This window comes from Peromyscus californicus, unplaced genomic scaffold, assembly GCF_007827085.1.
Source record: "Peromyscus californicus insignis strain IS unplaced genomic scaffold, ASM782708v3 Scaffold_21__1_contigs__length_65335640, whole genome shotgun sequence".
NCBI classification, from domain to species: domain Eukaryota; kingdom Metazoa; phylum Chordata; class Mammalia; order Rodentia; family Cricetidae; genus Peromyscus; species Peromyscus californicus.
In genome coordinates this window covers 35,806,868-36,095,225 of record NW_026294514.1, presented here as the reverse complement: position 1 = coordinate 36,095,225, position 288,358 = coordinate 35,806,868, and the positions used below count along the sequence as shown (strand labels likewise).

Here is a 288,358-nt window from a genome sequence, read left to right as displayed (position 1 = left end):
GTAACTATAGGGGAATTAACATATATAAAAGGCTACTGACTGGAGTTATCTTTGGATTTCTAGTTGTTAAATAATTTATGATGGCAGTTTGGATTTCAAGTTTAGTTCAAATATAGTTTTGCCCCTTGCCTGTGCAAACATTATCAAGCTATACAACTTTATTAAGCCTTAGTTCTGGATCAATAAATTACCATACTGAATCAAGAAGACAGTGCTTACTATTAGGTGCTGTAAGGTACATAAGGAAATAAGCTTGATTACAAGCACATCTATTTTTTTTATTGACATTTATTATCACAACTGTTTTGATGTGACATGAGGTTAGTAACAGAGGAGAGATAAACGCTGATGAAATGATCACTTTTTTTATATTATATTGCCATTTGAAGAGAAATATAAAAAAGGGAAAGTTCCCTGGAATCATAGCTTGCCTTTGCCAGCAAATGTTCTGTTTTATGGTATAGCTTAAGCACTCTTGCTCATCACTGTTCTCCCAGTACAAGGAAAAATATAATGTGTGACACATGAAGCCTCACTTTTTTCCAACACTGTACTCTGCCAGTGGTACGCCCACAAAGCAGATGCCCAAGAGCACACTCTCTTCTACATTCTGTACCTAAATCCTCCCTCTGGGGAAATCCTCTTACTTCTAGCACTGAAGTGTGCAAAGAAATTATGCTATTGTTCATCAGCTATCATTTAACAGACTAGCAGAGGAGAATGCCTTCATACCTAGTCTCATTTGATTTTGCACTGATAAGGTAGGAAGACAACCCTCTCTGTTTTGTGTCTTAGTTTACTTAATACCTTCCACAAAACAGCACCGTATATACAGATGATTGACTTAAAGTTCAAGCTTGAAGTAAGTGCATGTAAGGTGAGAGAGTCATATGCCATAAAGGCATATTTAGGGAAAAGAAGAAATGACAGCTGTCAATCATAAACAAGAGTCCCTTTCATAAAGTTGGCTTACTCATCTGTCAGTCGCACGGATTCTACTTTAGTCTCCCCAGTCCCTCTGACCCCCTTACAGTCTGTAGAAAACAGTGTAAATCCTTATCCTATAGGGCCTCCTCAGTTTCCCATCTTTCTGTCTAGAGCACTCTCCCCTCGGTATCTGTAGGAACACTACTGCTCCGCCACCAATGTTTAGCTCAAATTTTTATGAATGTCTAAATTCAAAATACACGACCCACCAAAATCTAGAGATCCCACTGTACCCTTAGTCACTGGGTTAATGGGCTTTGGGGCTTTACCATACTGCATCTTCTCTTCCATTTCTGCGGATAAATAGCATATATCACACATTTATATATCTATACTGTACAAATACATATATATGCATACAAATATGAAATAAATCTGCACTATTCACAGTATTCCTAAATACTGTCTTTAAATGAATTCTAATTTATTTCTCTCATAGCTGAAACCATTTAAGGAGAAAGTTGTAAAATTGCCTTATATTTTGGCTTCTGTTTTTCACATATAGAGTGGCTTGTTTTGTCAGAGAGTATATTGCTTCTAAATAACATACAGATTGCATTTTGTAAACAGATTTTATTTTTCAAGTGTACATTTCCAATCATTTAAAACGAAATCAATTGCAAGTAAAATTTGTGGATGTCTAGTACTACATGATAAATACATTTTTTTTTAATATGGAGAAAAAATGTCACGGGGCTATGTCCTTCCAGGCTGGCCATTGTTGTAGCTCATAGAGCTCACAGTGGGGTAAAGCTGAGGATACTTTTCTCCTCTGGTAGCATGCAGAGCACCTTTCAGACTATGAGAGCTATCTAGTGGGGGTCAATACCAGGGTGATATCTTCATGTTCTATGACTCAAGCATGTGGTGTCTTCAGCAGCAGCAAATTCCACACACAGCTAAGATAAAATGTCCAGGATAAGCTCCAGAAGATGGGGATTGGAGGTGGTTGATGCTGTGCCTTTCATCTTTTTACCTATAGCTGAAAGTGAATAAAATAGATTTGCTATTATTTTAGGATAATGCTCCCATAAAAATATAATAGCATCATTGTGAAGAAACTGTACTCATCTACCCTTTGATTTTCATATTGGTCATGCAATTGATGCTTTTGATATTGGATTGTTAGTGGACATGACATGTACTGAGGCTTTTGCATGGTTGCTTGCTCTCTTAATATTCTAGCTCTTGCCATGAGAATGACATGCCACGTTTATCCTTTGCCCCAAGAAAGATAACAGACACATTGAGCTGTCCCTGATGACCCCAAGCATAGTTTGAGTCTAACCTAGACTGGCCAGCTTTCAGATGACACACAGATATCACAATGAGAAATTGTGTCTAGTACCATTTTAAGGTCATCTGCTAAAGGGGCTGACTATTATAATGGTCCAAAACTGCAAAAGCTAAATTGTGCAGCAGAAAGTTCTTATGATCTGTGCTGTGAAAGATGATATAAGTCTCTGTTTCCAGATAGTTTGCTCTGTATCATTAATTAATGTTGCATAGCAACATCATCCATTTGAGAAGACATCCACTGGGTATCTTCATTGTTTCAGGATTCCTGCTACTTCTTGGGACACAGAGAAGAATAAGACCTCCTTATTGGCCTCAGGGAGCTTGTATATAATTGAAAGAGGTAGACCAATATCACAGCAATGGAAAACAACACAGCAAATCATTATCATATGCACTGTAACAAGGCACCATTCTCATTTGACAAACAGTCAAACCATTCTATAGCTAATCTGGGACTATGACTCCCACCGAGAGTTCTGGCCTCAGGTCAACACAAAGCTTAATGGAGTTGTATTCATGGAATTCAGATCTCTGGAAGACCCCATTTCTTCAGAGCACATCTGAAATACGACGAAGAACTTCTTTCAAAACTTCTGAACAAACATAATAGATACCATAACTTCCAGGTGCCAAACTTCACTTATTTCACTTAAAAGATTTACTCTGAGACTTACTAGCCAGCCAGAGAGCACTTGAAAATTTCATAGCATGTCTTAGAGTGGTTGGTGAACATGCTTTCAGACAACAGCATGGCTTACATGTAGACATAAAATGAAGATAAATGTGGTCCTATAGATCCATAGAGATTGTGTCATTTCAAAGAAAAGGCCAAGTCTATGATAGATAGGGCCAAGGCATACAGCATGGAAGGGGACAACTAGCTCCGATAGAGGTGACTTTGTGAATGTGTTTAGGAGTTTTATGATCTCACAACCAGCATTTCATTTCCCTCTTTGCTGGTTCCACAGTGGTTTTCATCATCAGCTTAGCAACATGGTTTTTCACATGGTCCCATCCCTGATCGCCAAACTGTTGTTCATTTGAAGGCACTGCTGCCACACCCTTATCTTCTCACTTGGGAAGCCACCTGTATTTTTTCTCAGATTAAATGTGGTCCCCATGGAGAATGAGACTAACAGTTTACTTTGTGAAGTCAGGTTGAAAGATGAGATGTCATGCACATAAAAATTCCATTCCAGTATTGACATTTAGAATGAGTGAATGAAGCAAATGAAGTGTCTGAATGTCAAGGTTCCTGAGCATGAGTTTTCATATAAGAATTAAATAAAGCGACTTCCTCAAATATTGAAATGTTTCTCCCTCAAAAAGCACTGTATCATCTCACATATTTCACTTACCTGAAATCTTCAAGGACCTCCAGTTAGGCATCAAGTAAGGGAACAAATAACTATTTTCAATTTGTCCAATAGATAATGTTTTCCCAAATGGACACTCTCTTAACATTCCCCAAAACTTCTATTTCTATCTAGAGAAACACATTGTTTTCAACTGTCCAAGTTGGGGGAAAAGAAATGTTTGTTGTAGCTTTTTTTTGCTTCAGGATAACTGGCCTGTTTGTGTTATCATCTCAACTCTATTGACCGTCACACACATCAAAGGACTTAATTAGAGAAATGAAAGATGCAATTCAGAGATGATAAGAAGGTGAGTCATGACAGATGCAGCGCAGCACACTGCTTTCCTGAGCAATGGCCTGGTCCGACTGAAGATCTCTGCACTGTAATTACCATGTCCTTTTAGGCACAATTGTAACTATAACAGATTTGTCCTCTCTGGCAACAATCTGTGTTTTGTTCACGAGACAAATCAGTTTGCTTGTTTAGTGGCTAACACATCCTTTGTGCTTTCTTTACATTTGCCAGATGATCAAAACAAAAACTTGCTTTTACAGTTGTTTCTCTTAGACAGCATGGGGAGTAGTTTTAAAAGCTATTTTTAAAAGTGGTTCATACTGGGAGGATTTAAAAAAAAACTGCAAACTATTACACATTGAGGAAGACATGAACTTTCCTTCTGAAATAGGATATTTTCAAGGTTGGGGTGCATTTGAAAGGCCAGAAATGAGGCTGGGTCTGTAACTCAGTAGTAGAATGCTCACTGGGTATGCAGAATAACCTGGATTATTTCCAAGACTGTGATAATAATAAAGATGATGGTGATAATGATGGTGGTGATGGTGGTGTTGTTGATGATGATTATAAATAATGCAAGATAGGAAAATTTCAATCCAGTGTTTGATCTGCCATAAGAATGTCCTTGCCTCAGTCTCTCTCTACATTGGCCACCAAGAACTTATCTCTTCAATTTATAAAATATAGACTGAAATGTCCAAGTACTGAATGTTTGCTACAATAAACTTCCCAGTAATTTGTGTCAGTTTTATCTCTTTATGCTGAAATGAAATTCAAATCAATCGGCTACAAAATCTCAAGGGGCTGTCTTGTAAACACAACATATTTGGGGAAGTGTAAGAGATGCAAAAGTCTCCTTTCAAGTTCCTTAAAACACATCTACCTTTGTCATGCCACTTAATTAAAATTTCATGCCTTCTTCCTGCATCTCACTTTTGTCATTTATAAATTACTTACTGAGTATAATTAGAAACTAATTATAAAGCAATTATCTCCTACTACAGGAAAACACAGAATTTAAAATAATCGCCACATTGTAGTTTCAAAACAATTGGCCCTACCTTCTTGTAACACACACACACACACACACACACACACACACACACACACACACACACACACTATATACATATGCATATACATATCATACATACACACAGCACACATAGACCACACTTACTAATTCTCTTTCTCTCTCTCCCCCTCTCTCTTCCTCTCTCTATCTCCCTGTTTCTGTCTCTCACATGCATATGTGCTCCTCCCCCCTCTCTTCCTCTCTCCCTTCTTCCATCTATTTTTCCTCCTCCTTCTGTCTGTGTCTCTCATGCATATGTGTTCTCCCCCTTGCCTCCCTCCCTTTCTCCCTCCTTTCATCTGTGTCTATCTGTCTGTCTGTATCTGCTGTCCTTTGGAGGGCTATTGAAGGCACTTCCATTTGGGTCATTTCTCTTTCCCATGGTAATTAGCTTCCAGTGTCCTGGCAGCTTCAGGTCCATCTAAGAACTGTAATCCTGCATAACTACATGTCTTACATATAGATCTTTCCTACTAATTTCTGTTTTTTTTTTCAGTTTCTTATTATCATTAAAGTTTTTCTCTTGTTATTAATAAAGTGCAGTTTATTGTACATTAGGGCAAAAGTCTTCAACTATTTCCTATGATGACTGTGAGAAAAAGTTGTTTTAAAGTATGAGAGACTTAGTACTTTGATTAATATCAGATGTCTGAAAATCAATGCTAAAATCTGAAAAGATGGGCTTAATATTCAATAGCATATTTTGAAAATACACTATCTAAAAAGTACACTAATAGAAATGTGCCTTGAAAGAGCTGAATTAATGACACCCATGAACTTGTTTATATGAGTCCATATCTGTATCTACATTTTTAGATTTCCTTGTCCCTCACTAACACAGGGTATTATCTTTTTAAGGGGAATGTTTATTGTATTCACATTTCTTATGATGTCTGATGGTGTGCAGCTTTTTGAGTGTTTTATCTGCTTTGTAGCAATGTCTACTAATTTTGTTGAGATGTTTTCTGTATTTTGTCATGTTGGTATAGCAGAATCATTTTATTTTGACACCAAATGTGAATTAGTCAGTCATACTGACAAGAAAAAGGGTCTCAATTTTTTAAATTCCACATTGTTTTCTTATGCTTCAGCTCTGTCACGGAATTCTCTTGCTTGAAGTGCCCTACAAGAGTCCCAGTAAAATCAGACTGAGTGGAAGCCTTAAGCCCTGCATAAAGAGTTGGGCACGGTCTCTCAACTTTCTTTTTTACTTCATATTCTACCATGAACCCAGCACCCATTCTGCTTTGGCCACAATAACACAGGGTCTGCATTTTAATCTCACCAGGTAATTTATTCCTGATCTTTATCAAATCAAACTCAGAATCTCAACTTAAATACTGTGCACTTAGATCAGTCATCCCTGAGCAGATAGTCTAAGGCATCCTGCCCACATGCCATCATCTCTCTGTGTGTGTCTCTGCCCTGCAGTTCTTCATTAATACTTCTCTCATATTGATATCTCTCTTACACAATGTTGTCTTCACCCTCCAGTACCGGATCTTGGCCATCTTACTCACATTTCATCCTCACTGTTTCTTTAAATGTGATCAGTTAGTAATATTCACTAATGATGTGAAATAGAAATAAGGGCTGGCAGGTTTCTACAAACTAAAATCAAAACTGATTACAGCGATTGGTAATGAGTGAGTCCCCACGTCACTACTGGATCTTGCATATGGCGGGGAAAATAGCTGATCCTTAAGACATTTCAGCTATAGTTAGCCAACTTTTATGTGACCTAGTGTTGATGGGTTGATGAACATCCATACATGCAACCACATCGCTCCGTAGCAATGGTTCTCAACCTGTGGGTCAAGACCCCTTGATGGTCAAACAATCTTTCACAGTGGGCGCAGATCAGATATTTAATTACAGTTCATTACAGTAGCAAAATTAGTTATGAAGTAGCAATGAAAATAATTTTATAGTTGGGGGGGTCACCACAACATGAGAAACTGTATTAAAAGGTCACAGCATTAGGAAGGCTGAGAACCATTGCTGTACAGAGTAAATTGTTACACTGATGCAAAACCAGAATAATCACTGATAATTGTTCTAAAATCTTATCAAGACCTACAAGAGACCCATAGCTCAAATACATGGAGCAATTAGAAGCATTTTGGGGTGGCTATTTATCTCTTTAACTTATAACTGTGTAGTTGTTACCCTCATGGGCCAGGGAAGTATTCTAGAAGCAATAGTCTGTTTGGTTTGTTGTTGTTGTTTCTTTCAAACAATATGTTCAGAATCCTCATGTCTGGAATTAACTTCTATACTATTTTCTTTTTTTGTTGTTTTTTTTTTTTTTTTTTTTTTTTTGGTTTTTCGAGGCAGGGTTTCTCTGTAGCTTTGCGCCTTTCCTGAGACTCACTTGGTAGCCCAGGCTGGCCTCGAACTCACAGAGATCCGCCTGCCTCTGCCTCCTGAGTGCTGGGACTAAAGGCGTGCGCCACCACCGCCCGGCCTATACTATTTTCATTTATCAAAACCAAATTTTTCTTTGTACAGAATGTTTGCCCTGGACAAAAAGAAGGCTTTCTTTGAGTTGACAGTCTACAGCTGTGCCAATAAAATAAGAGGCACTCCATTGAAATATGAAATTTAATTCCCATAAGAAACAGTTTTTAGGACAGGTATATTTCATGCAATACGCTGGTTACAACATGCTAACTATTAGATTTATCTGCAGTGTGTATTTGACCAGGTAGCCTCTGTATGAGCGAATAACTGTGGCTGAGGTCTACTCTTCAGTCTCATGTCTTGTCCTTGGCTCAGTCACAGCAGGGAACCTACTTATAAAGCACTCATCTTGCTGCCTTAGGCTTCCCAAATGTCAAGAGCAAGTTCACTAATGCCTTGGCCCCTGGCCCCTAATGGGATTTCTTTTGTCCCTCAGTTTAATAATGATTTAGGCCCCAGATTTGGAAACATGCAGTTTTTCATTCTGCATCCATGGTTGCTTTTTTCCCATCCAAAGCACAATTTTCTTTTCCCCAAATCTTCCGAGACTCCATTAAAATCGCTGGTTTACCCCATCCATCTGACAAATGGCTGTTTTAGCCAGTTGTTCAGTCAAAAATCTGAAGTGTTTTAGGATGATAGCAGAAGTGGGAACCGGCTTGTGCTTTTAAGTAGTGCAAAGTATCCAGCAAACCTGGAAGGGACATAAACCGTGGCCACAGTAGGGAATCATCTCCTTTTATGTGCAGCCAGAAGTGTGTTTTCATTTAGCAGGCAGAACTTTCTATGCACTGGGGAGATGCCATTCTTGTTTGCTGTGCTTAGTTTTGGAATATGCTCCAAGTCTGCACAGGTAACTCTTCTTTCCTAGCAGCATTTACGGCGTGCAAAGGGGACAAGGAAGGAGAATTTGCTAAAAGATGTCAAGGTGCCCTTGTGGGCATTGCCTAACCCTCCTGTGTTTTGTTTCTAGCGCTGGTAGGTGTGCATGCTGAACCCTCAAGCCTGTCTTCCTAAACATGGACGATGATGGGCACCCTTCTTTCTGCTGTATAGACAGCCTCCTCTCACAGCACCCTTTCCTTTAGCTATTAAACATTGTAATACCTTCCTGAACTATTGCCTTTTGGAACCCAAACCACCCTTAATACATTATGACCAGTGATTCATCCATTGATTAAAAAATCTTTTATAAATATTTAATCTTGTTTCTCTTTGGGGGAGGGGTGAGGAAGGACAGTGCCATTAATAGCTCTAAAAATGACAAGAATTTGAGGCACTCTTAAATATATGTGTTTTTTCCTGTTTAAAGACTTTTTATTTATTTTAGGACTTAAACTATCAATTACTATATATTATTTTAGATAAGGAGAGAAAATGAGCAAATGTTCACTATTTAAAGATGAGAACATTTTAGAAGTGATTATTTTTATTTTTTTTGCCTGCATGTATGTGTGTGCATTGTGTGCATATCTGTGGAACTAGAGAGGGTACCGGATCTCCAAGAACCGGAGTTAAGGACAGTTGTGAGCAGCCATATTGGTGTTAGGAACCAAACCTGAGGCCTCTGGAAGAGGAGCCAGTGCTCTTCCACACTGTGCCATCTCTTCAGCCACATGTCAACATTTTTTTAAAATGTTTTTCGATTTACTTATTCTATTTTATGTGTAGAAGTGTTTTGCCTGTACGTATGTATGTCTGTGTACCATGTTCATGCAGTACCCATGTGGGCTGGAAGGGAGCATTAGAGCTCCTGGAACTTGAGTTACAGGTGGTTGTCAACCACCATGTGGGTGTTGGGAATTGAACCCACGTCCTCTGCAAAGGCAGCCAAGTGCTCTTAATGGCTGAGTCATCTCTCCATTTCCACTTGCCAACATTTTATAAAGGAAATAATGGGCATAGAGTTCAACCAAACTGTGATTAATTTGAATACAGCCTTCCATCACACCAAGCTCTGCTGAGATAGGAGACACACAAAGAGAGATGGCTATATCTGCACTCATTAATAGGCTTTGTTTCAGGGAATAAGCATACACTATTCTTCAATATCAGGAAATTTGTGACAATTTGTTACATTTCCTATTATGCCATAAAATAATAATCTTCATGTAACAGAGAGATTTCATAGGTTTCTGTAATCACTATGTTTAATTTTTTTTAGGAAATTACCTCTGAGTTAACAACAGAGTTTTTAGTGACATGTCCATTATATAGTCATTATAAAAAATTTACAATTCAAATTGATAAACACATTTTGAAACATAGTACTCTAAAAATGCAGAAGTTAGTGAAAATTGCATAAAGTCTAAATAATTCAATTATAAAAGGCATACCGTAATACCAGCTACAATCTGTAATCAAAATCAAAGTATATGGAACAGAAATTATTTAATGTTATTAAAATGATAGGAATGGCTGAGGATGAAGGGAGAGAAAGAGTTTTTTTCTTGAAGAAAGATTAAAATATATGAATATATAATCATATTCAGTCTTGTGCAAAGGAGAGCAGAATTTAAAGCGTCATATGTCTCTTTGACAAAGTATCTAATATAGTGATGCGTGATCTCGACATTTTACACATAGGCTATCTTATTTCTCTCCCCATATCGACCTCTAGTTTTATCATGTTGTGAAAAATGACAGTTTATCTTCTTCTTACTCTAGATTAACTAATATCCCACTGTACATTAACTGCCATAAAATGAGACTGAATCCTTCCAATGTATCATTCTTTTAAAAATTATTTTAGTTATGTTGATTCTCTTGCCTTCTCTTAAATTTTAGAAAAGAGACATCTAATCTATAAAAGCCTTTATGGAATGTTTTTAATTAAGTTAGTTCTTTGACAATTTCAGACATGCATATCATTCATTCTGGTAACTGTCTACCACCTCTCTCTCTGACTCTGTCTCCCTCTTTGTCTCTCTGTCTATTTTCTCAAGACAGGATTTCTCTGTTTAGTCCTTGCTGTCATGGAATTCACTTTGTAGAACAGGCTGGCCTTGAACTCAGAGATCTACCTGCCTCTGCCTCCCGAGTGCCGGGATCAAAGGCATGTGCCACCACCACTGGGCCTCACAACTCTCTCATTGCCCTTTCAACTCTGTCAAATCCCTTCTGCCCTACTGGCCTTTTTCCCAGATCTGTGACTTTGGTTCTATTGTGTGATGGAATTTTAATGGGGATTTTGTTATGCCCGTAATCACTTTGGAGAAAAAAAGACAGTTTGCAGGGTTGAGTCTCCTAACTCAGGAGCAAATTATACCTTCATGATTAGCTACCTTTCATTTGTTTCATTAAAACTATGTAGTCTCCAAGACCAAGGGAATTAATCATACAAGTTTGAAGACGTGAGTTCAGATCCCTGCAACTCATATAAAAACCAGACTCGGGGAATGTCTGGAGCCCCAGCACTCCTGTGGCATTATGGATGTGGACATAGGGAGCTTCTCGAAGAACCTCATAGGCCAGCTGGTCTAGGGTACATGGCATAGCAGATACCAAGAGATAATTGCCTCAAACAACGGGGAAGGTGAGTATTGAGTCCTAAGGATGTCCTCTGACATCCACATGCACGCTGCTGTGAGTGCGTGCCCTCACACAAATAAACAAATAATAAATAACAAATATGTTTTAAATTAAAATTATGTTGTTTTCAGCACACAAGCTCTATGTATCTGTTTTGTGAGATTTTGCTACAAGTATTTCAGTTTGGATGAAATTATAAATGGCATTGGATTTTAATTTTGGTGTCCATATATCCATAATGGATTTTGTGCACTAATCTTACATCCTGTTCACTTTCCGCCTCCTTTCTATACCTTTCTCTTTCCTGCTTGGATCTTTGAAAATTTTGTTCAGTAGTCTTTATATAGGCAAGGAACCAATTAATAAAATTAAAGCTATAGTAATAAAAGGATCCAAGCAGAGAAGAGAAAAGTATAGAAAGGAAGCAGAAAATCTCTCACTTGGGTGATGATATTGCTCCCCTAAGCACAAACATAATTGTCAGACTTTCTCCTTAACATCCAGAGAAAGTTTGAAATATCTGCTCCCAATGTTCCATCTAATGTCACACTGGATGCCTTATCCAAGGTGATAAGGCAAGAAAAAATAAAGAATATAGACCACAAATAAACAAACTGATATTCTTTGCTGATAATTTAATTGTATTGAAAGACTCCCAAAGAACTTAGGATCCTATAATAAAACGAGTTTGGCAAGATTATGGAATATAAAATCAACACAGAAAATGAGACATACTTCTATATAGTGAAGCACTTGAATTCAAAATAAAAATTCCACCTGAAATAGCACATAAATTGTGGAAATTATACACAGATATAAACTTAATGATAAAAACATATAGATACAAACAATGTGTACAGTCAGTGTACCAAAAGATACAAATTACTGACAGTCTGTAAAGAGTAAAGAAATGGTGATCCAGTGCCACATTTGCTGGGAAAACCCTCATCTGTGTGGTTCCCTGACCCCGTAAGGCGGAAGACCCTGAACACTCAGAATAGGAAAGATTCCCAGAATCCCTTCCACATAATGTCTAATAAGTTATTTCCACAACTTTTCCACATTTCAAACCCAAGTTCATTGCATTGTTCTCTAGAGGAAGGTGACATTCCAACATAAGGAAAATATAGAAAACACCTAGTCACTTCTCATCAAAATCAAACATTGAAAAACATCTAGAGAAACGGAATTGGTTTTTCATTAGTGCTATGAATAAGAAGAAAAATCTCCCAGAAATGTATTGATAATAATTACTTGTTCTTTTACAGGTCTACAAACTTAAAATGTTAAGTATATGAAAGTTGAATCTGCACAGGAAATAGTTTAATAATAAACATTTTAGTTATGCAACCATTATTAATAAGCAAAGTAATATTAACATTTGTAAAATGTAGACTTTGAGCTAAATAATGCAAAATTCAACATTACATAAATGTCCTTAAATTGCAAACTACTATAAAGAGTTTTGTGGATCTCATATATATCTTTACTAATTTACTGGCAGAAAAATGAATTAAAAAAGCAAGGATGACCTTGTTTTGTCATGAAGATTTACCTGATTTTCTCATATCACATTTGTGACTAGGATTTGAGTTTCAGTGTTAATTTTAGCAATAGTAAATTAATATTACTTTCGTGTATATGTTCCTATTTGTACATTAACACATGTATTTACACATGTCTATTGCATAAAGATTGATATGATGAGGAGTAAAATTTAACACTGATTTTCCTCAGTCAGTGTCTCTATGGAAACAAGGCAACCGACAGAAACATAAAATCCAAATCTCCTTGCAATGACATTGGCATAATTTTCCCATTTTTTTTTCCTGACAAACAAAATAGCTGTGTTCATGCTAACCTCTTCAAAATTATAGTTTCACAACCCAAACTAATGGTTCATTTAGAACTCATCTACTTTCTAATTTAGGACAAATTCAATTTTTATTGAAGTTAATTTATTTTAAATTTCTCCTTGAAAACCCATTAAATCAAACATAATATAATGCATATGAACTATAGTCTGTGAATAAATTCTAGATTTCCGATGGTCTGGTACATGGTTCAGGAGACAGTGTTCACTATCAAATTTTAAACTTAAAGGCTTAAATGGTGGACCCTTAATATAGTCCTTAGGGGTTGTATAAAAATGGCTCATGGATCACAAAGCAAAAACTGATAATGGTTTGAAGTAAAATAAACAAACTAGACCTAATGAGTTACGTTAAACCAATGGCTACTGAGTATGGCCAAGAAAGGGATTCACTGAATGTTTGAGTACTTAGTCATCACAATAGCACACATCAGATAAATTTTAACTATACAAATTCATCAAGTTGTATACAGTAGTGGGGGTTGGGGAGAAAGCGCAGAGGGTAAAGTGCTTGCATCACAAGCACGAGGACTTCAGTGTGGCTCCCCAGAACCAGTATAAAAAGCCACGCTCGAGGGCGCATGCATGTTACCCAACCATGGAGGGATGACACAGGCAGATCCCAGGGGTCTGCTGACCACTGAGTTTAACTGAAATGGGGGGTAACAGATTCAGTGAGAGACCCTGTCTAAGAAGAGAAAGATGGAGACATTACTGAGGAAAATGCCTGAGGTAAACTTCCAGCCTTCACATGCGTGCACGGATAGAGTATCTGCAGTTCTTTCCTTGCATCAACCATATCACCTGTTTAAAAACAACTGATATCTAATCAGGAAATTAAGCATTAAAAATTGAATATCCATTTTCATCTTAATCAAGAAAATATTTTGATATATTGACTGAAGTCTTGATGTATATTCGCTGTTTCATATTTTCCAAAATTCTTGAGTAATTAATGCTGTGTATATATATTGCTGTAAATATATATATATATATATATATATAGTTGACTATATATCAAATATTGCTGTACTCAATGTATTATCTCACTTACTCTTCAATGCAATTAAAAAATAGGAATGATTGTAATTACTTGTATAGATGCGGTGTATATTTTGACACCCTTTTAGGAATTCTATAAAATATATGGAATTGTGATTAAGATGTGGGCTCTGGAATCAACAGATTCTTTGGGAGAATAGCCTTACCATGTGCTCCTGGGACACTAAATCCATATAGACCACACAACAATGCTGGAATCTCAGCTAATGAATTTTGGCAAAAACCTGTATGGCTTTTTCTCCATAAGCAGGAGAGAAAGTACTTTGAAACTCTCATTTATTTGCCTTCCTATGTAACTTACATTCTAGATGATCCGTGATCTGCATACCATATACAGGGCTGAAGTATACAAACAAATGGATCATCAACAACAACGGCTTCTCAATTCACTGGTCCCTTTTGTTTTATTGTCATCCATTTTAATATACTGAATAAAAATTCAGGTGGCTGAAGAGATGGCTCAAAGGTTAAGAATGCAATATGTCGGAGATCAAGCATTTAATATATTAAATGTGGCTGGAATGTCAGACTTAAACTATAATGGATAATATTTTAATTGTTTTAAATATTCCTCAAATTAGAAATGCCAAGAACCTGGAGGCAGGAGAAATGCTACTTACTGGCTTGCTTCTAATTCTTTGCTCGGCCTGCTTTCTTATAGCACCAAGATCAGAAGCTCAGGGGTAGCAGCATCCTCAGTGGGCTACTCTTGCCTACATCATTCATCAATCAAGAAATTGCACCACAGACTTGACCATAGGCCAATTTAGTGGGAGCATTTTTTTTTCAGATGAGGTTCCCGCTTGTAAGATGACTCTAGCTTTTGCCAAGTTGACATAAACTAGTCAGCATAGTGAGTAAGAATAGGAAGCTGAAAGAAGGACAATGCTAGTGTTCTGGCTCTCTTATCTTTCTGCTTATATTCTGTCCAAGTCCCCAGCCCATATGTGCCCTGCAGAATCAGTCTTAACACTAGTCTTCTCTGAGAAGGTCCTCAGGGGCATACCCTAAGCCACGGCCAACAAGACAATGATTAACCATCATATTACAAAGGATACACATACAATAAGCAATTTCTACAGGAAAGGAATTTACTAATAACATATGGCTGAGGAGATCATGAAGTTACAATTGTTGGTTGAATCTATGGTCCACAGATAACTTGCATGGGGGTTGGATGGAATATATTCCTAAAGTAGATTATCTACATGCCTCTAGGGTGATGACTGGGTGCTTGTAGGAAGCTTCCATTCCTCCCCACTTAAGTGAATAGCTTTGTGATGGCGTTGACAATTGCTTCCTTTGAAGAAGGCAATCCAGATAGTTGTTGTCCTTGGTAAGGACCTAGCTTAGAAGCCACAAGCATCATCTCTCCCTGACATATTCCGTTGCAAAGAAGTGAGACACTTAGTCTCCTCCAGTGAGGTTGATCAACAATAGTTTCATGGAATGTGTGATTCAAACACTCTTAACTCTTTAATTCAATTAGTGTTCATAGGATAGATAACATGAACTGATATACTATAGACATAATATAAAATATCTCACAAAAATTGTGTCTCAGGCTAGCTCAAAGGCTCAATAAGTAAAGGTGCTTGCCACCAAACCTGACAACCTAAGTTTGATCCATGGGACAGAGTAAAAGGAGAGGACAAATTCCCACAAATGTACCTCTGTCCTCCACATATGTACGTGTGGACTTACACACGCGCGCGCGCGCGCGCACACACACACACACACACACACACACACACACACACACTAAATAAACATAAAAAGAAACTCTTGTCAATATAAGAGGCATATAAATATCCATATTGGCACGGAAAAGCTTTATTTTATGCACAATGATTACATTGGTCCATTTCAGCTTCTGTAGCAAACAACTCAGACTGGATAATTAATAAACAGGGCTTAGTTCTGAAATTTTTGGAAGCTAGGAAGATTCAGTGTCTAATGAGGATCATTCCCCTTACATAATACCACTTGTGTGTTCTCCTGCATCAAAAGTAAACAAGATCCTCCCATGATCTTTTATAAGGTCACTAACAACATTAGTCACCTCCAAAAGGCTTCACTGGATAGTATTACCACTTTAGGGCCTCGTTTCCACATGTGACATTATGCCCACAGTAGTGGTTCTACATATCTGAATTATTGTTCTGTATGCTTGAGATCTGGATAATAAAGACAGAGTATAAGAAAATACAGAGAGAGAGAGAGAGAGAGAGAGAGAGAGAGAGAGAGAGAGAGAGAGAGAGAGAGGGAGAGAGGGAGAGAGAGAGAGAGAGAGAGAGAGAGAGAGAGAGAGAGAGAGAGAGAGAGAGAGTTTAAGTCCAATTCTGTGCAATGACCTATATTTAGTGGTGAGGATCAACTGTATTATAGCTACAAAAGGAGGAAAAAGATTAATATCAGAAACCTAAGTGGAGCAATTTCTCATTCAAAGGTTGGAAATGTGTGTGTGTGTGTGTGTGTGTGTGTGTGTGTGTGTGTGTGTGTGTAGGAGTGAATTTCTTCACTAACATAATATTCTGGAGGAAGAAAAGACATGGTAAAGGCATAGTGTACCTGAGGTCAGAGATGTCAAACATCTTACACTATGAAGTCATGCCCTGACACATCTCTCACATTAAAAACTTAACCCCATACCCTGCGTCAATAGATTTACTATTGAAAAAGATCGAACTTTGTATACTATGACAGAAGCTTTTCAAAGGTTTTAATTAATGGAATGAACTAGACCAACAGAGAGACAGGCAGACAGATAGACACAATTCTATGGAATTAATATCTTGGAAAAAATGAAGAGTAAAGAAAATAATGGGGCTCACTGCCACACAGCTCACTGAACATAGGGAGATTGAGCTTGTGTGAGGATGTGTTGTACGAATCCTAAATGGTCTTATAATAAAATCCGAAGCCAGAAAGTAGGGTAAATGCTAAAAGATCAGAGGAAGCAAGCCACAACTACTTCTCACCTCACCAACTCCTCAGCCCATTCTGTCTCCGTAAATCCTCAGACTGAATGCCTCTGCATCTTCAACCAAAAAGGGCACTCAAGTTCCTATCTCCTCATGCCTTATGTTCCTTTCTTCACTCAGCCATATAATTTCCTGTCTCCACCTTCCTAGTGCTGGGATTAATGGTGTGTGTGCTTCCCAAATACTGATAGCAAAGGCATGAGATCTCAAATGCTAGGATTAAAGGCATGTGACTCCCAAGTACTGGGGTTAAAGGTGTGTGCCATCACTACCTGTCTCAGTTTCTATTTTAGACTGAATTAATTTCGTGTAGCCCAGTGTGGCTTTGAACTCACAGAAATCCAGATGGATCTCTACCTCTGCCTCCTGAGTGCTAGGATTAAAGGTGTGTGACACCACTGCCTGGCCTCTATGTTTAACTTTGTGGCTGTCTCTGTCCTCTGATCTTCAGGCAAGATTTATTAGAGTACAACAAAATATCACCATAGTAATAGAGTCTTCACTCCTAAGTTCTGGTCTCTTTGACCTGAGAAGGTACTCTGCAGGCTACAGAAAAAGAAAGCTGCTCACCAACCCGGCTACAAAACGCTCCACCTACAATCTGTCCTGTCTGCAAGATATGCTGGGGCAATGATGGTGCAGAACTTGTCGGGGTGGCAAACCAATATTTGATTTAACTTGAGGCCCATGCTACAAGAGGGATCCCATGTTCTACATTGCCTAGAGGTCCAGAAACCAGAGACTGGGTAGCCCAGAGACCTAGGGTAGAACCGAACACAACTGGAAAAAAAATCAATGAAATGGTTCCTAATGATATTCTGCTATTGTCATAGATTGGTGCCTTGTCCAATTTTCATCAATAAGGTATCTTCCAGCAGTAGATGGGAGCTGGTACAGAGACCCATTACCAGACATTATGCAGAGAGAGAGAGTCTAAATTGGGGGTCTCCATCTGGTCTCTCCCCTCAGAGACCAGGGAACCCACAGACGAGGGGGAGGAAAAGATTGTAGGAGTTAGAGGGGATGGAGGACACCAGGAGGACATGGCCCACTGAGTCAACTCAATGGGACTCCTACGGGCTCACAAAGAATTAGCAAGCATGGGGCCTGCATGGGTCTGCACCAGGTCCTCCACATATATGTTAGAGCTGTTAGCTTGGTGTTTTTGTGGGACTCCTAACAGTGGGAATGGGTGTTTCTCTGATGCTTTGGACTGGTCTTGAAGCTCTTTCCTTTCTATTGGGTTGCCTTGTCCAGTCTTGACAGAAGGACTTTTGCCTTGTCTTATTGTATCTTGTTTTGTCCTGTTTGGCTGTTGTCTCTGGGAGGCCTGCTTTTTTATGAAGAGGAAACCAAGCGGGAGTGATTTGGGGGAGAGGGGAGGTGTGGGAGATGGGACTAGGAGGAGTGGAGGGAGGGTAAACTGTGGTCCGGATGTATTGTATGAGAAAAGAATGTATTTTCTTTTTTTTTTAGAATAATTTTTTATTGATTCTTTTGGAATTTCTTATCACGTACACCAATCCCACTCATTTCCCAGGCCCTCAATATCTGTCCTTTACTCTTGTAGCATCCCACAAAGGGAAAACTTAAAAAGAAATAATAAAAACAAAATAAAATAAGAATATTAATAAAAATGAACAAACAAAAACAAGGAGTGAAAAGTTATATGATCTTGAAGTATACAATCCAAGCAGAACTCTGTTTATAACCCCAGTAATGTGTCACAGTTACTTTCAAGAGTGTCTTTGATTAATATTTATCAACTTAAGTTGGTTCCACTTAGAACCTGAGTGTCTTCAAGTCTAATCTTACAAACAAAATTTACACATTATCTAAAAGAAGAGATTAGATCTCATCATGAATACATGGATTATAAAATTCAAATTCTCTTATCATCTGTAATCATTTTCGCACTTAGTGCAATTACAATGTATCTATCAACAAGGTCACAAATTTAATAGTCAACCACAGAGTTTATGTTGGAAATGTAAAGTGAATCTGTGGGATTTGTATGAGGACATAGAATTGAACCATTTTAAATACCCAATAGTCACACTTTTTCCTAAGTCTGGTATAGGGTTACTAATACCTGGATTATTTATTTCACCAAATGGGCTTCAGTTCTGCCCATCTCCTGCACAGCCATTATCATTTCCAGTGTTTATGTCATCATTTAACAATGTGTCATGTCATCTTAACAGGATGAATGTATTTAATGGCCATATATTTTCAGCAAAGATTAATGTTACACACTGGGCATTTTTGGTGGTTCTTGTGGTCATTCCTTGTTTCTACAGTGCTATGAAAACCCAAAACCTCACATAAGTCCTTCAGTGGGACTATGTCCTGTGACCTACCTGCTTGTTTGGTTTCCATCTTGTTCAGTTCTTTTATCCAACTTTTAGAGACAGAAAGCTGCAAAATCCTAGTCAGAGCTGTGAATATGGCCACCAGAGGGAAGAGCCATGAAGAAATGCCTGCTAATGATAAACCAACAAGGTAGTGAGCAAAATGGGAGCAAGTTATTGGCACAAGCGCACATATCCCACTTTGAGCAATCCACACTACTAGAGCAGTGGGCCATGCCCAATGGCCAGCAGCTTATTGCCTCAAAGGAGATATTCCTTATATGAGACCAGTGAAGAGGCTAGAGCTTCATGAGTGCACCAACAGGAACAGCTAAAACCAATAAGTCTGACAAAGATGAGAATGTGAACATCCAGCCAAAGCTTATTGAATTTAGCCTCTTCCAACATTCTGACTTTTATCCTTGTTACACATTAAACTTACTACTTCACAATTTTTCCTTAGTTTGCCCAACATATGGATTAAAATCTAAAATAGCAGCTTATTTTCTGCTGTTTCTATGTTAGAAAGTCTCAGTAGGTGTTGGAATCTGCATTTGCATTTTCTTCACCAACAATTCGAGATTATTTTTTCCACACTTCTTCGCTGGCAAACAAGTGTGGTGTGATAATTATCCCTGATTATTAATGACCTCTGTATTCCAAGTTGGCACAAATGAAGGTTGTTTTCTTTTCCACTCATCTCAGATGTATGCAGCACGGCCTGCTTGACCATGGACGATAGAAAATGAAACTCCATCTCTATCTGCTTATCATGACAAACAGCTAAGCACTCGAGGCGTGCGTTCTGACAACACCCAGCAGCTCCAACGTCACCAGGCCCTGTCTCTTAGCATGAGTTCCAGGAAACAGACTCTAAGACAAGAGCTGTATGCAGACTCTGAGAGAAGAACTGGGAGTTGCCCTCAGATGACACATGTAGAAACTGACATGCCTCATTACTGAAAGTAGGGGATTAAACAGCTCTGTGCAGAACTATGGAGATGGGACAGGGCTTCAGAGTTGTCCAAAATCATGAAAATGTGGTTGGACCTTTGTACCTCCATTCTTTAGAGAAGTTGATAAAGAACTCCTCATGGCAGAGGAAATTCCTAATGAGAAACAAAACCATAGTCATTCATGATATTTCCAGAAACTGATAAGAGAAGGAACTGTGTAAGGCATCCCTAAAGAAGAGATCTCAAATTCCATACAGACCTCCAGAAACATTAATTCCATGTGTGCACTTAGTCTGTGTCCACTGAGTTTACCAGTCCCACAACCACAGCAGAAGGTATAAAGCCACCCAATCAGTTTCAACGCTCAGAGCAGTTCTTCAAATGGTAGAATTTATGTATTTGGTTATAGGAGAAAAAAATATAGAGAAGATGAAATTGACCCTCAAATTTTTTCTGAATGAAGATGTTGAAATTTTACATTTATTTTACTTTAGGTACTCTAAACACAACTCTGATGAAGAAAACAAACATTAAATCAAAAATCAATCAGCCATACTTAGGCCTGTAATGGCCTGAAGAAAGAGGGAGAGAAAGGGGGAGGGAGGGAGAGCAGAAGAATATAGAATGGGAGAAAAGGAAAAATTAAGGTAAAATAAGTGTTCTATGGCAAAAAATAAAACTCATTATCCATAGATCTGTAATTTAAAACCTGTAAAGAACCTGGAGTGGGGCTGTCTGTGACTCTTTTGCCTGCCTTTGGGACCCTTTTCCTCATACTGGGTTGCCTCATCCAGCCTTGATGTGAGAATATATGCCTAGTCTTACTGTAGCTTGTTGTGCTGTATTTGGTTGATGTCCCTGGGAGGCTTGCTCTTTTCTGAGGGAATAAAGAGTGCGGTTGGATCTGGGAAAAGGGGAGGTGGAGCAGAGAACCCGAGGGGAGGAGGGAGGGAAAACTGCTGTCATGATGTAATATATATGAGAGAAGAATAACTTAAAAGGAAAATAAAATAAAATGTTACTAGGTAGTTGTCCTAGCTTGTGTTCTTTTCTTGTGATGGACCACTGAAGAAAATCAACTTGGAGAGGAAAGGATTTGATTTATTTGTTCCCGTATCATGGTCTGTCATCATGGGAAGCCAAGGCAAGAGCCTGTGACAGGAAATCAATGCAGAAACTGAAGAAGAGACCGCAGAGGAATGCTGCGTACTGGCTTGCTCTCCGTGGCTTGCCTAGCTAGCTACCTTTATGACACAACCCAGGGTCACCTGCCTAGGGAACGGCACCACTCACAGTGAGCTGAGCCCTTCTGCATCAATTAACAAACAAGACAATGTCTCACAGACACGCCCACAGGACAATCTGATGAAGACAATTCCTTAATTGAGATTCCCTCTTCCCAGATTTGTCTAGGTTTGTGTCAAAAATTTACAAAAAGTAAACAGAACAACAAGAATATGACTCTACATAGAAGGATTATAATGAAAATTATATTATTTAATCTCTACAAATTAATTAATTTTGAAAGCAAATAGAATGCATTGTGAAATTTATAACATTGGTACAAGTAAAATGTATGGTGGCAAGAATCCAAGTATCAACAGGAGAGACGTAGCAACTCCTGATGTTTTATAATGTATGTAAATAGTACCACAGAGCTTGAAGGAACACTGTTTGTGATAAGTAAAAGTTATTATAAGCCCCAAAATTGTAAGTAAAATGGTACAATGCAGAGTTACGTGCAGCAAGGTCAACCACAAATGGGACCAAATCCCAAACACCAGTTTCTCCAACTGAACTCACTGATACCAAGCTCAGACACAACAAATAGCTGTTCAGAAGGATCATTGTTGTTCCATGGAGGGTGTGTTTGCCCTTAGACATTAGAATTCACCAGACTGTACACTTCAAAGTTTCTAGAATTTACTGGAAGTAAAAATTCTGTCAAAAAGGAGTTGCTGTATGTGATGGTAGGAGTGGTTACTTATGTGGTAATGTCATGGTGAGTCTACAACTCATGGATTCTGATTCTATGGGAGGAAGCATGATTAATATAAAGTCTGTAATCCAACATCTTGCCAGCTGATGCGAGTGAAATGGCTGCAAGACCCAACTCCAATGTCACCTGACAAAATGATGCAGAGTGTTCTTAGAGATGAGAGGAAATTGGCAGTTGGTACTAGGGGGCACTCCTGTCTCTACCTCTCCATTCTCTGACCATGACATCACTAGACTGAGGTTGCAATACTATAAGATCAGTGTTATTTGAGGGCATCTATTTATTCTGGGGGGAAAATGATACTGTGTATTCACAAGGTATAATATCTAGGTTGTACATCAATTCTCCATCAAGATCCATGCAATCAAGATACCAGGATGTTTTCTTCTGATGACCTGAACTTGTGGCATAATTAGCATGAATCGAGGTTATGTACTTACAGCCATGTTGCCTTTTCTATAAAATGTGATTCTTGATGAATTAGATAATTAGGGTCCTTATATGGCAGTGCTGACTCAAAATTTATGTCTATGAAAAAGAGTATTCCTGCCTAGAAGGTGTTACTCTTCCTGATAAAGAAGAAAACTGTCCCCTCCAGCATGGAGCTGTACTAAATGACTTGTCTCTTTAACATATAGGAATTCAAGAATATTCTTCTAATCAGTAGATGTTGCTCGATCAATATTAGTGATTAAGAGTGCCAATCATAGTCTCAATTTCTACTATGATGGCTGCTCTGTATGTATCTATTATGTCATGATTAAGCCAACCAACAAAGGAAAACAGATCTTTTTAATCAAGCAAATGATCCTAATCAATTGGTTGTTTTGATCATCATCCACAGTCAGTATTATTTTGTGTATGAAAATACACAATGCAAAGATTTCCACTGTGTGTATATGAGTTATGGTGCATTGAATGTAGAGCTGTGTACTCTAGAAATATGGGGTAGTTGTGATAAAGATTAGGGTAAGATAGTAAAGTGATTAAGTTAAGGTTATAACTAAGACTAGATTAATTTTCCAATATTTTTTTCTCAAACTTGAGACCTTAGAATCCCTGATTCTAGACAGAAATTATATAAATCCTTATGTAGACCTAGCAGTTAATCAATTAATTTTTGCTCAAGATTTTATCAAGTAACATTGCTTCCCTATATCTGTTTTCCACAGTTATTAAATGAAAATACAAATAGTAACATTCTCCATGGTGCTGCTTTGAAAGCCAAGCTTCTTATGTAATTGGCATTGTGCAAAATACTTGAGTTTATTAAATACTTCTTGAAGAGAGAGGGTACACACACACACACACACACACACACACACACACACACACACACACACCATATACAATGTCTTATTGGCTATCCTAGTCATTCATTGTTTCATAATAAAGCATAATTAAACTTAACCAAAATGAAAGTTTATTATTTTCTGCCATGGTTTTGTCCTTTGGATGCACTAAGCAAGGTGGTTTGGCGGTCTTTTTGTGAAGTTTCAGTCAGACACTGATGGAGCTGTCATCATCTGAAAGCCAGACGAGGTTGAATATGTTTGAAGAGTTCATATTGCTAGCAGCATCTGCTAGACGTTTGTGGGAACTTAGCTAGATATACAGTTTCTTTAAGGGACTTAATTTCTGAAAGCAGGTTTTCTGGAAGCATGATTTCTGAAGGTGAGTGTGACATCAACAAATGTTCCAAGATGCAGGAGGCTAAGATGACCAGTCTTCCTAGATTTAGGTTGTGCAAAATTAAACAGTGTCATTTCCTTCAATTCTGCTGCCTCTCAGGGAAGTCATCTTTGGAATGCAATCAGCCACAATAATTATTTAGTAAAATCCATGACAATGGAAATTATTCTACAGTGAGTTTATTTTATGCAGGAATTATAATATTTATGACATCTCTAACATGTATTCCTAGAAGACTTTTACAGATAAAGTATAGACATGTGTAATTGGAATTATCAGATAATTACTAATTAATATGAAGAAATAATTATTATCCTGTGTAAGTATAATTACAATATAGCAATAATCTACAGTTTTCTTCAAACTTATATATTGATTTTTATAAGAACTCATGTTTAAATATTCTGATTTTATAATGTTCCCTGAAACAGACAAAATCTTGAATTGTTGTGAGAAAGTCAAGGGGTCTGTGAGTAAACAACTCTATGAGTACAGAAGGGGAAAGAATGGCCTTCATAGTTAGATTAGATTATCAAAAATATATATATCATGATTAAGACCGAGCTTTGCTTGAAGAACGGAATTTGAATCTCAGTTCTATGTAACCTGAGATACATTTTCCTCTTTAAAAAAAAAATAGGCATTACTTTTATCATTGGATCTGCTAGGTAATAAAGGACAGTGCTTTTCTTATTTATTAGTTCCATCATTTCTCTTTAAAAACTATGAAGTATGGAGTAGAACATTGGCTGTATCAAAGCAGCCACATGAGCAGGGCAGTGCTGGCATCGGCATCCTCTATGGACATTTTAAAGTTGTTTCTAGCTGAAAACCACAGCGATTGGAATTCTATATTTAGAAAGGTTAGAATGAGTGATAGTATCTTGGATGTGTTTCTCTAGACTTCTAGCTTTACAGGCATTTAAAAATGGAGACAATTACATCCATGCCTTTTGTCACTTGGAATAAATGTTCCCTGGAACATTTTAAGACAGACTTTGTAATAATCTGTGTCCTTTTACTTTCCTAATTTTCAATACTTATAGTGGTGCTTACAAATGTTTTGTAGATATTAGTAATTAGATAAATACTGGCTAATTAAGAAACTTTTCAATACTACTAACATTCTTCATTACCACATTGTACTCAAGAGAATTTTTCCCCTCCAAATAAGGACAGAATTATGCTGCTAAAAGAGGCAATAAGTCCAAATTAATCTGATATATTTTAATCATCATGAGCTTTTTTCTTCTATGTCACTTAATCACTTTGAGTCTGCAGTCACTAATTGCCTAATCCTTTCTTCTTCTGTCAGTCCTTAGCATTCTCAAGCAGATAGCTGACCTTATAGTGGGACAGAAATAGCACTTGTTAAAACTGTGAATGGTGTGTCTTCATGCTAATGATGATTTCTTAGCTCTTTTACAGTAACTAAATTTCACTTCTTCTTAATTTGAACTAAGTAAATGTTGGTGTAGCAAACTATACTTTAGTTTGAAATATGATTTAATAGCTGCATTTGTCTATTTAACAAGACCCTTCTTGGTACGTAGCAGACCAATAATTTTAACAAGGTCCTATCCTAGAAAATTTAGGTATGACATTGCTAAGGTGAAATTCGATAGCAGTATGACCTTAGCTCTGCCTTCAATTGAAATGGGTCAAAAAAGAATGACAGAGATGCTATTTATGATCAGCACTGTGCAAAAATAACAAATAGTAAATAATTGCTCCCAAACTTACTATAACCAAAATAATAATAATGTAGACATAGTATAAATGGGAATTTAGACTGCACACAAAGAAAAAAACATTATCATTACTTACTGTGCAATAAGCCACCACACCTTTCATTTATAGTTTTTAAAAGATTGACACAATTAGAACAAAGCACTGCAATCATTCAAAAAACAAAGGCACCAAAAGTGGAAAGTTAAAGGGTAAAGTGAGGCAATAGTAACAGGTCTCCCTTTCTGGTGGTGACAGAACAGCTGACTGTGTAGTAGAAAGCCACTTACTCTTGTCTTTGGATGTCCGTGTGTGTGTGTGTGTGTGTGTGTGTGTGTGTGTGTGTGTGTGTGTGTGTGTGTGTGTGTGACAACTGTCCAACTCTAGCTACAATTATTTGGCTACAATTGAGATTATGATGTTTGTTTGCAAATGTGTATCTTGCCTGCATATATGGCTATGCATCCCATGTATGCCCACAGATGCCAGAAGAGGGCATCAGATCCTTGAGGACTGTTATGAACAGTTGTGAACCACCATATGTGTGCTTGAAACAGAATCAGGTTCCTATGGGAGATCAGCAAGTGCTCTCAACTGCTGAGCCATCTCTCCAGCTAAATTCAAGGCCTGCCTGGGCTACATCACAATTTTCTCTCTCTAATAAAGCAATGCATAAATACGTACATAAATACACAAAAATGTAAAATGATAAAATCTATGAGAACTTTAACACTATAATTTTTTTTAAAAGGTAACATGGGATAACTCATGCCAAATAGGGTCAGCCAAGGCTACATAAAGATACTCTACTTTTTTTTTAAGGTCATATATATATAATTTTACAATACAATTCAGTTCTACATATCAGCCACGGATTCCCTTGTTCTCCCCGCTCCCGCCCCCCTTCCCTTCCCCCCATTCTCACCTCCTCCAGGGCAAAGCCTCCCCTGAGGACTGAGATCAACCTGGTAGACTCAGTCCAGGCAGGTCCAGTCCCCTCCTCCCAGGCCGAGCCAAGCGACCCTGCAAAAGCCCCAGGTTTCAAACAGCCAACTCATGCAATGAGCACAGGACCCGATTTCACTGCCTGGATGCCTCCCAAACAGATCAAGCCAATCAACTGTCTCACCATTCAGAGGGCCTGATCCAGTGGGGACCCCTCAGCCATTGGTTCATAGTTCATGTGTTTCCATTCATTTGGCTATTTGTCCCTGTGCTTTATTCAACCTTGGTCTCAACAATTCTCGCTCATATAAACCCTTCTCATTCTCGCTAATTGGACTCCCAGAGATCCCTCCAGGGCCTAGCCATGAATCTCTGCATCCAGATCCCTCAGTCATTGGATGGGGTTTCTAGCACGACAATTAGGGTGTTTGTTTCACCATCCCATCACCAGAGTAGGTCAGTTCAGGCTGTATCTCGACCATTGCCAGCAGTCTGTTGTGGGGGTATCTTTGTGGATTTCTGTGGGCCTCTCTAGCACTTCACTTCTTCCTATTCTCATGTGGTCTTCATTTACCATGGTCTCCTATTCCTTGTTCTCCCTCTCTGTTGTTGATCCAGCTGGGATCTCCTGCTCCCCCAAGCTCTCTTTGCCTCGACCCTTGCCCTTCATTACCCCCACTCATGTCCAGGCTGTTCATGTAGATCTCTTCCATTTCTCTGTCATTGGGCAATCCCTGTGTCTTTCTTGGGGGCCTGTTTTCCAGGTAGTCTCCCTGGTGATGTGAGTAGCAGTCTAGTCATCCTTGTTCCACATCTAGTATCCTCCTATGAGTGAGTACATACCATGTTTGTCTTTCTGAGTCTGGGTTACCTCACTCAGGATGATTTTTTCTAGATCCATCCATTTGCCTGCAAATCTCATGATGTCATTTTTTTTCTCTGCTGAGTAGTATTCCATTGTGTATATGTACCACATTTTATTTATCCATTCTTCAGTTGAAGGGCATCTAGGTTGTTTCCAGGTTCTGGCTATTACAAACAATGCTGATATGAACATAGCTGAGCAAATGCTCTTGTGGTATGATTGAACATTCCTTGGGTATATGCCCAAGAGTGTTATAGCTGGATCTTGGGGGAGATTGATTCCCAATTTTCTAAGAAAGCGCCATATTGATTTCCAAAGTGGTTGTACAAGCTTGCATTCCCACCAGCAGTGGAGGAGAGTTCCCCTAGCTCCACATCCTCTCCAGCATAAGGTGTCTTCAGTGTTTTTGATCTTAGCCATTCTGACAGGCGTAAGGTGGTATCTCAGAGTTGTTTTGATTTGCATTTCCCTGATAACTAGGGATGTTGAGCAATTCCTTAAATGTCTTTCAGCCATTTGTGTTTCCTCTGTTGAGAATTCTCTGTTTAGTTCCTTAGCCCATTTCTTAATTGGACTGTTGGGCATTTTGATGTCTAATTTCTTGAGTTCCTTATATATTCTGGATATCAGTCCTCTGTCAGATGTGGGGTTGGTGAAGACCTTTTCCCATTCTGTAGGCTGTCGCTTTGCCTTGTTGACTGTATCCTTTGCTCTACAAAAGTTTCTCAATTTCAAGAGGTCCCATTGATTGATTGTTTCTCTCAGTGTCTGTGCTACTGGTGTTCTATTTAGGAAGTGATCTCCTATGCCAATGCATTCAAGACTACTTCCTACTTTCTCTTCTAGCAGGTTCAGAGTAGCTGGATTTATGTTGAGGTCCTTGATCCATTTGGACTTACGTTTTGTGCACGGTGATAGATATGGATCTATTTGCAGCCTTCTACATGTTGATATCCAGTTATGCCAGCACCATTTGTTGAAGATGCTTTCTTTTTTCCATTGTACACTTTTGGCTTCTTTGTCAAAAATTATATGTTCATAGGTGTGCAGATTAATGTCAGGGTCTTCTATTCGATTCCATTGGTCCACATGTTGGTTTTTAGCAGGATACAAGATCAACTCAAAAAAATTGGTAGCCCTCCTATATACAATTGACAAAGAGGCTGAGAAGGAAATCAGAGATATATCACCCTTTACAATAGCCACAAATGACATAAAATACCTTGGGGTAACACTAACCAAGCAAGTGAAGGACCTATATGACAAGAACTTTAAGTCCCTGAAAAAAGAAATTGAAGATATCAGAAAATGGAAAGATCTCCCATGCTCATGGATAGGCAGGACTAACATAGTAAAAATGGCAATTTTACCAAAAGCAATCTACAGATTCAATGCACTCCCCATCAAAATACCAACACAATTCTTCACAGACCTGGAAAGAATAATACTCAACTTCATATGGAAAAACAAAAAACTCAGGATAGCCAAAAGAATCCTGTACAATAAAACAACCTCTGGAGGCATCACGATCCCTGACTTCAAGCTCTACTATAGAGCTAAAGTAATCAAGATACTCTACTTTTAAAAACTGTATTTTCATTCTTGGTCTGAAGGTGCACACCTGTAGTCCAAGTGCTCAGGAGAGAGGGCGACAGTGAGTTCAAAGCCAGCCTTAGCTACATGGAAAAACTCACTCTCAAACCCAGACAAGCAAAAGAAAGAGTTGCTTCAAATTAGCCTTCAGAAGATGGTAGGACATGAATGGATGGATAAAAGCCATTAGGTGACAACTAATATAATTTTTCTGAACTCTCTAATTATACTGCACTGGTGGACTGAAAAAAAAAATAAAATGATAGAGACATTTTATAATCCAAGGGGTGAGACATCAGGATACAACTTCCAACCTTCACACACCTACACACAATCCTCCACCAGCTGTGTTGTTCTATGAACTCAATGGGGATAAGCTGTATACTTTCACCTCAGCTTTATTGAGGTCAAGTCAAAGAAATCAACAATGGAAGGACCCAATGCATGCAGCAACATTTCAAGTCCTAGTTGCCGTATTATGGAAAGGACGTTAAGAAACCACCAAACAGCCTCTGGACATGGATGGCCAGAAAAGTGTGAAAACCATGCTGCAGTTTAGGAAAGTTCAGCTGCCAACTTCATATTGTGTGTGACAGAAATGAATTTCTTCCAAAGTCAAGTTTGGTGCTAAAATTTTACATTAAAATTAAATTTTTGTGCATTTTCTATTTGAATAAATCTTTAAATTTGGATTATTGAAGTCTCATGGAGTCAGGGTAACACAGATTGCATACAGTTTAACTGTCATTCACAAAACTAAAGTTAGGGTGCATTATTCAAAACTACTGAAGAGATCCAATGAGTCATACGCATACTGAACATATGTCTGGTTGAGAAAAGAAATAGTGAAAAAGACTTTTTTTTAAAAATTTATTCTAGATGGCAAATGTTAAAGCTACAAGACAAATTTGCTGATGAATAGTTTCATTTGCGTCTTACTTCACGGCCCTGGCCAGCGGGGTGTCAACGGGGGTGACCCACCTGCGGGAGAGAATGAAAGGGACGAGAAGACACAAAAGGAAGACAGCAAGACAGTGTTCTGATCAAGCTGCAAATTTTATTCTCTTCAGCAAGGCTTATATAGCATGGGAGGGGGAAGGGACAGGAAGGAGGGAAGGGGTGCATGACGTGCCCTGCCCGAAGTGCAGGTGAAGGGAGATGTGCAAGTGAAGGACTATGTGCAAATTGTGAGGCTGCTAGGTGGTAAGGTCACTGGTCAGGGCCCATTGTTCTGTTGCTATGCTACCTGACTTGCCTGACCTGTTCTTTATCTTTGGGGGCATCTGGTTTAGGGCAGGGGCTTGTTCTCTGGCCTAGCTAGTACTTTTCCATGGTCCATGTTTGGTCCCTGACAGTTCACATTTTGCTGACAGAACAAAATGCTAGAACCTGGCTGTAGCATGAATCTTAAAAGTTCTTACTAATGAAATCAAACCTGAGGCCAGTTATTGGTGTGAACACTGGAAGATCAGAGAGCCAGAACAAGCCACAGCTACCTCACCTTGCCGGATCCTCAGCTGGTCTTGTTTCCTCAGACTGGAAGCCTCTGAGTCCTCATATTCAAATGGCTCTCAGCTGAACTGTGCTGCTAGAAAGCCTGAAAGCTTAACCAGCCAAATGCTTAACCAGTCAAATGCTTCTAGTTTCTGGTCCTTATGCCTTATATACCTTTCTGCTTTCTACCACCACTCCCTGGGATTAAAGTCTCGTTTTTCTGGGATTAAAGGTGTGTGTCACCATGCCTGGCCTTTCCAATGTGGCCTTGAACTCACAGAGATCCAGAGGGATTTCTGTCTCTGGAATGCTAGGATTAAAGGTGTGAGTGCCACCATTTTCTAGCCTTTGTATCTAGTGGCTGTCTGTTCTCTGACCCCAGATAAATTTATTAGGGTTCACAATATTTTGGGGAACAAAATACCACCACACCTGGCAGTTTATAAGTTATAATAGGACAGGCCCATAGGGTTGAGGAAATTGGCTCAGACCAGTTGCCAAGGTATGCACGTAATGTACTCCTTAAGAGCCAACCTGGAGTCTGCCTGAGGACCTAGCAACAGTTGCTGTCAAAGTTCCTGATCGCGCCCAGCCAATGAGGGACAACCACACAGACTGGGCACTGGGAGGAGGGTATATAAGGCCTTTCCTGTTATTGAATAAATGAGTTTGCTATTTGCCTTCAACAGACTCCCAGAGTCTGTATTGTTGATGCCATGCCTTCTCACCCCCTCCCCCGAGGGAGCCATTAGACTCCAAGCAACAATAAGGTACAGAAATACATTTCTTACAGTTCTCAAAGGGAAGCCCTATTAAAGGCATCAGTATCTGGTAAGAGCCTGCTTCCTGGTCCATACTTCATATTCCTGTATCCTAGTCCATATTCCTGTATCCTTGAATAGCAGAAAGTCATTCTCTGGGACTCCTGTTTTACAAGGACACCACTTCTCTTCTTGAAGACTTTGTCCCCATTTCCTAATTCTCTACCAGAGGCCCTACCTGCTGATAACACCACAATGGAGATTAGGCCTCAATTTAGGGATTTAATAGAGACATCAAATTCATACCATAGCAGTTGAGAAGACAGCCAGCACAGGATCTCATGGAGATGTTTAGTACAGAAAAATAAAACATGCCACATACTTGAGTACTTTTCTTCAAAGTTATTTGAACAAATATCTTTGTCTAAGTTGTGGGTGAGCATGCCCTAGATTTGAAAAGTTATTTGAAGAGCATCTGTTCAGAGAAAGGTCATATGTTAATCTCCCTGTAAGATGGTAGCTGCATAGTGGAGAAACTTTGTTTAATCTGTTAGAAACTCATTGTTTTCAACAATGCCTGATGCCAAAATAAAAGCTTAAAATAGCTTGTTGAAAAAAAATGTGTAAATTTTTCATTTCTACCTACACAGGTCAGTAAAGGAGACAAGATATGATATACTGAGTTCCTGTAAATGGTATTATTATAATGCACTTAGAGGCTTTGAAAATATATTTATTGTTGTCTCACGTTCCTGCAGTTTGGAAAATTTATAGTTATGATATTAACAGAGCTGTGTTGCTTCTAGGGGAGAATTCATTTTCTTGCTTGATTCCAGAACAGGTAACTCATGATCATCTTACTTTCACTACATTCTGAATTTAATCATGTTGGGAATATCTTCCTACTTACACACTTGCAAGTTTTGTACATGTACAGAGGGGAGTCGAGTTTTTTAACCTACCATACCTGGTGAATTCCTCAGACACGGGAGACACAAATATTAGTGTAAATAGTTGTAAATGTGATATTCATGAGATACAACTTTAGCATCTCTCTTCAAGAAAGAACCTGTCAGTGTACACATCTTCTGCAACCATCACAGCTTTGGAACTATTAGCCAATGACATAACACATTAAGGCTTCTCAAGTCTGACCATTTCTATCCAATATGAGACTCCACTATCAGGAAGTATATGTTGTACCTTCCTCTCCTTTCCCAGTTGACAGATCACCATCATAATCTGTCTTGCTTTCTTCCTCTTGTCTACTCTTAACTCCAGAGTGTTCTTGCTCAGCCAACACAATGTTATTATAACAACAGTCCCCATTGGTCAACTGGACCTCATGAGATTTAGAAGGTAAAGATTATGAAGCATGGAACAATCTGGAAGAATCTTGTGGAGAGGGGCATTAGACCTCTATTCATAGACTATAGGAGGGACTTTTAGTGAAAAGTAACCAAAAATGAGTTACAAAAGCATTATTTTTGGAGAACAACTACTTTCTAGAAAGGCCCCATTGATGAAATCTATTAACATACTAACTCTGTACATCAACACCTTCTGGAAAACAGCATGGACTTATCCTTAGGTCTACATCTGTCAGTTTTACTGTCTGTATTTATTTAGCATGGATGAGTAATGTGTGTGGGTGCTTGTGTGTATGCATGTTCACAATGCTCAGGTTCACGTGTGTGAGCAGAAGCATGTGTATGCCCACATGTGGAGGTCAAAGTTTGATGCTGGTTGTCTTGATTGCCGCCATTTTCTTCATTAAGGCAGGCTTTCACTGAACCTGGAGCTTCCTGATTCAGCTAGTCTGGCTAGCCAGCATTCCCTGGGGAGTTTCTGCCTCCTAAGCACAGAAATACAGGAGGACAGCAAAGCCTGCCTGATTTTTGCATAGGTGTCAAGCTTTAAACTCATATTCTCACACCTGCTCAGCAAATGCTTTTTCTTCCAAGCTACTTCTCTAGCCCTGCTCTTTGTATTCATGACAAAACTTCGGTGTATTTGTCAATTCAAAAAGGAAGCACAATTTGAACATTTTAGGCAAAAATGAAACAATCTTTCTTGGCTGTTGTTGCTTCGAGTGGCACAGATAGTGTTAAATCCTTAGAATTCCCTTTCTTATTTAATCTGACAGTAAACCTCCCTCCTAAGAGACTACCAGACCACAAATAAAATATGATTTTATTCATTTATTTCTTTACCTCTTACTTAACTAAAACTATGGTTAATCTAATCAATGATTATTATTCAGTTGTGAAGATAAAAATGTTTTCAACTAAGCAGAGCTCGTAGGGGCTCACAGAGACTGATGTGACAATCACAGAGCCTGCATGGGACTGCACTAGGTCCTCTTCATATACATTATGGTTGTTTAGCTTGGTGTTCTTGTGGAACTCTTAACAGTCAGAGTGGGAGGGGAAAACTAAATTTTAAAATATTCTTTCTAAATTCAAATTTTAATAACATTATAGATGTGATAAGAACTGACATTTTGATTTTGATTTTGGACTTTTATACACAAGGATTATTAGTCAATAATATATTTTAAATTGACATGTTCCTTGCATACATCTGGTTGCTTGAATATGTATGTGCAGAACACATGGCATCCTCAGCTTTCTTTTAATTATTTTATGGTAATGCCAGATGTTAATATTTTATCATCAACCCTGGACTAGTCCCAGCTTCCCCTAAAGTATATAATTCTTTTCCCATCTCAATATTTTTCTTTCTAGTAGAGAAGAAAAGGGAGACAATGGCGAAAAAGGGAGTCCAGGGAGTTACAGATTTTATTTTAACCTTAAGATCAAGCTTGAAATTTGCTCTGTAAATGGATAAATTGGGTCCCAAAATAGTAACACACTTGTGCTGACAGATGGAGGTGTGGAGAGAGAAAAATATGCCTGGCAACTGCTGCCCGAGGCGTTTCCATCTGTCACCAGGTCCCCACGATTCCTGTGCACTCAAAATCACCCTGTCCACTAATGAACAGCAGTTCATGTTTCCACCTTCATTTCTCTGGAAGGTGGACTAAACTTCTCAGAAGGATTTCTGAACTAAAGGGAATGGGGACTATAACCAGACCAGAGTCTGCATCTATGGTACTAAAACATCATCACTTTAAAAACATCACCTTCCCCCGCCCCAAGATAACATATCTAGGACAAAGAAACGATGATGAAGAGGGACTGGTAAGGCAAAAGATAGGAAGAAAAAATGGAAGATGGAAATACCTCCTACTCAAGCATTTTCTTAAAAAAAATACGGGTTTCCCCCCTCACACACACAATAACAATAAAGTAAGCTACTTAAACAATATAAAGGTAAAATTCATCTTTCTATTTTGTAGGCAACACTGTTAGTGTAATCCCAGGTTCTGCAGCCAGATCACTTGGGTTGGAACCTAAGCCTCCCACCACCAATACTGGCAACTCAGGTATGTTTCTGAGCCTTTTAATTCTCAATTTCTCAGGACTAAATAAGTAAGTTAATAATCGTGGCTATGCCAATGTTGTGTTGGGTATCAAATCATTGAATATGCAGGAGGCTTATAGAGTGTTCCCTGTTACAAGGTCATCCCTGAAATCTGTAGGAGGTTTCCTGCTAGACACTGAGCCAGGGGATATCAGTGTTAATTTGCTGGAAACTATCATCTAAACTGAAGCATAGTAAGAGTGTAGGATGGATTTCTAGCTTCTTTGAGCTCAGATAGACTCCCCATAGCCAAAGTGGATCATCTGTTCTCAACCTTACCTCTTTGATCACAGTGCATAGCTCGTCCAAAGTGCACAAATACTTTGTACTCTTACAAAAACAGCTTGTGACATTTTTGCATCAAAAGATTAAAGCCATTTCTCCTGTCCTGAACTTCATTCTAAAATCTGAATGTCCATTTCTGGGTTTTAGAAGAAAAACCTCCCTTCCTAGAGAGAGCCCTGTTTTTGATCACTTAATAAACTCATGCAGTGTGTGTGTGTGTGTGTGTGTGTGTGTGTGTGTGTGTGTGTGTGTGTGTGTTTAACATGTAAAAAATAAGTAATTTTTATCTTATATGACTTGAAGACCAAAGAATAATAAAAAACAGCTAGGTTCAATGATATCAAACAGAAGAGAAATAAGTTGGTTTCTAAGTTTTACACCTAGGAAATTTTAAATTGAATGAGTAGGTGGTAGAAAAAAATACCCTGCTGCCTACATATATATCTTGTTCCCATACCTATAATTCAATAAAGCAGAAACTTGGGGAGCTGGACTTTGGTCAGGACATGTACTGTTCTTCTGTTTCTCATTGATAAAGTAGACCTACTCAACAGTAAGTCACAAAGTGTCCACACTAACCCTAATTCCAACTTTAATAAATTGGGGGGAGCATCCAAAATAGTGATCCTATTTACCATTTTGCATAGTCAGTACTGTGTGTCCGAACAGTCACAATACACTGACAAGGACCTGACAAAACAGAGTCTTTGAGGGAGGGTAGAAAGTGATAATAACTGTTTTCTTTTTCCACATCTTTTCTTGTCTCTTCAAAGCTTTTGGACTCCTGAGTACTACTATTCCAGGTAGGAGTTGACTTCCTATCTCCACTTGGACCTAGACATCAAGATGGAGTAGGCATGTTTGAGAAATAATTGCTATCTTTTAGAATAAAATCATTGGGAAAACAATGATTGACATGAAAACAATGACTTCTATCTCATCTTTCATTCTTCCTTTATGGCCTCAGTTCCCTTGAGGAGTATTAAACTTGCATTTGGACACCCCCCCCACAACAAGTAAACAAATACCATAGCCAGACGATCTTAGCCATGTGTCTCAGTTTCTATTTCTATTTGTTGCTTTCTAAAAGAAAAAAAGAAACAAAGAATTATCTGCAGCAGGAAGGAAATTTCTAGATGTGTAAAGGCACTCTAGCATGAAGTATAGGAAGAAGACACGGAACTCCATGAGCTGTGAGCAATAAGGACAGAAAGGCTAAGGAGTCACTTCATTGTACATTTGTTGGTTTTATAATCCACCCATGGCTTTGTAGCAAGGGGAAAACCCAATCAATACACTGGCAAAGTTCTCTCCAAGTAGCCCTAACATGCCGCTTTCTGTGTTAGTTACTTTTCCGTTGCTTTGATAAAACAGGATGACCAAGGAAACTTATAGAAAAAGAGCATATTGTGGGCTTATGGTTCCAGACTGATAAGAGTTTATCATGGCAAGAAAGCATGGCAGCAGGCAGCAGGCAGTAGGCACTAGGCACTAGGCACAGTGGCAGGAGCAGGAATCTGAGAGATCACATCTTTAACAGCAAACATGAAGTGGAGAGAGAAAGTGAACTAGAATTAGGGTTAGCTGTGAACTCTCAAAGCCCACCAACAAGTGATGTACCTCCTCCAACAAGGATGCATCTCCTACTCTTTCCAAAACAGCATCACGGCTGCAAACAAATATTCAAATATCTGAGCCTATGGGGGATATTCCTCATGTTAACCACCACCCTCACAGATGTCTCCCTTCCCAGGCCTTCTCCAAACTCTGAAATCTTGCTGATTTCCAACCCCAGTACTTGGGGTCTAAGGCAATAGCCAGTGTATATCAAGGTATGGATTTAGGGATGAGAATGAAAACTTTACCTATCTCATAAAACCTATTCTGTGACAATTAAGAAAGTAAGTGGTTTGTCTAATATCCTTGGTTGGCAAAATATCCTTAAAAACTAAGCAACTATATTACATGTTGAAGAAATATTTCAACAGTAACTTGGCTGTAAGAAAAGGCTGCTTCCCTTCATGCATGAAATGAGTACTGATTCCCATATGTTATGCAGAGAGCTCTTGTTCTCTGGTTGATTTGAATTTCACTGAACCAGCTACACTCTGTCACTTGATTGCCATTAAGAACAAAGGTACACTCTTGTCAGGATGCTGTCTGGGGCCTGTCTAGGCTTGCAGCTTGAGGCCTCACAACTAAAGGGCCACTTAGGGATTAGCTTGTCCTTCTCTAGCAGTGACTCTATTTTCTAGCCAAAGAAACTAGCCAGCTCTATGTTGTCTCATATACATTTTTCTTTCTGCTTATTTCATATCACCTAGAATCTTCTAAAATAGGAATGAATGTTGATGTCTTCTGATGTGTATTCATATTTGCTCAAAAAAATGTAAAGTTCGATTGATTCAGTAGAATGTAATGAAACAATTAAAAACAGCATTTATTCTAAAATGTTGGCATTAGAATTACAAAAGGCAACATTTACTTTAATAACTCAAACAATATTTTCTTTTATAATTTCAATTAAAAAAATCTTCTGAATTAACACTATTCCTCTGAAGCCTTGCTCTATACTTGATTTCTATGTAAGACCATATACACAAGTAAAGGAAAGACTAGTCTTTTCTTTTTTTTCAAAGAATGGAGCAGAACTTACAACGTATGCAGTTTTGAGGGGAAAACAATGAACCTGATGCTGAGATTCTCATGTCCATGTTGGCTTTTCTAGACAGACCTGAAGCACTCACTCTCACAGGTCACAATGTAGAGCCTTAAAAATGAAACCTCTGATAGCATTTGCCATAAAAAGAACATTTTCTGTTTCAAAGGAAGTGAGAGAGTTGGGCTGGGGAAATGGCTCAGATTGATAAAGAGCTTGCCATACAAATATGAAGACTTGATTTGCTCCCTAGGAACAACTTTAAAAGCTGGGTTGAGAGATGCTTTTGTAAATCTCAGTGCTAGAGAAACACAGAGCTGTGACACCTGAGCTCCCTGGTACTTACCTCTTGTCATGTTTTAGGCCAATGAGAGGGCCTGTCTCAATAAACAAAGTAAATGGCTCCTGAGGAATGACATCAGAGTCTGACTTCTGGGCTCCACGTGTACAAGTATTACATGTGTGCATGCTTATACACACACACACCTAAACTCCCCGCATGTATACATACACACACGCATAATCACACACACTCACATAAAACTAAATTACCAAAAGCATATTTATATAAATAATATAAGTCACCTATAGGTAAGTTGCCTCAAAGTTGTGTCTCCCTAAGTGCTTGTCTCATTCTCGTGAATGTAACATGGTGTCTCTGTGCCTTGGCATCTCTATATCTCGACCCCCAAGAGACATGAAGTAGAAAACTGTTTTTGGCTCTGTTATTGTGTGTTTAGAAGCTCTTTTTAAACTCTTTTAGGCCTTATAGAAATTTGAGAGTCCCACATTGGTATGCCAAAGTAATTGTAACTATAATTCTTGCTTGATAACTGTTTTGTTATATGTAATTTTACTATGTTAAAGTTAAAACCTTCCTTTTTGACTAGACAGAAAAGGGGAAGTGTTGTGGGATGGCATTCTGTATGCTGTGAATATGTATTGCTCTGATTAGTTGATAAATAAAACACTGATTGGCCAGTAGCCAGGCAGGAAGTATAGGTGGGACAAGCAGATGAGGAGAATTCTGGGAAGAGGAAGGGCTGAGTCAGGTGTCGCCTGCCAGACACCAAGGAAGCAAGATGACAAGGTGTAACTGAGAAAAGGTACCAAGCCACATGGCTAAACATAGATAAGAATTATGGGTTAATTTAAGTGTAAGAGCTAGTCAGTAATAAGCCTGAGCTGATGGCCATAAAGTTTGTAATTAATATTAGCCTCTGTGTATTTACTTGGGGAACATGAGTGGGAGAGATTTGTCCCTGTCACTGGCCGGCCAGGACACAGGAAATCTTCTGGCTACATGAAATTCTTAAGGAAGGGCATAGAAGTGTATGCCCATTTCTAAATTTGTGATCAAGAGTCCTGGGTGATTATGGAACAAAGAACGTGTGTAGCTATGGATCCTGAAGAGACAGGGATCTGTCCCCCTTCCTAATAATCACTGTGTTCTCTTGCTGACTTCGTACTTACACCTGGATAAAGGCTTGCCAGTGGAAAAGGACTGACTAAGGAACTCAAACCTACATATCAAGTAGCCAACCTAACAGCAGCCACAGTATCTGTCAGTGTTTTCCCACACTCTATAGAAGAAAGAGCAAGATCCCTGCACTCTACATATCAAGCTCAGAAAGGCCTTGAGCTCATTTTAATGAAGAACAAACATGCTTTTCCGGTAGAGGGAGGACAAACAGAGCTGCACACTGAGGTTTGTCTTGTAATGTTCTTTACTGGCATTATCACGGGAGCCTCTGCCATGCCACCTCATAATGCTGGCTTCTGTAGTCAGAGAACAGACAATTCCTGAAAAACTCTGCCATCTTTAATGAAGAGTTCTATAAATAGACTTTGTTTCCATATCCAGGATACTTGAGTGCATTCTCTTTTTTTTTTTCCTGTAGTGTAGTGTATGTGGACATGTGTGTCGGGTGGACATGCCATGTGGGTGTATGGAGTGCAGAGTTTGTTGTGTATCCTCTTGGATGGCCTTCCACCTTATCTTTAGAGAGGAGCTCTCTTTTCTCCAGGCTCACTGATTGGCTAGCCTGGCTGACCTCTGCTGTTCCTTCTTCCTTTCTTCTCCTATCTCCCTCTCTATTAAATTTCCTTTCAAAGATTTGCCTTTTGGGCAGCAAGGAAAGCTTCCAGTACCAGCATGTGAAGCCAGGCATGCAGGTAGGCACACTGCAGATGTGAGAAACATCTGAAAAAGGCACCTGGGAACACCAGAGACAATCTCTATCAGATCCAGCACTGTTGGTATTTCTTGCTCAATAAAGCTTTCTATTGTGCAGTGAACTGAGTCCCAAAACAGTCTAAAATCAGGGGTTGATGTAAGGAGGATAAAGGCAGCAATTTTTCATTCCAACACCATTAAGTCACCTTTCCAAAACAGATAATAGTCAGTAGCCACAGCCATCTGTCTCTAGTCAAAGACAAATCCTAAATTTAATCGGGGGGGGGGGGGGAGAAACTTTCTTTCATTTCCTCATGTTTTTGAAAGATTTATTACATAAACAAGCAGTTGTCTCTATAGTTAAAGCCATAAATATCCAGATTCTATAGAAGTTTGAGTTGGATGCTATGACTTTCAAATAAGGAGTCTATGAGGCTATTTCATATGGAAATATAAGTATGTTCTCTCCTTTTCACATTTTCCTACATATGAATTATTCATAAGTAAAAAAATGATATTTATTTTCCAGCATGAACATAGAAGGAACTGTATCATAAGCCACAGAATTTACATCTTAACAGATATCTTAGTATCTCCAAGGGGTCATAAGAAAAACATAATGATTTTAACATGATTTTTTTAATCAAATATTTTTATAAGATTATTTGGACAGTGTACCACTATAACAGATGACCAGAGGAAATTAGTGCTTCATACTGAAAAGGAGGCTCAGACAAAATATTAGGAAACACAGCAGAGCTTACCTTGTGTTGAAAAGAACAGAAAAAACCATCATATCTAAACCCCTAAGTCCCCCTGCTTATCATTAAGCATATTCTTCCTCCCCAAGTTACTTTATATGGCTGTGGTTCCTGTGGAAATACCATTGGAGGTCATATTTTATAGAATATCTGTCCCTTCCCAATGTCTAGATAACCTGCATCAACAGACCTGCCACTATACCAGGCTATCTCTAGTGTCAGAGTGTTATAGGTAATTCTCCTGCAGTAGATCCCTAGATCAAGCACACAGTGAGAGACCTTGTGAATCTGGTGATGAGGTCATAAGAAAGAAGAGGACAGAAATAAAAGCATCACATTTTGTTAAGCCTAACTAGGTCGTCCCTGGAGGTTAGCACAGATGGTAGATGCACCTCAAAGCAGGGTGAGGAATACTCAGCATTGGCAAGCTCTCTGTTGGCTGTAGGACAAAGGTGCCATCAGCACTGGAAAGGAGAAGGGCTCTGGGGGGCAGGGTGCATCACTAATAAAGTCTCTGTTGGATGAAATGCTTTCTACCTTCTGTACAGTTCTTACTTTAGTATAGTTCCCTAGAGGTCATTCTTATACCTGGATTCTTTAGAGCTAAATATGCAAAGAAGTCTCTGCAAACCACAGTATCCAACAAGCCACCCAAGGCAAATTAAATACATCCCCAGCTCAGTTCACTTTATTGAGACTCTGAAATGCCCATAGTCACTTCATCATCCTAAGGCACTATGAGGGCTACAACAATGGAGAATTCGAATCATAATATCCAACAATCATAATCAAATGTGATTTAAACATTTTATATTTCAAATATATAATGACCTAAACTTACTACTAGGGTAGATAACCCACTGAGGGTATTTTCCTCTAATGATGTGAATAAAGAAAATGGAGGAGGAAGCATACAGATACTTACTGTTTTTCTCTTGTTTACTTTTAATTTATGTGTATTATTGTTTTGTCTACCACATGCATGCAGCACCCACAGAGGCTAGAAGAGGGTGTCAGATCCCATGGAACTAGAACTAAGATGGTTATGAGCCACCATGTGAGTGTTAGGAGTCAAATCTAGATCCTCTGGGGAAAAATATTTCATGCTCTTAACCACTGAGTCATCTCTCCTTCCCATCTTATTTTGAATGAAAGATAGTACCATAGGTATGGTGACTCAAACAATCAAATAAAGGGTATTTATATTCAAGAGAGTATTGTTTCTTGCAGGGAATGGGCTAAACTTGTTGGCCAGAGATACTATGGCTCCAGGGAAAAAACAGAAGGATTGGCCTTGCATAAAAACCTAAAACTATACTCTACTCTTTAGCAGTAGAATATCAGATGCATAAAAATACTAGATACTCTTTTGTGATCATTTCCTTCTTCAATAAAACATGATTCAGTATATCCTGATGAGTGGCAGTTAAATAGAGTACAGACGGGACATCATTGTCAAGAAAGTATGTGCATGTAAGGGGAGGGGTCGACTAGGGGAGTGAAATATTGCTTGGAAGTGGTGTTGTCTATTTGAACATTATGATGATCAATTTAAGTAGAGATAATTGAAATTGTATGTTTTTCATCAGAAAGACTTTGTAATGAGTTGGTTAGAAGATTGGAGAAATTGGATATAACGTGTGCTGGATTCTTCTGTGAGTGTAATGAAGACAGACAAGAAAGAGAAAGCAGTCTATGCCAAGAGAAAGACTATGGTGGTGACTGATGGATTCTGGTTTGGGCACAGAGGAAGTGAGGGGAAGTGGTACAATTGAAGGCCTGGAAGACTGAGTGTCAATGAAAATGTGCTTGTCTGTCCTGAAAATTTATGAATTCATGTTTGGAGAGCTATGAACTTTAGAGGGAATTGACAGAAGTGTGGGAATGAGAGCATCTAGAAAATGACAATAGAAATGAACAGTCAAATCTGGATGGGCAATCATATCATGGGGATGTAAGTAAATTAAACCAGAACCAATATCTAGAATTTTGGAAAATATCATAATTTCTTCCTAACATAAATGAAAGGATCATTCAAGAATATTGTTAGAAGAGCGTAGGGAAAAGAAGGGGCCAAGTGTTAAAATATAATGATTGCAAAGCAGTTCACAGTCAGTCCACATTTACTTACTAGTTAGACAAAACAAATGCTCAATGAAAATAACTCAGATTATGGGCATGGGGGAACACTACAATAGTCTTCAGTTCCGTTCCCCATCCAGTGATCATCACTTTCACAAGTTGAGAGCACAGTCACCAGCTTCTCACCACATGACCTATACACATATGTGCATAAGCAAAAACCTACTTTTCTTCATGGCAGAGCAGTTAGGAGCAACATTTTAGGATTCTAATAAGGTTATATCTGCATGACTTGCTCAACTTAGAAATATTAATGTTGGTACTGAATGAAATTGTTAATTCTCATGAAATTTATATTTATGCAACTTTATACATGTAAATGTATTTAATTTCTAGAATTATAAAATAGTTAGACTGATAGTTGATACATTAGATAGATAATAGATAGATAGATAGATAGATAGATAGATAGATAGAGATGGATAGAGAGATGATAGATGATTTATATATGATAGAAGAATAAGAGATGATAGGTGATAAATGATAGATAATATAGATTAATAAGTTGATGTTTGATAGATTATAGAAACAAAACTCATAGATGACAAATAAAGTCATAGATAAATATATGGGTGAAATAGATAAACAAATGATGGGGGGGTGTCTTTCTGTATGCTGCAAATATGTGTTGCTCTGATTGGTTGATAAATAAAGCCATTTGGCCTATGGCAAGGCAGCTTAGAGGCAGGAGGGAAATTCAAAAGGAGAGACAGGAAGAAGGTAGGGGAGAACACCAGTGAGCTGCCCAAGGAGCAACATGTAATGGGATTCAGGTAAAGCCACAGAACATGTGGCTATACATAGATTAATAGTTATGGGCTAATTTAAGATATAAGAGCTAGCTAGCAAAAGGCTTGAGCCATGGCCATGCAGTTATAATTAATATAAGCCTCTGTGTGTTTACTTGGGCAACATGAGTGGGAGAAATTTGTCTCAACTGCCGGCTGGCCAGGACACAAAAAAGCTCTGACTACACACAAATAAATGCTAGGTGATTGGTTGATAAATTACAAAAAGATATAAAATAGATTATTGATAATATATTATAGAAAGTAATATTCTAAAAGACAGATGATAGATAAATTGGTTGATTGACTAATAAAGGTGAATTGATAGATACACAGATAATTTGTTCTACTTAATTTCCAATAAACCAAAGGGATTTGCCCTTGACTTTCTCTTTGAGTGTTCAATTTTTCTCTTACATAAGATAATGCATTTTATAATGCTTTCATACTTTGCTGAAACTGTTACCTCTAAATGGTGAAATTTTTTAGGACATTTATTCATGAGCTGGAATCAAAGAGAAGTTGTAGGCATATCATAATAACATCTGAATTTTTCATAGCATTGTTATAGGAAATATGAAGCTTTTAATAAGATTCTGACATTCTTCAGAGAGCCTTAATTCCTGCAGGATGTGATTAAAAATGAACAGCACATTGTAAGAATATATGGTGAGACAATCAAAAGACATTTATAATGGATCAGTAAGAGAATTTGAGTTTTTCACTGTTTCCATTTACTGCTGAATGACTTGTGTGGTGGTTTTAAGGAGAATGACTCCCATAGGCTTATATGTTTGAATACTTGATCCCCAATTGGTAGAACTATTTGAGAAAAATTGAGGGGTTTAGCTTAGTTGGAGGAGGTATGTCACTGGGGAAAGACTATGAGATTTCAAAAACCCACACCATTCCATTAACTCTATGCCTCCTGTTCATGTTTCAAGATGCAAGCTCTCCACTACTGCTCCAGTCCTATGCCTGCCAGCCTGCTGCCATATGCCCCATCATGATGGGTATGGACTCTAACTAACCCCCTGAAGCTGTAAGTCCCAAATAAACTCTTTCTTCTATAAGTTGCCTTGGTTATAGTGTCTCATCATCCCAATAGAAAAGTAACTAAGACACTTGATAAAATATAAAAATGAGTGTGTCATTATAGCAAAGAAACTACGTGGATGGATGGGAAGTTTTGTGTAGCCTGTCTATTCTTCTACTCAAGCCATGAAAAAAATAAATGTTGGTGGCGTCCATTACACTGATGGGAACGGAAGCTCCCTATTTTATATTCCAAAGAATAAAAGTATAATCTACCCAGTTTTGGGAACTCTTAAGCACTTTCTAATTACATCTGTAACACTTGGCTATATTCTACTTACTGATATGAAGCTTTCTCTGCAGGCTAATAATAAAGGGTGATCTCTTGGGAACCTGAAGTGGATCTTAGACTGTGAAAATAGTCAGTAATGAAAATATCATCCTTTGCAAAATCATTCTCTAAAATATTCATCACTTCCCAATTACAACTGCAATAATACTGTGTGATCTTGGGCTGAAGTGCTTATAAAATGTCTAATACTTTGACCTAGAAGGAAAACTTTTCATGAATAATCTTTGGTGGTAGCAAATTGGAACAAATGGGTGCCTGACTTTGTAAGGCATAATGGTTAGGATAACAGGTTCTAGAATTGAATTATCTGGGCTTAAATCCTAACTCTTCATTTATATGAATCACGGAATATTGCAATTTTTCATTATATTTTAAACTAACCTGTCAAAGTTACTTTGACTTTACATAGTTTTAAAGGAACTATGAGTCATGGTTTTAATTTAAAAATTAACTTTCAAGATGTATATATTTATTTGAAGAGAGATAAATCAAGGAGTGCTTACTTTGAGTTAACTTGTAAAAGGGTTATAGGACATAAAATCATGATTTAAAAAACACAATTTATGACTTTGAACAAGTAATTTTTAACAAATGTGATTTTCTTTTCCAGGTGTCTTTGTCTTTAGCGGTGGAAAGAAAAAGTCATCTAAACTATATAAACCTAAATTTTATGTAAAAGCACCCTTTTCTTTAATGTAAAACTGAAATGTGTGATAAGACAAAATCAGTATCAATGAAAATAATTGCTATGGTGAGCATTCACTAATTTTTTTATTTGTTTGAACAAGCCAAAATGACTGAATGAGTAATTTTTCTCCTCAAAACATCTGTGTATAAAGTCTGCCTTTATTGTACAACATAATGACATTTCTCTTTGGTCATATTTCTTGAACAAGTCTGAAATAAAAAGTACAGAGCTAATAGTTTTCTCTCTTCTATACTAGAAATGTGGGCCATCATGAATCGCTCCTTCTTCTAACCCTCAGTTTTCCCTACTCATAAATGGGACTGCCTGTGGTCCTTCTATGGTAGCCTATTTCAGAGAATTAAATGAGAGTGGTGCCTAGCTGGAGGATGAGGGCCAGTGGAGGCCTGTCTTTGAAGGGTATGTGTTGCCTCTGATCCCTCCTCTCTTGGTCTCTGCTTCCTCACTGCGGTGAGTATCATGTCCTCTGCTGTGTCTATCCACAATGATACTTCTTCCTTGCCAGCAGCCTTAGAACAGAGCCAGTAAGTCATAAACTGGAACCTCTCAAGCCTCCTGTCTTAATTTTTGCTCCTTTAACTTGTTTATGTCAGATAAATTGTTCCAGGAACAAAATGACTAACACAATATACTAAGTCTAAATCTCCCTTTCCCACCTTCGTGTTCTATTTGCTCTTTACTCATTTACTTGGAGTTATCCTTTTATTAATTGACATGTTTATTCACTTATGTGATATGTTGTCATAATTTGATATATGTGAGCAACATGCTGATCAAATTTGGATAATTAGTATTCTCATTCCTTTTAATATTTTTCCTCAGTTTCAAGTTATTTAACCATTTTTTAGAATTATTTTTATTTCTACAAAGTGTTTGGATGGAATCAAAGATGGCTTTGTGGGTAGGAGCACCTGTATGCAAGCATGAGGACCTGAATTCGAATCACACTCTGGCTTTCGTGTTCACAGGTGCACACACATACAAGTAAACATACACCACCCTCACCACAGTGTATAAAACTAATCAATAAAACAAATAATGAAGTGTTTCGAGCATAGCTCTTTTTCTGTTTGTGTGTACACATGTGTTTATGTGGGTATGCACCTACATACATGCACAGACACCAAATTCCATGTCAATCATCATCTATTGCTTTCTGCCTTATATTTCATGGCAAGGTCTCTCATCAAAACTGGAGCTCATGGATTTATCAAGGTTAGTCTCTAGCCTCCACTTCCCCACAGCTGGGAGGAAAGGCATATGCTACCATGCACAGCTATTTATGCAAGTTCTGAGAATTCAGACTTAAGTCATTATATTGATTTTATGGCCTGTAACATTACTGAATCTGAAATTAACATTCCTAACAGTGCTATGTAAAATCTGTTTCTCTCTGTATAAAATGATGTGGTGTGCAAACAGGGATGACCCTTTCCTATTGGAAAAGCCTTTTATTTCTTTGCCTTGTTGATCTGGATAAGACTTTTAAGCAATATTAAATAGCATGATCTAGAAGTTTCTTGTAAATTTAAACACCATACAATCAATTCATTACATTTCTAGGAGAGAAACTGAAACCCCTAAAATCAAAAATGAGACAAAAATATTCACTCTCTCCTTTCTTATTTAATAATAATGCTCAAAGTCTCAGCCACAGCATTTAGATTAAAAAGAAGTACATAAAGGGAATAAAAATAGAAAAAGAAGTCAAACTATACCTATTTGCATTTGATGTGATTCTTCACTAAAAAGCCAATAGTCTACTAGCAAACACTTGAACTTAAACAACATGAATGGCAATCAATCTAAAAAAAAAATCACTAGGCTTTAGTTATACCAAAAGTGTACTCTCAGAAAGAAATTAGGAAAACAATTCCATTTAAAAGAATTTAATAACTTTCAATATTTAGAAATAAACTATCAAAGAAGTGAAAGATCTTTCAATGAAAACTTGGAGATATTGAAGAAGAAAACCACAGAAGATACTGGAGACACTCTGTGCTCCTGGGTTTGCAGAATCAACATTGTGAGCATGGCTATACTACCAAAATTAATTATAGATTTAATGCAATGCCTAGCAAATGTCATAGTTAACAGGTTTAGAAAAAAAACAAAACAAGAATTCACTTGGAACCACAAAAGACCACAGATAGCAAAAGCAATTTTAAGGACTAAGATCACTTCTGGAGGCATTATAGTATCTAACCTCAAACTGTATTACAGAGCTATAGTATAGCTAATACAGTTATTCTGATCAAATTTTATAATTAGTATTCTCATTCACTTAAATATTTTCCCCTGTTTTGAGTTATTTAACCATTTTTTAGAATTTATTTTTATTTCTACAAAGTGTTTAGAGGAAATTGAAGATTATAGGAGAGACAGCCTGGTACAGGCATTAAAAATAGTCAAGAAGACCTTGTCCTTCCTCATATGTGGAATCTAGCCAATAATATATGCATATAGGTCAACATGTATACACATGGGTACAATAAAACATGTAGAAGAGAGAATAACAAAGACTAAATGCTAGGAGATAAGGAAAGGCTGAATTCAGGAACTGAATATAAGTTAAGAAGGAAGATATAAAGCTAACTGTCTGTTTCTAACTGTGTCATTAGCAAATTCCCCCCAAGTGCCTGCCTTGAGGAGATTTCTATCAGGGTCCAGAACACCAGAACAAATGCTACAAGCAGCTAAGGATACTAATCTGAGGGATATCAAAGGAATCTAAGCACACTGAATTCTTCTGTCCATTCACTTTACTCCTCTATGATAACATTCTATCAACACAGCTTCACCTCTGTCCTCACATTCAGCTCTTCTCTGTGCCCAGCTTTCCTGTCCTCATAGTTTTAGTAAGCTCCTATGCTTTTGTCCTGATCTGTGTTCTCTGTCCCTTCATCCCCCATCTCACCTTCCTAGCTCCTTACTCCTGGCTCTCAGAAAACTCTACCTGAGATCTGCTTTACCCTCTACAGAACCTCTCTCTTCCTCTCTTCTCTCTGGCCATGAGGTTCTGTGTCTGCCTCTGTAATTCTGCTCCAGTCCTTACTGCACCTGGTTATGCACAAAGCCCTATTATCCTCAGTCAATCTCTTTGCCACGACCCTAGACCCAAGGAAAGGGGATGGTCTGAGCTTCATTTGCACAAGAAACAAAGCTATACATACAGGTAGGAGCCTGCTTGTCTCCTAGGCTCAGTGGGGGAGTTAGTTACCTAGAAGTGAAGCAGGTCTGAGCTTAGCTGCTTGCCAAACAGTCTATAGTATTTGGGCACACAAGAATTTCATAGCATAAGACAGCTGAAATATTTAAAAACAGGGTAACACCAAATATTCCATAATAAATGGCTTGCCTTTTGACAAACCCTTGGCCGGTCAAAGTATAGCTTTAATACACAGCTGAATCTCTATAATATATTCTTGTGGCCCACAAGATGTCATGGATTTTCAGTGCTAATCAGTGCATTAAACCATACTTGATAGTGAAAACAGGAACTACAGGGTGAATCACCATAGTTTCCGTTGCTATGTCTACTCTAACTCTATAGAAGAAGTCTGTTGAGTTGTGGAGTCTTTGAGTCTGGTTGATTTTGTTGATTTATTTACAATATTTTTATAATGTTTAAAATATTTTAATTAATTAATCAATTGAAATCATATGCTGTGCAAAACGGGATGGGCCTTTCATATTGGGGAGGCCTCTTATTTTGCCATCTTGGTCTGGATAGGACTTCTGAACATGATCTGGCAGTTTCTTGTAAATTTAAACACCATGCAGTCTATCCATTCCACTCATGTTATTTCTCCATGAGATCTGAGCATATGCCTCTGCAATGACTTACGTACAAATATCTGCAGCTGCTTTTGCATAGAATACAACTGTTGAGGAAAGTTCAAATGCTCATGCATAGGTTGGCAGATGAAAGGAATGTGGCATTCTCACACTGAGGAAGGAAGCTGAGCAAGCAAAGGAAGAACTACTGACCCAGGCAGCAACATAATGTCATCTCAAAATGATTGCATTCAGCAAAAGCTAATATTCAGTTATATAAAAATTTAGAAAAAGCAAAGTATTCTTCAATGACTAAAAAAAAAAAATCAGTGGTTATCTAGATATGGTAACCATGGAGAACTGAGATCAAGAATAGTTGCCAAATAGCTTGGTTTGGGGACAATGACTAGTTCACTCACTTTGTGGATAAAATGATTTCATGAATATACAGAGGTATCTAATTTTATTAACTGTAACTTTCAAAATTCAAATTTTAACTGTATATTATTTGTATTTAATAAGCCATGTAAAAGCTAAAGGAAGAAAGACTACTTTGAGAATTTATAGACTGCTTCATCCTGGGATGTATGTCTCACTCCATAGATTAGTTCGAATTTGGAACTACCAGAAATTCTTGATGAAAACAAACAATTAAAATATGTTAGACTAAGGCTATAATTAACTGGCATGCCACTGGCATGCAAGGGGTTGTGGATTTGATCTTCAGTCCTGTAAATGAATAAAATAAAGGAAAAGGAGGGCTTAGGGATGGTCCAATACTAAAAGTGCTTATTGCACAAGCAAGTACTGGAGTTTGGATCACCAGACCCCAAGTTAGTGAGAAAGAATGGTATCTGCTCTGTAATTCTAGCATCAGAACATGGGGACAATTTTCCCTGAAGTAAGCTGGCTATTGAGACTATCCATTTCAGAGAGCTCTGGATTTGACTGATAAACCCTGCCTCAAAAGGAAGGTAGGAAGAAATGGAAGAAGATTCTACATCAACCTCCTCTGCAGACAGGTACACACACACACACACACACACACACACACACACACACACACACACACACACACACACACACCATACACATACACAAGAAAATAAAGAAGAAAGAGGATCTGAATGGGATTGCCTGTGGCCCTGGCACTTGGAAAACAAAAGCAAGAGGACTGGTGCAAGTTTAGGCCAGCCTCAGAGGATACACAGATCATGAGTTCAAACACATCCAGGGAAAAATGAGACCGTCTCAGTAAAGAAAGCGATAACAAATAATAAACATTAACAAATAAAAACAAGTGTTCATTGTTAATAACACTCTAACCAATCTACCCAAGAAAATTCATGATGCAAATAACATGCTCAAGAAAGGACAATCATATTTATGTGATATTTGCTTATTTTTTTTTGTAACTTGATAAATAGTAAGATACAAGAGGGTCTCAAGGAAAATCTTTTTACTTTGGATATGCTTATGGTTCTATCAGATTTTGACACGTCTCTGTAAATAATTTTCAAAGTCAGTGATATTCTTGAAACACAATGAATATTCCATCTATCAGAGCTTCAAAGTGTAAAGAAGCTTCAAATGTTTCAGATAAAGCAGATAAGGACAGAACTGAGCCTGTGGGAGCCACCCAGCATGTTTCCATTCAGAAGATCAGTCCTGACACAAAGCCAGTCTTTGGTGACAAAGTTTCTGTTAACCAGGACTAAAAAAGATATTGTTTAAAATATTCAATGAAACTGACAATCTGTGTTCTAAAGCTGGTGTGAATCCCTATTTCTTCCAAAAGCAATTTGAAAAGGAAAATTCTTCTCAGAATGTTTCTTTAGCTATTCTGTTGTTAACTGAGACTATCACAGGGCATCTTAATCTTGAGTTCCCCTAATAATAAATGGACATCCTGTTAAGTTTTGGGGATCTCTATTCAAATTTGAAATTATTTGTCCATTGGGGGATAGAATTAGGCTAAATTCCCATAGAAGTGTTTAGCATAAAGTGACTGCTAAGCTTATGAATCAACCCATATTCTTCCAATTAGTGTGTCACTAGCCTGTACACAGCCTAAGGAATGTCACAGGTCAAGAATCAGCAACACTTGCTTCTTCCCCAAAGGTCCATAAGCTCTTACCACGCTACCCATACACAGTGATCCATCTCATTTCATACTGGGAATTTCTGCTTCTCAAATAAGGGTGAGGCCCTTGAGGTAAAATAATTTTCAGTGCTTAATGAATTTTGTGCATATCGAATCATCACATGACTCCCATTCTCCCAAAGTATCGGGTCTGTGCAAACAGATAGTATTCAGGAAAATACCCAGGCTCTGCAAGGGCCCAAGGCAATAGGAATCAAAGTATGGATGAGCCACACACATCAAGCTTGATCACTGTTATCCAGAAACTCAGACTCTACAACTATTATTTCCAACCCATTGTATATTCATCTTTAATCTGGACACAGGTGGTTACACTGCTTATCAAAGGACTAACATCCTCGATAGTTGGATTAGGTGCTTCACACTCTCTTTATTGCCTCATTCCATTGGCATGCATAGTTGGATGTATTTTAATGGACATTATTTGACAATCACAGAAGACACTGGGTATTTTGAGTTCTAAGGAAATTATTTCAATTGAAAATCAGAGATGACAAACAGGGAAAAGATCCATTGTTCAGAGCTTAGTTTTGAATGAATTAAAAAGGAAGCAGGATTCTTCCTATAGCATTTCTGAGTACACTCCAGGTAATTGTAAAATGGTCATAAAACAGAGTTAGGGCAATGAGTAGTCTCAAAGATGAATATCTAGTGAATAACCATGCAATAAAAGAGAGAGAAGTGAAACAGAGCATAGAAGTATGCTCAATTTGCTACTAACAAAAATGTCTTTATCTGACATGAGCCCAAAGTAGTAATGCCTCTACTGAGACTTATAATTTTCCATTTCCTCTGATATTCTGAAGCTTAATTTTGGTTTTCATCTTTTATTTGTATTTATCAGATTTTACTTTACTTTTAACTAGACATGTATTGCAGATATGTGCACATGAGCAGGTGCCCATGGGTGCTAGAAGAAATTGTCATATCCCTTGGAACTAAAGTTACAGGCAGTTGTGAACCACCTAGCATTGATGCTGAGAACCAACACAGATCCTCTGCAAGAGTAGTACACACTCAATCATGGAGCATCACTCCAGCCCCTCACACTTATTTTTTATGAAATAAAAGTATATGCCTGTACTCAATGGCCAGAGTGAACAAAAGGGGCTGGAGAGATGGCTCAGAGTTTAAGAGCCCTGCCTGCTCTTCCAGAGGTCCTGAGTTCAATTCCCAGCAACCACAGGGTGGCTCACATCCATCTATAATGTGATCTGAAGCCCTCTTCTGGCATGCAGACAGAACACTGTGTATATAATAAAGAAGTAAATCTTTAAAAAAAATGTTTAAAAAAAAAAAACCAAAAACCAAAGCAAAAGCTTCAATTGTAGACCAGAATATACTATGACCTGCTGCTGAGGGTTTTCCCACAGGAAGCTATGCTACCTGAGATTTCTACTTCACCCATTTGAGGTCCAGTTTTCATCAGTGGCAAAACATGGCACATCAACTGTTTCTTTCTTGTTTGATGCACTGAGTCAAATTAATGCTAAAAATGCTAATAATGAGTATGGAAACATCCACTAAGGCCAGAACATCCTACCCAACACTAACAACCTACCAAAGAATAATGATTCTCTTTACCCAGCAGCCATCAAATGCCAACAGCTACTCAGCTAGGAGTGGGGCTTTGGTAACCCCATAGCCCATGGATGCTGAAGTGTTTAACTGACCTGATCTTATGTGGGAAACGGTATCTACTGTGGGTTCATGTGTACAGCAGTCATGTCATGTCCAGAATACAGCACTCCACATCACTCTTCCCATGCTCCAGGTCTTGGCCTTCTTTCTGCCTATTCCATGTTTTTCTCTGAGTCTTGTTGGGGGAACAGTGGGTGATATTGATGTACAATCTATGATCAGGAAGTCATAGTTCTTTACTCTTAATACTTTAAACAGTATGAGTCTGTGTACCAACAACTATCCACCACAAATAAGTCCTTTTCTGACCAAGATTGAAAGCAGCACAAAGAGGCAAGTTATGCTATAGACTAAAGGTGATGGCTTGAAGACAGAAACATATAAAGACAGCTACTGACTACCACAGTGCTTGGCAACTATAGCTTGCCTATATCTCACCTGCTTTCCCTAGCTGTGTGCAGCCTCCCATAAAGACGGTAGAGGAACCTGTTCATCATGGTAATTTTTACTTTATGGGTAATCTATTTTTCTCAACCACATTGCAGAAGGTAAGCTTAGGCAAAGTTCCCCCCCTCCCCACACACACACATAAAAATACTGACTAGGTTGCCTAAGAAAGTGACAGGACAGCAAAACTGTGTCTTTTATTTACCTCATGAGAAGCTATAAAGTGGACCACGGTGCATACATTATCTCAACTGGACTACTGATTCTAGCAACACAACTAGTGTTTGAGATGCATCATTTAGTTGAGGTCCTGAGAGCCCCTTTGGGATATTTTTTTTTTTTTTTTTTTTTTTTTTTTTTGGTTTTTCGAGACAGGGTTTCTCTGTGTAGCTTTGCGCCTTTCCTGGAACTCACTTGGTAGTCCAGGCTGGCCTCGAACTCACAGAGATCCGCCTGGCTCTGCCTCCCGAGTGCTGGGATTAAAGGCGTGCGCCACCACCGCCCGGCCCCTTTGGGATATTTTTGCAATCCAGTGCATAAAAATACATTAACTGTTTTTTTGTTCAGAATGTACCATTATATCACACAACTAAAAAGTCAACCAAGAGATGGTAAATTGCCATTTATGCATAATTCTCATTGCAAAAGCCTTTCCTTCCACTGAATATGAAGAAACAACATTTTGACTTGATGAACCTTTAATCTAAAGGCTCTGGGTCTTGCTAGGAATTATAGAAGGCATATTCTTGTTTTATATCCATATGTCAGACATAGAAGGATGCATGATCTTAACCAAAAAGTAAGAAGTGATTAGATAAAGTATCCCTGATGGCAAACAGTCTAATTTTGCAGCCATCTATCAACATCTATTCTGTTTGTTAGATGTATTTCTTATTCCTACAAGATACACAGGGAAACAGAAAATTTTCCAACTTAAAACTGAAGCATTCATACTCCATCACCTCTCAGCTTTCAGTGTAAATCAATACTGTGGTTTTACATAAAAAATTCTAAATGTGTTTATAGTATATGTATAATGGCAATGTGCTTATATTACTGGCTTTCGTAATTTACCAACTCCATTCTTTAACATTGTCTTTTCAAGTTCTAACAATCAAATGCACTCCTCAGATTAATATTTTATTTTCATCAGCCTCTATATATAGAAAAAAACCCATGAAAATGCCGAAAGCATTAACTCTTTACATGGATGCCAGATAACTTTTAAAAGTAGCTCCCATTAGCTTGGGACAAGGTGATTATCATTTACTAAGTCTGGGATCTTGTTTCATGGTTTATTGTTTTCCTGGTATCTGAGAGAGATATGAAAAGTCTTGTAGCTTCATGATTTCTTATCTTACTGCACAGGTTATAATTCAATTATAATAATATCAGAGGAAATCAAGTACACTCAGAGTTTTATAGCTACAGATTCCAGTTACTATCAACCTGAAATCATTAAAGAACACATGTGATATAGTTTTATCAGCTAAATATATATGAAATAAGAATATTCATGACTATTTTTACCTTCTCAGAAGGTAATCATTTCTCAGAAATGAGTTAACACAGCAGGCTCAGACTGCCTCCTTTAGAAGGTTCTAGTTTTAAGATTGGACTCTTGGCTTGGCTTCCAAAGTGTTCTCTAAATGGCAAGATGGCTGTACAGGAAGAGTGCTCCATGCAATGATTTATAATGGACATCCCTTTTATGATGAAAAGATGAGATTTTCCTGGTTGCTAAGTAGAGAATGTCTTTGTGGCTACCCTCTGATAACCTTCTGTAGAGAAGACATCTCATGGAAGGTGCAACGTTTTTCCTACTGAGAAAGAATGTGACCACACCCAGGGAAGAATAGAGAAGCCTCGTGCCTAGTTAAGACTCCTCTGAGTGTTTCTCCTATTTGTCCAGCTGTGCATATTTGCAGTGTTTATGGGATAAACTTCATGCATATGGCTCTCTGCAGGTTCTCCTGAGTCTCCCTAGCCAAGCACTGAACAGATGGTATTAATTGCTCTCCAAAACACTATTTAATTAGTATAAATTAAAACACTAAAATTTATCTTTTCCAATCCCTCAGTACTACCGTGAGGTTTTCCCCATATCATATATGTTACTTCCTGTTTAAAAATCTTCCATTACTATCCATTCTCTTTTAAAATCCCAATTCTTCACTGGCACTTACCAATTACCCACCCCTCGGTATGTCAGTTCATTTGTTCCCTTGCCCAAAGGCGTCCGTCAACCCATTCACCCCAGTGGAGAGTTGTACGTACATTATATCCACTTACCAGATTGACCTGGCTCTTCTCCATTCCCTTAAGACCAACACAAATTTACTGCCTGCCTTGCCTAAGTTCCCACAGCTTGTATCTGAGGCATAATTGCAAAGAACTGGCAACTAGATGTTAAAATTAATCTTACATCTTGACGGTTGCACTCCTCATAGTTATTTATGAGCTGAAGATATCTAATCTGGTAATCCCTTTCTAAGACACAGTAGCTGGTGTGGTGTCTGTTGAAATATCAAACTTTCACACCTGGCTAGATGTGGCATAAACCACAGGATAATATGACTTATCTAGGGGCTCTAGACTATCTACCACACAAGCTGAGGCTTCTGCATTTTTCTCTCACCTTCCCTATTAAGCTAGAATTTCCCAGCTGCCATTCTAGGGATCATATATCTAGATTAATGCAGGGAGCAAGGAGTAAGTAGTATAAGGTGATAAAATAGTTCTCTTCCAGACCAACCACTGGCAGAGGTAAATATAGAAGACTGATTCAAATCAGTCAGGACTTATCCCTAATGACTGGAAAAAAAAGTCTGAGCATGTTGGTGTTGAACAAGGTAGGAATTGTGCTCATAGTGAAAATGGGCTTAGTTATTGAGTAGAGGAATGGTTTGGACCATATAGGATGTCAAAGTCATTTTGAAGTACTGATTCAAACCTAGATTGGGGGTGAGAAGACCAGCTTCCAAAGTTTCTGCTTAAGTGAATCTGATGGGACCAGAGAGTTAATTTTTAGCAACATCTAGTATTTCATGCTACCATTACTACTCCTGCTTTGGAGATCATTCTTTGAAACACTGGAGAGACAGACAAAAGCTTGTCCCATATAACTCCATAGGTTCTGGGTGAGCTTGTTGTAGTTTTATTTGCAAGTATAGGAGTCTTGTGACGATTTTGCTATAGATGTACATGGAACTGAGCATTCGTCTCACCTCCACTTGTAGGTGAGGATCAGTGCTGGCCTCTCAGATAAAGCAAGATCATTTGTTGAATCTATGGTATTCATCACAGTTTCAAAATAAAGTTTACGGTGGCTTCACCATTTCTAGTATATAAGAAAATAAACTATGAAGGTGTACTTTGTAAGACACAAATGAGCTGTTTGATAAAAATATTAGCCAGTTCATATCATAGCAAATAGCCCAAACTATTATATTTAAGTATAGTGTGATATTGAGTTTTTCTCCTCAATCCTGAATGTAAAGTGAAAAATCATAACAAAGCTCTATATTACTTAAAAACAATCCTTACAGGGAAATATACTCTTACCATGAATTAGCCTCAAACTAATTAGATCCTTAAAAAAAAATCAATCCAGAGAATACATTTTTTTTTAGTGGTCAGAGTTGAGAAGAATTAAGAGGTCATATCCAAGAGGATATTTATTATGCTGAAAAAATAATTTGAATAAAACACATTAAGTTTTCCACTGATAGGCACATGTCAGTAATATCATTAAAGAAATCCTATTCATATCATATGTTATCAATATTGTTTGTTGATCATCCCCTATACATGTGTATAAAGTCTCATCCCTTGTATGTGTGGATAAAATATTGAAGCAACCAAGTGTTGTATGATATATTGTTTGTGTTCTGACAAATAAAGCTTGTCTGGAGATCAGAGGATGGAGCCAGCCACTAACTAACAATAGAGGTCTGGCGGTAGTGGCACATGCCTTTAATCCCAGCACTCAGGAGGTGGAGACAGGAATGTAAGATGGGTGGAGACAGGATCTCAGCCTGCCCATTCAGTCTGAGGATTCTTAGAGACAGGATCACCCATTTGGTATGAGATTTCATAAAGGTAAGAAGTCTCAGGTGGCTGGCTGCTCTGCTTCTCTGATCTTTCAGCTTTCACCCTCAATATCTGACTCTGTTTTTTTTTTTATTGTTAAGACTAATTAGGATCACACACCAACAAAGTTTGCATAAACACAACTCTCACTTCAAAAAGGATCAGAGATGGTTCATTCTGGGGCCAAATATAATTGTCCATGCCCAGGAACACATATTTAAGTCACCTCAAATTTCATGTGGTAACAGTTTGATGAAAGTTTTTAGGAAAAGAACAGAACCTTAAATCAAGGCACCTTTAAAATACCTCAGTGGAAACATTAAGTAGGTAAGTTGAAGCAAAGCAGAGAAACCCTGTCAGAGACCTCAGATGCTGTCTGGCAATATTCTTGGCTTTTTGGTTGGTTACTTGGAAAACCGGTGCCTTGTTTGTACTTTCTAAATGATTTACTCAATGGTCATAAAGGTGTTAGGTCAGGTTACGGAGAAGAAGAAGAAGGCTAAAGATGACCAGAGATAATTTGGCTCTAAACTTGAAACATCCCAAACTCCCCAATCATCAAAGTCCTAATCAGCTATGAGGAAGGTTCAGTTTCAAGGTGCTGCTTCTTTCTGGCCACTTTCATTCATAGAACTTTAAAACACACACACACACACACACACACACACACACACACACACACACACACACACACACACAAAAGCCTAAGAAAATAGCCTCTAATGGTCTTCAGTAGAAACACTGTAATAAAGTGTTCTTTTATGCTGTGGGCCACAGGAAAATGTTCACAATGGGAGGCAATCTGCCTCTTTGGTAAAAGGTTACTTAGAATAAAATAGAATTCTGAAATAAGATAATCAGGAAAAATGGCAAATATATGCAAGAAATAAGTTTCCTTCCTCTTGTGAGCCTTCCTCCTCCCTCCAGGAAGGAATCAGTTTGGAGAAAATAGCTACCTGACAGCTCTGGCCCGGCACCTTTTTCTCTAGAGAATCCTAAGATGGTGAAGTGATTTGATTAGTTTCTTAGAGAGGTACAGTAATAGCCTGCTTAAACAACCCTAGCTCCAATGGGTGGAGCTGAGGATCTGTGCTACAGTGAATGTTCAGCCTGTGTGATATCCTAGGTTCAATCCTCAGAATTAAACAACAAAACACTAAGGCATGTATTATAGTTCTGAAAGCAGTTAGTCTGTTTAAAGTCATGACTTCCCCAACTATTAAAGATGTTATCTTGGATGTTAACCTTAGTGTATTTCATTTCTCAGATTTTATTAAGATGGGAATGACAATGGCTACATTCTCTTTATAGATTTGTTGAAAGCATTAGCTGTAATGCAACATGAATAGGATCATCGTTGAAACACAGAAAACATGCAGCAAATGTTAACTATTATGCTGTAATTTGTTATTACATGTTATTATGCTGTAATATAATTTAAATGAATCTGTACTTACCACATAACTCCTCCAAATCTATCGTTAAAATTATAAAGATGATACAGATAGGGTTCTAGACCTAACATAAATGTAATTTTCTAAAAGTCGGTGACCAACTGAAATGTTTTAGCTCCTTCATCTCCTGTGATCCCTGAGCCTTGCAAAGAGAGTTTGTGATGGAAATGTCTTGTTTTGGGTTGAACATTTTCTAATGTCTTATTCTCTGAATCCTGACCAGTTGTGGGTCTCTGTGTCAATCACAATCTACTGAGAAAAAAAAATAGCTCCACTGATGAAGATTGAGAGATGCACTGAATTATGGATATAATGATGTTAGTTATTAAGTATCTATTTAATACTATGTCTGTTTAGCAGGAAAAATGTATATTCTTCCATAGGTCCTATGATCTAGGGCCACAGGTTTTTATGAACTTTTTTCTTTCAGAATGGGCTTTAAATCTACTAAGAGAGTGGTTGGTTACTCCTGTGTTGTTGGTGCCATTATTTCACCAGTGGAAATGCCTTGCCGGGACAGTTATTATTTTAGCTCACAGAGTTCACAGCAAATGAAAGCTAGCCAGTAGGAATGAAGCATCCAAGGGAGTACCAGACTGATTTATCTATGTACTATGGCTCAAGGAAATTATATATTCAGTCTACAGTTCTCTTATTATCATGTTCTAGAGGGTAACCAAGGGCATTGGCAATACCCTATACATGTATGCTGTTCTATTGGACATCATTACTGACAACTCCCAAAGAGTTAACCTGTTCCTGAGACAGACTTTTATTTATTACCCCATGGTATGTCCTATGAGCATTGCTATTTTCTAATATAGAGCAACTCTGTATGGTGTGTGTGTGTGTGTGTGTGTGTGTGTGTGTGTGTGTGTGTGTGTGTGCTTTAAAACAGCTTCTACAATAGATTTCCATATAACTTTTCCAAATGTTTTCTGTGTCATTCATCCCTCTTCTTGCCATACATCCTCTTCTACAGGTCTTCCATTCCAATGGCCTGGTTAAACTCAATGTATCACAAAACAAAATAAAAGGACATGAACTTGTAAAAGGGACTTTAGGGAGGAGCGGTTTGCTGATGGTGTAGAAGGAAGATAGGACAGGGTAGGTGACAGAGACTAATCTCTATGTATCCTATATGCATACAGAGTTGTCAAAGAATAAATGTAATTAATAAGAAAGAAAATTGAAAAGAAAATATAGTATTTGAGAAAACAAAAGTTTAAACGATTTGCAAGACATACATATTTAAATGTATTAACTGGTATGTTTAATTTTTCAGTAAATAAAAATTGAGACTGAAACTAGTAAATAGATAAATAAACACTAAAATTGAAGAATTCATCTAATAAAATATATGGATAATCTGTATGAAGGAAGTAATTTAATTTTTTAAAACATTTAAAAGACCTAAAAAGCAGAGATTTAGCTCACTGTAATAAATAAATGGAATAATTTTATTCCCCCAATTTAATGTAAGTATTTTGGATCATTTTAATAAGTATTCCAATAGTATTTCCTATAAAATTAGACAAAATTATTTGAGACTTTATTTCTAAAAGCAGGGAAAAAAGTATTTACAAAATATTCTGTAAGAAATAAAACCCAAATATTCTTTGTTCTATCAGACATAAAAATCTTATGACAGCCTTAAAATTTATGCTGTTAATTTTTGTGTAGTGTAATAATTCACAAGTCAATTAATTAAAAACAGAGGCTCCAAGGAGGCTTTATGTAGCACTGGAAAAGATTCTTAGGAAAAGGAGTAAGTATTTAACATATAAAAACAGGATATGGCCGGGCGGTGGTGGCGCACGCCTTTAATCCCAGCACTCGGGAGGCAGAGCCAGGCGGATCTCTGTGAGTTCGAGGCCAGCCTGGGCTACCAAGTGAGTTCCAGGAGAGGCGCAAAGCTACACAGAGAAACCCTGTCTCGAAAAACCAAAAAAAAAAAAAAAAAAAAAAAACCAGGATATGGATTGCACAATGGAAAAAGACATTTTTATTTCTCTCTCTCTCTCTCTCTCTCTCTCTCTCTCTCTCTCTGTGTGTGTGTGTGTGTGTGTGTGTGTGTGTGTGTGTGTATAAGGGTTTCTACTGCCAGTGTAACGAGAGGCCACATGGCTGCAAAGGGCAGTTAGTTCTGTAAGAATATGCCTGCTTAAAACTAGCATCATTGCATCATTTGTGTTTATATAAAAAAAATATGCAGCATGGCAAACTGTCTGCCACTGAAATGATGCAGTGTGGTAAGATGCCTGTCCTTCAAAGGTAAAGTCAAAGCCCCTGCATGGTCTTAAGCAGTAAAGTGTTGAGAAAGCATTGGAAACACCAGTCTGTTTGTAAGAAAATCCATTGGAACAAAATGCAAACCACTAATTCAAGAGTAACACCAGTAAGTGTAGCTTCAGGAAGAGACAAGGAATAAGAGTCTCAAGTATTACCTCTAGAGATTGATTACCGGCTAATACATTGGTTTTTAATTTCTGAAGTCAATGCTTTTCCTCTTATCATTGAACATAAAACAAGTAGGGATTATCCTATGTCAACTAGGTTTGGTATCATCACTTCTCTCCATTCTTTTCTCTTTCTTTTAAAAAATTTAAGTAAAATATAATGACATCACTTCACCTTCCCTTTTCTCCCTTCAACACTATATATATATGTGTGTGTGTGTGTGTGTGTGTGTGTGTGTGTGTGTATGTGTGTGTATGTATATGTATATATGTGTATGTATGTGTATACATGTATATATAAAATCTGTTGAATCCATTTTTGTTGCTTGTGTGTATATAACTTCAGAGACGACCGCTTTGTATTTGATAATCAAATGGCTCATGTCTTAGAGAAACTAATTCTTCCTCTCTTGGCTGTCTTTAGTAGCCTGTAGATCTTTATGTCAGGGTGAGGACTGTGAGAGTTCCCCCTTCCACATTAGTATGTCTGTTGTTATTGTCATTGTTCTTACCGCGTATATTTTTATAATGCTTGAAGAAAAGTAGGAAAGGCAGTTATGTCATCAGCAAACAAATAATTTGTTTCTCAGAAAAGCAAAAAAAAAAAATAGCCTATCCTGAACAACAATCAGGAGTAATTTGGAGTAACATTTATTTTAATTATGATATAATTTTCTAAAATTAAAACCAAATATAGGATACAGACTGTGCAATACATATTGCTTCATTAATGCAATGGTTCATTGAGTTGAAGTGTCATACTAAAAAGATCAGATTTTTGATGGAAATCCCTCTGGATAGCACATAGCTTTTCTTCAAATTTCTTTGGGGAAAATACAGAAGTGATTAGGATAGAAGACACAGTAACGAAAGTTGAACCACTTCTCAGAAGTCACTTGTTCTGGGCTTTCTACAAATACTGACATTTTCATTATTCTAGGACAACTCTCAGAAGTTATCTCCATTAATCTCACTTTACAGATAAGAAAGCTCAAATTCAGAAAGGCTAACAATTTACATTAATAGAGTTTATCGGTATAAAATACAGATTTAAACCAAGATTGGTATATTTCAAAGCACTTGTTTCTACTATCCTAGACTGCATTCACTCAAACACAGTATGGACATCAACTTTTTATGTTAACCAACACAAGTACCTTTTAAAAGGATGAACTTCTGATTTTGATTCTGGTATGTTCCTTATATTTATTTGCCTAATAAGCATGCAGTGAACACTTTCTCGATGCAAGTTACCATGCCATAATTTGAGGGTAGAGGATGGGAATACAGTCTCTAGAAGTAGAGGGTATTTATTAGCAGGTACAAGAAAATATGTACAGGAGAAAAACACCTGCGAGCATAATTGCCCAAAGAGAACTGACTGTAGTTGCCAAAATCACAGGTACTCACAGGGCAAGAGAGTAAACTGTGAATAATGGTTATAATTATGAATAAACAGTAACCACCTGGAAAGATAAAAGTTGAAGAAGATAGAGTTCTAAAAAGGTTGGAAGCGAAGAATTGCTCTTCTCTTTATGAACTATGAAGACTTGAATAATTATCACCTCTTGCCATGTTTATCTCCTGGGCTATAATCAGGGAAATTATTTGTTCTGTAAAACCAGAAGACAATATATTCCTATAACCTGGATATTTGTGTATCGACCTAAAACTCACATGTTGAAACTAATCACCACTGTGATGGCTGACAGCTGATACCTTGCCCCATCCATAAATAGCTTCAAGACGACACCTGCCACTGTGATTAAAATTCTATATGTGGGTTATTGTAGAATAGAAAGCTAATGAACTGTATAACAGAGCGGATAGAGTTACCAGAACATAATACAACAACAGAGATGGGGGGGAAAATGAATGAAAGACTGAGGGAGGATAAGAGGAGAGCTTCAACATGCTCTATGTTCAGAATAAGGTAAAAGCACTAGTGTAAGTGATATCAATATGGCCAAGAATAGCCCTGGAGAAAGATAAAGACCAACAGGCAGAAGATGCTGCCAGACTAGGAAAGAGGATGTTTTATTTCAAGGCCTCCTTCTTAATTCACATCCCCTGGGTGTCTTACTCAGGCTTCTCCAGAAGAACACAGTAAACAGGATACACATAGATTAAAAAAGAGATTTGTTATGGGAATTGACTCATGTGGTTAAGAAGGCTAAGAAGTCTAACTGTATGACGTGTGTACCCTGGAGACTCAGGAAATCCCATGATGTAATTCAGCCCCGGGGTCTGAAGTTCTGAAAGCCAAAGGAGCCTGTGATGCAGGGGCTTCTGTTTAAGAATATGAGAAGGATGCTAAATGAGGCAGGTAAGTCCCCCAAGGACTCTAGGACACTCATACATGTAAGTAAGGGAGATAGTTTACTCAGTCTATCAATTCAAATACTAGTATCTTTCAAAAACTGCTTTCACAGGCACACCCAGAAATTTTGCTTTCTGGGCACCCATTAGCTCAGGCAAATAACAAATTAATCATTACACCAGAGAAGTGGTTTATCAGGTTAGTAAATATGGGCAGAGGGGGCACTAGTTAGGTGTAGTGGCTCACTCCATTAATCCCAGCATTAGAGAGGAAAAGGCAGAGCTCTGTGAGTTCCAGGCTACCCTGGTCTACATAGTGGGAACTTGGCTTTAAAATTAAAAGGAAGGAAGGAAGGAAGGAAGGAAGAGATGCTGTGGAATGTCGTTCTGTATGCTGTGAATGTGTGTTGCTCTGATTGGTTGATAAATAAAATGTTAGCCAGGCAGGAAGTATAGGCAGGGTAAGCAGACAAGGAGAATTCTGGGAAGAGGAAGGCTGAGTCAGGAGTCACCAGCCAGACACAGAGGAAGCAAGATAACAAGGCAGAACTGAGAAAAGGTACCAAGCCACATGGCTAAACATAGATAAGAATTATGGGTTAATTTAAGTTTAAGAGCTAGTCAGTAATAAGCCTGAGCTAATGGCCAAGCAGTTACAATTAGTATAAGCTTCTAAGTGATTATTTTATAAGCGGGCCATGGGACTGTGGGGGTTTGGCGGGACACAGAAACTTTCAGGTACAGAGAGAGGGAGGAAATGAGAATGGGAGGAGGTGTAACTGGACACACTCACTCAAATACTCAATTATCTCTGTCCTTCCAGATTGAAACTAAAGCTGTCTACAAAGCTGATCTCTCTGTCCAATGATGCTTAGAAGAGGGAAGTGAGCTTGTCTAGCCCTGAGTGAGAACCTGAGGAAATGAGAATTCACATCCTCTGGTGGGATGATCAGCTGGCAGCATTGCATTAGAGAGCAACTCTGCCAATATTAATATATCCTAGAAGGGACAATGTAAGCTATTTGTCTCTGCACCAACAGTTCTCCTCTAGAATAAGATAAAATCTCATGGCAGTCTCTCACTAAATAGAAATATTATGTTAAGAACATTAATCGCAACACTTGGGAAAACACCCACATGCCTATCAATGGGCATACGGTATAGCCATATAATAAAATACTATGTGACATTAATATTCATGACCTACATTGATTTATATCAATATTTATAAAGTGTTAAAATAGCATATTGAATGAAATATCATACCATTAGTCAAATTTTGTGAAAATACTCTCCATAATTTATGGACATGTGCAAGTGTGATAAAAGTAAATAATTTAGACATAAAAGGCATCTTCATGATCGAGGGGTGATGATTACTTTTGGAGATGGAGAAGTTAAATTTGAAACAGTCTCATTTCCCTGTCTAAACATACTTTCCATTTCATCCTTAAAGAGAAAGCCTTTCTGGTCCCACCCACTCCTATTTACACATTTCAGGAAGCAGTCACACTTGTTTCCATTCTCCTTCCCACCTCTCCTCCACATCTCCCCAGGGAGAAGCTGTGTAACTCATTTGTGAACTAGGGAATGGATGCTTGCCTCCTTGCCCCAGCCTTCTGCTTTTGAAGGTTCCACCTCTGTGTGACATGCCTCTAAGGTGACTACCAGTGAGTGGTGGGATGAGTCTGCTCAAGTGGCTAGAGAGATACTAGGAAACTCTTTTGGCCCCTGGTCAAGTTTAGCTCTACTGTCATGCCTTACTTAACAGTTTCATCCCCATCTTCTTCCCTCTTGAATTTTTCAGTTGTTTTTTTCAGGACTTGGAAGCAGAAAATTGCTAGCAATGAGTCTTCTAAAACACCATGATTCCCCAGTACAGATACTTAAAAATATAGCATTTGGTATTCTAAGTATGTTTATATCTAAGAGGGGTCAAATGGAATAATTTTTATAACTTAATCATTAATAAATAAACAATTATGAATTCAGCAACACAAATGACAATAAATATGCCAATTACCACATTAGCTCTTAGTATTTCTATGTCTAGAAAAATTTCAGTGGCAAACCATTGTTACCCTCAATGTTCTCTTGAGGTCACTGAGAGCAAACCACTTAAGTGAAAGTCACAGGAGTTGAATCTCATGGAATAATCTGGCCCCAGATCTATTGAACTTCTATAGCAACTAAACCTAAGATTTAACTTTTCCCTGAGTCTTAGCCTTTGGGGAAATCACTGGTTATGAAATAAAGGGCATTTGGGTTTTATCACTAAGTCGTCAACGGCTCAGTGGCAAACCAAACAGATGTTCTTCTTTTCATGCATGTTAATCCCTATTATGATGGCCTGAAATCTCTTTCACAGAAGAGTACACATCAGGCCAAATAATTCTATGTTAGAATAAAACTGAGTTTCATATTTTACCGCTCTTGCTTAAGGCAACATTACATAACACGCAGGAAATATGTATGGGTTTTATTATAGGTTTTGGCAATTTTGTGAGGGGATTGAGATTCAAAACAACGCTCTTATTTTTAAAACAACAATATAAAGTGTGAAAAAACAGAAAATATAAATATTCAAAATAATACTGGTTGCTTGGCCATTAATTTGTGGAGATGCATACAAGAATTATTTTGTTGGTTTACAGAACATATTGTCTCTCTAGACCCTTCCCATTTCTGAGGTCCTAAAAACTGTTTTGAATGTGGTATTGTTTTTCACAAGTGCTAAAATAAAGTGTATGTGTTAGAATTTCCTGGCAGTTACAATGGCTAATTATCTGTGCATCTAGAATGTGCTAACAGGTCAACCACAATGACAATTAATATGCAAAGTGTTTCCTTCAGTGTTCTTGCTGCTATAACATCTCAATATTAAACCTCCCTGCTTCACTTGTTGAGGACACAATGATCAGTGCTCTTCATCACTCATCACAGGGATGCTACATTACAAGGTCCAGGAGAAACCATTCTCAGTCACGTTGAGGTTCATGGAGCCATTTATATAAACTGTATAGTGACAGGTCCTTGCTAGGACTGGGCCACATGCTTACCCTCCCCTGGCCACCTAGTCCCCTTTCCAGTCTCTTCCAGTCCTTTGAACAGCAACCACACTGGCTTTCATTGGTTCCTCAAGCATTTCACCTTTACCCTTCCTTACAGATTCTGCACTTCCTGCTCTACTACTCATTCATTCAACAGACATTCTGAAAGTGCCTTAGACATGTTCTGTGCTATGTGGGACACTGTTGCAGTCACCGAGCATCCGTGGTGTTAAGCAGCATTTACATCTTGCCTGCATAGCAACACAAAGATGGGACTAGAGAGACGGCTCAGTAATCAAGTGCACTTGCTATACTTACAGAAGACCAGCAGCTGACTACCATCCCTAACTCCAGTTCCAGGGGATCTGGTACCTGCTACTGGCCTCTCCAGCTACCAGGTGCACACACAGTGACCAAACGGACATTCAGGCAAAGCACTTATACACATAAGATAAAAACTAATAAATCTTTAGAAGTCTATAAAGATATAGACTTAGCTTTAATAAACCTATAAACAAATCTTCATAGCCAACTGAAATATTCTAAAAACATATATTCAGGATACAAATGAAAGCAAAAATCAAGCATGGGATAAAATACAACACTGTGTTTTACTGCATTTTTGTCAGGATTCACTGAGAAGAAAGACCATTTGAGGAAAGAATGCACATGGTGACTAGGACTCGGTAACTTTGGGGGTTCTATAGGACTGAAGACAAATGGTAGAAGAATCTTCCACAAGGCTCCTGTTTCTGGAAGTCCCTCCACCACCAAGCAGAACCACCGCTACATGTGAGCCTTTGAGTACAGACATAATACCTCAGAAGGGGATTGTGGAGTCTGAGACCTAATTTTGGTCATCTTTCCTCTACTTCCTGGCCCATTTCACAGCGTCAGCTGTCCCACAGGCTCTTCCTGTTTTTAGCACACATCCTCACAAGCACACAAGGCAAAGCACCTGTGTGATCTTAAACTGCAGAGGAACTATGAGACAAAGAAAACTTTTTCTTTTTAAAAATGTTTTTATATGGGTTTGTTGTTACAGCAACACAAAGTCCCATAAACAATGTAGCAGAAAAATCAGCATGTAATAAAAAGTTCATGCTGGGAAATACATAATATCTGTCTAACTATTCTGTGTTCTTCTGCTCTTTCTGCTTCTGTGTTCCTTCTCAATGGCTATTTGAGTTGTCTCCACATTGCTCTTTGATGTTATGTAGGTTTCCTTGAAGATCAAGATTCACTTCCTCAGGGATTGTGATCCAAAAGGAAGATGCAGCTTGTCTCTCAACAACTACACATCAAATGTAAGGGTGGACTAATTGATTTTGTTTAGCCAATCATTCTTAACTAGACCACTTAACTGGGTAATGAAAACCCTTTATTCATACATTTTTAATTGCTAAAAAATTGTTAAAAATTCATAGCTTAAATATCAATAAAAAAAAACATTGAATACACTTGTAGAAACATTGTTATCTTTTATCCCTTGGAGGCAGGGTCTCTCTGTAGTCCCTGAGAGTAACTTGTAGTGTAAACCAGGCAGGTTTTAAACTCACTGAGATCCACCAGCCTCTGCCTCCTAAATGCTAGAATTAAAGGTGTGTGCCACTACCACCTGTGTGAGGAATATTTTTAAACAAGTAAGTATTAACTAACAGGAAAACATCAGATTATACTTTGCTTTGGTGCACAAAAAAAAATGTCTCAACGAAAATAAAAATATAAATTACAAGTTATACACACATGCTAAAAATAATTATAAATTTAAAAATTACATATATATAAAACTATTATATATATATATATGTAGCTCAAGTTTTCCTTCCTGGCCCACAGTCAGGACAAATCTCTCTCACCTGCCAGTCCCACAGCCACTCAAACCCGACTAAGTAAACACAGAGACTTATATTGATTACAAACTGTATAGCCGTGGCAGGCTTCTTGCTAACTGTCCTTACAGCTTAAATTAATCCATTTCCATTAATCTATACCTTGCCACATGGCTCGTGGCTTACCAGCATCTTCACATGCTGTTTGTCATCATGGCGGCTGGCAGTGTCTCTCTCTCAGCCTTCCACTTCCCAGCTTTATTCTCCTCCTTGTCCTGCCTATACTTCCTGCCTAGCCAATGGCCAATCAGTGTTTTATTTATTGACCAATCAGCAACACATTTGCCATACAGAACATCCCACAGCACTTACCCTTTTTTTTTTTCCAAAAAGGAAGGTTTTAACCTTAACAAAGTAAAATTACATATAATTTGGGAAATTGGGCGTAGCTTCTCTTACTACTTCCTGCTGGAGGGGGGCGCTGTATCTTATGGGGACACAAAGAAAATTTTAGGATTATGGAATAGTCCATGAAGGTGTATCATTTGAGCCAATTGCCTTAAAAGCATTCTAGATGTTGGATCATCTGGGTGTCATCGGAGACCTTTCAGGGGGTCTTGGCTGGTCAAACCTGATGTATCTTAATCTGGAACAAATCCATAGCCTTTGGCTTTCTGTGGGAACAAAAGCAGAGTCTCCTTTCCAAAGCAACACATCTTTACATCCACATTTTGAAGTCAAGGTACCTTTAAAATATACATTTTGGCATAACTCAACAGCTTTTACAATCAAATGTTTTTCTGCAGTTAAAAATCCCAAAAACAACACAATCCAGATTCTCTGTGTAATAGTCATCTTCACATGGCTTATTTTTTATATTAATTTTACTGTCTCTTTAAAGACTTTATTTTTAAAACTATGTATTTGTTTATATAACTATATATCACCTTTTTTGTCTCTTTCAAGCCTACGTATATTTTACACACATTGTAAGCAATTACATCTGAATCTGTCTTACACATGCAGCATATATATATATATATATATATATATATATATATATATATATATATGGGAATGCAGACTTAGCTTAGTTTTAGAGTGGTTATTTGGCACATTCAGAGTTCTAATTGGGATTCCCAGAAGAGAAAAACATGGAGCACAGACTAAAGTATTCTAAGATTCAATTTTTAAAGCATAGATAATCCACCTGAAAAGAGACAAGAAAACACAAAAAAGCAATTTCAGGGGAACAAAAGAAATCCCTCTTGTATAAGAAATAAATAAAGGAATGTGCAGTAACATAAATGAATAATAACACTGCATCAATGGTGTGGAAGAGGGATCTCTGTTTTCTGAGCTTTATCTCCAAACTACACAACTGGCAAATTTTAAGACTGATGATTGTGCTTTGAAAAAGTACCACATTAGGCCGGGCGGTGGTGGCGCACGCCTTTAATCCCAGCACTCGGGAGGCAGAGCCAGGCGGATCTCTGTGAGTTCGAGGCCAGCCTGGGCTACCAAGTGAGTCCCAGGAAAGGCGCAAAGCTACACAGAGAAACCCTGTCTCGAAAAAACCAAAAAAAAAAAAAAAAAAAAAAAGTACCACATTATCTTTTAGAGTTGAATATTCATATATCTGAGGTTCAGCAATTATACTTCAAGAGGTAGCCAATGAGAAGTTTGACTACAGACACTATAACAAAGGAAATTCAAGTAAAGACAACAAGGATATTCAATATCAAAATGTCAAGTAACATTAATTTGTCACCATAGCAAGCCTGGAGCTAGATTTTGTTTCTAGATAGATCTAGGTTCCATTAAAGGACAGTGAATGAGTAAATTACTCATAAAGTGGAACATGAAACAATTGTCACAATTAACAAATTATGATGACATGCAACATGGTCAAAAATGTTAGAAAATCAAAAGGATTTTAAAAAATAAATACCAAATGATCAAAAGAGGATATACTTATTTGTGGTGATGTTTTGTTTGTGCCCTAACAAATAAAGCTTGCATGAAGATCAGAGGGTGAAGCTAGCCACTAGTTAACCATAGAGGCCAGGCAGTGGTGGCACATACCTTTGATTCCAGCACTTGGGAGGCACACATGCCTTTAATCCCAGCACTAGGAAGGTGGAGACAGGAATGTAAGGTAGGTGGAGACACAATCTCACCCCTTTCCATCTGAGGATTTAGCAGAGATAAGTCTCTCTAGTGGCTGGCGCCTTTACTTCTCTGATCTTTCAGCTTTCACCCCAATATCTAACTCTGCATTTTTAATATAAAGACCAATTAGAATTCACGCTACACTTATTTCTTAACAAATATTATATATATATATATATATATAATTATAGTAGACAAATAAAAACAAGGGAATGTGTGCTGCTTACGTCATGTAGATGGAGGAAGGACTGGCGAGAGAATCAGTAGATTAGGTCGAATCAACAGCTTAAAGCGGAATGCTTATGGATGCTTACTGTACTATTTCAAATAATTAGGTTGATGAAAGTGGTTCATGGGTTAGTCAAATGAAGACACTGTGTCATTACTCCAGTGTCTATGATTCCACCCATTCTATGCCTCTCAGAAAGAAGGAGACACAAAAGTCACAGTCCATTATTCCTACAGTAAACACAAAGACACTGGACAAATCAAAGGAGTAGGGGATTCCAAACTGAAGGAGATGTAGGTAAATTAGATGTAGGTGGTTTGGAATTTTCCAGGGTAAACCAGATGGCCTGTTACTAGTACTGGGCATGTTTCAGGATTTCTGATCTCTCTCTCTCTCTCTCTCTCTCTCTCTCTCTCTCTCTCTCTCTCTCTCTCTCATACTGAAGTTGAACACAGAGCCCTCAGCACTATGCAAGCACTTTACCACCCAGTCATCTTTATATTTTCTATTTTAAGAAATGATCTCACTAAGTTGTTTGGAATAGACTAGAATTCCAGCTGTATCCGAGGCTGGCCTTGAACTTATGGGAGTGTTGTTGTGTGCCTCCGTCTCTCAAATAGCTGAGATTATAGGCTTGTTGTCACCAGGCTTTCATCTCTCTTTTAACCCTTGCTACTGGGAATGTTTTCCCACTTCATAGATTAAAAATAAAAAAAGTCCAGGGTTTATTTTGTCCTACAACTCAAACTAAAACGTATTTTAAAAACACCAGATAGGGGCAGATAGAATAACTATGATGGGAAAACTCATAAGCAGGTAGACTAGAATTTTTATGGAAGAACTCTTGAAAGGGGACAAAAGGCATGGCAGTAATGAGACCACCAACGTGAGACAGCAGGGACTTGTGCTGATATAATAAATGAATGTAATGAATGAAATGTTGAAAGTTGAAAGAGAAAGCAAGGATGCCATCAATACATGCTATACTTCTCCGGCACTAGTGAGAATAGGTCATCTTAGCATCAGCAGGCCTGATAGATAGGCGAAAGAAATGTTAGAAGAAGCCAGTCACCTGGGAGATATTGTCACAGACAGACACAGACCAAGCACAAATAGGTGGTGGTTACTGGACTCTCCTGCTCGGAGACTGCTGCTAACATCCCCCAAGAGCTATAAAAAAAATGTAGCAGTGACCAGGGGATCTTAGTCACATAGTAGGCAAGTCTTGTTCCCTTTGAGGTACTGAGAAGGAAGAGGACATGACCTTCAGGAGAGGGGACAGCGAAAAGTGAAGTCCAGTTATCGTTAAAACTTTCTCTGCCTTGGTGATGGTTAGAAATATATTATTTGATAACCATTATATATATATATATATACAGAATGTCAGCTGGAAAGATAGCTGAGTAAAAGCTTTGCCCGGGCAAGCATGAGAAACTGGGTTTGCATCTCCAGAATGCTTGTCACAGCTGGACACAGTGTGTAGTTCTAGTGCTCCTACAATGAGATGGAAAAGTGGAGACAGAAGAATCCCCAGAACTTGGCAGCTATGTATGCAGCAGCTTAAGACCCTACCTCAAACAAGTGAATGGTGGGAACACCCCAGCTCTGGCCTTGTTGAGCACACACACACACACACACACACACACACACACACACACACACACATGAGTGTGGGAGGAAGAGTGGAGAGAGAGACAGAGATAGATTTAGAAGTACACAGGTCCCTACAGACAAATATCATAGCCCATTATTTCTAATACATACATACATACATACATACATACATACATACATATATACATGCATACATACATACTGAATCAGTGACATGAATGAAATATTACATTTCTATTTTATTTTTAATCTTGACATTAGTGAAATACAAAACTTTACAATTCTCTACTTTTCTTGTTACCAGAAAACAATATGATGATTTGGTAGCATGAAATTAAAGAGAGCAACCTTTGATGTGTTTTATAGCACTTTCTTTTTATTTTCAAGAGGAGAATAGTTAATATAATAGTCATATTTTTCAACCATGACCTTAGATATTGATGATTTAGGGAAAGCCTTAAATTATTCCATTCAGCTAGAGCAGCCCTGATCTGCTGCATCTTTTACACGTAGTCCATAGTGACATGTCAGGCAGGCCTATAGCTTTATGACAATGTTAATGATCTAATTTTGTGCCAATGCATCTTTCAGGCATAAAGAGGTGTATTTTTATACCCTAAAGCTTCTTTCTACTGCTAGCTCTAAGTTGTCATCTACCCACAACTGCACACTGATCTCATTTGTGGACAATTATGTGAGCAGAGGCATTGAGATATGTTGACCGGAGGATCCAGTCAGGAACCATGTAATAATAAACTCTATGAATGCACACACACAGACACAGACACAGACACACACACACACACACACACACACACACACACACACACACACATGCACGCACACATGCACGCACACACACAAACATACAGATTGATAGGCAGATGAAATCTTAATGTAATCAGTTTAAAAAATGCTATTGTTGCCACATCTAAACAATTGTTGACTTTTAATAATATACATATGATATTCAAATGAGCATAGATCTAGTCGAATTTCTAAACAGTCTTATTAAATAAGAAACACAGAGCCAAATACAGAGGGAATAGCCAAAGAGATCAGAGAACTAGCAAAGAGCCATGACTACCTTATCTTACCACCTCACCACCATCACTTCCCCAGAGAGCTTTTTCCTGTGTAACCTGTGTTTTTATTGCCTTTCTGTTCTGCTTTCTCATTGGCTCTAAGCTCAGCGACATGGCTTCCTCGTCACTGCCTGTCAATGCAGACCTCCACGTCTCTATGGTTGGTACTGGGATAAAAGGCTCTTGTCACCACGCTTGGCTATGTCTTTGACCACACAGAGACTCTGCCTGCCATGTGATGGGATTAAGGGCTGCCACCCCTGGACTTCTGCTTATGGCTCGCTATGTGACCTCTGATCTCCAGGCAAACTTTATTTATTAACATACAAATAAAATCACATTTCAGCACAATTAAAATATGACCACACATAGATTTAATTTTTTCCCTTCAATAGAAACAGATTCACCCCAGCCCCCAAGAAGTCAGTTGGGGGAAACTTTGAGTTGTAGTATGAACCACTTCAAAAAGACTGACTGGGGAAAAGACAAAGATGAAGATGGCTTAGCGTCCCCAGAGATAACACGAAGTCGACATCAGAATGTTTTGATCATTGTCACCAAGACAGGGATACTTGTTCTAAATCAGTGAATCAGACAAAATCAGTATTGTCTGCCTTCCAGCCATGTCATCTGAAGTGTCTGCCAAATGCAGCTTAAGCATATGATGAGCTTCTTAGAGGGTGTAGTTTAGCAGAAAAGTGTCAGAGACATTGGATGACCTTCTGCATCAACTCTGGAGAAAGAAAGGCCTGAGTAATTGCAGAAATTCTAGAACCCGTTATGAAATTGAACATTTAAGAATTTCTGCCAACGTCATTATTATACACAAGACTTCTGTCAGCTGTTTTTAGATCTGCTGCTATGTATAAAAGAGACATTTCATAATTAAAATGACTAAAGTGTGTTCTTCAATCAAAGAGGAGCATGGGTTGGTGACATGCAATTTAATGACTAATACAGAGAAAGAATTCTGAAATACACAAGGTAAACTGTTGCATGCAATGTGTAAATTCACTACTCTGATGGGCCACCACACTGCTGTAAAGTTTATTTCTTTAAGACTACAGTAATTTCTTTGTTGTGTGTGCGTTATCATTTATTTTAATTTCCACCTCCCCCCGCTTTTTTTAACTAGGTCAATTATATATGAAGTTCAAAACAATCCCTCACTTCATCTCCTTTCTGCCATAACACATCTTATCAACTTCATTTGTGAAACATATCAGATAGTGTTAAAAAAGTGGTCCAGTCCAGATGTCAAGATGTCCATCACATCACAAGCAGAAGCGTACCAATTATTTTGTGAATTATTCCTCCCCGGTCTTTCTGTATTCTCTTCCTCCTCCACTCCGAGTTTCGCCAACAAGTGACAAAGAGAATTAAAGGAGAAGATAAAATTTCTCTTCCAGCTCCTCATGTGGCTACTGGAGTCTGTAGTTGGCATTCAGTGTCCTTTGAGTGGCATACACACACACACACACACACACACACACACACACACACACACATACACACACACACACAAATGTGTTTTTCTATGGGATCAAAGGCTGGGTTTCCATTGTGCTCTCCTCTGCACAATTTTCTGCCATAATCAAAGTGATTTTGAGCACTATCTTGTCATTAGTTTAGCTCCTCTATCTTGTAGTATAACCTTCTATGTATATATAGTATATGTAATAAAATCTTCTATGCTGGGTTAGTCTCATGAAGGCAGATTACTCTTTTGTTGAACAAATCAGTTGTGTTTTACTGCGACCATAGAGCCTAGGTAAAACCCAGGAAGTCCTAGCCACTCCCAACAGCAGCAGAAAGGTCCCCCGTACATTCCTGTTCTTCACTGTCTCCAGAGTTCTCCAGAGCAGGAACACCTAGCTTGTTGCTTGTGCACGGCCTGGCTTTTCGATTAGGTTCTCAAAACTCTATACACGGCACTTTGCCACAGTGGCCCCACTTGGGCATGGGTGACTTTCTTCAGCACGCACTTCTACCCAGAAGTAGAAGTGGCTTTTCTGCCCTCGCAACCCAGTCTTCCATGGTGGTTCTTTAAAGAGTTCCACCCGCTAGCCCTCCTGCTCCATTGGCAAATTTCCCTGATTGGTCCGGTAGGACACCGAGAGTCTGGGAATCAGTTTGATCAACTTCTAGTATTCCGTCAGGTGAGCTATCAGGCAGCCACTTTTGCCTGAAGGAGCACTTCTCACTGTTTGTTTGTTTGTTTACTTTCAGTAGAGTAGAGCAGAGGCTGATTTGTGACAGAATAGGTCTACTTTCACGATTTCTGTTTTCTCTGTGAAATAAGAGATGAGATTCCCAACAAGGCTATCAGAGAAAATGGGAAGGGTGTAGATGGAGCAGAACAGTGATGATTTGACAATGATTTTTGTAAAAATATATAAAAACAGAAATTATGTAATGTGCTAGAACACATCAGGTTATATAAGTCATCATACTGCAATCTGAAAGGCCAGCTTCCAGGCTGCTATAGGGTAGTAAAGAGAATGCCGCAGAGTAGCGAGGCTTTGGGGCTATTTTCTATCTGAGGGTCTTAGGGAAAGAACACACATGTTCTGATGGTGACTTTATTCTCTCATTTGCTCTTTTCTCATCTTGACTTTTCTGTCTGCTTTCTCCTCCTTGTTCTTACAGCTATATATACTCAACAGAAACTTTCATGTTGAATATAGGAGTTACATTTTAAGGTCACACATTTCAGTAAACAGTAAGAAACAGAGCCATCCTGACAACACATATGCAATAAATCTTAGCTCTCTAATTGCTGGGGCTATAATCTCACAGCTACAACTTTAAAGAAAGATCCAGTTATTGCTATCTATTTAGAGAGATAGTTAAACTACTGAGGAGTTTAAGAGAAATAAGGAATTTGTGCATACATCCTACATTTCTAACTGTAGTAACATTTTAAAGTAACATTTTGTAATTAACAGAAATACCAGGTTTTCCCGAAGTGTTTCTGGAAAACAAGCTGTGTAGTAAACGCTTTGGTTGGAACTTAGGTTTACCTTCTATCGTAATAGAGGACTATTTCTAAGGCACAGTGGCATAAAAAGCATTTTAAATCTTGAAATATGTTTTCCTATCCTGTGTGTAACTTCTGATCATCTAAGAACACCACAGCCCTCATTAGGGGCTACAGAGTCAAATTATTTTCTGTGGCCTTGACTAGTCAGAATATATTTTCACAAACTGAGATCAGGAATGGGTGCCAGCTAGCAATAATTGGGCCTTTTTGTATTTACAACCTAGCCAGATAACTCAGTATGTTCTTGTGAACTAGATTGCTATTTCTGGGAATGTATATCTAAAAACCCATTAGCAGGGCATCTGATCTTATTCTATAGTTACTTTGAAGCCTTAAATCAGCTGTCTTAGAGCTGGGGAGATACAGCTCTTTTCTTATGTCAGTCTGAGCTATGATATAAAACAGCTTTTAAATGTGACTCACAGGCCTCATGTGTAACAACAGGCCTAGCTTTGAAATATACCCTAGTATTATTTCTATTCATCAAAATTACACAGTTTAAGATGAAATCATCTTCCTGACCATCCACAGATATACATGTGCCCAGTAGATGGAACTTATCATGTGATAAACACACAGGAAGTGGGGGAATTTTACCATATACACAGTAGCAGCAGCATGCAGAGAGACAAGAGAAGCAAAAATACATTCTGGAGTCTGTATTCTCCTAAGCCTTGCTTGAAGGAGACATATCCATCAGAGAGATGTTCTTCTGGTGGACCGACATCTGAACTTCAACTGCCATCTGCTTCACCTCTGGTAAAGCCATTACTCCCAGAGTCGTTGAATACCTACTGTGTGCCAAATGTTACTAAAACAGTGGAGAATGTTCTGTCAGCTACTCACAAGGCCTCTCTAGAAAGGCTGAGCCTATGTAATGTATTACATAGGATGGATGCCTGGGACTGTTCACTCAAGTTATCCCCTGCTGTGCCATGCTTGAAACTGTAAATATAGAAAGGAACATGATAAGAACCATAAAGTAAAAACATAGTGTCCTCTCGAAAAACCAAAAAAACAAAAAACAAAAACAAAAACACAGTGTTCCTTTTCAACTGCTGTCTTTCAGTAACAATGACCCCTTAGACATCAGCTTGTCTCTGTCCCTCTTTTTGTCTCACTCTCTACATACATCTGTCTGTCTATGAGTATGTATATTTTCATATATACTTTGAATATAGCTAAGCATATATGTTTTTTGAATGCATATGTTCATATGTAGCATGAATCCTAAAGGGGCTTATTAATAAAAACAAATCCAGAGCCCGTTATTGGGGTGAATGCTGAAAGATCAGAGAAGCAGAACAAGCCACAGCCACCTCATATCGCCTGTTCCTCAGCTGATCCTGTTTCCTCAGGCTGGAAGCCACTGAGTCCTCATCCAAATGGATCTCAGCTGAACTGCTACTCAAAAGCCTAAAAGCTTAACCGGCTCTAGTTCCTGGTTTTCAAGCCTTATATACTTTTCTGCTTTCTGCCATCACTTCCTGGGATTAAAGGTGTGAGTTACCATGCCTGGCTGTTTCCAGTGTGGCTTTGAACTTACAGAGATCTGGATGGATCTCTGCGTTAGAAATGCTAGGATTAAAGGTGTGTGTGCCACCATTTTCTGGCCTTTATATCTAGTGACTTTTCTCTTCTCTGATCCCAGGTAAGTTTACTAGGGTGCACAATATTTGGGGGAACACAATATCACCACATTCATATGTTATTTTCATAGACTGTATTTGAAAAATGAAACTACCACAGTAATATCAATCCAGATATTTTTAAAATGTTTCCAAATTAAAAAACAACAAAAATAAAATAGTAAAACGTGATTATATCACACTAAAAAGCTTTTTTGTACAGAAAATTAAACAATATATGAAGAAACAACTTAAAGAATGGGAGGAAATATCTGTAAATTATTTATCTGATAAGTCAATATTCTAGGTGACAATAAGATGATCCAGGGGGTAAACGTGCAACATGCTTGTCACTCAAACTTGACGACCTGAATTTAATCAGCGGAAGACAGGTAAAGAAGGAAAAAAAGAATTGACCCCACAATGCTGCCCTCTGCCCTCCACACATGTGTCATGGCATGCACACTAGTGCATATGTAAACACACACACACACACACACACACACACACACACACACACACACACACACCAATTTTTTTTAATTTAAAAAGTCTAAATATAAAAGAAACACACTCAATGGCAAAATAACTGAGTAATTCAATTTTTGAATAGTCAAAGTGGGTCTGAGAGCACTTGCTGTCCTTGCAGAGGACCTGAGTTCAGTTCCCAGCATCCATAGGGATCAGCTCACAGCTGCCTGTAACACCAGCTTCTGGGCACCTGATGTTCTCTTCCAAACTCTTAAAGAACCTATCCTTAATGGCAAACACACCACCAACACAAGCGTGAACCCACATGTTCATAAGTTAAAATTTTTAATCACATTTGAAGAATAGGCAGGAGATGGACAGGGGTATGGCTCAGGGGTAGAACATTTGCCTAACATTCATGAGTTGCTGTGTTCAATCACCAACATTAAAAAAAATAAAATAATAAAAATTGAGCCAAGGACCCAAATAGAAATTCTCAAAAGAAGACATACAAATGGCCACCATATAGATAAAAAGTCCCTGACATCACTAATCATCATTGATATGCAAATTTCAACTAAAATACACTATTGTCTCACATTTGGGAGAATAGGTATTATCACAAAGGCAAAAGATAGCAATCTTGAAAGTGAGCTGTGGAACACAGTTGGTGGGAAGGCATATTAGCACACATTGTAAAAGCATTATTGAAATTCCTTTTGAAATTTAACGTAGAATTGTTATGTGGTCCGGCAATCCAGCTACTTGGAGATATTGAAAGGAACTGAATGAATATTGAAGAGACATCAGCACTCTCAAGTTTACTGCAGGATTGTTTATGGTAGCTTGAGCGGTCAAGATGGGAATAGTAAATTGAGAGCTGGGTCAAAGGATGCAAAATTTCAGTTAGATAGGGAGGATTAGATTAAAATATTGTGGCTACTGTTAGTAATATATTTTATTCTTGAAAAATCTAAAAGTGTATGTAATATGTTCTCATAACAAAATGATAACTGAGGGAGATTATGTGTATATTAGTTACCTGGATTAGCCAGGTTAATAGATCCATATTTCAAAACAACGTGCTGTACATGACAAACATATATATGTATATGTATATGTATATGCTGTATATGGCTTGGCCTGCTGAGAAGCATGTAATGGGCTCTATTTTCTACCACAGAGATATTTGTGTGTCCATGTTTACTACTGCTCTCTCTCTCTCTCCCATATGTGTGTGTGTGTGTGTGTGTGTGTGTGTGTTCTGATTTGGCTCATACATGGCTTTTGTTTGACCACTCTTATGAAGGACTCTAAGGTGAAAGCCTTAGAGAGATCAGGAAAGCCACCAGCCAACTTTACACCTTTTCACCAACTCTGCAGCTTTTAAGGAGTGTGACTTCCTGTCTACCCAGGCTCTTGTAAAGGACTGTAATTCCCATTTTCACAAAGGCAAACTCTGCACAGTGTTTTCCTAATTGTAGGTCAGCAGTTATACTCAATGCCTTCTCTCTACAGTTACACTTTCTTTACATTTAGCACTCTAATACACAGGGTTTCCTTTTCTGAAATTGTTATTTATGTTTACAAATAAAGGCATAAGCAATTTTACATATACAAATATACATATATATATATGATTTTACCTATTAGGTAGACAACTTGGCTCAGTACGAGCCATACTTATTAACTTAGTTGCCAATTCTGATGATGTGAGTTTAATCCCCAGACCCACATGTTGGAAGAAGAGAAGCAACTTATGCAAGTCGCCCTCCAACCACCACACATGTAAATAAATAATGAAAATAAATTTTAAAAGTTAAAGTTATCCATTGTGCTTTTAGGCATTTATCACTCAAATTGAACCATGTTAAATGTATCTTAGGGAGACAATGAAAAGGAAGTTATTTTTCCAAATGCCCATGAGCTGTTCTCAAACTCCATCCTTTGCACTGGCCCAGAGGTATTTATGAACTCATTCGAGCTCCCCTCAGATGCAGCACACTGCCGCTGCTATTTTTAGTCTCCTAATTCCCTTCCCAATTGCTCAGTCCACAGTTTGACATCTTTAGAAATGTTCTTTAGGTGAGCTTAGAGTATCTTATGAAAGAGAACAGGGCTTTATATTTTTCTTTTTCTGGTTTATGTGTGGATTTCTCACACCTACTTTCCAGGTCAATGACAACTACTTCAGGGTTGTGCTCTGACTACTCACAATGGTCAGTGTTTACCCCATTTGCTTCTTATGAATAATTAGTGATGCATGTTTTTAATAGCAGAGGTATCATACGGACACACAGAGAAGCATGGGTGAACTTTCATGTTCCTTCTTTAGATGCCGGATACTGCTTTTATAAAAATGTCATTTCTTCCCGGTTGACTTCCTTTGGACTGTAGGAAAAGTTTTCCTTTGTGAGTCATCTGATTTGGCTCATACACAGCTTTTGTTTGACCACTCTTATGAAGGACTCTAAGGTGAAAGCCTTAGAGAGATCAGGAAAGCCACCAGCCAACTTTACACCTTTTCACCAACTCTGCAGCTTTTAAGGAGTGTGACTTCCTGTCTACCCAGGCTTATATGCCTTGCTGTTCTGCCATCTGATTTGCTCTGTGTCTAGCTACATCACTTCCTCTTCCTGACCAGCTCTGTCACTTCCTGTCTGTATAGGCCTCCAGAACTCTATGGTTGGTACTGGGATTAAAGGCATATGTCACCACACTTGGCTCTGTTCCCTAGTGTGGCCTTGAACACACAGAGATCCTGCCTGCTAAGTGATAGGATTAAGGGTGTGTGCTACTGCTGCCTGACTTCTTTGTTTACTTGAAATGGCTTGCTATTTCCTCTGATCTCCAGGCAAGCTTTATTTATTAAAGCACAAATAAAATATCATCACATTTCAGCACAAATAAAATATCACCACACAGGGGAGCAGAACCAAATTTGTGGTTATGAAAAACAGTGATGGTTGGGTTACAATTCAAACAATAGATTCTGCTTTTCTAAGGACAGGGTCAGGAATTCTGGTTATCATGAGGATAGTATGGCAAAGAAGGAAAGCAGCACATACAATAGCCCTGGAGTAGGAAAGACCATGATGCATTGGGGGCACAGGAGGGTCATTGAAGTTAGAATGCAGTGAGTTGCAGGCCATGCAGTCACCAGAGGAAGATGGGACCATCTTGCCAGGGTTTGTACCGATGTAGGTGAATGTTTTCATGCAATGGCAAGCATCTGAGTCACTTTAAGTTGGAAAGTTATAAAATCAACTTGGATATCTATCAAATATGATGCAGATACTTGCTGGAGTGTTCCAGCATCTGTGAAAGCATTTTGTAAAGCCAAAAGCATTACCAAAATGTCAAGTGTAAGTAACTATTACAAAAAAAAAGTTTTAGTTCACAGAGAAAGAGACAGTTATTGAAATAAAGGAGTAGATAGTACATTTTCAAAAAAAAAATGCCCAAAATGATAGAAAAATTCTTGTAATCATTCACAAAGCTAGGTACTTGGCTCTCAATGATGTAGGTGGTTAAAATGTGTTAGAGGAACTGTCAAGGCAGAAGCAAGCAGAAGCATTTGCTTGATAGCATTCTCTGTCAGGAGGGACTATCGCTTGGGGAAACCAACGTCAGAAATTGCCATTCGCTGCACTCCTTGTGGTTCTGTTCTGTCAGTAACTTACCATGTGGTCTTGGGTCCATGTTTTGAACTCCATGGAACTGTTTCCATTAGGAAATCAGAGAGGAAAGTAGCTGGTTGCTTCTCGGCTCTTCCATTCAAACAGCATGCATCTGTTGTCGGTAAAATTGTCGCATATGAACACGTGAGGGGAAATCATGTGTGTTCATATGCCCTTTTCATATGTGTTTCTTATGAATTGAAGGTCACAATTATATAGTCCCAACCCTTTTTGCACCATGTTATTCAATGTGTCATCCACATGGTGTTTTGTTTTGTTTTCAAAGACAAACTGTTCTTGGAGGTCACCAGGTCCTTTGTTCTTTAATCTTCTAGGAAACAGTTAACTAATGAATGACTCTGCATCTTACCAGAATAAAATTTTCACACATTCTAGAAAATTCTATATAAAATGAAATCACTGTCATTCTCTAGGTTTACCAGCAAAGGTGTCCTTAAAAATAGCTTTACCCTTCTATTCCCCTTCCAGTTTACCCAGGAGATCTTAACTATTTCCCCTTCCTGGATGCCTCCATGGGTGTCCCTCTTAGGGTTCTCCTTTTTACCTAGCTTCTCTGGGATTTTATTCTGGTTATCCTTTGCTTTCTCTATAATACCCACATGTTAGTACATACATACCGTACTTGTCTTTCTGAGTCTGGGTTACCTCAGACAGGATGATTTTTTTCTAGTTCCATCCATTTGCCTACAAATTTCATGAGGTCATTTTTCACTGCTGAGTAGTACTCCATTGTATAAATGTATCACATATTCTTTATCCATTCTTCGGTTGAGGGACATCTAGGTTGTTTCCAGGCTGTTATGAATAATGCTGCTATGAACATAGTTGAGCAAGTGTCCTTGTGGTATGATTGAGCCTCTTTTGGGTATATGCCCCAAAGTGGTATTGCTGAGTGCTGAAGTAGGTTGATTCCCACCAGCAGTGGAGGAATGTTCCCCTCACTCTGAATCCTCTCCAACATAAGCTGTCATGGATGTTTTTGATGGGGAGGGGATGGGGGCAGGGCACATGAGGGATCAAGATGGCCAAGTTGGGGAAGGAACTAGAGGGAGAGTAATGAAAGGGGTATCTTGATAGAGGGAGCCATTATGGGCAAGGGAGAAACCTGGTGCCAGGGAAATTCCCAGGATTCCACAACGATGACCCCAGCTAAGACTCCTAGCAACAGTGGAGAGGGTGCCTGAACTGGCCTTCCTCTGTAATCAGATTAGTGACTACCCTAACTGTCATTATAGAACCTACATCCAATAACTGATGGAAGCAGATGCAGTGATCCACCTCAGAGACAACTGACCTGAGCTAGTGGAAGCATGGACTCTGGACTGTCAGCTGGGGAACCTACATGGGACTGAACTAGGCCTTCTGAATATGGATGATCATTGGGAGGCTTGATTTGATTGTGGGGCCCCTGTGAGTGGGACCATGACTTATACAAGGTGTATGAACTGACTTTTTAGAACCCATCCCCTATGATGGGATACCCTGCTCAGCCTTGATGCAGTAGGGAGGGGCTAGGCCTTGCCTCAACTTGGTATGCCAGACTTTGTTGACTCCCCAAGGGAGGCCTTACCCCCTCTGGGGAATGGATGGGGAGTAGGATGGGGGAGAGGTGGAGGGGGATGGGAGAAGGGGAAAGAGGGGGAACTGGGGATGGTATGTAAAGTGAAAAAGAATTTTTAAATAAAAAATGTATCTTTAATCTACTTAAATACAAGTTCCTTCCCTACCTTTTTTTTTTTAAACTGTTTTTTTTTTTAATTTTTTTATTTTGCAATACAATTCAGTTCTACATATCAGCCACGGATTCCCTTGTTCTCCCCCCTCCCGCCCCCTCTCCTTCCCCCCAGCCCACCTCCCATTCCCACCTCCTCCAGGGCAAAGCCTCCCCCGAGGACTGAGATCAACCTGGTAGACTCAGTCCAGGTAGGTCCAGTCCCCTCCTCCCAGGCCGAGCCAAGCTATCCTGCATAGGCCCCAGGTTTCAAACAGCCAACTCATGCAATGAGCACAGGACCCGGTCCCACTGCCTGGATGCCTCCCAAACAGATCAAGCCAATCAACTGTCTCACCCATTCAGAGGGCCTGATCCAGTTGGTGACCCCTCAGCCATTGGTTCATAGTTCATGTGTTTCCATTTGTTTGGCTATTTGTCTGTGCTTTATCCAACCTTGGTCTCCACAATTCTCGCTCATATAAACCCTCCTCATTCTCGCTAATTGGACTCCCAGAGATCCACCCGGAGCCTAGCCATGGATCTCTGCATCCAAATCCCTCAGTAGTTGGATGGGGTTTCTAGCACGACAATTAGGGTGTTTGGCCATCCCATCACCAGAGTAGGTCAGTTCGGGCTGTATCTCTACCATTGCCAGCAGGCTGTTATGGGGGTATCTTTGTGGATTTCTGTGGGCCTCTCTAGCACTTTGCTTCTTCCTGTTCTCATGTGGTCTTCATTTACCATGGTCTCCTATTCCTTGTTCTCCTTCTCTGTTGTTGATCCAGCTGGGATCTCCTGCTCTCCCAAGCTCTCTTTGCCTCGACCCTTGCCCTTCATTACCCCCACTCATGTCCAGGCTGTTCATGTAGATCTCTTCCATTTCTCTGTCATTGGGTGATCCCTGTGTCTTTCTTGGGGTCCTGTTTTCCAGGTAGTCTCCCTGGTGATGTGAGTAGCAGTCCAGTCATCCTTGTTCCACATCTAGTATCCTCCTATGAGTGAGTACATACCATGTTTGTCTTTCTGAGTCTGGGTTACCTCACTCAGGATGATTTTTTCTAGAACCATCCATTTGCCTGCAAACCTCATGATGTCATTGTTTTTCTCTGCTGAGTAGTAATCCATTGTGTATATGTACCACATTTTATTTATCCATTCTTCAGTTGAAGGGCATCTAGGTTGTTTCCAGGTTCTGGCTATTACAAACAATGCTGATATGAACATAGCTGAGCAAGTGCTCTTATGGTGTGGTTGAGCATTCCTTGGGTATATGCCCAAGAGTGGTATAGCTGGATCTTGGGGGAGATTGATTCCCAATTTTCTAAGAAAGCGCCATATCACCAGGGAGGCTACCTGGAAAACAGGACCCCAAGAAAGACATGGGGATTGCCCAATGACAGAGAAATGGAAGAGATCTACATGAGCAGCCTGGACATGAGTGGGGGTAATGAAGGGCGAGGGTCGAGGGAAAGAGAGCTTGGGGGAGCGGGAGATCCCAGCTTCCGTACCTTTTAAGGGGGGTTCTCCTGAAGAAACACAGGTACTGGCTATCTAACTTCATTATTTACCTTAAGACATCATATATTTATGATGTCCTTGGATCAGATTCAATTGGATCCAGCAATTACTGAAATTGATATGGGTAGATATGAATAGACAGAGATGGACTCAAGCTCCAACGTTCATTTTCAAGTCTTCCTGGTAAATCGAGCTACATGTGAATGGCACTGAGTTTCTGATCTAAGCAGCTGTAGTTCATATAAAAAATAAACGCATTTCTGTAAGTAATACATAATAAATCTGAGAGAACTATGTCATCACAGGACATAAAATTCCCAGCAAGATAATACAGTGAGGCAGGAGTTCTAAACTCCCACCCTTGGAATGAATGAGTAACACCTATAGGGTAAAACAAGCGATAAAAAATTGAAGTTATGTGAGAGGGATACAGCTGTCAAGCAAAGTAGAAAAACACAGAGGCTTTGGATTCAGACATAACCCAGTTAGTTCAGCCACTTGGTAGTCCTGATGATTATAGGTAATGATGAAACCTCTACATCTATAAAATAAAGATCATAGATGCTTGCCAATGAACTATTAAATTTTACCAAGGAGTGGTTATTGTAAAGCCAATAGTATAGTGAGTACCTAATAAATATCACATGCAAAAGAACGTGATGCTGTTAGAATTAAATGGTGAGAGGGTTTGTTCCCATCTCAGACCAGTTGCAGCACTGTACTTGAGACAATGCATACAATTAATAAATATTAAACAACCCATAAGTTATTATGCTGTACACGGAAACTAAAACCTTAGTTGTACAGAAAAAAATCTCTTTTTTAAAATTACATTTATTTATTGTGTGCATGTGTGTTGCTGTATGTGTGGTCAGAAGATAGTTTGTAGTAATCTCTTCACATCCTCTAGGTCCTGGGGATTGAGCTTGATGGGCCATTAGACTTCAGTGAAAATTCCTTTACCCACAGAGCCATCTCTCCAATCCAAAGATAGAAAGCATCTTTTAAGAAATTCACTAGTAAATTATGAAATGATTAACATTACTGACTTAGTCAAAGTTTTCTTCTGCTGATTGGAATAGTCCACTCTCCTTTGATGCCTAGCATCTTTACATATTAACAATCCTTTCCTCCAGTGAATACCTCCTCAGACATGGAATGGAAAATGTGTATAAAAAATTGGAACCAGCAAGATAGCTCAAAGATTAAAGGTGCTTGCTGCCAAACTTGAAGACCTGACACACATTCTTCAGGGAGAGAACCAGTACAAACTGTCCTATGTACACTGTGATGTGCACACACACACACACACACACACACACACACACACACACACACTCACTTGCTAAGTTAAAAAAAATAAAGTATAATATTCCTTTAAAAGAATTGCAACACATTGTGGTGCAATTTTTTGAAAAATATTCCCATTTTAAAAGTTCTCAATGCTAAAAATGAAATGGGAATATGTACTGTAGTCAACAGTGATTGAGTATATACTTTACAATTGTCAAGAGATAAACAAGTCAGGTATCACGATACTCAAAACTCAGGAAAATCATAAGTTTGAGGTCAGCCTGTAAAATAGATACTTTCTACACACCTCAAAAGTCACCTGTATTCATCAACAACTAAAGTAAAACTTACTTTGAGACATTTGTTGATAGCAGCTAAGAAACTGTCAATATGGTAGGAAAGTTAAAATCCACATAAGTTAGTTGATGCATAATTAACATATATTGTCCAGCTAATGAATATGCACATTGACAATGCTTCTGTCTTTGCTGGCTGAGTTCTTAGTTAAAGGAAAACAATTTCTCACACAGTGCAGGTTTCCAAAGGCAGACATCCAAGCACCATCTGGGACTTCTGGCTTATTGTTCATGGTTAACATAATTACATAGGTAAGACCAAAAATCTGTAGAATATGGTAATGAATTTCCCATAACTGTGTTTTTAAAAATCTTCATGTTTGTAGAAATGAGAATTCTATCCTCAAATGTGATTTAAGGGTATAATGTGTTTATCCTGAGCCTTATTTTGTGAAGGGTAAGAATCTGAGTCCATCTATAAGGAGCGCACAGAAATATTTGTGATTGTACACAAATGGTCCTTAGCCTGATAGTTGGAACAAAAGGAAAAATAATATCTACCATTTACCCATTTCCAAGTCACTGTAGTCTCTGCTTTGGGAATAATCCTGAGAAGCAGATGTCATCTAAAAGGAGAAGAATCTGAGGATAGGAAATGAAGCTAATGAGTGTCCCCTAAATTGCATTACTGATGGGTTGTGGGTCTCTGCAGATTCCTGATGGCTATACCTCCCAGTCCCCAAGTTTCCCTACTACAAGCTACTTTGCTCATAGTGAAATAATTATATATTTTACTTAGAAAAAAATACATTTCGCATATTACTCATGTGTTATATTACTTTTTTTCTGTTTTAATGACAAATTAAAGCTACCTGTTTGCATCATTGTGTTATAAGGATTTTTATCCTAGATTATATTTGTGTGAACTAAATGGTTCAGTCACTTCAATCCAACAAATTTCTAGATTGGCCTGTTGAAAATTCCAAATGTTCCAAACTCTTGATGTGCAATAGCAAATTATGGGAAAATAGTAAGATATAATACCAGGAGAGAGAGGAAAATTCAAGAGCTACTATGGTATTTTTTGTCAATAACTCAAAATTTAATGTCTTGAATAGCACAGCCCAAGCCCACTTTGAGTACTTCATGCACTGAACTGCACTGTCCAACCACAGAGTTGCCACAAGTACATTTTGAGGAACTCCTGAAAGACCTCTATCTTGAGTTCATGTTCAAAGATATGGACAGATGGCAATCTTCTTTCTGTGCCTGTGCCTTGCAATAAATAGTAATAGTTGGTTTTAAATTCAATTTGCTCATTTTCAATTCTGGACAGAGCACTGAAATATTCACGGATTCTAATGGGCTCCTCCTCTGTGGCATTTGGTACCTGCGAACAAATGTGTCCACAAGTAACACAAACTATGTAACACAAATGTATGTTTTCCATGCAAAAAGAAAGCTAAAATTGCTTTCTTCTGCATACTAAACCATCAGTTTACTTTCTTTCCATCTTTTTTTTTTTTTTGGTTTTTCGAGACAGGGTTTCTCTGTGTAGCTTTGCGCCTCTCCTGGGACTCACTTGGTAGCCCAGGCTGGCCTCGAACTCACAGAGATCCGCCTGGCTCTGCCTCCCGAGTGCTGGGATTAAAGGCGTGCGCCACCACCGCCCGGCCTCTTTCCATCTTTTTTATCAAATGTTTGATATTTAAAGAAAGTTCTTATTGAGGAGGTTTCGGGAGTCAATAAATGACAGCAATCTTATTCCAAAACTATTCATCTAACTGGGTAGTTGGCAGGAAGTCCCATTCTTCAGTTTTGAGATTGAAAACTAGAAAAGCAATGCCTACCATTAGTTTTCATTACAAACTCAGGCTTATCTTTTCCTAACACTCTAGTTCTCTTTGGTTTTTGTTTCTTTGCATATAGCAGTGGAAATTTATGAAACACAGGTCCATTTGACTCTGCACATTTGTTCAGGAGGCTTGCTTATTATTTAGATTCCTGTTTCAAAAATTTTTCTCACCTCTAGGTATCTCTAGTACCTCAGGATTCTATGCAAGGTATTGTCACTCTGAAATCTTCCACTTATTTATGGATTTCAGAAACAACTCCTGATACCAATATAAAGAAAACGTTGATGCACGGAACCATGGCATCCTCAAAAGCATATTCAGAATCAGGCCATTCAAGAACATTCTAATTTGTAGTCCAAAGCACCATTCAAACATTGATGTTTCAGCTACTGGTTGTTGTATTTTTTTCATGCTCTATTATGTTTGTAAAATTCCTAGAGAGAGTCTTAGAATTCTATTTTCTATGATAATTTTCCTTATCTTAAGGAATCAAAATTGTCTAAGGGAAATTCCCAAGCTTTATAAAGTCAGTTGTGTTTTACTGTAAACATTAATTTTTCAGAACATCACATGAGGTACCTTCAAGTATGAATAAGTATGAATAGAGAGAAGTTTGCTGCCACAGAGGCAGGTTTTTAAGTCAGCACATATTGAATATGAGCTTGTCTCAGATATCAAAGTTATAATTCATGGGAAATATTTATTAATACAGATTGTGTTCTGGATTGTTTGACATAATAATTACCAGCAAGAGTTTTGTTACTAGTTTTAATTCACAAGCTTTAAAAGTTCATTCTGGCCAGCAAAGTTATCCATTCATACAGTTCCCTTTATGCTTGTACAAACATGCATGTTCTTGCATACGGATGCAGAAGGAAAGTGATGAGCTGCCAGATATTGATGATTTCACTAGTCAGGCTTCATCCATAAGGCTGGAGAGTTCATGTCATAGAAAGCATGGAGCAATAACATGGAGAACAAAAGATAGAGAATGGCAAGTGCTCTTTCTGATGGTGGCAATGTCTTGAGTCCCTCTTGTCCTTTGTATTAATCACCTACAGGTTGACTGATGCCTTTGACACTTATACCATCAGCAACACAAGGTTATATGTCTTTGTGAAGCACCTTTATCTAGAAGCAATGTAATACATCTAGGAAATGAATGCCATATCATTGGGATTCTCCCAGACAATGGAGGGTCTGTTTACAGGGGCAATATTACCCCTTTCCAGAAATTCTAAAAGTACCTGAACTATGGTGGAAAAAAACACCCTTAACCCAATTTTAATTACAGGAAATTCTGTGCAAATACTCTCTTGTGTTAGACTGAAAATATAGTCCTCTGATTTCATCATCCCAAAGACCTTTTAATATGTCACTGTGTATATATATAATATGGCCAAAGGACTCCCTGGGTATGATTAATTGAAAGTCCTCAAAATGAAAAGATTATCCTAGATAACATTGCTGGGCTCAAAATGTGACTGTCAGGTCCTTATTAAAGGGACCTCAGAATATGAAAGGAGAGAAAAAGCAATGTGGAAACAGAGTCAGCAACTAGAGTTGCATGGTCTCAGCTGAGGAATGCAGGCCGACACTAGGGTACAGAATAGAAATGCATGCTCTCTCGAAGCCTCTAGAAAGATCAAGCCCTAGTCACTGATGTTAACCTCAGGATGTTTATACCAGACTCTGACCTTCAAAACTGTAAGAAAGTTAAATGTGTGCTGTTTTAGGCTACCAAGCTTGTGGTAGTTTGTTATAGCAGCAGTAGAAAGCTAATACACTTCTGGTATAAACTGTAGGCATCTTATGAAACCAGATAACTCCTTTTGTACCTTTGCTTCACTGGTCCATGGCCTAGAACACTGAGCAATTATTTTTACCCATTAAAGACTCTGTAAACCATGAAGCTACCCTGTACTGAGCTGTGAGTTTAGTCAACAAATAGGTTTGCAACAGAGACAGTGTGCTCACAGTGCTGTGCTGCCTGCTTGCATGAGAGTGACTGTGATGTGACAAAGATGGCGGACTTCAAATAAGGCATAATGGGAAAACATCAGGGGCAACTGTTGGGCTAACCCACAGGAGCCACACAATGCTATGGGAGCATATGCAGCTGCACAGGTGGTATTTTTTTTATTAAATATTAAAAGAGTATAAAACAAATAGTACTTTTAAGATAAAAAGATTATTTTAGAATTAATTTATAATTATGGGATAGCATGAATATTTAATACTTAAATTCAACTGTAACGGTGAAAGAATTCTGCCAGAACATTTTTTCAGCTCATTATAAGAACCGTAATTCTCATTAAAGAAATGAATTATAAAAGTGTAACTGATTCCTTCTACTTGAGCCAGCCCTGGTAGATCTAGAGTTGTGGTTTTAAAACACCCACCCCACACTTTTGAATCAGATTTGTTTCTGAAGCTTTTCCCCGCTCCTACTTTTTCCTCAGTGCATCATGTAAACTGTGCGTCCAGCAACACACACATTGACAGCTGTCAGTAGTGTCTTCATGAAGCACCTGGGATGCTGCTGGCTGAAAGGGCCTCAGGCCCACTCTCAGACAAACACAACTAACAGCAAAATAAAATCCCCATGCTCCCAGCACGTACTGGGTGCTGTCAGTCCATGGGGACTGGGTGCTTGTCTCCTCTCTTAGTTCCGTAGACTGTATTTTTACATCACAGGCATGTTCTAGTGACTGGTGTAGCACTTGTGGTCCATAAGTTTGCATGGTAGGAATAAGTAAAGGAGTACTGTGAAACATGTATGTCTTGCTAGAAGTTGTAAGGATGTATGAAGAAAACCTTTAAAGACAGATTACATTTTCAGTGCATGCATGACTTGCTTGTCATGTAGGACCTACACAGCCTCTGCTTCAGGGCAAGACGAGAACACTTAATAGGTCTAGCTTTCCACTGTGGCTCTAAATCAAGCTCTCTTCTCCTTATACCCATTTTATGTTCCTAAAATGTGCTGGAGAAAAACACTTTTGGTAATAGGTGCTATAGACATTGTGGAAGTCCACAGAACTTTTACACGTTAGACTTGACTCAGAAATGCTTATAAGATGCGATGTTTGGAAACAATATCCAAAAATTCTTAGTCTTTGTGAGATTTAAGGATCCATGGAACTAAAGGACATAATTTCCTGGGTTCAAGCTCATGTTCAAACAGGATATTCATTACGTTGAGTTGACTAATGGAGTTGATAAAAGATGGGTGTCATAGAGAAGAGTAGGAAGAGGCTACCCAGACAAGGGTGCCTATACCTGAACTCCAAGAAGGTGCCTTGCAATTTATCCACAGCCTCTAACTACACCATATCTTATCTGCTCCTCATCTATGTTAGTATTCTGAGAGGTAAGGAGAAAATTTACTTACACTTACTTATATAGGAGGATTTTTGAGCTTTCATGCATGTTCATAAAAGTGCCAGCCCTGTCTAGTAATCCATGCAATTTCTAGGACTTTCATGGAAATCGTGGGTATGAGGCTTCAGAATCCTTACACCATGCCTCCTCAGATGTGTCCCAGAAATCTGAACCAAACCTTTTCTGTGTTTTGGGACCAAAACCAAACCTGTGTTTTGGGACCACATTGAAAAAACAGCACCTGGTGCCCTGCTATGCCCCGAGGAGCTCAGATTCTGACAATTGCCATCTGGAGCCAGCTACCTAATTGTACCCTCTTCCTGATTTCATAATTGGTACACCCACATTTTGGAGAACAATGTCACCAGAGCCCCAGTTGAGGACTGGGGCAAAGCTGAGAAAAGGAAGTGCAAAACTTCCATCAAACTAATGTTTCAGAACATTTCACAATGCCATTTTGTTCAGTAACTTGTTAGAAAAATATTTTTTTTTCAGTTGTTTAATATGCGGTACAAAACACTAAAAAGAAATCTCTAATTATTAGGGATTTTTTTAAAAACCTCATTGTTCGTTTGCAGTGGCAAGTGCTGTGATCACTAGGAACCCCCAGAAAGTCCTACTTTGTTCTGCAAATGAATGCCAAGTCACAGCAATCAGGAATTTTTAGGATCTTGAATGTACATAGACATTTTCCTTGTCTCTTAGCAAGTTTTACACCCTATTGTGCGACGTGTAAATTATAGACTGAGCCACTTCCCATGGCACTGGCTTCTTGCCTGATTCTTGTAACTTTCTCTTGTGCTTTTCCTTCCTTTTTTTCTTGAGGAAATATATACCATCATTGTCAGATAGCCTGGCAGAAAGGAAGCATTATTCGCGATCACAACTGCTGCTTAGCACTGTCCTGATGATACTAAGTGTCTCACCAAGTGTGCGGTGTGGGGCAGGGGAGGAAACCATTATGATGTTTCCTAGATGTGTATTTAAATTTTAAATAAATTACAGAGGGCAAGCTCTAGCCAGCCAAACCCTGAAAAGGAAGAAAGAAACACCACCATCATGAAGACAATGCCTCCAGCCTTTGGACAGCACTCAGAAACCAGCAAGTTCTTCATCATATTTGGAGCTGTTTCAGTTATTCTTCCACATTTCTCTGCCTGTTGGTCAAGCTCTTCCCCTAGACCTCTGGAATCCTTCTGGTCTCTTATGAGTTAAATGTCGCTTTGTTAATATGATTTCAGGTATTCTTTGAAATATTCTTATGTGTATACATATACAACATATCTTGATCGCATCTACTCTGGTCCATCCCTTAGTCATCCTGTTGTATGGAACACCATGTATCACAGTCAAGCAGAGTTTGGGTCTCATCCTTAAGCCTTTGAGAATAAGTAGAGTCCTTGCTGCCCTTGCAATCATTCAGTGTGAACTTCAGCAGCAAGGACCCCTGAATGTCATGACACAATCAGCAGGAGTTTTGAGCTGAATGCTTGTGTCCTCCTAAAATCAATGTTGGAATCTAATCACCATTATGATAGCATCAGAGAGGGCCATTTGGAGTTGATTAAAGCATTTCTCATGAAGCTACCTTATAAAAGAGGATGCAGAGCAGGGCGTGGAGATGTACACCTGCAACTTCAACACTTAGGCTGAAGCAGAAATAGTGTAAGTTCAAGGTTACCTCTTTATACCCTATGAGATAAAAAGATAAAATGTACCAACTATCAAGAAAGAAATGGACTCACACAAGACAGAATCTGACAGTGTCTTTGCTATGGAGGTAAATGTCTACAACAATTAGAAATAAATGCTGTTCTTTGTAGAACTGTGAAATTCTGTGATAGCAACCCAAATCAAGTGAGGCAAGGGTATGTTTTGAATGGAGAAAGGATGGGTAGGCCAAGGAAAGGAGTCAAGTTTAATAGTTTAGACTCTTCTAAACAGAGAGATGTGGGCCCAGACATAATCAAGGAATCATCTCCATAAATGGATCCTGACTCTGAAGAGAGGTCCTGGCATGTCACTCTATCGACTGGCAATGTGGGGCCTCCCCTCCCTATCCCCAACTATAGCCACTAAGATTGACTTGGCAGGTAGAACTACAGTTACCTAAAGGTGTTCATGCTATGATCCACTCAAACTATAGATGTGTTACCTTCCATGGTCAGAGAGACTCTGTAGATGTGATAAGGTGAAAAACTTTTGAGATGTGATCACCCTGAGTTTTCCAGATGGCTTGATTAATCTCATGAGTCCTTAAAGGTGGAGAGGAGAACAGGAGTGTGTGCCAGGCAGACAGTATGAAAGAAGTGTACGGCTCACCATCCTTTTGTAAATTGATAAGACTACTTCTTTGTTTTGGTGAACAGTATTTCAGGAATATCAGTTTGTTTAGTCAATTAGCCTATGAAGGATGCTTGTGCTATTTCTAGCTTTGTGATAAAACTGCTACAAACGTTTGTGTAAGGAGTTTGTCTGAACCTCAGGGTTATTTTCCCTGAGAAACACACAGGGACACAACTGTTGGGCCATGCTGTTCCAGCATGTCTAATGTTCCATATTTTATGTTCCTACCAGTAATAGATGACTGATGTTAGACTCTTTTAATCTATAGTTGGGTTTTTTACTCTTCATCATTCTAATGGGTATAAAGTGAGATACAGTCGTTTCAGTTTGTATTTTTCTGATGGACAATAATGTTGATCTCTTACTGCATGTATGGCACATCGTGCACCCCTTCCCTCCTTCCTGCCCCCTCCCCCCCCCATATATAAGCCTTGCTGAGGAGAATAAAATTTGCAGCTTGATCAGAACACTGTCTTGCTGTTTTCTCTCGTGTCTCCTCATCCCTTTCATTCTCTCCCGCAGGTAAGTCGCCCCCGTTGACACCCCGCTGGCCGGGACATTTTATTGTGAGTTTATTTTCATATAAATCTTCTTTTCTGGAATGACTACTTATGTCCCTTTTCATTTTCTAGTTAGAAAAGAAATTTGTCTGCATTTGAATTTTAATATATTTTAAAAACATATCCTATGTTTTACTCTTCCAACAAATACCTTGTTTATGAGCATAGTCTCCCAACTAACAATTTATTTTTAAATCTTTTCAACTGAGTGTTTCTCAGATCAAATAATGCAATGAATTTAACAGATTTTCCTTTTCTATATTATGCTTTTAGTATTAAAATTAAGACTTTTGCTTAGTCCTAAATGTCAAAGATTTCTGCTTATGTTTTATGATAAATGGGTTTGAGTTTTGCTTCTGACTATGATTCACAATAAGATATTTTACATAGTGACAGTCATCTTTAAAAAAAAAAAACAAAAACCACATGAGTGTCCAGATGTTGCAGCATTATCTGAAGAGGAAGCAAGAAGAGGGTCACCCATATTTCTTCCTGAGTTGCTATGCAACTTCGTTAAAAAAAATCATTGAACATATTTGTGTTGTACATGTCCCGATTTTTTTCTGTTCTGTTTCACTGATTTTGAATTCATCCCTCCATCCCCTATATGCTTGAAATTGCTCTAATGTGATATCTTTAAGTGTTATAGACTGATTTCTATTCCATTTAATTTTTCACATACAGCTTTTCTGGTCCCCTTCCATTTCCATATACATTTAATCTTGTTGATAACCATAACATGCCTTGATGATAGGAAATATGTCAAACCTAGTATGAGTTTGAAGAGGTCTGATGAGTTTTCAATTCCTGGCACTGCGGGTGCCTGTCCCTCTCCAGAGTTTCTGATGTCTTCCTTTAGAGTCTTGTCACATTCAGGCACCAGTCTTGCATATGTTTTATTAGATATTAGTCTGAGTGTTTCTTTGTTTTGTTTTTGGGTAACTTTAAATGATATTTCAACTTCAGTGTTCACGTGGTCATTTTGAGTATGTAAGAATAGTATCTTATGTTTTTGATCTTGTATCCTGAGACTTTGTAAGCAGTTTTGAATCCTAGATTTGTTTTTTAAAAATATCAACAATATATTTTTTACTGGACATGGTGTCACATGCCTATAATCCTGGCAATCAGGAGGCTGAGGCAGGGTGGTCACAAGTTGTCAGGATATCAAGAACTACACACCAAGATTCGATACATACATACATACATACATACATTACTTTAAATATTAATTAATTAAAATCCTTTCCTGAGGATTTCCTGAATAGATAGTTATGCATGCTGTGAAGTCAGAGCAATTTGACAGAGTGTAGACAGGATGGATAAGCATGCCTTCTTTGCAGGTTTAGGGAGAAGCATGCAGGTTTTCATCACTCTGTGATGTTAGGTATGGGGGGGTTCTGGTAGACATGTTTTATCAAACCAATTCCTATTATATTCTTATTTTTTCTGAAAGTTTTTTTCAATCTAATGTGAACCTTGGATTTTGTCTTTTTTTTTTGCTTTAACTAATAGGATCATATTTTTTATGTTTTTTTCTTTCTACCTGTTAATACAGTAAATTATAGAGACCAATGCAATTTTCAAATTTAGAACTATCCTCACACCCCTAAAATAATTCCTACTTTAAGGATAAAGAGCAGTAGTTAGAAGCATACTGTTCCTCCAAAGGACCCAAGTTCACTTCCCAGTGCCCATGTCAGGTGGCTCATGGCTCACAACTGCCTATTACTCTAGCTCCAAGGGACCCAGTCCTTCTTCTAGCCTTCATGAATATGTGCACATTAAACACACACACACACACACACACACACACACACACACACACACACACACACAATTTAAAAAATATAAAATTTTTTAAAAAATAATTCTACTTGAGTCTAGATTTATAACTTGCTGAATTTCATTTATTAGTGTTTTGCTAAGGGTCTTTTTTGTCTGAATTGTTAGCCTGTAACAATTGCTAGCCTGTTTATCTTTCTCTGATTTGGGTTTCTAGACACACTAGCCTCATAAAATGAATTAGGATTCACTCTTCATATGCCTCCTAGAAGAAATTGTGCCAGGTCAGTGTTATCTTTAAATATCTGAAAGAATTCTGTAATGAAACCATTGGAGATTTCAGGTTTTTTGTTTGTTTGTTTGTTTGTTTGTTTGTTTTGTTTTGTTTTTCGAGACAGGGTTTCTCTGTTTAGCTTTGCGCCTTTCCTGGAACTCACTCTGTAGACCAGGCTGGCCTTGAACTCACAGAGATCCACCTGGCTCTGCCTCCCAAGTGAGTGCTGGGATTAAAGGCGTGTGCCACCACCGCCTGGCTTGAGATTTCAGTTTTGGGGAGGACTTTCTCTAATTAAAAATTCAATTTCCTTAATAGGTTTGGGGCTCCTCAGATCAAATGTATCTATGTTGTACCAATATTTTACATAATATAGTTTCCAAAATATATTTTCTGCAGCTACCTTAACCAACTATCATGCTGAGGACAATTTAGAAACACAGACATGTATTGTTTTTGCACTTTTGAAATCTAGAAGTCCGAAACAAAGATGTCAATCGGGCCGTGTTCCCTGTGACACACATGGAGAAGACTCCTTCCTTGACTTTTCCAGCTTATTGCCCAACATTCTTCTCCTGGGTGGCAGTGTGACTGCATCATCCACCTTCTTTGCCACAGGGTATTCCCTGGAGTCTCCTAAGATCAGTTCCACTCTATGCATGCCTGTGTACAACCCTCCCTGTCTCCCTCACAAGGTGGGGATCCCAGGTTCCTTTCTGGCCTCACCAACATCCCTGTGACTATGTCTCCAGTGATGGGCATCAAGGCTATAGCATGACCTCATTACTTCTGAACTGTGCCTCCTCTAAATTCTCTAAATCATTGCCACCAAGGTCCCACTGATGTCAAGGTAGGGAGCTATGGGCTGTAAGGAGCTAAAACTCTCCCCATCTACTCTGCCCTCATGGCACCTAGATGTTTGGTGTTGTGGCTGGTTAGGAGAACCCACTGTCGGTGCCTGTTTGTGCAAATGTCGGCTTCATGGGTGCTGTAAAGAGAGTGGGCAAGAGGAAGGACATGCTCTTCCTGGAAGGGAGGAAACTCCCGGTCCACACTTGGTCTTTCCTGTACTATATGGCTTGGGAATGACTTCAACCCTTCTAGCCCAGGACAATGAAACACAGACTTTCCCCTTAGCCTCTTGTTCTACAATTCAGAGTGGGATTTTCTCTAACATTCTGCCGTCATGAAGCAGGTATCTGTACATTTTCTTCCTGGCTGGACTGTCTCTGTCGTTTGGTTAGAGACCTCCACCACATTCCTTGCCTGTTCAGGTCCCTCGCTGGTCTCCACGCTTCTTCCAGCTTTCTGTTTTATACAGTTCATAATACGGAGAACTCTGGTTGTACTTGCAAGAGGCAAAAGGGCGCGGGGTACATTTATTCCACCTTCCCATTCCTGGAAGTCCCAGGACTTTCATTTTTAGTTTGCTTTTCAATTAAAAAGGAAAGGGCAGAATGCCCCATGCCCTCATCTTAACAGACAGTTGCTACCACCAGTGTCTTGATTCCTTCCTTCTTTAAAAAAATCAAGGCTGCTTCTGCTCATAAGCGATGCTGAGCAGACAAACAGAGCATCAGGGAAGCTTGCATTCAGGTTGTGAAAGCTACCCCTGAAAGCTGTCGCGAGTTTTGAGACCTTTTCCTGCTCCTAGGGTCTAACAGGTGAAAGGCGGCAAGTCTAATTTAAGGAAAATGAGTTAGTTGCATGAAGACGGGTGAGAATTAGAAACAGGACCGGATGCTTAAAGCAAAGCAAAGGAGCTGGGTGCACTGGCACAAGTGACCACACACCACACACGCGCCTCCTGTTCTGTTGGAGAGGGACAAGCCACACCGAGGCTTCCAGGGGGAGCGTGCACCACCAGTGGGGACCGCGAGGAAACCGAAATCGCCAGAAGTGAGCCTGTGAATGCAGCCAAGAGGGTGAGCAGCTTCAGGGCTCACACCGGGTCTTCACCCGAGAAAGCGAGGGGCGGGGAGTAGATTCGGGGCGGGCGGGGGGAGGGGAGGGGAGCCAGCGGGGAGCGACAGTGTAAGGCTCAGCAGTCAGTCGCCTGAGATGAGACCTAGGAGGGAGGCGGGAATTGAGCTGAAGGGTTGTGTCCACCCAGCAGTCTCCAAGATCTGAAGCAGACCACAGGAGGCGCCACCAGGACGTCTCTGCAGCGCTCCGTGGCCAGGGAGGAGCGAGCCTCAGTCTCTGCGGCGGGTCTCGGCCACCGCGGCTCCCGCCTGCGCGTCTCTGTCCCCGCGCAGGGCGCTCGGGCTCCCTAGCCTTCGCCTGCGCGGTCAGCTTTTCTCTACCCGCAATCAACTATGGATGTCAACTCCCTGCTTTCTGGGCAAAGGTAAGACTCGCTTCCCCATATGCCAACGCTATGTCTCTCAAACTCCGCTAGGCAGTGGAGAGACCACAGGCAAAGTGGCTTTCGATCATTATTAGTTCTGCTAGAGCGATCCATGGAGAAGTTGGGTCTGTGCTCTAGGAGAGGTGGTCATCAGCCCTCAGGGAACCTTGGTCCCTGTTAGCTACCCCAATGGGCTCCGGGCTGGGTGGGGCCCTTGTGCGGGAGCTGCACCGGGTGGAGAACAGCTAGGTGCCTGCCTCTAAGGTTGCGGGGATTGAGGTCTCCTCTGCCCGAAGAGATACCTGGGGAACTGGACTTTAAAGTGTGTGTTACCTGGAGCAGTTTCGCGCCTTGCGGTGGACTGGTTTCCTGGGTGGGGGACAGGGAGCAGGGGGATCAAGACCAAAGCCGATTAATCTCCAGTTCCATTGATCTTGACCTAGGCTAGTGTTTGGGGCTTTGGGGTGAGGTACAGTGTCGTGTAGCGTTGGGGGTAGATCTCTTCGCTCTCTCACTGACACCTGAGCCCACCTGTAATCCTGGGCAGAGACACCTCCATCCTCCTCATCAGTCCTTTAGCGTCTGTGAAGCGCTCACCAATCCCACCCTAGTCCCTGAGTCCCCTCCGCACACAGGTAAGCGCAGCCACCTGAGAGATGCAGTTAAAATGTTTTGTTGTTTGGTCTCCTCCTGTCATCCTTCCCACTGCTTCGGTTCTGCTCTCCGCCAGACCCAGCCAGAGAATTCAAGAACCTATGATTTTTGTTCTTCTCCCTCTAAATCTGTGGAATGAATTGGGGCTGTAGCTCCGGGGTGGTTCCCCTGCTGAGCAGGTAGCTTTGAGCCCTTTGTGCTCTGCCCAGCACGGAGCTGAGCATTCACAAGTCACACCTAGAGCTCCTAGCACTGTTAAATGCAACAGCCTGAGGTGTCATGCTGCCATCCATTACAGCCTCACTTTTAGTCTCCCAGGGCTCAGTGCTGATCTTGTAGGGTCTTACTTCCTATCCCCACCTCACCCCCACCCCCCAACCAACCCAACACTGAAATAAACACTTGGAACTAGGGTTCTGGTATTGCACTGAAACACAGCAAGACCCAATATTCACAGGCTAAGGCTCCCTCACACCCAGTAGCCAAGATAGGGTGGCTGAAACAGGGTTGAGTGTACAGGAGGTTAGATACTGCCTTTCAAGGGATCAGAACTTGCCATCTACAGTCTCAAGTGTTTATGCTGTGTGATAGAACCAGCCTTCCCAGTTTCACAGCCATCACCCACCTCTGTGGACTTAGCAAAGGGCTGTGAGGTTTCCACACAGTGCCTGGGGCATCTCTTAAGAGAGTCTCTAACTCTCTGACTCAAACAGGAATAAACGACCACTGAGTCTCTCTATTCTGACCTAATAATGTCTGAAAAAGCAAGCAAGTGCTGTAGGAGGGAAGATTTTAAGAGCTTAAAACATAACCAAAGCTGTTGATTTGAGGTAAACGTGTAACACGTTTTAAAAGTCAGTCTATTAGAGGATTACTGTTTACTGCCTGGAGAAATGGTCCTTAGAATTGACATGTTGAGGGCTAGAGATACAGCTCATTTATAGAGCTCTAGCTTTGCATGAATGAGGCCCTAAGTTCAGTCCTCAGTTTCTCCACCTCACTCTCCACAAGTTAAAATGATGAACTAAGTGGTCCCTGCATTCCAAAAGAGGTGCTTTTCATAACAAACCCTATACTGTCAATCCGCCTTTTCAGGCTGCCATGATGTGACTCAGTCATGACTTAATTTCCTTCAAACCCTCACATTTTCTAGAATATTAGAAATACACCATGCCAGTAATTTACTTTCTACTGTAGTATCAAAAATGGCTTTATAAAGAGTAAACTAGTTAAAGCCCCGTATCGGAATCTTTATGGCATGTCTCCAGAAACAAACCTTTCAAATCTTACCACTTACTTACCAAGGAACAACACATTTCCCCTGAGTCAGTATAATGCTCTCATCTACTGCAGCACCCTTGTTCATTCCTTTATTTTAGTGTAAAAATCACAGTTCCTCTCCCATCAGATTTCATGGGCAGCCATCAGAATTTACTTTTCACATATATGTGAAAGCAGAGCTAGACTTTGAACTGGTATCTCTATGCCCTGTATTAATTACCAGACTTGTCTACAAAAGCTTGAATTTTGAAGACCAATAATTGGATATTCTACATGAGTGTTTTTGAGAAAAATGGCAAAATGTTCAACTAATAAACAATTAGTAATGGTCAAGCACTTATTTTATAAATCTGAAACATTCTCAGTATTTAATAAAGTTAAACTAGTGATTAAATATCAGCATTTCTTTTAAGCGAGATAAAATAATTTAGACTTCTATTCAACAATGCAAAGAGAAAAAAACACGGTTTGGGAACACAGTGAGTTAATTACAGGATACTTTGTGCTACTGGCAGTTTTTACTTTCTTGGTGTTCTCACTTAAAAACAACGTAAAATGGGGCAGTAATCAAGCAATACTCTGTGATGACCGATCTCAAAATGGAATTTGAATAATAATTGGGTAACGTTAAAATGTGGGGTTTTAACAAAGCAAATGTTGACAGTTCTGTGAGTTATTATATTCTATTAACCTTATATTTGCAAAGGTTCCAATTTATTTTGACTATGAAGCTTTTGATTTTCTAGTATGTAATGAGTCGTGAAGTGTATCACAGACTTTTAAAAGTCACTGTGTATAGAAGCCAGACAGTGTCTCCAAGAACGAAATGAAGCAGTCAGGAAATCAAATAACCTCACATTAGATGTATTATAAACCCAGAATTTCATGTTCTTTTCTGGCCAGTAGTCAGGTAGAAATAAAATGATTTTAAAAACTAAGGTTTTTATTTTGGTTTGGTTATTTTTACAGCCAAAGTGTTGGGAGCATTTCTTCACTTATCTGTTTTATGAAGTTTATTTGATTTTCTAAGTCACATAACTAGAGGTTTAGGGGAAAAAAAGACATTCTCTCCCCAGTGTTTCCTATACCACACTTATTCCTGTATCATAGCTACCCTTTACGTATGTAAGTCAATGTCATTTACATGAGTAATTGTGTGCACAATCACGTTTAGATGTTATTAAGTATCATCCCATATATTAAATTATTTGATCATCACATCCTTGGGAGTTAATTATAGCAGACGTTGCTTCTACTTCCTAGCAAAAAACCCTGAAGCAAAAGAAAATTAAATAAAGCAAATATTGGATTTAGAAGTCTATATAAATAACACCTAGGACACTCCAGAGTTCTTCTGGCTTCACAGCCAGTTTTGTTGCTGTTGTTGTTTGTTTATTTTTTGTTTTTTGTTTTGTTTTGTTTCTTATATTGCCTGTGAACTCACACTTAACTAGGAGAGAAGGAAATGCTGGTGCAACTTTAAAGGTAGCATCATTCTCAGACACATGGGGGCAGCCTAAATGCAAGATGAGCCTTAAAGCAGCAAGTCTTGAAGATACCTTTTTAAAAGAAATAAACTACAAACAAAACAGTTTTCATCTACACCATAATTGAAATAAAATTTAAAGTTGAAGAGTTAATTTGCTTCATAAACATTTACATTTTTATACTGTATAGAACTATTCTTTTTGTTTTGTTGGGCTTCCTAGATTCTATCTTTTTGTTATTGTTGTTGTTTTTTATTTTTTGAGACAGGGTTTCTCTGTGTAGTTTTGGTGCCTGTCCTGGATCTCGCTCTGTAGACTAGGTTGGCCTCAAACTCAGAGATCCGCCTCACTCTGCCTCCTGAGTTCTGAGATTAAAGGCGTGGGCCACCACCGCCTGGCCCTAGATTCTATCTTGATCATACACTTTTTATATGGGTCTTTGGAGAAGAAACAAAAAGTTTGTTTTGAAAGAAATATGGATTATTGATTTCATCATTTTATTTTACCCAGCCTGAAATTTTAATTTAGCAACACATCACTCATATTGTTAGGACCAAACTCCAAATTGTATACTAAATTAAAGTCACCCATCAGTATATTTTTGGTGAGTTTTATAGGCTTTTTAAAATTCATAAAGGAGAAATGCAGGTGCATAGCTTCATTTCTAGGTCCTCCTGACAAATCAACCTGATGAAGCACTGGCCTCAACCTTTCACATGGAGGGGGAAGGGTCAGGGTCACATGCAGCTCTGAGTGTTAGGTGATTTTTTTTTTCATAGAATGCAACACTCTCTCCCCAAATCCAGCACTGAGCTGCATCCATATCCCCCAGTTCATTAAAGCCGGGATATTTCCACTCTAGAAGTAACTTCCTATAGACAGAGAAACTTGGAGTCAGGAATCCAGACAAATGTACAAGATTTGAGCTGCTGGCAGTGCATCTGTGAAATGGGCACATTATGAAGAAACAGGAATTCTCAAAGCAATTTCTAATCAAAATACCTTTATCAATACTCTTGAAGTCTACCATTAACATTTCACTGTACTGGCAACTTTTACAGGCACCTGGCCTCCATCTCTGTGCTTCTCTTGGTAAAATATGTATATATCGGGTGTTAATAATCATCCTGTGAGGCAACTCGAAGAGAACTTCTTGTCCATAAGGGGCTCTCTTGGATAACACTACTCAACTAAATGCCCTTTGACTGTGAGAGAGTTTTCTCTACATGGAATTTTAGGGAGGAATGAAGAAATGGTGGTGCATTTGATATTGGAATGTTTATGTCCTTGTCACTATTTAAGGTGTCATTGGCTCCTCCTGGATATTCTGACATATGGCGGGGGTATACTAATCATGTGGGTCCTTTTTGTTTCTAACTTTCTACAATGTTACACCTTCTATTATTCCAGTGACTGTTAATTATGTACTATGAGAATGAAGGTGTAACTCCCTTGACAGAAAAATAAATTAAGGCAAGTGAGAGAACGGAATAGTTCTGTGAGAGAGCTGAGTTTGGAAAAGGGGTTGGTTTCTCTTTAAGATAACCCCCCCCCCCCCACACACACACACACACACACTCACATACACACAGATGAAAAGAAACATGTTTATAGAAAGTGCTCCAAAAGGTTACTCCTTGGTAGTGAAGGTAGCTCAACACCTAAGAACACAGTCCTACCACCCATCAGTTATCAGTTTCCTATTTGGAAGCAAGATTTTTATGAACTATGTGACTATTTTCATCACCTGACTAAAGGAATAGTAACAGCACTTGAGAATATTGTGAGATGAGTTGAAACAGCCTTGTATGAAGACTGAGTAACACCAAGTGACTTTTAAGTGGTTATCTGGTCATCATACTTAAAACAAAACAAAACAAAAAAAACTCATAAATTTGATTGTTTTGTCTTTAACTGATTTTAGTAAGATACTCTAGATTTTTGTCTGGCTTATCTTTTTCTAATCTACATCTTCATATTTAAAGTAGTTATTGGGGATGGGTTTTTAGGACCTACCTTTTAAAACAGCATCTAATTTTCTTTAATGTAACTGTTTCACTCGTGTTCATTATTGTATATGGGGCTAGACTGAAATCTGCCATCTAGCTAGCAATTTTCTATTTGTATACGCTGTCCTCTTTTTTTTTTTAATTTACTTTTTTCTCTTCTCTGCTTTATTTGAGGTTAATTGGGAAATGTTTATAATTCCATGCTAACTCCTCTACTGATTTCCTATTTATATTTTGCAAAAGCAAAAGTTGATACACCAGAGTTTAGAATACATATCTTTAATTAATCAGAATCTACTTTCAAATTATAGTGTAGCACTTCACATCCAGTGCTAGGATTTAATTATAGATTCAAATCCTCTCCTCTGATATTTTAGCCTTTGGTTGGCATTTATTTTATTTTTTATAAATAGCATCGACACTGAACTCTTATGTTTATATTAAAGCATCATATTTTAGAATAATCAGAAACTTAAAAAATGAATTTCATTATTTTTTTCCCTTCATTTCTGAAGTTTTTGATACTTGGCTTGTATGGAGTTGGGATTTTATCTGTGTTATGTAGCTTCTCTTCAAAGATTTCCTTTAATATTTCCTGTGGAGAAGGCTTCTCAGTCATGAATGTTCTGCTCTGCTCATCTAATAAAGCTTATTTCTCTTTGACTTTCTGAAAAAAAAAATTCTTTGTAAGAATAGAGTTCAAGCTGGGCAGTGGTGGCGCATGCCTTTATGTTGCTAGAGTTTTCCTGCCTGGCCCACAGTCAGGGCAAATCTCTCTCACCCGCCAGTCCCAAGCCGCTCAAACCCGATCAAGTAAACACAGAGACTTATATTGGTTACAAACTGTATGGCCGTGGCAGGCTTCTTGCTAACTGTTCTTACAGCTTAAATTAATCCATTTTTATTAATCTATACCTTGCCACGTGGCTTGTGGCTTACCGGTACTTTACATCTTCCTTGTCCTCATGGAGGCTGGCAGTGTCTCTCTGACTCAGCCTTCCACTTCCCAGCTCTATTCTCCTCCTTGTCCCGCCTATACTTCCTGCCTGGCCACGGACCAATCAGTGATTTATTTACTGATCAATCAGCAACACATTTGACATACAGACCATCCCACAGCACCTTTATCCCAGCACTTGGGAGGCAGAGGCAGGCAGATCTCTGAGTTCCAGGACAGCCGGGTCTACACAGAGAAACCCTGTCTTGAAAAGCAACAAAACAAAAAGAATAGAATTCAAAGTTGAAAGCTATTTCGAGTCATTTTGGGGTTAGTGTGCAGAGTGAAGGGCTTCACTGTTACATTTTCTTATGTATTTTCTTTGTCTTGATCCTCCTCTTCTCCACTCCCCCAACCCCCTATGTATCTCCTGCTGGCCCACTTCCTCCATTTCCATGTCTAGGTTTTTAGGTTCCCTCTCCTTCTAAAAACCTCTTCTCTCATGATCCCCTTTCTAGTTTCATCATCTATTCCTCCTCCATACCAGTGCATGTATGTGTATGTATAAGTAAGTCTAGGGGCCACATATGACAGTGGACGTGGAGTCTTTGCCTTTCTGAATGGAGTGCACTTCATCTTAGGTAGTGACTTCTGGTGCCACTTATTTTCCTGAAAGTTTCATCATTTCCTTCGTTCTTGTGGATGAATAAAATACAACTGTTGTTTCATTTACCACCTTTTCCTTATCCGTTCTTCAGGTGGTAAACATCCAGGCTGGTTCCTGCTTCTTAGTCATTTTGAGTAGTGTAGCAAGAACAATAGAGACACAAGTGTCTAGCCAGCAGTAGAGTAGCTGCATTAGTTCTATTTTGAGCCTTTTTTTCCTTTTGAGACCCCTCCATAAGGCTTTCTAGAGTCACTATAGAAATTTACGTTTCTCCTAGCTGTGCACCAGAGTTGGCTGTTTTCCACATCTTCACTAGCATTTGCTGTATTTATTTTCTTGATGTTAGCCATTCTAACTAGGATGAGATAAACCCTCGAGATATTTTTAATCTCCATTTTTGGCAGCTAGCGATGCTGAATCTTTCTCAAATACTTATCAGCCATTTCGGTTTTGTTTTATTTTCTTCTGAAAACTCTTTGTTGAGTTTATTAGCCCATTTGTTGGTTGGAAGGTTTGTTTTTCTTGTATTGAAGCTTTGTAGGTTTTATGTATTCTAGACATTAAAAAACTATCTACTATATATGGACAATTTTTTTTTCAACTATTCTGTAAGCTGTCTGTTCATTCTGATGGTTGTTTTCTTGCCTGTGGAAAAGTTTTTAAATTTAATTTAATGTAATTTGTTTATTATTGTCATTATAATTATTTATGTGCTATTAGAGACCTTTTCAGAGAGTGCTAATCTATGCTTATCTTGATTTTTTTTCTCGGTTTCCTGCTAGCAGTTTCAACATTTTAGATCTTATATACAATTCTTATTAGTTATTTTTCATTTATATTGTTAAATAATATAGAATAAATATTAAAACAAAATAATATTAAAATAAATACTATTTTCATTTTTTATGTGTATGTAGCATAAATTCTAATTGGTCTTAATAATAAAAACCCAGAGTCAGATTTTGGGGTAAATGCTGAAAGTGAGATTGATCAGTCTAAAAGAGAAACAGGTGGAGGCTCACTCCTTTAATCCTAGCTCTAAGGAGGTGGAGACAGGAAGTGATACGGCTGGGTGGAGAGAGCGATATAAGGCAGAAGGAGGCAGGAGCTCAGTCCCTTTCAGTCTGAGGATTCGGTAGAGGGAAGAAGTCTCTCTACAGGCTGACTCCTTTACTTCTCTGATATTTCAGCATTTACCCCGATATCTGGCTGCGGATTTTTATTATTAAGACCAATTAGAATTCATGCTACATCTGTATATGTGTATATCTGAGTGGGTATATATGCACTCTGTGAATGCTTGTACCTGTGAAAGCTAGAAGAGGCTATCAGATCCCCTGGAACAAAAAAGAGGGACATAGCTTCTAGAAACCAAACCTGGGTCCTCTGCAAGAACACCTAGTGCTCTTAACCTCAGAGCCATCTCTTCAGTCCCAAAGACATACTTTGAACTGGATGAAAAATCTGAATCTAGTTTTGTGTTTCACCACATGCATATCTAGCTAGCACCATTTGTTGAGGATGCTGTGATCTTTAGAATGTGTTTTTGTTGCTTTTGTTAAAAATTAGGGATAGATGTGTTTTCCCAATAATTGTTAAAGATGTTGCCCTATTTTTAATGTGTCTTTTTAATAATTTTGTCAAAAAATATAGAGATAGTTGAATCTGTGTGGATTTATTTCTTGGTTGTCTATTCTGTTCCATTGATCTACATTTCTCGTATGGTATTAGGATTTCTACATCATTGTTATTTCTGATTAGGATTGTTTTGGCTTATGTATGTGTGGGTCCCTTGTGTCCCCTCATGAATTTTAATTTATGAATTTTTAGGCTTCTACTTTGTTCTAGTTCTCTGAAGAGTATTTTAGAATTTTATTCTTGAATCTCTAGCCCTTTTGATAATATACTATTTTCAAAATGTTAAGTGTGCCAATCAATGAGACAGGAAGGTCTTTCTGTCTTCTAGTATCTTTCAAGCTTTTTCTTCATTGTCCTAAAGCTTTTGTTTTAGAGGTCTTTTAGCTCCTTGGTTGCAGTTAGTAGATTTTATTTTTTATTTTTTTGTTTTTTGCAAGGATGTTGTGAACCTGATAATTTCCTCATTCTCTTCATGGAAAGTTTGTCACTAGTATGTAGAAAAGATACTGGTTTTGTATGTTGATATTGTATTCTGCTACTTGCTGAAAAAATTTAGCAGATTTAAGAATTCTCTTGTAGGGGGTTTGTTTGTTTGTCTTGTCTTGTTTTGTTTTTAAATGTAAGATTATATCAATTGCAAGTACAGATATTTTGACTTCTCTGTTTCCTATTTGTACCTCTTTTATTTTTATCTGGTATCATTGTTCTAGCTAACATTTAGTACTACATTGAGTAGTGAGAAAAATGAGCATCTTTGTCTTGTTTCATTTTTTCCTTATTTAGTAGAATGTTGTTTATAGGTTTGTCCTACTGTGGGATGTCATTCTGTATGCTGTGAATATGTGTTGCTCTGATTTGGTTGATAAATAAAATGCTGATTGGCCAGTAGCCAGGCAAGAAATAAAGGCGGGGCAAGCAGAAAGAAGAATTCTAGGAAGAAGAAGGGCTGAGTCAGTTGTCACCAGTCAGACACAGAGGAAGCAAGATGATAAGGCAGAACTGAGAAAAGGTACCAAGCCACAAGGCTAAACATATATAAGAATTATGGGTTAATTTAAGTGTAAGAGCTAATTAATAATAAGCTGAGCGGTTGAAGGACCAGGTGGGACACAGGAAAACTTCCAACTACATTTGGCTGCCCAATGTGGAGCAAGAGTTTCTAACTAAAACCTGAAAAAGCTTTTAAAAAAAGATTATAAAATGGAGCTAAAAACAGCTTCCTAGTTGTGTCTCTCAGGCAAGCTGTGAGCTACAGTATGGTGAGTTTGCAGCAATGTGTGGGCTTGACCTGCAGCATGGCGGGTTCCTGCTATGGTACACAGAGGCATCTCCAAGCTGCACAGTATGCTGCATGGTGGATTTAGCTCTTGCTAATACAGAAAAAAAAAAAAAGGTTTTTGGGCTACATGCTGCTGAATGGAAGTATAGACCCACTTCTTCACAGAGTGAGCAATGAGCATGGTTCCTCCAGAGCTGGTGGTAAACATAGTTCTGCCATGTTGGAAAGCTGAGGTGGGTGGAGCCAGCAGCCAAATCTGCCATTTCAGCTGCAGTTTAAAGCAAGAGATTCACAATAAGACAGATTCAGATGGGATAATCCCTGAACAGTTTACAATGTGTGCAAAAATGTACATGGGCTTGGAAGAGAGAGGAAAAGAAATATAAACAGTTATATAAAGAAATAGAAAGTTTTTAAAAAATAAAATCTTTACAGAGAAAGTAAAAGTAATATAAAAAATAAGCCATGTAAAGATGGAAATCACACAGAATCTAGATTATATTGTCTTTGTGAGTTTTAACTGCAGAAAGACATTTGATTGTAAAGGCTACTGAATTAAGCCTATATATATATATTTTAAAGTTATCTTGACTTCAAATCATGGATCTAAGGTTATGTTGCTTCAGAAAGGAGGTTCTGCTTTTGTTTCCACAGAAGATGAGAACCTGTGGATTGCTTCCATGCTTCCATAGTTTGATCAAGGAAGACCCCTTGAGAGGTCTCCAGATGTTCCAACATCCAGATCAGCTTTAAGGCAATTGGCTCAGAGAATACAGCATCACAGACTACTCCAGTCAGGACTTGACCATAATTCTTAATTTTCTCAGGATCCCCATAAGATTGCCAGTGCCCTTATCCAACAGGAAGTAGTATGAGAAGCTATGCCCAAATTCCCAAAATATTGTTTATGAATGTCCATTTTTATTTAAATCAGATTGATTATAAATACAATCTCTATCTAAAAAAGAAAAGGGGATAGTATAGATATGATAGGATAAAAGGGTAGATTATTGAATCTAATTTTAATGAGCAACAACTTGTATAAAATGTTTTAAATTGCTATAAATTTTAGTTCATTACAAATTTAAAGTTAATTTTGTTAATATATATGTATTTCTCTTGTTTAAGGTATTATGTTTATGTAATTCATTTAAATTGTAATGGATAATTAAGATATACAGATTAATAATTAGTCATCTATGATAATCAAACTTATAGTCATGTTAGTTAAGTTTTCTGGGTATACATTGATATATTTCAATTAGGTAGGTAATCTTCAAACACTTCCAAGACCTAAAGAATATGACATTTAAAATGTTTTAAAAGGCCGGGCGTTGGTGGCGCACGCCTTTAATCCCAGCACTCGGGAGGCAGAGCCAGGTGGATCTCTGTGAGTTCGAGGCCAGCCTGGGCTACCAAGCGAGTCCCAGGAAAGGCGCAAAGCTACACAGAGAAACCCTGTCTCGAAAAACGAAAAAAAAAAAAAAAATGTTTTAAAAGCTTAGACTTTCTGGACATTGAGACATGTCTGCTCCTGGCAGCACCAATCTACTTCAGGAAAGATAATGGGCATTGAAGAACCTCATTATGGAGTTTGCTTTCTTTGTGGCAAAAGTTAGCCACTGGGCAAAAGAGTGCCCTTGCATCAACTGCTTGACAGTATGTTGTGTAAAGTGGACATGCAGGACCCATAGGAAGGTGACCACTGAACTTAGCAAGATGAGATGGTTCTTCAGATTCCTGCTTTGCAGAAGAGACTGCCAGATATTCTATAGGACACAAGGATAAATGACTGAAAAACTTTAGGCCTATAGGCTGAAGATGGATGCCCCAATGTCACAGAGGAACTTTGGGTGACTGTCTAGGCAGCCAGCTTTCTGTCATTCTAGATTTTGGGAAGTTGCTTACAATGCACTTCCTATTTACTTAGGTAATATTATATCCTTCTGGAGTCTTTGATGTAATTGAAGACTAGATAGTTACAATTTTCCTTGGTTATGATAAAAGATAAGTTAGATATGAAACATTAGACTCACAAACATAGGATAGATAGAATATTTTCTTTGAATTTGCCAAATACAAATAGACTAGATATTGTAAGTGTAATTCTTGCTTGATAACTTTTTTGTTATATGTAATTTTACTATGTTAAAGTTAAAACCTTCCTTTTTGATTAAACAGAAAAGGGGAAGTGCTGTGGGATGTCAATCTGTATGCTATGAATATGTGTTGCTCCAATTTGGTTGATAAATAAAATGCTGATTGGCCAGTAGCCAGGCAGGAAGTATAGGCAGGGCAAGCACAGAGGAGAATTCTGGGAAGAGGAGGGCTGAGTCAGGAGTCACTAGCTAGATACAGAGGAGGCAAGATGACAAGGCAGAACTAAGAAAAGGTACCAAGCCATGTGGCTAAACATAGATAAGAATTATTGGTTAATTTAAGTATAAAAGCTAGTCAGTAATAAGCCTGAGCTAATAGCCATACAGTTCATAATTACTATAAGCCTCTGTGTGTTTACTTGGGTCTGAGTGGTTGCAGACTGGGCAGGACACAGGAAAACTTCCAACTACATTGTCCTATATAGGTTTATTATGTTGAGATATATTCTTTCTATTTCGTATTTCTTTTGGAGCATTATCATGAATGGATGTTGAAATCCTCAGCTGTTTTTTCTGTATCTATTAAGATAATCATGTTTCTGTAAGTCTATTTATGTGGTGCATTATACTTATTTACTTTCATATGTTAAAATGAGTTGATGGTGATCATAATCATTTGTACCATCATCATGACAATTATTATGTATCTTACAATACCTTCTTGAAGAATGCTTCTATTGATTACTATGTAAAGATTTTCTTTATATCTTCTGAGTAGTTTTAGTTTGAAATTTACTTTGTCAAATGTGAGAATAGCTATGCTCACTCATTTCCAGCTTCCATCGTTTGACAGGTTGGTTTATATCCTTTAACTCTCTGTCTTTGCCAATCAGATGTGTTTCTTTGAGACAACAGATAATTGGAGCTTGATGTTAATTAAAACAACTAGTCTGAAAAGGTAAAGTTAAGTTTAGGTGTATTTAAGGTTATTATTGAGAGTTTTGCTATTTTCAATAGTTTTATTATTTTCTTTTTATTGTTGTTCTCAGTTGAAATGCTGCTATTTAGCGTCTTCCTTTCCTACTCATGTCAGAAGTTTGCTGGTTTACTGTCTAGACATGATGAGTTCCTTCCTGGCTCTTCTTTGCTCATTTGGTCTCCTGAAATGTATTCTTTCCCGTACTCTCGTGAATCTTTTCTTCTTTTCTTCTCCTCCTCCTCCTCTTTCTCCTTCTCCTTCTTTTCTTCCTCCTCCTTCTTTCTCCTTCTTATTCCTCCTCCTTCTCCTCCTTCTTCTTCTATATACATTATTGTTTTAACTGTTTTCCTTGATGCTTTAATCATTGTCAGAAATTGCTTTAGCGTGTGTTGGCTTGTGATGTTCTTACTTCTCCATTTTATGGGAGAACTTTACTGGGTATAACACTCTTACATGGTGGTTATTTGCTTTCAGAAATTGCTGTGCATGATTTATACCTTTCTAGCTACTAGAATAACTGTTAAGTGATTGAATATTATTCTTGTGTTTTTGCCATTTTCAATAACTTGACATTTTTCCCATATAGATTTTAATATTTTTTCTTTTCTTTGATGTTTTGACATTTTGACTATAGGTATAGAGACAGTCTTCTCTAGTCATCTCTATTTGAGTTCTAAAAGTCTTGTGTCTTTAGTTTTATATTTCTTTCTTGAGTTTGGATTTTTTCTATCATAATTTTATTGAGTAAATTACTTATGCGTTTATATTCTATCTGTATGCCTTCTACTATGTGTATCCTTAGATTTAGCCTTTTGAACTCATTTCAGAGTCATTGAAAGTTTTGGTCATGTGTATAATTATTTTTCTTCAGATGTCTCAATATAGTATTTCATCAAATTCTCTATCCACGGAAATCTTCTCCTTGTTCTTTTCTATGACTCCCATTGTGTTATTCATTTGATTAACTCTCATTTCCAGAATTAGATTTCTTTTTTGTCAGTCTCAATTTTCTGATTGAGGCTTTCCTTCATTGCTTTGAAATTTTCCTCTAAATTTCTGACCATTTCATTTCATCCATTTTGATAAATTTCTTATCTATATTCTAAATCAGTGCTCTCACTTCATTTGGAGCTTATTTGAATCCTTATATACTGATTTGATCATTTTTTAAAAGTATGGCTCTCAAATGACTTCTGGCATTTCAACTATCTTATTATCCTGGGTTTATGGTATTGAGGCGTTGTAAGCTCCAGGGGTATCCTAGAACATCATCATCACATAGTTTCTGTGTTTCTTTGTAGTGTTTTGTACATCTCTTGTCCCTCTTTCCCCTTTTCCACTTTTTTTTATGTGAGTCTTAGTGAGTTGTCTTCACTTTGATGTATGTTCCCTATTACTATGTAGAGGTAAACTACCTAAAGTGACAGGTAAAATTATTTAACAATAGTCCTGATGTTAATTTGCCATAACAGACACTATTGTTCAAAAATACTAGTGTACTAATAGGGGAGAGTGTAGTTTACATGTATATTTTAGAGCTAAGTGCATCAAAAATTAAATAAATCAGAAGGAGATAGGGATGAAAGAAATACAGTAAAGTATGAAAGAAAAGAAAACTATATGGGCTAGAGGTATGAGAAATAACATAGAAAATATAGAGTAGGTACAGAGAAAGAAAAGAAAAGGAAGAAAGAGCAATAAAGAACAGTCCTAAAACATATTTAGCTAAAGATACATGCTATAACAAAACAGCAGAAGAAGTGTAAATAAAAAAATAAGTAACGGGAATGAAATAGACGGTACTATCACCTCTCAAATTCTTCCTAGTTGAGATGGTATGATTACTCCGTCCTCCTGGGTTGTCTTTTGTTGCAGTCTCCACAGGTGTGTGTGCTGGCTTGGGGGCTGCCACACTTTCAGTGACTGAGGCTCTGAGGGAGTGTGGAAGACTCCACCTGTGTTTACCTTTGCCACTTGATGTTCTCTTTACAGCCATACCCCATTTTCAAGACTCTACCAAATTTAGTAGCGCACTTCCCACATAACAGTGTACCTCTCCCAGATGGTGCCTTCTCAGAGTCCACATCAGCAATGGGGAAATCTCGGCTTTAGATTCTTGTTGCCACACTCCTGCCCCCTTCCCTATAGCCTGCTCGAATCTTTTTATCTCTGAACTGTGCATCTAGTTCTTTGTTGTGTATATCCATCTGGATCAAACTCTCTCCATTTTGCTGTTTTCTTCACACCATTTTTAATTTCCACATTTCCTGTTTTGTCTCTTCCTACCTTCAAGATTTTCTTTGTCTTGTTTAGAGTAATTTGAGTATAATCATCCAAGGAGAGAGATGGCATCTGTATTATACTACTCTGCCTGGTGTTCTCTAAACTTCTTGGATCTACGATTTGGTGTCACTTATTAACAAAAAATGCTCAAGAATGATTTCTTTGAGTTTATTTTCTACCTTGCTCTTTTTCTCACTTTTCCCTTCAACTTAAACCTTTTCCTTAGCTGAGTTAACTCAACTGGTTATTGGCAAAGTTTGTAATATTTCACTTACCTGGAATTCACATTTGTTTTCATTATACAATTTTCAAGTGAGTTTACATACTTTTTACTTGGTCCATTATAGCCACTCAAACAATAATCATTTAATTTTCAACAGTTTGAAAATTTCTGTCCTACTTGGATATGGTTCTGTTGGGTGTTTTATCCCTTGGAAATGTTTTTTTTTTTTTTTTGTCTCCATATTGTTTTGCATAGATCAAAATGTTAGCTCTTCACTCAGGTCAGAGGTAGATAGTTGACCAAGAGGAAATAGTTTTAGGTCTCTAATGCTAGTGTAACAAAGAGATACTATATATCATGGCAGGGAAGGCACAGGAGAAGGATTATGAAATGGTTGGTAGCACTGAATCAATAGTTAGGAAGCAGAAAGTGGGCAGGGAATATGTATAGGCTCTTAAATCCCAAGGCCTGCCCTCAGTTAGCTCTACCTTCTAAAGGAAGCTCCATAACCTTCCAGAAAACTCCACCACCTGAGTGTCAACTGTTCAAATCCATGACTCTTTGGGGGACATTTCATATCCTAACTATAACAGCCTCTCTTTATTCCTTCCATTTTATTTTATTTATTTTTATTTTATGTAACAGATTTTCTAGTGATTTTACATATCAGCCATGGATTCCCCTGTCCTCCCTCCTCCCACACCCCAGCCTTTCCCCCAACCTATCCCCCATTCCCACCCCCTCCAAGGCAAGGTCTCCCCTGGGGAATCAGCTCAGCCTGGTACATTCAGTTGAGGCAGGCCCAATCTCCTCCTCCCTGCACCAAGGCTGAGCAAAGTGTCTCAGCATAGGTCCTAGGTTCCAAAAAGCCAGCTCATGCACTAAGGACAGGTCCCGGTCCCATTGCCTGGGGGCCTCCTAAACAGTTCAAGCTAATCAACTGTCTCACTTATCCAGAGGGCCTAGTCCAGTTCCATGGGGGCTCCTCAGCTATTGGTTCACAGTTCATGTGTTTCTGCTAGTATGGCTATTTGTTCCTGTGCTTTTTCTAATCATGATCTCTATATCTCATGTTCATATTCCTTCCATTTTAAATGTACATCAAATAGCTAATTTATTGAAACAGTTATTTAAATTTTTTAGGTGAGTCATGGATTCAGATACTCAAATTCATTCAAAAATATAAATTGCACTGCTTTCCAAAGCAATTAGTGTTTAAAACAATGCTTACCACAGTTCTGTGGTTCAGAATCCTAGTGTGTGTTGTGGGATGACAGCCAATGTTAGCAGGCCACGTTATTTCCTGGAGGTTGTCCTAAAGGAACTGTGTCCTAACTTCTATAGGTTGCTATATTCTTAACCCCACGGCTACCTTCTCCATCTGAAAAGCTAGAAGTTTATGGATGTGGGGGTCATATCACATCCCTCTGACACTTGACCTCTGACTTCTGACCTTCTCTTCTCTTCTGCCTCCCTCTTATACTATTAATAATACTGTACCCCAGATAATCCAGCATAATCTTTCTATATTAAGGCCATCTGGTTAATCCCATCTTGAACCTTAATCCTGCTTTGCCTTAGAATATAATATAGTCACGGCTTCCAAGGATTAGTCACTAAGTGTCTTAGGGGAATCACTATTGTGCCTGCCACAGACAGTAATCAAACTAAAAATTGATGCTTGAAATGCTACCAGAAATTATTTCTTCATTGTTCTCTTCTCTTTTTCCTTCTCCTTTCCTTCTGTTTTTATTAAATAAAAATGAAGAGAGACAGCACCATTTGTTCTTGTAACATCCCAAATAAGTCATTAAATGTAGTAGAGTTGAAACAGCCGTCCAATTCTCAAAGACTACTCAACCACACAAAGGGTATACATGGAGCCCTGCTGAATTCTTTCTCTGAAACACTCTGGCTGAAGTGGTCTTAGGTGCTCTTTTGCTGCTCTTAGTGACTAGGATTAGATGTCTTCCTACATATAAGACAAGACTGACTTTTTTTTTTTTTTTTTGGTTTTTTCGAGACAGGGTTTCTCTGTGTAGCTTTGCGCCTTTCCTGGAACTCATTTGGTAGACCAGGCAGGCCTCGAACTCACAGAGATCCGCCTGGCTCTGCCTCCCGAGTGCTGGGATTAAAGGCGTGCGCCACCACCGCCCGGCTCTTTTTGATATAAGATAAAAACAGGTGGTATGATTTTTGTCCAATTCTTTATTTCAGGAAAACTAACGACATTAAACCCCAAACTTCAGGTCTGCTGCATCTAGCCTGTGCTGCCGTTGACAGAACACTGGTTTTTGATAAACCTAACCTATGATTTCGATAGCACAACACTTGAGAGCAGAGCAGGCAGGGAAGAAGGCCCAAAATCACAGGATCCCCAGGCCTGTCCAAGAGGGGAGCTATCATTAAGAGGTCACTTAAAAAAAAATTCTTTTTTTTTTTTTTTATTTTTTTGCCTCAAAATACAAAAGATATTTGGAAACAGATTCCCAGGAGGTTGGTCATGTTTCACAAAAATAGTGAAGGCAATCAGGAGGATTCTTCTGCAAGACGGCAGTTGATATCTTACCACATTCTCAGTGCTTGTAGCAAGGAAGGTGCTGATTCTGCCTACACCTGCGGATTACAGGTAGGTAGAGCTGTCTGTGCACTAGCTTCATTCCCATAATATCAGAGAAAGGGGAGAAAGGAAAGGAGGGGGGAGGGAGAAGGGGACAGAAAGGAAGAAAGAGAGGAGAGAGATGATCTGAGAATGTACAAATGTAGCGTTATCTGGCATGTTCCACCAAATTCAACATGGAAGAGGAGGCTCACAAACTTGAAGTGGTCACAGGAAGTAAACAAATATTACCATGCCCTAAAGAACAACTCCTTGGAAGATGCTTGAGGTCCCTGCCCAACAGTATAAAATGTAGTGAACAGCGCTCAGGGTAGAGATTCTGAGAGACCAAATTGCGGAAATAAGTTTGTTGAGACTGTGGAGCTGTCTGTGAGCTGAGGAGAGAGCTCCAGGGTTGCAGGTTTTCAGGTGGCATCACCTGTGTGAGGAGGGCTTTCCAATGATGTGGTGCTTTTGAGTTATCCCTGTCCCTTATTAATACCCCATCACTCATACTCCTGTTAGTAATCCTAATGAAAATCTCACTGGTTGATCAATTGAAACACTGGTGCAATCATTGCTTTGTTTGTCATAGGCTTTCTTTGTGGCATGAGCAGATGTGTGTGTTGCATCTCTCTGGGAAGACTGTCACATCACATGGGTCTTTAAGGTAGGGAATGGGTCAGTTGACTACCATACATGCATTTGGTGCCATCATACATAACACTATTTCCCTTAACTTGTATTAAGTTTCAGAAAACAGTATTTTATTTGTGATCTTAAAACTCCCTCTTTAATGAGATACAACCTTCCCTTGAGGGTCGTGTGTGATTCTGAGCTGTACTGTAAAAACCTTGCCTGCTGTCTATAACTGAATCTTCTTGTGTGGCTGCTGTTTTCCAGATAGATGATCTCTGGCACGCAATTGCCTCTGCTCACTTTGAAAGTGGGACACCAAGATCTGTTTTATTTGGAGCGTGGTACTTAGTGACTCAGCTTCTTCAGGAACAAAAAGTTATTCTTTCCTGGGTTTTACTACCTCCTCATGGCCTTTCTCAAAGTAGGGCTGGCTTCGCTACCTACCTCTGTGCTGACTATCTTGTCACCTTTCAAAGTCAAATTAATAGAGTAATATGCATTGCACATGATTTATATCAACAGTAAGTAATTAACTTGATCAAATTCTTCCCACTACATATTTGGCAACTTTTAATGGATGCATTAATATAATTTAATAAAAATGGCCATAGTCTTGTTCAAACTGAAATCAAGATAAACTTATGATTTAATAGTCATAGATAAGAATCTAATTGACTAATGAGTGTAATTCAAGTGTAAAAGAGACGTTTCTACAAATTATCACCTGCATCATGAAGTCACCAACATTCTCCCACTTAATATTTTAAAGTGTTAATGTAGCTATAACAGAACATCAAGCATGCAAGGCATTTCTTGTTCCAGGGTCTACTTGTTTCTCTGATCTCTTCTGTTTAGAGACAGACAACCCTAGCCTAGGTTGAGGATTGACTCTAGCCTGTACAAGGGTTGATTCATACAGAATTCTTGTGGGCCACAAGAATATATTATAGAGATTCAGCTGTGTATTAAAGCTATGCTTTGGCCAGCCAAGGGTCTGTCAAAAGGCAAGCCATTTATTATGGAATATTTGGTGTTATCCAGTTTTTAGTATTTCAGCTGTCTTCTGCTATGAAATTCTTGTGTGCCAAATACTATAGACCATTTGGCAAAGAGCTAAGCTTCTCAGACACTGTTCCACTAGGTACTGATGGGAATTCCAACCACGCCCCCATGGTCACCATGCCCAGAGGGACACTTAGTCATTTCCAACTAGTCATTTCCAGGTCATATGTCATGCATAACCCATGCCCCATGGGTGTGTGGCCACTTAATCATGTAATGTGACCACGTGATCTATGCGCATGCACGGAGTAGCCACATGGGCCTGTGTGTGCAGGTGCGGGCTAATAAAACTCTTGTTAGTGGATTCTGTTGTGTTTCATGACTTTTCCTGGAAGGGCTGCTAAAAACCATCAGGTACTAATTCCCCCACTGAGCCTCTGAGACAAGCAGGCTCCTAGATGCATAGTTTTGTTTCTTGTGCAAATGAAGCTCAGATCATCCCCTTCCCTTAGGCTAGGGGCATGGCAGAGAGATTGACTGAGGATAATAGGGCTTTTTGCATAAGCAGGTGCAGTAAGGACTGGAGCAGAATTCCAGAGGCAGACACAGAACCCTGTGGCCAGAGAGAAGAGAGGAAGACAGAGGTTCTGTAGAGGGTAAGGCAGATCTCAGGTAGAGTTTTCTGAGAACCAGGAGTAAGGAGCTAGGAAGACAAGATGGAGGCCGAAGGGACAGAGGACATAGATGTGGTCAAAAGCATAGGAGCTTACTAAAACTATGAGGAAAGGAAAACTGGGCACAGAGAGGAGCTGAATGTGAGGACAGAGCTGAAGCTGCATAGACAGAATCTTGTCATAGAGGAATAAAGTTAACAGATAAAAGAGCGTGGTGTATGTAGATTTCTTTCCCTCAGATACCCCACGCCATACATAGCGTCTTTCCAAGACTCTGGGAGGAATTTTCTCAGGGCAGGAACTTGAGAAAATTCTGCTATCCATATGGAATGGTCTATGTGAATAGACTACAATTACCATGGACCAAAACTGAAAGCAAATAAATTCCTAGCAATTTCTAAGGCTTTCCTAACTTGACTTCTTCCTCAAGGCCACCACTGTTCATGAGTTATATTCCTGAAGGAATATGGATTAAAACCCTGATAATATTTCTCTATGTAGCACCATACCTATAATCCAGTTAACAAGGCATTTTAGCTGATTATAAAATCCTTAACACAAAAGCATGGAATCTACTTGGTAAGATCACTCAATCAAACATTGCAATTAAGAGCACTTTGCGAACATCTTTTGATGTCATGTGTATCTGTGCTTCAGAGAAAACTTCTCATGAAGTTTTCATGGTTCACTGATGATGAAATATGTGTCACTGGGGAAAATTCAGTGACTAACATTCTGAGGCAAAATGCCATTGTTTCTAGATTCAACAAACTCAATGTCCTCCCATGCTGGTCATTAATGTGATTCATAAGCATCATAGCGAGGTAGGAATGTTAATTACTTTCCTCCTTTGGAAGTTTGCATGGTGCTTTCTGGTATCATGAAACTAGTCCTCAGAGAGGAGTCATTCAGCTCAGCTCCAGCTCAGGGGCCTCTAGGCCCTGTTTCTGAAGTGCTTGGCAGTCTTCAGCAATAGGAACTTAGCCTTTTACTATTGAATGGCAATCAGAGGAATTAGTTAGTCTGTGATGTTTTGGCAGTCTCTTGGACAACCCTGATCAACAACTCAAAAGAGAGATCTCATGCCTGGTGTTAGGGTTTCTGTTAGATGGTTTTGGAGGATGTATTGTCAGCCTAGGTGAGAAAATTATATATAGACTATTTATGTATATTTATATACAGACTGTTTAAAAACTATCATATAGAGAAATCGGTTGTACCAATGTAGCAAAAATGGCACAGCATCATAGTCACCTGTGTTGAGAAATGAGAATGGAGAGGAAGGGAGTAACCTCCTGTGGGATATTGAATAAGAAAACCTTAGCTTGTCTCTCAGAGAAAATAACCTTAACATAGGGTTTACCCTGATGTTGGGTAGTCCAGGAACTCTAATTTCCTAGAGTAATGTCTTTAGAAATGCTTTATTTATTTTTCTTTTAATTTGTGTTTCAGTGTCTGGTCTTTTGAGAAATGAATCATTTTGAAAGTCTGTTGGCAGTTTACAAACTAGAACTGTCTTTCTAAAAGACCATCTCCTTGAAATGTAATGTAAACACTACTGAGTCTGTGTGTGTTGAAATGTAACATAAACACTACTGAATGTGTGTGTGTGTGTGTGTGTGTGTGTGTGTGTGTGTGTGAGAGAGAGAGAGAGAGAGAGAGAGAGAGAGAGAGAGAGAGAGAGAGAGAGAGAGAGAGAGAATGCTAGCTTGCATTTCTGAGTTCCTGTAGGAATGCAAGAAGCTGATATTTGTGGGTGCCTTATATCAACATGTAAAACTATGTCCGCTCATGAAAGTCCAAGCAAATGTACTTTTTCTCTATAGAAGGCTCCTGAGCACATGGCTGACCTCTACTCAGTCCTCCTGCTGTTGATTCAGCTCTCCTGACCTTTTGAGTTTAGCCTTCATTCTGGTCTCCTTCCCCATGTCAATGACCTTGAATGGCAGGTCCTCTTGTGCTTCATCCCTCCCCTCAGTTTGTCTTTCATGCTCCAGTCTTGTTTTTCTCACATAGGACACAGATGGGTTGAATTTTTACAGGGATAATGAGAACAAAGAAGAGGATAGAAAGCAAATCATGTTTAGCAAAACCGGAAGGTTTTCATAATGGGGTAAATATTTAGAATAATGGGGAAAGGGTTCGCAGGTAAATCCAACTTATCTTTGGTTTGAGTCATCTGGGGTTGCTTTTAATGACAAAAAAAAAATCGATCCAAAATTCCTCAGGGGGAGGAGCAGATCAGGTGAAAATAAGTTGAATTTCATCGATAAAATCAAATGCATGTGGATGCCCACCAGCTGTGGTTGAATTCTGAAGTGTATGTGAAAGGGGGGTGGTTGGAGTGGGGTGGTGGTTCTGGGTTGGAATCGGAGATAAGATCCTTTAGCATTAATTAATGGCATCAGCATAGTGCTGTCATTTTCTCGCTCCAAATTCTATTATTTAATTGTGGATTTTGTTGTATTTCCCTTCTTATTCTGTAGGTGTTCCTCCTGTCACTCATTGTATGGATGCAGCAAGAGAATTCAGCTGTCCTCCGACTTTGACCTTTCACCTTTCTTTATCTGTACCCTGAAACTTACTTTTGGTTCTGCCCAGTCTTGGCCACTTTTTAGCTACCTGCACACTAGAGCTAGTTGTGACTTGTCTGGGCCTTCTTACATGGAATAAAGTCACATAGATAATGCTGAAAAACAAGAAATGAATTCCAATTGCAACCCCCCGCCGTGTGTGTGTGTGTGTGTGTGTGTGTGTGTGTGTGTGTGTGTGTGTGTACCTTGACACGTCCCTTTGAAAAAGATGAAAGTGGGTGAAGACTGTTGGTAGACGGTTTGTACCAATAACAATAATAGGTCCAGCCTTTATTGTTTCTCCCAGGGTCAGTGGAAGGGTCTAACAACCAGCTGAGAAGTCTAGTCTGAGGGATATCAAATGAATCTAAGCACACTGAGTTCTTTAGTCTATTCACTTTATTCTCCTAAATTCAATTCTATCTACACAGTTTCTGTTCTGTTCTCATTCTTAGCTCCTCTCAGTCCCTCCTACTCTCAGTCCCTCCTGCTGCTCTCTCATCTCTACCTAGTTCTTTCCATCTTCATCCTCATCTTTGTTCTTCTCAATCAATTCCCCAAGTGCTGTGAGGGGACCAGTATATATACACAAGCAGTAATTCTTTGGCGAAGAAATGCGAGGCTTGAAGTTTTCAGGGTCACACAGAGAGGTGATAAGGATCCACATATAAAGCAATAAATGTCAACTTCCAATTAGAACTCAAAGAAGGAAGTGACTAAAGGGGAGTTCTCTGATAGGGTCAACTAAAGGCTAAGATCAATTAGGGCAATTATGGAATTCTAAAAAGTAATTTATGTGCTCAAACTATAATCTAGAAGTGGTTAGGTAAAATGTTAGGAGTCTATATCTGTCAGTATAAGTCACTAGTAAAGTAAACTTTTTTGCACAAGAAATGAAGCTTGGCTCCTGTCATCCACCTGGCCTTGTCAGAAATCTCCTTTGGTCAGTGGGAAATAACTACCTTAAATCAGTAACTAGCAAGTGGTTAAAACATCATCCCAGAAATGTGAGCAGTACATCTCTTAAATTAGGGTCTTCTGTAAGTAAACCAGGATGAAGGTAAGAAGTTGAGGATTTAATTGCTAATGGTTATTTTCTCTTATCTGAAAGTGAGATGAGCTAATGTTTATCTATATGCAGTTTTGTTTTTGGAAAAAGATATCTTTGCTGAAATACTTTTGTCTGGAGAATGGCCCTGGCCAGATGTACATTAATGAAAAATAAACACAGCTGGGGACAGTTATCCAATTACCCCAGATGTATAGGGAGAGTTATACCCAAACTTGAGATGCAATTGTGGGAGTACATGTACACATAACATGGAGATGCACCGTAAATGGGGAGAATCATAGCGGTTATTGCACAAGAAGTTTACAAGAAACAGCCAGTTCATTCAAAAGGCTGTAATTCCATAACACCTTGCATGATGGTTTCCACTAATAGAACCCTTAGTTCTGATAGGTTGACCTTCTGAACTCTATTTGTCACTTGCTATATATTCCCATGGTCTTTTGCTACCAGTGGCTCTCAATAGGTTTGAACAGCGGATGGAAGTTTAGATGTATGGTCAACACTACTCAGAAATGCTGATTAAATTCTCTAGATAATTGTCCAATAATAAACAAGTCTGTGTGTGCTTTCCGCCCTGCTGCAGACTTCCTGGCCTTTTGCAAGCTTATCCATCATAATTAGACACACCAAGTTTGACATGCTGCTGTGCCCTGTTATTTCCACATTGGTCTTAAACACAACGCAACAGGTTACACAACTATGCTTAATGCAAAAACCAACTATAATTAAAATCTGCCATCCATTTTACTCACTGGTGCTCTTTTCATTTTAAATATCACAATTACTCAACTTAGACAAGATATCTGCTGACCTTCTGTGGCCATCTAAATTATCTGTAAAAATAGTGTCTATTTTTTCTATGTGTCCTTTCAAGGATTACAGTAATAGTTTTCATAGCAACTGTTAAATGATCATAATCCAGGAGCACCCTCCAGACTTCAGGGCTTACACTCAAAAAATGATATCACCTTTAACCCCAAAGCAACTAAAACACCTACATTGGACAAAATGTACTCAGAATTCCTCTTAAAGCAATGAAAGAAAGAAAGAAAGAAGGAAAGAAAGAAAGAAAGAAAGAAAGGAAGGAAGGAAGGAAGGAAGGAAGGAAGGAAGGAAGGAAGGAAGGAAGGAAGACAGACTACTAGAATAGGTAACTAGCAGATGTTCTGTAATGATCCAGCTGCTTTATTCTGTTGTTACCATCTAGACCCAGCTTTGTTTTCTTTTTGCTAGTTTTGTTTTGTTTGAGGCTGTGCATGAAGAACTCACATATATTCAATCTCAGAATACCTTGAGTTGTGTTTCCGTGATATTCGATACACACCCCTTTGTACTTTTAGAACTGAATAGTGCTCTATAATGGAGTGAGGAGATACAGGATTGTGGTTCCTGAGTTTAAGATGGTACCCTATGACCTATCAGGTTAACTGAATACCCTCTATGCGCTTCTCAGTATTTCCTGACATGATTCTCACTACCTGTGTGCAAAGAAAACTAATACTTTACTAGGATGACATGAAACACCACCTTCCTTACATTTCACTCTTGTAGGTAGCTTTTTGGCCTGTCTTATCCAACATTATATAAATTCATGAGGGGCAGAATTGGTTCTCCTTCCTTTGCTGACATGTCTTGACACCCTGCACAATATAACAGTTGTTAGGTGAAGGATAAAGAAAAACTAAGAAGGTCTGTGCAGGATTTTCTGATTGCTCAGATGGATTGTTTTTTCTGTTTATTATGCTGGAAATTGAGCAATAGATGTGTTAACACATTGTTAGAAATAAGTTTTGCTTTGATTAAATGTTTTACAAAAAAGCAAGTGTACTTGGAATTTCAAGAAGATCATACCATAGAAAATGAGCAGCTCTGAACTACTGACATTAAGGTCCTATATATGAAGCCAGTTTATTGTTGCAGTCCCTTAAATTCACATTTTTCCTGGAAGCTGTTAAGTGTCCAGTAGAGAAAGGAGCCATTTGAGCAAACACATAGGAGCCACCAGGAACTCTAATATCAATAAATCTCCCTCCTGACTCTTGTATCAGTCAGCTTTCTACTGCTATAAAAAATGCCTGAAATCAGATAAAAAAGAAAACAAGAAAGAAAGAAAGAGAGAAAGAAAAAGAGAGAGAGAGAGGGAGGGAGGGAGGGAGAGAGGGAAGGAAGGAGGCACAGAGGAAGGGAGGGAGGGAGAGAGAGAGAGAGGGAGGAAAGGATCATTTATGGCCAGAGTTTTAAGGTATCTTTGCATGATTGGTTGAACCAAGTATTTAGAGACTGTGTCTCTATACCACAGCAGAAAAGTCCCTGTTCCTCATGACCAGGAAGGGAACAAGCAAAGATGATTTAGACACTACAGTCTTCTTCAAGGGAACACCTCCATGACTTAAAGACTCCCACTATGCCAACTCCCAGAGGTCACATGACCTCTTTCACAGTGTCACTCTAGGCACAAAGTCTTTAAATGATAAAGATTCAGACTATAGCACCATGTGTTTAAGTCTTGATCATAGCTACAGTTGAGATATATACTCATCAGGGGATGGGGAAATCAGTGTAGACTGGATGAAAGCAAACATGTCAATTAGTACTCTCATCTCAAAGTAGGCGAGGAATAAAACATCCTGTTCTCTTAGGTGGCACATGTTAGCTTAAACAATCCTTCCCAAGGGAAGCCATTTCTCACCATGATGCTCTTCTATATAGGAAACATTCCATTCCACTCTGCCTAGAAACTGGCTAATAAACCCACAACCTGCTGTTTCCTCCCTGAGCCACAATGGAGGAGGGAGGACTTCTACATTCTGAGACTGCTCCTTCTGCATGAGCCACTTGGAAGCTCTATTTGTTTACAAATACAATTTGCAACAAATATTAACTTTGCAGGATATCTCTGGGAAGTCCGTTATGGCTCTCTTGCACATTTTATTAACACCAAAACAAGCGTGCTAAGGTGCCAAGCAGCAAGGGAGTCTTTACATAACGACTGTGGCTGGGTTTGCTCACTGGCTGCTCTCAGCTCACTCTTCCCGGTAGCATCTAATGAGGCAGCAGCATAGACCTGCTGTGCCAATGGCTCTGTTGTCCTAATAATGAGGAAACATGCTCATCTCTCAGCCTCGGTAAAATTCCAGACTCTGCTTTCTCTGGGGAAGAAGAAATGCAGTCTCTAAGAACAGCTCAAGGTTTCCTGAACCTTGGCTATTTCGGAGCCCATAAAGTTATAAAAATCTAACATGGGCATTTATATCCTGCATGTTTTGGGGTCTCTTTAGAGAGCACCTGTCTTCTGTTGATATGATTCAGACAGGCCATAATACCAGTTTCTATTCACAGGAGCTGTATGCAGGTCATGGCTATAGAAGAGCCTGTGTGTCACTTACTTTTTTCTCATTATCTACATTTACAAAGCAAAGAAGACAAACTCTATTAATTTGTACCTTAGAAATGGGACTGCTGAATGAATGGCAAGGATATTCATGGCTAAGGTGCAGATGGAGATGCTAGGCCTGTCTCACGGCCTTGACTTCCTCTTCTGAAAGAAAGCATGATAGTGTTACAGACACAATACGAAAACTATGCCAGGGAGCCCACAATATTTGACAGTAACTGGCATGGAGAACTACACTTGAATATCGTGATAATGGCTGGTGGTACTCAGGGAATAAATGTGCTGCAAAAGAAGGAATGTCATTAGATTCTTGTTATAGACAGCTCTTCACAGATGGGTTAAATAGTGAACCTTGTAAGTCAGCTTTAAAATGGCTTATCCACATGTGTAAAAATATAATTTAGTTAGTAATATTTTAATCCCCCAAAGTGATAACCCAATATAAAGTTTTATTATTATATTTAAGGTTTTTTTTTTTCCTTTCAGATACGCAATTAGAAGACTAAGTAGGTACTAAAACACTTAACATTCTTTACAACTTGAGAATACTTTAACTGATGATTTTGATCACACACTTTTTTTACAAGGTGCAAATGTAGATATACTTTTCCCTGTGTCAGCTCAATGCATTTAAACATTAGACCTTAGTACAAAAATGAGAATTTATAATTTGTCCCTTTATCAACAAATTTGTTTGTTTTTAAGTAATTGAACTCATGTGAGAATAAAGAAAGGAGCTATTTTATTCTTTCCTAGCATTTTTGTACCTCATAGTAGAATCTGAGGGTTTTAAGTTGTTTTCTTAGACCAAATGTGAGAGTAGGGTCATAAAAAGATCAACCATTCAGCTTCCCTCTCCAGCACAGGATTCTGCTATTCAACGTCTATGAGTATAAAAATGCTTTGTGCTGAAAGCTATTTAGGTCCAGCATTGAGTAACACCCTCTGCATTCTGAGTCCAAGACATATTGCTGTACTCCAGAAAATCAAACCTATGAACTAAGTGATAGAGTGCTGGCATATTGAATTTTTAATAAAAGAATTAAGATTAATAAGATTATTAATAAATGTACATGCTGAATTTCTTTTGTCTGGATATTGTCATATATTTAAGGGACAAATTTTCTCTTAAGTATACCTGCTTTATTTTGCAAGAACTAAACTGTGTATTACGTATGTAAGCAAGGTATACTTTCAAAACTAAAATCGGGATGCACACTCTGCCAGTTGTTTGTTTTAAAGACACACAATTCAGAAAATGATTTGAAAAAGGTCCACATTTAAAAAATCTAAATCATGGGGTTATTTTTACCAACAATCTTCATGTAAAATGGGAACGAACTGGCTGACTTCTCAAAAGTGGCAGGCAAGTTGAGTGTGCCCAAATTACAAACTCTGAAATCTAAAATACGCCCGGGCCCAAAATTTTTGAAAAACTGAAAAACTACTACCAAGGGATATCCTACTCCTGACCTCAAGTGTAGACGAATTTCTAAATGATCTTATTAAATAAAAAACAGGGAGCCAAATATAGAGGTAAAAGCCTTAGATCAGGGAAATAGGGAAAGTGACCAGCCAAACTTACCTCACCAACTCTGCAGCATTCAAATGCGAATTATTTCCTGTCTACCCATGCCTTTGTTGCCTTGCTGTTCTGCCCTCTCATTGGCTCTCTTAGCCCAGCTACCTCACTTCCTCTTCCTACACAGCTCCATCACTTTCTGTCTGTCTGTACAGAGCTCCAGGCCTCTATGGTTGGCACTGGGATTAAAGGCATGTGTCACCACACTTGGCTTTGTCTCCTAGTGTGGCCTTGAACACACAGAGATCCTGCCTGCTAAGGGATTAAGGGCATGTGCTGCCTGACTTCTTGTTTACTTAAAATGGCTGGCCTTTCCCCCCTGATCTCCAGGCAAGCTTTATTTATTAACATACAAATAAAATATCACCACATTTCAGCACAAATAAAATATCACCACATTCCTGTTCCAATTGCAGTTGATATTCAGGCACACTGAAAATATCATATAACACTACCTTTAGTCCTACAGAAAGTAATCAAACCCTGGTTTAGATTGGGAACCTATCTCCAGAATAAGTCATTAGCTGTATGCAAATATTCCAAACCCACAAAATATCTAAATGACAAAACTTTCTGATCCTATGCATTTCTGATAGAGGATACTTAAACTGCATAATAACTGACCTTGATAGACTATTTTTGGTATAGCTTATTGCTATGGTGGGAAGTCGGTGTGTCTTTAGGCTGGATGATGACTATTGCCTCCTCTATCCCACCACTGTTATCTTGGAAAACTTTCCCAGCAACAAGCTAGCTCTTCCTTCTGTTAACAAATACTCCTTAATCTCCCTTATCTTACCAACATTTTTTCTTAACCTTACAGCCCATTGGCATTTTTGTTCCTTCTAGGTACATTGGTCCTGACACGACCAGGTAACAGGTTAAATCCCCTAGAATTTTAGCTCTAGTATTATACATAAATAAGTCATTTATGAATCATTTCCCTGAAAACAACTAAGATTGCTAATACTTCTATTTTTTAGATTTACTTGTTTTATTTTAAATGTATGAATATTTTCTGCTTGTATGTATGGGCACCAATATGCATGCCTGCTACTTGCCAATCATAAAAGGGTGTTGATTCTCATAAACTGGAGTTACAGATGTTTGTAAGGCACCATAGGGGTGATAAGAACCAAACCCAGGTCCTCTGCAAGAGAAACAAGTGGTCTTAACTCATGAGGCCCCCTCCCCAGTCTGTTAATAAACATTCCACACCTACCAAAAGAACAGAAGAACAGACAATATAAAAGAATTTACTATCAAGTATCATCCGACTACAAACATATTTGAAAGATCTTTCCAAAAAAAAAAAAAAAAAGATCTGTGACCTTAAAACTTCAAAACCAACATTCAGACTAATGGCCAATTTCACCAAAGCAAACGGGTGATATTTTCAATGTGTCCAAAAGACCAATTGCTAGTTTAGAATTTTGTGCTCTCTGAAAATACCTTGCAAGAATAAATGAAGATATTTTCATATGGCCAAAGATGGTCACTCATGTGTACTTTTCCCTCTCTGCCCCACACCAGGGTTTTCCTGCTGGGAGGTCTCTCATACTTCTCTGATAGCTTCATTCACAGAGTAAAATTACTTTGTATTTTAGTGAGTTACCAGCGGCTATGAGATAAGATAAACATTACTTTACTAACAGTTTTCTTTCCCCCCTCAGCTTAGCTGGGTAGCTACCCCTAGCTGTATGTATTATCCCTTCATAGTTATGGTAACACCATGATAACTGAGATTTAAAATAATACACTACCAATTTGCACTCCAAAAGGGGCTAGGGCTTACACACATACATTATACAGAAACCTTAGCTACAAATCTTTCAAAGAACAAATATCTAAAATGATATATTGCCTTATTTTTCTCTTAAAATATTGTCAGGAAAAAAAATGTGTGTAAAATGAATTGAGAAGGCCTGAAACTCTTATCTGCAAAATGAAAGCTATTTTTTGATGCACAAGTGGTGTGATGATCAGTCACAAATATAAATCCATTTTGACCCAAGTCAACTCAAGTCAGATGGCATACAAGCAAATTTCTGGAATCCTTAGACCCTTTGCTGAATTTTAAAACATTTGCTGGAACTTGTCATGTAGCCACTGTTGTACAAAAACTGGCATTCTGTGAATTTGTCTTTCCCCTTAAACGATACTAAAACTTCTTTCTTTTTTTCCCCATCACTTCTTCTCTGGCTTCCTCTCCAAATCTGCTGGTGTTTCTAACCCCTTTATGGTGGGTGTGGTCCTCTCCATCAGCCATGTGGGTAGTTGAACCAAACTCTCCTACCTGCCTCTCTGCTGCCTTGCCTGCCAAGAGACACTCCCAGGAATCCAGGTTGGTTGTGGGGCTTGGGGCCCAGGGGATTACAATGCCAAGTCATGATCAGGGTCTTCTACATTCCAGTATCCATTAGCCCCTGGGATACATGGTTGAATGTTTTGACCCTGATGTTGTAGACTTACTGCTTGATGGCGCAGTTGTGGAAATGCAAAACATGGCATGCACCTGGCCTCTTATTTATTGTCACATTTAACTCTTGTGTTCTACCCCTTCGGTGCCCTGCCCTCTTCCAGCTTAAAAAGGCTCTAAGGCATTAAGAGATACTTCAATATCATGAACTTCTATGTTCCATCCCGTCAGTGTCCTCCTGTCTTCTTGCAGATTGAGCTCCCAAGTATTTGGAGCTATTTCAATATCATTAGACAGGTGGTAAAAACTTTCCTTAGGCAGAACTTTGTGTTGCAAATCTTAAAATCAGGCTTGGTTTCTACTGCATTTTCACGGAAGTCCAGACCCACTGATGTGACCCATTGATCAGTATGCCTAGCATCCAACCTGATTCCAACCACCAAGGTTAACTTCTCAAGCCAACCCTTATTCCCAGTCTGCACTGCTGTTCTCTAGACCCAAAAGTTCAATACAGTAAGAAGATCCCATTAAAAATAGTTCCTACATAGCTGGAAATCATGCAAGGACAGACACAGATGGGAGTCTAGGCAAGACCATAGACTGGGGGGAGCAGGTTCTTCTAGACTCAGCTCCTTGAGTAATGAAATGAGGAAACACTGAGTCTGTGACTCTGTATCTTTAAGACTATCATAGGCCAATAGCAAGCACTCTGCAGTAATACCAGGACAACTATAAAAGTTGTATTGCAGTGAGTAAAATGGGTACTCAATGAAGTGTGTTTATTTTTTCATTGAGGTTGCCTTCCTTTCATTCACAATGGCTATAATAAAGTGATTGACATCAGCCCCATTTAGCAGAGGAGAGCTCAACAAGATTAAATGTCATTCCCAAGGTCAAAACAATGAAAGCCAGTTGGGAACCTAATTCAGGTTTTTAAACCACTATGCAGCAAGGCTCTACACTCCACAAAGAAGCAATGTTTAAATCTGATTCATTGAAATGAACTGTGAATCTTCTCCTGTATAAGACTTTAACATGTGGATAATTTTATATTTTATTCCTTCACTCCTAAAAGCTTCAAAAACTGTCATTAGGACTTACAGACATTTTATATGGTCTAAAATAAATAAACTATTGAATTTTAAAAATGTAAATGTTTCATTTGGGGTACATGTGGATTATTCCTATGCATCTGATACATTCACTGACACTCACATTTTAGTCGTATCAGTTCTCGCTCTCACATACAAAAAAAACCCCAAAACAGAAATTAAGACTTTGTTCTTAATATTCGACTTACTTGAAGATTAATCAAAAGATCCTTAATGCAATTTCATAATTGAATCTGTCACATTTATAGAAAGATGCCTAGTTAGGGGCACTGTTATCTTTCGTGGAATCTCATTGTGAGTCAGGTACCCTTTCCATATCAAGAACTAAATAATACATTAAAAGATAAAGCAAGGCAGTTCTAACTTACTCCCATTGAAGTTGTAAACCTCTCTTAGGTACAAATGCTGTACCTTAAAGAGAAGTTGACATGTATTAAGATTGAGAGGTAAAGATATATTTACTGAATCATGATTTCTTTATGGATAGTTTTGTCCTGGAGATGGGAAAATGATCAATTATTCTAGCTATGATAAGTTACAAAGCCTTCTGTTAAGATGACGAAAAGACACCATCTGCATTCCAACAGTGTTTCAAAGTTCTTGATTCCAAAACTCAGAGCAAAGTAAGACGCAATCCGGGAACATATGGCTTTATAAACCGAAAATCTGTGGCTAGGTAGTGTAGAGTTGAATAGAAATAACACAAGGGAATTTCAGAGCTTTGAAAGTGCCCCATGTAACACCATAATAGTGGACGCATGTCATTCTTCCAAATCCACAGAATTTACAGCACAAATGTAAACCCTAACGCCGACAGTGAACTTGGGGCGATAATGACATACCTTTGGAGGTAGGTTTGCCAGTTGTAATAAGCAGACCAACCTGGTAGAGCATGTTGGTGACTATGTGTGGAGGAGGCAGGGGGCCTATTGAAACCTTTGTAACTTACTCTTAAACATGCTGGAACCTGAAGCACTTTAGATAAATAAATTATTTTGGGAAAAATGTAAACCAAAAGCTTTTCTGGTTCAAAAAGGATAAACAAAAAAAAAAGTTCGAGGGAAGAAAATGTAAGATGAATGATATGTCTGGGATACTTGTTATCTGCAGTAAAATAATCAAATACTTTACATCAGTACTTACAATAAAATGAATATAACAGCTGATACTACTAAAATATTACATTCAGGAATTAGTGTCTGGTATAGGTCAATTTACCCCCCTCCCAGTGTTTTTATAGGTATACTCTTCCTGTTTTCAAGTACTGGAAACTAATTCAACTGTGCAGAGAAATATGGCTCCTAATCTGTGGGTTCTGTTTATACTTTTGCAATTTTTGATATATCCCTCCTCTGTTGTAAGTTTTTTTTCCTATTTGTACCTTTTTTTGAGATTTAACAAATTGTGCTTTTTAAAGACATTAAACAAAAGTGCATTTATAAGGAGGGGGTGAGTTACTTGAGCTTTAAGGAGTAAACCATAACTGTAATAACAGGCACATTTTTCAAAGAAAATCATTAAATGCTAATACGCATGCCAAAGTCTGATGCAGAACCACCTGCTCAAGGTTGTTCCCCAGCCTTTTCTTAAGGTCTGTTCTAAATCATTCCAAAGTGCCATTCTAGTGCTTTCTGATAACCTTCCCACATGCTTTGGTTTTTTTGCAAAACATTCTCATGTGTCCAATAAAGAGTTCAGCTCAAGTCCTGAGCTCATAAAGATAATGAAGGAAAAATGAAGCCATTAGGATTGCTAACCTTATGTATCATGATGCACATCTTAAAAAACCCTGTGTTTGTGACATGGTATTATTTTACACAGTACTAGCAATGCCACCCAGCAGACTCTGAGAGCTGCTCCTGTCTCATTGTTCACAGTGAAGCAGTCCATGGGATTCTCTGGGTTTAACTTTATTCCATTATTCATTGACACAGACAACTATGATTTAATCCAGAAGTCTCAGGAGGGAGGTACAGGAGATGCAAGATGCAGATTCACAGACACTGACCTAGCATAACAGATTTCTCCCCAGCAACCCAGATGCTTTTGCTGTGGGGCATGACTTTTGGCCTAAGGACTTGCTGGCTTTGTTGGCTTTCCTGTTTCTTCCAGTCACATCACTCAGCCCATTTTCACTGTATTGAAATGCCCAAAGCATATAGGGGATATCTCATTCAAACCACCATACATAGGTAATAATCAAGAATGGGTGAAATTAGGGGAAAGCTTGATCAGGTTGCTTTCCAGAAGAGCCATGAATGTTTACTCCCAGAAACAACATGCCAATGCATATTGTTCTTGGCAATGGAATAGAGTATTAGTTTTCATAATCTGGATGATCAAAAAATGTGTTTCTTTCCTTAGTTACCAACAAACATTTCTCAAAATCTATACTCCAGATCTAAAGTCACTAGACACATTGGAGTGGCCCGTATCTGTATTCTCCACCAACACACTTTCCGTCATTCCTCTTTTGCTCCCTGCATGGCTCAGCCCATCCTGTACCTTTTTTCCAGTCACATGACTCCCTTTCAATTGTGAGACAGGATGCTCATGCTAAATGAAGAATCTTTTCTTCTGGAATCTCTGGGAGAAAGATTCTGCTAAGCAAATATATAGAGCAAACAGGAACACATGATAAAAAAGCACAAGCTACCTTAAAAAAATAATTGTTACATATTCATTGAAATAATCTTATTGATTTTTTTTTGCAAGTTGAAGTAGCAGTCTTTTTTTGTAAAACAACCTGTTTACTCTAGAAACATCTTTAATTCAGGTTTTTGCCATATAATATTTTTTGGTATCTTTGAAGTTTAGTTTAATATTTTCCATATGATAGAAAAAACATTGTGTGCCTGAACAGGACACTTATTTTGTGGTCTTTTTATGGTCTTCATAGACTAATTAAATTCTCTTGTGGTCTTTGGACTTCCAAAGAACTTTATGAGTCTTCATTTTGTGACATCATGATAATGCTCACAAATCTCCCTAAATACAGAAACGTCTGTTCTGAATATCTTGAAACCTCATGTCTAAAGACAAAACTAAATGTGTGTATTTATTTTAGAATTCTGCATATATTATATTTTCCCAATGTGTGCTAGCCTAACAAGGAGTCTTTTTGGAATAAACAAATCTTTAGGACTTATGGTAGCATCATTTCTCAGCTTCATATTGAGCACTTTTCACACCATGTATGATGTTGCCATTTTACAGGAAATAATCTTATAAAACCACCATAGTAGCCCATGGTGTCTACATTCCATAGGTGAGCAGAAAAACAACTTAATATTAGAGAGGTTTGAGTCACTCTTACAGCTAGATTTCTTGAACACTGGAGCTTTTGGAGCTGGCCACATTTGGTGTCACTTGGCTTTGTCATAGAAACAAAAACTGAGAGGGATTGGTAGCAAACACAGTGGAGAAAGATACTGCAGTGTCAGAATTGGCAGAACAAATCTAGGGCTGTTATTTGACAGCAACGTAATATTAGGTTATATATTAACACTCAACTTCTTCTCTACAGTGTAGGCATAACTTAGTAACTAAGTAAAACATACTACTGAGTGCAAATACTGAGACATTAAACCATAGCAACCTTGGGAAAAATGAATAGTGTGGTGAAGAATTGTATAATCCAGAGAGGCTCTTGCCTAGGTAGTTTGATGGAAGTACTGAGCAGGAGGGAGCTGAGACAACACCCATAACATGTTTCCTAAGTTCACCTGGACTAAGGTCTGATGTAGCTGAATGAAGCAACATACACAATATAGTTTATCTTTGCAGCTGAAACACCTTTCATTTTATTTTATTTTTTAAAGGTGATGTTCTTTTGGTATAACTATTCATATAATAAATAATCAAAAGTGACATTCCTATATGAACACTTATTCATGAAAAATTAACTTACCAATAGTGATGTGAATGTATTGTTTTAATGTTACTAGTTCATGTTTTTGTACATGTGATTGGTAGCCTGTATGTTCTGAAGGAATTTCCCCCATAGCCTTACTTAGTACAGAAAGACACACAAGTCTTTGTGTTTGCTGGCTGGATCTGTTTCCTGAGCAAGGTGGTACAGTTTCCAAATTAGGATCTTGGTGAGGCCCAAGACTGTGAAGCAACATTTAAAAAAAAATGAAGTCTAAAAATCTACATAGTAGTGATTAAAGCCGTGTGTATATTGCCTGTCATTTACAAAGCCCAGTATCTGACACACAGACACTGCTCTGCAAACATACATGCAGATGTAGTTCTTTTCACCACTATGGACCGTCCATAACAGTATGAGATACCACAATCCTTTTCATATATGAACAATCACTGTTGGTTGTATTTCCTATTTAATTCAGTCATTTTGCCTAGTATCTAATTAAGATGTGTTTCCAGATTATTTATGGACATAGCTGCTAGATTTTTGAGATCTCCAAATAAAGAGCTTTAATTATACAATATTCAACACAATTCTTAGTATAAAAGACTTCAGAACAAGTAGTACCAAAAACAGAGAAATTACTGGCTTTTGGCTTTGCCAATTATATTTCAGAGAAAGTAACAAGACTATAATCAGGCCTTTGTTCTTTGTCTGCTACTTAATCATCAAGATTGAATTAGAGCATAGCTAATTTGTGGCCATTATCTCTGCCAAGAACAACCCACTTGTTTTATGATTAATAATGAAAGACCTCTTGTAGTCTTTTATTGTCTTCACTAAGCACTGCACAAAGATGGTACCCAAGCTTGGGTATGCAAGGACAGTCTGTGTGATCCAAGGACAAAAAAATGGTAGGGAAGGGTCATCAACTATTTTTTATTCCCAAGGTAATGTCTTTCATTCTTGATAATGCATCAGAGTGTTGTTGTATTGTCTATACTTGCTTTGAAGTATAATAGTGACAACAGGTAGTGAGGTGTTTGTTTTTCACTCACTTCTAAAATGTCTTCATGTAGGAACATCAAAGGATGGTCACTTGATAGCATTGTTATCATTATTCTACTGGTGTATAATATCAGAGGTCTACACTCCATTCCTCAGTTATTTGAAAACCTTTCAATATTGGAACAAGATAAATGTAAGATGATCTCCAAATATGTTCAAGGTTGACTTATTGGTTCCTCTGATAAATTTTCTAAACGTTTAGCACTCATGAGGACTTAATGGGCCTTTCAGCCACAGTTAAATTGATCAAGAATTCATTTGCATGGATATCTCCAAACTGGTGGGGGGTAGGGCATACATATGGGCACAAAATTGAAATAAAAAGAACATAGAATCTTGCCTACTTGATGCAACTAGAGAACACAGTATAAAACAAATTTGTTTTTGTACCAGGTGTCAAGTTGGCAGGATAGAGTTTATGTAAGCTGTTACAATGGGTACAAGTAACATTAATTCAGATCCGGACTTAACTCTGAATATACTAAGGAGAAATTTATAGACAAGAGGCAAGATGAAAGGGTCACCAAACAGGGAAGTATTAAGAAGGCATATCAAGGTAGGGAGAGTGTGTGACGCTGAACTAAGTGTATTTCTTAAAGGCAGGCCAAGGACTGTATCAAGGATGAGGAGATGAGAAAGTTGCACAGACACTCAATTTCAGAGGCTTCTTGCTAAAATGTGGTAGGAAGTGTATTGGTAATATAAGGCTCAGTAGACCAAGGTCCAGGCGTAGCTGAAAAGGGCATTCACAGAAGTCAAACTAAAAGCTTATTGAAAGACAACAACCAAGTCTCAGTCAAGAGGTGGTTCAGGAGAGAAACGCAAGAGACCAGCACATCATGTGATTTGTACTACAAACTGGTTTTTGAAAGATTGACCTAAATGCCTGACCTGCACATAGCAGGTAAATCTCTTTGGATGAGGATAAACTAAGGACATTCAGTAGATCAACCTTTCATTTTAAGCTGTGCAAACACATATTTTGAATTCTTCTAAATAATTCACGATTGCAGTACTTTCTTAAATTGGTAATCATGAGCGTATCTCAATTTTTCATTCAAGACCTCGTCAGATGGATCTGGGTCTTTTCTTCCATTGTTGAGATGAAAGGATTTAGTAGAGAGCTCAAGAGTACACATCCTTGACAAGGGCTGACATAACCAAACAGCAAATGATAATCACTCCTTTTTACCAAAAGCACCCTTCAAGTGGAGAGAAATCGAGACCAAACTTTATTTTTTATAATCTACTAAAAGTGTTTGACTTTACACTGTGTTTAGCAACAATAACAGCAGGTTTTTTTTTTTCATTAAAACTATCCTGGGAAATACTTTAAATTATCTTCTCAGATACAGCTTATCCTACCATCTGTCACTGCTGCTGAAAATTAAACAATGAATGCGAACACATGCTTGTGTCTAATCTTTTGAGGTTAACTGATTTCCCAGAAAGATGGGAACAAATAGCCTCAGCAATTGCTTGCTGCCTAGCATTATCCTGGGTCCTCTGTAGTTGCTACCCTTTTAAAACTCACATCCTAAAGGGAGAGGCAGAGAAATACTATCCACAGATCGGCCTTCTTGATGAGTGCTATAGCGGATGCGGCTCAGGATGCTCCTGGGATACAGAGGACAGTGAGTATCTCACTTCATAGATTGTAATGGGAATAGTAAGGAGTGTCAATGTGTTTGTGTGTTCATGGGAATTTGGGAGGATGTCAGAGAGGAATTGTGCTCTCCATGGTTGGTCGGGGGTGGGGTAGGAAGGAGAAAGCTGAAGCAATTTATAAGCTGAGACACAATTGATAGAGGAGGGATTATTAATAAAAGAGGGAGGCGCATTAGAAAGAACGTTCCTAGGGGAAAAACACCATGTACAAAGGACCATGGCAAATTAGAATGCACATCACTTAGCATGACAGAAAAGTACTTTTCAGACATTAGTGGGCATGGAAGTCACCTGACTTCAATGCCAAATTTTTTTTTTATTCTAATTCAGTAGTTATAAGGAAGGACCCAAATTCCCAGGTTTCTAACAAGCCACAGATTCTTATAATTGGTACTAGCTCCTGAACCAAGTTTTAAGTAGGAATACATAGAAAACTTGTCTCTGGGGAAATCATGTGACCCTGGATGTTGGCCTACTCCCTCACTCGACAGGAGTCAATGATACAGGCAGTGCAGTGATCCCTGAACACCTCATTTGTTCACAAATGACTTTTTTTTCTGTAAAAAAGGCTTCTTGATGGAGGGACCAGCTTAAAAGTCACTGCTTTCCATCATACTTTGCTTTTATATCTTCTCTCCCATTTTATCTTCCTTCTCACTGAAACAGATTTTATAAGCTTCCACATGAAAATCAGTCTGGAAAGCTGGTCTTCATAAATATTATCATATCAAAGGAAAATGTCCCAGGGAAGACTTTACAGGCTTGCCCATTAGAGCTGGTTATAGAACTGTAACGTGTATCTTGACAACAATTATTTTCATGTCAAGTAGAATTCATATTAATAAACACATGAGTTTCATGTCACCACCGTCTGGCCTCATCCTGCAGCATCCAAAGTTTTACCTCCCTGGAGACTAAGGACAAAATCTTTATAAAAGTTCAAACTCCCATCTCTATCCCAAAATGTCATGGGACAGATGGAGATAATTGTAGAGTCACAGACTGGAAATCCACACCAAATAACATGATTTTGAAAGGCAAACATTCCTACATTTTTGTTGTGGATATTAAATATCACCAAAGTCCCATCTTTGGTGATTTGGGAGATGTGGGGGGGTATATCTGCTTCCAGTGTTGGTATGGTGAAGGTACATAATGCTTGCCATTAAGTAATATACTACACTGACTCTATGATGTTACTCAATTTCTTTTTTTAAATTTAATTCTCACAACAGTGATTAAATGTGTGTATACATAGTTAACTTATTTATTACTTCTATAAGTCTTACTTAAGCAAATGGAGTGAGCCTAGTAGACAGGTAACAAAACGTAAACTCCTGTATGCATCTTTACATCCAGCTAGTGTGCCCCAGCAATAAAAGGAGACAGACTATCACCAGGAAATCTATGGACAGAGTTTCCAATTCTTCATTTTTAATGGGTGAGTGAACGGTTCTAAAGCCCAGTAGCAGATGCTTGGTGGGCAGCTACAGAGGCTTATTTCTACATCACCCTCTTGGTGACTTGGGGTCTAATCAATTCTTTAAACCAGATGAAGCTCCTTCTAGGGCAGTTGGAGCTTGTTGACTTGCTATCTCTACTGTTTCTCATCAGCAGCGAGTAGTCTGGAACCTTCCTCAGTTTTACCTCTCGACCCTTCTTCTACTTCCAATTCCTCAGTTCCCTAACCCTGTAAAAAAGATGTGCAATATGCCCTAACTCTGGACCTAAGAACGATTGGTAGAAGTGATCCACTAGCTTACCAAAGCTACCTGGGGGAACAATAGCAGCAGGACACAGGGGAATCTTCTTCCTGAATCCCTCCCTGCCCACAGAGCTTGAGTGACTCCAAAAAGGAATAAGGGATTATTTTCTGTAATCACAGACCAGGTGTGGTGGGCTAAGATTAGCTTGGCTATGATCTTGTCTGTCACATGTTTTGTAACATGTCTATCAATAATTTGTAACCTAACGTATATTAACCTATTCTTTCTTTGCATCTTTCTTCCCTCTTTTACTCTATGACTCCACATCTTCCATGACTATTCCCTTCCATTTACTTTTTCCTCTTACTTTTCCTTCCTTAAGCAAGGAAAATGTGGGTATTGCCCCCTTCCTTTATACTGAATTCATTGTAGTTCTCAAGGCATCAATTACTCAGAAAGTAACACATGAGAAGTTTGAACGCTATGGAAACTTTGCTGGATCCTATGATTTGTCACAAAACACCATCATTTACTATAATTAATGGAAAGGCCAACAGACTGCACTCATATCCTGATCTCATAAAACTAATTTATAACCTGAAATGAGAGTTAGGATGCTGTTAAGAACATGCTGTTTATTTGAATTGACTTACTTTTTTAAACTTTTTTTTTTAAGAAAAGCTATCTACATCTCAAAAAATTTCATATGAAACCACTAAATAATATTTCAAAAGGTACTCTTTGATGAATTGTGTGTATCTGTGTGGTGACAATCACAGCAGAGCACGTGTCTGAAATATGAGGATGTCTTTAAATTCCAAATTGTCATATTTTCAGAAGGAAAACAATATTTAGCGATGCTTTAAAAATTCACGGGACGTTTAAAGGGGGCCTAATTTTCAACTGTCAGTTATGTAATGAAAAGCAGATTTTGAAAATAAATAAAACCTTCAGTTTTTAATCCCCTTTTAAAAATGCATCAATAATTCTAAGTCTTTAAAAATATTTGTGCAGTTCTGTACATAGTCAAACCCAATGAAGTTTTGCTCCATCTTTTGGAGTAAAAGATGGAAGAAAGATGCAAAGAAGGAATATTAGGCTAATATAGGTTACAAATTATTGATAGACATGTTACAAAACATGTGACAGACAAGATCATCTTAAGTTAATCTTAGCCCACCACACCTGGTCTGTGAATACAGAACATAATGCCTTATTCCTTTTTGGAGTCACTCAAGCTCTGTGGGCAGGGATTCAGGAAGATACCTCCGTGTCCTGTGGCTATTGCTCTCCCAAGTAGCTTTGGTAAGCTAGTGGATCACTTCTACCAATTGTTCTTAAGTCCAGACTAGGGAAGCATTTCAAGTTTTAGAAACAGACAAGTTGAAGGACATTCTGCCACCATAGAGATGGTAAGCAGGTGACTGGCCTTGCTGGGCTTATGTTCTTTCTGGTGTCATGCCACGCTATCCTCCTGGCTAATTTTTTTTTTTAACTTTCATTTTGAAAAAAAAAATGAGATGAGTATTTTTTGATGTGTTGGTTTGGCAGAGCTGAATTAATATGACAAGTAAGAAGGCTTTATTTGGTTCTAGAAACTTTCTAAGAAAAGTGGCTAGCCATGTTACAAGTCAGACAGATGGGACTGTGTCCATTTAAGCACTGGGGAGCAATGGCTTGCAGTTTTCTGTTCACAATATGATTGTCCGTCATATTTCTAATTCCCAATGTGAACGCAACACGGAGAGGCCAATTTGAGCAGGAAGACTGGTGGTGTTGAGCACAATCAAAAAAGATGGGTTTGCGGTCATGCAACGCTTGATTTGCTCTGCATTTCTAAACAGAGAGGTGACTCACTGGACTGCTCTCTCTTTTCTTTTGCATTTGGGGGCACTCACAGCAATGTGGAGTCACCGCTGATGCATGAAGTTTTGGAACCACAGCAGAACAGTAGCAGTGCAGCAGGCAGCCTGGCTGGCTCCATCACGGCCTGTAAGAAGGTAACCCTTCCTCATGACACTTTTTTCCTGCCAGTGGGAGAGCAGCTGAGCTTGGTCTTTCCAGTATGTTTCCTTATGTAGCGACAACCAAATTACGAGAATTACCCAAATTACCAATTTGGGAAACGACCAAATTACCTGCATGTTGCTTCCCCAAGTGTGTCTTGATGACACTTTTTAAAAATGCAATTCATAGAAATGATGCAATAACTGAACAATTCCCAAAGCCCTCACTTGAAAATGATAAGCCTCTATTGCTCAACCAACCCAACCCCACCTGTTCTCCAGGACCTAAGCCAAAAGACAGCCACAGAAAAGAGCCACTTGAACATGGACAGCCTTCCCAGTTTTCAATGGCTTGACCTACTGTTTTTGAGCTATGTCATATTGAAGTAAAATTTATGACTGCCAAAAGGTAGAGTATGGCTCCCCAATGAGTCGAAGGGTAGGGTATGCTTGATTTACCTTAGAAGTCCAATTGCATTTCCTAAAATCTTGGCCAGACATCTGACGTGCTTTATAATACTTGCAGAAGATAATTGTCTGTGCAACATAAAATAATCCAGTTTCACCATCCTTTTTTTTCTGTCTGTCTAACTAAGGCCCAGATCTTAAAGCAAAATGTCTAAGATCTTGATCCTCCCAATTGATATTTTGTCACTATTTAATGCTGATTAATGGAGGGCAATGGAGTGCTTCTCATTCAAACTTAGAGAATACCACACTGGCTTATTACACTTATTGCATTATATATCTTTTAATTATACAAACACATACATGTGTAAATTTAGACAAAGCATTTTACTAAATATATACATACACACTACATATATGTAATACACATTACATATATTCATGTATATTTATATATTGCATACATATCAAGTTGTTGAGTACTATGTCCACTTAACCAGCTTACTTATTCTCTTATCTATGTAGCTTTTTTATAAATTGATAGTTTTAAAGTATAAAAAAATTAGCAAATATATGTACTGAAAAACAGAATATTATAGAAAAGAAACAGAAAGCACAATTTTACTGGTGTATTTTCATGCTATATACACCAGCTTTCCTTAGCTGAGACAAAACAACTAATTAAATGCATTTAAATAAGAAAGATTTACTTCCATTCACAGTTTCAAAGGTTCAAGTCTATGGTTTCTTGACTGTGTTGTTTTTGTGTTTGTAATGAGTTAGAACAATGGTGTAGGAATGCATGAGAGTGAAAGCCAAGATCCCTCTATCCCCATCAGGGGCATGCCTAATGATCAAACTTCCTCCCACACTCCAGCTAAACATTTAGTCTCTTTTCACTGGTACCACAGGCTTGGGACCAAGTGTCTAACCATAGCCTTTGTGAGCCACTTACGATGAAATATAACTCACTTATTCATTTAAAATCAAATATAGAATAAACCTGTTTAGCTGGGCGGTGGTGGTGCATGCCTTTAATCGCAGCACTCGGGAGGCAGAGCCAGGAGGATCTCTGTGAGTTCAAGGCCAGCCTGGTCTACAGAGCGAGATCCAGGACAGGCACCAAAACTACACAGAGAGACCCTGTCTCAAAAAAAACAAAAATAATAGTAATAAAGAATAAACCTGTCTAACTACTTAAGCCTTTTAGTAGGATGTATTATGATTTTTCCTGTCATAAATTATCTGTAGGGAATTTGTGCTTTAAGTCCCAATTAGTGTAGGATAGTGAGGTAAGGTTCTACAACTGGAAATTATTTTGAACTTTATATAAGAGAAGTCAGCTGCAAACCTTCACACTTTAGGTACATTTCTGAGTCTATAACTTCAAATCATGCAGTACTTGCTAGATGCTATGTATTTCACAAAGCCAGTAGATTTTCTATGCATTCTCATTTCTAAAGCACATACATTCCTATTGGTGAGAGTCTGTTTGGTGTTTGAAAGGACTGAAGCCACAATACCTGGATCTGACAGCCAGCTCCACATTCATTGTGAGTTGTATGATTGGCTGAAAATGACTAGCTCTGGATGACTCAATTTCCTTATCTGAAAAATGAAGATAATGACATTACCTACCTCAACAGAGTGAGACAAGACCAGAACAAGGCAACAGATGCGAAGTGCTAAGAACCATGTCTGCCATATCATAAACATCCCCAAAGAAAGATTACCTACTACTAACATTATTAGACAGAATAATTTTATCAAAGAGTGTACAGTCCCAGAAAAATAACTTAATAATGAGAGGGTAATTCATGATGTTATCTTAGTTACAGCCATTTCTATGGCGGAGAAGGTGGCCATGCTCCTTTTTGTTTTAAAAACTCATGTCTGGAAGCTACTGAACTGACACCTAGTAGAAGCAGGGTGTGTACTCAAAAACTTAAAAGCAGTCAGGGGTGATGAGGAAAGCCTGAGTAATACAGCAGTTTTAGGGCAATTGGTTATGTATCAAGATCACGCCTCAGTTAAAACAAGTTAAACCCAAAACTCAGTTCTAAGATTCTATCATCATATACATGTAATGTTTCTGTATATCCATATGAATAAATATGCATGCATATACAGATAAGATTTAAAAATTTTAAATATAGCTTCATTCATTCTACCATTGTTTCTGAACAATCGTTAGTAGGTTTAGTCATATAAAACTACCTTTTGTTACAGACCCAAAGGGATCAAACTTAGGTAATTTCATGTAGTTCAACTTAGGTATATTCAGAAGCCTCTTAAATCTGGAAGGTAGATACAAAGATGGATCACAAACTGCTCTTAACAAAAACATTTGTGATCTAGTTTAATAGATAATTCTGTTTTCTCTTGTGGAAAGTAAAGCAAGAATTCACAAGTTAATTATAGTCATATCTCAAGACAGTCTAGAGTAGGTGAGAAACAAGTCTTCCTAACAAGCCTGTTTGTTTTCTAAGGAGAAACAGGAAGGGGGTGGATGCAGATAGGAAGGAAGGTTGGGAGGAACTGGGAGGAGTAGAGGGAGGGGAAGCCATAATCAGGATATATTATGTGAGAGACAATCTATTTCAGTAAAAGAAACAGAAGAATCAAGAGATAAGAGAGAGCCCAGGAGGCAGCGGTTGCTACAGGGAAATGCATTTGCTTTAGGCCCTGTGCATGGTGAGCACCTGAATGAGTGAACAGAATATCCAATGGTCTGCTGCTAATTAGCCAAGACCTACATGTACTTCTAAGTTTAAAAATCTTCAGAGTGTATCCTATTTATTTCAAGTATTTTCTATACTTACATTTACATGATTCTTTAATAGTAACTGTTTAGTCATAGTCGCATACCTTTTGGAGTAGAATTGTTTGTGTTGCCTTAAAAAAATGCTCCAGAGGCTGTGGAGATATCTTATTGGCTAGAGAGCTGTGGAGGCCCACAAAGGTTCCTAGTGAGATACGAGCTTGCTTCACCCATCAGGGCTGCATTAAGAGATTGCTTGACCACGTGCATGGTTACAAGGTGATTGGAAGGGTTTCCACTTGGCTGTGCTAGGGGGAGATCTTTGCTCCACCCCTTGGCATTCCTATAAATAACCCTTTAGAAGAGACAGTAGGGGCCAGTGGATAAGGATCCTGGCCCACTCGAGGCTATCCTGTGTTTTTATCTGGTTCTCTCCCCTCTATCCTTCTATATAAATCTTTGTCCCTCTCTCCTCAAGAGTCCCTGGGGTAGAAATAAATGAAGGAGCCAGTGTCCCACAAATGGCATCAAGGAATAGGAACCCAGAGACATGGCAATAGGAGAAAGGGGGTGTCACGGGTGTGAAGCATGCCGAGATAACAAATTGAGAAATGAAGGTGATGGTATTTTATTCTTGGGTGTGAAGTTTAGGCAGTGGAATGCCAAACTGAAAAGTAAGGCTGCAATGTAGATTTCTTTCTATCTAGTTTTCTCTATTTTTACCTCTTAATTTTTAAAATTAAGGAAAAAAAATATAAGGCAAAATGTAGGAACAGAGTGTAGAAAAAAACTTAGGATAAAAAGAAAAAACTTAGAAAAGTAGAATGTAGGAATATAGCATATAAGACAAGCAACAAGACAGAGAAACTATGTTCTTGAATTTCCAACTATGGGACTGTGAGTGCAAAATCCTGGTGAAAAATCAGAGAAAAAAAAATCATCAAAGAGGAGAAAAGAAACAGGGAGAAAAAGATTCCTGTGGGAAGTTTTTTGGCCTGTGAACAGTTTAAGTCCCTAGTGGCAGGGGAAAGAATTTTCCCTGAGGTGGATATAGGTGAAATAAAACTTTTCACTCTGCTGATGCTGCCACTGTATGGAAACATCAAACCATCAGAATTAGTTTCCTCTGGGCCATTAAAGCCAAAGGTTAGAGAACAGAAGTCTTGAAAAAACTTAATAATCTTTTTCTCAAAAACTGAAAGTTTTCTTGGAAAAAACTTAGTAATAGCTCTCTAAAAAGCTAAGAAGCTTTTCAGATCTTTTCTTTCTCAGATATTTTCTCTTTCTGTAAGGACAAAAATTTAACTCACCTTTGAAGTAACATCTATTACTTATTATTACAGGAGAATCACCTGTAATGGCTCTAGAAAAAACAAACCTCTTGGAACTTGGCAAATCCTCTCTGCTAGCCAGTAAAAACAGCAGCCAGAAGTTCCCTACAGTTAGAGCCTAGTGCAGGTAGAAAGTGGATCAAGGACAGCCTCCCTCAAGGTGAAGCCTCAACAGAGGTGGTGCAGAACCTGGGGAGGGTCTATTAGCATGGAGAAAGCAGTGGGGGCTTTAAAAATCCTACCTGCAATGAGGGAGGCAGGGCTTGAGTTCCCAAAAATCTTTCTGAAAAAGCTTTGTTTCAAGTGTTGTGCCCAGATCGTGACCCCCAGAGAGACCACCAAAGATGAGCATACCAGAATGCAAAAGCAAGGTTTAATTCTGGATATCCAAAAGCAATACAAGCCTAGGCAGGGACTTTGTCCAATACATCCAACGCAGTGGAGGCTGGAGGAAGTGCCCGCCTGTCTGCAAGCTCAGTTTTTAAAGGGAGAAATCACAAGGTTACATCATTTAGGGGTGCTAGTACGGGTACAATTCTGATTGGCTCGCTTCTAGGGACTTCTAGAAATTACTTCTAAGGGAGTGGTTGCCCGCCACCATTTCTCATTGACTGCCCTCAGGTGGGGGCATTTCTGTAGTCAGTTACCCTGGAAACCAGGGAGAGGACATTCCATAGTCTGGCAGGCATTACCTCGTGACTATCTTGTGACTCTGTACTTTTACACTTCCTGGTTTCTGGAATCTGAACTGACTGGTTTCAGTAACTAATGGCCTATTCCCAAAAGGAGAAATCTTAGGCCTTAGTTTTTGGGTGAAGGCATTTTGGTCTTATTTCTAAGATGGCTCATTTTGGTCTCACACATTTGGTACTTTTATTTTCACTGACTTGGTAAAGGTGGAAAGCAAGCCCCGAGGGTTTTTGCTTCTGGTACCAAAATGCCTGTTTGAAGTGCATGCAGACAGGCATTAACGGCTTTGGGAACAGTAGTAAGTAAACCAATCTAATTGGAGAAATACACCTATCAATATCAGCTCAGGGAGAACAGAAATCTCCTGATCTCCCATGGTGAAAAAGCAAAAGCTTGATTCAAAAACCTCCTGTGTTAAAACTAGAAACTTGACTTTAGCTGTGTATTCAAAAATGGGAAGCATGGCATAACCAAAAGGCAACCTGGGAAATGTAGTTTGAAAAGCAGTCTGGAAAACATAGTACCTAATGGAACAGCATGACTATACAGAAAGGCACTATGGGAAATGTAGTTTTTCAGCTCAAAATGGTGCTACTTCCCAGAAACTGTTTTTTTGTTTTTTGTTTTTTGTTTTTTGTTGTTTTTTTTTTTTTTAGCTCAGAATGCAATTTCTTTTCAAAGCAATGTTAGAAAGCTTAATCTTACCTCCTGAGAACTAAGAGCAGGTGAACAGCTTGCCTCTAGAGAGATTATTAAAGTTCTAATACCATTTGTTAATAAGCTACTTTGAAATCTTCTAGAAAACAAAGCAAAATGGGCCTTTCACTGGGAAATTGCTTCAGGTGTGAAAAAAACTTACATACTTGAATTGTGCTTAAGATACAAGAGGGAAACACTGGCATCATTGTAAGAACTCATGGTAATCTTAAAGCAGCTTTAAAAAATTAAGAAGAGGGAATTTTACCCTATGTTATTCTCAGTTAAGTTTAAGAGCCACTGATAAATTAGGCTCTGTCTTCAAACTCTAAGAAAACTTTCAGAATAGTATCAAACCTGACTATAAGCTCTGAACTTGAGAAATAATTTGTGTACTTTCTGTCTTGTTAATAGTTCAGTTAAGAAACCTCTTCCAGTTGCTTGCTAATAGAGTTTGTTTTGGATATAAGTTAGAAATCTTTTCTAGATGTTTGCTAAAGATTGTAAAGTAGTCCTATAGAGTTTGCTTTTGAATATGTTAGTTTTGTTAAGAGATTATTTCTAGATGTTTGCTATGGATGTTTGCTAATAGTTTCCTCTTGAATATGTTTGGTAAATAAGTCTTCTAAGAAATCTCTTCTAGATATGTGCTAAAAGTTTATAGAGTTTCTATTTGAATATAGTTTATAAAATAGTTCTATAGAGTTTCCTTTTAATATAAAGTCTGTAAAATAAATCTATAGAGTTTCATTTTGAATGTAAGTTTGTAAAAATTATAAATAAGTATATGTTGAATGTGGGTTTGTGAAGGGTGTAAATGTTGAATGTAAGTATAAATGTTAACTGTAAGTTTGTAAATTGTGTAAATGTTAAAGGTAAGTTCATACTAGAATTGTTTGTATCCATCAATATCTGTCTAGTCTGGACAAATTAGATAACATTAATTTTTAAAAGAATATGTCTTATCTTCAGATATATTTGAATACTTTTTATGATAGTTTAAAATACAATTGTAAAATTTAGGCAAATATATTATAATTAGGGGAGCTTTTCTGTCTTCTTCCTAGATTTTTCCATTCCTTCTGTTTCTGTCTAGAAAGGGGTAGACCTCCCACAAAGGGATAAGCTTCCCATAATTGAGTTAGTTTAAAAAAGTGTTTTTATAATTAGCATGGGTTTCTGATTACTTGAGTGGATACTTTGAAGTGTTTTGAAATGACTGTTTTCTCCTGGGAATCAAAATAGTCTCTTGAAAGTTTTATTGAACATCTGTTAGGAGGGTTTTGATCCAAGGAAGGGGCTTGGTGTGGCTGAGACTGCTGTAATCACCTTAGACCCATTCTAAAAAGGATATTTCATCTTTATTATCCTCTACTCCATTACTGTGGCAGCTATGGAGATTGCTGTGGGTGTTTGCAATCTCAGTAGGGACCAGGGACAGAGCTGAGTTATGCTCAGTACCCTCTCCTGCCAGAGGCTGGTAGCCAAAGGTGGGTAACTTTCTTCTTGATACCTTCCAAGTCAGTATGCTTGATGGAAAGCATATCTCCATGATGGGTAAGGAAGATTAATCAAGGACAATGACCTAAGAGAGGCACAGTCTATCTGAGGGGTCTGGCAGGGTGGGGTGGAGCTTTATTATATCAAGAAGGGGGAATTGTGGAGGTCCACAAAGGTTCCTAGTGAACACTGAGCTTACTTCACCCAGCAGGGCTGCATTACCTCTAATTGCTTGACCACATGTGTGGTTACTTGGTAATTTGAAGGCTTTACACTTGGCTGTGCTAGGGGGAGGTCTTTTGATCCACCCCTTGGAGTTCCTATAAACAGCCCTTTAGAAGAGACAGTAGGGGCTGGTGGATAAGAGTCCAGGCCCTCCCGAGGCTATCATGTGTTTCTATCTGTTTCTCTCCCCTCTATCCTTCTATCTAAATATTTCTCACTTCTACCCTACTCAAGAGTTGCCTGGTCATAAATGTGGGAGCTGGTCTCCCACCGAGAGCTTGCTGTGAATGTATGAGGACCTGAGTTTGGAGAAACACCAGAAATTCCAGATGACGGAAGTTGTCATGCACCATACACAGCAGTGAACAACCAAAGAGAGCCTGTCTCAAACATGATGAAGGCAAGGACTTACACCCAAGCTTGTCCTCTGACCTCCACACACCATACTCTGGCACACCTGCACTCACACCTGTGAACATACACACCAAAGTGACTCACAATGTCTAACTCTTCTGAGTACCCAGAACATGGACTCTTAGCAAGAAGACATTGAATAGTTCGATGCTTTTATTACCATTACTACCAATTAATCTCAATGATCATTGATTATTTTTCAAATCTTGTTAATCATAGATAAAGAGACAGGGGAAGTGAGCATCTCGTGTTCATAAATGTGCATATACATTTATGCTAAATGGGGCCCAGGTCTGTAGCCCTGGGACTTGGGAGATTGAGGCAAGTATTCAAGGTCAGCTTTGATTATATACCTTATTATCCTGAACTACATAATGAGACATTGTTTCAAAGGTACACACAGGCATACACACACATACACACACACACACACACACACACACACACAACACACACACACACATGAAGTTCATCCCAAAGTAAGTCAAAAGAACAGACTAAATATATCTTAGAAGAAGCAAGACCTACTGTCCAGCTGAATCACCCACCAGTAAAAGTAAAAATAATGTAGACAATCGGCATCTACTGGTAATTCCCAAGTTCATCCAATGTAATAGCCTCCACTTCTTCATCAAGCACACTTATCAGAACCAACATATTGCTAAGGTAGCTAGTGGAAGAAGTAAGGTAAGGATCGGAGAATCACAATAACCATCCACTGAAAAGCACCAAAGTGATGATTACTTTCATGTGTTGCACAAGGAATCTCTCAGGGCTTTGGAATCTGACCCAGCTCCTCTGGTCACTGGAAGCCATGGCTGGGGAAAAGCCACTGCATCAAAAAAAAATACACTCTGACAGACATATTCAAATGAGGAATGTTTCCTTTTGTATTTTCTACATTGGGAGGCTGCCTCTCCAAATTTTCAGATGACCACATAGTCATGGCTTCAGATAGGACCTTCTTGCTCTTAGAAGCACTCTGGTGTACAAAATAAGGTACATGATCACGCTATCTCTAGAGGCAGGATGTCCCTTCTCTTGTTTTCTTATCTGTGTGTTCACAAGCGTGCAGGTACATTTGTATGTGCAGGCATATTGATGTGTGCACAGGTATGTCTGTGGGTGGACAGTTTCAGTTGTCCTTATTCAGACTCCAACTTCATTTTGAGACAGGGTCTCTCACTGGCCTGGAAATAATCAAGGAGTCTAGTCTGGCCTGCCAGTGATCGTCAGAAATTGACTTATCTCCCCCTCCCTAGCCCCAGCTTTGGTATTACAAGGAAATATTAGATTCCTGACTTGTTTTGGTTTTTAATTTTTTTAATGTTCATACAATACATTTTTATCATCATCTTCCACCTCTCCCAACTCCTCCTAGATTTCATTTTCAAATGTAGATTCTAGGCAATGATCTCATACCTCCATCCTTACAAGGAAGGCATTTCAATGAGTAAGCTCTCACCAAGTCCCTCTGCTTTTAAAAGCAAGGGAAATTACCAGATAATGTTACATGAGGTGCTAGTTACTGCATGGCCCAGTATAGTAGTGACAAAATTGCTGCTGCTGCTGCTACAACCTCCCATTCTATTAATTTACATTGATAATGAAGCTTTGGTGCCTGGATATGACCTTAGAGACTTACTCAGCACAGCCCATTAAGCAGATCTTTCAGTTCATCCAAGTTGGAGTGTGAGGTGTATAATATGCTTGCCACTCTAATGTAGTGACTGTGAAGATCTAGAATGAGTTTAAATGCTGAAAATGTGATTTTCAAAATAGTGCATGTTAAATGTTGGAATCACACACTGCTGCAGAAACCTGGGAAGAGTTTGGAGTGGGAGAAGGACCTGTCCTTCTCTCCCAGTGACCCTGGAACAGCTTCACTCCTAGTCACTGCCTAATGCTTCCCTTGCTGGAACTCCTAATATGACAAGTAGAGTCAGCTTCGCTAAGCTGATTTGTAAGGATTTTAGACTACGTAAGATAAATTATTATAAGGTTTAATTTTATATTCATTGAACTTTAAGTGCAAAGTCTCTATTGTATCCTTATAAGATCAAAGTCTATTATCTCAAAGCAGTGGAATCAGGCAACTGTCTGCTTGTGGAATCTACCCACATGCTTGAACTACATTTCCCAAGCACTGGAACAGCATCCCATGTTTTTCTTCTCAGTGTGTGATGTCAGGCCTGTGGGCATTCCATGCAGTATTCTTGCGTGTTGAATACTCTTACATTTTCTTCTCCCTTGGACACATTGTACTCTATCTTATAATCCCACAACAGTGGAGCATTCTCAGCCCTTGCTTCATTTCATGGACCAAAGATTTACCATTTTAGACAGAGTAGAACAAAGTCTCTAAATGGTACTGGCATGAAGAATGAATTTTTAGAGAAAATCAACACCCCAACTATCTCTTTTCATGTCATGTTAATTAATTCTCCATAAACTTGAACTTATCAAAGGCAGCAGACGGAGAATCCTCGGGTGCCCAAAGACAGTCTGATCTTCCTGTGACATCTGATCACATTCTTTGAAGTTTCAAGCATTCTTTCCTGTGACTGACCCTTGAAGTGGCTTCAATGTGCCTCAGATATATCTGAGGAGTGACAGACCAGATGCCTCTTGATGTTTCATTTCATTCTGTAAAATGCCCTGTCACATAAACTCAGATCTTTTTGAGGATATGCAATTAACAAGAGAATTCAATTAGTATGTGGAGGCAAGACATTCACACATTCTAATCCCTATCTCTAAAGAGAGAAATGCTTGAAACAAAAACCTGATCACTACTTATCCAAAAAGCTAAGTGGTTTTACTGAGTTGAACAGTTATATAGAAACATCATGGAGAATGGTTACAGTGTTCTGTACTAGTAATGGCTCGTTCCATTCAGAAAGGAAAGACCTAGAGAATGCGAAGATATATAAAACAAGAAACAAAAGGCTGCAGTCTAAAGAAGAAAGTGTCTCCCTCTGCTCTGTAAAGCACATGGGGGTCTCTGCATGGTCTCTGTGATCCTGCAGCACACTAGTAGTCTCCAGGCCCAGGATCAGATACAAAGAATGGCCTTGTCATTTTTTGAGAAATGGTTCGATGCTCTCTTGTATATCCATTCTACAGCAATTAAGAAAGCAAACTTCTAGCTGAGGAGCCCCCATGGAACTGGATCAGGCCCTCTGGATAAGTGAAACAGTTGATTAGCTTGAATTATTTAAGAGGCCCCCAGGCAGTGGGACCAGGACCTGTCCTTAGTGCATGAGCTGGTTTTTTGGAACCTAGGGCTTATGCTGAGACATTTTGCTCAGCCTTGGTGTAGGGAGGAAGGGACTGGACCTGCCTCACCTGAATCTACCAGGCTGAGCTGAATCCCCAGGGGAGATCTTGCCTTGGAGGAGGTGGGAATGGGGGGTGGGAAGAGGGAGGACAGGGGAATCCGTGGCTGATATGTAAAATTAAATTAATTATAAAATAAAATAATAAAAAAAAGAATTTCAGAAAAGAGAAAAAAAAGAAAGGAAACTTGCAGGATGGGGGCCAGGGTGATGGAGATATGGCTCAGCAGCTAAGAGTACTGTATGCTTTTCCAGAGGATCTGAGTTCAACTCCCACCACCTACATGGTGGTGGTTCAAAAACCATCTGTAACTCCGATGCCCTCTTTTGGTCTGTTCCAGCATTGCAAGCACATGGTATACAGATATGCACATGCAAAACACTAATACACACAAAAACAATAAAATAAAATAAAAATAATAAATGGAAACTTATTTTTAAAAGAAAGAAAATAGGAAGTTATATTAAAATGATGTTTAAAGAGGGCTAAGTTAGAAAGTCTAAAGGTAAGTTTTTGGATCCAAACATGCCTAGACTCTGGGATGCTAGGAAGGGCCATTTCATGGGCTAGAATAAATGGGAAGAGGAGAAGTGCCTATGTAGGAACAGCAGAAAGAGAAGGAGGAACCAGGATGAGACATGTATGAAAGTCAAGGTTGGTAAAACTGCATGGCAGTGAAGGTCACACAGAAGATGACCTCTGAGCATTTAGGCCAAAACATCTGGAGTGGTGATCAAGTTGAGACCCTCCAGAGGGGCATGGAAGGCCCTGAGGAAAAGGAAAAGGTAACCATGAGTCCAGAATCTAGAGCATACACCATGATTGCCTCGGAGAGCAATGTCACTGACCACTAAGGAAACTTCTGCACATCCCGAGCCACTTCATATGGAGGAGCCTTCAGGGTTGTGCTGAGGACAAAATGCAAATAGTGAAGGCTTCCAGCAGGGACTCATTTCCTCTGCTGTCAGTAAAAGCAGGTCAGGGTGCTAAATGTCTTCTCTTGTCATTGGGGCAGTCAAGTTCACCCTGAACCAGAGAGGCTGCCTGTGCCCCACCAACAGTTTATACTTTGGAAAAATGTTAATATTGTGACCTTTTGTGGGACAGTTTATCTAAAGCTATCAGTTGCAGCTTGATTTTCAACATGAATATGATTTCTGTCTGCATTCCAAAAGTTGGTATAATGGAGGACTTTTCATGAACCCTCCCCCCTTTCCTCCAATAATTTTGTTATCCAATGCCTGAAGGTCAACATGCCAGTCTGCTATATTTGAACAGGCCCAGAAGGATCTTGCAGAACTTTTTCTTTCTTTTAAACCAAAAAAAGTAGGACTCTGAAAGCCCAAAATAGCTTAGAATATTTTGTGAAAATTGAGCAATACTATGCTTTTGGAATTAAGTCTTTTCCTTCTGAGTACTTGCAATTACCATAAACTTTCTTTAAACTGTAAACTAAATATAGCTATCCAGGAATGGAAGGGGTCTTGAGTTTTGAAAACACAATCTGGCGTTTGAAGTTCTCTTTCTCTCTTGGGGTACTTGAGAAAGACTTCCCACCCTGCTCACTGTCAGCAGCATCAGAGGCTGTTTTCTTTCTCTCAGTCCTGTATGTAGAAACTCCTTCACTTTAGAAATCTACAGTGGGCGCTCCTCGCTCCCCAGAAAGCCCTGGCAGCATACATCTTTTCTCATTTCCTACCAGGATTATTCTCTTGCTCACAATACCTAGGTTTCCATTCTGCAAATTACAAAGAAGAAAGAAGGATATAATTGATGTACTGAGTGCACCTTTGGCTCAGACATCTCTCTGAGAGAGCCTATTCATTAGTGTCTCCACACTGACTAGGCTCTTTCCTCCCTTTCATGGAAGTGACCCACCCCGGAAGACTTACTCCATGGCTCATGCACTCCCAGAAAAAGAACTTCCATGAGCAAATACGTTTTTAAAGTTACATGTCTACTTCAATGCTTCCGACAAGCTTTTTGTTTCCAATGGTTTCTTCTGGAGGAGAAATGTATTTGAGGAAAGAGAATTATCACTTTCTCTTAGTTATCAGGGGCCAAAAAGTATTTAATAATGAAGTGATACATCATTATTAAAGTCATGTCCTTTTGTCCAGTGGTAAATTCTGTACTGCATACCTACACAAAATAATCTAAAATCAATAGTAGCCTTTGATGCATTTTATAAATATAGATATATATCCTTCATAAGTGATTTTTCATATATTTTGCATAGCTTAGCATTAAAATAATATTTCTTTTCACTGATCTTACAAATGTACAGTGATACATTGGTTCCACACAGCCATTAAATAGCAATCAATCAACTTTCTTCTATTTATAAGTCTAACTTGATTGTGTTCAAGCCATTGCTGACGGTTCATAAATTAGGCTCTATTTCCATTTCCTGAGTATGTCTGCTTCTGTTGTGCCCTCACCTCATACTCTACACTCAAGCCTGGTTACACTCATATGGAAAAAGCTCTGATCAACTTGGAAAGAACTTTTTTTTTCTGGGCAGCTGACATCTCTGGGATGTGACAGAAGTAGATAAAAGCAGTCTGATACTTCTTCACTGGTCCCAAGCATTGCTCAAGCTCTGGATTGTCATTGTCCTCTTATTCAGTCCTCAGAACTGCAGTGAGATGTATTGTAGCTTGTGGGATGTGTGTAACTGAGGATTACAAGTAAACATCAAGACATGTGGGACATGCTGAAAGCGCATTGTTCATTGCTTGCCACATGAGGGTGCATACTGGCCCAGGTTAGCATACAAAGTGGCTAAGCAATGTACATGGAGTAATAGTTCCACCCCCTTTTCCCATGAAACATTTCCATTTTACACTCAGATACATTTTGTACGTCAGTATTATACTTATTTACCAGCAACAAGCTTAATTAAACCATGTACTGGTGCTAAAAGCATTTCATAAGTAAGGACTCACTTGCTATAAAAAAAAATTAGCTAAGGCTAACTTCCAGTCTGTTAACCATGCTGCATGATTATCTGAAGCTACTGAAGCCCTTCCCATTCCCCATTTACAGCAAGGGGCAGAATGTATTGCAATCCCACATGCAACCCTTTCTTCCCCAGGCTTTCCCACCAATGGTACCTTTCACCTGGTGTTCGCTAGGCTGTGATTCCTCCTTGATGACGAGAAAGTGTTTTATCCTAAACACTAAAAGAATCCCTTTATCTGGCTGTCCCTTTCTAATAATCAATTAGAACATTTTGAGTCTTAGTAGGTATCAGTAGCACAATTTGAGAATCTTTTACAGCCAACCAAAAAGAATTACGAGGTATATCCCATGAATAATCATTACTCATATAGTAGAATCCAGTTCTCTCTTGTAAAAGGAGACTTACACACAAGAACCCACTGATCCAGTTAAATTATCATTGAAAGGAAAATGCTACCTTGACATTTGGTTAAACCCAATGTGAAAGGTTTTTCAATGCCCCCTTTCCTTCTACACAAGACTTTTATTGGTGTCATTGTTTCTGCTCAGTAGTTTGGTATGCTTTAAATAGACTTTGTGCAGTTTCCCCTTGAAACAGTGGAAAGGTGTTTTATCCAAGAGTAGAATACAGAAGACTCCAAAAGGAAAGTCGGCAAAGCCATAGATTAAATCAACAGGAACTTAAATGTATGAAATTGAGCAAAATTCTCTGTATTCTAGACCTGTGTGTGTGTGTGTGTGTGTGTGTGTGTGTGTGTGTGTGTGTGTGTGTGTGTCTGTGTGTATGTGTGTGTGCATGTGTGTATATGTGTACTAGACTTTTAAGCTATTATCAACTTAACTCAATAAACAGTTAATCCATTGACCAAACATTCCAAAATTATAATAAAAGAATTTCAGAAAAAAATCTTAGCATGCTTCCATACATTGAAAATTCATGGTCCATCTTAGCCACAGATGTCTTCTTATTAAAAGATTCTTTTCCTGCTTCTAGGAAATTTCATTTCCATCAGCTCTCTCCCCTGGCCATCATGGGCTCTTTTCTGTCCTTCAAATGTATACTCCTGCGTTGAGCCTCTGTTTATGCTCTTGACCTCTGGCTGGGCCCCTGCTCTTTCCTTGGATGGGAGTGTGGCTGATACCTTGCTTTATTCAGATCGCAGTTCCATGTTATCTTTACAGCCTTCAGAATTCTTTTACCACAGTGTTAGAGAAGTCTGCCAAGATGCACTTTCCAAAATAGCATCTTACTTCTTTAAGCTTTCATCTGGCATAGATCTTTCCTATAGTTTTCATTATCTGACATATATGTTCATTAATTACTCCTTTGATTGTGGTCCTGCCACAATAGAATAAAACAAGACTCTACATGTATTTCTAGTCTGGTTTTGCCCACTGATTCCCCAGTTAAGTTAACAATGCCTAGTGGGAAAACAGCAAGAGCATAACAAGTAGCTGAGTAGATAAAAGTGAGTAATAAAACTAGCATAGATGGCATATCCTTCTCATGATGGCATTGAAAAGCTTTTCATATGTATATACATATATTTACATATGTGTACATACTACATTGATCACTCTCCCACTATTTCTTATCCATCTTCCAGCCTTATTAACCACCCCCTCTCCTTAAAAGTCCTTTCCCCAGATTCCTGTCCTTTTGCTTTGTGCCTTACTTGATCACAGTCATCTGTGCTTTAGGACTATCTATTGAAGCCTGGTGGTTTCACCAGGGGGTATACAAGTGAAGGCAATGATTTCCCCCCTTCCTTTATCAGTAGCCAATACCTCAGTGGTGAGGGGTAGGGTCCCATGAGTCTCTCACTCACCCATGCCTGACTGTTGACACACCCATTCTTGTGCAGATCCAGTACAAGCAACAGCAGCTCCTGTGAATTCATGATTACAATGGGTGTGTCATGTCCAGAAAATGGCATTCTGCAGCCTATCTCTGTATATGCCGGCTCTTAACATTCTTTCTGTCACATATTCTTGATGGTACCCTGAAATGAGGGTGGATGGTATAACTGTCTTGTTTAGAGCTGGACACGTAACCATCTCTTGTTCTCAGCACCTTGAGTAGTCATTCACCACCATTCACTGAAAAGAGAAACTATTCTGATTGAGGCTGGGAGTGGCATTTATGGGTAAAAACATAAATATTGGGCCAGTGAGAGTGCACAATGTGTAGGTAAGCCATTGCTAAGCATGATGACTTGAATTTCATCTCTGGAACCCTATGGTGGAAGAAGAAAACTAATTTAATCAAGTTGTCCTCTGTCCATAACAACCCCCCCCCCCCCCCACGCAATACACTTATGCACAGGTACATGCACACAAACATTAAACAAATAAATGTTAAAAAATAATTATTTAGGGGCTGGAGAGATGGCTCAGAGGATAAGAGCACTGACTGCTCTTCCAGCGCTCTTCCAGAGGTCCTGAGTTCAATTCCCAGCAACCACATGGTGGCTCACAACCATCCGTAATGAGATCTGGTGCCCTCTTCTGGCCTGCAGTCATACATGTCTACATAATAAATAAATAAATCTTTAGAAAAATGATTATTTAGAAGACAGATTGATATTATTTCGAGAAGATTCTTCTCCCTTCTAGGGCCTATGACCTCCCACACGACAGATCTTTGGCCACTGTCCCTGGTGTGGACAGTATCAGAAGGTCTTGAGGCCGCTCATAGAATGGCTGTTTACTCCGATAATGATTGTGCCACTATTGCACGAGTGTGCACACCTTACACTGTGGGCTGGTACTGTGATCTGTAGGTGTCAGAGATGGCTTTGTCAGACCACTGATGCCTTTTCTCCCTTAGAAGCTTGAGTGGTGATTTCCAGCACCGTGAAAGCTAGGGAGGAAGTTTCCAGTTCAGCCCCATCTTAACTTCTCTATAACTTAGGATCAGAGTACATGGTATCTTCAGCAATATGGTCTTATCATCCAATTCTGGTAGACATCCAAGAAGAATGGCAGGAGCCTGTGTTACTTTAGAGGACCTCTGGATCCTCCTTAATGAAAAACTTACAGAAGAAAGTGATATCTCACACCTGGCACTGAGATTTCTGTTTAATCACCCACAGCTTTTATGGAGCTCAAGTTAAAAAAATTAGTTTCAAAGCAAAATCTTTATAAGGAAAAGAAATCACTTAAAACTAAGAGGAAATATAATGTAATACTGCTATGCACCTGTTGTAACTGATATGTTTAACAGTAAAGCCTGATAATACTAAGTACTAGCATAAACTTGGAGCACCTTGCATTTTGCCATTTTGCTAATGGAAACTGAAATCAGTAAGTTTATATAAAGGCTCATTAGAGCCATGTAAATTTGCCTTAATACTTAATAATGCTCATTTCTATGTGTTCACCCAGAATGCTCCCCCCAAAATCTTAAACCAAACAAAAACTTGTGCAAATATCTACAATAGCTTTATTTCTACCCATTCAAGGACAAAAACAAACCAAATGTCTTTCTAATTATAAAAATAAAAATTCTCTGTATACCCAGAAACAAATGCCACTGGGCAATAAAGCAAACCACTCAATGCATATAACAGCAAAATGAACTTCAAACTCATTATGCCAAGTGAAGACAACTTGTCTCAGCAAAGTCTCTAAACTACAAGATGCACATGACATTCTGGAATAGACAAGATCCTAGAGGTGGAAACAAGATGAAACCCCAAAGGCAGAGTCTGGGTATGATTTCAGCATTTGGAGCATAGGTACACGTGCTGGGATTTGAAGCTCGGTGTGTCTTTACAGCACATTTTTCCATCTTGGTTTCAGTAAATAGCATAGATCTGAAAGGTAAGGGGGATAGAAGGAGAAAAAGCAATTACAACATGACTTCTTAAGATTCTATGGGTTCCTGACTTTCCCTGCCATGTAACATTCCTGTCTTAGAACATTCAGGTGTCACAGATGTATTAATATACATTAGTAATGTTACTCAAGTCCAGGATATTGGAAAGTCCATGGTGCAGTTGGCTCAGGGTCTTATGAAGCCTATTTCTTATCAAGTACAAAGTGATCTGTACACTATGGAGGATGGAAGGATTATGGAGCCCCTTTAGTAAAGACACTGATCCTCTTGGTAAGGATGGAGCCCAGCTCAGCCATCACTCCTTAAAGCCCCATCTCTTAATGGCAACACATTAGGGATTGGGTTCCAATATATGAGTTTAGAGTGGTTCTCAACCCCAGAAGGGTCACATATAAGATATTCTGTATGTCAGATATGTACATTACTATTCAAAACAGTAGCAAAATTATAGTTACGAAGTAGCCACAAAATAATTTTATGGTTGTGGGTCACCACAATGTGAGGAACTGTATTAAAAGGTCTCACATTAGGAAGATTGAGAACCACTGATTTAGAGAGACGCAAACATTCAGATCACAGCAACACTCATCTCTTTTGTTCCCTATCACAGCATTGTGTGGATTTCTCCATCTTATGAACCATTCTTTGCAATTATGTATTCCAATACTCTTTTGTTTATTATTTTACCTCTGTAAATATGAAGATCAATTCCATACTGTGCACAATATGTTACCCAGAAAGCAAACCATAACATGCACATTAGAGGCTTTGCTAGTGTTTAATATATGAAAGAAAAATAAACTTTGGTGAGAAGACTGTGAGAACAGAAATAGGCAAAGAGGTGTTTCAGTTGGCACAGAACGAGCAAGCCAACATAACTGGGAGAGGACCAGAAGTCGAATTTCCTTTAGAGTTTCAACTGGGAAAGGAGGGAGTTTGTACTTAGACACAAAGAGTCCAAGATGACCACAGCAGATCCAAGTGTAACAACTACCCATTAGAAATGTGAAAAGCAGGCTCCTAAGAAAGGCCAAAGCTGAAGCAAGAGGTAGGAGCTTGTCATTCCTCCAGGTGAAAATTAAAGCTCTGTGAGGCCCTGGGCTCTGCAAGAAGAATGATTGATGGGAGAGGAAAGAGCAGTATTCCTGAAAGAAGTACTTATGAACAAAGCAGGGAAAGCCGGTCTGAAGAGGCAATCCTCCCCAGCATCTCTGGACGATTCAAATTCGCTTTCCAACACACTCATCAAGTGCTAGAGCTTTTGTTGCCTCTTGACCCCAGGCAAAGCTAACCACTTTGTTCTTGGAACATTTGCCTGGGATTACCTTTAGTCAAAGCACCTCCTTCCCTTCATCACATCCCTGGGAGTGCTTTCCAGAGATCTAGTTGGTGTTTTGTGCCTATTCTTTTATTTTATTTTGCCACACAGTCTTACCTTGACTAGGCTTGCCTTGCAATTCTGATCATCCTGCCCCCCTCTCCCTAGTGCTGAGAATGCAGTGTCTGACTCCATATCAGGCTTGTTCATCATTATTTCCCCAAATGAACTCAATGAACATTTGCTAACCAACTGCCGGCTGGAGAGAGTAGAGAAAGAAGATGAAAATAAGAATGGCATGTCACAAATGAAGGAAGAGAGCTTGTCAGGCACTGAAAATATAAAGAAACTGCTAAGATGGAACACATACCCTCTAAATTCCATGGCCTTCCTCTACTAATAGAAAGCATGCATCAATCAATTGCCTATTCTGTTAGGTGATCATGTTTTTGTAAACATCTTATTTGGTCCCCAGAACAACTTTCTCAAGTGGCATTTTTATCCTGGAGTGACTGATGCAAGAACTAAACCACAGAAGTCCATTAAATTGTCTAAATATATTAAGTGTGTGAGATGAGGTGGTAGAGTTTTCCGTCCTTCCTCCAGATCTTAGAAGCTAGAAGTAAGTCCCTTCTCCAATCTAAGACACCAACCAAAAGGGCCGGCATTGTTCTGCAACAATAGGACTGGGTTTAATTTGTAAGAGCCAATTCTTTCCTCTCTGTCTTGTACCAAAACGGTGGTGTCCTGGGGCTGTCTGTTGAAATAAAAAGCGGCTGCACCATGGAGCAGAGGGATCTTTCCTCCTTATTCAGGACACTCTCGAAATTTCCAGGCGAATTGCACCATTACCGCTTCAAACTCGAGAATGCACAGCACACAGCACGTTCATTATTAGCACTCCATCTGAAATAAGCAAGGCTGGAACTAAAAATAGCAGATAACTAAATGAGCCGTGGAGAACCTGGTGAGCATCTCTCTTTTCCCACTCAAAAATGACTCCCTCAGCAGGAAGCTATATTCATAAAGCTTCAAAAACATTAAATGCTCAAGCACATACTTTCTTTTTCTTCAAGCGCTCCTTCTAGTCCCTTGTCCAACCATTAGACAAAAAAGCAGGTTAAAATTGCTTAACACACTAGGCTAGATAGCTCACTGAAGCTAGTATCTTTATTTTCTCTCCTTGTTCCCTTATCGAACTCATTTTAAGAAAGAAAAAATCCCATAGTATATGTATGTGTGTGTGTGCCTGACTGTGTGTATGGTGCACCATGTATGTGTGGGTTCCTGTAGAGGTCAGAAGAAGGTGCTGGGTTCCCTAGAACTGTAGTTCCAGACCACTGTGAGCCACTCAATATGGGTCCTGGGAAATGAACCCAGGTCCTCTGAAAGAGCAGCAAGTGTTCTTAGCCTCAAACCCACCTCTTCAGCTCCCTCTTTTTTTCTTTTTTCTTTTTTGAGACAAGGTTTCTTTGTGTAGCCCTGGCTGTGTTGGAACTCATTCTGTAGACCAGGCTAGCCTTTAACTCCGAGATTCACCCTCCTCTGCCTCTGCTGGGATTAAAGTTGTGCATCGCCACCATCATGTTGGACTAAAATATGTGGGAAATGAGTTAGGAGTGTGAAAGGGATGATTACACGATTTGTCCAAGTGAGGTGTTTACCTCACTCAGATAGCCTGGTACAATGGTTTTACACAGGGAAACGGGGGCCAGAAGTTAGGAGGGCACAAGAGTTAGCTGACAGAGAGTCAGAGCTGGAACACAACTTTGCAATCACCCAGAGTCAAGTCCTCAAATTAGGACATATGACCCAAACGTAAGATGCATGAGATATCACTAACACACAAAGATTATGGCTTGAGTCAAGGCCTTGATATCTGAGGGACTGGCTGTAATGCTGCTTCTGTGCTAAATAAACAAATTATTTGGCTCCTGTGGTCAAGGGCAAAGAGAATAATAACTTTTAAAGGATGGCTACTGCTGGCTGTGTACTTATATGCCAGGAACTGTTTCATGCCATGTACATATGTCAGCTTTCACATTGTATCCTAAGTCTAGAGGTTTAACTCAAATAATACGAGACACTTTAGCTCAGAGTTCCCAATGTAGTATCATTTTGTTAATTATTAATATTAATATAAGTAATTCTAATCAGGATAGGCAAATGGCTCAGTGATTAAAAAGCTTGGCACACAATCCTAAGTACTGAAGTTCAGATCCCCAGCACCTGTGTAAATGGTAATGGTGTGGGACAGCGTGTAATTCCAGCTTCACAGACAGAAACAGAATGTCCCCAGGAAAGCTGGCTAGTGAGACTAGCCATAGTCATGATCTCTGGGTTTGACTGAGAGACCCTGCCTCAATGAAGAGTGGAAGGACAATCACAAAAGATCCCCGACATCAATCTTGGGCCTCCATATTTATATGCAACCATGTGCACAGGTACACACACAGGCATGCCAACACTCATGTAAAAAATGTATACATAAATAAACATAAAAAATGAAAAAAGGAAAGAAAGGAAGAAAGAAAGAAAGAAAGAAAAAGAAAGAGAAAGAAAAAAGGAAGGAAGAAAGAATCGATTACTAAGCACAAGTAACTGACTGTCTAACTTCAGGTCAGACAACCCCTTTCTCAGCTGTAGGAATTCCAAGGTGGCAGGTGGCCAAGTGGCAGGCTGACTTTTGTCACTTCCCGTCCACCATTAAGGAAGTGTGGCAACTTTGCCCACCCTGAAAGGGCCAAGGGAACTGCAATTCAGCTACTCCCTTCTCCGCAGACTGACCTAATTGAGAGATCAGTCAAAGGCTGATGTGACAGCTGAAACATTTTGTTGGGACCACAACAATATATGCCTTTTGTGAGTCAGTCCACAGTCTAAAGGAATGAGCTCTGAAATGATGAAGAGCTGATTCCGTTTAGAATGATTGTTGGGCTGCATGGTAAAATAGGATTAGCCAGGGTGTTCATCTGGTGCCTGTAGTTTAAGCTCTGATGCTCCTCGGATGCAGAATTAATGAGTTTTTTGTTTCAGTGATGGTCTTCCAAATCCTGAAGATCAAAGAAAGGCCAGGGACAAGCACATGGCACCAGTTGTCTAATGATAACTCAAGTAGGCTTCAAACCATGCCGCCTATGAGATATTACAATATCATATCATCACGAAGTGGATTAATTCAGTTAAATCATTTACACTACAAAAGTTTCTCCTTCTTAAAGAAAAATGTTACCCAGGAATTTTAATGAGGAAAATCTGAACTTAAATGAAAGTACATAAAATCCACTTTTACTTAGAAAAATTGGACAATTAGAGATGTTTCAGAAGCACTCTAGATCAGGCTATTTGGGAAGCATGGAAGACAGCTATGTTCAGGGAATTGACAAACAGAATAGACCTTGGTGCCCTCAAGACTATATCCAAGGTCAAGTCTGAGCCATGGGGAGCCAAAACCCCACACCGCCAAACCATCTGAGCTTCTAGGTCTTTATCATCAAAATCATAAATTCTGTACAGACCTTTGTCTCTGAAGTAGCAACATTGCAACCATTATTAGGTGAGTTTTAATAGCTTGGTTTGTAGAATTTTCTAGCCCTGAAGACAGTACTGGCTGTCACGATCAATACTACAAAATTCACAAGACAAATTACGTCTCAGTGCAGAATATTTATGAAAGAAATTTTGCCTTCATATATCTGAAGCCGTTTCCTTTTCTTGATTTTAGGTAAAAGTATTCCAAATTTCTATCACTGTTTATAGTTCCCTTCAAATCATAACCAAACCATGTTCTAAGAGAATAACTCACCTCTTGAGTGGCTAACATACAGCTCCTCAGTGGACCCCTCCCTGTTCCCCCCACAGCTCCTCAGTGGACCCCTCTCTGATCCCCCCACAGCTCCCCAGTGGACCCCTCCCTGTTCCCCCCACAGCTCCTTAGTGGACCCCTCCCTGTTCCCCCCACAGCTCCTCAGTGGACCCCGTCCATGCTTCCACCACGTGCTTTTTTGATCCCTTCTCATAGATGCAGAAACTGAACATCATAGTTTACATCACTGAAAATCATAGTTTTCATCACTTAGCCCAACTTGTCCTGCTATTAATGGCTAAACTCACATTCTAAACAAGGTTTGCAAACTCTGTTCTATCAGAAAAATAGAAATGAATTCCAGTTTTATGCAAAGGGATAGATTCAGAGATTTAGAGGCCCTTTCTGCTTTATGTGAAGTTAATCTATGTTCTTGAATTTTTTAAATAAATAAAAAAATATGATCAAAAGAACTTAAAGTTCTTTTGGTATCTACAATAGTTTAGGTTTATTTTATCTATTTATGTCAGAGTTTTCATCTTACTTTGTTTTGTTTCCTTGGGGTGTGTGTGTGTGTGTGTGTGTGTGTGTGTGTGTGTGTGTGTGTGTTGCACATGTGTGGGCATGTGTGTGTGCAGGTCCCCATGTACACATATGCATGGAGGCCAGAAGATAACTCCACGTGTCCATTCCTCAGGTGCCACCCTTGAGACAGCCTTGCTTTTCTATGAGTTCTGGGGATGAAATTCGGATCCCTCTGCTTGTATAACAAGCACTTTCTCCACAGCTGTTTTTCTAGCACCTTCTTCCTTATGTCCAACATGACTATTTATAAAATGTTAAACACTTGCTAATATATTCATTAATGAAATACAGGTGATTTCCAAAACATAATAAACTTTGAGCCAAGGAGAATATGAGTTTATTGCAACTGTTTGCAAATCTCTCCAACTTCTGACTTAAGAGTCAACTGGTCTTTTAGTGCTTCTGCATTCAATCTTCTGGGCCACCACAGGTCACACTGTTTCTAGAAATGTAACTGAATACTCAGAGATAATGGGCATTAAAACAGCAAATGCTATGTTAACGCTATTAGGAAGATCTCTCTAAGAGGAGTGAGAAGCCAGCCCCACTGCCAAGTTTAGTTGGCAGAAATAGCATCAAGTTGACTGTTCAGTCGCCTGTTCACATACGAATTGTTTGTGTTATCTCAAAAGAAAGATGGAGGTTTGTCATCCTTAGGTAACAGTATTGAAAGGGAAGATGTGCCCAAGACAGGTCACACATCTGAGGCAAAAATACTATTAAAAAAGTTTCTGAATTTGTGTTCACTCTATTCTAAAACAAAATTACCATATTTCTGCTTTTATAGGATAAAAGAGACAATATTTTGTTGTGATTAAATTCAAATTCTATTTTAGAGGCATTAACTGAATTAGTCAAATCTATTACATTGCTTAAGGGAAGGTTGTAATCACAAATTAACAGATATTCACCTTAAAAGAGAACCATGATAACATTGGAAGTCATATTCAAAATCGAATCATTTAGTTACTTAAGAAATTATATCTTCAAAATATTTGTCCTTGAAAGACTCTTTTTGTCTTTGATTTGAAACCTAAGGCCCCAAACTGCGTTTATAAATGATATCTGGCTTTGCTGATATGTGTGTTCAATTTCTTTTTATTTTGTCATACTATTGCTATATGGAAAAATGGTTTTACTAATGGAACTGTATCGTTCCTAACACGTTTTAATAGTACCTTAGGTGTTCTAAAAGAATTGAGCTGTTTTTCATACCTATGTTAGCAAAATCAAAGAAATGAATAGGCAATGCACCAAAAGTGAAAACATGATTTTTTTTTAAAATCAAAAGTATCCAAATTTGCATGAGAACATTAACTATAGATGAAACTTCTGTGCACACGGACAGCTAGTCATCACCCCAAAACAATCACTAAGTTACAAGTTATGTAAAAGTCAAGCACACATTAGTGTTTAGGGTGTTAGATTTGATAAACAAAAAGGAGCAGCAATACCAACAGCAAGCTAGCCCACGGCAGAATGCTTTATACTTTCTAATGCTGCGGTAATCCAGCATGTTTCTCCCTCCTCTTCTTCTACCCAGCTGCTGGGAGGAAAGGAGGGGAGAAAAAACACCTACAGGTTTGTCAGTAGAAAGCAGCTTGTCTACCTAGAAAGCCTGGCTGATCAACACTGAAAGGCTTCTCTGTGTTCCCCCAGGTTCTTCGCAGCAACAGCCTGCTGGAGTCCACGGACTACTGGTTGCAGAACCAGAGGACTCCCTGCCAGATTGGGTTTGTGGACGAGGAATCTGAAAACTGCGCTTCGGTAAGTGTGCGGCACTCTGCAGGGATACAGTCTGATAACGCGGGAAATTGGGGCAAGCACCTAAGACAGAAACTTCACAGTATGCGATAACTTCTTAAATACAAGGTTGGGAAAGGATCCTTTTGAAAATACGTGAGTAGCTCAGGAGGACACACAGCTAGTGTGTCTACATCGATGCTTCATTTAAATAGAAGAACTAATGCAACCACTCCCATGGAAAGGGGGAAAAAAAACGCATTCTGAAAACAATGACCCAGGCACAGATCCAGAAATAGAATTGTAGTAGAGGAAGAAAAATTGAAAATCTGAACAGCTCTCTTGGATTCTTTCCAATATCTTTCATAATTCCTGTTAGGTGTTTTCTGATATGAAAACTGGGCAAGAATTTTCTAGCATTCTTTGAGTTACAGCTATAATTTGAAATCCCCCTCAACCTAAGAAATAAAAAAGACATGAATTTTAATGTACTGAGCTGTACTGTATTACATGAAAAGCCTCTGTGAGGCAAGACTGGTTGTTATAGATAAACTGTACAATTCTTGGGGCTTAGAGTGTGGGTACACATTGTGGGTGTTTGGACTGATCCTTTCTAAGCATTGTATCCTGCATCGTGATTGAAATCACCTAGCTCTTACAGGGTCATGAGTACACAGACTGAGGAGCTTTTGCAAAGCAGCCAAAAATGTAATGTATTTCTTCTCCAGACTGAATTGAGAGCACCACCTCTGAGCTATTCCTGGAGGTATGTTCTGTGCCGGAATATCTGTTTCAAAAGAAAAAAAAAATCACACACAGAAGGATGAGAATGGCATGGGATGCACTTTGATATGTACTGAGCAGAGCAGACCTGGCAGACAGAGGGAGAAGCATCACATAGTGAGGTCTTGTGGCACTCCGAACAGAGACTGCCCCAACCTGCTTCAGTTACTCTCTGTTTTGGAAAGGGGAGCAGGACACCAAGTCCCACCCCTAACCAAGAAGTTATTCTGAACAGATACCTGCTGGAAAAGAGAACACCAGTTTTCTCCAATGTATACCAATCCCACTCCTCAGCAGGCCCCGTGCCCACCAGTAGCTGGCCAACTCAAAATTGACTCCACGGGAGGGGGTGCCTGTTGTTTTGTTATTTTTTGCCTTATTCATCTTTTGTTTGTTTTGATTCTCGTTTTTTGGTTGTGCGTGAGAGAGACAGAGGGAGAAAGAGAGTGGGGGAGAAGACAGTTGAGTGGTGGGGATATGGAGAAACAGGGAGGGATTGGAGTAGAAGAGAAATGATAAAAACACCTTGTATGAGAAAATGATAAGGAAAGAAAAATGGTTTTAAAAAGAGTAACTCTGTTTTGAGTCAAAACTTCAGTATTCACCTTTTAGTATCTGTGTGTGGTGTGTGTGGATGGGTAGGTGATATGTTATGGGGAATGTTGTATGTGTGTGTGTGTTGTGTATCTGTGTGTGTTGTGTCATAAGGTGTGTGTGGTGGGTATCTGTCTATGTGTGTCTGTGTGTACTGTATGTTTTTTGTTTTGTTTTGTTTAGTTTGGTTTGGTTTTTTTTTTTTTTTTTTTGGTTTTTCGAGACAGGGTTTCTCTGTGTAGCTTTGCGCCTTTCCTGGGACTCACTTGGTAGCCCAGGCTGGCCTTGAACTCACAGAGATCCACCTGGCTCTGCCTCCCGAGTGCTGGGATTAAAGGCGTGCGCCACCACCGCCCGGCTGGTTTGGTTTTTTGAGACAGGGTTTCTTTGTGTAGATTTGGTGCCTGTCCTGGAACTTGCTCTGTAGATCAGGTTGGCCTCGAACTCACAGAGATCCGCCTGCCTCTGCCTCCCAAGTGCTGGGATTAAAGGCATGTGCCACCACCGCCCGGTGTGTGTATTGTATGTTATGTGGTGTATGTGTGCATGTATCTATATGTTGTGTGGTGTGTGTGTGTGTGTGTGTGTGTGTGTGTGTGTGTGTGTGTGTATGTGAGGTATGTATGTGCATAGAGTGTGTATGGTGTGTGTATTTGTGTGTGTAGTATGCATGTGCATAGATTGTGTGTATGTATGTGCATAGGGTGTATTGTGTGTGTATCTGTGTATGTGTGTGTATGTGAGGTATGTTTGTGCATAGAGTGTGTATGGTGTGTGTATTTGTGTGTGTAGTATGCATGTGCATAGATTGTGTGTAGTGTATGTATTTGTGGTGTGTATGTGTGTGGTATGTGTGTGCATAAAGTGTGTATGGTGTATCTGTGTGTGTGATGTGTATGTGCATAAAGTGTGTATGGTGTGTGTATCTGTGCGTGTGGTATGTATGTGCATAGAGTGTTTGTGTATGTGTGGTATGTGTATGCATAGAGTGTGTGTGGTGTGTGTATTTGTGTGGTATGTGTATGTGTGGTATGTGTGTCATAGAGTGTGTATGGTGTGTGTATCTGTGTCTGTGGTATGTATGTGCATAGTGTATGTGTGTGTGTGTGTGTGTGTGTGTGTGTGTGTGTGTGTGTGTGTGTGTGTGTTGTAGATCTATGGATGTGCAGGTAGAAGCCAGAGAGCAGCATCAGACTTCCCATGCCTTCCATTATTGCTCTCCACACTATCTTTTGAGACAGAGCCTCTCCCCGGGCCCAGCACTCACTGGTTGGCTACACTGGCCAGTGAGCTCCTAGGAGTCCACCTGCGTCATCCCTCTGCAGCTCCCCCTTCCCCCCAGTGCTGTGTCACAGATGTGTACAAACATGCCCACTTTTACGTTAGCATCAGGGATCCAAACTCAGGTCTGCAGGATTCCAAGGCAGGCATTTTACTGATGGAGCCATGTCCCTAGCCCCAAACGTTTAGTATTTTTTAATCTCTGTCCAGAAAAGTAGTTACTGGACTAATTTTCTTTTCCGAAAAATAAGGAGGAGTATGTAACAAATAATTCTGTAGTAACGCCTTCTTTACAAATGCAATTCTGGAGGTAGAAAATCCAGGCACTTGTGATGTGGATAACCAATCATAGCACTGTAAGGAGCAAAAGAGAACCTGTTATCAGTAGCTATTCTCTGGCCAAAGTTATCATCCAAATAATTCCTATATTGTTGTATTCTACTTGGAGAGAACGTGAAAGTTGGACTAAAAAAAAAAAGTGACTGAAGGGCAGAGGTCTTCTCTACACTCTCTGTTTGGGATTGGAATTTCAGGTGTACAATTTGAAACACTAACTTTCATAGCCATGGCATCTTCCTGTGTACAAACACTTCTATCCACGTCAAACTGGACTTAGAATATAGCACTTCCTTTCTTCTTTGTTCTTTTCTGGTGTTAGATGACACCAATATACATGGTTGAATTGGTTCATCCTGCTATCATGTTCTTTCTAAATGGGGAAAGAAACTAAACAGAAGTAAAAGATACATTAGAGTATTTTTTTGCTAATCCTGCCCAGTCATTTGTAATGACTGAAACTGATACAAACTGATATAAATTTTCCATGTCTATGAACCAAAAATGAATGTTAAGACCCCTATAGAAAATCAGTCTCTAGCTATCAGTCTCTAGCTAATGTATCCTATAGTCACTTTTTCTTAATTTCTAAATTCTTTCCCTTTTAGCTTGGTGAGGTTTCTAGGGCAGGAGAAGAATCATGAGAGACCAGGGTTCCATATTTCTGAAAGAACCTCAGATCTAAAAATGAACAAGGGTAAACTATGGACGTACTGGGCCAGAAGAAGGGAATTCTGACCAAAATAAATGTGATGGAACCATGTAGTCAAGAAAAATCATTCAATTCTTTTTTTCAAAACCATTTCTCAGTGTGGCAGGTGGAATATACCTATACTCCCAGTTACTGGGGGAGCTGAGGTAGACTTCAGGGTTGTCTGGACTATATAACAAAAACCTTATCAAACAAAGGATAAAATGCATTTTCTCACAACTCCATGAAAGTGCAGTATAAATGCAAGCTAGGACAGTACTAATGCCTGTAATCCCAGAACTCAGGTGGCTAATACGGGAGGATTATCAAGTATTGGTAGCCAATCTGGGCTACATAGTAAGTTCCCAACCAGCCAGTACTACAGAGTAATATCCTGTCTCAGATGCCTCCCTTCTGGGGCCAGTGGGAGTGTAATTTAAAGGAAGATAAAAATAGTATGTTTGAAAATAATCCCTTCATTAAAGTTTAATTTAAAAAAATCAGCATTATGAAATTATCCCAGCCTTAAAGTATTTACAGATAATCACAGCAAACCCCCCAAGGAACCTGTAGGGATGCTGTTCATTGCTTTATCATCTGTTCATTATTCTGGCCGACCCAACACTAAGTGAACTGCTCCATTGGCGATTGCTTCTGTGCTCCAATTAGTAGCTAATTTTATATCTAAAGTAGATTGGTTTCGTGTCACTTGATTGTTGTTCTGCTTTTTGTTTTTGTTTTTCTTTTGAGGACGGGACTCAGGTTTAAAAATTATTGGGGTGCTGTGTCCATGTATCAGTACAGATTTTGTTTCCAAAAAGCAAAGCATGAGGTTTTTTTTTTCTTCTTCAGGAGGCAGTCCATATGTTCCACAGCTGACATGAAGACTCTGTTCCCATTCCCTTTCTGTTGCTGTGACAAACGTCATGACCCCAAAACACCTAAGCAGGGAAAGCATGCATTTCAGCTCACCCACTGAGGTCATAGTCCATTCTTGAGGGAAAGCATGGCAGGAAGTCAAGGTAGGAAATTGGAGACAGGAACCAGGGAAAAATGGTGCTCACTAGCTAATACAGCCCAGAAACACCGGCCTAAGAATGATGCCACCTACCCTAGGCTGGGCCCTCCTGCATCCAGTTAACAATCAAAGCAATCCCCTCACAGATGTGCCTGCAGACCAGCCTGGTCTAGGCAAGTCCTTAATTGGGATGACTTTAGGTTGTATCAAGTTGATGATTTAGGTTAACCAGCATAGAGTCCTGGTGAAGAACAGGGTGAAGTGATCAGAAGCACGATAGTCACTCTCCTCCCAAACAGGAGACACAGGCTGGAAAGCCTCTTGAGGTGACCTTCAAGTTTTCCAAAGGTATCAAGTATGAAAAAAAATCCTGTGTTTTCCTAAACAGAGCTTCATATATCATGCAATGTCATTTCATTCTCTTTCCAAATTGACATTCGAAAAATAAAAAACAAAAATAACTCATGTACTAACTTTCAAGGTGTGTGGTTTTTTGTTTTTGCGTTTTTTTTTTTTTTTTTTTTTTTTTGGTTTGTTTCAGTAACCTGATTATTTAAAAGAAAGGAAATGTGGAGGACAATGAAATTGGAAGCCCACCACCAAAATTCAGCAGCCATAACACTATCAATCATAGCAGAGATCTTTAAAACTGTTGATAGGAACTAGACATTTCATATTCTTGATATTTTTAATTCAAAGCTAAGTAAGTCTTTATGGAATTTTGCTACATACTAGAATTTTGTTTTTAATTTTTAAAGAGTCACCTTAATGCATTGACAACATTATCTTGGCCATTTGTGTTGTTACTGTTCCTGGTTTTTCTTAGTTAGGGTTTCTAGTGCTGTGATGAAACACCATGACCAAAACAACTTGGGGAGGAAAGAGTTTATTTGGCTTACTCTTCCATGTGTTCATCATTGAGGGAAGTCAGGACAGGAACTCAAAACAGGGCAGGAGCCTGGAGACAGGAGCTGATGCAGAGGCCATGGAGCCATGATGCTTATTGGCATGGTCGTTCATGACTTGCTCAGCCTGCTTTCTTATAGAACCCAGGACCACCTGCCCAGGGGTGGCTCCACCCACAATGGGCTGGGCCCTTCCCCATCAATCATTAGTTTAAAGTGCCCTGAAGGCTTGCCTACAGCCAGATCTTATGGATGCATTTTCTCAACTAAGGCTCCTTCCTCTCCAATGACTCTAGCTTTTGTCAAGTTGACACAAAAGTAGCCAGCACAGGGTTACTATCAGAATTTTTTTTTTCCCTAATGATCATTTGAAGATACACAGCTACAGTTCTTCAAATTGTGTTCTCTTTATTGTATACGTTTTTATTAACAAATCACAGTATTTAAAAATGTATTTGTCTGAACTATGTAAATTAGTGGATGGAGCTTTGCAGTGGCCTTCAGGGTTCCATGAAGGGATGCTATTGAAAAGTTGATATTTGACCGCTGTCCTATAGATCTGTCTTCTGTTGCAATGGCAAAAAATAACCAAACCTCTAATGGCTGGCCTTTACTTTATATCATTTCTTTAAATATATGAGACTTGAAAAAAGTTGAGAGCTAAATACTTCACGTGAAAAGCTTTTCTTTGAAAGATCTAGACTAGGATACTCAAGGAAATATGTAACTACAGAACTGGGAGGGATATTTGTAAGCATCTTGTCCAGATATGTGACAAATTCTAAAGCAGGTTTTTGCTTCTTTCTTTAAAAGGCAAGTTAGAAACTCACGATTTTTCATTAATTTTAGACTGACAGGCACAAGCAAAGAAAGGAGACAGCAGTCCCCCATTTCCTCAAGTATTACTAACTTTGTGGTTCGCCATTTGCTCTGTGATGTGTTTTTATGTGAGTAATGGCAGGCGAGTTACAAAGTGCTTTAGGGTGAGTAACAAACGTGAAGTCCTTTATTCCTCTCTTCTTTCGTGTGGAGCATGAAGATTTAAAACTTAGGATTGAACTTGGCTCTGTAGTAAAACCTTGTTATAGTTCCCCTACACTTAGGATGTAGAAAGTCCCCCATAGGCTCACATGCAGTTCTCAAGGGTGGTGCTCTTAGCAGGTGGTAGAAACGTTAGGAGATGGGGCTTGTTTGGGAGATCACTGGGGGCATAGCCTGGAGGGACATATTCATTCTTTCCTCACTGTCTCCTCTCCCTCTCCTCCCCTCCCTTTCTCCTCTCCTGTTCCTTCCTCTTCTTTTTTCCTTCCCTGCCTCTTCCTCTTCCCCCTTCCCAATCTTCTCTCCCCTCCTCTTCCTTTTTTCCTCTCCTCCTTCCTTCCCTCCTCCCTCTCTTTCTCCTCACCCCCTCCCCACACACTGTCCTTATTTACCCTGCCTACTGGGCCTTCATCTAGAAACAATGATGTCAAATTCCCGTGATCCACAAGGCCACTTCTGCTGAAACTCTCAGACAACATCAATCTTTCTGACCCTTAAAGCTGTTTGAGCAGGTACTTAGACACAGGGAGGAAAAGCTGACTGGCACAGCCTGGTTCAGTTCCTCTGCACAACAGCATTCCTTTATCACTAAAGAATTTTAAAGAAAAACTAAACAATGCCACCTGCAGAAAAGCAAAAACCATCAAATGTCAGTGAAGGATGACAGAGTAAAACAAAACCCCCATGTTGAAGTAGAGAATCTTATTCAGGCTGGAGGGTTGCTTCAGCCGGCAGCCTCTTGTAAGGGAGAGAATGTGAGCCAGCTCTCAGTCCTCACCCATAGGGGTTTGTTGTTTTCTAGCCACATTCTTCTTCCTTTCTTTCATCTAACGAATTTCCAGGGGGTTTAACACTCAAACCCTTCAATGAGTTCAGAGAAAGGACCCTCCTGGAAGGCTTGCTTCTCAGCCCAGCTCCCCGAATAGATAAAATGAGATGACCCTTGTTGAAGTGGAGCACAAATCTTAGGATCTATTTGTGTGGCCTGGCCTCACCCTATCAATCTGCCCCCTCAAAAAGTTCAAAATTCCCAGAAGCATTTGACTCTTAGAGAAACCAAATTCCCACTAAACATGACTAAGCTGCCAGAAGCCAATGAGTTAGGAAACCACTTTATTGTGAACATAATCATGAAGGCTTATATATCTTTATAAACCAGGCTTTAAAAACTATTTAAGCACTTGGGAATAAGAACTCCCTATGTGATTGCATATTAAAAGTTGGTTGTAAACTGCATTGGACAAATAAGTAAAAATTATCCAGTATACAACAGTAGGTGCATAGTTAATAATAATGTATTTTACTTAGATTTTCATTAGCTGTGTAGATTGTAGCTGCTCTAGCCATGGAGAAGGTAGGTAGATAACTAGTTGAAATGAGAGAAATGTTCACTTATTCTATTATCCTAATGATCTTAACATGCATGTATGCAGTGGTAAGTTTTCTCTGGTCCCACCTAGCCACACAGTCCCTCAGGTGCTTATAAAATAATCATTCAGAGGCTTAATATTAATTACCAGTTGCATGGCTTATTGCAAGCTTATTGCTGGCTAGCTCTTATAACTTTCCCCATTTCCATTAATCTATAAGTTGCCATGTGGCTGTGGCATTACCAGTCTGTTGGCATCTTGCTGCTCCTACTGCAGCGGCTCACATTTCCCCAGACTCCTTTCTTCTCTCTGAATATCTGCTTGGATTTCCCACCTGACTCTGAGCTGCCTTGCCATAGGCCAATGCATCTTTATTTATCAACCAATCAGAGCAACACATATTCCCAGCATACAGAAAGACATCCACAGCACATGTGTTTCCTAAAGTGTGCTGTATGCCTTAAATAAATTGATACAAAAGCAATAAATTAAATACAACAAATTAATGGAAAGAAAACACAAGAGTAAAAAAAAAACTAAAGCGATAAAATTGTATGGATATATTAAATAATATGGTTGAAGGACAGAAATCAAGAATCATTATACTGATAGTTTTTGGCTTGAGCTCCTGGGCCAGTGATACAAGAGAGAATAAGGGAGGGAGTAATGAGATAGGGAGAAAGTGAGAGTAGACATTGAAAGGTGGGGCATAGTTGACTATCATATGTTCATTCACGTAGAGATGATAGGCAGGCATCTGCATTTAGAGACTGGAGCTCTTAGCAAGGTCAGGGATAGAGGTCAAGATTTAAATGTCATCAAAGGATCTTAGAGAACAGAGATCCATGCAGCCAAGGGACAGTATAGAGAGAAAGGAGCAATTTGCAAGAAGTCTGGGACACTCAGAATTCATGCATAGCTGATGACCTGCGTGCCATAGGGTCCTAGATGTAGCAAAGGAATATTACTTTAGTTAGTAAGCCTGAATTTTGAATGCATAAAATATTTTACAAATCTCCACATTTTGCCACTAAAACTGTGGTTGGAGGAGCAGATCTGGGTGTGCTTATAAAGCCTGAGTGTTTACATCATTTATCAGCTATTTTTAATTCATTTTGACAGAACACGTTATTAAAATAGCTCAAAATAGAGACATGTTTCAAATGTTCAACACCTCCTTCCATTACGGCAATTTTCCTCTGGGGAAAAGGCCTATCAATCAAGAAAAGCCAACAACAATAAATAATTATTCTCATTAAAATACCTCTAACACCTGAAGGGTGCGACTACATAATTTTCTAGTTCTTTTTAGAATTGCTTATTTGTATCAACCTGTCTTTTCTATTCAATTATTCTGATATCCTAGTGGGAAAGGTGAAAATGAATAGGTGACTTTCTAATCTTGTATACTCAAGGTTGAAAAACACAAATATAAGGAAGTGATCTGGCTAATGAGCACTGACAGGTATCTGGTTTGTGATCTGTATTCCTGGGAGTATTAGTTACCTCTTTTATGACAATGACACAGGTTTGCTGTAGAGGTTAATGAAGAAATGAGGACATACTAAATATAGAAGCAGAATTTCTGTCCTTCAATATCAGTTACTGTACTTTCTAATAGACCAGAAACAGCTCTCTACACATTCATCCATGGTGTATGTGATACCCACTGGGTTTAATTGGACCATCTGGAAGCATTTTATATACTTTCTACTTTCTCAGAGCATTTGCAGTACCTGAATGGGGTGAGAGAGAGAGATTCCCTATCAAGCTACACCTTATGTTTGGTATTAATATAACCATTAAGTAGAGCGTCTAAATCAGCCAACTTCGTAGAGCAAGTTTACTGGACATCTATGGGTAATGTCTTATTAAACTAAGATTTTTCACTTGTGGTACCATTTAAACATTGGTCTGGGTAATTCTTTGTTACAAGGGGCTGTCCTGTGCATGGCAGCATATTTAGTATCTTCATTAGGTCCCAGCAGTACACATTTCCAAGTTGTGACAAACAAAAGTAACCCTGGATCTAAAAGTATCCTCCAGATGTAGTGAAAAAAATGGGAAAGGGTTCCGTCAAAAGGACACCCCAAATTATATCTAGTTGGGAAGCTTTTGTACAAATTTCCTGAAGCTTTGATCTTTAAATCACCTGCGAGCCGATTCATCTAAATTCATGTTTTAACTCCACATTGTACACCAAAATACCGTAAGCATGGAAGGAAAACACAGACCACTTATTTCCAGTGACTCTAGCCCACCTATCATGGTAATCAAAAGGCATCTGCACCCAGGGGATGAAGTAAAAGGGAAGGGCCATAAGACTGTCAAGACCAGCAGGAAGTAAAGATTAATTCACTGCTGTTGCCTTTTCCACATATAGGAATCCAGTACCACTGGGACATGGCCATTGCTATACATTTCTAGATGTTGATATGACATATTTCATTACTTATCTGCTGTCATTTACCAGAAGCAATACATTTATACAATAGCATTCTGAAAGCCATAAGAAAGAAAGTACCCGAATCTTACTATCTAATGGACCCACTACTATCGGCAACCAGACTACTTCCTGCCCCACTTTCCTGTAGGAGCGACCCTGAGCAACCATGATGATGCATCAAGTCTCCAAGGAGTGATGTGAGACCTCCAGTTTTTCAAAGGGAGTCAGAAATATTGTTCATGTTTTGTTCCTGTATTTTCCAGGCCAATAATTTTCATGTAACATTGTATAACCAAGACAGAATCCAGCCATTGGGTTGGGATCAGCTAGTGGGACTCCAGTGTCTGACATGTCATTTCACCATGTGCTACTACACAATCCTACAAACGTTTTCCAGCTCAAAAATAAATGCTACATCTGGGACCAATTACGTTACCAAGATTCCCTTTCCTATCACTTCATTTGGCTTATCCAAATCGGTACCTTTCCTCATCCAGACCACCTCTTCTAAGTACCCTCACTTCCAGAGGATGCTGTGGAAAAAAAAAATCTCATCTCACCTGGACAATAGATGGCAGTGGACATCAATTATCCCAATTTACATTGTTTATACATTAGTATTTGTATTATATATATATATATATATATATATATATATATATATATATATATATATATATTGAAGCCATGGTTATGGTAAGTGAATAGCACCCTTCATGAAGACTCAAATAAGGAGGAATAATCTAAAAGGTAAAAATGTGTCAACTAGATGTATTTATAGCCAAGTATATCTGAATGAAGACCCTCTGCATCTCCCTATCACATTTTACCTTCCAGGTAGCTCTATCCCCATTTACTTCCCTGATGCCAATTTCATTAGAATGCCTACTGTCACTCAAATATCTTTTTTCTATAGCCTGGACTATCTTGGTACCTCCTTGCTGCCATATAAACTGCCACTGATTCTTTTGAGTCCAGTACATTTGCTGCATTCATACAAAATAGTCATTTCAACATTTAAGGCTTACTCAGTCAGGTAGGGAGAGACATTTAACATTCATGTCTTCAGAGTAATCCCTGAAAAACCAACTGCAATTTCCCAAACTACTCCTTTTACTTGGAACTGACAGCGGATTACTCAATTACTTGAATATCTTACTCCTTCAAAATCACTAATTTCTTTCAAAGCAATTTTGGACATCATTCCTTATTTAAAACACACACACACACACACACACACACACACACACACACACACACACACACACACCCCTAAATACTCATGTTTCTCCAACTTTTTGAAAGGAAAATAACAAAATAAAACCACTTTCTTTGAACTCATTTTCCTGTCAGACCATCCATCCTGTAGAAGCATATTCCTCACTGTACTGACTCATCTTCCTTGCCGTTTTGTTGAAGTGATTCTGATGTGTGTCACTAAGTCCAATGGCATAACATGTTGCCATTGCCTTCCTGATCCCACTCTTGACAGAGGTAACTGAAATTTCACCCATACCCACACTTCAGCCTCTCCGTGGCTTCAAAAACAGCATTCTCTCAGTCAAATCGCTCTCTTGCTTCCAGAATTATTACTTTGTAAACTTCATCTTGAATTTTTGCCCCCACCTATCCCACGACCCAGCTCTTGGTTTAGTGTTTCCTCAGTATCTGTCTGGAAGCTTGATCCCTTCCCGTTTGATGTTTTCTTTGAGCCTATTTTATCCACACCTCATGGCTTCAGCCCAGTCTGTGCACTGATGACCAAAATCTGTAGATTGCAGGAATAGTTCCAAGTACCCATTAGATACACCCACACAAACACCCCAAATTTAACACAGCTGAAGAGAAATATCCAAATGAATGTGCACTGTGGCTTGCATGGGCCTCTTTCTCAGACTAATATCCAAAAGTTTTTCATTTCTGATAGCTTTATAATCTACTCATTTCTCAAGTCATAATCCAAAGAGTCACATTACTCTTCTCTTGCTCTGTTTCTCTTCGACCTAAATTGGTTATGAAAGCCATTTTGACTTTTTAATTGTTTCAACCCAACTATAATATTCAGGAACTAAAAGCAAATGGGGAAAAAGCAGCAAGATACCAACCAGGCCCAGATATCTTTTCCTCTTGAGATACGCTACAGCAGCTAATTCCTAGATTTAATTTTTCTTTGTTATAAATAATTTTATCCTCAGTTCCCCTCTGCCAGCTCCTCATCATTTAATTCCTCTAGAGGCTGATGAGTTAGTTTAGCACCTAACTCAGGACCGGGGCCCTGGATTTTCAACTGAACTGGTTGTCAATTCTAAAGGAATTGACTTATCATCTTTATCCCAATTTTTGCCATGCAGAGAGCCAGGGTAATGATAAAACACAATGACAGTGGCATACTGGGAAATGCACAATGGTCATTTCCCAGAGGCCGATGGTAGGTGAGTTCGATGACAAGAATCAGTGTTAAGAAGTCAGGAATGAGGATGAAGAGATAGCTCAGCAATTAAGAGCACTGGCTATTAATGCTGAGGACTCCAGTTCAGTTCCTAGCACCCACAGTGTGCCTCACAACCATCTACATCCCCAGTATCTGGGTATTTGATGCCTCTGTGGGCACCAGGCACACACATGGTGCACATACATACGTGCAAACCAACACTCATACACATGAAATAAAAATAAATTAAATGAAAGGCAAGCTTGGCACAGGGGTGTTTATCTGTGTATAAACACACATGCCATGGCTCACAGGAGAAGATTAGAAGATAACTTGTATGAATTTGTTCTCTCCTTCCACCACACGCATCCCAGGGATTGAGCTCAGGTCATCAGGCTTGGTGGTAGGTACATTTCTAGGCTGAGCCTTCTACCCAACCTGGTAGCAGACACTGTGATACCAGCACTGAGGATGCAGAGAGGTGATCTCTGAGGCTCACTGGCTAGCCAGCCTAGCCTAGCCTAATGGACAAGCTCTGGGCCACTGAGAAACCTTATCTTAACAAGAAGATAAGTCAACATTCCTAATGCCTGAGGTTGTCCTGTGGCCTCCACATTCACACACACAAATAATCAAATGTAGATCGACAAATAATATACCTATGCATGCAAAAACACAATTCTGCACACACACACACACACACACACACACACACACACACACACACACACACACGGGTCGGGGGAGAATCAGAAGTCTCTGGATATTTAGCTTTTGGATTATTTTCTATAAACTTAAGAATGTCAACATTCTTATAGAAATTACTCCCAGATGGAGCTGTGAATGTGACTCAATTAGTAGAATGGTTCTCAGAAGCCTTAGGTTTGATCTGCCTCAACACTTCAAGTGGACACAGTGACACCATCACTTGAGATACGGAAGAGAGAGGGTTGGAGGTACAAGTTCAAGTTCATCTGTGACTACCTAGCTAGTTAGAAGCCAGCCTGGCATGCTTGAGGCAAGTGCAAGAGAGACAGCCTGAGATGGGGGTGGGCAGACTCCCAGATCATGTCCACAGCGGGAAACTGCAATTAAACTTTGGTATGCCTCTGCCATCTATCCAAAAATACATTGCCCTCAGTCATCTCAGGACCCATACCTGAACATATCCAGCTGACATGGATTGAAACATGATGATATATAAACTATTGCCCCAGAATCTGGGCGAGATATGAAATATACACATACCAGATCTCTACATCTTAAAAAACTCACGGTTACATTTTAAGTACTTTAGCATGGTGTAGAAGAGTATATGGGATAGACAAAGGCTGAAAAACAAAAGTTGGGAGTTGGGGGTAAAGAGTGATGCTTTGATATCTCAGCAGCACGGCTGCCTAAACAAGATCCAAACAATAACAACACCAACAGACATGCTAACATGGAAGGGAATAATCTCGTGAACCTCATCCTTAGACAAAGAACCACAAGCAACTAAGAAATGCTGAGAAAAGGAGGAGCTTTTCCAAGGGATGAGCCCCCGCCCCCCACAATTTGCCATTCTATTCTGAGTGGTGAGCCTTGCTTATACATATACGTGTGTGTGTGTGTGTGTGTGTGTGTGTGTGTAACAATAATAATCAAAGAAAGGCGGCATGGATTTGAGAGAGAATAAGAAGCATGAGAGGGATTAGAGGAGAAAATAATGTAGTTACTTTTGCTTATATATTGTGTTTTCTGGTTTTGTGTTTTTACAGCATTTCTGTGTGTGAATATATGTGTCTCTGCATCTATAGGTGTTTTTGTGCTTTTTCTTTGGCTCTTTTTTTTCCTGTTTGTTTTGTCTTACTCTGATTTCATCTTCTTTTGTTTTATTTTGTTTTCCTAGATGCCTGTTTGTTATCTAATGAGAGAAAACAAGAAAGGGTGTAGATATGGATTCGTTAGAAGGTGGGAAGGATTTGGGAGGAGCGGGAGGAGGAAAAACCATAATTAGAATATATTGTATGAAAAAATCTATTTCTGATAAAAAAGATCATCTGAAAATAACATTAAATACATGAATAACGAAAAGTGATTCCATCTAACCTGATTAATTTTAGAGAATTTGTGGAGAGGATCATGGAGTAGACTTTACTTGAGGCACACTTTGTAAAATGTATAGGATTTAGAGACAGGGACATGTAGGGCAGAGACAATGTGAAGCAGTGGGAATATTTTGAGTGAAGTCTGAAACAGGAATGATGGGAGTGCAGCAATCATGGAGGGTAGGTGGTATGAATAGGAATGACTAGTAGGAAACACTGTTGGGAAGGAAGGCTGAGATCATCTGGTAATGACACCTTCCTCCACATAACAATGAGCACAAATGATTCCACCACGTTCTCCATCATACCCTCCCACCCAACACACATACAACCAGAAGTGCTGGCTGGATAAGATGAGGATCTTTGTAGCAAAGTCAAACACAACTTGCTTAGCCAACGGAGTTATTGTCTTTTACACTGTTGAATCATTGGTATTCAAAAGTTCAGCCCGAAACAGTGTGCTTTGCTCCATATTGGTCAGCAGGCAACTCAGAGAGGGAATGAACAGGGTTACAGGATTTGTCTGTTGCTCTTTAAAAGCTCCATGCTTACTAGTTCTCATAGCTTTGATACTTTTCTCTATGAATCCTCAGAGAAACATGATAATATTCTTAATATTACACCAATATCTACCCCACAACATTTTTCAGAATGTCCCTGACGTTGACTGATGGCTGGATTCCAAAGCTGAACCAATGGGACTAGCTCTGTGCAGCCACCAAACCCTGTGGTCCACATGCAAACCATCTCTGTGCCAGCTTAAGCCATTAAGATCCATGGCATCTCAACTAAGAATGCTCACTTTGAGGTTCACTAGCCCCTGTGAGAACTTGGAAATATGGAATGTGTGTGTGTGTGTGCACAGAGGTATATATGTGTGCAGAGAAGTGTCTTTCATCAGATTTTCCATCTATCCCATGACCTTGACCTTTTGTCAGTTTCTTCAATTTGTCTATTAACTTCACCTAAGTACTAAAATTAACTTAACTGGAGAAACATTACGGTTTAAGGTTCTCCAAGTAACCTTGTAGACATTGGCTGGTAGGACATGAGGGTATTATCCACTGCTGCTCAGCTGGCCTATCGTGGTGTGGAAACTCTTCAAGTGAGCTGGAAGGAATGCCATCAGCATCCTGCTATTGCCTTCTCTCATGCCTAGGGTAGAACCTCAGACCTATAGGTAGGGCATACATAGAAAAATGTCACTCTCCATTTCTGGCCTTCATGAATAATGACTACAGGATCTTTTGTTTAGTGTTGGGTGGTATGGTGAACTCTGGCGACCTCTGGCTCCCAGTGACATATAGGAACTATCATTGGGAAACCTAGAATAAATGAAGCACCCTTTCCTAAACATAGATGCCCATATATCGCTCCCATCAGAGTGAGTAAGAGGCCACAGAGTCAGGGATACAAGGGTACAGTCTCTGTTTTAGTAGAGTCTGTTGAATAAATATTTGTCTGTTTGTACTCTGTGTGACCGTTAGATAATTCCTTGAGAATTAAAATGGTGTTTTGATCATTTTTGCTAACTTTTCTTATGTTACTGGAGATCTGGTCCTTAAAGCTTTACATACTCCCCTAACAGACCTAGAAATTAGTCCTTTCCCATATTGTTAGCTCAGCTTGTTCTGCTGTATGTCACCTGCATGGTCCTTGCAGGTTTACATTGTGACTCAGAAGGGTTTATAATTAGTAGTCAGTCGTTGCATGCTTTTAGTTAATAGCACCTTAATAACCTCCAACATTCAACTGTGTTGAGGGTTCTGCTGAGATTATATCATGAATAAAGCATTTAGTGTGCCTGAGAAATAGCATCTCATTTTTGTCTAAATTCAGCAATTGTGAATGGAACTGCAATTTTTGCAGGAAAAAAAATTTTAAAGTCGAGGTTTCTAAAATATGGAGTTCAACTTCAGAACATTCTGTTAATAGTATTCTGAAAACATTTAGCAGGTACCATGCAGTGTCCAAAGCATCCACTAGAAGTTACTGTATACTGCTGGTTGCTTAACTGTAAAAGATGTAGCTTCAAAATCAGCCCACAAAATGAACCATAAAATATTCTCTTTAGTACTGTGTGCATTGGCTTGTAATGTAGTTCTCAGTTGAAGATGCTTAGAGGTTAAAGGCATACTAGGGAATGGTGGGTGTTGAGTACCTAAAACTGACTCATTCTTCTTCTCACTAATTGTACAGGAGGTCACACTGTCTATGTTTTCCACTCCGTTATTTCAACATAATCGTGCGCCTTGACCTACAAGAACACTGAGGCTTGTATTCTTTGAACAACCAGAACTTTTGTGTATTTTGAACCAGAGAATGATGGATTGGTAGCTATCTACTATGGTAATGTCACTGCAGTTTCTGTCTAATAATACTGATACATAATTGAAGGTAGAGGCTGCCCCCCCACCCCACGCATAATGATTAAGAATCATAATTCATCTCTCACAAATTCCGAAGTGGCTGGCAATATATGAGCTCAGAGTATCTTTCCAATTTTAAGACTCCTTACAAAAGCTTATTCATTGTTCTTGGCAGGGTAGTATTGAAGGAGAGTGAGGCGATGCTTAATTAGTAAGAACAGCATATTTCTCCTGCATCTATACACATGTATTGATTCATTTTTTTTTTTACCCTGGCCTTCAATATGGGTTCTGTTAACTCAGCAGATTGAGTGAATCTGTGAAAACACATTCTGTTGGATGTCCTAAGAGGAAAACTGTATCAGGATATATTTTTGGCTTCCCTTGGCAATGTCAAGGAAAAGTCATCAATCAATGTCACAGGCTCTTAGCTACTCTACTTGATTCCCTGTTTTTCTTCTGTCAGTCAGTTTGTCTGAGAAGATGGCTCTCTCCTGTCTCGTCCAAACTTCTCACTCTCCACGCAGCAAAGATCACTTTGATTTAAAGCAAATATAAAGAAAAGAAGTGAGCCTTGTTCATCCACCAGGACACCAACACAGAGCTTAGTGTCCTGAGAGAAAGCTCATCTGTGTTTTTAGGTTAAGAAAGCACTTTTCAAAATTAAGCAATGGTGAGCATTTAAGATACTGCTGAAAGGAAGATATGCAGAACACACCAGATGAGGCCGAAATAATGGATTCCTGCAGTGCAGAAAAATTCAAATCACATCATTTGTTTGAAAGCAAAGCAAGGCAATAAAATTGATTCATAACAGTATTTGTTTCTTATACATCAAAAATAGGAAATGAATTGATCTGACAGTTTTTGTTAAGTAAACCAAAATATATCCTGACACAGCTTTCCTCTTAGGTCATCCAACAGAAGGTGTTTTCAGAGTCTGACGACAGTTTGATAATTATGGAAAAATATACTCAGGCTGAAAGCTCACTTGAAATTAACTGTGGAGCAACTTCTCGTTGACTGTTTTCATAGTGTCACTTTGGTTTTATGATATCAGATCTCACAATGCCACCCAAGCTGACCTGGAAATCAATCCCCCTGCCTCCGCCTCTCCAGTTCTGGATTTTAAGTGTACATCATCACAATCAACCCTGTTCACTTGTCTCTTTCCTTCTAAAGCATAGTGTCATGAATGGCACAACCACTATTAGCTGTATTAATATTTAGAGTTTCTCAATGCAGTGAAGCAATTATTATGTACTGCCTGCAATAGACATAGACTTTTAGTGGCAGGTGGAGGGGTGGCTTCCTGGATGCTGCTGCATTTGAAAACTCTACTCAGTGGACATCATTTGCTAAGGTTTCCAGACTGCCCATGGTTTTTCTATGTCTTAAAAATACGTGAGACAATGGCTAAGACCAAAAACACTGAAGACACCTTATGCTGGAGAGGATGTGGAGCTAGGGGAACTCTCCTCCACTGCTGGTGGGAATGCAAGCTTGTACAACCACTTTCAGGAGATCCCAGCTGGATCAACAACAGAGAGGGAGAACAAGGAATAGGAGACCATGGTAAATGAAGACCACATGAGAATAGGAAGAAGCAAAGTGCTAGAGAGGCCCACAGAAATCCACAAAGATACCCACACAACAGACTGCTGGCAATGGTAGAGATACAGCCCGAACTGACCTACTCTGGTGATGGGATGGCCAAACACCCTAATTGTCGTGCTAGAAACCTCATCCAACTTCTGAGGGATCTGGATGCAGAGATCCATGACTAGGCCCTGGGTGGATCTCTGCGAGTCCAATTAGCAGGAATGAGGAGGGTTTATATGAGCGAGAATTGTTGAGACCAAGGTTGGATAAAGCACAGGGACAAATAGCCAAATGAATGGAAACACATGAACTATGAACCAATGGCTGAGGGGTCCCCACTGGATCAGGCCCTCTGAATGGGTGAGACAGTTGATTGGCTTGATCTGTTTGGGAGGCATCCAGGCAGTGGGACCGGGTCCCGTGCTCATTGCATGAGTTGGCTATTTGAAACCTGGGGCCTACGCAGGATTGTTTGGCTCGGCCTGGGAGGAGGGGACTAGACCTACCTGGACTGAGTCTACCAGGTTGACCTCAGTCTGTGGGGAAGGCTTTGCCCTGGAGGAGATGGGAATGGGGGGGCCTGGAGCGAAGGTGAGGGGGACGGGATGGGGAAGAACAAGGGAATCCGTGGCTGATATGTAGAACTGAATTGTATTGCAAAATAAAAAAAAAAATGTGGTACATATAAAAAAAAAATACGTGAGACAATTGACTGGACACAGTCGAGCACAGCTACTGGTCTGTTTCTTTTCCAATGAACAAAAGATTTATCAATAATAATGACAGAAGTACTGAACTGCTTTCCTAGACCAAGCAGCCTTGTGTAGGTACAGACTTCCCAGCAAACGAATTACTGGACTAGGAATGGAAGGCAGGGCTGCGTCTCAGAGGACACCCCTCCCTTAGCTACATAAGTGGCTGTTGAGTGATTTCAAATCTGTGTTCTCTCCATTTCTTTCAAGTGCCTTTCTGAGAGCGTTTCTGTTGCCACTGTCTGCTATTACCAGCTGTAACTGCTTGAGAATTACCTCCCTCTATGAAGCGTTTCTACAAGGACTGTCTCACCGAATTCTTACAAGAACTTGATGGAGTAACTGGCATAGGTATCGTAAGGAGAGAAATGGGCAGTATCGAAAGTTAAAAGTTTCTATGAGGTCACATGGTGACAGCATTTGTGGCTTAACTCAGATCTATGAGTTAGTTACAAAGGACAAGAAATCCCTTCTTGGCTATGTCAACTACTATGTCAGTTACTTTTCTATTGATGTGACAAAACACCATGACCAGGGCAACTTATAAAAAAATATTTAATTGTTCTCATGGTTCTAGGTTAGAGGCCATGCTTGCAGAATAAAGGCATGGCAGCAAGAATAGCTGAGAACTCACATTTCAAACCACAAGCAGGAGACAGAGTGCGCTGAAGAGGCAATGGATGTACTAATTGATTATACTGAATTTTTTTTTTCAAAATGACCTTGTCATAAGAAGCTCCCACATATTCACCTATTGTTTCACTTAAATGAAAATTATTGTGTTCTCATGCTATGAGCCTCCCCTCCTAGTTTAGCCAGGCATCACACCAGTGCCCTATAGAATCACGGGTTCCACAGCATCTTCTGTGACTTCTGCCTGACAACTTGACAGGTACACTGTGGCCCCTTTCCCCTTGGAAGAATAAAATGCAGCATCTTTTGCAAGAAAGATACTGGTTCCTGTGTGTTTCTCACTCTTTTTCTTTACTCAAGGCTGTAATTACTGGTGGTATTTTTAGTCACGTAAACTCTAATTTGGCATCCCACTTTACTACAGCCTGTGAATCACAAACTTCCAGAAACCACAAAGGCCCTGGGGAGAAAGATTTCATATGTGTCTTACAGTGCAGGAAGGGGTTCAAACACGAGTTACCCTGTCGGGAGAAGAGATCAGGACCTCACTAATTCAAAGACTTGTGCAAGGTGCATTCCCAATGGTGGGACTCAGACTTGAAGAAACACTTCACGAGAGAAAAGTACCTACACATTCTTAAGTTGTCACTCATTTTGAAAAACAGACACATTTACATCTACCAAAAGACACAGTGGTAAAACGTCACCACGTTTGTGGCAGAAGAGAAATAATATAAAAATCTCTTCTTTGATACCCATTTTGTGGCGCTGCAATACAATATCTATTTACTTCATAATGGACTTCTCCCTAGTTTAAAAGGCATTAATTATTCCCCAGGAGCTACAGTTGCAATTGTGATACCCATAGCCTCTACTCTCTCAGCATAAAAAAAAAAAATCTTGGCTTTGGAATAGGATGATCTCATTTTTTCCCTGATAACATTGATTTTCCCATGCTGAACATAAACTTGATTGGCAAGAATATGTAGTCATTAATAGAAAAAAGGAAGAGTACAGGAAGGGGAGGAGTGGAGAGGGCAGAGGCAGGAAAGGAAGATAGACTTATATTATAACATCAAATTGTGTCAAGGGAATTACTTCTGAAAACCTCATATAATTCTTCTTAATTTTATTATGGATGGTAATATAGAACATAAACCATGGATATGAAATCAAACTACATTATATACATTATAGTTATTTGCTGTGGGATGGTCTGTATGTCAAATGTGTTGCTGATTGGTCAATGAATAAATCACTGATTGGCAGTGGCCAGGCAGGAAGTATAGGCGGGACTAACAGAGGAAAAGAGAGAGAACAGGAAGCTGGGGGAGGGAGACACTGCCAGCCGCCATCAGGACAAGGAAGATGTAAAGTACCAGTAAGCCACAAGCCACGTGGCAAGGTATAGATTAATAGAAATGGATTAAGCTGTAAGAACAGTTAGCAAGAAGCCTGCCACGGCCATACAGTTTGAAACCAATATAAGTCTCTGTGTTTATTTGATCGGGTTTGAGCGGCTTGGGACTGGCGGGTGAGAGAGATTTGTCCTGACTGTGGGCCAGGCAGTATATATATATATATTATTTATGCATTTTATAGAAAATTTCATTATGTTTATTTTTAAATTACCAAAAATGCAGCTCGAGCAAAATTATGCTTGACTGCAGGTGCCAGGGTTCATTAAAGAAACTTTGAGGATAAACCTGAAGTCATTCATACTTGTCAGCCTACAGGACGATATTTTTGCACAGTGAGCATGAGCCTCTTTTGGTGTTTGATCAACTGTCTCTCTTCTACATTAACCACAGGTCATTGAGACCAGTGCTTTTCTACAGCAAACTTCCGGTTCAAGGCTATTAGAGTTTTTTGCTATTGAAAACCTTAAATGATATTAAGAGTATGGGGTGATATGACATTTACTGAAATTGCTCACAGAGAGGCTGAGCCGTGTAGACTTTCCTTCCACTTCTAACTTAATGCTTATATATACTCACACTTACGGATTCAATTATCACCTTTTAGACTGGCTCTTTCCAGTATACAAGGTACACCATGCCCATGTGTGACCTCAAAGCTTTTTAGTCCTGACTCCATCCACCATGGGAATATAGAGTAGTATGAATTGCCGTCTTTGTTCTGGAACAGTCATTCCCATGGGGGTATTTCAGGAAGACAGGACTCTCCTTACATTACAAGGAGGAAAAGATTCCTTACTCTTCAATTGATGAGCTGTTAGATGCTAGGTAAGATATTCTGTCCATTTGAGGTGATTTCTTCCCCTTTCAGATAATTAATTTTGACTAGATGCTCTTAAATTTCTTTTCCATGACTGGCAGTCTATAATTCTCTGATTATCTGTTCTAGTCATTAACACAGCACTTGGAATTATCCCAGAATTTAGTCGTGTAATCAACCTCCCACTGTCTTCAAATTCTAGGATCAGGAGTTCAGACATGGGACAAGCAAATAAGTGCTTGTTCCTGCCCCATACTGTCTGAGATGCAGCTGAAAGACTCCAAGGCTGACTCCACAGGCATCAGCTTGGCTACAGAGAACACTGATGGGGGAGTCATCTGAATGCTTGCTCATTCATGTGTCTGATTTCTGAGACCTCCAACATCTGGGCCTCCTCTGTCCTATGTGGCCTATCCAAATGGTCTCTGAGACAAAGAGTCTTGAAATGACCTAGACTTCTTACATGGTAGCTGAGCGTTTCCAAGGAATATGGCCCAAGATTCAAAGAGAAGCTGCACTACATTAGGCCTACCTTCAGAAGTTATTTCTTCTATAGACGCAGCCCATCTAAATAAACAATAAAAGAACACTGACCCTGCACCTTGATGAGGACCACCACTAATACACTGCAAAAGGTGCTTGTGATGGTACATACTGGTATCTGGACCTAGGGAAAATGCAATATAACCTTCAGAAGCAGCTTCTCAGTATGTGTAGTTTAATGTGGACAGAATTAATCTGCTATGGTTCTCATCTTTTTGAATGTCTAGTATTAAAAACAATTAACAATGCTTCATAAAACATGAATAACAGTTGTAGTAGATAGCTGTAGATTTGTGTATTAGTGATATGTATCAGTTCATTTCTTGTGGGCTGAGAAGTTCAGTTGTCCATAAGATGGAGACACAGGGAAACCACAGTGTGGTTCAATGACCTGAGAGCTGACAGTGTAGATTCCAATGTAAGAACCAGGGAGGAAGATCAGTCAGCAGAGAGAAATGTTCTCCTCCTCTGCCTTTTTGTTCTGCTAGAGTCCTCAGTAGATTAGATGATGCTCACCCACATTGAGGAGGACCAGAAGCTTTACTCTCTTCACTAATTTAGATGTTAATATCTTGCAGAAACACCTTGCAGGCAGCTCTAGCTAGTCAGGCATGCAGTTTCCTAGTTAAGTTTATCCACAAAATTAACCATCACACTACTGCTGGAAGGGCTTGGGCGTGTGATCCAAGGAAGGTCTTTGGCTGCTGAGCTTATGAACCCCCTTCCTAGGTTTAGGGGATCAATTGGCTTTTATTTTCTTCGTTGCTAAAAAGTGCAGGCAAGTAGGTACTCTCTTCATGGACCTATGTACTTGGCCTGAACTTAGCCAATCACATCCTCCTGTTCACAACAAAAGCACTAAGTGGGAGGGCCAGTGCAGAATCAACCTATATAGAAAGTACTATCAGTCTGTGGCTACAATCCAAGTCACAGTTGCCAATGTGACAGCAGCAATCGGGCCTAAGCAAACCTTCTATAGCCGGAAACAGCTTCTGAGGCTCTTGTCTGTGTCTTAAGTTTTCATCAGCCAGCTGGGTGGTGGTGGAGCACACCTTTAACCCCAGCACTTGGGAGGCAGAGCCAGGCGGATCTTTGTGAGTTCAAGGCCAGCCTGGGCTACTGAGTGAGTTCCAGGAAAAGGCGCAAAGCTACACAAAGAAACCTTGTCTCAAAAAAAAAAAAAACCAGAAAAAAAAAAAGTTTTCATCAGCCATCTATCTTCCCTCCAGTTCCAGATGCGTTATGCAATAGCCATGCAATGCATTCCTTTTTTGTGCAAGACAGATTTTGTGCAAGATAGATTCATAATGTAAAATCCAATCCTTTAAACTCATCATCATCATTTTAAAACTCATTGTTTCAAGAGATAGGTTGAGTGACACTGGAAAGCCAAATTTTTATACTTAGAGATAATGAAAAAGGAAAAATCTCAAACCTCTCATTGTAGAAAATAAAAGCATGCAAAACTGGAAGAGAAACTTAAAGTGTGACACATGACAGATGCTTCAAGAAGAAAGAAAATGAAACAGTGGTTGGAAAAACAATAATTAAACACTTATAAAACATTTTTGCTTTATCTAAAAGAAGAGCTAAAGCTACAGCTCATGGTGGTTCATCAAGTTACAGAAAATATTGATGAACTATGCAATGGCAAGTTGTCTATGGCTTGAATGTGTCCATTGACAAACAGGCTGGACCAAAAGTGAAGGCAGGAGACCTCCCTGGGGAAGCAACCTCCGAGTTGTGCTGCTCTGTGATGACAGCAGACATTGAAAGCGACCACATGGGTTTGTTCCTGTCTAAGTCAGTGTTCTATTGCTGTGAAGAGAAAACATGGCCACAGCAACTCAAAAAAGAAAACATTTAATTGGAGCTGGCTTACAGGCTCAGAGGTTTAGTACATTATCATCATAGCAGGAAACATGGCGGCATGCAGGCCGACATGGGGCTAGAGAGTAGCTAAGAGTTCTACATCCAGATCCACAGGCAGTAGGAGGATAGAAAGACTGGGCCTGGCTTAGGCTTGTGAAATCTCAAAGCCCACCCCCAACGACATACTTCAACAAGGCCACACCTCTCAATCCTTTCCAACAGCACCATTCCCTACATATTCAAATATATGGGCTTATGGGGACCATTCTTACTCCAACCGCCACAGTTACTTGTGTGGATTTAAAGGAATGTAATTCTGACATATGGCTGATGTGGTTTAAATTGTTCTGTCCCGTTAAATAGAAAAAAGAAACAGCTGTTAAACTCAAGTCACTCGTGTACTCTTCTAAACCAGAAATCCTACTTTGGGAATGGAACCCATTAAAATGGAAAGTCAGAAACTGTGGATAGCAATAGTCATAACAATAATAGGAATAATAATAGGAATAAACAGACCAACAATTCAGGAAGCAAAATGGCTCCTGTCCTGGAGAACTGATGTAACCTCAGCCTACAACACAGGCAGCAGTTATTATAAAAAGCATTCTGGTACCGGGTTACTAGCCTAGGAAATATCTAAGATTTATTAATGATACATAGCATATATTGTTTTATGAAGCAAACAATGGTCAGATCTCCCATGCACGAATATAAACAAAGACACATAATATACATATGATATGTTTCAAGAAGGAGATATGGGAGGAAGAGAAATTTCATGGAAATAGTGAGGAAAAGAGCAGGTAAAACTAAATTTAAAAAAAGTGCAATTTTCATCCACCCTTTCCTCAGGAAACCCACACATGGGGCTGGCAAGATGACTCAGAGGTTATAAGTACTGGCTGCTTTTGTACAGAACCTACCTTGAGTTCCCAGCACCCACTTGACAACTCACAACCATCTGTAACTCCAGTTCCAGAGACTCCGATGCCCTCTTCTGGCCTGCATGAGCACTGAAAACAAATGGTGCACAAACATACACACAAAACATAAGTAAATTAAATCTTAAAAAGAAAATTGCCTATGGTGGGAGACCTTGCACAGCCTCGATGCAGGGGGAGAAGCTTGGACCTGCCTCAGCTGAATGTGTAGGGCTTTGCTGACTCCCCACGGGAGGCTTTACCTTTTTGGAAGAGGGGATGGGGAGTGGGCTGGGGGGATTAATTGGACAAAAAAGAAAAGGCAGAAAATTCTAGGTAGATATGGACACAGCCAAAGGCAAGTACATATAATCCTAAAGTTACTTTAATATCTGCATTAAGGAGAAATTCAAATCTATTTTTAAAAGAAATTGCTGACTGTTCCATGGTTTTATAGCCAGAATCCAACTGATTTTCTTTAATTTGAAACCCACAGAAATATTAAAATCTAAATGAGTAAAACATAAAATATCTGAACTGAGAAAAAGTTTGAAATTGGAAATACAAAGACCTTCGAAAGATAATGAAGGAAACTCTGAGTTTACATTTTTCAAACGGTTGTAATACTAATATTCGTTAACTCTTAACTGTTGGATAGCAACAGAAATAGAGTCCCAGCTGCTTGTGTGTAATTAACAGCTCACTCTTCCATTCTAGTGACCTTGAGTGTGTATTTGCGCATAATTTGTCAATTCATATACAGTTCTGAATACACAGCAGAACCTGTTTTCCAAGTGAACTCTGACACTGTCATACAAATCAGGGAAAACAAACATGTTCCAAAGGGCTTCAGGATGATGGAGATCGATCATCACTCACCGTTCTAAACCTGAGGTCCTTGGTTAGATAATAAATAACTGGATAAGGGCTTGTCTGTCTGATCCACAGTCTGATGGCTGCCTAGCTTGGACCCCAGGAGACCCTGTCCATTTTCAAGCCAAGGTGACTTTCACAAAACATATGAAAGAAAGTGCTGCCCTTCAAATTCCTTGCTTGGCTTATGCAGTTTATAATTTTATGTTTTGTAAGCATAACCTATGATTTCCTAAATCACTTTTCTTTCATCTAGAAATATCAAACAAATCCACTTTTACTGGAACCGGGAGAACCTGTCAGTGTTTCTAGTAGTTATTGATAATCTGGTGGGATTCAGCTAATTGAGCCTTCGGTACTCGATCAGGACGAGACCCTGACTTCCTTACTGCCTTCGGGTTGCTGTGATAAAATGCCATGTTCATGAACAGCTTGGGGAGGAAAGAATTTATTTCTGCTTACAACTTGAAGTCCCACTCTGGTATGTAGGGAAGCCAGGGCAGGAACTCAGGGCAGGAACCTGGAGGCGTGCAGAGGCCATGGAAGAGAGCTGCTTCCTGACTTGCTCCCCGTGGCTTGCTCATTTTGCCTTCCTATAGAACCCAGGACCACCTTCCCAGGAGCAGCACTGACCACAGCGAGCAGGGCCCTCCCACTCAATTATTAATCAAGAAAACCACCGCAGGCCAATCTGGTGAGGGCATTTTCTCAATTAAGATCACCAACTCCAAAATGATGCCAGCTTGTGTTAAGTTGACATGAAAACTAGCCGCCACACTTAGGGCAAGCCTTTTTTTTTTTAAAAAAAATTATTTTTATTTTTTAGCAGACTCTCACTTAATAGCCCTGCCTTCACCTATGTTGACCAGACTCGCCTCCAAATCACTGAGCTCCACCTGTCTTTGACTCTGAGTATTGGAGTTAAAAGTATATACCACCATACCAGGCCAGCCTAGTCCTTTTTACAACCATGCAGGAACAGAAAACAGAATGCCCTTCTAGGCTGCATCATAGTAACAGAAGAAAGAGACAGTCGTGGAACCTCAGCAGAACCTGTGGCTTACACATTTAACACCATATCTACAGAGCTTAGCGTCCAAATTACAGAAAGACAGACAGTCCTGGGTGTGTTTAGCACTATGGAGCAGGACAGCAGGACACGTGATAAGAAAATGAGGAGTTGTTTAACCCACAGATCAAGACACAAGAAACACACCCATTAATGGTCGCTGAAGCATTATCCCTCAGTCTAATACTTCCATGCATGCTTTTTAAAAAAAAAAGAGGCAATTTTTGAAGAGATTAACTATACTGTCAAATTTATACTCTAATGAGAGTTTATTATGGATGAATAAATGTTCCTTTTGCTCCAAACAGTCCCACTACCTGAGAAATAAGTCCCCCTTTACATGGAGACAAAAATGAGTGTGATTTGTCACTGTCAAAGCTAGGTGCAAGGAAGCAATGGCGCAGTAATTACAGCCCTGGTCTCCGGTGCCACTGCCCCTCACACCTGGCCCTGGGAGAGTCTGATCTTGGTTTTCTCTGGCGTGCTGGCATGGCTTTGCACCTGTGGATCCAAGCCACACCTTTTGTGTGACAGAAGGTAATGGGATCACGTTTTAAAAAGAGATAACCCTCAAAGAGGCACAAATTACCATTTTATACAAACTGAATTACTGCGTGCCAAGGTGAGAGAGACGCAGAGACAAAGGTGAGGACGGAGGGTGCTGCCGGGGCGTAGAGGATGTGACCTGTGGCTAATGATGGGGCGTGATAACCACGGGCGCTGAGACAGCAGTCCATAGACACGTCCCAAACCCAGGCGTATTTCAATGGAACGAGCTACATTCTATTGAAAACCCCATTCTAGGTAAGAAACGAGCAAAAGAGAGAAAGAGGGAGAGAGGGAGGGAAACGAAGAGAGGAAGGGAAAGGGAGAGGAGAGAGGGGGAGGGAGGACGAGACAGAGGGAGGCAGGGAGAGAGGGAGAGAGAAAATGAATGACTCTTCTTCACTTGTCTAGTTATCAGAGAAAGTCAACTGTCCCCGACGGCTTTCTGGTTATTCCACAGGATTTTCCTTTGTGGAAAGACACTAAGGTCACCGTTCTGTGCCCCTCTGAATCATGCACGCCAAACCGGAGCCCCAGGAGCCTCCTGAACACAGGAAGCATTCATAGCTCCATCCCACTTCTCCCCCTTGGCCTGTTTTGGTGGCAAATTCCTCCTCCTTCCCATGTTCCAGCTTAGTGAACTGTCACATTTCTCTGAGAAGCTTCTGGAATTCTCGGACCGGCAGTGTGTCCTGTACACTCATGCAACATCACCTGGTGCTAATTCTAGGGTAGAGCTGACTGTGGTAAGTTTGTGAAATTCAAGGAAGGGGCTGTGGCTGTTCTTCTCAGTGGTAGACCCTCGGAGTCTCCTGAGGCTGCCTTGCTGCAAGCCATTCCCCACACACCCTCTCAATGGTGTCCCCTGGTGTTTCACACACACACACACACACACACACACACACACACACACACACGTAAATATAATAAAAAAATCTTTAAATAGGATTTTCTGTTGAACCCCTTTCTTTTACCAATCATCCTGTGCACCCCATTAATGAGAAAGCTTTTGAAATACTTTACTTGCTCTGACCACTGTAGCAACTACACCTACTGCCATCAAGCTTCATCCTCTGCAATCCCAGGGGACTGTTCTTTGTCAAGTTTACCTGGGATCATCTCACTCTTCTCAGTCAGTGTCACACTTGACCTTAAGGGGGTGCTGGGGTGTCTCTCCTTAAATGAAGCCTGTTGAGTGCTAGGGCAGATCTTAGCTGTTACCCTCCTTTCAATAAGTTATTATCCTGGGGAGATATGTTGAAAGGATGGAAGACTGTTGAGTCAGAGAGAAAAGGACTTTATGAGTCTTGGTGCAGCGTAGCCAGAGAATCAGCATGGTTGTATTGATTTCCTGTCCTTCCCAAGAACCATAGGGGTGCTACAGTTGGTCCCTATGCCATTCATATAGTAAGTTAGCGTCATAGCCAAGGAATACTCAGTTTTTAAAAATTTGCTGGTTTCACAGAGGACCTGCACTTTGCAAAAGGGATTGGAAGAGAAGGCGCTTCATCCTTCAAGGCTGCTAGCTAGAGACACTGCTACGAGCCAGGCCTGTAAGGAGCAGTAAGGGGCCTTGCACTTCTGTTTTTAACCAATAATGAACAAGGATGCTCACTGCTTTATTACCTATCCATTTGTGTCTACCTTTGTCTGTCCGTGATTTAGGGTTCTGTCCTTTCCTCTCTACCTTCTTTCACTATCTCATACTTTAATTAATATCCATTCCAGGAAATTCAAACTCAAATGCTTAACAAGGAAGTTCGCAATGAAGCAAACGACAACCAGCAGTAGACAAAGCAAGCATCTGCTGTTAATGTGACCCCATGTCATTCAAGATACTAAATGAAGAAAATATTTCATGTAACACAAACATCTATGGTACTTAAGAAATCATTTTGAAGTATTTAAAACTATCAGGAATAAGAAATAAAAAAATCATATATTTAGTCCTCAGTTATTAATATTTGACTGTAAACTAGAATTACCCAACTGTCTCATCCACCCCCAGTCCTCATGGCAAGTTGACTACACTATCTACAGTGTGCAGTACCAACCTCAGCCATGATCCCACTGACAGGAGGAGATATTACTTTGTCTTTCTTTCCCTGATGGGAACTGCTCTGAGGCACAGCAGCTGCCAGGCTGGGTATACCTCTGTTACGTTTCTTTAGGATAGCAACACTTGAGAAAGTTCTAGATTTCTGATATCCCAGCATTCTCTCTGTATTCTAGTTCTTGTGATTCTGTTTTCCAGCATTCTTTTTGGTTAACTCTTCCTTCCCAGGTTCAATAACAGAAAATGAGCAATGTCAGTCAAGTTCCCTTGCACATTGACATCAATTAAATTATATCTTTAAGGTTGCTGTGTGGGAATGCTTTTCTTTGGACACTTGTAACTTCTGGTATGTTACAACAGTATACTTGTGTGTGGTATGTCATGGTTGGTTTAAATGTTAACTTGCCATAAACTAGAACCTCTTGAGTAGGGAGCTTCAACTGAAGAAGTGTCCTGACTGCCTGGATTGAAGACCCACCCAGATTGTGGGCAGCACCGTTTGGTAGCAGCCCAGACACAAATGGCATCCCAGGTAGATCATCTCTCCTTGTGCTCACTTGGTCTTCAGTCTTGCTCTGAATTAATTTGCCCTAATGATGATGCTGATTCCTCCTCTGGTATCTGAACCAACATTTCTGAATTTTGATTAGCTTTGGTTGTGGACTAGGGGGCAGCAGCTCCAGGAAACTTTCAGGCTTCTAGTTCCATATTGAGACTATTGAGGTACCAGTCTTGGGGTGACTGAGCAATGAGTGGTTGTCAGCCCTCCTCTCCCAGTGAGAGACAGTCATTGCAGGATTACTCTGAGTGTCCAGGTACCCAGGCTCAAGGGCCAAATGACTACTGGGTTCTCAGCTCTCGGGTGTGATTCTGGTGCAGTTATTTTAAAGCTGACACATATAAAGTTGACATAAAGCACACATATATAAAATCAGCTTTATATGTGTGAATATATACATGAACATATATAAATATATATGAACATATGAACAGATCATTGGGAATGGATGCTGACTACTACCCAGAAAGTTTCTTCTCAGCACACCATTGCTTTGATTTCCTGTACCTGTAGCGTTTCCTGTGCATTTCAGAGATAGCAATAAACGGCACTCCCTTTGTAGAAATTTTGAGAGAACTGAACATCTGACCCAGAGAAAGTAGTATGGCAAGGTCAGTTACCACGACTAATATTAGTCCTCAGTTCTCAGCTCTTCACCTGTATAAATTGCCTGTTTCTAGTCGAATTTGCCCAGCAAATCATTAAGAATCTGTATTTAATGTACCTTTTTCTAACATCTATTCTTCATCATCAGAAGAGAAATAGACACCTTAGATGGGGGCAGTTCAGTCCCTTGCAGTATGAGTCTCACACTGCAGAACTGCAGTTATTAATCAGAAATACAAAAAATACAACCTCTTCTTGGAGGAGACATGATAAAATCCCTTCCACTATGACATCTCCAGAACCTCATGCCACATGCCAGAATCAGTGAGAAGAGCATGAAGTAAAATCCAGAGGGTGATGCTGAGAACACACTGTTTTGGGTAATAAAAAGCTTCAGTTCACAAGTCCATTATGGATCAACTTTTCACTCCCAGAACATGGGGAAAATATACCCTTCTCACATGTTCTATCTACTGGTCCTTTCTGCTCCAAGGAGTCCCCTTTCCAATTTCATGTTACATATATTCTCTTACTCTCCCCGTCCCTGTTTCTGAAGACCTCTTTTTTCACCCACTTACGGGCCCCATTTAGTTTCATGACCTCTACAGACACTCATCCTAGTATAAATACGTGTGTATTAAAGTTAGACCCTGGAGGGGGTGGAATAGATGACTCATGGTTAAGGGTACTTGCTGTTCTTCCAGAGAATCTGAGCTCAGTTACCAGTGCATGGGGCAGCTCATAACTGCCTAAACTCCAGTTCTAGGAGATCTGATACTGTCATTGAGCCTCTGTGGGTACCTTACTTACATGTACATACCCACACAGAGATACACATATAAATAAATAAAAATTAAAATAAGTGTTTAAAAACTGAAACAAAAACGTAGGATCTGGGATTCACATGTGAAACCAAACATGGTATTTATCTTTTTTACTCTGGGTTACATCACTTAATATAATATTTTCCAATTCCATCCATTTTCCTGAAAATTTTGTAATTTTATTTTCCTTCATTGCTGAATAAAGTTTGCTGTTTATATATACCATATTTTCATTAACTAGTCATCTGTTAATGGACAGTTAGGATGATTCTTTCTCCTTGCATTTGGCTTGACCTCAGAGATGAGGTCTTTACTGAGATAGATACAGACACTGTGTTCAACAGAATAGCATGGGTCCACTGCAGTGTAGTCTTTCTTATGTATAGTATCTGTGTGACTTCAATGAACTTGGACTATTTGTTTATTTATTGAACCTCAATTCTCCAGCCGTGAAAGAGATTCACAGAATGACATCCTTGGGCTGAGGGAGGTCAACCCAAGCAAGGTCTAAAGCAGAGCAACCCCCTTTCCAGATGTCATCATTACAGTGTCAATGTCCCCTTGTCTACAGGCTCCTTGCAGGAGGCATGGATGTATGGTCCCCACTCCCATAACCCTGACCATAGGGTTTCACATTGTGATATCTTGATTTCTTGGGAATAGTGAGATGATTCTGACAAGTAATGGAATAATGACCAAAAAAAATGCACAGGCCTGGCTTCGTATCCATGAGTTTCTATCATTTTTGCTCAGTAATTACTGGAACTGGGTTTATTAATTCCTGATCATCTATAGGAGTTTTCTCCTGCATTATATTAGTATGCTATCTTTTTTAAAAGTCTCTTAAGTCATCAAGAAGTCATTTATAAAGTAAAAATATATGAAAAATATATTATGCATGTATATATAAAATAACTTCCATATTGTATGTATTTTGGTGTTTCTGGTAGAAAGATAAAAGGGAAGGGAATGTCAATATTCCTAATTCAAAAAACATTTGCACCTCTGAGTAACATCCTTTACTGTTGTAATTGTAACTATCAGATAGTTAGAAAAAGAAACCAATTATGATTGCTAGTTCAAAATTAACGTTTGTGCTGGGGCTCATTTGTAGTTGGTGAAAATGGTTTAGGCTGCAGGCAAACCTCTCCATTCTGGTCAATGGGGAGGGTGAGCAAATAAAAAAAAAAAGGGCGTGAAAGTCACAGTTTGAAAATGATGATGTAACACAGTCTGATACTGAATGAAGAAGGTCCGTGTAAACCCTCAAGCGATTTGGAGGTGTTTATGAAGAAAAAGGAGTGTGTTCTAAAATCAAGCAGATGCTTCAAAGAGAAATAATTCCTGTCCTTTGGTTCACATTACCTATCTTGAATTTGCTTGGGTCTATCCCGGTGCTGACTTCCACCAGCCAGAATGGCACAGGATTTCATGTTCATTTTATACTTACTAAAACCTTGTACTCCAGATAATAATTCTTCCACATTCAATGCAGGCATTTAGAACAATCAACTCAGGATTATTTTAACCCTTCCTTCAATTTAATTCACATCTTAAAATTTTTTTTATTAATTTGTTGAGAGTTTTATACATATATGTGATGTGTTTTGGTCACATCCACACCCACTCCCTCCCCTCCAACTCCACCTGGAACCTATCCCCAGCCATTTTTAACCTATTGAGGCCAAACTGTGCCAACAGTGAGTTAAAAATGTATGTGGGTGTAGGACCAACTACTGGAGCAAGGGCATTTTGTCACTCAAACTGAAACTTTAGCAAACCAGGTCTGAATGAGTATCCAGAGTGAATACAAAGCGGGATCAGTGCCTCAGTTTATTTCCATGACACAGCCTCCAGAGTGGAGCCATGAGTTCTGTATTGAGTAACAAGCCGAAGAATTCTATTTGGGCCATTCATTCCAAATAAGGAATGTACTTATATACTTAAAATCGTTTGAACTTTAGAGAGCTTTAAGACATCTCTTCAATTCTGCCTATTGCATTTACTTTTCAGATACCATTTTTCTAAATTTATTTTATTTGTGAATGTGTAGTATATGCATGAGTATGTGTGGGGGGGGGGACAGGTATGCTCACCCCTGTGGAAGGACAAAGACAAGTCAGGATGGCTTTCTTCAGTTGTTTTTCCATTATTATTAATGAATTAATGTGTTATTTTGAGACAAGGTCTCTCACGGAACCTGAAGTTTGCTATGCTGACTGGCTAGTAATATGCTAGTATCCTCCTATCTCCAACCCCAAATTATTGAGTTGCAGGCCAGCACCATATATGCCTGGCTTTTACATGGGTGCTGAGAATCTGATTCAGGTCTCATGTTTGTGAACCATCTTCTGGGAGCATCAGAATGGCCTTTAAATTTCAAGTTCAGTTCTTCCTTGGATGCTGAAAACGCTGCCCCTCTGTATCCTTATCTGTGCATAAGTACAACATCCCTGTGATGCTGTGTTTGTTATGAGGGTGGAGTAAGCTAAGGCACAAGCACTGGGCTCAGGCCTTGGTAGGTGGTGAAGCTTACCACTACTGTTGCTACAATTACTGATGTTCTAGTACAATGATAAGACTTATCAAAGAATCCCATGATGCTACATCTATGCATCCCTCTCTACACATGACAGAGTTCTATTTGCATGTCTGCTAAATATTAGTATATCAATTAGACATAATTGATCATTGAGTCTCTATAGTAGCCTCTAAATAAATGTCTCTGCTGTACTTTAAATTCCATGTCACTGGGCAGGGAGGATTGGGAGAAGAGGACTGGAGAGATGGATCAGCAATTAAGAGCACTGGCTACTCTTCCAGAGGACCGGCATTCCATTCTCAGCACCCATGTGGCAGCTTACAACCATCTGTAACTCCTGTTCTGGGGTATCCATTACCTTTTCTGGCCTTCTAGGCTACTACATGCATGAAGTGTACAAACACACATGGAGGAAACACACACACACACACACATAGAATAAATAAATACATCCTTTTTAAAAGGAATTGTAAGGTAAGGAGGGAATAATAAGCCCCTATTTTCAGGTCTACATTCAGATTCTATTTTTCATAGAAAAAAAAAAGGAAAGAAAAGAAAGCTCCTCACTGTCCCTCTCTCTTTTTGCTCCATTATGATAGCCTTCGCCTTTCCTGGCTAGATTAGTTCCTAACACATGCAGCTTCTTCTAGTTCCTGCTGCCTTAGATCATGACTGCAGCTCAACTCTGTTGCTAGCAGAAATCAACTCAGATTTACAAATCTACAAGCACACAATTCCTAACATGAGTGCAACAGGAGTGAAGCATGTTATGGCCACTCTGAGGAAAGTTGCAATCTTATTTTTAGTTAAATGTGCAGGCATCACACAACCTAGCAAGATAACAAATACATAATTAAGTCAAACAACTTAACTTTAAGTTTGTGCTTAAACAAAAAATTTGAACTATGACTATATAAACTTAAAACTTAAACTATGACTATATAAGTGAGTAAATAGATTATCAAACCAAATGTGCACTTGGCTGAAAGGGCCCTGTCTGAAATGGTAACACACCCTTTAAATGATGATAAGAGGAGCACAGAGCATGAGGAGCTACAAGAGCAAGCACTGAAGAGTCAGCATGTTGCTTAGAGTCTTCACTGATGAGACAGGCACAGGTAACCAGACCCATTAGCAACAATAATGATGCAGGGAAAAGAAGATGCTGAGCATGTTTGTGGTCCACAGTTGGTATAAACTTGCTTGGAATTCCAAGAGCCGACAAGCATAGAACAGTCCAATAGTAATGACTACCTTGACTGAAGACAGTGAGTGTGCCCAGTCAATGAGAGATGACCTTGTGTTGTCACCAGACCAGGACACAGCCTGGGTGCTGGGAGGAAGGTATATAAGACTTTCCCCACTACTAAATAAGAGTCTGCTGTTTGCCTTTCACCTGACTCCTGGGCTCTGTGTTGTTGACTCCACATCTTCTCACTCCCTACCCCAAGGGAGTCACTAGGACCCAGCAATAAATGAGCATTAATTAGGATTACACAACATTCTGTATTCAGGGTAAAGATAAGATCCTTAAAATTTGTTATAGCAACCAGCATTATCTGAACATCTAACTGTCTGCCCTCTGTGTGTCCTGGCTACCCTTCCTTCCAATTTCATGAATACAGCATTATTCTACTCTCTTGCCATAATGCTTAATAAATGCTATTTATCACCTACCTGAAATCTCTCCGTGCCTTGATGATTTTCCACACATCCTTACAGCTCACCTGCAACACCTGCCTGTCTTTGTTCAACCCCCACCTCTGGCCCCCACTTTCAGTCTAGTGTTCCCTAGTCCATGCTCCTGAAGGAAACATCTGTCTTTGTCATTGATTTCATAGTTACTGCTGTCATAGGCATTCACATATCCCCCCAACAAAAACAAATAAACAACGTGTAAAATTTAAATTTCCAAAAGTCATGCTAGAGTTTGAAGAGTTGGCCCTTGCCTGACTCTTGACTAGCCTTTGAGGATTTGCTGCTTAATAACAACAGTGTAAGGTCATGCCACATTATTTTGTTGGAAATAAACATAAACTATAGTTTATGTAGGCAAAGGACTGTTTGATATTAATTTTATAAAGCATGGCTTAAAGTATGTTTTCATAGTGTGCCCACTTAAGATATTCTAAAGTGCTTCTACAGAATATTAGAACATTCTGAGGGTGCTAAGGTCCACAGGGCAGCAATAGATAGGATTCAGAGCTTCAGTTATGTTAGGTAAATGCTAGACTAGCGAACCTCACTCTGACCACTTCAGAACATTTCTCCTGTGCCCAGAACTTTAAAGAAGAAAAACGTAAGATGAATCCAATTCAGTTACTACTTTTAACCATGTCTCCTTAACTACACAGTAGAAACTGAGACTATACCCTGGAGTTGGCAAATGCAAATATTTGATACACCTTTCTCAGTCCTTTCAACAAGTCAGGGTGTCTTTTTTTTTTTTTTTATCACAAGTGAATCTTTTTCCAACACAGACAGCACCCAAGAGTTTCTCTGAAACTCTGTTACACCAAGTCAATTCAACTATAAGCATGAATATGTATACACACATCCATTTGGGGTAAAAGAGGCATTCGTAATGTGAAGGAAATCTGCCCACCCATGCTTCAAAACTGCCTGGTAATTGGTTTAAAAGAACACTCGTCAATGCTCCTAAAGCAGCCTTTATTGATTACATTTCTCATTGTATTCTGTTTTGCTCTGTCTTTCTGTAATCACTACATAATCTGCTTACTCATTATACACATGGAAATTAAGGACTTCAAGGTGCCAGTTTTTAAAAGCTTAGAGTTTAGTGGTCATTTATTGGAAAAGCAGTTACTTCCCAGCACTTAGTATATTAGTGTATTAAAAAAAAAATTTCTACCCAATTCTTTGAATACACACTTTGGGAACAATAATTTGGAAACCCTCCAGGGATTAAAAGCTTCATTGGTAAAACTAGAGAAGCCAAACAGAATTGTTCTTAGCAGCCAAGTAAATAGTAGGGAGTTCTACTTTCTGGTGCTTTTTTATCAATAGTCAATCCATATACTTTTCTCCATTCATAGTTAAATTCAGGGTATGTCTTCTGAAACTGTCTCCATGTCCTCATTCACAGTAACCCAAGATGTACATTTAGTGACTGCATTTAAGTTTAGTTTTCTTTCTCGTATGTTTTAGTTATTTTAATGTCAGCCTCACTCACATACTAAAAATGCACAATTTTTTCTTTAATAATTCCCAAGACTTTTCAGAGAAGTTATAAGTTGTGTGGTTGTCCAAAATATAAGAGCTGCAAGCTAGATATCTAGTTTAAATAAGTTCTTTATATCTTAGATTTAGTTTCATGGGCTGGGGATGTAGTTCAGTTAGTAGAATGCTTGCCTAGTATGAACAAAGTTCTGGGTTCAATTGCCAGCATTGCCTACACTGGTCACGTTGGCACACCTATAAACCCGGCATTAGGAAGGTAGAGGCAAGAGGATCAGAAATTCAATGTCCTCTTCAACTATATAGTAAGTTCAAAGCCAGCCTGTGCTCCATAGGACTCTATTTCAAAAAGTAGGTTTACTCTCATTTATTTCCAATGATGATAAGTGTTTAAATTGCCTTTCAATTATAGTCATGATTTGCCTGATGACAGTAAATGTCAGAAATGAACATTCAGATGATATTGTCATTGTACAAACATTATGGGGGGATGCTTTTAAAAACGTAGATTGTATAACCTAATGTATACTTAGATTATGATATAATATATGTAAGATATAGAAAATACCTTATTGCTCTTAGAGCCAGGATGACAGGGAGTCCCATGGGCTGTTGTGGGTGTGCATGGCTCACTGTTTTACGGTAATTTGATTTATTAGAACATATTAATTATAGATAATGGGTTCCATTACAACATTTTTACTCACATATATAATGTAAAAAGGGTAATTACAGACAAGGAGGCATATTGTAATTGTTTCCCACTCTCAGAAGTAGCTGTTCTTTATAAATATTTCATTTCACACTTTATAGGTTGATTCTTACAAAGTTTTACTTGACATGAGAGAAATTGAAAAGTAGCAGTACTTAATAGTTCTTTCTTATAGACTATAATTCTGAGATCAATGAAAGGTAATCTAATTTTCTGTGTAGCAACATATGCATGAAATGGAGAGAGCAAGCACATATTCTCTACTTCATATTTCATGTAATCTGCACAGGAATTCTGCAAAGAGTGGGTTCACTATCCCTTAAGAGTACCAGAGCAAGAGACAGGGCTATCGTACAAACTTAAGCCTGTCCGTAGACAAAGCCAGGGGTCCTTCTGTCACTTGTGCCCTGGTATGGTTCAAAGGGGAGAGAACATTCCCACTATTAAGGACAGTTTGTAATCCTGGAGATATACTCAAGAATCAATTGGCCTACAAGTCACTCACAGCCTCTGGGCTTCTCTCCAATGTTCTTGATGAAGCATAGAATTTTCACATTCTAAATAAACAATGAGCCTTCTGCTTGATAAACATGGGGTTGTTTTTTAAAGATTTGAAGAGAAGGTGACTTTTTGCTACAGGGCTTACTTACTCAATTATGTTTTGTTACTCTGTTATAGATGTTCACTAACAGAGACTGTGGGGATACAGGTCATATCTGGTTTCTGTGAATCAGCACACCATCATGTTATTCTTTCTCTGGAGCATTCTAATTAAGATAAAGTAGAGTTGAACCTTTGCACTAAAGGCATCTGAAAGAGTATCAAGACATATTTGAACAATAAGTAAATAAGATAACTTGAAGGATTTCAAGAAGTCTAGGACTATCATATTTAACCTGGCATTGGGTAGGACTTTTATGTTCTGGTCACAAACCCTTCAGGACCAGCAAACAGAGCATCCTACCCTCCACATTCTGAGGTCCTGGCCATCTAAGAAGAAACATCTCCATGTACTTCTGCCCCACCCCACCCCCCATATACCCTGGTCCCACGTACCAGAGATGATTATTCCTGTGAAACTTGCTGGTGACTGCAGTGGCTTTCTGCAGCTTGTTTTTTATCACAGTGGGCAAAGTGAGTTTGTGTACCTATGGTTTGGGGGGTTTACTCAGTCCAGAGCCTTGTAAGCATTATGCAAGCTAAGCTACATTCCAAGGCCTTTGGAAGGTGGTGATGCTGGTGCTGGTGCTGGTGCTCTTGGTGCTGGTGCTGGTGCTGATGGTGCTGCTGATGCTGCTGGTGCTGCTGCACCTCAGCATCATCCAGGTGTCCATACTAATCATTTACTTAATAGTTGATTGACTTCTCTTTATACACTAGCCTAGCACATGACTCAGGAGTTGAAAAAACCTATAGAAACGTCTCACATATTAGTGGCCTAAATAACCTCCAGGAAGAAAAATATGAGTAAAGTGTAGCTAAATCTACCACACTCTCTTCTTTTATTTACAAGTAAAACTTCCAGGTACACACAGTTCCTAACAGAATGTGTTTCATCACTTCCCACATCATCCTTGGATATCCTTCGTTAAGATCATCCCTTTAAGTAGGAAGAGGTACCAAGAGTCTCACAGCCAAGATGAGAATGACACAGTACAGTCAAAGATCATCTTATGTTACCCAAATTCTCACTCAAAAAGTTTTGAAAAATAAACACACCCTTGAAAAGAAGCCAAAGGTCTAAGAATGGACATGAAAAATGGATATTTCCTTGTGCTGAAATATTATTCTGCAGTAAATCTAATGAACTATTGATAAAATATTTGGTACAGTTAACTAAAAAACATGCTAGCCAACCATAATAAAGCCATGTATGGTGTATTTGTATTTCGTTAACCATCTAGGAAAGACAACTCTATTAAAGACATAAAATAGTTGTGTGGTTGCTTGTGGCTGCAGAAGGAATATTGTGGAAATGACATTTGACTTCCAAGTGATACTTCTTTTCATTTGAGGATAAAAAATATATCAAAGGCAACAGAAGGTATCTTGTGTCTTCCTCTGTTGCTCTCTGCCATAAGACAGGCTCCTTCAGTGAACCAAGCTCATCATTTTGGCTAGGTCGGCAGACCAGAAAGCTCTCCAAATCTGTCCATTTCCTCCTTCTAAATCTGGGATTATAGAGACAAACTTTTGTAGGTGAATGCTGGGGATTTGAACTCAGGTCTTCATGTCTGAAGAACAAATTTTCTTACCCACTGAGCCGTGTCCCCCTTCTCTCTCATCACTTTATTTCTATATGCACAGAGAACATTTTCAAGCAGATTGAGTTCAAATAACCACCTAGAATCTCTTTTCAAAAAATATTTTTAGGCTACCAGTAAAATTGATTTTGTGTGTGGTTAGTTAAAATATCTATTTTTTTAAATTGTCTATAGCTTCCACGGTGTGTCTCATCACAAACTGCTCAAATGCCTTGCCTCTTCTAAAAACATTTCAAATGTATTTTTAAAATTTTGACAATAAAAGGAAGCAAGGAAGTTTGACGGCCTTAAGTGTAAATAAAACTTGCATTTTGTATGATTGCTGCAATTATTTTGAAGCAATAACTGTATACAAATGCAATATCTTCCCAGAGAGTAAAGTGTGTCCCAGAATGGCTGACAACATGACAGCATGCCCACACTGATGGAAAAGTTTTCCTTTCAGTATCATGAGCCTAAACTACTAATCAGAGAAAATGTGACATTTTAAGAAGATAAGTTGGGTTCAGGGTCCTGCATCTAGCAGACATCTTTTGCTTGCAGGAAGAAGACAGACAGTTTTCCTTTTCCTTTGAAAGCATTGTAGGGATCAGCATTTTGATACTGTCAAATTAAGGGATCTTGTCATAGCTCCCATGGGCAGATGGCTGCATTGTTCAAAGCAGCTGATAGGAGCTGGCTTTCTTCAAAAATAAACCCTAAGTATATGTTTGGTCTTAAACAACATTCAAATGTCTAAACTTTTAAGGCAATTTGACATCCTACTTTTAACAAACTGTTCATAAGAACCATCTCTATATGAATAAAAGTTTTAGCTGACTTCAAGAGACATGGAAACATTTCTAGCAGAGAAAGTGAAAAATGACATCTCCTGGCTAAAATCTCTGTTGTCATCTAGCCTTCTGCAAGTGATTGGTCATGGTGGGTACACAGCAGGGTGGCTTCTCCTTAGCGTTGCATTTGCCTACCTGAATCGTCTAAAATGTGGGCAAGTTAATTAATGCAAAGCAATCTGAAACTGTTCATGCACGATGTAGATCTAATACTCACAGTCATTGCTAGTTCTTCTTGTGTGTTCTCAATTAAATTCCAAGTTCAGATTCATTTTTAATCTGATACAACACTACTAGTTTTGTTTGACTTCATGTGTAAAAACATTTATCCCACAAAAGTTGCTGTGATCTGTAGTTTGATTAAATTTATTTTATGTTACATTGTTTGAGTAGATCTTAATGTCAACTTCTTTCCCACATTAGGTTTCCACTACACACACACACACACACACACACACACACACACACACACACACACACACAAAACTGTGTACTAGACAACAAATTTCACAGGCATGGCTGTGTGAGTCTATAACCCAATTTCTGAGGCTGGAACAGAGCTGGGATGAAAGAGACAGGAGTGTCAGGATCAAGGTATTTACTGAACACCATCATCGCTGAAAATACTGAAAAAAACAAACAAAAAAAAAAACAAGAAAAGTTCCAGGTTCATTAAAAGACCCTGCTTCAATGGGAAAGGCATAGAAAAACAGGAAGAAAATCAATGATATGTTCACCTTGCATAAACACACATACACACACACACACAATACAGTTGAGATTGCTTGGCTAAATAATCCACACTATGAAAACAGCATATTGTCTATGAACATTCATAGTTTGTTTATATATATATGTGTGTGTGTGTGTGTGTGTGTGTGTGTATACATATATATGTATATAAATTTGAAAAATATTTTAGTTGAAATTATTAAAGAGATCAGATCATAGCATGGCATTATTTTCTTGGTGACATTTATTCCTACCATTGTACTAACACCGACAAGTACGTAAGGACAAGCTAAAAACCAATGGAACAGCTTGTGAATACAACCTTAAGAATCCAGCCACAGAGTCAGCACTGCTGAGCATGCTCAGGGTGAGTAGTGTCTGAGCTCCCTGGGGAAGATGTGTTTCCATCTGCTTCAGCCAATTGTAAGCTGCAGATATAACAAAGAGCTTGCGCAGACACAAGCGAAGCATTTTATGTGAAGAGAGAGGAGCTTGAGTTCCAAGAAAAACATTACCACTTTTCATGTCTCTTCATTACCAATTATTATTCTCAACATCTTGTTTTTTGTTTGTTTTGCCATGTCTTTAGCAAATCTTCACATGTAGAAGGGAAAAGCCTGTCTAAGTACTTTACATCATTGCCAGTTGCCAGAATAATGTCCCTCCAGTTAATTCTTCTAAGAGATCTCTGCCATTTTCCTCTGTTCTTGTCACAAAACAACTCTGCTGAGGCCACTTTAGTTCATCACTTAAATCAGGAGAGTTGACTGTGGCATGGTATCTGCCTTCTGTGGGATACTTACCACCAGAGACAGGGCTTCCCCCTCATTCATTAATTCATTAACATTGCTGCTCTTTCAGAGTTTAGTCTCCATCATCCACGCACAGTTCAGAATGGCCTGAAAATCCAAGAGCAGGTGATTCAACACCCTACTCCAGGAACACCCAAACTCTCAGTTGTCCACACACACATGCACATAAATAAAAAAAAATCATTTAAAAAGAAACAATTCATTAAGGAGCTACCAAGTGCTGGGCACTGTGATAAGCACTGAAAACATGACTGAGGAGCAGTACCTGGCTCATGCACACACCTGATAAAGGACAAAGGAAGATAGACCATGCTCAAGGAAACAGAAATTCTGTGAACACGACCAGCGTTTGGCAGCTCCTTCCTGGGCTCCTGCGGCATACTTGGATTTGCTCACTTGGGTATTTTACTAAGAATAGCATCTGATCAGGTAAAGAGATGAGCCAACACAGAAGTTATGCCTTGATGTCCACTAGCTGGTATCTCCTGCAGCCCCAGCTCCCCCACTCAACCCCATCCCCTCCACAAAATGTTCTCCAGCCTGCAGAACTGGAACACAAAAATCCCTTGACTTTCATAACTTAGTCACACAGAACTAGTCTAACAATACCCTCCACAGAGCTTGATTTTTCCTTCTCCTTACCAAAAGTTTCCATCACAAACTCCAAGCTGTCAAGTTGGGAAATATCCAATGCTCTCTCAGCACTAATGATGCAATGAGTGTAGCATAAAATGCTGATTCCCTCTTTCATCCAACCCCTTTAAAATACTAAAAGATGCCCTGAGTTTCCACTATGTCAGAAGAAAGTACTTCTGCTCAGAAGTCCTATTTCTTTGGGTTTCATAGCTCTGCCTTCTCCTCCCCTCGAGCTTAATGGAAAGCCTCTTGACAGACCGTTGCTCAGTAGATGTAGATCATGGAAAGATCATTCATTTGCTATATGAAGTTTCTTTCCCCTTCTGTTCACCTCAAATCTATCTTCTCTGGGATACCATTTGTGACTGGCCTAATGCTTCCAGCCTCCTTCTCCAATCCACACAGCCGTTCACCTTAGACTTACCTGATAATGTTGTTCCTCATTTTAGGATGTGTTCTCCTTCCAGATACCTAACTCCAGGACAGCAGGAAGAGCACCTTGTGTTGTCTGTCTTTTGAGCACGCAGCCCAAAGACCATATACCTCAAAGAGGATGAGTACTTGCTCTCTCCAAACTTCCTACTCCAGAACTACCATTTCCCAACTCTTCTACATAGAGATCTGTATTCTTTTTTTTTTTTTTTTTTTTTTTTTTTTTGGTTTTTCGAGACAGGGTTTCTCTGTGTAGCTTTGCGCCTTTCCTGGAACTCACTTGGTAGTCCAGGCTGGCCTCGAACTCACAGAGATCCGCCTGGCTCTGCCTCCCGAGTGCTGGGATTAAAGGCGTGCGCCACCACCGCCCGGCGAGATCTGTATTCTTACTTGGGGGTCAGCATGAAATGGATGACTGAGTCCCAAGGACATAACCTGAAGTCACAGGGAGTTAGATTTGTAAACAGCAATCCAGTCGCATGGGCCATTTGAACAAGAAGTGGATGACTGTAAGACTGTCATAGGTACACTTGCACAGCTCTTGGAATACTCCAAGGTTCTACTTCAGGGCCCAGGACTAGAGACCAGAAACATTCTCAAATGATTATGTTGCAAATTTTTCGAAAGGTAGATACTTTAGCCACGATTTCTATTCAGGTTTTTAATGTATCTTGTTTTACCCCTACACATTTCCCAGTCAGGAGGCCTGGCGCTAGAGAAACTGGAAGGGGTTATATTTACGAAATATACTCTATGCGGTTTGGGGCCATTTCATATGCATGTAAAGGGGTGCCAGTCACTTGCAGGAAGACATGGCTCCCATGGATATTCTTACCATAGAAAGGGACAACTCAACCAAACACTGTGGCATGATGGAGTCAGATAAAGATCATAATCATATTCATACACACTCCACTTCCCAACACTGCAAACACAAGAGTGAGAGCAGAGCTAGCCTATGTAGAATTTCCCAGCCGTCAACCATGAAAAATGTAACTACAAAACTGGTTTTTCAATGATGCCCAGTCAACCCAAAGTCCTCTCTGGCAAGAAATTGACCCACCGTTACAACATCAGTATTTATAAATGAACCATGCATTTTTCTCATTTTCATCAGAATCTCACAAAATTATCATTCCAAGTTCTTGTGTTTACGAAACACAAAACCGTAATAACACTATCTATAGTAAAACTGTAATAACTCAAACATGGAAGGAATTGTGTGACTGCTCCCCACCAAAATGGCAATTAAACTAAAAAATACTGTAAGGTTTAATAAAGAAGAGGTTGAGAAGCTGAAAAATATTCATGAGACCATACAAAAACAAGAGTGGGTTATGACTTTACTCTCCATGGAGAAGACACAATTCTAAAATTGCTGCCCCCAAAAAAGTGACTAAAAGAATATACAATCAGAAATTAATGGAAAGGTGTTATGGGGTTATATTAGGTAGTTAAAGTGCCATCTTTCTGGAGATGTTCAACGTTTTCACATTTGAGGGGTTCTTTCCCACCCCCATCCCCCAGTGTGTGTGTGTGTGTGTGTGTGTGTGTGTGTGTGTGTGTGTGTGTGTGTGTGTGTAAGTCAGAGCACAGCTCAGGTGGTGGTCCTCACCTTCTGCTTTTGAGACAGGGTCTGTTGTTTCTTCTCTCTAGCTGGACCATGGTCTTCTGGGAATTCTCCTGCCTCTGTCTGCAATCTTGTCCTAAGTGTGCTGGGACTGCAGATGTGCACTACTGCATCCAGCTATTTCTTGGTTTCTGAGGATTTGAACTCAAGCTTGTATCAGAAGCTACAAACCCACTGAACCATCTTCCCAGGACCAACATTTGAGTTTTACTGATATTTTGTTTACAAAAAGGATATTTGCTTTCATATCTAAAAAAATCCTGTTATTCTTTTTCTTGAATAAATTATCTCTTGACAGTGTGTTTGTGTATATACACACATATGTGTGTGTGTGTGTGTGTGTGTGTGTGTGTGTGTGTGTGTGTGTTTGTATAATATATATTAAGCCCTAAAAATCCTTACTCAATTGTGAGGCAAGGGCCCACATATATATATATATCAGTTTATTAAGGGGTATGATGGGGAAACAGACTCGCTAATACAAAGCAAGGTAGACATGCTGAGGCTCTGCTGCTGATCCAGTTTCAGTTCCCCTCAAGGCCAATGGGGATGAACTGCAAGAGGCTTTCCACCACCTGACCTGGTCTCCTGACCACAAGAGAGAGTGCAACCCCCTTTCTCTCTTCTTTTAAGTGGTCACATACACAGACAAGAAGCCACACACCAAGTCTTCTACCCCAAAGCTATTGGTGGAATGAATTCCCACAGCACTTAATATCCTACCATCAAGATACAGAAACAAAAATATTCCATGCCAGATATAAGCAGGTTGTTGACATATATCAGCAAAATGTTATAATGTCATATCATGGCCCACAGTGAATGAACAAGTTTGTCTTCTTGTAACTGAAGCTTGTATTGGAGGGCAGATAATCACTATCCTGGATGGCTTTCATTGGTCTCTGTTTTGCCTTTTCCCACTGTGATACTCGATAATGAGAGTTTTGTGATGTACAGGGGAAAGGTAATGGGCCTTTTTAAAGGTGAGTGGAGAACCATCAAATTAATTCAATGTCTGCAGTGCTGATAGTGTGGTATTAAAACCCCTGAGCACTAATGGATAGTGAACCAATTTTCCAAGGTCAAAGTTCCAATTACTGTGTGAATCCTCAAATGGTTCTCTATCATGAACCACTTCTGACTTCCATCGACTGTGTTTACATTGCATTATCTGCACAGGGACAAAGCCTCATGACTCCCAATTTTCCATACAGGGTGTCCTGAGAAAACAGAGTTTGAAGGAAAATGAAGAAGCATCTCATGGTATCTCTCTCCCTAATACCCAATAAGCTGTCTCAACAAGTACCTGCTTTACCATAGGATGAAATGCAGGGATCATTTGAGCCCATGAAGCTTAGGGAAACCTCTCATCTGGAGGCAGAGCAATAGTGGTCTGTTTTATGCCCCAGCAGAGTATAGACCATGCTAATTTCAAAGGCTTTCACCTATGGACTTTTTTTTTTAATCTCAAAAAGAAAAGGGTGGATTCTGAAAAATCATGATCCTGTACAAACCAATTGAAATCAGAGGGCTCCACAGGTCTGCAGGTATCTAATAAGATCACACATCTTACCAAAATTCTGAAGATGTTCTCTGTTTCACATATTCAAATTAAGTATTTAAGAATAAAAACATTTAGAGAATTTTGATGACTGTAAAACCTCATTCCTAACATCTCATTTAATATAATCATTCTGTGATTTTATTTCGAACACTCTCTTTTCTCTCAGGCTGGGGTACAGTCAGATCTTTCTCTGTTACCTGACAACATGATTTATGTCCAAGCACTATTCCTGCTGTCTATGGACATCCTCCTCATTCCCTGCTGAACAGAATCCTTCTAACTCTCATAAACCCAACTTATCTCCTTGAGATTTTTCCTTAATCCTCTTTCCAACTCCATCCCATTGCTCAGAGTAATTATCTATCTGTATGATATGTTTGAAATTTGAAAATTTCATCAGAACAAGTTACTTTAATGTTGTTTGAAAATCGTATTTAATAATGTACCCATTATTTTAAACTGATTTAAGCATTTATCTAAGATGAACAACTAAGGAGCAAACTTTATAAAACTAGATAAATTAAAACAAACCCAGGCAGTCAAAACCCATTATCAAACATGGTACTAGGAGAAATGTAGAAAATTACTCATGATTTATAAGCAGGGGCTAAGAGCATTACAAGTCTCTTTACTTAGTTTCTTTCATTTTCTTTTCTATTTCATGAGATTCGATAATAACATAAACTTGAAGATTTTGCTATGACTCAAGCAAAACCAGGAATTGTTTGACTATGTTGGTCTATGAAAGTAAGGCATTTGCCGTGACAACTGGGACCTGTGAGAAGGGGGTTGGAAATCTTTGTAGAGACCCACAGTGAAGCAATGGTCTTTATGTAGAACTATATAAAATTCCTAAGATTTTAAAATAATTTTTACAACTGTCTTTTAGGTTTTTTGTTTGTTTGTTTGTTTTTCTAACAGGATGGAGAGAATCTTCACATAATTGACGACTTTGCTCTCTTTATCAGGTCTGCTTTGTGAACCTGGATGTAAACAAGGATGCCTGCAGCACAGAGCACCTGCAGCAGGTAAGAGCTGGACCTGGACCCCTCCAGAAGCCTGTGACAAAGGTCTATGATGCTCTTCTGTAGAAGTGTAGATGATTTCATCACTGCCCATTTCCCTGACCTTGCCCTGAAGCTTTTCAGGCTGCCCCATTATATGTTTGAGTCTCACTTATCCTTGCCTGTAACACTGTTCAGGGAGGCAACTTCCCTTACCCATCAGCTTCCTAGAGTGACTATTCTGACCTTTCTTCACTTTCACATCACAGTCTGGCATGCCTTTCCCTAGGTATCCTATAATGTGGGTGAAGGTAGCCAGTCTTTCCTCTGGTTCTCAGGATTACTCTCCCCCATTCTTTTCACCAAATCTTGTCTCAACCGTGTTTTCATTGTCTTACCCTTATCATGAGCTTGAATATTTTGCACCTCCTAGCACCCAACTTTCCCCAGCTACTTCAAGGTTGAACCCTAGTGTAAATCACTGGGTGCATTAAGCTCTTGAATGTCTGGTCAGCTCTTTAGAAGCCGAGTATGCCTGTGGTACAACGAAAACAATTAAGTAATGTCACAGTTTTCATTACATACCCAAAGCTGAGCGCTTTGACCTCATTTGCTATAATGGCATATTTGCAGCTGGATTATCATACAACAATGCACGAATGCTTCACTTAGTTGATATTAGGTCCTCAGTTATTCAGGACTCAGTCACAGTATATGCAGAACCTGAGATTACTCAGTACTCCTCTATTTTTGTTCTTGGTATAGTTGAATCAAGTTACTCACAGGAATTACTCACTATAAAACTTACATCAGGTCCCAAATACTGTTCTCGGTGTAGCACTAGAGGTTTCAAAGAAAACTGGGCATATAACTTTATTCAGTGGAGTTACTATGTAGTGTCCTTCAGAAACAGGACAGAGAAAGTGGAAGCAAATTCTCATCATAATAACTGTGTTTCCATAATTTGTAGAATGATTTAGGACAGTTTCCAGTTATGGCTTCGCTCACATAGGTGATGTGATTTGTGCAAGTTACCATTTTCTAGGCCATAGGCTATTTTGTATATATGAAAGCAATTATGACATCTCATTTACATAGGGTTCTGTCAAGGGTTAAATGAAATGGAATGTCAAATATACAGGCTTTAGCAAACTGTTTAGAACACAGTCAAAGCAAAATCAGTATTGCACATGATTTTTTTTTATTATTGACTTTATTGGAACAGAAGATTACTAGTAAAGCCATTCTTTTATTCAAATTTTAAAAGGAAAAAATATTTCCAAACTAGTGTTTATTCCTATTGTGTAATAGTAATTGCCAAATGTTTACTTTGGAAAATTTAAAACCATATTTTTTTAAGCTTAAATTTTCTATTCCAACCTTAATTCTTATTATTTAGTTTGAAACAGTTTCTCTTCTAGATTCCAAGGGTTATTATTTATATTTTGAGATTATAATATAATTACATCATTTCCTACCTTCCTCTCATACCTCCATTTCCACCCATGCATACCCCCTGTTCTCATTCAAATTCATTATCTCTATTTGATTGTTGTTGTTGCTGTTGTTGTTGGCGGTGGTGGTGGTGGTGATGGTGGTGGTGGTGGTGGTGGTGTGTGTGTGTGTGTGTGTGTGTGTGTGTGTGTGTGTGTGTGTGTGTGTTATGTTTTCAGCGATGAGCATTTGATATTAGATAGTCATGCTCTTCCCTAGGGAGGACTATTTCTCCTGTTCCCAGCATTTCTTAGTTGCCTGTAGTCCTCTGTCTAGGGTTAAGGCCTCCTGAGCTTTCTCCCTTCCATGTTAGCGCATATATTGGTGTCATCCTTATTCAGGTCATGTTTAGGCAGCCATTATGGTGACACTTCATGGGTAGCTTCTCTGACATTTCTAGGAGAAATAATCCCACAGAAAACTTCTTGTTCCTCTGCCTTCCACAGTCTTTCTGCCTGCCTCTTCTACAATGATCCCTGAGTCTTAGTGCAGGAGTTGTGTTGTAAGGAACTATAGACTAAGCAGCTAATATATCTATATTTTAAATAATAAATCATTTTTGTAGATGGAGCAGTTTGGGAGTACTCTTTTAGAAGTGTAAAGGAATCCTCCGACTAACAAAGTCTTACCCCGCAGAAACTGGTCAATGTTTCACCAGACCTTCCAAAACTCATCAATTCCATGAATGTCCAGCAACCAAAAGAAAATGAAATTGTCCTCCTAAGTGGGTTAGCCTCTGGAAACCTCCAGGCAGATTTTGATGTTTCACAGGTAAGTGACATAGTTCTTTATTAACTATTCATTTAGTGATAATGTTTCTGTAATCAGATGGGCGTGAACCCAAAGCAGATGCTGTGCACAAGCTTTGGTGGAAGAGTCAGCAGTGGCTCTGTATTGGACACTGGCCTTTCTCTCTGTTTCTCCCACATAGCATCACTCAGAGTTTGATAGATTTTTATCTCTGCACCAATTCTCAGATCCACAGTGTCGTTTCACTGGGGCTTGAGCAGATATACTGATCGTTGGTTAGTCCACTTTCTACTACAAGGCCTAGATAAATATTCAAAATCAGAATTTTCTCCCCTTTTAGGAACAAGCCCAGAATTCTAGCATGCATGCATCACTGGATTATTACACCATCCAATAGTATCATTCTTCTGGGATTTATTTGCTCTTTAAGAAATACTGACTTAGCCAAGATTTTAAGTAAAGAATGTGGCTTCTGAGATGGAAAGGAAGTATGCTAGGCCCAAGGACTAAAATCCTGAAGAATGTCATTAAAAATAAAGTAGGAATGGCAATATTATATATTCTGACAATTCTTTGCTGCTGTTGTATAAACCATCACAACACTACTTTGAAGAATGCATTTAAAGCTTTTTAGTCAATTTTCAAGAAAAGTACACATAAGGTATGCTGTAATAATATATACTCCAGCTCCAAATTAAAGTAGTGAGCATTTGTTATATATCAGCCCAGAAAGCCAACCTTTATTCAGTCTTGACTCTGATGACTTAGTGCGGATCTCTACCTAGTCTGTTTGAATGTTTTAATTGAGACATAAGTATAATAATATTTTTCATTAATGAAGAATCTGGGTTTCTGGGAGGTTATTGATAAATAGCTCTAAGTTCTAAGTCCCCTTTATATTCAGCAAAACAATGATGACCAGAACAAAATGTTCAAGTCTGAAATTTGTATTTTTATAATACTTACAGGTCTGTATTTCCTCTGCCTTTAAGCCTAGGAATGACCTGCTATCCTAAACATCTTTCTTTATCTATGGAGAAGTTCCTTAATATTACAATGTAAACTCCAACTAGTTCTGGAAGCCAAAACCTGAGTAGAGAGGAAGCACTACTTACCAACCCTTGGCCTGACCATGTATCTGTGCACTAGTGTGATCGTTTTTACTAATAAAACAAGAATCCCATAGTACACAATAATTTACATCTTGACAGCCAGAGAAACAATATTCCTGAGCAGCCAGCAGTTGGGATTTGAACCTGAAGGATTTGGGTCTTTCTCAGCCTGAATTTACCCATCTATGAAGCAGAATAAATTAATTTCTACCTTGAAACATTAACTTGAGAAATAAAATTTGTAAAAAGCACATTATTCAAAACAAATTTTAGTTCTGTTTTTAAAAAAGGGAACAAAATTATAAGAATCCCAACATCCTACAAAAAAATTGAAACTATTTTTCTCTCAAATATCCTCTAAAATATGAGTCACTTTATATTAGAATTGCAATGCTTTAATAATGACTTTTTAAACAATGTGGTAAATCAATCAACGAATAGGAAAGCTTTACTGCTTAGTAATCATATACTCTTGATTCTGAAGCTAATAACAAGGCTTGTTAACTATAAACTTTACATGAATTCTCCACAAATTATCTGCTACGGTTTTAAATATAGCAACAATTGAAAAAGTCATTCCTGTCAACTTTATAACACTATATCATCTTTTACTGATGTGCTCAGCTGTAGCTGACACTGGCAATGTCGAGCATTTGTGGGAGGTCCCAATTTTCTTCTGATGTATCCGTGAAAGCTGATATGGACGTTAATTGGACCTGGCCTTGAACTTGGTAGACTTTGATTGACCTTAGTTAAAATTCTTAATTAAACATGACTGGAAGGGCTGGAGAGAGAGAAAAAAAATGACTGAAAAGAGACTCAAGTATACAGAGAATGTATGGTTTCATGTAACTAAGTCAACACAGGGAGTAGAAAAGATTAAAGGACTTGAACCATGTTGGGGGACATGGATTTTTCTCGTAGTCTCTTTCCTGCTTTCTCTCTATAGGTCCTATTTATCAGACACAAGGAGACATTATCCTATTGTGTTCAAGTTGACTAAAACTAACATTTCAGGTTGTTCTCAAATGTGTCATTGAGTTCTTTTGGTTGTCACGGGTCACATATTCATTTTTTTTAACCAGTCGATCTCATTTGAGGGATGTACTGTTCAGATTGCCCAGGCAAGATTCATCCCTGGACTCAGAGATGAACCTTCTGTGAATTTCTCAAACAATAAATGAAGCAGAAAATTCTGCCTTGCAGAGTATGAGGACTAAAGGGATAAACTATGGTCATCAAAGAAGCAAAGGTGTTTCATGAGGTATTTGAGAGTGGAGTTACCAATAACTCATTAAATGTCACATAATAAAAAGAATGTTCAACGTCAATCATGGTTGCACGCCGCTATAGTACCCACTATCTGGGAGGCTGAGGTGGGAGGACCACCTCAATAGTTAAATAAAATATTAAGAAAAATCAGTTAATTTTCTGTTCCTGCTTGATTTCTGTTGTTACAATAAACACCATGAACAAAAGCAACTTATGGGAGACAGGGTTAAGGCTTTAGCTTACACATGTAGGTAATAATGGATTATTGAGGGACATTAGAGCAGGAATTAAAGAAAAATCACACAGGAATGTTACTCACTGTCTCACACCCTTAGATTTCTTATTCAGCCCGTGTCTACCTGCTTAGGGATGGTGCCACCCGTAATGGGCTAAATCCTCCCTCATCAGTCATTAGTCAAGACAATCACTCACAAATATGGCCACATGGCAATCTGATTGAGGCAGTCCACTTTGGGTTCCCTATTCCCAGGTGACTCAAATTTGTGTCCAGTTGACAATAAGAACTAACCGGGACACTCAGCTACAGAAGCAGATGCATTGAGAAGATTATTATATGTAACAGTCAGGTTTACTCCTGTGGTTGTCCTTCCTATGAGATGAGGGTGTCATTAACTATGCATGCATGAGTTTGCAAAGGCCTCTCTTCTTTTCAAACTTCACACAAGCCTTCTGTGATTACTGGGTATTTCTTGTTTGGACCCAGGGACCATGAGGACGAAAACCACACCAGGATACCATAAGCCTGAATAGCATTGCTGGCTCTTCCACTGTGTGCTTGTCTAGCCTTGAAAGGAAGAGTTAGCTTTTTTAACCCGACTTTCTTGTCTGTAAAAGTGCCGTAGATCAGGCGCAAAGCTACACAGAGAAACCCTGTCTCGAAAAACCAAAAAAAAAAAAAAAAAAAAAAAAAAAAAAAAAAAAAAAAAAGTGCCGTAGATCATCAGCCTCATAAATATATTGATCACATTGGAAATAACAAGATTTGAAAAGTACCCTGCAAAGTAGTGAGTCTCAGTCTGTGGGTCACAACCCCTTGGAGTCACATATCAGATATCTATTTTACTATTCATAACAGTAACAAAATTACAGTTATGAAGTAGCAGTGAAATAATTTTATGGTTGGGGGGTCACCACAACATCTGAGGAACTGTATTAAAGGGTCACAGCATTAGGAAGGTTGAGAACCACTGTGAAAAGTATTATAAAATTATGTGATATGTCTTTATGTTATATGCTATTTTTTCACTACTTAGCTGCAACTCTTAGATTTTTATTTTTTTTTTAGAGACTGTTAAGAAAGTACACTTTCTTTCTAAAAATTTCCAAAGCTCCTTTGTCACTGGCCTTTCCTGTGTGTTAGTGCTGTAGAGATCATTGGACCTCTTTCAGTGTGTGTCTTTCTATTTTATGTTGGCGCCTTCTTCAAGAGAGCAGCACCAATGGGAAGCCTGAATACAGTTGAGAGAACACTTAACTCCATATCCAAAGCTCTGGCAGAGGCCTTATTGACTACTCTCAAGATAGCAAAGGATAACATTCTGAGAAAAAGTCTCCATTTAATCAAGAGAGGCAGCCCAGAAGCCTGAGAAACCCCTCTATAAGCCTTCAGTCAAACTTCTTCCTGACCCCAGGCCCTAGCCTTCCTCCTACCCCTAAGCATTTAGCCTATAAAACGTATTACTATAATTTCTTTCCCATTTGACATGTAATTCTCTTTGCAAAGCCTCTATCCAGTTTTATAACCGAGTGGTGTTTTATCCAAGAACCTGAGAACCACATCTTAAATCCAGTTCCCCCCCTCCCATTCTAGGAGAGAATGGGGTCCTGATATCTGTAGGCCACTGGCCCCCAGATAGACGGCATTTTACTTTTCCCCTGTGTATAGCCAATTAGCAAACACAAATGGCCTTAAATCCCCGTTGCTTTTTGTTCCATCTCAGTGATGGTCTGAGCTCTGGGCTCACACTGCTTATTTCAATAATGTTGAATAAAATCATCCTTGCCTGTTCAACTTCGAACAGTTTGTTTTTTGCTTTGATGAGGGAAATCTCAAATATATGATACAGCCAGCTGTTTTAAGTAAAACTTTCTTCTAGATGCCCTTGTGTTTCAAAATGTCATATGATGTTTCCTCGAACAGTTTTCCAGGAGGAGCTCTGAAGATATTTCAAATTTAAGGGCCCTTTTCCTTTTCACAGGAGAGACTGGGAACAAGAAAATGGTCATCCACGATTGTCTTTTATTTTCATTCTGAGACTGTACCTTCTTTTCTTTCTGTTTTTAGTGCCCTTGGCTGCCAGATATCTGTTTGGTCCAATGCGCAAGAGGGAACAGACCTAACAGTACCAACTGCATCATCTTTGAGATCAACAAGTTCTTAATTGGTCTGGAGGTGGTGCAGGAGCGTCAGCTCCACCTGGAGACCAATGTTCTGAAGCTGGAGGATGACACAAACTGTTCCCTGTCTTCCATCGAGGAAGATTTCCTTACGGCCTCTGAGCACTTGGAGGAGGAAATCGAGGTGGAGGACTACAGGAGCGGTAAGACATGTCTGTCGGTAAAACCAGTATGTGCCCCGAGATGAGTCACCCTGCCCTACAACATTATCAGTGGGAGAGTCGGAAAAAGTTTCAGGCCACGTCAATTTGGCTGACGCATCACAATCTCTACCTGCTCAGGTTTGATGAGGCAGCGATAATAAGAAAACGCTGGTGAACATGCTGACTAATGTATTTAAGACAGCTTAGTGGTTGGATGGATACTGGCTCCCAAAAGATGCCTTGGGGTGCTGAAGGAAATCTGTGTGCTCTAAGGGGAAACCTTCCTACCCACCAAGAGAAAGAAAGTCTCATCCTAACAGGAAAGTCAGTTTCCCCAAAACTTCCAGAAAAGCCAGTGTTACCAACAGGAGCCAAGTTGGCCTGGCTTGGCTTTGAATCCCAGGACCTCACTTTGAGTCTGTGAAACCTAAGACTCCTCTCTAATCTCTTTTAAGCTTTGGTTTCCAAAAGTGCTTATAGTTAGTGATGGTTGTGAGCTTAGAAGGGAATGACCCAGGAAGGTGCTCTGCAGTCATTTATGTCTACTGACTCATTCACAGAACTCAGTGTGTCCCTCTTCCCACCTTCCACCACAGAGAAGGAAATTGCATAAAGTGTTGCATTGTTGTTGAGGCAGGTCCTATGCAAACTTCAATGCAAATCTTTGCAACAAAGCCATCCTTCCCAAATACCTTCTCCTCCCTGAACCCCTGCATTTGTGTCCCGTATTAAGGGTGTTTCATAAGACAACACTGCATAACAAAATTCAACATCTGTATCACATTCACTTTACATGAGGTAACAGCCACAGTGCTGTGTTAAAGGGGAGAAGGGAAAACTGGATGCAAATTTAGAAAGTAATTGTTAGTTTAGGCCTATCAGAACCTGCTATCCACAGAGAAAAACAATGACATCATGAGGTTTGCAGGCAAATGGATGGATCTAGAAAAAAATCATCCTGAGTGAGGTAACCCAGACTCAGAAAGACAAACATGGTATGTACTCACTCATAGGAGGATACTAGATGTAAAACAAAGATGACTAGACGGCTACTCACAACTCCAGGGAGGCTACCTAGAAAACAGGACCCCAAGAAAGACACAGGGATCGCCCAATGACAGAGAAATGGAAGAGATCTACATGAACAACCTGGATGTGTGTGGGGGTAATGAAGGGCAAGGGTCGAGGGAAAGAGAGCTTGGGGGAGCGGGAGATCCCAGCTGGATCAACAACAGAGAGGGAGAACAAGGAATAGGAGACCATGGTAAATGAAGACCACATGAGAATAGGAAGAAGCAAAGTGCTAGAGAGGCCCACAGAAATCCACAAAGATACCCACACAACAGACTGCTGGCAATGGTCGAGAGACAGCCCGAACTGACCTACTCTGGTGATGGGATGGCCAAACACCCTAATTGTTGTGCTAGAAACCTCATCCAACTACTGAGGGATCTGGATGCAGAGATCCATGGCTAGGCCCCGGGTGGAGCTCCAGGAGTCCAACTGATGAGAAAGAGGAGGGTTTGTATGATCGAGAATTGTCGAGACCAAGGTTGGAAAAAACACAGGGACAAATAGCCAAACAAATGGAAACACATGAACTATGAACCAATAGCTGAGGAGCCCCCAACTGGATCAGGCCCTCTGAATAAGTGAGACAGTTGATTGGCTTGATCTGTTTGGGAGGCATCCAGGCAGTGGAACCCGGTCCTATCCTCAGTACATGTGCTGGCTGTTTGGAACCTGGGGCCTATACAGGGACACTTGGCTCAGCCTGGGAGGAGGGGACTGGACCTGCCTGAACTGAATCTACCAGGTTGAACTCAATCCTCAGGGGAGTCTTTGCCCTGGAGGAGATGGGAATGGGAGGTGGGCTGGGGGGAGGGCGGGGAGGAGGGGAGCAAGGGAATCCGTGGCTGATATGTAAAATTAAATTAAATTATAAAATATAAAATAAAATAAAGAATCTGCTATCCAAAAAGTGATGATGGTCGGTCCTCAATTTCTCTTTACTAGGTTTTGAAACTATAAAGGTGTCGGCTAGTGTTTTGGAAGGTAAAAAACCGAAGGAAGCTACCCAGGAAGGATGGGATTTCCACAAGGAAAAGCACATTAGAAAATATCGTTCACCCTCGATGAAAACAGAAGGATCAAAGGAAAAGGCAGCAGAGAGCACGGCCTTGCAGAGTCTCAGTCCTTCAGCCAGGTCATCCCGCTGGAAAAGCGAAGCGGCAGGGGACAAGCAGCTTGCCCCAAACCGCTCCCATCCCGAAAACATCAAAGGAGAAACCGAAACGTCTCCGATGCTGTATATCCCTAGGGACGCTTATCTCTCCATGGTTAAGAAAGATGGGCTTTCTTCGTGTGGTGCCGTCACTGAGCAGGGCAGCGACCCCAGAGACCATGGTGGTATGCAAAACTCTCTTCCTCCTGTCCAAAATGGAGAACCCACCACAGGGGAGTACGCTACAAACTTAGCCGAGTCAGTGCTGCAAGATGCCTTCATCAGATTGTCTCAGGCGCAACCGACACTCCCCGGAGAATCTTCAGTCAGTTTCTCTGTGGGCAGTGCTCTGCTCTCCGGTGGCTGCTGTACGAAAGATATGGTGGTCCCGCGTTCATGGAATGAGCTCCCCAAAATTGTCATTGTGCAGAGCCCAGACGGCAGTGACGCTGCCCCAGAGCCAAGTGTCTCCTCCTGGCCTGAGATGGAAGTTTCTGTTGAAACCTCCGGCATCTTTTCCGGAGAAAGCTCCGGCAGGCCCACTCAGAGCGCCCTAGAAGTTGCCCTAGCTTGTGCAGCCACTGTTATTGGCACCATCTCCAGTCCACAGGCCACAGAAAGACTCACCATGGAGCAGGAATCCCTGATATCCAGCTATGCCCAGAGAGGCAGTGGGGTACAGCAAACTCAAGTGCCCCAAGTACTCACAGAACCTTCCGTAACTGAATATTCCTTCCCGTCAGCTCTGTGTGGCGTGACCCAGGTGGCGAGTGCCGTGGCTGTCTGTGGCCTGGGTGAAAGAGAAGAGGTGGCATGTTCTCTAGCTCCAAGTGACCTCTTGCCCACATCCGGGGCTTCTGAAGAAATATCCTCAACTGGAAGTTTAATGATGGGGAGGAGCACAGCGCTGGGGAAGGAAGCCATTGCAGAGGCTCTGCTCAGGGAGGCTGCTCTGGTTTTAGCACGGCCTGATGCATACAGCAGCATTGGAGAGCTCTTGGAATCTGTGAACAGGAGAGTCATAGAAACCACCTCCAAAACCCAGACCCTGTGCAAAGAAAACATTCGAAGGGATGAGCTGGCACAGACCCTGTCCAATGTCATCCTCAAGCATTCCATTGATGAAGTTCACCAGAAAAATAGAACAGCTCAATCCACCGATGAAAGGCATCCCTATGGAACTCTGGACACCTTAATGGAAAGTGTTAACCAGCTGCTTCACAATGTGATCTGTTTCACGTTCAAGAAGATGAGTCATCTTGTAACACTCGGTGAACATCCCACTGGCCTTTCCAAAGAGACCATTCAGTGGGCAGAGTCAGAACCCTTAGGTTGCCAACCATTTGATCAGGCTGCTGGTCAAGCATGGGCAAAAGCTTCAGCATGCTCTGGCAGCCACCCTCTTAGCAATGCGTATGGCACTGGCCTTGTCATCGGTGATCTGGTAGATGATGCACCGCCTAAGCAAAACAAGGGTGGAGCAAGGCCGGGACTATTCAACAACCCCAGGCTGCAATCTGAATTCTCATGCAGTCACAGAATGCTTGATTCAACTGCTAAAACATCCCCCAAGGAAATCTATCTGAAAGGAATTATGGGAGAGGACTCAAAGAACCCTCACCACACACTCAGTTATGATGGCAATGAACGGAGAGCCTCTATAGAAATAGGAAAGTTGCCAAAACCAGGCAAGTGCTACAGCAGCTCCCAGGAAACAGAAGACAGCATTGTTCCAAACACCCAAGAGAAATACACCTGTGCCACACCCATAAACACTGAAATTCAAGTTAACCGGTCCCTATTAGGGGATGACCTGGTGTTTTCTGCTCAGACTACACCACAGGCAAAGCAGTCTGAGGTATACTGCATCACAGACTTTGCTGAAGAATTGGCAGAGACTGTTGTCTCCATGGCAACTGAAATTGCAGCAATCTGCCTTGACAACTCCAATGGAAAGCAGCCCTGGTTTTGTGCTTGGAAAAGAGGGAACGAGTTTCTGGTGGCGCCTACTGGATCCTGCCGATCCTTGAAGAGGAAGAAGGAAAACTCAGGCAATGGAAGCACTGTGAGGAAACATAAGCCACCCCGCCTCAGTGAAATCAAGAGAAAGACAGACGAGCATCCGGAGCTGAAAGAGAAGCTGATGAACAGAGTCATGGATGAATCTATGAACCTTGAAGACACTCCTGATTCTGTCAGTACTTTTGCAAATGAAGTGGCAGCCAAGATCATGAACCTAACAGAGTTCTCCACGGTGGATGGAGTATGGCAAGCCCAGAACTGTTCCCGGAACCGGTTTCTGGGTGGCGATAGGTGGAACCGGCTGAAGGCCTCCAGCTGTGAAAGCATTCCAGAGGAGGACTCTGAAGCCAGAGTCTATGTCAACAGCCTGGGTTTAATGAGTACCTTAAGCCAACCGGTTAGCAGGGCCAGCTCAGTCTCCAAACAGTCCAGCTGTGAGAGCATCACCGATGAGTTTTCCAGGTTTATGGTGAAACAGATGGAAAATGAAGGGAGAGGATTTGAGTTGCTGCTGGATTACTATGCTGGCAAAAATGCCAGCAGTATTCTGAGCTCCGCCATGCAGCAGGCTTGCCAGAAAAGTGAACACCTCAATGTGAGGCCAAGCTGCCCCTCGAAGCAGTCCAGCACAGAGAGCATCACAGAGGAGTTCTACAGGTACATGCTGAGGGACATTGCCAAAGAAGGCAAAGACGGTACCTCCTCCAGACGAAGCAGCCATGACTGGACCACGGGCTTGCTGTCTCCTTCTGCTCGATCGCCTCTGTGCTATAGACAGTCATCTATGCCAGACAGCAGGTCCCCATGCTCCAGATTAACAGTAAATGCACCTGTCAAAGCCAACTCCTTAGACGGCTTTGCCCAAAACTGCCCTCAAGATTCTCTGAATGTACAGCCAGTCGGTAGGGCTTCTTCATCGGGTCTCTGCAAATCAGACTCATGCTTGTATCGCAGAAGTGGGACTGACCAGATCACAAACATGCTAATTCATGAAACATGGGCCAGCTCCATTGAGGCTCTCATGAGAAAGAACAAAATCATTGTGGATGATGGTGAGGCAGCTGGCATTAGTCCTGGCCCTGTTTCTGGTGGCTCTCCTTTGCAAGTAGAGAAGTGTGGAAGCAGATTAACCACCAGCAGAGGACACAGGGGCCCACCTCCGCTTGTACAGGAGTCTGTTGGTTACCAGAGAAAAGATGTTGTTACTGAAAGCAATCCTTCCTCAGTGTCATCTCCAAGCAAAACAGCTCCTGTTAAAAAACTCAGTGGTTTTGATCCTAGAAAAGAAACTTCTTCATGCCACAATGCCATTGTTCTCAAAAACCCCAAGCAGCCGTTTTGCTCAAGGGATGTACCTTTGATTCAGATAGAGACAGATCAGAAAGAAGAGGGCATCAGAGAAGATGAATCTATCCTTTGCCAAAGTGGGTCCCTAGAGGAAAAAGAAGGGCACCCACCTGAAGAAACCATCCCAGATGTGGCCAGAAGTGGAGACACGGCCCTGAGCACCTGCCAAAGCTGTTGGTAAGTTGATCGTCTCTGAGACCAGATAGGTGCATGTTCACCAGAGTTTATACCTCAATTAGTGTTATTCTAAATCAGTGGCTTTCACCCTGTGGGTCATGACCCCTTTGGGGGTCACACAACACTTTCACGGGGATTGCATATCAGATATCCTGCATATCAGATATTTTTACATTATGATCAATAACAGTAGCAAAATTACAGTTATAAAGGAGCAATGAAAATAATTTTATGGTTGGAGATCACCATAACGTAAGGAACTATATTAAAGGGTTGCAGCATTAGGAAGGTTAAGAACCACTGTTCTAAATCTTAGGTAGAAATACAGGAATGTTATTGATGCACAAACAGAATTCCTGAGACAATAAATGACCTCAGTAGGCCCATGTGCATGTGTAAGAAAGGAGATATTCCTCTCACCTTATCCATTGACATTTTTCCCAATGTTCCTGTGGCTGGACCTGCTGTAATTGTAGGCATAGGTTATGGCCCCTCATGTGCCTGCTGTTTTATCTTGTTTAGAATGCCTGATCTTCTATCCTCATCCAAGATCAATAATCCCTGTGGTCATCTTGTGGAAATTTGTTCATATGCCTATAATAACTCTTGGCTCAAAATGCTATATTTTTATTGCATGTCACTCATATGCCAGGAAGCAAAGTGAATTTATTCCCATGTCCAAGGGGATCAGGTCACTACCTAGCCCCTACAGTTGGTGCTCAACTATATTTCATGAATGAATGGTTATTATGAAAATAGGAAATAAATCAGAACCTGATAAAGTTCTGATACACCTTGCTATAAGCAGAAAAAAAAATTCTTACTAGGCTAATCAAAATATATTTTGTAATTAACTGTGAATATTAGTTAGAGTGTTTCCTCAGCATTGGATAACTGAAGCAATACTGAAATGGGACAGTTAACTATCTGGAATTCAAAACTGATTTCATTCTATATTCATGGCATAATAAAATATCTGCCTACTACAAGAGAAAGAAAGAAGGAAAAGAAGGAATGAAGGAAGGGAGAAAGAGAAGAAAGGAGGCAGAGAGGGAGGAAAGAAGGTTTGTTGCATAATTTACTTTTTAATTTCCAAAACAAATTGAATTCATTTATGCAACAAGAGAATCACAGCATAGTTCTCCTCATTAAAGTGAGTACACCAATGGTTTGATAGCCTTTGAAATTATTCATGGTGATTGTCAATCAAAGATAATAATAATAAGCAACAGCAATGTTTTCATTTGTAAATAGTTAAATTTAACTTTAGAAATGGTGGTTAAATTCTTTTGCATCTCTTCTCTAAAGCGTTCCCTTTTCTGGCTTATTCTAAGAGTCTCTATCTAGACCCTGTGTCCCACGAGTGCGAGCTCTTGCAGTCCACAGCGTAACTGTCACAGGGTGCATGCAGAGTCTCTCTGGAAGCTGTCATGTGGACAGTGTTTTTCCAGAAGACTGCACTCTAAGCAGCGGGAATAAAACTTGAATCAGGGGCAAGGTAATTATTTCCTCCAGACTGCACAAGGAATATGAGTTTCTTTCCGAACTTCCAGTTTCTGCACACTACTCACAAGGGACCACTGTATCATTCCTTTATTTTTAGTCCATAATTAAAGTTTAGTGAAACAGAAAATTCAAGCTTTAGGAACATGCAGTTTGAGAAATAACCTGTGTAGTCTTTTCACAGATGTATGCCTACAGTTTGTTGTTTACAAAAAGGCCATAATTTTTTTTTCAAATACATTTAGCTGGAATAAACAAGTTGAACACAACTATCATCAAATGTCAACAGTTCTCTAATGTTTGTGATGCATAGACCCCTAAGCAGAAGAGATCCATGTTGAGGTGTTAAAACACCCCCACCAGAGAGGGTTCTACATGGTGTCTTTGGTATAGGGTCCAGTCAGACAAGAGAACTTCTTGTTAGACAGTTAGTGCTAAGAACTTTCCTTTCCAGTTGGATAGAACCCCAGAAGCCCAGAAGGAGAAGAAAACGAAAAGGCATAGGAACCAAAACCACAAAGCTAAGACTAATGAAGTCGGCCAAATAGACAAAGAAACAGGGTTTCATCAATAATTGTTTGACTATGGACAGTGTTCAATAAAGGTTTTGCTATGGAGGGACTATGGAGAAATGCATCAGAGCTAAAAACACAAAATAGCCAATATGTCATTTTTCAGAATTGTTATATTTAGAAATACATAAAAAGGAGAAACACTGATTCTAGGTCCCTGACTTTAAGTCAGAAGAAGCCAGGAAAAGGTCAGTGAAGGTCACTAAATCAGAAAGCATCGAGAACTAATACCCGGCAAGCTTTATGGTTGTAGACACAATCAAATAATGATTATCATTACACAGTTCTGAATTAAATGTCACTGATGTGATTCCTAAAACAGACTTAACCTGGAAAAGTTGCAAACACTTGGCACTCTGCACAAATAAAGCCACAGCTGACTCAGACTCCTGTTTTGTATAATCACCCAAGCATTCACCCTCTCCCTTCAGGATATAGATATATGATTCTAGTTTTCATCAAATAAAACAGAAAGAATGTAGAATATCCCAGAAATTCAATCATTGGTTCTAATTGCAAAGCACAGAGACTAAGGCTTGAATATCGTTTTTGTTTTGTGGAGCAATATAATCATCATACAACACGAACTACACTACATTAAACTATATCAATTTGAACCAGTTTCCTAATCTCTTCCATTTTGATTTATTCACCCAGAAATGGGAATTGCAATATAGTTCTTAAATTTAAATAATGATTTGTATACAAAACTCTTAATTCAATACTTTACTCATTGTGAACATTCAATAAATTCTTTTGGTTGTCATTATTGTTTATGATGTCATTTGACTGAAAGTATATGGTAGCCTTTATTTCAGGAGATGTCTCCTTCCCCAAGGGGAAACCTGTCATGAATAATGTGAAAGATTTATTGAAACAAGAGAATTCCCAAGACCGCCAAGCAGAAAAATTAGTCACAGTTCAGTTACATTTGCTGAGCTCAGAGTTGCTATCAGGGGATTTGATTTGTCAAAATAGCTGGAAACAGAACTTCATTCTCCATAGCAGAGTTCAACCCACGTACATGCAAGAGTAGGGAATGTGACACAGACAGACAGTCTGAATGTTGTTTGGAGGTGGAGAAAGATTATGTCCTGAAGATACTTTTAGGGTTTCTCTGAAGGACATCTTTATAATTCTTTAAAATATGGTTAAAATTCAACACGATGAAATAAAATCACTTTCTTACTTTTTGATCACTTGAAGCTGAAGATCCATTGTGGAAATCATTCCCAAATGGAAATATTTATTTACTGTTAGCATCATATTTTGAAGATGTATAGACTTGATAGATGTATAGTTCTTGATTCTTTAAAGATGAAAAAAATAATATCCTGTTGGTGGCCACCACTTTCTCCTTAACACATCATGATTTGCAGAGGAAATTAAAGAGCAGTTATTTAACTTTTGACACATTGATCCTTAAGCAGAAGTGATAAGCTGAATCCTGAGCATTTACAGGATATCCCATACATTGTAGTAATCTGTTTTGTCAGAAACATGCAACAGACCTGGACAAATACAGTCAACTGGTCTTTGGCAAAGGAGAAAAGTGATATAGTTTAGAAGACAAAGTTTCTGGTCTGGAGAGATGGTTCAGCAGTTAAGAATATTTGCTGCTTTTGCAGAGAACCTGGGTTTGGATCGAAGCATCCGCAGTGGGGCTCACAAACATCCATAACCCCACTTCCATCTTCTGGCCTCTACAGCCAACGGGCATTCACATGATATATGGACATACATGTAGGCAAACATTCATACACATGAAATAAAAACAAATAAATCATAAGAAAAAGAAAAATTAGATATTTACAAAAGGAAAAAAAAGGTTTTTTTCAGTAGTCTCCATAACAACCAGGTATCCATTGTAATGGCTTGTCTTCATTATCAAGTTGGCTAGATTTAGATTTATACAGGAAGCGCCATTCTAACGATGTCTATAAAGATGTTTCCAATTGGTTTAGCTAAGGAGGGAAGATCTACCTTGAATGTGATTGGTACCAGCACATGGGCTGAGGTCAAGTCCAAATAAAAACAAAAATAGAAGGAAACTCTAGAACCACCAACATTCCCCTCTCTCTGCATCCTGACTGTGGATGCAATGCGACCAACTGCTTCAAACTCTGCTGCCATATCTTCCCTGCTGTGGCAAACCATACCCTCATATCATGAACCCAAAGAAGTCCTTCCTTCATTAAGTGGCTTTTGTCAACAGAATAAAATAAGCCATAGACTATCAAAATATATTTCTAAAAGACACACCCAATAAAAGAAAACAATCTAAAATGTGAAAGTTCAAGATGATTTTATATGTTGACAAATCTCTCATAAACATGGGACTGTCCTGATAAAGAAGCATGACTTCAATAAAAAAAAAAAAACCTCTCAAAACTTAGCAGTAAGAAAATGAACAACTTATTAGGAAATAGATAAAGGTTCAAGGGTTGAAGGCTAGGTTCTCAGCTAGTAAAAATAACCATTGGGAAAAGATTCCATCACAAAGGTTTTGTGTAATCCTTGTATCTGCCTATGATTGGATTCATTATTTGATCACATGATTGGGAGGTGATATAAACTTAGAGGTAGGGTCTAGTTGGAAGAAGTAATTTGTTTGAGAAGTATCCGTGGGAGCCATGGTTTGTGTTTGTCTCCTCATCTCTTGACTGTCTTGAAAAGAATCACTTTGCTCTCCCACATGATACTATCATGATGTTTAGCTTTACCGTTTATGGGCCCAAGGGCAACATAACCAAGTAGCCATGGAACGAACCCTCTGAAAACATGACCTTAAATGAGCCTTTTGTCACTTTGACACAGTGACAAAAGGCTGGCCCAGTGCTCAGCTATCACATGCCATTAGGAAATTTCAAATTCAAACAATTGAGTACAATGAATATCTATTAAGATGAACAAAAGCCAAACCACTGACAACATCAATTCCTGGATGCAGTATGTTACAAACCGTTGGTACAAAATGGATGACCACTTTGGAAGACAGTTGCCAGTTTCTTTCAAACTAAGCAATTGATGTTCATCCAAAAAGAAAAGAAAAAGAAAATCTGTGCGGATCTTTAAATCAGCTTTATTTCTAATTACCAAAACACAGAAATAACCAATATGTCTTTTGTCTTAGTTATTTTTCTATTGATGTGACAAAACACCATGACGAAGACAATTTATGAGAGAGCATTTAGTTGAGTTTGTGGCTTCAGGGATTAGAGTCCATAATGGCCTGCCAAGCAGAAACACTTGAGACCTGAAATTTTGACCTACGAGTATAAGACAAGACACACCTCCTCCAAAAAGGTCACACCTCCTAATCCTTTCCAAATTTCTAGCAACTGGGGACCAAATATTCAGATATAAAAAGCTTATATAGAGGCAATTCTCATTCAAACCACTACATTCTTCAATAGGTGAATGGTAACATATATTGTGATACATCTTAATGGTGGAAAAGTGTTAGAAGATAGGAAGGAAAAGTGATGGAGCCATAGAAACAATTGGAGTAAGCATGAATGTGTGTTGTGAATAACCATCTTAAAGGGCTGGGAACTGCACTGTATTTGGAAAAGATGAAGCAATTGGGATAAGAGAAAAAGGAACAGCTCCAGAGGTTGGGGAATGTCGGAGGTGAACAGTCAGAGTTCAAAGGATTTGCAGGGCTGTATATCTACTCTGCATGATGCAGTAGTAAATATGTCTGCACCACTGCCATGGTTGAAGTATCTGCTCTCAAAACCATGAATTAAAAGTCTAATCACCACTACAAAAAGAAGCTGTTTGATGAGATGTAAGAGCTACAATTATCTATGCACATCAGAATAAGTGTTTAGAAGGCTGTTAGAAACTATTCTACTTAGTAGTAGGCTCCCCTCTAAGGCCTATGACTTCTCCAGCCACAGGTTATTGACTATGTTTCAGGTCTGAGGAGGACAGAGAGAAGAGTGGAAAGGATGTAAGTATGGTGACTCATATATGAATTCTGCAAATAAAAATAATACTTTTACAAAAAATAAAAATAACTATAAAAAGTCTAATCATCGATGCAAAAGTGTGGTGAGCTGCCTACTGAGATATTTTGGTTTTTGTATTATATTATATATTATAAATAGTTCTATCCTCATAAAGAGATAATGTCAATTGTTAAAAGGCTTAGGCATAGTTCAGTCTCACTGTTTCGGGTGCTCCTGCCCTTCCATATCCTCCATGGATGACATGGCAAGAAGTCCTTCACCAGGTTGTAGGCAGAAGTTTCTCTCCTCTGCCTGTTCCCAAATACCCAGCAGCTGCTTCTTAAATAATTGACTGTGAGGCTTAATATCAATTACAAATGCCTGGCCAGTAGCTCAGGCTTATTGCTAACTAGCTCTTACACTTAAATTAACCCATAATTCTTACCTGTGTTTAGCCATGTGACTGGGTACCTTTTTCTCAAAATGGCATTCTCATTTTGCTTCCTCTGCATCTGGCTGGTGATCCTTGACTCTGCCCTCCTTCTTTCCAGCATTCTCAGTTTAGCTTTCCTGCCTAACTTCCTGTCCAGTTAGAGGTCAGTCAGTGTTTTATTAAACCAATTCAAGTGACAAATATTTACAGTGTACAAGATAGTTATTCCACAGCATCAGGTATAGACTCCACAGCCTTAAGTTCTCACTTCCAGAACTGAGAGCCAAATTTCTATCATTTATAAATGACAAAGTCATCGTCATTTTGTTATAGGACCACAAAATAGAATAAAACAATCTTTACATATGTGTCAAAATGCATACAACATATTAGCACCAAAAGTGTGCCCTAATGTCTACTACGTACTTTGGATAATAATTATAGCAATGGACCACTATAGTGCAGTATGTTAAGAGCAAGGAGAGGAAGGGAGCCTTTACACGTATGGGAGAAACTTACATGGATGGATGGATGGATGGACGGACAGACAGACAGACAGACAGACAGACAGATAGATAGATAGATAGATAGATAGATAGATAGATAGACGAAAGAATTTTTTATGTTTTATGAGATAGAGTCTCACTAGGGTTTATGTTTTATGAGATAGAGTCTCACTAGGGCTGGCTTCAAACTCATGGCAATCCCCCTCCTGCCTCATCCTCCTAAGTGCTGGTATTATAGATGTGAATCACACCTGGCTTTTAAATAGTCAACTTTTCTGTGAACCTAAAATAATTCTAAAGAATAAAGGATAATAGCTTTTGCTAAATAAAAACATTATGGGACAAGCAATATGGCTCAGTGGTAAAGGTGCTAGATGCCAAATCTGACAGCTTGAATCTTGATCCCCTAGACCCACACAATGGAAGATAAGGACTGGCCCCTGTAAGTTGTCCACTGACCTCTACATATATGCCATGGCAAGCACATACTGAATAATTTAAATTAAATAAAGCCTCAAAAAAAGCATTCTGTTCAGACAAAATCTCAGAGAATATACTACTGTGAGACTATGCAATAATATTAGTGGAAGTTTATAGATGAATAGAAATGAATATTAACAGTAACTTGACTATAGATAAAGGAGCAAAGAGAGTCACAAGGAGTAGCAGGGTAGCCTAATGTAAAACACAGTCTTCTCATTTTATTTTGCATTTCTTCAAAATATACTATTTTAAGTAAAAGGGGTTTATTTTATGATATATGAAAAACTGAATATATGTCACTTGTGGCATAAAGGCTAGGAGAGGGAAAATAGAAGTATGTTATGTATAGGTTGTCCATCATGTCAGTGTTATAATGTAAGCTATACATTGTATATAAATGCCAAAAATTCTGCAATGACCACTAAAACTGTGAAACAAAGAATTACAATTGTAAGTCAATAGTGGAGATAAACATGAAAGTCTAAAACTTGCTCTGTTAATTAAGAGGAATCTGGAGTGAAGGGTAAAAAGAAACTAAGACCTGATGGGACAAATATAAAACAAGATTATATATTTAAACCCAGCCTAACTGATGGTCACATTAATTATCAATGATCTAAACCCTTCAGTTAAAAGTCAGAGATTATCCTTTTGCATAAGAAAGCAAAATCCTAGCACAAGCTGTGTGCAAAAAATGACCTGAAATATAAAGATGCAAATGGGTCAAAAGTAAAAGGATGGAAAATAAAAGATTTTTAAAGGCCAAATAGCCCTCAGGATAAAGAGTATTATCTGGGATAATGGTGTTTTATAAGGTAACGGGGTCAATCCATCCAAAATACAATCTTCTTGTGTATAGAACCACCTAAGTAGCAAAGCATCAAATGATAATTTTAAAAGCTAGAAGGAGAAACAGACACAGAACCATACTGGAAATTTAACATTCTTCTCTTAATAATTCATGAAATAATAAAAATATGTAAACATGCTATAAATGTGTGTATGTATTTACAAGAGAAACTTCCAGACACAATAGGACACGTGCTAATAATGAACTCAGAGATGAGATGATGCACACAAGTCCAGCTCAAGCTCCGTCATGACAAAAATCCCAGCACATAAGAGGCCAGGTGGAGAAAAAAAATCCCACCACTGGTTGAAGAGCTCCTGGGAGAGGGAATGCTGGCTTTCTTTATTGATGTGACCCTTAGTAAACTGGCCACACACCAGAGCAGTCATCACTCCCAAGACCCAGCTGGGCAACAAGCTGAACTCATGGGAAAAGAAGGAATAAAAAGAGGAAGACTTCTCAAAGTTGGGAGGGAGAAGTGGAAAAATGGAGAGGGAGGAAGGGGAGGGATCCGAGGAGGAGGAGGAGGGTGAATGCATTCAAAATCCGTTGTATGAAATTCTCAAACACTTAATAAAATATTGATTTAAAAAAGACAAACATTCTCAATCAACCTAATCTATACAACTTAAGAACAGTCTATCCCAACAGCAAAGTATACATTTTATTCAGGTATACTTAAAACATTTGTCAAGATGTGTCATAGGCCAAAAAGCAAGTCAATACATTTAAAAGAATTTAAAGCATAAAGAATATGTTCTCTGATCACACTGGAGTTAACCCAAAAGTTAGTGACAAAAGGTGTATACAAAATCTTCCATAATAATTAGACATTGTTATATTTAGAAATTAACAAACTATCTATTGCTCACAGGGGAAGTTAAACTCTAAATGAAAAATGTAAATTTTTTAAAATTTGTGATGGGATGGTAATGCTATTTAGGAAAGAATCTATACTTTTAAATGTTTTTTTTTAAAAATCAGAACAGTTTATCATCTGTGCACTAAGTATCTATCGTTTAAAAACTAGAGAAGATCAGGGGCAATGCAATAGCTCAGTGGGTAAAGCCTGAGTTTGACCCCCCAGGACCCACATGGTGGAAGGAGACCAACTCCTGTAAACTGACCTCTGACCTTCACACCCATGCTGTGACACAGGCTCACCCACACACGTACACAAAATAAACAAATTAATGCAATAAAAATCTTTTAAAGTGTTATCAAATTAATTTTTTTTAAAAATAGCTGAAAGTAAATCATCAAAATGGGAATGTATATCGATGATTGTAAAAATAAAGGGAGAAAATTAATAAAATCTAACACTCTTTTTACCTCAAAAGACTGGTGAATATTTGCACATCTATTCATTTAACATTCAAGTAAAATATGTAAGAAGGAAAAATGTCTGCTGTCATTTCTCATTTCAAAGGATTTTCTATGGTAACAACTGCATGGCAGCACCTGCCTGTTTAAACTGCTGCCTTCTACCTGTGCCCAATGATTTCTACTTTCCATTTATGATGATAGCTTAAAATAAACACAGCTAGGTTATGTTAAAAGAAAAACCAACCTAAGGAAATCTTATGACTGTGATACAGATGTTACACAGGCATGTGAGATAAAAATCAGGAGAACATTCAGCTTGCTTTCAATGTGGAAACTGGACATTAATGGAGGCTGCCAGATGATATACATCAGCATCACACTTTTGTACATTATTCACCAACAAATAAGCAAGCTATAAGCTTCTCCAAAAGCAAACAAAAGCTAGCACTCTGGGTAATCATTACTGGCTCTGAATTTCCATTTTATGGCACAGATGTGAGGTTTGCTGTAAATAGAGCATGAAATTGAGATAAAATGAAATGTGCTGACAGACTTATTTGTTAACCTGGATATTCCATGTCAGTCGCTAGGACTCAGCTCCTTTTTTAGCAAGAAATATCCTGAAGTGAATTTTCCTATAGTATAATGTCCTAAATTAATAAGGAATTGGGCTCAAAATTGATTTTCAACTGGGTAAATAAATGGGGCCAGAGCCTCTCCCTCATTCTCATGGTTAGTTCATTCATACATTTTTTTTGTAACTAAACACCATCTCCTTGACCACGCCATCCTCTCTCTTTTACCCAATTCAAATCTTAATATTGTAGAAGGAGAGCCAGTCATATTAAGTGGGAGGACACACTAAGGACAGCCACACCACAACACTACCCCTATCCACAGGGTTGTCAGAGGGCACTTGCTACCAGGTGCTGTGGGATGGTCTGTATGTCAAATGCTCTGATTGGTCAATAAATAAAACAGTGATTGGCCAGTGGCCAGGCAGGAAGTAGAGGCAGGACTAACAGAGAGGAGAATTGAGAGAACAGGAAGGTGGGAGGAGACACTGCCAGCAGCTGCCGCCATGACAAACAACATGTGAAGACGCCGGTAAGCCACGAGCCACGTGGTAAGGTATAGATTTATAGGAATGGATTAATTTAAGTTATAAGAACAGTTAGCAAAAAGCCTGCCACGGCCATACAGTTTGTAAGCAATATAAGTCTCTGTGTTTATTTGGTTGGGTCTGAGCGGCTGTGGGACTGGCAGGTGAGAGAGATTTGTCCTGACTGTGGGCCAGGCAGGAAAGCTCTAGCTACAACCAGGCCTGTGCCCACAAAGCTGGAAGGCAAGAGCCAGCTCCCTCAAGTTTTCCTCTGACCTTCACAAGTCCCTACCCCTCATACACAAATCAATCAATCAATCAATCAATAAATAAATAAATAAATAAATAGGATAAACACCACTATACCCCATTGACTCCTTTCAACCTACTTTAAATAAAGCCAGTAGACAGTGATAAGTGGAAGATACAAGAAAGCTGGTGGCATTTAATTATGAGAGGAAAAAGTGGTATCCAGCTTCAAAGGGAGTGGCCGCCTACAGTAAGACTCCATGGAGTCCAGCATCGTGCTTGGTGTGTGGAGATGCAGGCTTATGGGTGCCCAGTGTGGGCTCTGAGAACAACCCAGTGTCTCACCTCCTCTCTTGGTCATAACATCTTGATGTCTACAGTGACAGCCTTGAGACCAGAGAGGAACCAGAAGCGCAAGTCTTGAAAGAAGCCAGAGCCCCGGATGAGTCCCCCAACCCTCCGAGTAGCAGCGAGGAGAGTACAGGCAGCTGGTCCCAACTGGCCAATGAAGACGACAACCCAGACGACACAAGCAGCTTTCTGCAGCTCAGCGAGCGGTCCATGAGGTACTTAGTTCCCCTTCTCTGGGCTTCCTAAGGAAGTCGGCCTCGATGAAGATTCCAAAATGCATGTTATAGTTCAGTGCCAGGCGCCCTTAACAGAAAAGCGAGGAAGAGAAGAAAAGGGTAGAAGCCCCCTGTTAACCAGGGTCTGTGCCTATCATGATTTGGGCTAAAAGCTATCTCAGTATCTAGTTACGGTTACGACTTGAACTACCTTGGCCATGTGTAAAAGTTAGCTGTGTTCTCTTTCCCCAAAATCACAGAAAGTACATTCAGTGCTAAGAACTGTGTGTTTGTTTTAATGGAAGCTGATGTTACGGTTTGCGAGGTGGAACTGTCTTCCTGGTCCGTTTGTGTTTCAGATGCAGCGCAAGCTGGGGTTACACGAAGCCAAGTGTTTCCCCACTGGGTTGTGCTGCTTGCCATGACCGCTCCCTTCCTTTATCTTCCCTGCCCTCTTTATTGTTTCTGGAAAAGCTAGAAAGGGACATCTAGCCGTGACCACTAAAGCAATCAATCTTGTGTGTCCAGTCTTTTCAACCCATTAAGACCACAGTCTGCCCAGGGAGGCCTCTGGAAAGTAAGACTGAAACATCCGGGTGTAGATAAAAGATCTCAAAAGTTCTCTTTCTGGCAGTCCAACCTAAGATTTAAAAACATTTTGCATTAAATAAGTGGTCTCAAATTTCAAATACTCCCATGATGAAACAGAGATAAAAATGATAACGTGAATCTTTGGACACTGAGTGTCAGCTTTGAGACTGTAACTTTATCCAGAGCTTTGCCTCAAACTCCAGACAAGAACTTCCAGGTTGAGAGAGCCTTCTCGGTGACTCACACAATTCTTAAAGGAACAAAGCCCCATTACATGACACACTACTACAGTCACTACTGCAAAACCTGGCTTGGAAGAGAGAGCGATTGTTAGAAAATGCAGAACGTGTGAGGGGACTCAGTGTGTCTGGTAAAAATTGGATAGGTTCTATTTCACAAGTACTAAAAATTGTCTCAGTGGTACAATGCTTCAGAGAGTATATTCCAGGCTCCTAAGTAAACCATATGTTGATTATATAACTTATACTAGTGACATTATATGCAATATTCTTTCTCTCTGAGACACAGATGTCACATGTTGCTCCTTCTCTGAGGTTGAAAAACCTTACCCAACTTTGTATTTGTAAATTCTATAGTCCTCTAGGAAAACAAGAAGTCGAACGTATGTTCTATGGAATCCTATGAAGTATCCCTAAGAAAAATCCTCCATGTAAAAATGGAGACTGTGAATCCCTGGCTTCTTTCTAGATACAAAGAACAGACAGAAAAGCATTAGGGCATTTTCAGTAGCCAAATTTTCAGAAGTATATTCAACTGTGTAAGCATGACCAGTAGCAAAAAGTCCTCTTCATGAATACCCTCTTTCTTTACCACTTCAGAAATGATAAATTATTATCAGGATCACTGTCATAAGGATATTTGGCTTCTACCTTATATCTTCCCGTAATTTATTCCAACACCAATACCAGTGCAGAAGGTCAGACAAAAACCAATAGTGCCCTGGGGAACAATGAAGGACCCCGCTCCCCCCTACAATGGAACAGCAGTGTCAGCAGTGTGGCCAAGGACGGAGACAGGCATTAATATGTAAACTTTTGCTTTGTCAGCAATGGCAACAGTAGTGCCACTAGCAGTCTTGGCATTATGGACCTGGACATTTATCAGGAAAGCATATCATCTTCTCCCATGATTAAGTAAGTAGCCATGTGACTCAGCGACTGACAGTACCACTCCAATTCCATCTGGCAACCCATTGTGATCATGAAGGTGGTGCCCAGCCACCGACTCATTATGTCTGTGCCACTGTGGTTCCATGTCACTGGAGGGCTAAGGCCTAGAATAGGCTCCAACCCATCACTGCCTGCTTGCTTGGTTTCAGATGTGTCCCTTACAAAACAGCCATTGCAGATAAAGCTTACCAATATAATCAGAAGTCTATATCATCTTACCTGTTTTGATTTACAGAAACAACAAACAAACAACAACAGCAACAAAAAACATTCAAACTGTACCATGTCTCTCCCTTACAAGACTATGCAATAACCTTTCCTCTAGAATACAGTCATTTCAGCTAAATTAGTTATGAGTGGCTTCTCCTTCGTTTGTGGACACTGGAGGGTTACCGATATGGAATGTGTCTAATGCCAATGGTTATCCTGAGGGAGATGTCATCCCCGTGCAGTAACTCTGCTCTCTCAGTACAGGTTAGTCTCAGAGACCCAAAGAAGAAAAGTGCTTGGAGATGCATAAGATATACTACATGAAATGACACAGACCAGGAGGGCAACCCGAAGTCATAACTACTGCTAGAATTTGTGATTATTCTGGAAAATTCACTGAATTGTATTCTAAGATTGGTCATGATAACTTGGAATATAATTTGGGTGTTCAGAATGAATAAAGCCATATTGCTCTAATGCTAATTCCTAACGTATTTCCCTCTGCCTAACTACAGATTCATGTATTTTATTTCACCACTGAATAGGTGTATTCTTCAGTGATTGGAGATTGCCACAACCCTGAACTGTTTTATTACTCACAAGCATATACAAACACATACATCCTCTTTTTTCTTAGGAGAACTGAAAACAAATTCAACAAAAATTACTTTGTGGTAGATTAATTTTTTCTCCTTTGGGAAACAATAGCTTACCACGTTCTCCATCTTTCTGTGTAAAAAAGAAACTATAACTTCAGGAAAAGCTTGCATTGAGGGAAAGTCAAGGTCACCTGAATCCCTACCCAGCAGCCTATCATTATATAATGTCAGAAATTGTACCTATCCCTTGCTGGGTCATTTATGTTACTTGCAGAGAGATCAATCAGTGACTCTGAACCCTTAGAAAATTGACATTCCTGCAAATAATTAGGTATGAATGGAATAATTCTCTCTCTCTCTCTCTCTCTCTCTCTCTCTCTCTCTCTCTCTCTCTCTCTCTCTCTCTCTCACAGTGAAATTTACCTCACTAATGAAATTTACTCATACAATGGAATGCATGAGCCAGACCTTAACAGCAACAGAGAATATAAGAAAATCTTCTGTCACCAAAAGACACATTTTTAAAAGCCTCATTGCAAATTTCTAGAAACTAGAAAAATATAGGACATCTACAGGCTTCCCAATATGGTAACTTCTTTTCTGCTACTGAGCTACATGGCCTTATTTCAAGGGCCTTTGCAGGGTCTCCCTACCACACAGGCTGTATAATAAGGACACACCATGTAGAAAACCTCCAATATTAAACATGACCATGACTAAGGTTAGGCTTGATTTGGTTACGAAACACTAATTATAAATAATCTCCAGCCTGCTCTATCTTCACCAAATAAAAATAATGGAAAAGAATAAAGATGCTATTATTGAGATATTCTGCTATAATATTTAAGTTCTCCAGCTTGTTGATTGTCCATTATGAAACAGGTAAAAGGCAGAAGGATAAAACTCCAAATTCCAACCACTTCCCTCCATTCTCTCTTTAACTGTTCAACCCTGTGGAGGTTCATAGAAAGGGAGTTGAAAAGAGAAGAAAGATGTAACTCTCAGAATCTCCCCGACTGATTGTCCTAACTAATGCCATTTGAGATACTTGAGACCTCTCTTTGGTGGTAGGCAACACTGATTGCAGACCCAGCTGTCCTGTGTAACACCCACCTGGTTCTACTTCGTTCCATGAAAGCCATAAGAGTGCAATGCGTTACAGAAGTTTGTAGCTCAGAAAGACCCATCACTTCATCTTCCATTGCAGCTTCTTCTTCCAAAGCATTACCAACCATATACTGTTGTTTTCTCCCAAAGTGAATTAGTAGAAGAAAAGGAGATTCTTAAAGAACAGTCAGAAAGCGTCAAGGGTAAGCCATATTCTCCTCCTTTTGACACACAATTGCCTGGGGGGGTGTTGCTTTGGAAAGCAGAGTGTGATGCTGTGGTTGTATCTGTTCAGAACATGCCTCGGGACTGCCAGGGAGAGCAGCCAGCCCCCAGAGGAGCCTGCTGGTCATCAACTTTGACCTGGAGCCCGAATGTCCTGATGCTGAGCTGCGAGCTACTCTGCAGTGGATAGCTGCCTCCGAACTCGGGATCCCCACCATCTACTTTAAGAAATCTCAGGAAAGCAGAATCGAAAAGGTACCATGTTCCGTGTCTGGGTGGGATAACAATACAGTTTTGTGCTTTTTATCTCAGCTGGAAACCCAGTGAGTGCCGATTTAATCCATATGAGCTTGGAGTGTTTAATCTTGAGTTCTTTCAACCGGAAGAACCTTGTGGAGACTTTCAAGTCCCCAGCTGTGGTAGTACATTCACATCGCTGCTTCATTGACCTTCAGTGTCTTAAATAGTCGGTGATAAAGGGAAAATGAACTGAGGAGACGGGAGCTTTTTCAAAGTTCTCCCAAGTATTTTTGTTATATCCCTAAACTCTGCTTTTGCTGCAAAACACTCTTGAGTAATTCCTTATTAAAACATGTGTCTGTCTCAGTTAAACAACATTAAAGAGTGCGATCTTCAGTTTTGTTTTGTTTTATGTGCAATTTTGCTCTAATGTGCGGTGTCCAAACCCAGCATCCTAGGATAAAACCCTTACCTTCTTGCAGTTTCAAAATCTCTGTAACGCCAGCCAATCAGATTAGCTGCTGGAGCTCATTCCCCACACCCTCCCCCATGTCTACCTGTCTCCAACCAGCCATTTCTTCTTTTTGTGTTCAAGTCCACCCAACCCAGGCATCCTTCTAAACTGTCCTTCCTTTGTTGGCAAAGTGATGCAAGGCTCACTAGTCATAAGCTTTCCCGTCAATCTTTCTACCCCAGCCTGTCCAGTACAGAAGATAGGCTAAAAGAGCATAATCCACAGTCACATTGGACTTCTCTCATGTTGGACTCAGTCCACTGGAGGGAAGCGAAAATGTTCTCAGGAAGACAATGTTTCCAGGTTTGCATAAAGGGCTGGTTTTGTATCTCTAGCAACTACCTGAATAAGAGCATCCCCTGGTGCATTTTCAGGTGGCATGTTAATTAAACAGAGTTTAATTTAAGCCACCTCTTTAAAGGGGCAGTCACTTTCCATGCATGTATGGCTAGTAAATGATCCATTGTTGCAAGAGCAGGGGGTGTTCTATTGATGCATTAACACATCTTAATACATCATCTTAACTTGGTATTTGTTTACATCTACCAGGTTTTCAATTTTAAAGCAATGTCTGTTTTTTGTTTATTACTATGTTTCTGAGAAGACAGAGCTTTCACTCCTGTCAGGAAAAACACTGGATAATCTTTCATACATTCGTGCCAAATCAGCTCAAGGGACTCAAATTTTAATAATGTATCCTTAAGGACTAAAATTTCCAGGTTTTGTTCTGAGTCGATGAAGGCTGTCTGCACACGATGGCTTTGATATAAACAGGCATCATCCTTGGTCATCTGTGACTGGATTGGCTAAATAAAGAAAAATTATATAACACTTTAAGTATACTTTCCTTAGTATTTGAGGTCTGAGACTCAATTCTATTTGTTTTTAATTAACCGAGTAATTAAGTAGCCATTTTTAAGAGTGTGGAAAAGAGAGCAGTAAAGATAGCATGCATGCAAAATCAGCAACGTTTCTTTAGCTCCTCGTCTCCTCAGAGAAAAGAAGCCCTGAGTTCAGAAAACGCTTTTTTCCTACTGTCACTCAGCACCAAGACAAATCCCTACATCTTTTTGTTGCTTTGTTTTGTGTTTGTTTGAGGCAAGGTCTTATGAAGTCCAAACTGGTCTTGAACTCTCTTTGAAGCAGGTGATGACTTTGAACCTATTTTATTTTTAATTGTGTGTGTTGCGGGGAGGATACACATGTAAGTGTAAAAGTGTCTCTGAAGGTCAAAAGAGAGTCTCTGACCCCCTGGAGTTACAGGCTGTCTAATATGGGTGCTAGGAACCGAACTTGGGCCCTCTACAAGAGCGGTATGTGCTCTTAACTGCTGATCCACCTCTCCAGCACCAGTCTTGAACTTCTGACCCTTGTGCCTCATCCTCCCATGTGCTGGTATTATAGTCATGTGCTAGTTTGTGTTGTTCTAAGAATTTAACCCTGGGCTTTATGCATGTTATGTGAACACTCTTAAGAACTAAGTTACGTCCTCCACCCAAAAACCTGACTTTTGTTTCTGGGAATCCTGATTTAATTTCCTCAATTAATTTAGTCAATATGTATATATTTGTGGTGGACTCAGTTTACTACCTTCCTGCTTTGTGAAACAGAGGCATGTGGTAAAGATGGGGAGGGCAGCATGAACACCACAGCAACTCATCTTTCCCAAGACTCCCTGAAAACTTTGCCTTGGGCTTGGAAGGAACTTAAGGACAGTAAAACCTGAGTCCTAGAAAAGGCAAATTCCAAGTACTCCAGATGCCCCATGCATTGTAGGCTCTGATGACTCATTTCCCAGCCTTCCCCCTTCATTTGTATTATGTTTAATCATTAGAAGGCTACATGCACTTGAATGTCATACAGTCAAAAACTCCATCAACCATTCCTTGAGGACCCTCACCCTGCTGGGTACTGTCCTAAGCTCCAGGTCCCAGGCAACAGAAGAAGCGAATGTTCCTGCCATCTCAGAGCTTGCGTTGAAGTTCAGGAAGAATTGCCAACTGTCTCTAGAGCACCCTGAGAGGGCACAGTTTATAAACAGCCACATCGAGATAGGGCCAAGTTGATTCTAAATAAGCAAATCAAGATGCATCTAGAGGGCTGGAGACATGGCTCAGCGGTTAAGAGCACTGCTGCTCTTCCAGAAGTCCCAAGTACAATTCCCAGCAACCACATGGTGGCTCACAACCATCTATAGTTGGATCTAATGCCCTCTTCTGGCATGTAAGGGTACATACAGATAGAGCACTCACATACATAAAATAAATCTTAAAAAAAAAAAGATGCAGCTAGAAAATTGTTGGTATCTAAACCACACCCATGAATTAAATGCACACAAAACAGAATAAGTTAGAAGACACATTCACAACTCAAATCCCTATGTTCCTTCTAGCCATTGGAAAAAAAAAAGAAACCTTAAAGTCTAGGAACTTTTCCAGGGGAGCATTCCTGATGCTTCCAACACCTCATTACCTAAAACAGTTTACAAGCTTAGTTCTCCACAGCCTTGACATCATGTCAACTTAATCCAGTTAACAGAAGGCAAAATAAGTAAATAATAAATAAACTGTAGTTAGCATAATTATTAAGAAGCATTTTCTAAACTCAACTGCTTGTCAGGGTTTACTGGGTTTTTTTTTTTTTTTTATGGGGGCAGGGGTTGTTTGTTCTTTTAATGCAGAGATCATTGTTTTTCAGCTATTTCCTTCTGTGAAAGCTCAGTGAGCTTCTGAAATCTGAGCTAAGCCAATGTCTAGCATCCTAGTAAACATGGCATAGTGCTCATCCTTAAACCTGCAGTGAGAATCATTTCCTTTTCTTGGAAGCAGTGTGCAAAAAGGAGCGTGAAGGAAGGGGAGACGGACAGACCCTTACCTTCTCATGGAAGTGCAAGTCAGCAGAAATGGCCTCCCCTCTGATTTCTTGTTCTATCCTACAAGCAGAGTGGTGGAGAGAGAATGAAAAGAAACATCGATGGTACCGACAATCGATTCAAATCCCCTTCTAAAAAACAAAAACAAAACAAACAAAACAACCCAGGAACAAACTCCAGTTAAAGTGTCAGCTGTAAACAAAGGCATACCAAAGAAAGAAAAAGGTGCATACAAACTGGATCCTAAGGGTTTTCATTAATAAACAAAATATACTTTCTTCCATTAACCCTTTCATCAGAGTGTTAGAATCACCTCCCAGAAAGCCTTCCCAATCCAGATGCTTCCTGGTTAGTTCAGAATCTCCATTGGAGGTAAAGCCCAAATCCCAGGTCTTAGGTGAAAGTCTAGAATTCCAGGATGGAACCTAAGTTGAAACTCAGGGTTTGATAGGCCATAACTTTAGGGACAAAGTAGGGATCCACTCACTCTTGCTTAATGGAATCTAATTTCTGTTGTGGAGCAAGAGACAGTGACAGCTTTCAGAAGTTGTACATTGAATGTGTCTTTAAAACAGACACACACACACAAACACACACACACACACACACACACACACACACACACACACACACACACACGAGAGAGAGAGAGAGAGAGAGAGAGAGAGAGAGAGAGAGAGACAGAGACAGAGACAGAGACAGAGACAGAGAGAAACAGAGAGCTTGCTGCAATTCCCATAACTCTACCATGAACTATAAACAATCAAATCTACAAAATGCACCTGAGAATACAAAGGTCTGCTACCTAATGGGTTGCTTTTCTCCAGATGAATCTGCTCATGATAAACTGTCACAGAATACAGATTATCTTGAGTTTCTAAGACACAACTTCTGAAAAAAAAAGTCTAAAGTCTATTGTGGTCTACAGGAAAAGAACCTAATTATTGTTGATTCTGAAATGTCAGTACAGAAATGTTTTTTTTTTCTGTTGTTTGTTAGTAGAGAAGGCTAAATTACTGTTGATTCTGAAATGTCAGTACAGAAATGGTTTTTTTTGTTTCTGTTGTTTGTTTGTTAGTAGAGAAGGCTAAAATTCCAAATCCTTGACATACTAAAGCTGATTATGACCATAACATGAGCAGGCTTAATGAAAGCTCTGGGGTCAATTACTAAGTAGAATGTAGCTCTAAAAACAGAACCATAAACTGGTCCTGATGGTGCTGGCTTGTAAATCCCAGCTACTGGGAAGTCTAAGGAAAGAGAACTGGAAATTCAAGTTCAGCCTGAGTCAAGGAGTTCATGGTGACTTTGAGCAATTTAGTAAGCCTTTGTCTCAAAATAAAAAGTTGAAAGAAAGTTGAAGATACAACTCATGAGAGAGCACTTAGCATCCTCAATTTTATCCTGAGTACCATGTGGGAGCCAGGTTGGGAGACTGGCTCCCACATTTTATAACAAGGAGGAGAGAGGGATAAGAAATATTAGAAGGACAGAGGGGAGAGAAACAGATAGAAACGCAGTATAGTCTCAGAAGGGCCTGAATCATTATTCACCGGCCCTTCTGATTCTTCTAAAGGGCCTTTTAGAGGAATGCCAAGGAGTGGAGCAAAAGACCTCCCCCAGCTCAGCCAAATGAAGACCCTTCCAATCACCTAGTAACCATGGACGTGGTCAACCATCCTCTAATTCAGCCCTGCTGACTAAAGCAAGCTCAGATCTCACTAAGAAACCTTTAGGGGCCTCCACAGTACCACAAGGGGGAAAGGCTGCAACACTGAGCTAGAGATGTCCTGTCTGTCTACTTGCCACCTTCATTCATGTTTACTAATTTTTATGGAGGAAGCACAAGACCTTCATGCTCATCAACTCCACACATGTTTCAAAGCTTCAGGATCCAAGATTAAATCAGTACAGCTGCTAGATTTAGTGGGGTCAGATCATCTTTTTAAAGCTACCTTAGGGAAGCGTGGTGACACACTCCTATGATCCCAGTACCTGGGAGGCTTAAGCAAGAGGACCACCATCAATCTGAGGTCATCCTGGTCTGCATAAATAAATTCTAGGATAGCCAGAGCTCCATAAGAAGACTCTATCTCAGATACAAAAGCAAACATCGAAAACAAAAACAACAACAATAGTGGTCTACTGGGATAGCAGGCTGACCTTAGAAATCAGCAGACACATTCTAGCCAGTGGCCATCCCACAACTACTAGCTGAGTGGCCTAACTCTGGGGCACTTTAACCACTTTGGGTCATTCATCAGCATTTTTTGGTTATCAGCACTCTGAAAGGACCTTTTTCAAAGGTCCCAGTGGATGGAAAGGAGCTGGAATCTGGCTTCTGGGAAGGTTCGGAACATAGAGGCTTTAGGAAAGACTATTTTCTTTGGAGTCCTCCCTTAGTGACTCAGAGATGGAAGTGGTAGGGTGGTAGCACAGTAAACTGGGGTTACAGAAAGGAGCTATGCCAAATTCAATGTATGTAGACTTTTCATTGACTTGACTTTAATGTGTGAAGAAAAAAGATGTACCCTTAATAAAAGATCTTGGCTATGTGTGACCCTTTAGGGAGAACTTGATCAAGAAGCCAGTGGCCTATGAGCATCTCTTAGAGGCTTCTCAGAAGCTTAATATCCAGGCTACAGATTCCTGTCTATTCCTTAGATTTTCCAGTAAGAGCTAAGAAAGGATGATTAATTGAATTAGTCAGATGCCTGAGCCTCCTCCACCCCCTTTACTCACATTGTCATTGATACTCTAAACCCTCCTGTTTGCACTCTTGTTCCATTCAAAACATGACCTGAGCTTATATACACACTCAAATGTAAGTAACAGCTCAAAAAAAAAACATTCTTATGTGTCTCCATAAACCTGCCACCTGGACCATTCATTCCTCAAAGCATCTGCATTATAAACAAAGCCTTCCCATGAAGTGTCAGAATCAGTCAGAGAAGAAACCAAACAGAATGGAGAGGCATCCCAGACAAGTAGTGATTTCTCTAAAAGTACAACAAAGACCCATGGAGCCAAATAGGCTGGACTTCCATTGCTGTTGTTGTGAGGAATAAAGTGAGATCATGGATATCCCACCTCAGTGATGTGCGAGCCTGCTCTCAGTCACTGTGTGATAGGAGACAAGCCCTATGGCTATCTTCTATGTAGAAACATGCTGCTGTCATTTCCCGCTCCAAAATTTATGACCTGCAACCATCTTCATGAAGTTTTATTTCAGTAGAGAATTATTAAGCAATCATACAAACCATAGGTATGCATGTTTGTGTTTTAACTGTATGTGTACAAAGCATGCTACCTAAAACTGAAGAATACTTTCAGTAGTGGGCTTATCCTCAATATCAGATGTCTACTCATATTTCTTGAGAAGTTATAACCTGTTTGATTCCATTTGGCCTCCTATGCTTTCTGTCATTCAGCAAATATTAATTGACTATCTCTTTACTATAGGCAAAGGATAGAAAACCATGGCTGAGATGGTGCCTTACTCTAGGGAGATTAGTAGCCATAATACAATGAACATCTGACTTCCTTTACAAGAAGCTAAAACTCTTTAAGACAATATTTATGTTTCCAGATACTTAAAGTATTTCATTTTCCAGCTTAGAAAAGTGATTTATTTGGAATATAACAATAAAAATCCTAAGCCCATCATTCACTTACACTCTAGAATTTTCTGTTGTACCCAACTGAAACTGCTACCAGTCCTATCTGACAAATCCAAGACATGTCCTTGCTTTCCTTTAACTATTGCTGTAGAGGAACATCTTGATGCTTAATCTTAGCATGGGGAGGGGCAGGTGCCTATCATTATTGAATGTGGAAGTACTGGGTGACTCAGAAATTTAGTAATCAATTTATTTTCCCTAATATACACATCTAGTGAGAAATTGTTTTACAATCCTGGTGCAAGAAGGCTAACCCAGATTTAAAAAAACAAAAACAAAAACAAAAACAAAAACAAAAACCTGAACCTTAAAAAACACTAGCTACCTAAAAGATTGCCTCTTAGAGGAATTGTCCTTGTTCTACCCAGTCTTCCACTATGAATAGAACTGCAAAATGAAAGGAATTCATTATCTGAAATGTCTGAAAGAGAAACAGACTATCTTTGAAAATGTCCCCTGAGTGTAAAGATGCTGAAACACAGACTCAAAGCCCATCTTCAGAAGGGTTGTTCTGGCTGGAGAGATGGTTCAGGAGGTTAAGAGCACTGGCTGCTCTTCCAGAGGTCCTGAGTTCAATTCCCAGCAACCCCATGGTAGCTCACAACCATCTATAATGAGATCTGTTGCCCTCTTCTGGCATTCAGGCATATATACAGGCAGAACACTGTATACATAATGAATGAATGAATGAATGAATGAATGATTAAATAAATAAATAAACAAATAAATAAATGAATAGAAGGGTTGTTCCATGAGATGCTGCTGAAGACAGTATGATATAGGAGTCCTAATTCTATGTCTTCTTTTAGTTTCTAGATGTTGTGAAGCTTGTTCATCAGAAGTCCTGGAAGGTGGGGGATATATTTCATGCGGTTGTCCAGTACTGCAAAATGCATGCAGAGAAGAAAGAGGGGACTCCAAGTCTCTTTGACTGGCTCCTGGAACTAGGATAAGTCAGGTGCACCCCACAAAGACTTTCCTTCCTCTATCCCAGCTTAAGTTACCGTGGTTTGCGCTAAATGCTCTGAACTTTGTCAATACACTGCATCCCATTAGCAGAACTATTTAAAAATCTGCTCCAGTACCATGGACAAGGAATAAGTCTGAAAGAGTAGGAAATACAGGTCTGTACTAATCAATATCACTGCAGACTTGTCCAAAAGAGCTTGTATGAGAATGACTTCAAAGAGAGATACTTCAGTGGGGCCCAAATAAGAAAGTTTATAAGAAGCCCCTCTTCCAGGAAAGCTACACTCACATATATGTCACAATATAGAGTGGTCTGTAATGTCTCCAGTTATGTGAATCAATAGAAACAATGTCACTGGGTCATAATAATTCTATAAATTATGCTAAAACCTTCATCGTACTTTGCTTAGAAGGTACAGGAGTGTTCACCCAAAGAAATATGTGGGATATAGTTGAGAGTTTCCATGCCTTTATGTGATAGATTTCCATTCTCAGACCAGTATCAGTGAGTACTAACACACATGCAACAGTGTTATTGGAATCCATGTGAGGTGATTTCATTTATTTGCAGCAGCTGATAAGTATTGCATCTCCTCCCAATCATCCCTGGGCTCCTCAAAAAACTACTGTCATTCATTGAAATAAGGGAAGCTCAAGGTCACCTTGTTTCCATCACTACATTTATTACTTGGCTAAAATTATTATGGAATTCTTACCTAAAGGCAAGCTTTTAAAAATAAACAATAAAATAAATAATAGTCTTTTTTGAGATGAAATATACTTGTATATTAAGTTGTATGCGAAAAATAAACATCATTTTGTTTTGTTTTAAATTATGAAGAGATAATCTAAATAATATATTGAGTTGGCTTAGAGCTTCATAAACCATGAAGAGATTGTTGTCTCAAGTTGTAGATTGTCATAAAGCTTGGTGGCTGATTGTATGATGACTGTGTTAACATCTGTATAGCTTACATGTTTCTCCAAAGACATTTATAATGATGGATGCAGGATAATGGCCTTGTGCTTGTCAGGGTCAGCCAGGAATGCAGACTTCCAGGCTTGGTGAAATTGACACTAAATTAGAGATATGGAAGCCTTTATCACATTTTTAAAAAATTGTAACAGAGATGTGCTCCTTTGAAAACTAAAAATATCTATATTGACATTAAAAGTCTTCTTCCTTTCCAACCAAATATGCTACACTCACTTTTATTTTCTCAATCAGAAAGATATTTAGTGTGTGTCTTCTGAAATACTATGCTTTTGCTCTATTTTTAAGGCTTACTGAATACCTTTAAGTGTGAGCCAGGCCCCAGGCCATCAATGCTAACTGTTCTGCTCTATCATTTGCATCCTAAGATGCCAAGAAAGCTTCCTAGTAAGCCATAACTATCCTCCCCCATGACAGAATCTTTTTCAGACCTCAGTGGGCACTTATCATGCAGATGGTCCAGGTTTAGGTGTATGTTCAATCTGATGCATTAACCAGGTTCTGAAACCTAGCTACCATCTCAAACTGAACTGTGCTTCTTTGTGCTAATACATGAGAAATGATATTTCTATTGTTCAAACAATCCCAAAATATTGTGTGTAAACTCTTATCGTGTTCCAATAAATGTTTACTTATCCTCCAAAGCACAAATATTGGACGTAACCATGTGTTGTACCTAATGTTGCAAACTAATCAATAAATTTCTGTTGCAAAATTGTTGTTCAGTCTTTTCTGCCAGGCTCTAGGAACAAGAGCTTTAATAATTTTATCTAAAAAACAAAAAAGCAAAAACAAGCCAGGTGATGGTGGCATGTGCCTTTAATCCCAGCACTTGGGAGTCAGAGCCAGGTGGATCTCTGTGAATTCGAGGCCAGCCTGGTCTACAGAGCGAGTTCCAGGACAGCCAGGGCTACACAGAGAAACCCTGTACTGAAAAAACAAAAAAAACAAAAACAACAACAACAATAGCAAAGAAAAATAGTCACACTGTGAGTAGATGAAGACAGGAGTGCCACTTAGATATGTTTTTCTGCAGTGGGATATTGTCTTAGACATTGTAGGGTGTTTGGTTGCATCTTGATCTCTCCCAATTAAATATATCAATAATTGCCTCTTCATGACTGTAGCAATCAAGAATGACTCCCAACATTGCCAAATGACTCTCAAGGAATAAAGTCAAGGATGGTTGAGGACCAAGCAGAGTAATGAATGAAGTGAAGGAACAGGACTGGAGTTCCAATGAGTAACAGAGGAGAAGATGAGTCCTCCAGGGTCCAAAGAGTCTCAGGAGCCCAGAAAACTAAGCATTCCCTGCCCACAGCCCCTGAGGGCAGCCTTTACATAAAGTCTCGGGGACCAAAGAAAGAGACATAAAACCAACATGGAGTCTATCACACAAGTAAATAAAATGAATTCATCAAAGTTAAAGGAAAAAGTATCAGTGCTTTTTGAATTAAAGAAAGAAATTACTAAAGTGTAAGCAAATTAAACAGTGGAAGTCATAGGCAGTTAATTCACAACAGAACAGAATCATGAACACATTTAAGCCATAGAGAATTCTTCCGTCAGCTAGAGGATGTTATCAAATTAAAACAAACTCTGATGACTGTCAAGGGGAGGCATTAGTTGAAAGGACTGTTGGGGAATGAGTAACTAATTCAACAGTGAAGTCTCCTAACCACCAAATTTTTCAACAGTCAGGGTAAAAGCAGTTTTCATTAATAAAGAATAAACAGGCTAGAAAGGATGACACTCAAACATCAAAGTATCATGACCAGATAGTAGACCAGAGAATGTTGTATTCCATCAGACAACTGAAAGGATGAAACTGGGTCAAAGTGTAGGTGCCCAAGCTTAACAGAAGCTTGAATAAGAACCGTGTTATTCCAGTTGATCAGTGGGTACTTTGGCTTATCAATAAGAATATGAATTTAGAGTGTCTCTCTCTGGTCTTGTTGGAGGTATACAAGTGGAGGTAGGGGCACCTAAGAATTTTATTTGAGTCATATGGAGAGGGATGATTTCTGGCAATAAGTTCTGTCCAAGAACAAAATGTTTAGGAGCATCTCTCTGATTGTGGCGATTGTCTAACATTACAAGACTAAGATAAAGATCACAGTGTTGGTTTCAAAGGCTATATAGATGTTATTGATAAAACCATTATGTTTGACAATTTCTGGCATCTGATATCTTTCTTCCATAGAATAGGACCATGTCATCTCATCTAATTTACATCCTCTTAGTGACTGTGGAGCATCAGACACCATGCTAGATAGAACAAAAATCTAAATCACACCTAGAAACTCACAGATCACAGAGGAAACAAACTTGTCAATCTCATAAAACAATGTAAGCCTGTTGTTAGGTAATTCTCCAAAGATTAACAATTGAGAGATCAGTATGAAGGAAGTATTTATCACTGCCAGCTGAAATATTGGACCACTCCAAGGAGAAGACATGTGAGCTTAGATTTTTAGGTTTGAGAGGAGCCATTTCAAGAAATAAGGGCATAAGAACTTTCAAGGATTGGAAAGAGTCCACTCAGAGAAAAAGTAAGATCACACGTGATCATCTAATGTGCAATCTGAGGCAAGAGGAATTTTATGGATTTATAATATCATGGTGAGGTGATGACCCATGAGATTTGAAGCCAGGAGTTGAAATTGAAGGAATATTTTAAGATTTTTATCCATATCATAGTCCTTTCAACCAAAGAAGATGTAAAATCTGGTGTGAATGTAAGAGAAATAACATAAGAATTCATGTGTGACCCACTGAGTTATAGCTTGCATAGGATAATATTATTAAATAATACTTTGGTTGTGAGTAAAGGGATTCCCACCACACTATAATTGATATCCCTTATACAACACTACACCAGAGGTCCCATATCCAACCTCAAGCTCACAATGTTATAATGGCAGAAGAACTCAGAAGCTGTATGTTCACAATTACAATTTACTGCAACAAATGAGTAGAAAATTTATGCCAAGAAAGGAAAAAGGCTTATAGGACCAAACATAGTTCAGTGTAGACTTCTAGGTGGTCTCTCCCAGGTGACTTGTATAGGATGTTCTTAATTCTTCAGCAATAATATATAAGCTATGTAACAACATACGCAAAGTGTCAACCAGGGGAATTCACTTACCTAAGCTTGGGCATCCAAGTCTTTCACTGGAGTTCAATCAAATAAACATGCTGCACTGGTGTAACCTGCAGCAAGTCTTTCTCTGTCCCATAAGCCAGCTCCCAAATAATGACACAAAGACTTCTTATTAATTATGTTGGCCTATAGCTTAGGCTTGTTTCTAACTAGCTCTTATAGCATAAATTAACCCATTATATTAATCTACATTCTGCCATGTGATTTGTGGCTGTTACCTCTCCTCCTGCAAATCCTGCTTACTCTGCGTCTCCTGGCATCTCTGCCTTTCTTGTTTCCAGAGTCCAATCTGTCCCTGGAAGTCCCACCTAACCTCTTCTTGCTTAGCTATTGACCATTCAGCTCTTTTACCAATCAGAAGGTGCCTTGGCAAAGACACATCTTTACAGTGTAAACAAGCATTCTGAAACAGTAACTGACTGCACCTTTTCCTAAGGCATCATTTCTCCAGACCAAGGGGTGAAAATAAATTGGGTTAATGCCATAAATTATCTAGTAAAACTAGAACCACTTGGCCCTAAATGTGACATATGTGAAAATACAAACAGGAAACACTCATAACCTGGATCAAGCAGAACATCCTAAAGATGTGGCTGTTAGCACTAGGAGTCAGACAAGAGGCAATTCCATAAGTAATCTTGGGGGTAGGGATGCCAAATGGGAGCAATGCAGACCTCCTGAGTTAAGTCTTCCTGCAGAGACACTGTCATCTGCTAACCAACATGGCCACTGGAATGCATGTGTCTCCATCTCTGATTGCAAATTCCTTGAGGCAAGGACTTTATTCTGTTCATCTAAGGTATCTACATCAGTCCTTTACACAATGTCTTCTCCATAGCTGATGTCAAATTGGAATGGAAAGCTAATAGATACATGGAGTGGTACCACATGTATGGAAAATGGGTCTTCCCATAAGAGTTACCCTAATCTAGAAACACTTTCATAGACATGCCTGAATGTTGGTTTCTGTAGGGATTCTAAAGCCATCAAGTTAATCAAGTTTAGCAATGACAACAGCTGATAATATTTAATCATAATTTCTAGCAATGCAACTTTGTTTTGAGGTTCTTCTTGGCTGACTAGAGACCTGCTACTTGACATATAATGCCATTCATGTTATCTAATGAAATTAGTTTGGTTTTCAGGTAAGTGAAATACTTTGTAAACATGAGATTTTTATTTAAATCACATGAGACTGTTTGACCTAAAACGTTAGATACCACAGTATAAGAACATTGTAATGGTATTGGGATGGCTTCAAGTGTTACTCATCTGCATTATTAACAAGACTCAGAGGCCAGTTGAAGGCAGATAAATTGGAATAAAATGAATGGAGTGGAAGGAATCATTTAAGCCTAACCTCCTAGCTAACAAAAACTAGTTCTGCACAAACAAATGAAATGTTAATCTGACAATCTAAATATTCTCCCCACAAGACTACATCAGTCTCTCTTTTTCAGCTTTCACAAATCCTTAATAGGAAAGGAAATGGGGTCCCTTACTATTCTTCAAGGATGGCCATCATTAGAAATTAACTTTTTTTGCATTTGAAAGATTCTCACTTCCTTGGTGAATTCTACGTGATTATACTATATACTTTGCTCTGTTTCTGACTCAAAATGTGGCATGAACTGAAGATACTACTATGATGCTCTTATCACACACATCCCAGTGCAAAGATAGTTTCAGGGTGAATAACATTGTCCTTGAGCTGAACCTTGAGCTAGTGCAAATTCTGTACATACACAACATAGCTCTCTACTGCCATGTCACAAACAACAACATGCAGCACTCAAAACATGTCAACAAAAGTCACTTCCTGCAGAAAAAAAAATGAATCACCATTTGTTGATAGAGAGGGAACATACACAGAACCAGACCAGCTTTTAGTTCTCAGCGTTCCTAGCTCTCCTCCAGGCCCATGTGTGACATTTGTGAAGGGTAAGCTTGCCTGCTCTCTCAAATAGCAGGCCAATTATTTTTGACCTGGCCATATTTTAAGTAATAAAGGAAGCAGACCACTTGCTGACCTTTTGTGAGACCCATAGAAATGTCAAAAAAGAAAAAAAAAAGCCCCACTATTTCCTTCTTTCTTCATTTTTGGCAGCAAGATCTTATTTTTGAATCTGAGTGCGGGGAATAATGTAAAAAAAAAAATCACTTGTTTGGAGTCCCAGCTGTGTGGGTGCTCCAGGCCCTTATTAATTGTTTCTGAAATTCATTTTTGTTAATAGAAGAAATCAAGTACATGAGCGAGGAGACCTGTAAGGTCACTTCCACATGAGAATTTTACATTACAATCCTTGGCTGCTGAAGAGGTGGGGCAGCAGAGCAATGTAATGGGGTCTCAGGGGGTCTCGTGTCTCTGGATTGTGATTGTTTTCCTCGGAAGCCTGGATTGAGCACTGGAGCACGGTGGTATGGCTCTTTGTGTTATAAATACCTGAGGAAAGATCCTGAGAGATCAAATTGTGAACAATTCCAGCCAAAGAAATATTGGAGAGTCCCCAGTGGTACAAAGGAAATATGTAACATAATTTATTTTTTACAGTCTGGGCAGAAGTTTACTTAACAAAGCAACTGCAGGTTGTTACGTGAAGAAGCAGAAGTGTAGTTAGAAAGCTAAACAAAGTAAACACCATAAAAAGAGATTGGAGTGGGTTACCCACAGTGGGAAGCAGCAGAATGCCTTCAGCATTATGGATTTTTCTAAAAAAAAAAAATTAGGGAGAGGGGTCTTTCATAATTTTTTATGAATTCAATTGTTCTTTGACAATTTCATACATGTCTGCAATGCATTCGAATTACCATCACCCCCATCTACAGTACTCATGTGTGAAATTCTCAAAAAATAAAACTTTAAATTAAAAATATATACTTTTAAAGAACATGTCCTCATCAAGGAAGGTAAGGAAAGGATGTAGGAAAGAAGAAACATAATAGGTAGGTGAGAGAGACAGAGAGGAGAAGAAAGGCAGGAAAGGGGGAGGGAGGGAGAAGAGAAGAAAGGAATGGAAGAGAGTGACCCTTCACAACAGACGCTATTTTTCTATGTGAAACATTTATTATTTAATATTTTTAAAGCTTAATTAATTTCTCACGTTCTGGTAGTCCTCATAAATGAATACAGTATATTTAGCTCATACTTACGCCTATCTCTTCCTTCCACCTGCTCCTGGCGCTCCCCACCACATCTTTCTCCCAACATCATGTCATCTTTGTCTACCTCTTCCTCTCTATCATCTTCTTTTCGTCTATAACCCACATGCAATTAGTGTTGCCCATATGTACGTGGACAAGGGTCATCCACGAGCACGTGGGCAACCTCCTATGGGTCGCATTGCTAAGAAAACTTGCCCTCTCTCCCTCTGTAGCCATAACCTGCCAAAAATACCTCATTAAAAAAAAAAAGAAAGAAACATTTTAAAACTATGGCTATTTTCAAATGAGAAGATATTGCATCCAGAAGAAACACAGTATTTAGACCATAAAACATGTCATAGCTGATACACATGAGGTTAAATGTCCATTTTGAATACTGCAAGCATGGGTCAAAGCATGGCACCCTTTCATGGAACTTATTGAGGCTCCTGTTTAGCCTCAGGTTGTGGCTAGCGGATGAGGTCTTGACTTTGATACCTCAAACAAGCCATTTGCATTTTCTTTTCCGTCATCCAGAGTCATCTAAAACAAAGAACTGTAACCGCTCCTAAAATCCCAGTACACTCTCCCACGACCTTTTCCAGACTGCCTCATGCTACACCAGGTTGTTGACATAAGAACACACTGTTGCCTGTGTCAAGGGTATCTCATCTTTCAAAATGTCGAGGGCAACACTGTTGTTACTGGAAGTTCCTGGACCAGTGAATAGATAACATTTGAGCATAAATGGATTCACTCCTGGAAGAAGGAAATGCAGTTTCTCAGCTTAGCAGTGAGGGTTGGCAAGCTCTTTCGCTGGAAGAGAAATCTATTCATCTGCTAATGAACATCTGGTAAGATCTGGCATGGTCAACTGCTGAGACTCTGGGAGTGCAGAGCAGCCTTCCTAAGGAGGCCCCTAAACTCGATTAACCAGGGTTTGATTAAGAATTTCCACTGTTCCCCTGTTACCCTCCTTTTAGGATCCTAATTTTGCAGGTAGAGAAATGGAGATTTCGAGGGCAGGGGATTCAGCAAGGCAGTAGAAACAAAACCTAGCACATATTTGGGACTGTACTGTAGTTAAGGTCCCATGCACTATTTGAAGTATTTTTCTTCTATAGATCTATTTAATACCAACAATAGTCCTCTGAAGTAGGCATTGTTAGTATCATGTCATTACTGGAGAAACTGAAATATAAAAAGAGTTAGTAAATTGGCTTAAGGACAGAGAGGCAGAACCAGGTTTATCTTTTTGTTGTTGTTGTTTTGTTTTGTTTTATTAAGATAATTTTTTATTCATTTTACATACCAATCACAGATCCCCCTCTTCCCTCCTCCCACCCCTCCAGCCTTCCCCACAACCCACCCACCCCCATTCCCTCCTACATGAAGGTAAGGCCTCCCATTCGGAGTCAGTCAGAGTTGGCTTGGTGTTTGGCTATGGATCTCTGCATCTGCTTCCATCAGTTACTGGATGAAGGCTCTATGATGACAGGATATTCACTGATCTGATTACTGGAGCAAGCCAGTTCAGGCACCTTCTCCACTATTGCTAGTAGTCTAAGCTGGGGTCACCCTTGTGGATTCCTGGGAACTTCCCTAGCACCCGAACCAGGATTATCTTCAGCCCACCCTCTCACCTTCTGCTATAGGATTTTAATTTCACATCATTGGAGGCACAAAAGGTCAGGAGGAACAGGAAAAGACACCAGGTACATACAGCAATGATCTACTAGCAGATTTTTGGAGTTTTGGTTTTTTGTGGGGTTTTTTCCATGTTTTTTTGGTATCCATGTTTCTCCCAACATAAGGAGAAAGATAAATGGATGAAACTGAGTTTTGCTCACCAAGAGCAAGTGGTTTGGGAAGCTGGATGTGGCGACTATTCCAAAAGCTGTTTGAGAGACAACACAATCATGGAAAGAGACTACACTTCCCTATCACTGACACAGCCTCCTCTAGGCCATCACCACTTCAAATGTAACACTTAAAGGTGAATTTCTTCAACTACTAGGCTAACTGTCTTGTGCCCTTAAAAATAATTTCCTAAACTACATAATAAAACACCACAAACAAACTCAAAAACCAACTGAAGAATATTTACAATGTATAAAATACTTTGCAAAAGAACCAGGTTGCTCAAAGCCCCTATAATCAAAAAGAAAAGCAATTGACCAAAGGAAATAGGTAAAAGAAAAAGACAGTGTTTTGAAAAAGTAAAAGAAAGTAACCAAAAGAACATCTAAAGAACTGATGTTTAGTACTTAGAAAAGTACAAATGACAAAAATCACAAAATAAAATTATCAAAAATCAACATGAGAGACGATATTCAGTGTCAGATGCGAACAACAGGTGTTTTCATGTCGTGTAAGAAGGTAAAATACTTAATCTTTGGGGAGAATGGCACAATATTAGCAGAATAAATACCCAAATACCTTTCTAACGTGTCACATGCTTTCAACTAGTTAAGGTCCGTCTGGTCTGCCTGCCAGCAACGTAACTGGCCTCACTGGCCTTCACTTCTATAGCCTCAAAGTGGAGAAGCCGGCGTGTTCAGAGATGGAACACGGACACTTTGTGGGAAACTGCAGAGAATCTTGATGCTCCATCAGTGCGTCAACCGTCACACACTGAGAAAAACCTGGGACACCTGGAGTCAGCTGGGGCGTAGTGACACTGCAGTTTCATCCGTACTCTGCTTCAAAGTTCAGATGTAAAAAAGGCAAAGATGTCAAAGCCATAGGCAAAGTAATTCTAGGCAAGAGGGAGAGTGTGAGCAGTGATCTGAGGACTGGAAGACAGACAGCATGGGCAAGGAGCATGGGAGAAAGAGAGGACCTGGTATGTGGAAGTAGCTGGAGTCAAAACATGGAAGACCTTGATCACACAATGGAGATCTAAGGTCCATCCAATCAATGTATTTCTGCATGTATGTGTAATTTTGGTTTTGTCTTGTACATGTATTTTAGTGAGAATTTTTTTTAAATTTACTCTTTCAAAATAAGAGTATTCAACAAAAACTCACCACAAAGGAAGGCTAGATGTTCTTCTCCATTATTATCCCAGTAGTCCAAGGACAGGCAAACCACAGCCATAGAGCCAGTTACCTGGGGTAACTTAAAATAAGATACGTATTTTATGATTCTGTTATACCGAGATGAATGAGGTTCTCTGGGCATTTGCCTTGTTGATGGTAGGAGGGGTGAAGGAGCTTGACTGAAGGAAGACTGTGGTGGTTTGAATGTAATTGGCCCCCATAAGCTTATAGCGAGTGGCACTATTAGGAGGTGTGGACTCCTTGGAGTGGGTGTGGCCTTGTTGGAGGAAGTGTTTTACTGTGGGGTGTGCTTTGAGGTCTCATTTGCTCAAGCTACATACAGTGTGGCACTCAGTTCACTTCCTGTTGTCTGGGGATCCAATGTAGAACTCTCAGCTCCTTCTCCAGCACCATGTCTGCCTGTATGCTGCCATTTCCCACCATAATGATAATGGACTAAACCTCTGAGACTGAAAGTGAGCCACCCCAATGAAATGTTTTCTTTTATAAGAGTTTCCATGATCATGGTGTCTCTTCACAGTCATAGAGACTCTAACTAAGACAAAGACTGTATTTGGAACAGAAGAGTGTGGCCTTGTGTCTTCAGTGTCACTGAACTTGGGTGTGTCTTGGGGAAAGTCATTAAGCCATTTGTTACAGGGTTGTTTGTTGTAAGTACTCAATAGACAGGCATGTTTTCTGTATCAGGTTTTCTGATTTCTGTGACTGACCCCTCAAAGAAAGGCAGAACAACTTAAGGGAGAAAATACTAATTTTGGCTTACAGTGTCAGGAGATATTGGTCAACAATGGCAGGAAAGGCATGGCAACTGAAATGACTTTGCCAGTGATAGAAGGAGTACAATTTTTCCTAGCTTTGAGAAGGTGACTTTTTTTTAATAGTCCCAGATTTTTTTTTTATACTTCTTCAGTTGACCTATGTCTATGTCCCTATGCTTGCATCTGGACTTCTTACCATCAAGGCCTAGCTCACACAATCCATTTTGGATAGCTGGGCCACAGACCCAGAGACTTGATCCCCTCCCCAAACAGCACCACCATTTGAAAGTCAAGGGGACAAACATAGATAGTGGGAGACATTTCACACTGTACCACATACCTTGTAAGGGGCTGTCTAAGATAGCATGCCCACAAAATCTCTGAACACTTGATGCCATTTTTGAAATGCCATCCATAAATGGTGCCTGCTTGAAAAATGGTATTTAAGTACAAAGTGACAGTGCTAAACCTGGTTGAAATATTTATAAATCTCATTTTCGTTTGTGCAAAGAATATTTCTGACAAGTGATTCTCAAGAGAACTTTTCAAGGGACAAGCTCTGAGACCCGGGAAGAATGCTGAGCTCTTAGGATTTGGGGGAATAGTTAAGAATTTTGAAAATGTAACTTTTGCACAGTCCTTCTGGAGTTGGACTCTCTGGTTATATTTTTCCAGTCCTGGATCTCGGCTCCTTGAAAATAAAAGTCTCTCCATTATCCAGGAGCAGTGCCCAGAATGAAACAGTTCATCAATTTTTGATGAGATGAAGTTATAACCTAGTTCCTGTGGTTTCATACACTATTTGCTCCAGCCATGGCAGATCCTCCCCACATCTGCAGACAGGGCTGCAAAGCCATACCCAAGCAACTCTCTCCACTTGCAATACACAGTCTCCTATCACAGACACTTGAATGCAGTGTTTCTAACAACTATTTGTCCCATCTAAATGGCTCCTAGTTTACATTTGTCTATCTGCTTGCTTAGAAAGAAAGTAATGCCTTTCCAGGCCCCCATGGGTAGGCATGAAATTTAGGTTCAGCAAACTATTGTATTCTATTTCCATGGCTACAGGAGTATATGTATGACTGAACCTGAAGAATTTAAGCAAGGTTTAGTTGACTGCTGTAAACTAATTAAATCCATTGGTCAGAATAGAACAGGTACTTTTACTATTTTCCCATTAAGTATGTGTGGTGTTGTTAGACCCCAAAATCTAGGGTTTTGAGTGGGTGCCCCAAGAACCCAGACTCTGGTCCAGTTGATGCAACAGCAAGAGGTGTTTATTGAAGAAGCGACTGTACAGACAGGCAAACTCTTGTCCTGAGAGCAAGAGTCGCATCTTACTGTAGTCACATAGGTGCTTTTAAAGGAAAAACCCACAAAAGCCATAAGATTACAATTCCCATACAGTTTCGTTTCACAAGATCATGGTCTGATCACAGAGTGGGTACAGTCACGTCCGCATGTACATTCTTCCTGAAACCTCAAGGGGGGTATCAGGGCGGGAGTGGAGTTTACACAAAGGTCACAGTGATCCTTCCTGGAACACTTGCAACTATCCCAGTCACAGTTGAGCACATCTCTCAACAGAAATCTTTTTACATTGTTACATTGTTACAGGGGTGGTTAAATAATGGCTGAGTCAGGTTGCCCTTGGAACTAGTTTTCTATTTAGTTCCTTATTTCCTGGGGCTTGAGGGGTGTAAGCCTGAAGGGTTAGGGTCTTTCAGTGTTACATACTGTTCTGTTGAATTTCCAGAAATGCAAATATATGTCTTTCTAAAAACGGAAAAGGTCAGACTGATCATCCTTTTTAACAGCTTAGTAAATGTTGGAGGCAAACATTTCAAAGAATTGTTTCTCAACCTGTGGGTCACAATCCCTTTCAGGGGTTAACAATCCTTTCACAGTGGTTGCCAAAGAGCAATCAGAAAACGTAGGTATTTACTTTGAGGTCCATAACAGTAGTAAAATTATAGTTATGAAGTAGCAACAAAAATAACTTACAGCCGGGCGGTGGTGGCGCACGCCTTTAATCCCAGCACTCGGGAGGCAGAGCCAGGCGGATCTCTGTGAGTTCAAGGCCAGCCTGGGCTACCAAGTGAGTTCCAGGACAGGTGCAAAGCTACACAGAGAAACCCTGTCTCGGAAAAAAATAAATAAATAAATAAATAAAAATAACTTACAGTTGGGGGGGTCAGTACAACATGAGGAACTCTATTGAAGGGTTGCAGCATCAGGAAGGCTGAGAACCACTGACTTAAAGGTTGATTAATTGACTCGCCTGCCTTGAATATTTGATAGATTTCTGTGAGATGAAATGTACATAAGTATGGCATCTCTTTTCTAGCAATTGTTGCCCCATTTAAGTCTATTAAAATAGACACCTAGCAAAAAAAATCACCAGGATCATATCAGATGAACTTGATTAAATCATTGCAATAATCCATGTCTCTAAACAGTTATCTTTAATTTACACATAGTTTCTTTTTCTAGTTTTGATAAGGTGTTATCTATGTCCCTGTGCTTGCATCTGGGCTGGGTTCTAATTTCATGAAAAAGTATTTCATAAATGTAGTGCTGAATGACTGCTAAGGCTCAGCCACTGAATGCCACACACTTTCTTCCCAATGCTCTTGAGACTTTACCATGGAGTAATTCTATAGTCAAGTCATGACAGCCTGAAATGACCATGCTGGAGAGATTATGTGTATTTCTGCTGACAATCCCAGAGAGCCTGACACTCAAGTCTTCCCCTCTGAGGACCACATCATCAGACAGAGATACGCTATCTGTGATGGCTGATCTTAGTTGTCAACTTGATTACATCTGGAATTAACTAAAACCCAAATGTTTGGGCACACCTATGAGGGAATTTTTCTTAATTAAATCATTTGGAAGACCCACTTCTAATTGGGATCTTTGAGATGGGAAGATCGACCTTTAACCTGGGCTGCAGCTTCTGCTGGCAACCTATAGAAAGGCCATGGAAAAACAAAGTTTGCTCTTTGCTAGTTTGTTCTCACTCTCGCCAACAAGTCCATTCTTTCACTGGCATTAGAGGTTACTTCGTTGGGATTCTGGAATATACTAAAGACCATCTGAGGTATCCAGCCTTATTGTGCCCATGTCGTGAGACCCCCAAGCAAGACCACCACAGAGCCAATATTTGATGCAAGTACAAAGGGCTGCATTGACCGGTCTCGACTCTTTTATGTCTTCTTCGTTGTCTCTTCAATCAGCAAACCTCTACCCAGCTACCCAGCTGACTGTCGGCAGGTTCTGACACAAAGGGGTTTATTAATAAGAAGCAAGCCCAGGCTTGGGTCTGCAACCAACACACTGGCTAGTCAGGTGAAGGAGGAGAGATGGCCCTGAGCTCTCAGAATGAAGGGTTTTTAAAGGACAAAACCGCAAGCTACGAGGTACAAGTCTTTGCATTTCAGGGTCATACTTCAGTTAACAGGAACATTTAGCCAAGAGAAGAACTACAGAAGACAAAATACATTTGGAGACTCTCCCAGTACTATTGGACACTTTGATGGATTAGCTATTTCTTGGCCAGCAGCCTACTCACCCGGGGAGGGGGGATCATCTTGACCAGAGTCTTAGCTGGGTGTTTATGTCTCTGGAACTCGGTTCAACTTTTATCTTAGTATTGCTAGAAATGAAGTTTTCTTTAAAATTGAGTTTGTCTTGCTCTCTCAGCCTCATGGACTGAACAACTGCTAGATTCTTAGACCTTCCAACAGGTAGACAGCTGTTTGGGGGCTAGCTGGACCATAGCCTATATACCATGCTAAAGAATCCCATTTATATAAAATCTAGGCTGGGCTCTGACTTTACTCAAAAGTGTGCGTGTGTGTAAATATATATAATAAGTTCTGATGCTCTGGAGAACTCTGCCTAACACTATCTCTGCTGTAAAACATAGAGTGCCTAATGCAACAAAATGCTTTATGCTAGAGTTTTCAGTGGTCAAGTATACAGTATGGTAGCAAGACAATTGTCTTTATCACAAATAGACTTTAACATTTTCCTTTTGAAGTCTTCAACTACTGGGTGCATAGACACAGTTGTCTAGTATAGCTAGAATTCAATGAAGTGTTTTTCCTTTACAATACTGGAGGTAGTCAGTGGCCGAACATGAGCGTGGCCCTGGATCTGACCCAAGCACATTTTTTTTTCTGCACTCTGAGTTATTTTGTTTAGCCACTTAAATCCCAGAGTTTATAAAGCTTAATAATGATATAACCTTAGCCAGACCCAATGGAATACACCAATAATCCCACCACTCAGTAGACAAAGGCTTGGCTTCTTGAAACTGTGAGTGGCAACCCCATATGAGTGACATAACTGAACATAGGACTCACACAAAAACAAACAAACAAACAAAAACTGGCAATGGTGACATATTTCTGAATTGCAACAAAATTCAAAATGAAAAGCTCACTCCTGTTGCACAATGTGACTTCACTGCAGCTGTGATTCTGAACACACACTATGTGCATTTTACACTGAGAATGCCATCACACCAAACAACACCAACAAGCTTCTGGAAACACCTTTGCTCAGACTCCAGACTCTTAAATGTTATAAGTTATAGTGTTTCTTTCTGTACATACAAATTTTCAGCTCTTGTAGAAACACGATGATTTCATTATGAAAAACATAGATTTTAATGTTTCCCTGCCATTACTCCTTAGTGTGTTGAATAAATTGGTATATCTGAATTATATTGTGCCAGAATGTTTGATTTTTGAAATTGGTATTTGAGTTGTTGACTTGTGTTTCATAAAAAAAAAAATCATTTCATCTAATGTATTTTGATTTTGGAGTAGGACTGAATTTCTAGTTTCTGAAATGGCCATACACATACTTCTGTCATTCTGTACTATAAATTCATGGGAAGGAGCAATAGAAAACTATTGGTTATAAAAGCAAAATATTGGCCAATTCTCCAAAACCTTGATGATACTTTCCATCCTACAGAATCAAATATTAAGCCATGATTTAATCCTCTATGCAACAATAAACATGCACACCCTCTTTGTTAGTATGTAAATTTGCTTTTATCTTTAATGAATGGCAACATTATGTAGAGATCAAATGATTATTTTTAAACAGATTTTTTTCATGATTGAGTATCAGTAAAAGTTTGGCTTCTATACCTAAATTGTATATACTGGTATATCCGGGGTCACAAAAAACATCTTGAGCAAAGGTCAAGAGTAGGGAAAAAAATAAGATGGCCTAGACAGGACTGGAGAAATGGCTCAGCAGTTAAGAGCACAGGCTGCTATTACGGAGGACCTGGGTTCTATTCCTTGCATCCACAAGGTAGCCCACAAACATCTGTAAGTCTAGTCTAAGGGAATCCAATGTATTCTTCCAGCCTCTGAGGACACCAGGTACAAACGTGTCACACAGACATACATACAGACAAAACACCCATATACATACAATTGCTAATTAATTTAAAAAGAAGGCCTAAGTTAGGACAGGTAGATTGAGAAAGATTTCAAGGTTGGTCCGGCTTCATGGCAAGACCATATCCCAGTAAAATAAAATAAACATATAAATGAATAAATAAACAAAAGTGTAACCTTTATGAATCCTTTGCTATATCTTAAGCATTTCATGGTAAAGGCAAGGGTTTTTTTTTCTTTTCCTCTTACTTTCCTCAATAGTTAAAACTTAGTTTTTACACTCAAGTTGAAGTTTTATCTAGTTAGGATCAAGGCAACAGGAAGTCTGAGCTATTTAGAGAAGAAATACTTTGAAAAACAGCATTACTGTTGCATAAGAATCCACAGTAATAGGAACACAAGTTCTCTTCTTGGTCTGTTTTTAGAAAACTTAAGCAGGGAGCCCTGATTTATTGGATCACACCATCCCAAAGTCGAGGCAAATGGACTCAGGATAATTAACTAATAAATTTAGTTCTTATCTAATAACCACAGGGGAAAAGTCATTCCTCTATAACCTCCAAGTAGCTCATTTTCATATTATTTTTCATGTAAATATGGTAAGCATTATTGATAAAGTTTTATTATAAAGAGAAGACACAAATACCAAAACACAAGTAATTTCCCCCATTATTTCCACTATAACCAGGCCAGATATGCTTATTAATAATCACCATGACAGTACATCCCATAATGCAGCTCTTCTTAAAGCAAGAGAAGATGTCTTCATCCCAGGGGTACTTGATGTGGGTACCTGATCAGTATCCCTGGAAGTTATAATTCAGCACCAACATGGTAAGTTTAAATCAGAATCCTCTGTAATGAAAGGTACACTTTCAAATTAGCCTCTCAAAATGGGCTCAGTGAATTGAATTCTGAACTGCAAGAAGAATTATTTACTTAAAGCTAGAAGTTGTTAGTGTGGATGTGGGGAAACATCTTCCATGACAGATAATCATTGCCATCTCCAGAATTTCCACACAGTTTGATAGGAAAAGGAGCTTATCATGATGTGGAATGTATCGACTGGATAAATCCTTTATGCTTTTTTAAGGGAAATTAAGCAACCATGCTGGAGCAGATTTAGCCTCCTCTAGACTCCAAGTCCATTGGCATCAACAGTTTACCAGTATTTCCTTATGGAAAACAATGGCACCTGTGGGGTATATGTCTAATGCTACTTCAACTATCATCAGTTACCCTAGTAAAGGAAAATTTATGTTCAAATCAAAGTTTGCAGTTTAATAATCTTCATCTGGAAATAAAAGAGAAATTGTGATTGTGACTGGTTTGTATGTGCTTCTTGATGTGGGATGCCATTCTGTGTGCTGTGATGATGTGTTGCTCTGATTGGTTGATAAATAAAGCTGCATTGGCCTATGGTAAGGCAGCTTAGAGGCAGGTGGAAAGCCAAGCAGAGAGACGGGAAGAGAAAGAAGAGGCAGAGATGCCAGCCTGCTGCCCAAAAAACAACATGTCAGCAGACCGGTAAGCCACAGAACAAATGGCGAAACATAGATTAATAGAAATGGGTTAATTTAAGTTTTAAGAACTAGCCAGCAAGAAGCCTGCCATAGGTCATGCAATTTGTAATTGATATAAGCCTCTGTGTGTTTACTTGGGTCTGAGTGGCCACAGGACTGGGTGGGACACAGGAAAACTTACAGCTACAGCTTCTTTTGTTATATTAGTATGAGCAAAAGAAATCTATAGTTAGGCTCGGGAAAAAGGAATATGATTGTGCTGAATTTTTCAATATGATGTAAAATAACCTTGAAGGACCCTGTAAGGACAGCTCCATGCTTATAAGATGATCTTTCCTCTTAACTAAAATTTAATTTGCATGACATCTTAAATGTTAAGCAACAGTCACTAAGCATTACTATAGTTGGATATCCTAGGAAATATAAAACTACGTCAAATTTACTGCTTGCCCTAAAACATCATTCTTGCGATCAAATAACTACAACATACAGGGACCATTGACAGCAAGTGATTCATATATTAAGTGTATTAGAACTTCTCCTTATCTTCTTTGTCCAGTATCATCTTTAAATAGATATAGATAGATAGATAGATAGATAGATAGATAGATAGATAGATAGATGATAGGTAGACAGACAAACAGTTAGATAGATATAGATAGATAGGTAGATGATAGATAGGTAGATGATAGATAGACAGATAGATAGATAGATAGATAGATAGATAGATAGATAGATTGATAGATAGATACATACATACAGACAGATAGACAGACAGACATGCATACATACATACATATTCTACAATATATTTATCTGCTGTAATTTCTCCCCTTACCACACTCTCAACCCTCCTGCCCCTTCCCATTCAGCCTTGAGATTGCTTCTTTTTCAACTGTTTGTTTCTTCTATCCCAATCAAGTCCAGTTCATGTTGCCCTGCTAGTCCTGGGATTGGGTTTTATTCCCTCTCCCGACAGCTATCAAATGCCAATAGCTCTCGGCTAATAGGATTCCATCTTCACCTTCCCCATGCTATGCCAGGACTGTATCTGGCCAGGGCTTGCCCAGGTCTTGTGCATGCTGTCCCAATGGTTGTGAGTTATTATGTGCAGCTGCCCTGTCAGGTCTGCAAAAAAACTGTTTCCCTGAAGTTATCCACCACTTACAGTCTTTCTACACTGTCTTCTGCAGGTCCTGGATTGACATAACATGGCACCTCCATGACTCAGGAATACTACAATTAATATGTGAGTTTTAGGTGGAGAAGAGGTATTTTTTTTTTCTTTTCTAGAAAACAGATTTTTTTTTCTTGCAATGCATTCTGATTACAGTTTTCCCTCACCAGCTCTCCCCAGCTTCTCCCCACCTGCCCTCACACCAGATCCACACCCATTCTGTCTCTACTTAGAAAACAAACAGTCATCTAAGGAATAATCATAAAATAAAAGAAGATAAAAGAAAGCCAAACAATCAGAATAGGACAAAAACAGAAGAAAAGAGCCAAAGAAAAAGCACGAGAAAAACAAATAAATGCAAAGACACACATGTTTACACATACAGGAATCCCATAAAAACTCAAAACCAGAAGCCATAATATATATGCAAAGGAACTGTAAGGGGAAAAAAGGGAAAGAAAAAGAAAAAATGCCCCATCACAGCATTATGTGACAAACAAGCTCCAAAGGTGACACTGAGTTCATTTTGTGTTGGTCATCTCCTGCTGGACATGGAGCCCTTTATGAGTGGTTTGTTTCCCCAACGAGACTCCCTTGGAGTAAACTATGTTTTTATTTGTAAGTGGTTATCAATTGCAACCCTAACCTTTGTGTTAGGGGTTGGGGCATGTGTCCACTTTTTCTTTCAGCTCTGGGACCCCCGTCTGCTGCAGACCTGTGCAGGCCCTGTGCATGCTGCCTCTGTGTCTGAGTTCACATGCACATCAGTCCTGTTGTGTTGAGACCTCATTTCTTTGGTATCCTCTGTCTCCTCTGACTCATATATTCATTCCATCTCCTTTTCTGAAGGGTTTGCTGAATGCTACAGGGAGGAGATTGATGGAGACCTCCCATTTAAGGCTGAGTGTTCCAAGGTCTCTCACTTTCTCTATGTTGTCTGGCTGTGGGTCTCTGTATTTATTCCCATCTGCTACAGGAGGAAACTTCTCTGATGATGGGTGAGCAAGGCACTGATCTATGAGTATAGCAGAATATCATTAGGGGCCATTTATTGCTATGTTCCTTCAGCAGAACAGCTGGTTTTATTTTGGTCTCTGGCCTATGTAGCCTCGGGATTTTAGCTACTCAAGCAGTGTCAAGTGTGGTTTCCATATCATGGAGTGGGCCTTAAATCAAGTCAGATCTTGCTTGGTTGCTTCCACAAATTTTGTGTGATTATTGCAATGGTGTATTTGGTTGGCAGATCACTCCTGTAGATCAGAGAGTTTGTAGCTAGGTTGGTGTTTACCTTTTTCCTTTGGCTGCCCATAGAGTACCTAAATTAGTCTTTAGGGGTGAAGGCTCTAGGTAGGCACTAGCTTGACCTCTCTTTGTTCAATGAGTTCTGTAGGTGTTGTATTCAGCAATAGGACTTTGCTTGCAGTTTGTGGAGAGCAACCAATAGCCTTGGCAATAGCCTGGGTTGTTGGGAGATTCTCATGGGACCCTTTGGCCAACAACTCAATTAGATGTAACTCATTCTCAGTACAGGAAGCTTCATTTGGTTGTAAGAGATGTCCAGCTGGGTTCTGTCTCCCCCATTATTTGGAGATTTCATTTAAATTGGCTTCATATATGTATTATTTGAGGAAGCTTCTACTATATTAGGTTTTCATACGAATCCTCAAATGGCCCTTAGTTGTAGATTTACCTCACTTGCTCCCTCTTCACCCTCCCCATTTGATCTTCCCATTCCGATTTGCCCCCCCCCATCTATCCATAAACTATCTATTCTCTTTCCCCTCACTGGGAGATCCATTCCTCTATCCCTAATCTCTTACTTTCTACCTAACCTCTGTGGTCATATGTATTGTAGCTTGCTTACAATGATTTAACAGCTAATATCCACACGTAAGTGAATACAAACCATATTTATCTTTCTGAGTCTGGGTTACCTCACTCATCGTGAGTTTTTCCTAGTTCATCCCATTTGTGAATTTAATGATAATATTTTTTAGCAGCTGAGTAATATTCATTGTGCAAATATAACATATTTGCATTATCTACTCATCAACTGACAGACATCTAAGTGGTTTCTAATTTCTGGTTATTATGAGGAGAGCAGCAAAGAACCTAGTTGAGCAAGTGTCTCTGTGGTATAGTTGAGCATCCTTTGGGTATGTGCCCAAGAGTGGTATAGCTAAATCTTGAAGTAGATTGATCCCCAGCTTTCCGAGGAACTGCCACACTGATTTCCATAGTGGTTGTACAAGTTTTCCAGCAATGGAGGAGTGTTTTCCTTACTCAACATCCTTGCCAGAATGAGCTGTGATTGTTTTATTGATCTTGGCCATTCTGACTGCTGTATGATGAAATCTCAAAGTAGTTTTGATTTGCATTTCCCTGATGACTAAGGGTTGATCATTTCTTTAAGTGCTTCTCAGCCATTTGAGTTTCCTTATTTGAGAATTCTCTGTTTTATCTGTACTTTGTATTTACTTGGGTTATTTGTTTTCTTGATGTTCAGTTTTTTAGTTCTGTATATATTTTGGATATTAGCCCTCTATTGGATGTCTAGTTGGTTAAAAAAAAAATCCCATTCTGTAGCTTAACACTTTTTCCAAATGATGTTGTCTTTTGTCATGCAGAAACTTTTCAGGCTCATGAGGTCCCACTTATTAATTGTTGTTAGTGCCGGTACTATTGCTGTACTGTTCAGAAAGTCTTTTCCTGTGCCACTGAGTTTAAAACTATTCTCCCATCTTCTCTTCTATAAGATTTGGTGTATTTGCTCTTATGTTGAAGTCTTCGGTCCACTTAAGTTGAGTTTTGCGCAGAGTGATAATTAGGTATCTATTTGGATATTTTTTACATGCAGCCATCCAGTTTAACAGGCACCTTTTGTTGAAGATGCTGTCTTTTTCCCCCCCAGGGTGTATTTCTGGCTTCTTTATCAAAAATCAGGTGTCCATAGCATCTGGGTCATGAATTCAATTCCAAAGATCAACATATCTGCTTTTGTGCCAATACCATGCCGTTTTCATTACTGTAGTTCTGTTGTACAATTTGAGATCAGGGATAGTGATACCTCCTGCAGCTGTTCCATTTTCCAAGAGTGTTTTATCTATCCTGGGTTTTTTTTGGTGTTTTCATGTGAAGCTTAAAATATCCTTTCAAGTTCTGGAAAGAATTATGTTGGAATTTTGATGGGGATTGCAGTGAGACTGTAGATTACTTTAGGTAGGATGCCTAATTTTACTATATTAATCCTACCAGTTCATGAACATGGAAGATCTTTCCATCTCCTAATATCTTCTTCAATTTCTTGAAGTTTTTGTCATCCAAGTATTTCACTTGCTTTATTAGAGTTACTTCAACATATTTAATATCTTGCGAGGCTATTGTGAAAGACAATGTTTCCCTGATTTCTTCCTCGGTCCATTTGTCACTTTTACATAGGAAAGCTAGTAATTGTATGTGATAATTTTATATCCTACTACTTTGGCAAAAGTGTTTATCAGCGGAAGAAGTTTCCTGGTGGAATTTTTTTAGGTCACTTATGATATACTATCATATGATAAGAAAATAAACATACTTTGACTTTTTCCCTTCCTAACTGTATCCCCTTGATCTCCTTCAGATGCAGGGATGGTTCAACATATGTATATCAATAAATGTAATTCTCTATATATACAGACTGAAAGAAAAAATGATCATCTCAGTAGATGCAGAAAATAGCCTTTGACAAAATCAACACCCTTTCATGATAAAAATCCTGGAGAGATTAGGGATACAAGGGACATACCTCAACATAATAAAGGCAGTTTACAGCAAGCCCATAGCCAACATCAACCTAAATGGAGAGAAACTCAAAAAGCATTTCCACTAATTCGAAGCAAGACAAAGTTGTGCACTCTCTCCATACCTACTCAATAGAGTACTTGAGGTCTTGGCTAGAGGCAAATTTTTTTTTTTTATCAGTGCTGATATTGGCCACTTCAGATGCACTCCAACAAACACATCTGCATTATGATGAGATAACGTCTTTCACACTCAGGATATTCAATATGGTAGTCATCAGTCACATTTACTATTGAGAATTTGCAACACAGCCAGTTTTACTGAAGATTTATTTAGTTAATACTAGTAATACAGAGTTGACATAACAGCTAATGAATGTACTTAGCTTGGATTTCAAACAGATGCTTTTGCTACAAGGTCATGTTAATTATTCTAAAGCATATACAAACCGGGCCTGCCAATTGTGAGCATAGTTGGTACCACGGGAAATGTTTCTTTGGCACACTATTTAGATAGTGGAAAACTTTCAAATGTAATTAGAACAAGATAGGTACACACATCTAACTTTTCAACTGGAAATATGAAATCTAAATACAAGTCAAACATTTCCAAATTTAGCTTCTAAATAAAGATGAGTCTGCCCTCCTAGCCATGGTGCTGAAAAAAAAAAGTCCTCATTTTTATTTCATTCTACATAGAGGGTTCGTGGAGAGTTCAGTCTATGGAGTCAATGTCAGGTGACTCTTTCTCCCTGAGGTGGTGACATCTTTTGTTACATCACATGGAAAAGCAGAAGCTTGGCAGGTCACAGGAGAGGTTCTTGAGATACCCGGATCTTCAGGACGGACTGTCTGCCTTTCCAAGTCATCCCACTGTTCTTCAGAGCTGTGCAGCTCCAACATGCTGAAGTGTTCTGTCCAGTGGTATCTATCTGACCAGGAAAGTAATCCAGATTTTGTATTGCTTAGTCTCCACAGGTTCACAGCACAGTGACTTGAGCAGGCGACAGAAGGCAGAAATATTTTTCTCTGTCCTAAAACATAACATATTTTTGAATGAGTTCTTTTATGCTTTGGGTAATCTTCTGTGTCTATGTGGTGAGGCTATAGTTTCTTACTATTTAGTCAAGCACTCCCAAAGGTTTATCCTCTTTTTTGTATTAATGGGAAAACTCTAAGAGATGAAGGTCAGGTGGAGATCCTTGTGCCAAGGGCGAATCTCCTTCCTGCTACTATCATTGTGGCTGGTTACATCCCACTTCTGGGATTAAAATAGATGTGTCAGCTCTGTTCTTCCACTCCCAACAATCACAAATCAGGGGCACCATAGACCTGCAAAGCTAATGTACTGAGAATCATTGGCCTAAAGGCACCACACAGACACACACACACACACACACACACACACACACACACACACACACACACACACACACACGGTCACACACAATATCTAAAAGCAAAGGAGATGTAGTATATGGATTTGCCCAATATCTAGTAAGTCTTTACTATGCAACACTTGTTGAACCAAGCTCAGAGATAAAACAACAAGCAGTCTAGATGACTCTAATGTTCATCAGCATCTATCTATTTCCTTCCAACTCCCATTCACTCAAGGTTATGTTCCATTTTCTTCTGAAGTCTGGCCAAATGACAAAGAAGAATTGCAGTGACATGTATCAGGTGTCACTCCCAGCTCTACAACTTCTCTTCTTTGCCTTAGTTACCATGAACCACACATTGAGGTTAAAAAGTATGTGAGCTTTCCCTGGGGGTCAGCTGTCCTGAAAACCCAGAGCAAATTTTCTGTAGTCAAGAAATACCTTTTGCATGACCCTTCTGAGAATCGAGGGCCATTGTTCGTTGTATGTGCAACATTACCTTCCTTATCATAATTGAGAAATTAAATGATACAGGGTTCCTGTCCTCTGTGTGCTTAAAGTGAAAATGAGTTACTGCGTCTCAATGGCTATAATGATGCTGTGTTTGGCAAAAACAGTTGTTTCTAATTTACGTAAGCATTCACATCCAAAGAAGTTGAAAAGACCATTTTCATATGAAAGCATGAATAAAAGAATTTAAAAGTCAAATCCACTACAATATTTATTCTCAACGCTCAATAATTATTTGAATCACGTGTTCAAATTATCAATGACGAGGACCTATACCCTAGAGGTTATAGTTGGTACGGAATTGGATGCAGGCATCAGAATTGTTTAAAAACCCTTAGCTTCAGACTCAATGAATCTGATGGCTTCCTTAAGCTCCTGAGACAAGTCTTCACATTACTCTCAAAATTAAACATTAAGTCAAACGCTAAGGTTATTGCTAAGCAGAGAAAATGGAATTTCTATTTCTGGAAATATATGGTATTTTAATCACTTCTTTCATGTTCCTCCCTGTAGTGATCAGTTTCATATGCTATGAAGCTAGGCTATGGTTCCCAGCTATTCAAACAAACACTAATGTAAGTGCTGCTGTGAGGATATTTTGTAGAGCGATAAAAGCCTTTTTATGTGACTTTAAATAAGAGAGATCACCCTACACACTCTAAAGGGGCTTAGATCAACTGACAGATCTTTCCAATAGAACTAAGACCTCTCAAGGGGAAAAAAAAAGGGATTTCAGCTAAGAACAACAGCTTTCACTTCTAAGCTTGGGAACCCTTGCTCTGATGGCCTGCCCTAAAGATTTCAGCCTTGTCTGCTCCTCCCCAATAACACATAACCCAGCTACTTACAGCAAACCCTGTCAGATCTCCTCACTCAGTTTCTCTCAGTGAAGCTTGACTAATACACTCCTTCTCCCTCATTAATTTGTAAACTGTGGAACATAAGTATTTGTCTCATTCATTATGAACTCCTGGTACCTAGCAACATGTTTTGCCCATAACAGTCGCCCATTAAATACATACTGGATGAATAAGGGAATGAATAAGGTAATAAATTAATGAAACATCTGGCTGGTAAGGTAAAGCACGTACCAAAAAGGAGGGACAATAGGGCAAAATAAATGCTATTAGAATTCACCTTAAGAAGCAAGTATATCTAATTATAGAGATTATGGAAGAACAGAAATACAGCTGGGATTGAGGTATGGAGATTATGGGAGTAGTATACAGAGAACAGACAGTGATCTGATTTTGTACACTCGAATACAAAATGTTATCCTTTTAGCCATGAGTAGCTCGCTCACTCTCTCTCTCTCTCTCTCTCTCTCTCTCTCTCTCTCTCTCTCTATCTCTCTATCTCTCTCTCTCTCCCTGTGTGTGTATGTGTGTGTACATAATAAGTGATAGCTAGTTAGTTGATAGATAGATAGATAGATAGATAGATAGATAGATAGATAGATAGACAGATAGATGATAGGTGATACATAGAGTCTACATCTGTACCACCTTGAGTCTGTCCAGTGTCATATGACCACAGAAGCTAGGCAAGGTTGGCTTGGTTAGTGCTTGGATAGGAAACTACATATACATTTTCATCTCCTTTGATTAATGTAACCTCTAAAAGGTGAAGTTCCATGCGTTTGGTACATCAGTTATCCCCACAGAAGCATAGATTGAAAATCGATTCTAAATTAATTGAGTGCATGATTACTCACTCATCTATTCAGTCAGTCCATTCATCAATGTTCACTACTGGATCCCAACAGTAAGCCACATCCAGGACCAACTCAAAGCAAAAGAAGAAGACGTATTTCCTGGAGGTGGGGCCAGGTTGAAAAGTGATGATCACTCCCTGTGGTTGCAGGTCTTTCTGAGCATGGCTGGGGTCTTTAGGTGCTTTTTAAAGCCTTTGGGGCTTAATCGAAAGACAAGGAGTATCTGACAAAGGACGCTGACTTTTGTGAAAACTGGATACACACTTGGCAGCTCTTTCTCTGACCTCATCTCTCCTCTATGAGGTTGTGCCAGGGCCCTGGGGAGAGAATGAAAAAAAAAATAGAAGTGTTCCATCATCAAAATCTCTGTGAAGCACAAAGCAACAGCTAAGATGCTCCAGAGCCCCACAGCAGCAACAGAGTGGCAGTTCCAAACGCCACTTGAGATGAAGCGAATTCTATAAATAGAATATGGGGTCATGTCCTCTATCAGAAGAGGACAATGAGGAGGACACGGTAGTCGGAAGAGGGACCGCTTGTCACAGTGCCTGCTTCTGTCCTGGAAGAAGCCATATGTCTGACAAATAGAAAGTGGTCTGAGGAGAATTCAATTTCTGACTGTGAGGCTCATTTATTTTCTTCTTTTTCTGGTACTCAAGTTGAACTCAGGCCTTGTTGGTGACAGGCAAGCACCCTCACTGAGTATGTCCCTAGCAGGCCTTTATTTTACTTTTTATTTGTTTTGAGACAGGGTCTCATGAAGTTACCCAGGCTGGCCTTGAACTCATGATTCTTCTGCTTCAGTCTCCCAAGTTGCTGAGACTGCAAGCATGTATCACTAGGCCCACCTGCTCAGTCTGTCTCACAGTGCAGACTTTCAACTTTGTCACAGCCGCACTATAAATACCATGGCAGAGAATCACAGAAGCATAATGTCCATGTGTACCATAAACCTCTCCAACTTGGCTGGACCCTCAGTGCCACCCATCAGCACTCTGTGAGATCATCTGTGATCATTCCTGTCCAAAAAAACCTGCCAATATCTATTTCAGTCCTCAAATACTTCACCCACAGAAAAATGGCCCCACAGAAACCAAAGTTGTGGCATCCAGCTTTAACTGGCCAGGACTTGTTGCCATTGGCCTGAAAAATCAAAGCCAGACCATGATATTTTCATACTGTACATAAACAACCCCACAGAATAGTAACACAAAGAAGGCCACCCTCTGACTGTGATGGAGGAGACAGAAAAATAGCTCCATAGTGCTCTAGTCGCTTCTGAACAGGATCAAACATGTCAAAAGACACAGAAGTAACTCAACACTCTACTGGTTCCCTCTACTGGCTGATACGAATGACAACTGCTCCTTTTTCCCTATCACAATGTTAGTCTTGCTCTAGAGCTGGCTTTCCCTATGCAGGAAGTATATGAAGATGCTCAGTCATGGAATCAGCCTCACATCCTGATAACATCCAATCATTTTAAAAAGCAAAGCCCTCGAGCCCTTCTCAAAATAAAACAAAGCCAAAATCTTATAAATCAATCTGTGTCTGAGATGCCCCATGGGTCCCCATGGCAGGATATCTCTCTCCAAAAAGTAATAGACTTGATTTATTCAGCTCTAGATAGTCTTTGCCCAGAAGACACTGGCAAAAATAATAAGAATTATTATTGTTGTTATTATTACATCCATTCATGTTTTCTCCTAGTGACTTTTTCCTGTGGTTGTGATTGCTGTGGCCATGTCAAGAGACCCCCGAGCAAGACCACCACAGAGCCAATATCTGATTATTATTATTATTATTATTATTATTATTATTATTATTATTATTAACAAGCAAGCCTGGGCTTGGTCCGTGTCCAACACTCGACACAGTGGGTGGAGGAGGACAGCACTGAGCTCTCAGGGTGAGGGGTTTTTAAAGGGAAAAACCGCAAACACCATGGTACACCGTGGTACAAGCCTTGGTGTCATATGATTGGGTGAGGGTGTGTAACCTTTGAATTTACTGGTTGGGGGTTACAGTTATCATTTTGGGGGCAGGCCTGAACAAGTCCCAGGCTTTGTCCTTGAGCTGCCATGGGGGCTGACTGGCCTAGCATGTACTGACTGTGGGGGCTGACTCAGTGGCACAGGCTCTGTGCTTGAGCTGCCATGGAGGCTAGCTGGCCTCCCACATTCACATTGACCATAGCTTTGAGTTGGTGAGGGGTCCCAGACAGTAAACAACTGGCTGAACCTTGAACAGTCAGAGTACATGCAGAAAGGGAGCTACTGCAAGGACTATGTCATAGCCTTCCCAGAAACTGCTTGTTCAAGTCTCAGGAAACTGAAATTGAGGCCTGATCTCTGAGAGAGGACTGAGCAGCCTGTGATGGCATCTGCTTGATCCTTTCAGTGATAAAAGGCTGACAAAGGCAGATGAAGAGAAAAAGTGTTTATTCTGGCTTACAGTTCAAAGGCACAGTCCACCATGTCAGAGAAGTCAAGGTCACAAGAGTTTGAAGCAGTTTATCACATGGCACTCATGACCAGGAAGGAGAGAACAATGAATGCATCCTTTGCTTGTTTTATCCATTTTATATACAGCCCAGGATCCCAGCCTAGGGAATGGTACCACCTGTAGCTAAGATGAATCTTCCTACAACAATCAACATACTCAGGATAATCCCTCACAGACATTCTAGAATTACCTAGGAGACAAGCCTCTGGGCACACCTCTGAAGCTAATGGGTAGCCTTGAACTCACAGAGATCCAACTGCCGCTGCCTCCTGAGTGCCTCCTGGTGATGACTACATTTTTAGCAAGCAGTGTCAATGTGAGTAGGACAAACTCCAAAAAAAGGGGGGGGTGGGGGAGTTAAAGAAAAATTTCTGTCTGGGGTAAGCAATAAAGCATGATGTGGTGGTTGGAATAAAAATGGTCCCCATAGGTTCATATGTTTGAATGCTTGGTTCCCAGTTAGTGAAACTGTTTGGGAAGGATTTGGAGGTGTGGTCTTATTGGAGGAGGTGTGTCACTACAAGTGAATTTTGAGGTTTCAAAAACCCATACCAGACCCAATCTCTGTCTTTCCGCCTGTAACTTGTGGATCAGCAGTGAGCTAGCTCTCTGTTACTGCTTTAACACCATGCCTGTCTGCATGCTGCCATGCTCCTCACCATGATGCTAATGGACTGGCCCTCTGACACTGTAAGCCAGACCCTGATGAAATGCTTTATTTTATAAGTTGCCTTGGTCATGGTGTCTCCTCACAGCAACAAAGCAGTAACTAAGACACATAGAAAAGGAGTGGTCTTAGCCAGTTGCAGGCATACAAAAAAAAAAAAAAAAAAGAGCTTCAGAGACAGAAGGCAAAAGCAGAGCCACAGAGGAAGGGAAGTGTGGAGCATCTCAAGACAGTGAGACCCAATGAGTGCTCCTCTGATGTATGAGCTTGTTAAGGATGCTATAACAAAACATTCACACTGGGCATCTTAAATAACTGAAACTTTTTTAAAAAGAGTTCTGGAGGCTTTGAAGCCCACAATCAAGGTGCCTAAATAGCTGATTTCTTCTGAGGTCTCTCTGTCTTCCTGGATGATAGATGGTCTCCTAATTTTGTCTCATGTGGTCTTTAAGAACGAATGACTGGGGTCTCTTTCTCTGGTTTTCTACTTTGAGTGTGAACTCTAAGGACACTTGGCATGACATGTTTTTATATCATTAAATTATTCAAAATTGAGGGTTAAATTTACTCACAAATAATTTTTCTGTGCAAGTTATGGCATATAATTTGTAGCAACGAACACTTGGTGATATTCATATTTTTCTACTTCTGTTCTTCCTCCATACCAGATCTAACAGCAAGACCCTACAAATATTAAAAAGATTGCTAAATGGGCAATGCTAAAAAAAAAATTTTTTTTCTCTATGGATGTACTACCTTAAATGTAACTGATCTCATCTAAAACAAGGGGAGGGGGTCATTAGTGCTTATAAGCATTAGTTCAAATGTTCAGGGAGGCAGCTGATGCTCTTCTAAATATAGGCCACCTGCTGTGCCTGAGGGCATCAGAGAAGAGCATTGGAGGGGGGAAGTCTCCATCCTGCAGCATCAGCAAGGAGCCTTCAGGAAGACTAAGGTGCTACCCCTGTGCCCTTGGACAAAAGCTGGCAATTAGGCACCATTGCCTTCCCCCAGACACAAGTCAGCACTGATACCAAACTTAAATATACATTCTCCAGGGACACGGGGAAGGTCCGACACACTGGCAACAATCAACTACACCAAAGACATTGAGCTAGTGAGTGTCTGTAGTACCTTATTTCATTCCATTATTATATTTCCATGTCATAGATAAGGAAACAAGCCTGGTAATGTGACATGTTCACAAATTATGGGAGCAATGAGTGAAATATGCTCTTATACCAAAGCCACACACCAAGTGTAGTGGATTTTCTCTCCCTGATGAGGTAGGTCACATTCTCTTCCGTCTTTGGTTTGAATTATGCTGTCTGCTGTCTGCTGTCTGCCCTCTCCGCCAGACTGTAGTATTGGGGAGTGGACCACTATTGAGGATTTGCTGAAGGAGCTGAGCCAAAAATCTCTCTTCCTTCACTGAATAAGCAACATACAAAGTAAAACTATATGCAATCATTATGGGTCAAATTTTGTCAAAATTGGCAATTGAATGTGATTTACACTAATTGCTTATTCATGGTAATAACCCAAAGCACAGTAACTGTTCATCTACTTCTCGTTGGAGAGTGTCTACCGCACAGTCCCTTTGCCTCAGGCACACCTAGAAAATAAGTGTTATACTGCCTGAGGAAAGAAGGCCAGAATTATCTTCCAGAAGCTTCCATCACCATCCACGCACAAGCTGGAAAGCAAAGGAAAGCCGTGTTTGAATGAAGCAGAAATTCAGGCATTCTCCCTGAGATTGTTATTTCCATAATTAAAGATGAGTGTGTCCTAGAAATACCAGCAGAGTGTGTGGATGAAAACTAAAATACTAACCCAGAAGCAATCCTAAAAGAGATCCTTCCCAAAGAGTCCTTAAACACTTAGCATAGAGCAAAGTCAGAAATGTTGATGGTCCTTATACCAGAGAAGCCTATACAAAGTTCATCTGAAGCCATTTATTCTGAAGGATGATGAATTCTTTACTGGCAAATACAGTCTGGAGCATGTACCAATGTCTCCAGTATATACAAAACACTGCCTATCAGAACGTCAGGGAATGACTCCACTTTTAAGTATTTTAAGTACCTTCTACATTTTCATTTTTCCTCGAGTATGGGAAAGAAGGGTTCTGGAAGCGTTATGAAATCATACTTAATGATTTTTACATCCCATCTGTCTCCTTACCCACAAATGGAATGATATACGTTGAGGTGGAGGCTGGCATAGGTGCCTTAACTGAGTCAGAAGCATAACACTTTGCAAGAAGAAAAGATAGAGAAAGCCTGGGCTGACTCGGAATCACCACTAGATTATTAAATTGAGCCCAAATAGTACTCACATCCCTGAATACAGAACATCCACTACATTTCTTTAATCCTTTTTGTTTCCTAAGGAAAGGGGACTTGGATTGCAAACAATATAATAATGACAAAACTCGTCCTGAATGGACAGATACTACTTTCATGGGTCTTAAATCCATCAAATTCAAGTCAGCAGACCAGTGTCTACAAATATTAGCTAATATTAATTGACTATTTCCTTTATATCAAGCCCTTTACGAGTTTATTGACTGATTTAATCTGAGCAAAATTCCTACATATTTCTACCCATTCTATTTTAAAGATAAGAAACCTGAATTACAGAAAGTTTGATGTCCCCAAGATCCCAGTGCCAGGAAGCAGAGGGCAGAATATTAAAACTGGCCTTCCGATTCCAGAGCCCATGTTTTTAATCACCAAGAACTGTGTCTCAGGTGTAGCAGGCTGGCCGGGCAGCCAAATCTTGCCCCCAAATATTATGAAGGTTTGATCACAAAAGAAAAATAGTCACTCCATTCATCAGAGAGAGACAGAGATAGAGAGAGATCTCCCACAAGACGAAACGACCCGTATTCTTTTGACAGTCCCAACCTGTTTGCCTCCCCCAATTGTAGCCATCCAAACATGACTGGTTATGCCTGAAGACTAATGAGAAGGTCCAAAGTTCCCATATTAAAAATAGTCTCTTAATGAGGGACCAGCCCGTGTTTCTTCTTTTCTTTCTGTAAAGCCGACCTTCAGTTGCTTTTGATGTCCTGGGAGGAAGTGATGACAGCAGCTGGGCTCCTGTGATAACAGCTGGGCTCCCTTGCCACCAGCTTATGAGTAGCAGATTTTCTTAGTTTGGTCTCACACTTTTTTTAAAAAACAAATTTACCTTTTCTTTTCTTTTATATTTTTATTTTTAATGTGCACTAGTGTTTTGACTGTCTGTATGTCTGTGAGGCTATCGGATCTCCCGGAACTGGAGTCACAGACATTGTGACCTTCCATGTGGGTGCTGCAAATTGAACCCGAGTCCTTTGGAAGAGTGGCCTGTGCTCTCAACTGCTGAGCCATCTCTCCAGCCCCTGGTCTCAGGTTTTTGTCTTTGCCAACAAAATATGAACTGATTTAGTTTACAGTTATGTAATGATAAAATAAAATGTAATACTTAGTCTCAATCCACTGAAATTACAGAAAATTTCATTGACACACAAAACAACCCATGTTTGCTCTGATAAGACAGTGGTGTGAGAAGACTTTGTTCAGAGTTGCAATCTTTGATACGAGTCATTAAAAAATAAATCTTTGCACACGGTTCCCCACAGGGGACCTTTAAAGAAACATTGGAGCTATCTATTATTCAACTTACTGGTCTCTGTCCTCAAGACAGATGAGGAAATGTCCCTGCAGAATGTCAAGATTAATGAGATATGCCATTTGTCCCAAATCTGCCAGGATAGTCGCAAACTTTAAACTATACTGCATCCTGAGTATAGTATCTCCACATAACCGTGTCTGTAAGGGACCTGGAATTTTAAAGGTTACTCTGTACAGTCTCTGTCAAGAAAAGCAAGAACTGCAGAAGGACAAACACTGCCCCCTACTGAGAGGAGAGAAGAAGTCAAAGCTTATAAACCCATAAACTCTGTAAACAGCAACATGTTCCAGGCTAGTCAAAGGGAGCTAGTGTGTTCTTTGCTCTCCCTAATGGGTGCTCCCATTTGACATGTAGGAACAAATATTTAAGCAACACACCATATTTCCAGTAAAAGGGCATCAAAGGTTGCTTTGTCCAAAGTAATGAATCCAACGTTTCCTTACAGGCAAAATAAATGGCAACCCTCACCATTATTTTACCTACTGCCTCCCCAGAACTTTTCTGGAGTTTACATCTTTTAAAGGTTCACAAATCGTTCCCAAACCAATCTAATGCTTCCAGATAAGGGAAGA

General features: G+C 39.4%; 1 protein-coding gene across 4 annotated transcripts; it reads left to right on the top strand.

Moving 5' to 3' along the window:
- The first annotated feature begins 99,503 nt into the window (after window positions 1–99,503).
- Sphkap (SPHK1 interactor, AKAP domain containing) lies at window positions 99,504–256,010 on the top strand. Of its 4 annotated transcripts, XM_052750072.1 has the most exons (13): window positions 99,949–100,254; window positions 131,591–131,669; window positions 143,070–143,169; window positions 168,712–168,819; window positions 217,564–217,623; window positions 219,730–219,864; window positions 224,533–224,788; window positions 226,805–230,558; window positions 241,919–242,104; window positions 243,763–243,849; window positions 245,952–246,004; window positions 246,097–246,281; window positions 254,142–256,010. In XM_052750072.1, the coding sequence occupies exons 1-13, from the start codon at window positions 100,227–100,229 to the stop codon at window positions 254,283–254,285; spliced, it is 5,175 nt and encodes a 1,724-aa protein (XP_052606032.1). In that variant the 5' UTR covers window positions 99,949–100,226; the 3' UTR covers window positions 254,286–256,010. The 4 variants fall into 4 exon arrangements, with proteins under 4 accessions (XP_052606035.1, XP_052606032.1, XP_052606033.1 ...); XM_052750075.1 differs by lacking the exons at window positions 99,949–100,254; window positions 131,591–131,669 and adding an exon at window positions 99,504–99,829; XM_052750073.1 differs by lacking the exon at window positions 131,591–131,669.
- The last annotated feature ends 32,348 nt before the right edge of the window (window positions 256,011–288,358 follow it).

Excerpts from the sequence above, each read along its gene's own strand:
- Sphkap (XM_052750072.1), top strand. The coding sequence starts at position 100,227 with ATGTCAACTCCCTGCTTTCTGGGCAAAG. Across the intron at positions 143,170-168,711 it reads CCATCACGGCCTGTAAGAAG|GTTCTTCGCAGCAACAGCCT; the intron begins GTAACCCTTCCT and ends GTGTTCCCCCAG. Across the intron at positions 246,282-254,141 it reads AGGAAAGCAGAATCGAAAAG|TTTCTAGATGTTGTGAAGCT; the intron begins GTACCATGTTCC and ends GTCTTCTTTTAG.